This window comes from Chenopodium quinoa, unplaced genomic scaffold (assembly GCF_001683475.1).
Source record: "Chenopodium quinoa cultivar QQ74 unplaced genomic scaffold, ASM168347v1, whole genome shotgun sequence".
NCBI classification, from domain to species: domain Eukaryota; kingdom Viridiplantae; phylum Streptophyta; class Magnoliopsida; order Caryophyllales; family Amaranthaceae; genus Chenopodium; species Chenopodium quinoa.
Window position 1 is genome coordinate 1911828 of NW_018744593.1, and position 271003 is coordinate 2182830.

At 35.6% G+C, this 271003-nt stretch overlaps 10 protein-coding genes, 1 long non-coding RNA gene and 1 pseudogene across 12 annotated transcripts; 7 read left to right on the forward strand and 5 right to left on the reverse strand.

The window, feature by feature from the left end:
* Positions 1-5431: 5431 nt before the first annotated feature.
* On the reverse strand, positions 5432-10531 carry LOC110699623. The gene is made up of 2 exons (XM_021877131.1): positions 10346-10531; positions 5432-7939 (listed from the first exon to the last, which is right to left on the reverse strand). The coding sequence occupies exon 2, from the start codon at positions 7879-7881 to the stop codon at positions 6031-6033; it is 1851 nt and encodes a 616-aa protein (XP_021732823.1). The 5' UTR covers positions 7882-7939; positions 10346-10531; the 3' UTR covers positions 5432-6030.
* Positions 10532-23313: 12782 nt separating this feature from the next.
* LOC110699813 lies at positions 23314-23695 on the forward strand. The gene is made up of 3 exons (XR_002506997.1): positions 23314-23352; positions 23443-23553; positions 23661-23695. It is a non-coding gene; the product is annotated as an uncharacterized LOC110699813 (long non-coding RNA).
* Positions 23696-64510: 40815 nt separating this feature from the next.
* On the forward strand, positions 64511-71167 carry LOC110699624 (GABA transporter 1-like). Its single transcript, XM_021877132.1, has 7 exons — positions 64511-64920; positions 65974-66204; positions 66477-66574; positions 67243-67429; positions 67842-67981; positions 70252-70485; positions 70622-71167. Exons 1-7 carry the CDS (start codon positions 64782-64784, stop codon positions 71000-71002), a joined length of 1410 nt encoding a protein of 469 aa, XP_021732824.1. The 5' UTR covers positions 64511-64781; the 3' UTR covers positions 71003-71167.
* A 2341-nt stretch (positions 71168-73508) lies between these two features.
* On the forward strand, positions 73509-73901 carry LOC110699793. The gene has a single exon (XM_021877309.1). The coding sequence runs from the start codon at positions 73509-73511 to the stop codon at positions 73899-73901; it is 393 nt and encodes a 130-aa protein (XP_021733001.1).
* Positions 73902-75341: 1440 nt separating this feature from the next.
* On the reverse strand, positions 75342-76208 carry LOC110699794. Its single transcript, XM_021877310.1, has 2 exons — positions 75897-76208; positions 75342-75812 (listed from the first exon to the last, which is right to left on the reverse strand). The coding sequence occupies exons 1-2, from the start codon at positions 76206-76208 to the stop codon at positions 75342-75344; spliced, it is 783 nt and encodes a 260-aa protein (XP_021733002.1).
* An 8654-nt stretch (positions 76209-84862) lies between these two features.
* On the forward strand, positions 84863-90933 carry LOC110699625 (GABA transporter 1-like). The gene is made up of 7 exons (XM_021877134.1): positions 84863-85072; positions 87180-87410; positions 87973-88049; positions 88187-88373; positions 89068-89198; positions 89326-89559; positions 90540-90933. Exons 1-7 carry the CDS (start codon positions 84949-84951, stop codon positions 90918-90920), a joined length of 1365 nt encoding a protein of 454 aa, XP_021732826.1. The 5' UTR covers positions 84863-84948; the 3' UTR covers positions 90921-90933.
* Positions 90934-110595: 19662 nt separating this feature from the next.
* LOC110699795 lies at positions 110596-128216 on the forward strand (annotated as a pseudogene).
* A 1991-nt stretch (positions 128217-130207) lies between these two features.
* On the forward strand, positions 130208-133161 carry LOC110699626 (GABA transporter 1-like). The gene is made up of 7 exons (XM_021877135.1): positions 130208-130475; positions 130620-130850; positions 131316-131413; positions 131542-131728; positions 131835-131962; positions 132048-132284; positions 132453-133161. The coding sequence occupies exons 1-7, from the start codon at positions 130349-130351 to the stop codon at positions 132906-132908; spliced, it is 1464 nt and encodes a 487-aa protein (XP_021732827.1). The 5' UTR covers positions 130208-130348; the 3' UTR covers positions 132909-133161.
* Positions 133162-135179: 2018 nt separating this feature from the next.
* LOC110699627 (uncharacterized protein C227.17c-like) lies at positions 135180-141274 on the reverse strand. Its single transcript, XM_021877136.1, has 3 exons — positions 140730-141274; positions 140130-140248; positions 135180-135693 (listed from the first exon to the last, which is right to left on the reverse strand). Exons 1-3 carry the CDS (start codon positions 140830-140832, stop codon positions 135580-135582), a joined length of 336 nt encoding a protein of 111 aa, XP_021732828.1. The 5' UTR covers positions 140833-141274; the 3' UTR covers positions 135180-135579.
* Positions 141275-152091: 10817 nt separating this feature from the next.
* Positions 152092-161176, reverse strand: LOC110699628 (DNA repair protein RAD5A-like). Its single transcript, XM_021877137.1, has 20 exons — positions 160231-161176; positions 160003-160136; positions 159631-159766; positions 159476-159529; positions 159259-159399; positions 159023-159174; positions 158827-158911; positions 158472-158741; positions 158231-158377; positions 157992-158147; positions 157122-157189; positions 156587-156709; positions 156385-156484; positions 156185-156297; positions 155456-155734; positions 155038-155238; positions 154304-154397; positions 154110-154181; positions 153095-153193; positions 152092-152776 (listed from the first exon to the last, which is right to left on the reverse strand). The coding sequence occupies exons 1-20, from the start codon at positions 160786-160788 to the stop codon at positions 152654-152656; spliced, it is 3105 nt and encodes a 1034-aa protein (XP_021732829.1). The 5' UTR covers positions 160789-161176; the 3' UTR covers positions 152092-152653.
* A 41095-nt stretch (positions 161177-202271) lies between these two features.
* LOC110699629 (DDT domain-containing protein PTM-like) lies at positions 202272-211747 on the forward strand. 2 transcript variants are annotated; one of them, XM_021877139.1, is made up of 10 exons: positions 202272-202644; positions 202789-203968; positions 204167-204865; positions 205348-206560; positions 207597-207879; positions 208000-208124; positions 208530-208996; positions 209095-209123; positions 209594-210115; positions 210190-210456. In XM_021877139.1, exons 2-10 carry the CDS (start codon positions 202893-202895, stop codon positions 210327-210329), a joined length of 4554 nt encoding a protein of 1517 aa, XP_021732831.1. In that variant the 5' UTR covers positions 202272-202644; positions 202789-202892; the 3' UTR covers positions 210330-210456. The 2 variants fall into 2 exon arrangements, with proteins under 2 accessions (XP_021732831.1, XP_021732830.1); XM_021877138.1 differs by having other exon boundaries at positions 202276-202644; positions 210201-211747.
* Positions 211748-213174: 1427 nt separating this feature from the next.
* On the reverse strand, positions 213175-241974 carry LOC110699630 (AP-2 complex subunit alpha-1-like). The gene is made up of 27 exons (XM_021877140.1): positions 241510-241974; positions 236459-236590; positions 235977-236102; positions 233577-233639; positions 233400-233497; positions 232992-233199; positions 232283-232354; positions 232121-232213; positions 222076-222177; positions 221600-221697; positions 220857-220938; positions 220623-220711; positions 219597-219702; positions 219434-219499; positions 218434-218540; positions 218240-218344; positions 218036-218156; positions 217754-217936; positions 217402-217644; positions 216091-216171; positions 215790-215954; positions 215574-215660; positions 215353-215478; positions 214394-214474; positions 214247-214318; positions 213970-214049; positions 213175-213899 (listed from the first exon to the last, which is right to left on the reverse strand). The coding sequence occupies exons 1-27, from the start codon at positions 241639-241641 to the stop codon at positions 213758-213760; spliced, it is 3060 nt and encodes a 1019-aa protein (XP_021732832.1). The 5' UTR covers positions 241642-241974; the 3' UTR covers positions 213175-213757.
* Between the last annotated feature and the right edge of the window lie 29029 nt (positions 241975-271003).

Below are 271003 nucleotides of genomic sequence, written 5' to 3' on the forward strand. Positions count from 1 at the left end.
TGAATTTTTGTCCAACTACATAAACAATCAACCTCATGGCTTAAAAAAATTCTATATTATATAAATAAAATACCACCACTAAAATTAATATATATGGGTTGAACAAAGTTAATTTAATTTGCTTTATTACTTCATCTAAAATGCTATCATTATTTTGTTAAGATGGTTCTCTTAGTTATCATTCAAAAACTTAGCTTACACACGTAGCTAATCTATCTAGATAATGAATGACTAATTATGTATGTAAATAGTACAACTATTATTCACATAGTATACATATAAGTATTTGATGTTGTTAGACTTATTACTCAACCTATTAATATTAGAAACATTGAGAATAATTGAACATCAATTATATTGATCTACACGTGATTTTATCACAAATCTTTAAATTAAACTAATACTCCATATCATTGTAAGAAGTGTATTTAATGTAGATAAGTAGCTTAATAAAAAGTGCATCTAGCTTTATCCGTTATTATTTACAAATTTATTCATATTTTAGAATTAAACCCCATTAAATTTATATGTGCTCGACTTTCCATGGATACTTCTAAAGCGAGTTAGAACATTCACACCATGCAATGTCTTGAAATGTAGCCTCATTTCCATCTCTTAAACTTTAAAAATAAACTAATATTTCAGTGCTGTCTAAGCAAAGTTAACAGATATGTTAAGTCTAGCACTATTATTTTTTACATGCTTATTGTAGTTTTATATTGATTTAATTTATTAGAAATTTTAAATGAGTAACGGAGAAACATTAACACATCTACAGTAAAAAAAATTGATTATTAGTAACACATAATAATCCTATCGATCTGAAGTCAATTACATTTTTTTTCAGAAGAAAAGTTAATTACATTTCCAAAGTCAAAGAAGAAGCATAGAAAGCGGTAATCCAACATGGTAACCAATTAACCAATTCGCAAAACTCAAAGATAATTAGATTAATTAGGCAACTTGACCAAAGTCGCTGCAAAATGGGAATTATCACATTAATTTACTGTGTGTCGGTAGACAAACGATGGGCTTAAATTATAAACCATGATATAGCGGAACCAAGTATTATTTTTATTAATTTACTAATGCTGTTATAGATTTAATTATTATTATAGATAATATTCATAATAATGGTATTAATGTGTTCTTCGTACGTTCCAAACAATACCTTTTTTTCCCCTTGAAAGCCACTGAGGCCCGAGGATAGTAATATAAACGAATTTGCAAATCACTCCTTTATTTCGAGGAAATTCAAACATACATTTTAGACACCACCTCGAGCCTTTAACTTATTGAAGTAATTGATATCAATATGATCATTGTATGTATAACCATTATGTAATTTATGTTCCTGGAGAAAGTTTTAGTCAATAACTATTCTTATCCTTTAATACAATATGTCAATATATAACAAATCCTCATTGGTATTTTTAGATCTCATGGTTGAAAATGTTTATTACCAACATAAAGTTTAAGAATTAAGAGTAGACCTCATATTAGTGCAATATTTTGTCAACACGAAAAAGTACCAATTTACGCTGATTTGTTATTGTTCTAAAGGATAATAACAATTATTGATTCAAAAGCCATTTATTTCCTGCTGTTTTATTGATGGTAGTTGGTACTAATTGATTAAAAAAAAAAGGTAGTATTACAATAAAAACATTTGACTAAGTAAAGAGGGGACAAGTCAGTAAGCATCATTTATAAAAGAGAAGAATTAAGAGGCACTATCAGTTTATTTATCAAAGGCCAAATAAAAGAGGAATCAATAAATTATCGAATTTGTTCAAAGTAGATGGGTACAACTGTATAAGAAGAAAGTGCTAAAAATAGATAAATCATTTCATCAATCTTAGTATAAAAAATAGATACTCCACTTCATATGAGATAGAGTTATTAATGATAATTAGTCAGAAAAAAAAAAAAAAAAAATCTCCAATCTCAAGTCACATGCTAAACATGTGGTAAATTGTCAAAAATAATAATTCCTCTGTTCTTTTTTACTTTACCTATTTCTTTTACCACGCTGGCCAATGCAAAATTTTAATGACTAATAACTTTAATTCTCTATAAGTAAAAATTATAAAAGTTATATATTATGATAGTATTTATTGAGATGAATTCAAAAAAATCTCACATGAATATGTTTTTCCTTACATATTATTCACAAAAGACGGTCAAAAGAGGGGTGGTGAATAGCGTAAAAGTCAAAGCGGGTCAAGTAAAAAAGAACGGAGGAAGTACAAACTTTCACCCATCCGCTAAAAATAAGTCGAACTTTCGATTTTTTTCTAAATAATACAAACTTTGGAAGGTATCCGCTTTAAACAAGTTATGACCGGTTAATTACTTGACTAATAGGTAAATGAGACACGTGTCATTGTTTTATTAGTTTCATAATTTAGTTTAAATTTTGTTATTTATTTAATGTTTTTATTTTTAAAAAATTTAAATTTTATGATTATTATTTAATAAAAAAAAACCTCCCCACCAGCCACCCCTTCCCCTCCCTGTCTATCCCCTTCCCCGGTGGCGCCCAACCCTCCAGCGAACCTCTGTCGGCGCCTCAACCCCCTCCGATCCCTCGCGCCAGTGACCCCACTTTCGACATCCCCACCCCTCCCCCTCCCTTCCCAACTCCCACCCACCACAAAAACCCACGAAATTCCTCTCCCTCCCATAAGAAAACCCACGAAAACCTCAAATTTCCCCTTCGCCAACCGCCGAATTGAAACCCTATCGGTTAGAATTTTCGAGGCAGGGCGAAAGGGCAATTAGGGGTTTTCATAGGGCGGGAGAGAGTTTTCGTGGAGAGGGAGAGAGATTCGGGGAATTGAAGGGAATGAAGGGGAGGGTTGGGGATGGTGGAAATGAGGTCGTCGGCGCGAGGGAGGGGGTTGAGGCGCTGACAGAGGAATGTCGGAGGGCCGGGCGTCGCCGGTGAAGGAGATGGGCAGAGAGTGGTGGTTGGCGGTGGGAAGGAGGAGTGGTTTTTTTTTTTTTTTTTTGTTAATTAACTATGGTTTAAGTGTTAATTATGAGCTAATTAAATTGTTAAATTAATTTATTAAAAAAAAAAAAAGTTTACTGGTCGTTTAGGTTGTAACTAAAATGTCTCGTTTAAAGTGGATACCCTCCAAAGTTTATATTATTTAGAAAGAATTGAAAGTTCGACTTGTTTTTAACGGATGAGTGAAAGTTTGTATTATTTTTGACAATTTTTCCTTTTTTATTAATCATGCCTTAAATGTTAAATTGGAGGAACTGATTATTAACTAAATCCACCAGTGAGCTTATGACAATTGCAATTACTTGATTAACCAAGAGAAAAATTAACCACCAAAAAAAGGTTACTTCCTCCATCTCAAGTTCTATATATACTTGTATGTGGCTGCCAAATTATTAGTCGATGATGTGGCCAGTTTAAAGACAATTAAATGAGTAGTGAAGTTTACAAGAATTACAACTATGATCAAATGAGGTTATATTGACATATAAGGGGTTTCTTTAACGGAAAAATGGTGATACTCTTACAATTATGTGGAATTATTCTCTTAATTGTCAAAACAAAAGAAAACACTTTACTCAAATGAACAAATAAAATTATTTTTAGTAAAGTAAAATCTTTTTGCTGAACTTAAATCATTTTTACTAATCTGAAATTAATTTTACTGAATTGAAATTATTTTTGCTGAACTGAAGTTATTTTTTACTGATTCTCTGATATATTTCTTCTTTATATTTACTGATTTTTACTAAAGTGAAATTATTTTTACTAAATTGAATGTATTTTTACTGAATTGAATGTATTTTTACTGAACTGAATTTTTTTAAGTTGAAATGAACAGGGCCTTATAATGAATTGAAATCACTCTTATAGATAAAATAAGATTACATTAATAAATTTATTAAATTAATCATATAAAACAATGAAAGTTACTCTTATAAATAAATGTAGGCTATAACCCCACCATGTTACTGGCCACGCAGTCACGTGCTGATAATTTTCCCAATGTCCCGGCACAACAAGTCCCATACGAGCAACCTCCTTATGCTTGTGTGCCAAACTGATGCATATGTTTGTGGCGCTGGTCAATGTCATTGCATGTTGTTTCCTCTAATTATTAGCTTGTTGTACGTATGGGAAAGTTGGCCTGGATCAAGCCTCGAGAATTCAAGTGCCACAAGGGCGATTTGTGCTTGTCCCGTGACAGCATGCTAGGGCTGAGCAAAACTACCCGAAAAACCGAAAACCCGAAAACCCGATCCATAACCGTTCCAAAATTAGGGTATCCGATTCGATAACCATAACGATTTGGTTACCCGTTTCGATAATTTTTTATTGGGTATGGTTATTGGGTATCGTTAAAAATTAACGATTACCCGATCCGATAAGCAATTTTTTGTTTTTTTTTTCCTACTTAAATCTATTTTTCCAAAATCTAAACTCTTACTTTACTTCATAATCACTTTATAATATCAATGATTGGTAATATTATTAATAATTTGGTCAAGATCATGTGGTATTGTTGTTGATTAGTGTTAAATAATATCATAATAACTACTCCATCCGTTTTGCATTAGTTGCAACACTTTTCATTTTCGGCCGTTTCATATTAATTGCAACACTACTATATTTGGAAAGGACCCACCATTATTTTATAATTTCTCTCTCCCACTAACCCCACTTTCATAAATATTTTATTATTTCTATCTCTTATTAACAATACTTTATATTATAAGCCTATAAGCCTAGTCTATAACTTAGTCCGTATACCCCAACTTATCGATTCGGTTTATGAATATCACTTTTAGTGATATCGGTTATCGATTACTCGAATTGTTAGTACTAACCATACCAGTACCCGTCCTATGCTCACCCCAGAGTGCACATAATATTTATTGGGGCCATTGCAAAATAACTTCTATTTACATCTATGTCTAACTTCTTTTTTCAAAGGCCAAACTATATGGTGACGAGTTTGATGACACAAAAGTCAAGATTTGTGATTACTCTAAAAAAGGAAGAATTTAACACCGACCTGCTGTCTTAATAAACTGGAACCAAAATAATTTATTTCTGTAAAATGCTGGTATCACTAGGACCCTACGTATGATCAATGCCCAACTGAGATAGTCAGGCTTTGCCCAGCTACACCACCAAAAGAAATCAGCAAGAGAGATGTTGCATGGAACAAGTTAGTCCACGGCTAATTAGATATGTCCAACATAGATCTGTCAAACATCTTCGGATTTCGGACATCAATAAACAATCAAACTGAATTCTCTTGCCTATACAACGGGGGGTTGGATCGTCGACACCACAACTAAGAAGGCTTTGCTTCGCTTGCTTGTTCATTCTAACCCAAGGCCTTGTTCAATGGAAATCATGTCAATATATGATGTGCTCAAGGGTGAAAGCTCCTCAAGAAAAATATGTGCTGATATAAAAAAGAAAAGCATGTAAACAATGTTGGGCGGTATCACAAGAAATTAATCAGCATTAATAACTGCACACACTCTCTCTGTCCCACTAAAATTGCTTCATTTGACCATTATATGTGGGAGCTTCTAAGGTCAAATAGGACAATCTTAATTGGACGGGGAAGTATATAACATATAGAACAGTATCATAGGCCATCATTTTTATCCAATCACATCTTGCAAGACGCTGCTAATGGTAAGTTAATCAAATGTGCCTCAGCCTGCAATATACACACACAACATGCTATTATCTCGGAAACACGGCCTTTCTCTGAGAAACCCCTTTGCAGTGAAGTAAAATGCACAATATATCGACTTGTAAAATGTTTCAGAGTAAAATTAACTTCAGTAGACAAATACCGGCTCCGAAAAAGTCCATCCCGAGTTATAGTTGTATACTGATCCATCAATGGGCAGTGTAATATCTTCAGGTTGGCTGCATAAATGAAGTCCACCAACCTGAAGATATTGGCAACAGATATTTATATTCATGTACAAGCCTTGAACTTTAACACTTCATCTCAGAACAATGCATAGCTATCAACATCCAGTCAAACAACACATATTCCCACTTTTAGGCATAGATATAAAGTTTATGCTTCCATGTTTTAGGCTCAGAAGGCCAAGATTGTTTCTCACAAACGCAAGATCCTCCACTCTTTCCACTCCCATCTTTTTCACAGTTTCTCGACATGGAAGGCTGTCACATTGACCACTATCTCTACACAGCGACACACTAGAAACCTGGCTCAGCACCTTTATGGCTAAAGTCTGCAAGTGGGGTGTCTCAAAACCAAAATTCTCCCACCAAGCAACTGGGTCCATCTTATCTCTACATTCGACAGCATCTTCCTCTCCGAATGATCCCTCGGATCTCCAATAAACACTAAGTTGTTCTCTTAGTAAACGCCTTGTAGCACTTTCGTGCTCATATCGTTCTAGAGTGGCCTTCCATCCCCGCATAACAGTTTTATCCTTGCTCTGACCTCTCCCAAAATATTTTGGGTTCAGCATGTAGCCGGCTGCATGGAGGGGGGAAAATAGCATATCCCATCTGCTCTCTATCAGTAACTCCATTTGACTAAGTGCAATGTCATCAATGCCCCTGCTCCTCACAGCTTCAAGTGACTGAACCCGCCAGTTGTACACATCCCCCATGACAGATTTGTCGATATTGAACGTAGCAAGTAGTCTAACAAAAGGTTCACTAAGCTGCAACATCAGCTGAGCCCTAGCCCAGAATTCGTCCCCTAACACAGTGGCTTCTGTATTGACAACATCACATAAATCAGTAACCTTCCATTGTTTCCACTCAATGCTCATGACTAAATCTTGCAATTCTTCCTTCATCTGAAAAATTCTTTGGACCAAACAGAATGAAGGTGCAAACTTCAAAGACAGAGAATCAGAAATCTCCATTGAATTGTACAAAAGACAAGACGAATATCGTTGGTAAGATGAAATAACTTGCTCAATTCCTCTAGCACACAAAACAACAGCTTTCATCCAGTCCAATTCAGCAATCGCTTCCATAAGAAGATGGATAGAATGTGAAGTGCAATGGGACCAAAATATATGAGGAAACTTTAATAATATAACAGATTCAAAAGCACTACTTGCCTGGCCAAGGTGGGTGATTATTTGAATTACATTTCTGGGCCCAATTTCTACTATTGCATCACTGAGTACATTGATGAATAAATTGTCAGCTTCATCCCCTTCATTTATATCAATTGATTTCAGAAACATAACACCCCTTGGGCTCGCAATGAAGAAGTTAATACAAAAGCATCCAAGGGATCCATCAACACGATTGACACATATAATTGTGCATCCTGTGTGAGGCCAGGACTCCCTGACTAAGGTTATGGCTTTTTCCAGCTTTGCTTTTTCTTTAATTAGACAGGTATCCGACAGCATATGTTTAGAGGGGAGTTCATATCCAGGACCATAAGCTGCAACTGCTCGGATCATTTCTCGAAAGTATGGGGAGTTCACTACATTCATGTTCAATCCATCAGCATAAAAAAATCTGGCTACAGTCTCATCTACATCCTCTTTAGCAAGAGTTCTAATCGGGCTAGCGAAATTCAATTGGCAATTCTTCATGCGCTTACCAATCTTTGCACTAAGAGGATTTTTTTTCTTTTTCCTGTGAAGGCGTTCCTCTTCTAATATCCGGAATTCTTCTCTTAAAGATTTGTCGATTGCTGGACAACTTTTCACGCCAACACCAGTGAATCCAAGAAGATGGGCCCTCACACGTGAATAGGAACCATTGTATCTTACATTACAATGATTGCATTTCCATCTTTTTGTACCACTACCTTTATCAAATCCACCAAACACACTAACATGTTTCCAACCCCATTTATCAGTCTCAGTAGGCATGTTTACTCATAGAAAAAACAGTTGTGGCAAGTGGACAACGAAGGACACAAATGCAGATCTACAAAGATGAAACAGAAATATATGGTGAAATATTTATGCAACTGAATCACAGGGGAAAATCTAAAAAGTTCTTAAAGTTGCGCAGCCATATGACTGACAACAGATGCACTAAATTAAAAACCTTTATTATGTAATCAATCTACATTGAAGGCAACTAATCTTCTGATCAAGCAATGCACAATAAAACAAAATTAATCATTGACCATATTGAGGCTATGCCATTCAATATGCTTTCTCATTATCAAGTGACAATATAAATGAGACATACTCTGATTAATGCTTGTATGGGCAACTATCTATTATCATTACCAAATCAAAGCCATAGTCACGACATGAAAGATATCTAGTATTGCCATTTCATCTTAATCACCAAAACTAAACTTTAAACTTCCTTGGTAAAAAGAAAAAGCATGTAATTGAATTTAATGAATTACTAAGATGACACCAGTTTAAAGAAAGTCCACGTTTGAAATCAACCAACAAGTTTTAGGTTGGTAGCGAAAATGAGTTTCAATCATTTAGTTCAGAAAGACGGAGATCATTAGTCAGTGATGAGGTATAGAATTTAGAGGCCAAAGTAAAGTAATTTACTACACACAATCATGAATCATTTACTCCCAACAGCAGCAATAGTAGTCAAATTGCAAGGTCAAAAATGTATTGAGCATCTAAAAAAAGTTTAAAAAAATTCAATGGTAAATCCTAAAATATGTCATGAGGAATATCTTATGTTCTTACGATAACCAAGAAGTATCTGTGAGATACATCATGAAAAATTCATCAACTTTTATAATAAAACCCACTATTGGATGCAGCTAATTCTCCATGTCCTTATTTAAATTCCAAGGCAAAGAAGTGTAATACTATGTATTCAATGTGCTAGCAGGAAAAGAAAAAAAAGGGGGAAAATAAGAAGAAAAAGTTGTTTGTTGAAACTGACAAAAGATACACACAATACAAGCAATCATGCTTCTTTTCACCAATATATCAAAAGCAGCCACAATCACAGTGAAATACCAAGAGTACCAAGCATTATCAGAGTGCCTTAGACAAGTAACTGAATCCTGATCAACAATTGCCCATCCCAACTTTCTCGCAAGCCAGATCTTAAAACAGTAAAGGCTTTAACAACACAGTTTCAGGTTGCTCTTTTACACCCCCAGTCATACTCGTAAAAACAGCAATACTTCACACACACACCCAAGCACATTGATTTGGTCTTTATAGTTTTGATGATTCAAAAAAAAGTGTCCATCAATCAAAGCCTTAATCCCATAAGTGGGGTCGGCTACATGAACCAAAAGTGATTATTCCGTATAGTCATCCATAAAAATCTTCCTCTTCATTCAGAAAAAAGTACAATAACTCAAATCAGCAAAATTCACCATCAACTCAAGCCACAACAATAGCCTATCACCATTAGCTGCTTTAATATAGGTAAGAACTTAATGCAGGTATGCCTATAACTAGTGATAGGCTAACCCACAAACCATCTTCGAAACAAAATAATCTATTTGTCATCCCTCACCAATTGCTTGATTTAAAGTTCAAACATGTTTGACCACTTTTTATTCATTTTTAAGAAAATAGAAGTTAGTGAAGTTAATCTAACCCCATTACAACAACACAACATAGCCAAAACAAGTCAATAGCCACTACCAATCCAATATAAAGCCTTATAGACATTAATTTAACTAAACCATACTATACTATCATTGAACATGTGAAAACTCAACATAAATCACTTTGTTAATCTAAATTTGTTATAGGATGATCAAAGAACATAAAAGCTCTCCACTCCAACCATTTGAAAAAGTCCATGTCAATATCCAAAATCCACTGCAATCCAAATATAGAGTCCTATAGACATCAAATTAATCTAACTATATCATCATTCCAAGTTTGGAAACACAACTTTATATCACTATGTTAACCCATATTTGTTGTCACATAAAATGATCAAAGATCATAAGAGCTCTCCACTACACCCGTTTGAGAAAATCGATATTGATATCCGAGATTGATCAATTTCACACACATGAACAATAGAGCAGCTAACCATATAACAAATACAATAATCAAAACCATAAACATCATAAATCAAATTACAACGTTCCAACAGTTCCACAATTTTTTTTTTTCCTAAATACCCAATTCAACAACACCGTAAATAATCAAAACCCAAATAAAATAAATATACTTTTAAATCCATTTGACTTCAACAAAGATCATATGGTAAAATTATAATAATAAAAACAAACAACAAATAATTGTATTAATATTATTAATAATTTGTGCGATCATCAAAACAACAATCACAGATAAGATAGAGTAAATCCCAAAATAATTGATCGAAAAAGGGGGAAGAAATAAAAAAGATTAAGTGGGGTTTAAATTAAAATACCTGATAGAGTGGGAGATAAAAGGGCCGAAACATTTGAAGAAAGATCGAAACCTTTACGTTTCGTTTAAGATTAAAACGAAACCTGAAACCCTTCAATTTTGAAAAGACGGATAACAATCAACAATTTGTGAAAAATATCAAAGTCGACGACTTTGGAGTTAAATGGATCCGAAACGGGTTTCTCGTTTTTTTTTTTAAAATATTTTATTTTAATATTATTAAAAAAATTTACCCCTTTATTTCATGCTTACAAGTTACAACATTTTTTTTAGCACAAGTGAAAAAACAGCATTTTTTTTTTTCGTTTTAAAAAAAAAAAAAAAAATTAATTTGTACTTGATGTTGTACGTTTTTTTTGGCAAATGAGTTCAGTTTTGTTACTTGTTGTGCTGAGCTTGACCTTGAAAACAAATTGTTTGCCAACACAATGCTCCAATCGTTGCATCACCTTTTCTTTGTCGTTTTCCTACATATTGTATATGGTCATCTAGTTTAAAGGCATTATATTGTAGTTGTTGTTAGTAAGTTGTAAGAGTCGTACCTTTTTCTCAAGTTCCATTAATTTGTGGACCGGACTTCCCACATTTTTTTCAGCCTCCTTGTCGAACAAAGCCATTGAAATACATGCACTTCCATCGTCTATGTCAATAGTTAAGAGGTATCTGCGAGTTGTGTTGGTTGGAAAAATGCAAGAATATTTTTTCTTTTTCTTTATAAAAGAGTGAGTAGTTGATATTCTAATGTACCTTGTCTTAGGGTATTTGACTATATCGTCGCAGTTTGTTTAGTAAAAAGTCTCATCTATCTTTTTCTTACATGCAGCACAGGAGTTGTTATGCCATTTTTTTGTCAACGTGAATGCTTGTTACTGTTGCACTGTAAGTAAACATCTCCTACAATAACATAGTAGTTGGGCAGTATTTTCAGTTTTATTAAAGTGCCCTAGCTTTTTTTTTTTTTTTTTGTGTGTGTGTTTTTTTAGTGGCCCAAACATATTAACATTCGTTAAAGATTACGTGTCATGAAAATAAATTTACATGCAAAGTCAACATAAATTTCAATGAAGTTAACAAAAATTTCAATGCTGCTAAAAATATCATGTTTTAACATGTTTGCAAGAAGTAAACTTGGATTATGTTTTAACATATTTGCAAGATTTTTTTTTTTAACATGTTTTCAAGAAGTTACTTGGATTATGTGTGGCTTTAGCATAAAGCAGTAAGAAAATAAGTGGTAATGGTTTTCTTCTGTGAGGAGGGTGTGCCCGTCGTTGGGGATCCTCTTCCTTTATGCCCAAGGCCCTTTAAAGCCTAGGACTTTACACTTTTTAAAGGTGTGTTGAGATTTGAATCCCTGACTGTTTGGAGGACCTTGAATTAGAATTGATTCTATCATTACGCTTTTTTGTAAGAAACTAATAAGGAGTCGCCAATGAGTTTTATGAAAACTCATAAACCTCGTTCATGCCTTTCTCTCAAGTAGAGTTCAAGGAATATTTAGAATGAATCATAAATTTACCCATGCCCGGATTGGTCTACTGATAGCTTGTAATTTTGTATGATTTTAGAGTGATTTTGAGCCTTAGAATTGTGAGAAATCAATGCCTTAGTTCACTAATTACTCTATTTTTATGCATTTTTTGTGTATCATATGTTTCACAGGGTTGCTAGTGTTTTGGTGCATATTTAGGAATAAAAATGGCACTTTGAAGCTTTTGGACAAAGAATAAAAGAAGTTTGAGACATGAAGAGGAAATAAGGGAGCTATGGAAGAATGAAAGAAGCAAGGAAAAGTGTCCAAGAGTGAAATAAGAGCATTTGGAAGGGTTTTGGAAGGATTTTTGCACTAAGGTCAACTTCAAATGACCATAACTTTTTTTTCTACTCAACTTTTTGAAGTGATTCAAATTAGAGATTAAAGTTCATCTCAAGAGCTTTCCAACGACTGGCCACGTCTTATTCCGATGAGTAATTAAGAAGTTATGACCTTCCAAAACGAAGTTGTTTCGCTAGAAAAAGCTGCACGCCCGTGCCAAAAAGTTGCACGTCCATGCAAAGACCTGCACATTCGTGCCAAGTGATGCACGTTCGTGCAAGGTCAGGAAGTAGCTATTGTTCTCATTTTAACAGGTATGCACGTCCGTGCAACCTTCGGCATGTCCGTGCCGACCTGTAGACGGGCCAATTCTTGTTTTCTCCGTCCTTTTACTTGGGGGTTATATAATATCCCTTTAGCTTCATTTGTAGGCGAGATCTTCTTCTCCCTTAGTCTTCTTAGGCTCTTTCTCTTAATTAACAATGTAGATCTTCAATTGATTAGTTATTTTAGCTTAGAATCTCTTAAACTCAAGCATTGTAGAAGATAATTTCAAGCTTCATTCTCTCAACTTCAACATTTCTCCTTAACTTTGAAGCTTCAAGTAGTAATCTCTTACTCTCTTCTCTTCTTATTTTCTGTTTTTTTTTATATGGTTATGTGAATCTTAATTTTCTCTTAATCCTTGTTGATTGTTCTTGCATGCTCAATGTTAGAATGTTACTCTTATCCATGATTTGTGAGTAGTTACTTAGCTAAGGATTAGGTGAAAACCCAACTAAGCCATGGGTTGATTAATTTTGAGATGTTTTCGTTTTCTATTAGGTTTGAAGATTGTTTGCTCATGAGATTGTTTGCATGTGTATTTTGGTGGCCAACTTTATACTCATGTACTTCACTTCCTATACTTGCATTGAGAAATGGAGTTGGATTGTGAGTCTTCTCTTGTGTGGTTAGATTATACTCCTTTCATGAATGTGGTTGCCTTGTTTCAATGATTAGGATGCTTTAGTGTAGTAATTTTGGTGAGCAATCCCAATTATTTGTGCTTCATGCTATCTCGAAGCAATCGAAAGACAAACTCGAGTTAGAAACCCACTTCCTATCATTGAGACTTCATTTCTTATCATGTTAGTTGTTTGGTCTAGGAAATTCTTAGTGTTGTGGCTTTGAAAAAAGGAAACATTGAGTTCCCATTCTATCACCCATGTATGTTCATGATTTATCCTTGTTATCGATTATTTGATTTAATTATCACTAGTTAAACTAAGATAAAAACAATTAAAAGTTAAAACTAAATCATTTTTTCCCCTGAACATCAATTCTTTGGACCGCATAATCATTTCTTTCTCCTGCTTCTCCAATTTCTCATGTAAAGCAATTCGGGAACACTTCGTGAAGCATCTTCTTCAGCTTCAGTATCCACTTCTAGCACTTTTTACTCATATCTAATTGATCTAAATCCCCTGATAAACAAAACACACAAACAATTCAAAATAGGATTATAGAAGAATCGAGCACTAAAAAAAAAAAAAAAGGAACTTGATGTTTGTTTTTTCCCCCTGAAATGTAATAGTTTGAATATTAACATGAATGGTAACAAGGTCATACTTCAAATAAAGTAAAACAAAGACTTTTATATATAACCAACCAATTAAATCAGACAACACTAGTAGAAAAAAAGAAATAGGCAACCCCCCTATGGCAACGGTTCATGAAAACCGTTGCCAACTTAAGTGAGCGCCATTTAAAATATCAGAATTGGCAACGGTTAACCGTTGCCAATTTTTTTTTTTTTTTTTTTAAAAATATTGATTAACATTGGCAACGATTAACCGTTGCCAACTGCGTTTTTTTTTAAAAAAAATAATAAAATAAAAGGTTCATGAATGGCAACGGTTAACCGTTGCTAATTTTCAAAAAAAAATTGCGGGTTTTGTCACTGTTCATCAACGTCTTCAATTCATTCAATTGCAAAAAAAAAGGTTCTGCGTTTTCCCTCCTCCTTCCTCATTCAACTTGCTCCCCTCTTTCTCCATTGAAGTGGCCTGGTGTGAGGTACGAACCTCCATTGAAGAGCTAGCTGTGCGAACTTGCTCCCCTCCTTCTGCGTTTTCCCTGCTCCTTCCTCATTCCTTCAATTCTTGGTGTCTTCAATTCCCACGCAATCCCTCTTCTCTTCTCCCTCCATCTCCATTGAAGGGCTATGCGAGCTTTCTCACCTCCATTGAAGGGCTGTGTGAGCTTTCTCACCTCCATTGAAGCAGCTTCAAGGTAAGTAGCTAGAAAATTAGGTCTTTGTGTGTATTTTATTTGGGTTTCTTGTTTTTTGAATTACTATGCTGATTTGAGCTTGCATTGTGATATTCAATAATGTTTTGGGTTATTCTTTGTTGGCTTTTGCATAGATTGTTACCACCAAGGTTGAATTTACAATTAATTAAGTTCAAGTAAGTTAAGGTTAGTTTAGATAACTGAAGAATTATAGGTTAGTTTAGATAAGTGAAGAATTATAGTTTAGTTTAGGCTAATTTACAATTAATTATAGTCCCTTATTAGTTCAATTAATGGATGTATACATACTTACTAACTCTTAATGTGTTTTTTGTCTTTGCGTTTTTATAGGTTCATATGTGAATTGAAGTTCAAGCTAGTTAAGTTTGAAGACTACACATTAATTAAGCTCAAGTGGGAAGTTAGAAAGAATACATCCATTGTGTTGGTATGAATTATAAACTTCTCTAAGCTATAAATATTACTTTCTCTCTATTATTGTTTTAATAAAAGTTTTTTCATGCTAGATATTAGATTTGTGTATTATATAATGACAAACTAAATACAACAATAAATATATGAAATGTTTGCATTGCATCATCATGTGCCTAGATACCCGTTCAAGGCTTTCTCATTAGGAGAAAGTCTTGAATAGTCCCCGGTTGGGACTGTTCTTGAACGCTTACTCTCACTTAGGTGGTGAATGTATGTCTTTTTTTTTCGATTTTAAGGAACATCTTGGCTTACCATTTCCTCGATCACCATGTTCTCTGGGTACATATGTGGCTAAGTAATTACCTACGTCGTGTACTTGGAGAACTGGGGGGAAATGCTGCCGGATTTTCCTTAAAATTGGAAAATTGACATACATTCACTAGTGAGAGTAAACGTTCAAGGATAGGTTAGGTTGGAGTGATAAGGACCCTTTAGAAGCATATATTCATTTGTGTATGTATATGAAAGTTATATGCATGGTGTGTGTTTGAATTTGATTTATATATATAGTAGATGTAGCAATTATACATTATCATTCGTAATATATTGCCATGTTTAGAGACAATTTACTTAATGGAGAAGGATCGTGGATGGATGTATGGTAGACGTGATACATTGGAATTCTTTAATGGGGTTCAAGAGTTCTGCGAGACGGCTTCATCTTATCAGCGCAGAATGGGTTTCGAGTACCTCTATTGTCCTTGTGTTGATTGTAATAATGTGAAAGTGGTCAATAGTGTTGATATCATTAGAGATCATGTAGTTTGTCGTGGGTTTAGGGTTAAATATCATGTGTGGATTTGGCTTGGTGAAGAAGGAGAGTACAGTGGGGATGTTATTGGGTATGATGTGCAAGATGATAGAAGCAATGATATCCGTGTGGACGAGGAATACAAGAATGATGAACATATTGATGATGATGGTGCTGAGGAGGGATTTGAGGATGATCATGTGGATAAGGTTGAGGATGAAGGTGTGGATGATATGATGCGTGGTTTTGAAGGTGACGTGTTTGAGTCATTATCGGAGGCTTCTAAAAAGCCTTTGTATCCTGGGTGAAAAAAATACTCCAAACTATCAGCCGTGCTTACTCTTTTTAACATTAAGTCGAAGCATGGGTGAACGGACAGTAGTTTTACTTCCTTGTTGAGCGTGTTAAGTGAGATGTTGCCCGATGGGAATGAAATTCCTAAGTCTTACTATTACGCTAAGAAGCTCATGTGTCCATTTGGTTTGGAGTATAAGAAGATACATGCATGTCCTAATGATTGTATTCTTTACCGAAATGAATATGAACAATTGGAGGAGTGTCCAAGATGCAAGAAGTTGCGCTACAAGCGCAAGAGTAGCAATGCTGGTACGAAGGGACCTCCTGCTAAGGTGTTGTGGTATCTTCCCATAATTCCAAGGTTTAAGCGTCTGTTCTCTTTACCAAAAGACGCTAAAAACTTGAGGTGGCATGCAGAGGGAAGAAAGAAAAACAGAATGCTAAAGCACCCAGCCGACTCCCCGCAATGGAAGAACCTTGATATGAAGTTTGGGGAATTTGGTGATGAAGTCAGAAATTTAAGGCTTGGTTTGTGCACGGACGGGATGAATCCATTTGGCATTCTTAGTACCCAGCACAGCACATGGCCGGTACTTTTAGTGATCTACAATTTGCCTCCTTGGCTGTGCATGGAACGGAAATATGTAATGCTTTCACTCTTGATATCGGGGCCAAGGCAACCTGGAAACGACATTGATGTGTATCTTGCGCCATTGGTTGATGATTTGAGAAAGATGTGGGACGAAGGGGTTTCCGTGTTTGATGCTCATAAGAATGAGATGTTCACATTGCGTGCAGCTCTTATATGGACCGTTAATGATTTTCCTGCATATGGCAACTTGTCTAGATATAAGAATAAAGGGAAGAAGGAATGTCCCATTTGTATTGATGATACGCCAAGCAGACGCCTTGATCATTCTTTCAAACAGGTGTATTTAAGGACAAGAAGGTTGCTCAGGCGCGATCACCCGTACCGTCGGCAGAAAAAGGCTTTCGATGGGACGGTGGAGGAGGGGACTGCTCCTAGGCCACTGACTGGTGAGGAGGTTTACGATCGGGTCAAGGGTGTACGAACAGTATTTGGGAAATCTGAAAAAGCGGCGGAATCAGTTGCTCTCTTTAAAAAAGAATCAATCTTTTGGTTGCTCCCGTACTGGAAAGAACATGACGTTAGGCACTGTCTTGATGTAATGCATATAGAGAAGAATGTGTGTGACGCACTTGTGGGAACGCTGATGAATATTCAAAACAAGACAAAGGACGGAAAGGGTGCACGTTTAGATTTGGAAAAGATGGGGGTGCGTCTAGAATTGTGGGTTAAGCAAAGGGTTAGTAAGGGAAATGAACAGGAAAAGGAAAAAGAAATGGGTTCGAAAAAGGGAAAGGGGAAGAGCAAGGGAAAGGGAAAGGCCGCGGATGCGTCAAAGAAGAAAAGTGAGGGAAAAGCCAAAGAGGGGAAGGCCTATTTACCTCCGGCTTGCTACACATTGTCAAGGGTAGAAAAACGGAGGTTTTGTGAATGTCTGTATGGCATTAAGGTTCCATCAGGGTACGCATCTAACATGAAAAGATTTGTATCCTTAAATGGAGAATTGAAGCTGACAAGTATGAAATCCCATGATTGTCATGTTCTGATGCAAGTTTTTCTACCAATTGCAATACGTGGTATTTTGCCAAAGCATGTGAGGGAAGCTATTACAAGCCTCTGTTCGTTTTTCAATACAATATATAGCAAAGTGCTTGATCCTTGTACCCTTGATGCTTTACAGGCGGATGTGGTTGTGACTTTGTGCAAATTTGAGATGTACTTCCCGCCCTCGTTTTTTGACATAATGGTGCATTTTATTCTTCATTTGGTGCGTGAGATTAAGTTGTGCGGTCCAGTGTTCTTGAGGTGGTGCTATCCTTTTGAAAGACACATGGGTACATTGCAAGATAAAGTTAGGAATCGGGCTCACCCGGAAGGAAGTATGATTCAAGGGACCGTGGCCGAGGAGATTGGTAATTTTGTGGCCGACTATATAGCCGTTGCTGAACCTATTGGTATTCCTACTTCTCGACATGAAGGTAGACTTGATAGTCATGGAACAATCGGGTCGAAATAAATGTCACCTGATCGAGAGAAGTTCTTACAAGCACACCTATATGTGTTGCACCATGTTGCAGATGTTCACCCATATTTAGACGAGCACATGGCTAGTTTGCGTGATGAGTTTCCGTCGAAAGGTGAAAGGGCACTGATGCAGTTGCACAATAAGAAGTTTGTGAGTTGGTTTCGTGATCAAGTGATGGGTGGAATGGATGAGAGTGTCACAGCTACAGTAAGGTGGCTTGCTTATGGTCCTAGGGATGATGTTCGCTCATTTGAGGGATATGACATAAATGGGTACACATTTTGGACTGAGCGTCAAGATTTGAAATCGTCCTCGACCCAAAACAGTGGTGTAACAGTTGTGGCATCGTCAAGGGAGTTTGCAAGTGCTAAGGATAAATCACCCGTCGATGCAGAGTTGTCATACTACAGTCGAATTCAAGAAATATGGGAGCTTGATTATTGTGACTTCACGATTGCTCTTTTCCGGTGTAAGTGGGTTGATAATATCAAGCGTAACGTCAAATTTGATGACTTTACTCTTGTAGATCTTGGCAACCTTAATGATAGTGTGGAATCGTTCATCCTTGCATCTCAACCTAAGCAGGTGTTTTACGTATCTGACCCTGCCGACTCAAAATGGTCTATTGTGCTAGCCAGCAAAAGAATAATCCTTGGCGTTGGAGATGTCGAGGATGAGGAAGAATATGATGCCTTTGATGACTCGGCACCTTTCACCGTTCCTAGACCTGCTGTGCCAAATGAGATAGACGACCAAGCCAATTACATGAGATCCGACCACGATGAAGGAATATTAGATTGAGGTACTGTATATTTTCTGTTAGTTTGAATTGCAGGCGTAGAAAGAATAAAAAAATCACATTTTAGGTAATAATGAATGAAATTGTTGAATTACTTGCCCATTTTTCTTATATTCTTTTAAATGAATAAAGTAACTTGCATCACCATTTTCAGAGTTTATTTGTATTATAATTCAGCAATTTATATATGATTATAAGTTTACCTTACAATTCAGCAGCTAATAACGTGTTATGTTTGTAATGACAGGTTTTAACATCTAATGGCGGACGATCGATTCCGTGTTCGAGTTGAGGATGTTGAATCTAACTCAGATGATTTATCTAATGATGGGGACCAGTCGTATGATGTGAACAAGGAAACTGATTTGGGTGAGCCAGAAGATCAGGCGCAAGATGTATTGGAGTGAATGATAGATGACTTTGAAATTGCAGCTGAGCAAGCGCCTCCAATCGATAATGCCATTGTGGAGCCATTTCGTGAGGATCAAAGTGGAGCGGGGGTGCAGGCACCAGCGAAGAAAAAGCAGAGGGGTCCGACGACAACTTTCAAGAAACCTGTTGGTCCTATGGTCTTGGAGTATGACAGGGTAGGGCAACCCTCAGGTAAATGGCGTCGTCAGTATGCTGGTCAAGTTGGGATTTGTGCGCACAAAATCCCCATTACGCTTCGTATGAGCGACGTACCTACAGGCTTGATTGACACGTTTTGGAATGATACCAGGGTAAGTTTGATTTAATGTGATTATTTATAAACAATTTCAATTTATTATTATGTAATGGGCAAACCAATAATGTTTTTTATTTGTGCTTGCAGAGTCTATTTAACATTCCAAATGAGTACGCCAAGCGAAGGGTGTTTGAATCCTTACTTGCGGCAAGATTCAGAAGCTTCAAGTGTAACTTAGTTCGTCGGTTTATCACAAAGAAACTTGTGAGGAAACCAAAGAACAAGAAAGGGGGTGGCAGTGATGATGATGTCATCGATGAAGAGAAACTCCCTTGGCAAATATGGCCTAGCATATCGAAGGATGATTGGGAGGCTTTCGTTCATCAAAAATGTAAAAAAGAAGAAATTGTAAGTTTAAAGAACTCTGATGAAAATTGTGTTGTAATTTATCGTCTTTTTTATTAGTAATGAAACTAACATATATATCTTTTTATGTAGGAAATGAGGGAGCAGAATTCCAGGAATGCATTGCAAAAGCAATACCACCATCATATGGGAGCAATGACGTATGATGAATGGAGGGATACGTGGATGAGTGAAGGATTATACCCCACTGCGCTTCTAGGGTCCTCCACAGCGCCGTCAGACTCCACGACCAGTACTTTGGTGAGTCGTGCTGGGGATTTCTTTTGCTCTATGCATTCGCGGGACAAGAAGACCGGAAAATGGTCCATCAAGGCTCCGGAAACCAAAGAAATGATAGATAAGCTAGTAAGCAACTATGAACTAGTGAACTAACTTATTCATTTGCATGTATATCACTTTATATAAACACGGACTTCATGTTGCCATTTTGTTTTTGCTACAGCTTGAGTACACTGGAGAGCTTGTTGAAGGCAAGCTCGTCCCGACGGTAGAGAAGGACCCCTTCACCTTGGCTATAGGAAAGCCCTACCATCCGGGACGGGTATTAGGTGCTGGGGGGAGCTTGCTAGGATGGGAGAAGGTAATGGGTCCCGAATATACCAAATCTGGAAGATCCCGAGCAAGTGTGAACTCGCCACAGAACTTCGATACCACAGTGGTATCAATTAAAGAACAAGTGCGCAATGAGATGCGCGAAGAGTTCAATGCATGGGCAAAGCAAATGAATTTGCCGACCTTGCCCTTTTCCTCGACAACACCGGCCGACGCAAGTAGCCACCCACGAAGAGAAGGAGAACAGGAGGTAAATGATTAGAATTCAACTCTATAAGTTTTGATATGCTGAGTTACGTGGGTACGGTTCTAATTAATGTTTCACTATCAATACACTATTGCAGATTGATACTCCTTCACATGCGAACTCAAGGGGGCTTGATACTCCGACACCTCATCACTTTCCTATTCTACAGGTGATTTTGTGCTTACTTGTTTGGATAATGATATTTGTTTTTGGATTGTGTTGTGAAATGGTTAAGTTGGCTGTGAAATGGTGTTTCTTCGCTGTGTTGAGTAGTTTGTGTTGCTTTAATTTGTTGATGTGATGTGTTGTTGTTGTCTTCTTCTCCTTCTCCTCCTCCTTCTCCTTCTCTTTCTTCTCCTTCTCCTTCTCCTCCTCCTCCTTCTCTTTCTTCTCCTTCTCCTCCTCCTCCTCCTCCTCCTCCTCCTCCTCCTCCTCCTCCTCCTCCTTCTTCTCCTTCTCCTCCTCCTCCTCCTTCTCATTCTTCTCCTTCTCCTTCTCTTTCTTCTCCTTCTCCTTCTCTCCCTTCTCCTTCTCTTTCTTCTCCTTCTCCTTCTTCTCCTTCTCCTTCTCCTTCTCTTTCTTCTCCTTCTCCTTCTCTTTCTTCTCCTTCTCCTTCTCTTTCTTCTCCTTCTCCTCCTTCTCCTTCTCCTCCTCCTCCTCCTCCTCCTTCTCTTTCTTCTCGAGGAGGCTGCAGCACAGCGAGGAGGCTGCTGTGCAGCACTGCAGCAGCACTACAGCAGCTGTGCAACCTCCTCGCTGTGCACACGCTGCCCTTCCCGCCCGGTTTTCGGTTTTTTTTTTTTTTTTGCACTTGTTTTGTTTTTTTTTTTTTTTTTTTTTTTTTTGCGCCTAAGATACTAAGTTATGAATATTTGTGGCTTGAAACAACCTAAAAAAAGCAATTTCACAAGTTTTAGGTTCATTTAGAGTGTTTACGGCTCGAAATGGCCTAAATGAGTTCTAACTTGCCCATTTTCCATGTTTTTTGCTCAATTCTTGATTTAACTCCTATGTTACACCTAATATGCTTAGCTATGAATATTTGTGGCTTGAAACAACCTAAAAAAAGAAATTTCACAAGTTTTAGGTTCATTTAGAGTGTTTTCGGCTCGAAATGGCCTAAATGAGTTCTAACTTGCCCATTTTCCATGTTTTTTGCTCAATTCTTGATTTAACTCCTATATTACACCTAATATGCTTAGATATGAATATTTGTGGCTTGAAACAACCTAAAAAAAGCAATTTCACAAGTTTTAGGTTCATTTAGAGTGTTTTCGGCTCGAAATGGCCTAAATGAGTTCTAACTTGCCCATTTTCCATGTTTTTTTGCTCAAGTCTTGATTTAACTCCTATATTACACCTAATATACTTAGTTATGAATATTTGTGGCTTGAAACAACCTAAAAAAAGCAATTTCACAAGTTTTAGGTTCATTTAGAGTGTTTTCGGCTCGAAATGGCCTAAATGAGTTCTAACTTGCCCATTTTCCATGTTTTTTGCTCAAGTCTTGATTTAACTCCTATATTACACCTAATATACTTAGTTATGAATATTTAAATGAAGTATCTTCCTAATTGGTGCAGGAAGAGACCCGTTGTGAACTTCTTCACCCGGGGGAATCATATGACGGACCTTTGAAAGTTGTTGCCTATGGTAGTGCACAACCGGCCGAACAAGGCACGGTCCATCTTCGAGCTCTTATGCCTGAGCATTATTCTGTCGGGATCCATTCTGTGGTTCCTGGGTTCGAGGAGATCTTAATACCTGTGCCCGTGGAGGAGGATGAGTTCACTACACTCTGGGCAGCAAAAGGTAGTTTTGTGCAATGGCCATCTGCTTGGATACGGTTGATGAACCAGGTAATTAAGATTTAGATTTCACGCTTTAATATTTTCTTCCCAAGAGTTGGATGGAAATCTTTTCTAACCATTTGTGTGATCTGTCTTATTAGCCATCGAGGAAAAACCAAACGCCAAAGAAGAGGGTGGAGGGGCCAAAGAACAGGAGTGAACATGGCTCGGTGAGTGGAAAGGCGTCGATGAAGAGCCCTTCACGAGGTTCAGCTACGCAAGCTACTCCATTAGTTGAAGACACGGTGCTTCAATCGCTATCTCAGGAGTTAGCTTATTTGCACGACCGTGTTTGCGTGTTGCCTAATGACAGCCCCATCCAAATCCAACTTCCTAAGGAAATGTTCCACTACGATGATGATGCAACGGCATGGCTATTCAAAGAAGATGTGAAGGAATTTCTAAGTGGTGCAATGCTTAACATTTCCCTCATTCAAATATCCATGAGGTAATTCAACTGATACTCAATTTATATTATTCAGTTTTGTGGTGTTTGTCGTTTGGTTTTCGATTAACGTTGTGATATCATGCATGCAGAGCACTCCAGGAGCAAATATGGGAGCTTGAATCTCCTTGTCAAGTTGGGTGGTTGTGCTCTGAGTAGATGTCCACTGCTAGAATCTTAGGCAACTCCGCTGACGTGTTGTACTATGCTGAACGGGGTATCAGGTAATCAGTGAGTGCGGGAGACAAGTTCATATTCGTCCCATACTATGAGGAGTACGTTTGATTATGCTAGTCAAGTTCGTTTGTTTTCCCAGTTTATTTGTTATAATAGGCTAACTATTGATTTGTTTGTCTCGTGTGTAGTTATCATTGGACCCTACTTGTGATTTGTGTTTCCAGTAACACAATCTTCTACTTTGATTCTGCTCGGTTACCTCAAGTAAGAAAGCGCCTCGTGAGGTCCATACTACAAAAGTAAGCATCTCGTTTGTTTCACTTCTGATTATTCATTTTTCATATCTTAACTCATATGTATTGATTATACTAGTCAAATTTGAACTTATTACTTTGATTTTTTGTAGTACCATGAAGAAGATAAATCCTCGATCTCCTCGAGGTCCTACATGAAAAGCACCCAAGGTAATTCACCAATGATGTTGTGATTTTCTTACTTTACAATGCTTAAGATGTTGCTTATTTGCTATGCATTTTGATTCATGTGCTTTGTTCCTCATTCTAGTGCGCACAACAGGAAAACGGAGTTGACTATGGCCTATACGTGATGAGATTCATGTATGACATAGTGATGAGTCATTGAACAGACACACGTCAGCTTGAAGAGGTATGCCATTTTGGTTGAAATTGCGTCCCAAAACCACTTACTTGCTCTTTTCTTGTAATCCCAAGCATTAGTCACCTATAACTAAGTGATAGTGACATGTTTCAACTAGTTATGAGTTCAATAGTCATGAATTGTAGAAAATAGGCATCCTAGTAGCCAAAATGGCCTTACTTGAGCCATTTTGGTTGAAATTGCGTCCCATAACTTCTTACTTGCTCTTTTCTTGTAATCTCAAGCATTATTCACCTATAACTAAGTGATAATGACATTTTTTAACTAGTTATGAGTTCAATAGACCAAAAATATAGAAAATAGGCATCCTAGTAGCCAAAATGGCCTTACTTGAGCCATTTTGCTTGAAATTGCGTCCTAAAACCACTTACTTGCTCTTTTCTTGTAATCTCAAAAATTAGTCACCTATAACTAAGTTATGATAACATGTTTTAACTAGTTATGAGTGTAATAGACAAGAATTGTAGAAAATAGGCATCCTAGTAGCCAAAATAGCCTTACTTGAGCCATTTTTTTGAAATTGCGTCCCAAAACTACTTACTTGCTCTTTTCTTGTAATCTCAAACATTAGTCACCTATAACTAAGTGATAATGACATGTTTTAACTAGTTACGAGATCAATAAACAAGAATTGTAGAAAATAGGCATCCTAGTAGCCAAAATGGCCTTACTTGAACCATTTTGCTTGAAATTGCGTCCCAAAACCACTTACTTGCTCTTTTCTTGTAATCTCAAGCATTAGTCACCTATAACTAAGTTCTAATGACATTTTTTAACTAGTTACGAGTTCAATAGATATGAATTGTAGAAAATAGGCATCCTAGTAGCCAAAATGGCCTTACTTGAGCCATTTTGGTTGAAATTGCGTCCCATAACCTCTTACTTGCTCTTTTCTTGTAATCTCAAGCATTATTCACCTATTACTAAGTGATAATGACATGTTTTAACTATTTATGAGTTCAATAGACAAGAAATATAGAAAATAGGCATCCTAGTAGCCAAAATGGCCTTACTTGAGCCATTTTGGTTGAAATTGCGTCCCAAAACCACTTACTTGCTCTTTTCTTGTAATCTCAAACATTAGTCATCTATAACTAAGTGATAATGATATGTTTTCACTAGTTATGAGTTCAATAGACAAGAATTGTAGAAAATAGGCATCCTAGTAGCCAAAATGGCCTTACTTGAGCCATTTTGTTTGAAATTGCGTCTCAAACCCACTTACTTGCTCTTTTCTTGTAATCTCAAGAATTATTCACCTATAACTAAGTGATAATGACATGTTTTAACTAGTTATGAGTTCAATAGACAAGAAATATAGAAAATAGGCATCCTAGTAGCCAAAATGGCCTTACTTGAGCCATTTTGCTTGAAATTGCGTCCCAAAACCACTTACTTGCTCTTTTCTTGTAATCTCAAGCATTATTCACCTATAACTAAGTGATAATGACATGTTTTAACTAGTTATGAGTTCAATAGACATGAATTGTAGAAAATAGGCATCCTAGTAGCCAAAATGGCCTTACTTGAGCCATTTTGCTTGAAATTGCGTCCCAAAACAACTTACTTGCTCTTTTCATGTAATCTCAAGAATTATTCACCTATAAATAAATGATAATGACATATTTTAACTAGTTATGAGTTCAATAGACATGAAATGTAGAAAATAGGCATCCTAGTAGCCAAAATGGCCTTACTTGAGCCATTTTGGTTGAAATTGCGTCCCATAACCTCTTACTTGCTCTTTTCTTGTAATCTCAAGAATTTGTCACCTATAACTAAGTGATAATGACATGTTTTAACTAGTTATGAGTTCAATAGACATGAATTGTAGAAAATAGGTATCCTAGTAGCCAAAATAGCCTTACTTGAGCCATTTTGGTTGAAATTGCGTCCTATAACCTCTTACTTGCTCTTTTCTTGTAATCTCAAGCATTAGTCACCTATAACTAAGTGATAATGACATGTTTTAACTAATTATGAGTTCAATAGACATGAATTGTAGAAAATAGGCATCCTAGTAGCCAAAATGGTCTTACTTGAGCCATTTTGGTTGAAATTGCGTCCCATAACCTCTTACTTGCTCTTTTCTTTTAATCTCAAGCATTAGTCACCTATAACTAAGTGATAATGACATGTTTTAACTAGTTATGAGTTCAATAGACATGAATTGCAGAAAATAGGCATCCTAGTAGCCAAAATGGCCTTACTTTAGCCATTTTGGTTGAAATTGCGTCCCATAACCTCTTACTTGCTCTTTTCTTTTAATCTCAAGCATTAGTCACCTATAACTAAGTGATAATGACATGTTTTAACTAGTTATGAGTTCAATAGACAAGAAATATAGAAAATAGGCATCCTATTAGCCAAAATGGCCATACTTGAGCCATTTTGCTTTAAATTGCGTCCCAAAACCACTTACTTGCTCTTTTCTTGTAATCTCAAGCATTATTCACCTATAACTAAGTTATAATGACATGTTTTACCTAGTTATGAGTTCAATAGACAAGAAATATACAAAATAGGCATCCTAGTAGCCAAAATGGCCTTACTTGAGCCATTTTGCTTGAAATTGCGTCCCAAAACCACTTACTTGCTCTTTTCTTGTAATCTCAAGAATTTGTCACCTATAACTAAGTGATAATGACATGTTTTAACTAGGTATGAGTTCAATAGACATGAATTGTAGAAAATAGGCATCCTAGTAGCCAAAATAGCCTTACTTGAGCCATTTTGGTTGAAATTGCGTCCTATAACCTCTTACTTGCTCTTTTCTTGTAATCTCAAGCATTAGTCACCTATAACTAAGTGATAATGACATGTTTTAACTAATTATGAGTTCAATAGACATGAATTGTAGAAAATAGGCATCCTAGTAGCCAAAATGGTCTTACTTGAGCCATTTTGGTTGAAATTGCGTCCCATAACCTCTTACTTGCTCTTTTCTTTTAATCTCAAGCATTAGTCACCTATAACTAAGTGATAATGACATGTTTTAACTAGTTATGAGTTCAATAGACATGAATTGTAGAAAATTGGCATCCTAGTAGCCAAAATGGCCTTACTTGAGCCATTTTGCTTGAAATTGCGTCCCAAAACAACTTACTTGCTCTTTTCATGTAATCTCAAGAATTATTAACCTATAAATAAGTGATAATGACATGTTTTAACTAGTTATGAGTTCAATAGACAAGAATTGTAGAAAATAGACATCCTAGTAGCCAAAATGGCCTTACTTGAGCCATTTTGCTTGAAATTGCGTCCCAAAACAACTTACTTGCTCTTTTATTGTAATCTCAAACATTAGTCACCTATAACTAAGTGATAATGACATGTTTTAACTAGTTATGAGTTCAATAAACAAGAATTGTAGAAAATAGGCATCCTAGTAGCCAAAATGGCCTGACTTGAGCCATTTTGCTTGAAATTGCGTCCCAAAACCACTTACTTGCTCTTTTCTTGTAATCTCAAGCATTAGTCACCTATAACTAAGTTCTAATGACATGTTTTAACTAGTTATGAGTTCAATAGACATGAATTGTAGAAAATAGGCATCCTAGTAGCCAAAATGGCCTTACTTGAGCCATTTTGGTTGAAATTGCGTCCCATAACCTCTTACTTGCTCTTTTCTTGTAATCTCAAGCATTATTCACCTATTACTAAGTGATAATGACATGTTTTAACTATTTATGAGTTCAATAGACAAGAAATATAGAAAATAGGCATCCTATTAGCCAAAATGGCCTGACTTGAGCCATTTTGCTTGAAATTGCGTCCCAAAACCACTTACTTGCTCTTTTCTTGTAATCTCAAGCATTAGTAACCTATAACTAAGTTCTAATGACATGTTTTAACTAGTTATGAGTTCAATAGACATAAATTGTAGAAAATAGGCATCCTAGTAGCCAAAATGGCCTTACTTGAGTCATTTTGGTTGAAATTGCGTCCCATAACCTCTTACTTGCTCTTTTCTTGTAATCTCAAGCATTACTCACCTATTACTAAGTGATAATGACATTTTTTAACTATTTATGAGTTCAATAGACAAGAAATATAGAAAATAGGCATCCTAGTAGCCAAAATGACCTTACTTGAGCCATTTTGCTTGAAATTGCGTCCCAAAACCACTTACTTGCTCTTTTCTTGTAATCTCAAGCATTAGTCACCTATAACTAAGTGATAATGGCATGTTTTAACTAGTAATGAGTTCAATAGACATGAATTGTAGAAAATAGGCATCCTAGTAGCCAAAATGGCCTTACTTGAGCCATTTTGGTTGAAATTGCGTCCCATAACCTCTTACTTGCTCTTTTCTTGTAATCTCAAGAATTAGTCACCTATAACTAAGTGATAATGACATTTGTTAACTAGTTATGAGTTCAATAGACAAGAATTGTAGAAAATAGGCATCCTAGTAGCCAAAATGGCCTTACTTGAGCCATTTTGCTTGAAATTGCGTCCCAAAACAATTTACTTGCTCTTTTCATGTAATCTCAAGAATTATTCACCTATAAATAAGTGATAATGACATGTTTTAACTAGTTATGAGTTCAATAGACATGAATTGTAGAAAATAGGCATCCTAGTAGCCAAATGGCCTTACTTGAGCCATTTTGGTTGAAATTGCGTCCCATAACCTCTTACTTGCTCTTTTCTTGTAATATCAAGCATTTTTCACCTATAACTAAGTGATAATGACATGTTTTAACTAGTTATGAGTTCAATAGACATGAATTGTAGAAAATAGGCATCCTAGTAGCCAAAATAGCCTTACTTGAGCCATTTTGGTTGAAATTGCGTCCTATAACCTCTTACTTGCTCTTTTCTTGTAATCTCAAGAATTATTCACCTATAACTAAGTGATAATGACATTTTTTAACTAATTATGAGTTCAATAGACATGAATTGTAGAAAATAGGCATCCTAGTAGCCAAAATGGTCTTACTTGAGCCATTTTGGTTGAAATTGCGTCCCATAACCTCTTACTTGCTCTTTTCTTTTAATCTCAAGCATTAGTCACCTATAACTAAGTGATAATGACATATTTTAACTAGTTATGAGTTCAATAGACATGAATTGTAGAAAATAGGCATCCTAGTAGCCAAAATGGCCTTACTTGAGCCATTTTGGTTCAAATTGCGTCCCATAACCTCTTATTTGCTCTTTTCTTGTAATCTCAAGCATTAGTCACCTATAACTAAGTGATAATGACATGTTTTAACTAGTTATGAGTTCAATAGACAAGAAATATAGAAAATAGGCATCCTAGTAGCCAAAATGACCTTACTTGAGCGATTTTGCTTGAAATTGCGTCCCAAAACCACTTACTTGCTCTTTTCTTGTAATCTCAAGCATTAGTCACCTATAACTAAGTGATAATGACATGTTTTAACTAGTTATGAGTTCAATAGACAAGAATTGTAGAAAATAGGCATCCTAGTAGCCAAAATGGCCTTACTTGAGCCATTTTGGTTGAAATTGCGTCTCAAAACCTCTTACTTGCTCTTTTCTTGTAATCTCAAGCATTAGTCACCTATAACTAACCCCAATTATTATTATTTCACTTCTACTAACTCACGTTTTGTGTATTCTAAGTTTTGCAAGGGGCAAACGGGACTTCCATACACGAGCGAGGAACTCCATGTAATTCGGGAGATGTTGGCGACCTACATCACATTTAATTTGTAAATATCGTCATACATATTTGTACTATATCATCTCTTCATCAATCCTAGGCTTAGCTTATTAATTATGTACTATACATGAAATATTTTTCTAATTTATATCATATCTTGCGATTGTTATTATTAATTATTTATGTTTTGTTATTAATGTTACTAATTATTGTTACTATTATCATATATAATAATAATAAGTATTATTATTATTATTATTACTATTATAATATTAATAATAATTATTATTATTATTAATATAATAATAATAATAATAATTATTATTATTATTAATAATAATATTGCAGCCAAAAAAAAAATAAAAAAAACAGGTCAATATTAATGCAGCCAAAAAAAAAATACAAAAAACAGGTCAATATTAGTGCAGCCAAAAAAAAAAAAACCAATACAGGTCATTGGCAACAGTTAACCGTTGCCAATGTTTAAAAAAAAAAAAAAAAAAAAAAAAAAAAAAAGCGCGCCATTGGCTTTGGCAACGGTTAACCGTTGCCAACTCAAGCAATTGGCAACGGTTAACCGTTGCCAATTACTTTTAAAAACAAAAAAAAAGGAGGCATGGTTAATGGCAACGGTTAACCGTTGCCAATTGGTTGAGTTGGCAACGGTTTTGAACCGTTGCCAATTTATTTGGGATTTGGCAACCCTCAAATACTCAACGGTTCAAAACCGTTGGCTTTTTGGGGGGTTTGAACCGTTGCCAAATTCCTTTTTTTCGTGTAGTGCAAGAACAGAGCAAATTTGTATCATAAACCTGCTCCAACTCTTTTTTAGAATACTTTTTTTTATAGACTTAAATAATCCTTAGTAACACTACTCGAGAAACCTCAAATCTAAGTGATATAATTAGTTTACCATATAAACAAATTAATCTAATTATATATAAGAATCTGTAATAAGTCACCAAACTTCAAATCATTAGAAGGAGAAGAGACACATAAAATCATTAAAAGGAGAAGACAAACCTGCTAAAATAATTCATGGCAGCCTGGTGACATTGTATAAAGTACTGCAGAAAAGAATGTCGAGATTCAGAGAGTGAAATATACAAAACAAATAGAGCGACTGCTATGATGGTAACCACATATTGATCCCAACTTATATAGTACTACATTACAAAATTAATATTCTAAAATATTCACCAAGACAATATTCGTAGAAATTTCACACCAAAGACCAACGAAATTTGCAATGTTCTAAAATACAAGACCTAATCAAAATGTGAACACGCTGCATACCTGTTAATACCACCATCTTATGGCCATAAAACAGAACTTGAAAACCTTTGAAAGCTACTGTTGCTTTGGCAAAAGAAAACAACATATTCGTAAAAGCGACACTAATTTCAGTTAAACACAAATTCCAACAAAGATTAACGTTGTATAATTTCAGTCAAAATAATGTCTAGGGAGATAGTAATAACAGCTCCACTTCTGGAACTCTCAAGTTGTAGTAAAACATCTCTAACAGAGCAAATTGATGAGACTAATGAACTACTTATTGAGAATTGTGTGTTTCATAAAAATGGTATGTCGAAACTGCTCCACCCTTAACCATTTTATTTTATCCTCATTATATGGAAGATATTGTGACTGATAAACAGCAGGGACACAGTCCAAGTCGGGTTAAGATAATGGTGATGCTAAGGTTTTATGTCCAAGATAAAATTCTTAGATGTAAGGTTCTTTAATTTGCAGGTATAAATTTATAGGATAATTAAGCAATAAAGAAACACTAGCCATAAAAAAATATGTCAATAGAAGCAATAGTTCAACAACAGCTACAATAGAATTAAGGCAGCATCATACAAAAAAGCTAGACATTGCAATTTCTTAAACTCTACAAAAGTAAAATAATAACAAGTGTCTAAGTTAATTAAAGAATGCATATTCTTATTCTGTCACATTATAGTTTAAATTTTAACATATACTTCATGAGCAGTAGCTTGAGATGCTGTCGTCTCACATTATCACCCAAAAACATAAACAAAATCATGAAGTTTGGTATCTTGTCCTTATTTTCCACTATAGTATCGCGATTATACACATTCAATCGTACAATCTCTTTTAGTTAGCTTGCTTTATTTCTAATTGATAAAGTGCAATGGTAGCATTAACTAATTATAGGACACTACTCATAAGTTTCACTCAAGTTTTAATCAAGTTTTTTCTCTTAGCCTGATTATTTCTCATAATAATGCTAAGGACAATTAGTGGTACCAATTCATGAGAATCTTTATAAGTGAAATGGATTTCAACTTTTGATTATATTCTTAAAGCTTAACATTCAACCTGAGTACAATATTGTACTTGGGATATTAGCTAACCATTAAATAACAGGACACTACTTATAAGCTCCACCCAAGTTTTAATTATAGTGTGCAAATTATATAAGCATTTTACATATATATTAATCTTAGATACCAAGAATCATGAAAGGCTTTTAACAAATAAACTTTCACTATTATAATGATGGCAATGCATCTAAGACTCCTAAGAGGGTATTATTATTTGCTGAACCAAACAAATAGGATATTAGTCTAAAAGTAATGCATATCATACTAGGCAATAGGTCGAGCAACAACAATAATCATACTAGGAAACAGCAAGCTAAGTAGCAAACAAACATCATTTAACAACAGTGGTTCAACGCAACAATACAACACGACACAACAACTACTATAATCAAAATTTATGCGTTGGAAAACGATATAAAACCCAACCAAAACATGTGTCATCTTCTTTTCATAGATCGATAAGAACCAAACCACTAAATAAAAAAAATATTCCTTAAGCATAATTATCAACACCAAAATTAAAATATTTCATCATTCATTTACCAATCCAAGTACATGCAATGAAATAAAAGATAATTTTTTTAGGAAAAAATAAAATAGAAGATAAATGACGCTACAAATGAGTATAAAATATAGAGTAATCTGTCACTACTTATATGATATCTCACCAAGACACCAACAAATATTCTGCCCATGAAATCACATTAACAAAAATAACACTTAGATCAACCTCTAACCAATCAGAAGTTCATCATCCAACTTCAAATGATAAGTATGTAAATCAAATATATGCTATTATAAATAAGTTAGATCAAATAAAATGAGAAATGTTAGTTGAGGAACATGATCTTGATTATGTTGAAAAACAAATTTATCATTCAATAAAAAAACTCGGTGAACCCTCTTTGATACACCTAATAATGAGATTAAAGGGAAACATTAAGCTGCTCAACAAAACTAATGTATAAAATCCAATTAAATAGAAACCCTAGTATTTAATCGAACACATAGAAGGAACTATACTTCAATAAGAAAATTCAACAAATGAACTGCAAGAAAACTTACATATTTTGCATCAAAACACCTAATAAAAACCAAATAAATAAACAATTATCAAGAATTAAACAACCAAATTACAACCTTTTTCAGAAAAATTAAAATTGTCCCGAAATCATAGTGAAGAAATCAATTAAAAGGGTTTCGAATTATCTTCGTGAAAACAAATGAGCAATTTTAGAGAATAAATAAATACGAAGTATAAATTAAGGAGGAGAGAGAAAGAGAAGAGAGTCGATATTGTTGAGCTTTCACAATAAATTAAAGTTTTAACATATGTCTACAAAACCTTGTCCTCTCATGTTATAATTCAGAGCAAAATCAAATTAGAACTTGCAATTGACCAAGACATTCATGGAACAATTGGCATATTTTACATTAATTCAGAAAATTCAATAGGCCTACATTAAGGTAATTTTTATTAACCACTAGAGTAGGCAAAATAAATCTCACATCAAACTCACAATTTCCAGAAAGAATAAAAATCTCATGACACACAGCTCAATACTCAACATTTTAATTTCTCAACCTCCCTACTAACATACAACCCCAATCCTCAAAGACAACTACATCAAAGGTTAATCATAATAACTGAAGGAGGCTTATTCACATCAAAGGAAGAAGTGCAGCTTTGGAATAGAAGATAAAATAAATGAATCATCATACAAAGTAATGTATTCTTCTATCTTAGTATTACTAAACAAATAAATTGCTAAAAAATATATACACTAAAAATTAGAAGTTGTGAAGACTCAAAACTGCTATTCACAAATAAATTAACTAACCAATAAGCTTTCCTGACTTCCACAATGAGTATCAGAACCCCAAGGGTCAATTCTGCACCAATACCAAAAGAAAAAAAAAATCAGAATTTATAGATAAACCAATTTGATATTAAAAAAAAAAAAAAAAAACTGATTAAATTGAGGAATCAAAATTTATACGGGAAAACATAAATGAACAGTAATAAGCTATTAACCTTTATTTTTAGTGAAATAAGCAAGCCTTGATGGAAATTGCAAGAAAACAGATCATATATATATATATATATAGTCGGAACTTCAGTTCAAAAATCATTGTATAAATTTACATTTCAGTTACAAACTCTACATCTTATTTACTTGGATTTTAATTATTTTGAATTGATAGCACCAAATGAATAAAAGCAATTTGAAAGAATTGTAATAAATTTGTTAGCAATAATTGCATACTCAATTACACTATATTTAGGGAGAATTAATGGGTCTTTATAATCGCCTACCTCAACGGAAAACTTATGACGGTGTGCCGTCATGGTGGCAGTAATTAAACTGGTGATTTTAAACCACTAATCAGAAATCAAACCCTCTTCAAAAACTTATTGTAACTGCAATTTTCATCATCATATACGTATGATGATTGATTGCTGGTTGCTTCATCCGCACCATGTGCGTTTCATCATCCTTTTGAAGCTGAGAACATGCAATTCTATGATCCACAATTTTATTTATTTTTTTCTTGGTAATAATACAATGAATTAATATTTCGACAGGTGTAATAAACTCTAAAGTACATTGACTGCATGACCTACATTGCTTTAGTTTATTGGGTTTTTACCACTTTATTTGTAGATATAGTTGTATTCATTTAAATATATGACATAAATTCAGTATTGGCTAAGATGGTTAGGAGTTTTATACAGTGTTCGAAACCTAGCAATTTTTTTATTTATTTTTATTTTTTTTTATTTTTAATAATAGTGGAATAATGCTTTGTTAAGTGGTGATGACACATTGTTAAGTGTTGATGTGGCCCTATGGTAGTTGAGTAAGGATGACGTGGCGCATAAAGAGGGGGGGATGACGTGGCACATAGACATTTGTAGGAACACTTTTTAATATATAAGTATAGATATAGATATAGAGTAGCTTTTAGGTTTGTTCTACGCACGGGCTGTGTATAAGTTATTATTTATGCTACAAAAATCATTTACGAAAATAACTTTTATAATCTTGTAACATTACGCATGCATGGTAATTATAGAAAATAAGATAACTAAAGACCAAATTCTTGTTATAAATTTACATATTATATCAAGTATGAAATTAAAATCTATTTCTAATAGAGAACATTTAGTATCTTGAAAGTATGCATGGTCTTACAACATGCAAGCAATGCCATACATATGGGTTTTCCAAATATTCTTACACCTTTTCCTTTTCTTGCCATTCAACTTTTCCTTCTTTGAGCTTTAAGTTATCTCCTTTCAATCACCATCTTCATCGTTGCACAAATTTTGCACAACATATTTTTTAGAGATATTTTTATGTCAATTTTATTAGGGGAATTTAGATGATGTAAAAAATGCTTAATTAGAAATTTATATTAGGAGAGAAAATATGGGTAGATGATAAAGAATCAATGAATTAATTAACACATTCAACTAAATTGAATTTGAAAGATGGAGAGAGAAGAGGAAAAGATTAAGAGATTCAATATGTTGAATTAAAGAAGAGGTTACAAAATTTTTAGAGTTATTGATATATAAATGGATCAGAAGATGGAAAAGTTCTACAATAACTAATGACATATAAAGAAGGCTAATAAAAGAAAAAGATTATAAAGAAATGTAAAAGAAAATGACACGTGGGAAGATATTAAAACGAAATGTAGAAAGAAAGGAGGAAATGTGGCAAATGGGATTTGTGTTTTTAAATACTTAAGTATAGATAATAATAATAATAATAATAATAATAATAATAGTAATAATAATAGTAATAATAATAGTAATAACAATAGTAAAAATAATAGTAATAGTAATAGTAATAATAATAATAATAATAATAATAATAATAATAACTAGTTCGGAACCCACGCCATGCACGATTTTCCAATAGTATTTCATTATTCGTTTATTAGAAAATATAAAAAACAAAATCATTGCAAGTAAAATAAATATATTTATGTGATATACCATAAGATGTATGTCAATGTCTAATTTTGTAATACAAGTAATGTGGGATGGAAGGAATAGTAATATTTTAGTACTAATATGAAGTGTTAAAAACTACTCACTATTCATGTTATTTTTGTTGATAAAAAAATTGTAATAATACTTTTGATAATATCTACGTAAAATTTTTTATATAGTATTATATACGTAACATTTTTTTTATTCTTTACCACTATTTTTTTTATCTAATTAAATAATTTGAATTATTCTTGTTGTGCATCATTCCCTAAATATAAGGCCAAAACTTCTTCCTGAAATATAGTAACAAACTTCTTTCAACCAAAAAAAAAAAAGGTAACAAAATTTTTTGGCGAGAAATTTTTTTCTATGGTGATGACACGTGTATTTTAGGGATAATTATGGGGATTACTTTGGTATATAAGTATAGATAAGTATAGATCGCGATAATCACATTTGATCTTGTAAAATGAAAAAAATAAAGACTACTTGATTTAATCCCAATCTAAATTGGAATTAGAAGGGGAAAACCTATAAAATTAATTACTTAAGAGAAAAAAATAATAAGAATAATTAAAAAAGAATAGCAAATATCTATCGTGGCATATTCACCACAACAAAATATTGTAGCGGAAAGAAAGAATAGGACTCTAGAAGAAATGGTTAATTCCATGTTATCCTATTCGGGATTAGGTGATGGATTTTAGGGAGAAACAATATTAACATAGGAGAAGTATGAGGGCAAGGAAAGAAAAATCTTTTGGCCCGGACTTTCATGTGTACTTGGTTGAGGGATCAAGGAATTTTGTTTCGACACAATTTCCATACAGATGATCCTTTAACATTTGACGAGGCTATGAGGTCTCGTGATGCTCCATTTTTGAAAGAAGCTATTAATGATGAGATGGAATCCATCATGAGAAATAATACTTGGGTGTCAGCTAATTTACCACCAAAATGTAATCTAATAGGATGCAAATGGATCTTCAAAAAAAAGTTAAGGATTGACAGAACTTTTGTAAAGTTCAATGCCTGGTTAGTGGCACAAGGTTTTACACAAAAACTTGATATCAATTATTGTAATACATATGCATCGGTAGCTAGAATCTCAACTATAAGGTTGTTGATAGCACTTGCGGCTATCGATAATTTTGTGATCTATCAAATGGATGTCAAGACCACATTCTTGAATGGAGATCTAGAGGAAGAAGTTTACATGCGACAACCGAAAGGGGTTGTTGTGGAAGGTCAAGAAGGAAAAGTTTGCAAGCTGATTAAGTCTTTGTATGGGCTAAAACAAGCACCTAAGTAATGGCATCAAAAGTTTGTTGAGGTTGTGTTGTATAATGGTTTCAAGTTGAACAATTCAGACAAATGTATATATAGAAAATTTGAAGACAACGATCAAGGTGTCATAATTTGTCTATATGTAGATGACATGTTGATCTTTGGAATAGATTAGTCACAATTAAGTTGAGAAGACAAAATCCTTCCTTAATTCTTTGTTTTCCATAAAAGACATGGGAGAAGCAGATGTCATCTTAGGCATAAGTATTAAGACGGGAAAAGGAAAGTTGATCGTGTCACAATCTCATTACATTGAGAAAATGCTCAAGAAATTTAATGTCAGTGATGACTCTACTTCTCTTTATTCAACGCCTATGGATCCTAGCATAAAGTTGATACCTAATGAAGGTAATGCAGTTTCACAACTTGAATATGCTAAAGTAATAGGTTTTTTTATGTATGCCATGACATGTACTAGGTCGGATATTGCTTATGCAGTTGGTCAACTAAGTAGGTACACTAGTAATGTAACACCCCAATAATTCTCTCTTTAAACCTGTAAATACCTTTAATAAAATGTAAGAGAATTACTGCTATGCTACCGCCGCATTTTCAAACGTTAAGTCTAATTCAGAATTTAGTAGCTGAAAAACTAACTAATAAACATTTTCAAACCAATGAACAAAAACAAATTAAGTCTTACAAGTTGGAACCATTAAGGCCCTTATTCAAAACCCAACTAATAAAGTAGTAAATAAATCAACCAAATTTTAAATAAATTCGAGACTCATGAAAAGAGTTAAACTACAAATAATAACCAACAATCCACTCAAATTCCCACCACCTTGATGCAAGTCCAAACTATGCAAACACCTGTGATAAGTCTGCTCCCCAATATTACAAGTGTAAAGATTGGATCATTACAGGGTCATTGAAAGGCGAAGGCCATGACCAAGAAAAAGACACACAAAAACACGTAATCAGCAACGCTAAGTACAAACAAGCTACGAAGTTTAATTACAAATCAAACGCATAATTCAACTATTAACATTACTAAGACCTCGCTAATTAATATTGATTATTTTATTTCATTTTATTCATTGGATTAAGCAATAAACAAGGTTGTCTCCCTGTAGGGAATTTTTCAAACTCAACTTTGAGCCCTACTGTGATCATGCCTTTAGGAATGGTGGCGTCCAAAGGGAAAGCATCTAGAGATAAAAGAGTCGCCAACAAGTTTTAGGAACTTGTAAACCGTTCACGGGTGTGAAAGTTACACCCCATTCACGATCACGGAGATCGCTAACTCCATAGTGGTCCAGAACGTTAACCATGACTGGATATTCGGGGATGATGGTACGAATCCAACCTAAAAATGATTGAACCCGCCCTAAATTGGCCTCTACTTAATTCTTATGATATTAATGTGCGCTTTTCGATCAACATACATACATTAAATTAATCCTAAGCATATTTAATCTACGTTTGTTGATTATTAATGCACAAATAAATCTAATATTATTGGTGATCACTTGAATTAAAATCATATTAGCATAAAATCAAGGATATTTTGGATTTTAACACCTGACAAAAGGCTGAAAATGGTTTTTAACACCCCCCAAAAAAAAACTTTTATTTTAACACCTCCCAAAAATATAAAAGTTGGAAGTTAACACCAGTTAACGATTTCCGTCACGGAAATTTAACGTGGGTCCCACAAATTGGCTTCAACTTCAATTTTCACCCAGCAAAACACGAAACTTCCTCTCTGAACCTTCATTTCATTGATTTTATCCATTACAGATTTTTGGTGCTCATAATTTACAGATTTACAGATTTTTGGTGCTCATAAATCAAACCATACAAAAAATAAATAAAAATTCAACACCGGTTCATCTTCTCCTTCGTTGGAGAACAAAGCGACTGAGAACTTCCATTTTTTTTACCACCAATTCCGCCGCCCATAAAGGGCCCTGTACGGCTACTGACCAAGCCTTCGCAGCCAGCAAACATGTTAACTGGGGACCGGCCACCAAAATTAAATCAACCACCCAAGAAACCAACCTTGCCCCATCCCGTTAGCCACCCAGCTCCCTCCCCCGACCGACGACCGGCGAACCCATCCCACCCCTTTTCCCCACAAACGCAACCCAACCCTCTCCCTTTTCCCCTGCTGCCCCGACCCAAGCCACCACACCGAAACCACAATCAAAGATCTGAATCGCCGCAACCACCACCACTACCACCACTCTTCTGCAACACTTTGCTCCAAACCCTAACGAATCGACCCGCCTTAACCTTTTCGGCCACCCTAACCCCTAAACCACCACACCGTAACTTTTTTCGGCAAACTTAAATTGATTTCTAGACGAGGTTCGATGGATCTGCGATTTGCTCTGATTTCGGGAATTGATGTTGGGAATTGATTTTTTGCGGTTTGAGTGAGGAGGTGGCTGCAGGGGTTGCGATTGTGGGCTGGTATTTGGAGAGGAGCTGATTTGGTTGCGAGAACGGGGAAAGGGAAGGGGGGTGGGTTCGGTTGGCAGCGTAGGGGTGGGGGAAAGGGAGGGGGGAGGGAAGGGGTGGCAGTTGAGGGGAGGGTGGGCAAGAACGAAGGAAAGAGTTTGGGATGGCAGCCATGAAGATGAAGGGAGGAAGAAGACGAAGAAAAGATGAAGGGAGGAATAAGAAGAAAAAATGGGATGGCAGCCACGAAGGTGGGTTTCGTAAAAAATTGAAAACGAAGGAGAGTTGAAGCCAATTTATGGGACCCACGTTAAATTTCCGTGACGGAAATCGTTAACTGGTGTTAACTTCCAACTTTTATATTTTTGGGAGGTGTTAAAATAAAAGTTTTTTTTTGGGGGGTGTTAAAAACCATTTTCAGCCTTTTGTCAGGTGTTAAAATCCAAAATATCCTAAAATCAAATTATTAATTATCTTATTAGGCGTGATTTCAAGTACAAATTCCCTTTAAACCCGCAAAACGAAGCGTGATCAAGTAATAACAATAATCATGAATAATCAAGCAATGTAATAATTGACACACCAATCATCATCAACATTATCAAAACATGATTAATAGCAAGATCCTAAGCATGGTACTAAACGGATTAATAACAGATCCTAGCATGTCACTAATAACAAAGATCAAAGCTTTGGCCTAAACATGATACTAGAAACCAAAATCAATATCCTAACATGATACTAGGATCAAAATCAACATCCTAACACGATACTAGGAATTAACATGATTTTTAAATCAAAAGAATAATTAAGTAATCGAATTACTTACTTTGTTGCCTCGTATCTCTTTCTATCAAAACAATACACACGTTAGTAAAGTACAAGAAAGATTAAATCAAATAAATAAATCAAATAAGAATTAAAATATAGATTTGGGGCCAAATCCTCAGAACTATCAACCTTTCACGTCGAGGTCGAAAGCAACGTCAAGGAGGGCAAGGAGTATTCAAAGCTCGTGAAGGAGGTATGATGTTTGATTAGGGAAAAGTATCAAGGTTGTGTATTAGGACGTGTTTAGGCTAGGCTAAGAAAAGAATCAAGAGAGAAAGAGAGAGTATTAGAGAGGGGATAATATGATGATTATTGGTGCTTGAAAACGGGGTGAACGACCTTTGTTTATAAGGAAAAAAGAGGGTCGAAGGATCAGAAAAGAGTCAGAATCTGACTCAGAGTAAAACGCTTCTCATCGTGGTGCGACAGCTTTGTTGTGGCACTATAGGTCTATCACAGCGTGACAGATTTGTCGCGGCGCGATGATGCTGTCGCTCAGCGATGGTTTTGGAAAGATAGAATTCGTACGGAATTCGATTTCCAATCAGATTGGGTTAACCAAATTTCCGTAAGTATTCTATTTTTATTGGGATTAAGATCATTGAAAAACAAATGTTTTATCCGATGTAAAATTCTTAAATTCTTATCTTTTCGAAAACAAGATAAATTAGAACCTTCTAGAGGATTCTAGAAGATCACAATAAATCCTAATGGATTTAGGATAAAAAACAACCTTCTAGATGATTCTAGAAACTTGTAATAAATCCTAATTGGTTTGGGAATGAAGTTAAGGTAAATGGACCCTCCACATGATCATTGGGTTGCAAGTAAGGCTTGGTTCGGGCTCGATTTAGTATTTTGGCCATAACTTTTTCGTTATAAGTCGGATTTGGACTTATTGTTGGAAATTTCTTTTCAAACCCCATCCAACTACATAATAACTGGACCAGTATTGTGGGCCAAAATAGACTGATTTGGATTTTTTTTATAAAGAGGAAACGAAATGAATGATTTTCAAAGATACGAAATGAATGATTTTCGACTAAAACATTTAAGGAAAGGTTATAAGTGGTCAAGGCTAAAGGGAAATTCACGACACTCTTCAACTCTTCACCTAACTCGATAATCAAAGACGTGAAAGGTATTCATCACTAGGTTTAGTTTTTTGGGGAGACACAATTAGGTGTCTACACTCCCCATGCTCCAATTTGGAATATCAATAAAAGAAAAACCTCATGCCTCTTTTCGAAAACATCAATAAACAACCAATGGCAGACGAGCGTGACTCCATGGCCATAGCTAGTATGAGATCTCATCTAACTCCTTATATTTTTAAAAATTATTTGAAAACAAGAGAATCGTAGATCAGGCGGCCTCTAGAAAAGTGCACGGCTAATACCTCGTGTACCCCAACCCCTGTTTGGCAATACTCTAGATGTGCACAAATCCAGAGTTTTATTGCTCATCCATCTTACACTTTACGCGATTTACAGGTTTACATTTGGTGGTGACTCATTCACAAAAACAATGCAACCAATCAACATTGATCATTCAAGCAATTCAAATTTCCAATTCCATTCTTCAATTATTAGTGACAAACAATTTTTAGTGTTGAATCCCTTAAACTACCTCGGTGTATATACACCTTAAGTGCATAAGGCACCTCAAATCCTCAACCTCGTTATTTAAGACTTTAATTCTCCCTTTACTCATTCCATTTCAATAATCATGAGCGAGTAATAAAAATAATTCATTCCACATATTCACGTACCTTTGCCTCTAAGCTCACCTTGCAAGTTAATGCAATAAGTAATACTTACAAGATAAATCAATACGCATATAAACATCCACATGATTACATCTCATACATGAATCAAAACTGTTCATCACATTAATCACCAATCGAATTTGCTACCATACAATTTCAACCAACCACAAGTTTCCTAACATGATTCTAAATTTTCCAAATCCTTAAACATGCTCCTAAAGTCAAGGTTTTTCGTATCCTTGTACGTACCTTGAGTAAATGAATTGGTTGGCCACTATAGAAACTAGAAATAGCCTTCTACGAAGTCCTCTCCTAGACCAAACAACAATAATTCAATCAATACCCAAGCAATTAAATTTACAGCAATACTAACTTACTTTAAAACCTTCAAAAACCAATTAAACAACACTTTAAAACCTTTCCTTTAACTAAAATTAAAAGCTTATATATTGTTCTTTAAGTTTCCTATATAAAAACCTTAAACTACATCCTTATACATGAAATTACAGCAAGTTTAAAGCTTTATAAAAATCTGAAAATTTACTTTATACACAAAATCTTAAATTTATAGTAATATTTGAAATTATCTACATTGTAGATTAAGCTAGTAGGCTTTAAACCCAAAAATTCACCAATTCAATGTAATTAGAGGCTTCAAAATAATCAACAAAAATTTGAAAATTAGTTTTAATCACCAAAAATATAATTTTAACATAATATAATCACTATATATATAAGTAACTTGACTAACACGTTTCTAAGCCCTAAAATCATGAAAACCAAGATTTAAACCCTTAATTCTTAATTAAACCAAATCTGAAATTTTAGTCACTATATTAAACATAATAAAATTTAGAAATTTGTAGTCTTTTAGGGTGATTAAACATTATTAAACAATAATAATAACAATTCAAAAACAAAATCTTAATAAAGATTAAAACTTAAAACATTTTAGCAAAAGAAAGAACAAAGGAGGGAAGAGAAAGGGGCTAACTGGTCGTTGGTGGTGTCCTGGGCTGCACGGCAGCAGGCGGTCACCGATGTGAGGTGCGTCGGTGGCTAGTGTAGCAGTGGCAGAATTTTATTTTTGTTGTTGTATGCGTGAACTAGGGAAACAATAAGGAAGGTAGTAGCAGCAAATTATAAGGGAGGAGGGAGTATTATACGTGGGTTTTTGGTGGGGGAAATAAGGAGTAAGTTTGAGCTTTTATAATAATAGAGATATGGGATTAAGAGTTTATTGTTTCCTAGTTTTAGTAGAGTTAGGATGATGGTGATGGGCCCAAAGTGGGTAACTATACTCTTGAAATCCTTTTTGCTACAGGAAAAGGTTTTAAAATTTGATAGTGAAGAAGCATTACTATTAAAATATAAGTTACTATCATTATTTTATTAAATCCTTCCAAAAATATTAATATAAGTATAAAATTATTATAAAATATTTATATATGCATATAAGGAAATATAAATATAATTATAATTTACTCAAAAATATGGGGGATTACAAGTAATCATAGTGGATATCCTTTGGTTGTAGAAGGATATTCGGATGCAAGTTGGATCTTTAATAAAGATCATTCCTCCACAAGTGGATGGGTTTTCCTATATGGGAGAGTGCTATCTCATGGGCTTTTAAGAAGCAACCTTGCATTGCGGACTCCACAATGACATCGGAAATCGTTGCTTTGCATTCGACTGGTAAAGAAGCTGAATGGTTGAAGGATCTCATGTTTGAGATACCTTTGTTGCCAAAATCGATTTCACCAATTGATAAATTTGATATCAATGCTACTTTGGCAAAGGCATATAGCCAGGTTTATAATGGTAAGTCAAGAAACATTTACGGCATAGTTACATTCAAGGACTTATCAAGGATAGTGTGATCACTATTGATTATGTTCGAACAAATCTCAATCTCGCTGACTGATTGTTTCACAAAGGCATTGGCAAGAGATGCTAACAATAGGATGGCAATTGATTTAGGATTGGAGCCTTAAATAAATACAAGTGAGGGAGTCTTAACTTAATGCCTAACAAGACGTTGGGTCTTAAGTTCAATAAGATTAACTCTCTCATTTTGCTAATTGGGAACTTGTTTATTCATCCAAGGTAAAGTTCCAGATTTCTGTTATGTAAAAAAGGTTTTGTCTTCTCAACTTGTGACAAATCCGTTCCAAAGATAAACATGTCATCTACATATAGACAAATTATGACACCTTGATCGTTGTCATCAAATTTTCTATATATACACTTGTCTGAATTGTTCAACTTAAACCCATTAGACAGCACAACCTCATCAAACTTTTGATGCCATTGCTTAGGTTCTTGCTTAATCCCATAAAAAGATTTAATCAACTTGCAAACTTTACCCTCATGTCCTTCCACAACAAACCCTTCCGGTTGTCGCATGTAAACCTCTTCCTCTAAATCTCCATTCAAGAATGCGGTCTTGACATCCATTTGATGGATCAAAAGACCATGGATAGCCGCAAGTGATATCAACAACCTTGTAGTAGTTGAGATTCTAGCTACCGGTGCATATATATAAAAATAATGGATACCAGGTTTTTGTGTAAAACCTTGTGCCACTAACCGGGCTTTGAACTTTTCAACAGTTCCGTCAATCCTCAACATCTCTTTGAAGATCCATTTGCATCCTATTGGTTTACATTTTGGTGGTAAATTAGCTAACACCCAAGTATTATTTCCCATGATGGATTCCATCTCATCATTAATAGCTTCTTTCCAAAATGGAGCGTCACGAGACCTCATAGCCTCATCAAATGTCAGAGGATCATATTCCACATTAAAACTGTATGGAAATTGTGTCGATCAAAACAGAATTCTTGCTCCCTCAACCGAGTACACATGAAAGTCCGGGCCAAAAAAAATTTCTTTCCTTGCCCTTTTACTTCTCCTAGGTTGAGATTATGATGTTGATGCTTCCTATAAATGAGTTTGGTCATCTATCTCTTGATCAAATTGAATTTGGTCAAAACTTTGAGCATCAGTATTTGGAGTTATATCCTTTGGTCTAGGAATTGATGAATATTTATTTTCATCAAACAATGCATTTCTAGACTCAATGGTGGTATGAACCAGATTGTTGGGGAGTTTACTAGAACGAGGGTCACGAAGATGATCAGAATACGAACAACAATCAAAACTTTTGATGCGCGAACGATATCACTTTCCCAAACGTAATATTTCGACCCTAACCTATTACCCGGGTATCACGAAATTACTTAGCAGATACAACGAAGACAACTGCAATTATGTGTAGTATAAAAGCAATTAAATGTAAACCAGTGTTTTTATTTGTGATGATAAAAAACTGATCTATGCCAAAATGACAAGACAAAAATAATATTTCATGTATATCCATTCATCATATGAAGAGTTGCTGATGTGGCGTGATTCTAGTGCGAGAATGGATACACGTGGCACATTGATATTTTTAGGAACGCTTTTTAATATATAATAATAATAAGTATAGATCGCGATAATCACATTTGATCTTGTAAAACGAAAAAAATAAAGACTACTTGATTTAATCTCAATCTAAATTTGAATTAGAAGGGGAAAACCTATAAAAGTAATTTCTTAAGAGAAATAATAATAAGAATAATTAAAAAAAAAGCAAATATATACTTAAATTATACTACCTTCGTTTTTTTAATAGACATGTTTTGAATTTAACACTATTCACACACTCCCCTTTGACCGTGTTTTGTGCTTTATATGTAATGAAAAATATAGTCATGTGGGATCTTGTTAGATTCATCACGACATATATTTTCAAAATATCAAAATTTCATAATTTTTGCTTATCGGTAATTAAAGATATGAATGGTTGAAGTTGTGCATTGGTAAACGTAACTAAAGAAACGTGTCAACTAAAAAGAAATGGAGGAAATATATGATTAAAAATAAGTTTCATCAATGGTAAAAATAATATTAGTGACTAAACAAATATATCAAATAAAAATGAGTTGTTTCAGTTTCGATGATAAAATATAATGCTCCATATATGTAGGTACTCTTTACCATTGAACCTTTTGATATAATATTGACATCGTTGAATTATTTCAATGACATTTATGGTGGATAGAGTTCATTGCTAAAACTTGAAAGAAAAGAGAGGGATGGTGAAGTGTTGTGGAAGAAGATCAAGGAAGTTAGTCAACTATATATACATAGAGATTATGGGATATTAAATGACATATTGGTTTAAATTTAGTATTTTAGGTTTATTAGTAGATGAAAAAACTATATATTTTTTTCTTTTCATATTCTAAGTTATAAATTGTACTTCGTAATATTTATATGTAATGTGCACTAATTAGTACATTTTTTAAAAAAATTTTATGGTGAAAATGAAACAATTCAATTTCTTACTTAATTTTGCAAGTTACGGAATACATAAAGACTTTATCATTACATGTAGCCTTTATAAAATGAAATAATAAAGGAGGTGACATGTGGCATGAGTGATTTATTTTTAAAAGGTGTGGCACGTGGCATGAGTGGTTTATGTTTTTATATACTAAAGATAGATAAAGTAGTGTAGAAGATTGGTTGTACAAAAAAAAAAGTATTTATATGGTGTATCTAATTAAAAAAAATGAAGTATAATTGGTTGTATTAGGCAATTAAATTGTTAAGCACTATATGTTAATACTTTTTTGACTAAAAAAACCCTAACCTTGAACAATTATCTATTTTCTCTCTTCAAACCTAACCATCATAGTTTTCCTAAAAAAAATATAACCATCATAGTTAAACATTGCGGCTGCCATCGATTGTAGCCCCAGTTATTTGCAAATGATGAGTATTAAATTATTTGTAGAGACATAAAAAATTCTAGGTAGTAAAATAAATCAATTCATTGATAAAAAGCCATATAACATCTACAAATGAAATACTACCTCCTTTTTTTTAGTTGACACGTTTTGAGCACTATTCACATACTCCCTTTGACCGTGTTTTGTGATTTATACGTAATGAAAAATATAGTCATGTAGGTCTTGTTAGATTCGTCACGATGTATATTTTCAAAATATCAACTTTTTATAATTTTGGTAACCGATAATTAAAGATATTAAGGATTGAATTTGTGCATTGGCAAACGTGACTAAAGAAACATGTCAACTAAAAAAATATGGAGGAAGTTTATATTTAACAAATACAAAGGTTTCCTTCATTATTAAAGTTACAATCGGTGAATAGATTTTACATTATGATACATCCCTTGGTGTACATATTATTTAGTTCGAGTAGCAGTTTTTTAAGCAATTGCTGAAATTCATAAAATACTTTTGACTTTTTTTTTTTTGGGGTTTTGGACAAAGTGGAAAAAGAGGTTAACCTCTACCAACTCGACACCATAACTAATACACTGGAAATTGGCCATTAAAACCTGTAGTTTTAAACGACACTTTTGGTGAGCAATCCCAATTATTTGTGCTTCATGCTATCTCGTATCAATCGAAAAACAAAATCGAGTTAGAAACCCACTTCCTATCATTGAGACTTTATTTCTTATCATGTTAGTTGTTTGGTCTAGGAAATTCTTAGTGTTGTGGTTTTGAAAGAAGGAAATATTGAGTTCCCATTCTATCACCCATGTATGTTCATGATTTATCCTTGTTATCGATTATTTGATTTAATTTGGTACCACGGCTGCGCCGGAATTTCATTTTCAAGTCAATGATTTGCATCATGACACACCATATTTGTTCCATTGATTATAAGATCAACTTTTCGATTTTATTGTTCTCTTATTTTTGTAGCCTTGAAAACACCTTATTTTACAACAATTTGAAAACAAAATTTTAATTTTCAATTGATACTCAATGGGTAATGATTGAAAGATTGGATGGTGTGAAGAAAAATAATTTTTTGGGGAAAAATCTTAGCTGTTCACGTTTTTCGGGGAGCAGTCCCGAAGATGGCCCCTGATCGAAGGTCAATCGTTGTTGATATTGGCTGAAATTTTGAGAGGTTGTTCGGGACATATGAGGCTTTATTTTCAGTGGTTGGATCGTTGATAGCTGCTCAAGTTTGGGAGTTATGGCTTCAAGGTTGAGCTGCATATTTTGGAGAGGATATTTGGGCGTACTACGGAGAATGCTCATATTCGACACTTGAATTGATTCAAGGGAGGTCCTTTCTAAACTAATTTTAATTTTGATTATGCTTAGCATGTGATATTATTTCTAATAATCATCTTGACAAATATATGAGTTGTGATTTTTTTGCATTATAATGTTGGATGATTATTTTGTCCTGTATTATTTGTTATATGATTATTAGTGTATACGCTAAAGTATAATCCATGTTATATAAGTGTGATATTACATGGTATGTTTATCTCTTTTGTTGGTTCAATACTTGTGTTTGGACTTAGTATTTAGAGATATCCCCTAATTGATTTAAATATCAATTTTATTGAAGTTTTGAAGTAACATATAACTATTCATTGTGAAGGACTTTGTTATGCCCTTGCTTTAAGAAATAAAATTTATTAGCAAGTTGTTTATTCCTAATATTTACATGCTTATGTGTAGTTAGATAATTCGTGGGTTGTTCATCTTTAGGACGCATGTAATTGTATGTATTATTACCATGAATTTTTGTTACAATCAGTATGATGTCCAAGTCTATTACTTTTGGTACATATATGTTGATATGTGTGTGTGTGTGTGCCTCTGTGTGTGTGTGTATGTCTTGCTTTGTGGAAACTTTGTTCATGCTCATAATGCTTACTTTGCATACATCTTTTTAAGAACTTGTGTTACTTCTATCAATTTATTAAGTATGATAAGTTTTTGAATGAGAACTATGTGATTATTTTGTGAAGAGTCATATGTGTATTTTTCTCCATAGGAGAATATCATTATGGTTGTTTTTATGACTCTTAGTTGTGTCTTATATCTATATATAGTTCTTATTGGGGAATACATATAAGACTACTTCTATTAATTTTACTCTTAAAATTCTTTTGGTGACTATTTTTGATATTTTAGTGTGTTAACTAAGTTGTGTTAACCTTATGATGAATTTTTGAAGTATGATAATTTTTGAATTATTTTTAATTCAATAGTTAAATTATTTTACTCCTTTAATTGTCCACCTTAGGGGAGAGAGATTTCAAGAATTATTAATTATTATTGTATGTTTTGCTCATTTTTGTTCTTACTTGGTTCAGTTTAGTTTAGTATTGGCATTTGTTTAAAGAATCATTATCGATTTCCTTATGTGTGGAAGGTGATTCTTAAGAATTTTATTTCTTTTTGTACTATGTCTTGTAAATCTCCACATGATGTCAATATAATTCAAGTAAAGAACATGGATCCAAGTGTGCTTCAAGAGCTCAAAATACTTAGTGGATGCACAATCACTACAAGTGGTGGCCATTGGGTTGTTCATCATTGATCGCTAAGGTAAATTATTAGAGGCACCATGCATGGAGGTATGTTCGCATATTCCTTTCTCCATAATTAACTATGTTTAGTTTTTTAGACTTAACTTTGGTATGTGGGGGTTATGATTCTATGATTGTATAGAATTTTGTAGTAGGAATTTAGTCCTTATGTGCCCCATTTGAAAGGAGTAGAGTTTACCATGTCTAATTTCAATACTTAGTTGAAGACTTTTATCGTCCAATGTGGGGGAAAAGTGTAATATGAGAATAAGTGTTGGACTCTAAGTCTTGGTTGTGATTGTGAAACATCTCATTTTTGCTTTTTAAGCAATTTATTGTATGCTCCATGACTTGTGTGTGAATGTTGGGTTATCTCCATGCAACACAATAACTGGCATCCTTTGCTATAATAATTTATTTTTAGCAATTTTATGCTTATGCCATGATTACATGATAAGTGATTTGGCTATGTATATTGTAATTATCATGTCTCTTGATTGTTATATTCCTATCTTGTTATGTATTTATTTTGTTTATTGAGTAAGAAATTTGACTATAAGAGGATCAGAATAAAAGGCATCAATTTTAATTTCTTTTCTATTTGATGCATAGCATGAAAGTGACTAACTTTGCTAAAGACGATAATTATTCGTTTGGCTTGATGTTAAGAGAGTATCTTTTGACTTGGTGAATTCTGCGAGTGAACGGATACTTTGGAAGAAACCATTGAGAATAAGTTAGAAATTGTCTAACAAACTTAGATTTTTACAACCTTCTACGGAGTGTGCTTCTTAATAGTTCTTATAAAGGTTTTCGATGTCATTTCACCAAGTTTTGTTGGAAGTATTCAAGGCTAAACTTGTGAGTAAAGGTTACTTTGTTTTTCTTGTCTTAATGGAACAATGTAGGTCTCACTTAGATGACTTAATTAATTTTTATCATTGTCCTTGATGATAAGTTTCCCTCTAGTGGTTGAAGTTTGTTAAGCCTTCTATGTGATGACTTAAGTGAGTTGGTTAAGGAGTTCCATGTTTAAGATAAGAAATGTGAGTTGAATTTCAAGTGTGTGTTGAGACTTTTACCTATGAGATGGTACAAGAGTTTGGGTAGTACCTTGTGAGAATCTAGTATTTGTGACTAAGTATGCTTCTCACTACTTGTTTCAAGGTAATTTAATTTTTGTGTTATTTCTACAATGTGAGTAATGTGGTGGTGTTGAGAATCAAATGTGTATTTGTAGTTAATAACATTTTTGAACTTCTTATCTTCTTTCCAATTTCTTAAGCATTTTTCACGAATTTGAATATGACATGTGTTTATTATTTTGAGAATAATAATTATTCTGAGTTTTTGGTTCATCCAAAGTGTCATGCATGTTTCGTGATTGGGAAGATTTTTTGTGATGACATGGTATTTGTTGTTTATGCCATCTTTCAAGTGGGATATGTTTTGTATTGACATGAATTGTGTATACTTTAAAGAGGTCTTAAAGTATGTCTTGATTGGTGTATGCTAATACATTTAACAATGTGATAGTGACATGCATTGCATTTTATTTTAACATAGCATATATATGTGAAATAGTTGAAGTGCAATATTTTATAAATTTAATAGTAAATGACTAATGTTGTTTAAATTAAACTTGCTTCATCTTTTACTAAGTATCTTTTTAGGTACAAAGGTTGTGAAATACACGAAGTTTCGGGAAAAGTTGTTCAAAAATTTTGAAGGCAAGTGTTGATGATTAGTGGTTGATAAAGTAAGTTCACTAAGGCGACTATGTTATTTTCAAGGATTGGACTTGATTGAATAAGTTTTTGAAATTTTAAGTTTTGGGTTGTCTTGTTACTTTATTCATCTAATGGTGAATGTGACATATTTTTCTAACCATTTGTGCAAATTAAGTTAATGTTGGTAACATGCTAGTTTTTCTTATTGGAAAAATATTCTAGCAAAAATAATTGTGCACTATGGTAAGGAAATTTGGGACATGTAACAATTCTTGATAACTTGTGAAAATATCAAGGGGGATAGGCCTTAAGCCCATGTGGAAAGATTAAAAGCATTACTTTTCTTCCCTATGGCACGTGTTGTAATGCTTGATTGAGGTTGAACTCTTTTGAGTTCTTAATGGAACAATAAACTATTTGGGTTGGTGCTATTTGAGATGCAGTTGATTGATCCACCGTTTGAGGTTGAGTCCTTAGACTCTTAATGAATCCAACTTTTTGAGTGGACGCACTAAAAACTTTGGAATCACCGTTGTTTATGATTGTTTTGAGGTTGAGCATTAAGCTCTTAATGAATCCATGGTCTTGTGGGGGGTTAATGACTACAATGTAGCATTTGTTAAGTTCATATGAACATGTTTTAACCCCATTGATTAAGTTCTTTTGAAAAGTGATTGTTATTCACCTATGTGGTTGTGAAGACTAGCCATCTTCTATAGAAAACTTAGGCGGATTTCCTATAGTTATCACTAGACATAAGGTGAATGTACTTGGCTATAAAATAAGTGCATCTCTTGGCGGAGTTCACATAAAATCTTGGAGTGACATATGTGTTGTGGGGGTCTTGCGCTAAATCTTGGAGTTTCAAGGTTCGTCCACTCCATGATCAAGAGTTTAAGGGTTTCAAGGTTCGTCCACCCTTAGACTTATAGTTCATTGCCTCATTTCACTAAGCACTAGATTTCAAATTACATATGTAATATCTATGTGTTATGTACTAATCTCCTCTTATGCCTAATATGTTGTTTCTCTCATTCGTTGTTGATTTTTCCTTTCCTTCCTATAGTGAGGATTGTTGGAATAAAGGAAGGAAATGCAAAGTTGACCGTAGCCATAAGCCTTATCGGGCTAGTTGTGCCCGATCGGGCGCGAGAGCAAGAAGGATTGAGAGCTGGAAGCTCGCCTGATCGGGCACGTGTGATGCCCAGTCTTGTGTGGCTACGTATTTGATACTTCTTTGTTTCTTCTTCTTACCTTGGATTCTTCATTTTGTAACCTCTTCTTAACTCCCATTTAATGTTGTTTAAGGACCTTAATTTCTGATTCATGTTTCATCTTTTGAGCTTCCTTATCTCTTCACTTACCTTCTTGATTATTATATAATCTCTTGGTGAAACACTAGTAGAAAAAAAGAAATAGGCAACCCCCCTATGGCAACGGTTTATGAAAACCGTTGCCAACTTAAATGAGCGCCATTTTAAATTTCAGAGTTGGCAATCGTTAACCGTTGCCAATTGAGTATTTTTTTTTTTAAAAAAAAATAGTTAGAGTTGGCAACGGTTAACCGTTGCCAATTAAAAAAAAAAAAAAATGTTAAGTGTTGGCAACGGTTAACCGTTGCCAATTTTTTTTTTAAAAAAACCCGGGTATACTGCTTCATTCAATTCCAACGTCTCTTCATTCAATTTGTTCCCTCTTCTCTTCTCTGTTTCATCCCTCTTCTCTTCGTCCCTCTTCATTGCTTCCCTCTTCTTGCTATTCCATTGGAGCACCCGACGCAGCTGCCGCCATACGCACCACCTAGTATCATCAATTCCATACGCAATTTCCGCCCTTCATTGAAGCATCTTTGAGGTAAGCTACCTAGTATACCTAGGTTTCAATTACTCCATTGAATTCCTTCACATTCATGCCTTTTTTTGAGGATTTGTTTTGCATTTTAGTAATTGTAATTAGTATGTTGAAATATAGGGTTTCTCAAGTACAAGCGCACGTACGGCCCCCCTCCACAACGACCCTCCATCCACATATATACTTGGGTATAGGAAATGTAAGTTCTTAATTCAAGTAATTTGAATTTCGTTCTTCAAAGCTTGCCTAAATTTGCTTGACCAGTGATTACTAATACTCAGAAGTGCATGATTGGTAGAAAATGCTGGGCAGACAATAATCGAAAGTGCATGATTAGTTTAGAATGCTTGCGTGTGTGGTATTTGTGAATGAAGTTTAGGTAAAAAGCTTATAGCATGTTTTGTTCAATGTAAAAAGGTTTGATGGATTTATGAGCAGATTCAGCAGAATAAGGCTCGTAACATGGCGAAGTGATTTTAGTGAATAAGGCTGTGTTAAGCCGTATTTGCAAGTTATGTTTCAATATGTGTACGACAGTCCAACATGCCTACCGTGTTTTATTCCCTGACTGCAATTTGGGCTAGTCTTCTTGTTCTGCTAGGTTCAAGGGGGATTAGAACTCTCAGACAATGTTTAAGTATAGTTTGATTTTGGAGTATTTGATATGCATCGATGCAAGTTCCCTTTTCCATGTTAACCACTTACTTGTATTTTACCTAATGCAATTATGGTTTTTCCTGTGAAAAAGTTTGCTTAGGTTTGAGCTGTGTTGTTTTTCTGATGGCTCGGTTTTGCCTTTATGCTAAACGTGCTGTTTTCTGTAGCTGCTGTTTTTGTCCAGCTGCTGTCTTGGTTGTGGGCTGTTTGGCTGGTGTTTGGTTTTGTTTTATTTTTGTTTTGGGTGTTTTTAATGTCCTAGTCCTTGCTAGAAGTACCCTTCCTAGAAGGTCCCTTCTTGTTTGAGGCTAGGTAGTGCCCCTCAATGTTGAGGCTAGGAGTATTGAAATTCTCCATTGATGATGTTCCTATGGGGAATATGTCCCAAGTTTTGGTTATTTGTTGCCCTAATTAATATAGAAATTGTTTGAAGTAGCTTATATTTGTCCTTTTTGTGTTTTACCTTTTGTGGTTGGTGTGGTTTGTTGCCCCATTTTCTCCCTAGTTCCTTAATTATATATATGGCCCTATCTTTTCTTATTATCCATTTCTCATACTTACTAACTTTTGTTTTTTGTTTTGTTTTTTCTTTTTGCGTTTTTATAGATTCATATGTGATTTGAAGTTCAAGTTTAAGCTTGAAGACTACATATATACCTCAAGTGCGAAGTTAAAAAGAATACATTATCCATTGTATTGGTATGAATTATAAACTTCTCTAATAAGCTATATATATATATATATATATATATATATATCTCTTTATTGTCTTAATAAAAGTTTTTTCATGACAAACTAAATACAACAATAAATATATGAAATGTTTGCATTGCATCATCATATGCCTAAATACCCGTTCAAGGCTTCCTCATTAGGAGAAAGTCTTGAATAGTCCCCGGTTGGGACTGTTCTTGAACGTTTACTCTCACTTAGGTGGTGAATGTATGTCTTTTTTTCGATTTTAAGGAACATCTTGGCTTACCATTTCCTCGATCACCATGTTCTCTGGGAACATATGTGGGTAAGTAATTACCTACGTCGTGTACTTGGAGAACTGGGGGGAAATGCTGCCGGATTTTCCTTAAAATTGGAAAGTTGACATACATTCACTAGTGAGAGTAAACGTTCAAGGATGGGTTAGGTTGGAGTGATAAGGACCCTTTGGAAGCATATATTCATTTGTATATGTATATGAAAGTTATATGCATGGTGTGTGTTTGAATTTGATTTATATATATAGTAGATGTAGCAATTATACATTATTATTCGTAATATGTTGCCATGTTTAGAGACAATTTACTTAATGGAAAAGGATCGTGGATGGATGTATGGTAGACGTGATACATTGGAATTCTTTAATGGGGTTCAAGAGTTTTGCGAGACGACTTCATCTTATCAGCGCAGAATGGGTTTCGAGTGCCTCTATTGTCCTTGTGTTGATTGTAATAATGTGAAGGTGGTCAATAGTGTTGATATCATTAGAGATCATGTAGTTTGTCGTGGGTTTAGGGTTAAATATCATGTGTGGATTTGGCATGGTGAAGAAGGAGAGTACAGTGGGGATGTTATTAGGTATGATGTGCATGATGATAGAAGTAATGATATCCGTGTGGACGAGGAATACAAGAATGATGAACATATTGTTGATGATGGTGCTGAGGAGGGATTTGAGGATGATCATGTGGATGAGGTTGAGGATGAAGGTGTGGATGAGATGATGCGTGGTTTTGAAGGTGACGTGTTTGAGTCATTATCGGAGGCTTCTAAAAAGCCTTTGTATCCTGGGTGCAAAAAATACTTCAAACTATCAGCCGTGCTTACTCTTTTTAACATTAAGTCGAAGCATGGATGGACGGACAGTAGTTTTACTTCCTTGTTGAGCGTGTTAAGTGAGATGTTGCCCGATGGGAATGAAATTCCTAAGTCTTACTATTACGCTAAGAAGCTCATGTGTCCATTTGGTTTGGAGTATAAGAAGATACATGCATGTCCTAATGATTGTATTCTTTACCGAAATGAATATGAACAATTGGAGGAGTGTCCAAGATGCAAAAAGTCGCGCTACAAGCACAAGAGTTGCAATGCTGGTACGAAGGGACCTCCTGCTAAGGTGTTGTGGTATCTTCCCATAATTCCAAGGTTTAAGCGTCTGTTCTCTTTACCAAAAGACGCTAAAAACTTGAGGTGGCATGTAGAGGGAAGAAAGAAAAACAGAATGCTGAAGCACCCAGCCGACTCCCCGTAATGGAAGAACCTTGATATGATGTTTGGGGAATTTGGTGATGAAGTCAGAAGTTTAAGGCTTGGTTTGGGCACGGACGGGATGAATCCATTTGGCACTCTTAGTACCCAACACAGCACATGGCCGATACTTTTAGTGATCAACAATTTGCCTCCTTGGTTGTGCATGAAACGGAAATACGTAATGCTTTCACTCTTGATATCGGGGCCAAGGCAACCTGGAAACGACATAGATGTGTATCTTGCGCCATTGGTTGATGATTTGAGAAAGATGTGAGACGAAGGGGTTTCCGTGTTTGATATTCATAAGAATGAGATGTTCACATTGCGTGCAGCTCTTATGTGGACCGTTAATGATTTTCCTGCATATGGCAACTTGTCTGGGTATAAGAATAAAGGGAAGAAGGCATGTCCCATTTGTATTGATGATACGCCAAGCAGACGCCTTGATCATTCTTTCAAACAGGTGTATTTGAGGAGGGGACTGCTCCTAGGCCACTGAATGGTGAGGAGGTTTACGCTCGGGTCAAGGGTGTACGAACAGTATTTGGGAAATCTGAAAAGCGGCGGAAACAGTTGCTCTCTTTAAAAAAGAATCAATCTTTTGGTTGCTCCCGTACTGGAAAGAACATGACGTTAGGCACTGTCTTGATGTAATGCATATAGAGAAGAATGTGTGTGACACTCTTGTGGGAACGCTGATGAATATTGAAAACAAGACAAAGGACGGAAAGGGTGCACGTTTAGATTTGGAAAAGATGGGGGTGCGTCTAGAATTGTGGGTTAAGCAAAGGGTTAGTAAGGGAAAGGAACAGGAAAAGGAAAAAGAAATGGGTTCGAAAAAGGGAAAGGGGAAGAGCAAGGGAAAGGGAAAGGCCGCGGATGCGTCGAAGAAGAAAAGTGAGGGAAAAGCCAAAGAGGGGAAGGCCTATTTACCTCCGGATTGCTACACATTGTCAAGGGTAGAAAAACGGAGGTTTTGTGAATGTCTGTATGGCATTAAGGTTCCATCAGGGTACGCATCTAACATGAAAAGATTTGTATCCTTAAATGGAGAATTGAAGCTGACAAGTATGAAATCCCATGATTGTCATGTTCTGATGCAAGTTTTTCTACCAATTGCAATACGTGGTATTTTGCCAAAGCACGTGAGGGAAGCTATTACAAGCCTCTGTTCGTTTTTCAATACAATATGTAGCAAAGTGCTTGATCCTTGTACCCTTGATGCTTTACAGGCGGATGTGGTTGTGACTTTGTGCAAATTTGAGATGTACTTCCCGCCCTCGTTTTTTCGACATAATGGTGCATTTTATTCTTCATTTGGTGCGTGAGATTAAGTTGTGCGGTCCAGTGTTCTTGAGGTGGTGCTATCCTTTTGAAAGACACATGGGTACATTGCAAGATAAAGTTAGGAATCGGGCTCACCCGAAAGGAAGTATGATTCAAGGGACAATGGCCGAGGAGATTGGTAATTTTGTGGCCGACTATGTAGCCGTTGTTGAACCTATTGGTATTCCTACTTCTCGAATCCTTACTTGCGAAGGGTGTTTGAATCCTTACTTGCGGCAAGATTCAGAAGCTTCAAGTGTAACTTAGTTTGTCGGTTTATCACAAAGAAACTTGTGAGGAAACCAAAGAACAAGAAAGGAGGTGGCAGTGATGATGATGTCATCGATGAAGAGAAACTCCCTTGACAAATATGGCCTAGCATATCAAAGGATGATTGGGAAGCTTTCGTTCATAAAAAATGTAAAAAAGAAGAAATTGTAAGTTTAAAGAACTCTGATGAAAATTGTGTTGTAATTTATCGTCTTTTTTATTAGTAATGAAACTAACATATATATCTTTTTATGTAGGAAATGAGGGAGCAGAATTCCAGGAATGCATTGCAAAAGCAATACCATCATCATATGGGAGCAATGACGTATGATGAATGGAGGGATATGTGGGTGAGTGAAGGAGTATACCCCACTGCGCTTCTAGGGTCCTCCACAGCGCCATCTGACTCCACGACCAGTACTTTGGTGAGTCGTGCGGAGGATTTCTTTTGCTCTATGCATTCACGGGACAAGAAAACCGGAAAATGGTCCATCAAGGCTCCGGAAACCAAAGAAATGACAGATAAGCTAGTAAGAAACTATGAACTAGTGAACTACTTTATTCATTTGCATGTATATCACTTTATATAAACACTTACTTCATGTTGCCATTTTGTTTTTGCTACAGCTTGAGTACACTGGAGAGCTTGTTGAAGGCAAGCTCGTCCCGACGGTAGAGAAGGATCCCTTCACCTTGGCTATGGGAAAGCCCTACCATCCGGGACGAGTATTAGGTGCTGGGGGGAGCTTGCTAGGATGGGAGAAGGTAATTGGTCCCGAATATACCAAATCTGGAAGATCCCGAGCAAGTGTGAACTCGCCACAGAACTTCGATGCCACAATGACATCAATTAAAGAACAAGTGCGCAATGAGATGCACAAAGAGTTCAATGCATGGGCGAAGCAAATGAATTTGCCGACCTTGCCCTTTTCCTCGACAACACCGGCCGACTCAAGTAGCCACCCACGAAGAGAAGGAGAACAGGAGATAAATGCACGCGAGGAGGTACGTGATTAGAATTCAACTCTATAAGTTTTGATATGTTGAGTTACGTGGGTACGGTTCTAATTAATGTTTCACTATCAATACACTATTGCAGATTGGTACTCCTTCACATGCGAACTCAAGGGGGCTTGATACTCTGACACCTCATGACTTTCCTATTCTACAAGTGATTTTTTACTTACTTGTTTGGATAATGATATTGGTTTTTGGATTGTGTTGTGAAATGGTTAAGTTGGCTGTGAAATGGTGTTTCTTCGCTGTGTTGTGTTGTTGGTGTTGCTTTGTTAATGTGATGTGTTGTTGTTGTTTGCTTCTCCTTCTCCTCATTCTCCTCCTCCTTCTCTTTCTCTTTCTCCTTCTCCTTCTCCTCCTTCTCTTTCTCCTTCTCCTCCTTCTCCTCCTCCTCCTTCTCCTTCTCTTTCTTCTCCTTCTCCTTCTCTTTCTCCTTCTCCTTCTCCTCCTCCTCCTTCTCCTCCTCCTCCTCCTCCTTCTCTTTCTTCTCCTTCTCCTTCTCCTTTTCCTTTTCCTTCTCCTTCTCATTCTCCTTCTCATTGGTGTGCACAGCAAGGAGGCTGCAGCTGCACTGCAGCAGCCGTGCAGCACTGCAGTAGCTGTGCAGCCTCCTAGCTGTGCACACGCTGCCCTTCCCGCCCGGTTTCCGGTTTTTTTGTTTTTTTTTTGCACTCGTTTTGGTTTTTTTTTTCTTTTTTTTTTTTGCACCTAAGATACTTAGTTATGAATATTTATGGCTTGAAACAACATAAAAAAAAAAAGAAATTTCACAAGTTTGAGGTACATTTAAAGTGTTTACGGTTCAAAATGGGCAAAATGAGTTCTGACTTGCCCATTTTTCATGATTTTAACTCAATGCTTGAATTAACTCCTATATTACACCTAAGATACTTAGTTATGAATATGTAAATGAAGTATCTTTGTAATTGGTGCAGGAAGAGATCCGTTGTGAACTTCTTCACTCGGGCGAATCATATGATGGACCTTTGAATGTTGTTGCCTATGGTAGTGCACAATCGGCCGAACAAGGTACGATCCATCTTCGACCTTTTCTGCCTGAGCATTATTCTGTCGGGATCCATTCTGTGGTTCCCGGGTTCGAGGACATCTTAATACCTGTGCCCGTGGAGGAGGATGAGTTCACTACACTCTGGGTAGCAAAAGGTAGTTTTGTGAAATGGCCATCTGCTTGGATACGGTTGATGAACCAGGTAATTAAGATTTAGATTTCACGATTTAATCTTTTCTTCCCAAGAGTTGGATGGAAATATTTTCTAACTATTTATATGATTTGTCTTATTAGCCATCGAAGAAAAGCCAAACTCCAAAGAAGAGGGTGGAGGGGCCAAAGAACAGGAGTGAACATGGCTCGGTTAATGGAAAAGCGTCGATGAAGAGCCCTTCACGAGGTTCAGCTACGCAAGCTACTCCATTAGTTGAAGACACAGTGCTTCAATTGCTATCTCAGGAGTTAGCTTATTTGCACAACCGTGTTTGCGTGTTGCCTAATGACAGCCCCATCCAAATCCAACTTCCTAAGGAAATGTTCCACTACGATGATAATGCAACGGCATGGCTATTCAAAGAAGATGTGAAGGAATTTCTAAGTGGTGCAATGTTTAACATTTCCCACATTCAAATATCCATGAGGTAATTCAACTGGTACTCAATTTATATTATTCAGTTTAGTGGTGTTTGTCGTTTGGTTTTCGATTAACATTGTGTTATCATGCATGCAGAGCACTCCAGGAGCAAATATGGGAGCTTGAATCTCCTTGTCAAGTTGGGTGGTTGTGCCCTGAGCAGATGTCCACTGCTAGAATCTTAGGCAACTCCGCTGACGTGTTGTACTATGCTGAACGGGGTATCAGGCAATCAGTGAGTGCGGGAGACAAGTTTATATTCGTCCCATACTATGAGGAGTACGTCTGATTATGCTAGTCAAGTTCATTTGTTTTCCCACTTTATTTTTTGTAATAGGCTAACTATTGATTTGTTTGTCTTGTGTGTAGTTATCATTGGACCCTACTTGTGATTTGTGTTTCCAGTAACACAATCTTCTACTTTGATTCTGCTCGGTTACCTCAAGTAAGAAAGCGCCTCGTGAGGTCCATACTGCAAAAGTAAGCATCTAGTTTGTTTCTCTTCTTGTTATTCATTTTCATATCTTAACTCATATGTATTGATTATACTAGTCAAATTTGAACTTATTACTTTGATTTTTTGTAGTACCATGAAGAAGATAAATCCTCGATCTCCTCGAGGTCCTACATGGAAAGCACCCAAGGTAATTCACCCATGATGTTGTGATTTTCTTACTTTACAATGCTTAAGATGTTGCTTATTTGCTAGGAATTTTGATTCATGTGCTTTGTTCCTCATGCTAGTGCGCAAAACAGGAAAACGGAGTTGACTGTGGCATATACATGATGAGATTCATGTATGACATAGTGATGAGTCATTGTACAGACACACGTCAGCTTGAAGAGGTATGCCATTTTGGTTGAAATTACGTCCCAAAACCACTTACTTGCTCTTTTATTGTAATCTCAAGAATTAGGCACCTATAACTAAGTGATAATGACATGTTTTAACTAGTTATGAGTTAAATAGACAAGAAATATAGAAAATAGGCATCCTAGTAGCCAAAATGGCCTTACTTGAGCCATTTTGGTTGAAATTGCGTCCCAAAACCTCTTACTTGCTCTTTTCTTGTAATCTCAAGCATTAGTCACATTTAACTAAGTGATAATGACATTTTTTAACTAGTTATGAGTTCAATAGACAAGAAATATAGAAAATAGGCATCCTAGTAGCCAAAATGGCCTTACTTGAGCCATTTTGCTTGAAATTGCGTCTCAAAACCACTTACTTGCTCTTTTCTTATAATCTCAAGCATTAGTCACATTTAACTAAGTGATAATGACATGTTTTAACTAGTTATGAGTTCAATAGACAAGAATTATAGAAAATAGGCATCCTAGTAGCCAAAATGGCCTTACTTGAGCCATTTTGGTTAAAATTGCGTCCCAAAACCTCTTACTTGCTCTTTTCTTGTAATCTCAAGCATTAGTCACCTATAACTAAGTGATAATGACATGTTTTAACTAGTTATGATTTCAATAGACAAGAATTATAGAAAATAGGCATCCTAGTAGCCAAAATGGTCTTACTTGAGCCATTTTGGTTGAAATTGCGTCCCAAAACCTCTTACTTGCTCTTTTCTTGTAATCTCAAGCATTAGGCACCTATAACTAAGTGATTATGAAATGTTTTAACTAGTTATGAGTTCAATAGACAAGAATTATAGAAAATAGGCATCATAGTAGCCAAAATGGCCTTACTTGAGCCATTTTGGTTGAAATTGCGTCCCAAAACCTCTTACTTGCTCTTTTCTTGTAATCTCAAGCATTAGTCACATTTAACTAAGTGATAATGACATGTTTTAACTATTTATGAGTTCAATAGACAAAAATTATAGAAAATAGGCATCCTAGTAGCCAAAATGGCCTTACTTGAGCCATTTTGGTTGAAATTGCGTCCCAAAACCTCTTACTTGCTCTTTTCTTGTAATCTCAAGCATTAGTCACATTTAACTAAGTGATAATGACATTTTTTAACTAGTTATGAGTTCAATAGACAAGAAATATAGAAAATAGGCATCCTAGTAGCCAAAATGGCCTTACTTGAGCCATTTTGCTTGAAATTGCGTCTCAAAACCACTTACTTGCTCTTTTCTTATAATCTCAAGCATTAGTCACATTTAAATAAGTGATAATGACATGTTTTAACTAGTTATGAGTTCAATAGACAAGAATTATAGAAAATAGGCATCCTAGTAGCCAAAATGGCCTTACTTGAGCCATTTTGGTTAAAATTGCGTCCCAAAACCTCTTACTTGCTCTTTTCTTGTAATCTCAAGCATTAGTCACCTATAACTAAGTGATAATGACATGTTTTAACTGGTTATGATTTCAATAGACAAGAATTATAGAAAATAGGCATCCTAGTAGCCAAAATGGTCTTACTTGAGCCATTTTGGTTGAAATTGCGTCCCAAAACCTCTTACTTGCTCTTTTCTTGTAATCTCAAGCATTAGGCACCTATAACTAAGTGATTATGAAATGTTTTAACTAGTTATGAGTTCAATAGACAAGAATTATAGAAAATAGGCATCCTAGTAGCCAAAATGGCCTTACTTGAGCCATTTTGGTTGAAATTGCGTCCCAAAACCTCTTACTTGCTCTTTTCTTGTAATCTCAAGCATTAGTCACATTTAACTAACCCCAATTATTATTAATTCACTTCTACTAACTCACGTTTTGTGTATTCTAAGTTTTGCAAGGGGCAAACGGGACATCCATACATGAGCGAGGAACTCCATGTAATTCGGGAGATGTTGGCGACCTACATCACATTTAATTTGTAAATATCGTCATACATTTTTGTACTAAATCATCTCTTCATCAATCCTAGCCTTAGCTTATTAATTATGTACTATACATGAAACATTTTTCTAATTTATATCATCTCTTGCGATTGTTATTATTAATTATTTATGTTTTGTTATTAATAATACTAATTATTGTTACTATTATCATAATAATAATTATTATTATTATTACTATTATAATATTAATAATTATTATTATTAATATTAATATTAATATTATAATAATAACAATAATTAATAATAATAATAATTATTATTATTAATAATAATAATATTATAATATTAATAATATTGCAGCAAAAAAAAAACAAAAAACAGGTCAATATTAGTGCAGCCAAAAAAAAAAAAAAAAGAATACAGGTCAATGGCAACGGTTAACCGTTGCCAATATTTAAAAAAAAAAAAAAAAAGGCGCGCCATTGTCTTTGGCAACGGTTAACCGTTGCCAATTACTTTTTTTTTTTTTAAAAAAAAGGGCACCATGGTCAATGCCAACGGTTAACCGTTGCCAATTTCTTGAGTTGGCAACGGTTTTGAACCGTTGCCAATTTTTTTGGGATTTGGCAACCCTCAAATACTCAACGGTTCAAAACCGTTACCTTTGGGGGGGTTTGAACCGTTGCCAATTTGCTCTTTTCGTGTAGTGAAAATAATCAGAGATATATACATGCTACGTACATAAACAAGATTACATCCAAACACATTAAGCTAAACACATTCCTCTTTCTGGACATAAGTTTATATGACTCCAACCTCTCATCCAAAAGTGCATTTGTATGAGAGTGGTGTGTTAACCTTAGGGAACGTGCTGGCGAATACAATTGAGCACCACGGTTGCGCCAGAATTTCATTTTCAAGTCAGTGATTTGCATCACGGCACACCATATTTGTTCAATTGATTATAAGATCAACTTTTCGATCTTATTGTTCTCTTATTTTTGTAGCCTTGCTTGAAAACACCTTATTTTACAATAGTAACTAGTCACCACAAATTTTTTAGCATTATGAAGGAATAAATTATAAAAATTTAAATAGTTGTAAAAGTAGCTTTTCCACAAATACATCTTTTATATATATCAAAATGTAAATTGAGAACTCTTTATTATTATAAGGTTTTCCCTTGACCTCTCTCCTCCCTTGATTCTATCTTCTAAATAACTACCTCAAAATATTTGTACAAATCTAAATCCTAAAGTTAGATATTATTCCATTAATATTTATATTAATGACTCGCCCCTTCATTTGGCGTTTAGAACCTTCAAAATTTTGGTGCTTGGAGAATAACTTATTTCTAAGGGATCTCTCCAAGCTCCTAACAAATCTCCAAGATTTCCTATTGTTTTTTATTGTAGGAATCTTGAATTTATATCTTTAGAAAACCCTTAAATTACACAAATTTATTCCATTACATTTAAGCTTAAATTTCTACATGCTTGCAATTTATTACTAAAATTTCTCCTTGCTTGCTATTTGTTATCTCATCATATATAAATTACTTGCGGGAGAAGAAAACAAAAAAAGTGTAAGCATGTTAAAGTTCTTTCGAAGTTCATCAGTAGTCCCACTAGAAGGATTTGAAATGGATTCTAAACAATGGCGTGAAGTTCCTCTTCCTCCTAAAAAAGAATTTGATGTCTTTTATTCTAATATTGTTCTTGAATCTAAGGGTAAGTATACTATAATACATACATTTATCATTTGATACATGTACACCTGAACAACCCTCATTGAGCTTAAAAAAAGAACAATTTAAAATGATAAAGTGCTCATAAAACAATTGAAAACACAAACTTCAAAGGCTAACACATGGATTACATGCCCATTATTATTTATATATATATAATAAAACATGAAATCATATTCGTGTTGGCATTATTGATAGATAAGTGCCAACTTTCTATGGAAAAATTTCTTGGTTAAACTTATAATGACATTCTTCTTTCTTCTTTTTAAGTTTCGAAATTAAATATATTTTTCTTTTAAAAATTAATGAAATGAGTACACATTTTCTGAATAAAGAATAATAATGATTAATATAATTTTTTTGAAGAATTGTGTCGCACCAGATTAATAGTGCATAATAATACGGGTGGAATTTTGTAATATAAATAAGAGCAAACAGAAAAATACTAAATTTCTATGAACTCGTTCCCTCTCTCAACCTTTTTTAAGCAATTATTGGTTTGTGCACCTAGGTGCAAAGTGTTCATTGTGCATCCAAAGAATGAACATAAAGAAATTATATGGAAAATTTGAATAAAATTACCACAAAGATAAGAGCTAAAACAATCAAATATGAATCCTAAAAGAACATACTGTAAGAGTTGAAATGAAAGAATATAAACCCAATAATATTAAAGGAACATACTGTTAAAAGTCAAAGAATACATGTGATCTACATGCAAAAAAAAGAAAAAAAAAAAAAGGGGGGGGGGGAGGGTCCGTATTGGAAAGAATATGATGTGAAAGTAAGAACATGTACTCAAAAAAAAAAAAAAAAAAAAAAACAAAAAAATCATTTTCTTCCAATATCAACTTTTTTAAATTTTTATACATGTATATTTAGGATCATTGAACTTATGCATTGTAGATAAAAAAAATGACAAACATGATAAGGAAAATGTGTCAATAAAAAATGTTTAGAGGAAATTAAAATGTATACTTTCAAAGATGACTTCATTATGATGATAATAGAGGTGTTTGATTTATAATTGTGACAGGATCATGGTTGCATAGTAGCTACCACCTAACAACATCAATAGTTGCACCTCCATTGTTGAGTATTCCATATGCATTTTCCTTTCTAGGCTGGGGTGGTGGTCTCTTGTGCCTTTCAGCAGGAGCATTGGTCACCTTTTACTCATACACGCTCTTGTCGTTGGTCCTCGAACACCATGCTCAATTAGGCCGTCGTCAACTTCATTTTCGGGCTATGGCTCATGATATTCTAGGTATGTTTACCACTTCTTTCTACATTACTAGATAGTCAAGATTTCGATTGCTCCAATACGACCTAGTAACAATGTAGTGAATGCTAGTATAACACCGAAATATAATAAAATTATTATTTTTGTTCAAATTTAGTTATCACAATACTAGTTCAAATATCACTACCATTCAAAAATAATAATAGTTCAAATATCACTATCAACAATTCATTAATTTTAGGTCTTCAAAAATTACAAGACATGAGCAAGCCCATAATGTGAACTCGATCTTGTAGGCCCAAGCTGGGGAAAGTATTTTGTGGGTCCAATCCAACTCGCAGTGTGCTATGGTTCAGTTGTTGCTGCTTGTCTTCTGGGTGGGCAATGTATCAAGGTAGGTTTGTTTTTCCTTAACGTAGTGGTAAAGAATTATAAGATTATGACAAATTAAATCACCTAATAAAATACTAGTGTACATTTAGAATTATAAATTTATAAGGTTTTTTTGGTATGAATATTAGAAAGGAAATGGAATGGAAACTACTAAGAAAGAAAAAGAGTTGTTGTACGGTATGCACATTAATGGGATCGCATATATTATTGAACTTAAGTTATTTTTACTAAATTATTGTTTTATTAAGGAGAAAATTTCCTTTATTTGAATTATGTTGAAAGAACTTAAAAGGACATAAGTAAAACTAGTTTTAATCAGCAAAAGTAATTAGGTTGAACAAAAATAATCTAATTTTAATGAAAATAGTTTCGTTTCAATAAAATTATTTAAATTCAGTAAATATCAAGTGAATTAGACATGACCCAAATTTAAAACTATGGATCACTTGTTAGGAATGATGATTTAGAGGAGGAAAGAAAAGCCCACTAATACAGCCCAAGTGATGTTCCACCCTAAAATAATTGGTAATTACAAGAGGATTAGCCTATTTTGATATAAACAACTTATGAAAGGTAAATTTAGTTGTTACATTGCTACTTCGTTTAAATTTACATTAGGAAAAAGACCTTATATATTAATAATCTTACTTAACATATTTGATTATGTAGGCTATCTACCTATTAACAAATCCAGATGGAGAGATGAAGCTCAGATATTTTGTTATAGTATTTGGCGGACTAATGCTAATTTTAGCTCAAATGCCGTCATTTCACTCATTAAGGCATATCAATTTAACTTCACTCATCTTGTGCCTTGCATATAGTGCTTGTACTACTGCTGCTTCCATCTACGTAGGTAAATGACTTGCGGTAATAATATATGCAATTCTCACGACTTTATTTTCGTATACTTTGTAGTATACAAAAACTATATACAATCTTACTTTTGTATTAATTAATTTAGAATTTCTTACGACTGTATGTTCGTATACTATGTAGTATACAAAAACTATATACAATCTTCTTATTGTATTAATTAATTTAGAATTTTTTGACAAATTCATGTGTCGATCAATGTCAAAGATATTTGATTTGTACTAAATCTCTAATGTCGCATACTGGTATATCATTTTCCGTACATGTATGTGACCAATATTTGGAATTTAATCAATCACCCATATTTATGGCCATAATTGAAGTTCTTATAGCTTCTAATTTTATTTTTTTTCCCCTAAAATTTTAAAGCTAAATTTTTGTATTTCATGTAGGGATAAATAATAATGCATCCGAAGAATCAAAAACAGATTACTCAGTAGTTGGAAAGACGAAGGATCGCATATATGGTGTTTTTAGTGCTATTGCAATCATCGCAACAACTTTTGGAAATGGAATGATTCCTGAAATTCAGGTTTTGTATTATTTTAACTCTTGTTTGCACGCAAGCTCACTCTATTTCTTTCATAATAAGAATTATGGAAGATGTGTCATGAATTATACTCCCTCCATTTTATAATGTTAATCCCATATACTATTTTGGACGTTTTACAAAAGGAAAATTTAACGGGAATAATCCAACCTTTTGTCCGTTCTCCCATATTAATCCCACCTTTTGATTATTCCTCATTAATCTAACCTTTGCCCCCCTTCTTCCCATATCACACCCAAATGACCGGTTACCTAAACAACAGGTCATCCCTTTCCCTATCCTTCCTCTTACCATTTTCCATCCTCCTCCTCCATTACCACCACCTAAAGCTCCACCTCCGTTCACCACCCTTGACCACCTTACACCAAAAACAACCACCACTACACCTTTGGCCACCACTAGCACCAAAACAGCCATAACTACACCTTCCCGCCACCACCTCACTTCACCGTCAACCTACCCTATTTCCTTGTCAAACAAGCCGTTCCACTACTCCCTCCTTTTCCTGTCAACCAGCTAGCCAGCCACGTGCCACCCTCTTGCAATCACCCGCACCTTAGCCACCACCACCACCTCCGCCACCACTTAACCCACTTACCCAAACCCAGACCCAAAACCCTTCCCGCACTCCCACCTAGACTCAAAACCACTAACCTGACCTAGCCGAAACTACCAACCCACCACCACCAACCCTTCTCTTTAGCTTCATTCTTTCTCCTCTCCTCTCCATTACCAGTTTAACACCTCACCTCCCTTCCCCTTCCTTACCCACCAACCTCAACACACCATCACAAGATTCACCATTCCCTGCCGCCACGAACCACAACCACCACAAGCTATAACCCACACCCACCAAAACCTATCAACACCACGAACCTCACCACCTCACTAACCATGAAGGCACGAACCACAACACAACCACTGCAAACTCCAAATCACACAAATTTAAAACCCCAAACCACCCCGAAAAACCCCACACTTACCTTTCAAAACTTCAATTATGGTTTTATTTAGTTAAATTTAACCTTGAAAACACTAGATCTAGAGTTATCATGGTTAAATTTAACCATCAAAACCTCACACTTGAAAACTTTAATGGTGGTGATGAATTGAAACAAAAAGAGAAGAAAAAGAGAGGACGTAGCAGCGACAATACCGAGAAGGGGTGGGTTGGGTGTAGACGCGAGGTAATAGGAGGGTTAATGGCAGGGCGGCGTGGGGGCGGGGTGATGGTGGTTGTTATCAGGAAGGGCGAATGAAGAGGGAGAAGAGTGAGAAAGGTTAGGGAAGGAAAAAGGGGAAGGAGTTCAGAGAATTTTTTTTATTTTTATTTTTAATTAAATATATTATTTTTAAATTAAAAATAAAAAATTGGCCAATTAGGAAGTGCCACGTGGATGGGTAACCGGTTGAAAGGGTAAGGTGACCTGCAAGGTGTGATATGGGAAGAAGGGGGGCAAAGGTTGGATTAATGAGGAATAATCAAAAGGTGGGATTAATATGTGAGAACGGACAAAAGGTTGGATTATTCCTGTTAAATTTTCCTTTACAAAAATCTATCCATATTGAATATGTTCCATTTTTAACTTAATTTTTTTGGATTATGCATCATGACTTATGCTTTTCCCAAAAAAAAAATCAAAAACTTAAATAAGGTAAACTAATTATGATGAATTATTTTGTACTTTAATGTTAGATTCCAAATATTCCTATTTTCTTATTTTATGTAATTGATTCCATATGGGACCAACATTATGAAACGGAGGGAGTATACGACATAATGTTTGTTTTTATATATATTAAAAAAAAAAAAAAAATCCAAAAGCACTACACATGATATTGCTTTATTTTAGTAGCAATGTATTACTTAATCTTAGTATGTTACTTATAACTTTAAACTAACAACAATCAATATGAAATAAAGGATGTAATGCCTCATGAGTACTCATTATATAATTTTATTGGAAATTGATTTGTGTAGCTTTTAAGACTCTGCAATTAAAAAAGCTAAAACTAGATAGATAAAATAATGTTAATAATATAAAATAACACATTATTTCATCACTCATAAACGAATACTAAATAAAAATAAAAGAGGAAAAAAGTGGATATTTTATTAATCTGTGTATGATTCTTCAAATTTAATGCTTGTACTTATGTATGCGCCACATATAAGTTCTACTTACTTTGTGTAACATAACTACTGATGTTTTTTTAACTCACTAATTGATTGTTGTTTTAAATAATTTTAGGCAACAATAGTACCGCCGGTGAAGGAGAAGATGTTCAAAGGACTAATTCTTTGTTACACCATAGTATTAGCAACCATATTCAGTGTAGCCGTGTCCGGTTATTGGGCATTTGGGAACAAATCTCACGGTCAAATTTTGAGCAACTTTGTCGTGAATGGTAACCCTTTGTTACCTAGGTGGTTTGTTATCATGACTATTACCTTTGTAACCTTTCAACTAGCCGCTTTTGGTGTGGTAAGAACTCCTTTCAACTCCAATCCAATCCATTATTTATATATACAAAATATCTAAAACAACCGTAGTAAATCAGAATGACCAAATTGAACAATATTACTAAGATTATAAATAAGATACAAATATGTTGTTGTAGGTATACATGCAACCCACAAATGAAGTGCTAGAGAACCTATTAAGTGATCCAAAAAGCCACCCGTTTTCTCAACGGAATGTGATCCCTAGGGTTTTATCAAGGTTCATATTCGTCGCCTCAGCAACCTTTCTAGCAGCAGTATTACCATTTTTTGGAGATATAATGGGAATCATCGGAGCTTTCGGGTTTCTTCCACTCGACTTTGCTTTGCCTGTTATATTCTATAACATCACATTTAGGCCTTCAATGCGTTCCTTCATCTTTTGGGCAAACTTAGTCGTAATGGGTCTTTTCTTCGTGTTGGTTGTGGTTGGATACGCGGCTGCTATTAGGGAAATCGTTCTTGATGCAAATTTTTTTAGATTATTTCCACATTTGTGACCGAATTTGGCCTTATTATTTAACAGCAATAGATGACCAATTAGATTACAAAGTACATGTTTATAATTAAGACTTTAACTATTGGCTTTTTCTCATGTGATACATTGTTAGAATGTAAGGACGATAATCTTTTGAGTTCCCTGATTTTAAATTATATATATAGAAGTCGGTTTAAATTTATAAAGGAAAGCTTCTAGATTTTGAATACATGAAAATTACATGAAGATGGTAACAATCCTAATTAATCAGTATTATGTATAATTAGTTGAGTGAGTTTAGGGATGTCAATGGGGCGAGTCAAGTAGGAGGCCCAATGGGTCCCAGTTTGGCGGATGGTGGGGCGGGGATGGGGATAAAAACCATACCCGCCATGGGTGATGGGAAAGGGGTGGATATTAGGTTGTACCCGCCCCACCTGCCCCACTTCATACACGCCCCATCCCTACCCCATACCCACATCTTTATATTTAAAAAATAAAATTGTTTACTTTTATACTTTTTTATAATATCCCATCCCTACCCCATACCCATCACTACTACATTTTAGGATTAAAACAATATCCAAATCCATTGCAATAGAGCACTTCTGTCACAATAGACCTAATGTAATGGCTCTAGGCCACTGCTTCACTAAGCTAGCTTTGCATTAACCCGAATGTGATTATTAAAAATAAAAAATAAATAAAAAACTTGACACAAGGTAATCTTATCTAATGCAACAATAGCCTTATAGCTGATGTTGCATTACAACAAATCACAATGAATCAATCAAGGCCTCACATGACTATTATTTTCAGTATTCGTTAATGGAGATGATTGGATCTTAACGGACTAACGGTACGAGCAAGCTAAGGGAGCAAACATGAACTTCCCTCGGGGGTAGCTTCAAGAACCCACCCCTGGATGCTTAAGGAGATATTGAGATTTAGAGGGAGAAAAGTGGAAAGTAGGGTTTTATTTATTTTTTTATTTTTAACAACAAAAGTGAAATGCTATAGGATTCAATTTCTTGAGAGAGGCATTGTTCAACCCCTAGCTTGTATGTGGTATATGTGCTTGGGAGTATTTATAGTGTATGGTCTAACCTAGATTGGGTTGAGCTAGAGCGATTCTTTGCAGTTGTTCATCAACTTTTGGGTTAAGATTAACCATGTTTAGCTTATTGACGATGAGGGCGAGGGTGTGTATCTTGATGAGTACAATAGTAAGATACTTTAGCAGGATTTATCCTATACAATTTTACGTTTTGATGTTTTGATTTATGTATTTTTCCTAAAAGTATAAAATTTTTCTTGCATTCAAATCAAATAATAAAAATATGTATATATATTTTTTTAAATAAGTGATTGATCTCTTAATTGCCAAAAACAAAAAGGGTCAAATCAAATAATAGGAACTAAAATAATAAAATAATAATGAAGACACATTGAATCTTACCCGAATAGCGAAGTACACAATAAGCTTTTACTCAATGCGTGTTGCCCTACCCTAATTCGTTGACCGAACAATAAGACTTCTATATTAATCATCTAAGGAGCTAATTAATTCAAGAAATATTTTAACATACAATGAGAATTGCGTTGCACGCATTGACACATGTCAACAAAGTGAGTAGATTTTGAAGTCCATTATAACAACTTTAGAAAGATGAATGTTAGTACATTTATTGAGAACCAAAAAGAGTAGTATACACAAAACTACCATAACTAGTATGGACTATTATACTACTAATTCGAAGAAATTTCAACCCAAAGATGGCGTAGTAGTTACGTACTTTTGACTTGCTTCTACTTGCAATTAAAAAAAAAAAAAATACTCCTAGAGATAATACTACATGACTAAATATATAATACCTCAGCATTTGAATCTCAGATGTCACAAGATTGAGTTTTAGTGACATAATTAGTAGAAAAGAACAAGTTTCATATTAATGACTTAACATTCAACAAAATTACATTATCATCATCTATTGGGATGCAACAATTTTCTTTTATCTTTTTACTTATTATATATAAACCAAATTAAAGTATTTCCACGTAAAACTATTATGAACTTTTATCTTATTATTATTATCTAAACTTGGTTATCGCGCTGTCACATACCTCGAACTCTATTTATAATAATAATAATAATAACGGCTATTTCACCAAATGCCATTGAGCACTTTAATAATTCACCAAATGTCATCAGAGTTTTCAAATTACCAAATGCCACTAACAAACAGTATAATGTCATGTCATGCCATTAATGAGGTCTAGCCGTTAGTTCTTCGTTACTGCAATTCTTAATTCACCAAATGCCACTGACTAATTTAAAATTTTCATGAAGTGCCATTGCTTCTGTAATTATTACACAATATACCTCTAAACTAATGAGTTATAACGGCTAGTTAGTTTCACCATTTTTAAATTTTTTTTTCGGGTTAAATTAAACTAGCCGTTACACCCAATTTCCTGTATAAATTTGACACTGAGAACACACATAGAAGCCCTCTATTTGCATAATCATGAGTTTGATTTCAAACACATTCTCCTCAATACATGAGTATGCATATGTAAGAGTTCCAAACAAATTTTGCAATTGTGGTAGAAAATATGCAATTAGAAGCTCGGAGTCAACATCTAATCCACAAAGGCGTTATTACAAGTGTGATTCATGTAATAGCTTCAAATGGTGCAAAGTTTATCAGCTGGAAGAAGGTCAAAGTAGGGGAAGCTGTTATGAAAGGGATGGGTCAGGACATAGCAATTTGCATGATGAATTGGAGCAATTGAAGAAGAAAGTGAAGCAGCAGCAAAAAGTTCTCAATTCTGTTATGAAATTAGGTGTACTGATGTGTGTAATAGTTGTGATTGTAATTGATGAAGTGAACTATTATAATTACAATGAAATTGAATAAAGTGGGAAATTGAACATTCATTTAAGCATAATTGCTTCCTGTTTAAATCATGTTCACAAAAAATTGCTTTCCTGTTTACATCAGATGCCCAAAAAATTGCAGAGAATATGTCAAAAAAAAAAAAACCACACAACACAACACACAGTTGACTTTTAATGTTCAAAAACTAGATTCCATATACAATTTTGTAGTGCATTCAAAAGGGGAGGGGTTTGGACTTCATGCAGCTTTCTTTGCTATCTTCTTGGTGTTTGAAGTGCTTGCTTCATTTGTTGCATTCCTTTTCTTTGTTGCACATGTCAACATGTTGTGGCCCAACTCATTGCATAAGATGCACTTAACTGTGCTATGCCTCTTCCCTTTCCTTGCTTCATTTGGCCCTTTTCTTCTCTGCTTTTTTGGTCTACCTGCAGATCTTTTCACCAGTGGTGGAAGTATGTCAGGGAGGCTGAATGATGGCCATTGACTTGGGTCAGGCATTGGGTGCATATGCTCTGCATAAGTGCTTTTGTATGCCCTCCCTTTGAAATAAGGAGATACAAATTCTTCAGGTTGTAGCCTCTGGTGGTAAATCACCATCAGCACATGTTTTTATGGGATCCCTGAATGTTTCCACTTCCCACAACCACAAGTTCCAGTCCCTAGCTTGATAGGAAAATGCACATGTTGGTCCCTCACCTTAAACTCATCACCACCACATGGTGCTGCATAGCAGAACCTGGACTCATCTGATCTTGTTTGCAGGATCTTGGTTGCATACTCAGTTAGCTCCCTATCCCCTATGGTTGTTGCTTTATCAAAGATTGGAGCCATCCTCTTCATGCACCATTGCCTAATAGCTGAAAATTGGAAACCATTTATAGGTCAGCAAGACAACAAATGCATTTCACCATACAATAACAAATCATAACTGTATTTAATTACCTTTAAGAAGTTTTAGAACTGGTAGATCTCTATATGGCTTGGTGTAGGAGTTGAATGATTCAACAAAATTGGTTGTGTTATGAGCACAACAAAGTGCTGTATCAAACTGATGCCTTGACCAAACCTCATTGCGATTCTCCAAGTACTTAACAACTTTTGGATTGTAGTCATGAATCTTCTCCATAGCTTTATTAAACACATATGCATTGTATTCATCAGCTGCAATCCAAAAGAGCTTGTGAAAAGCTGTTCCACTAAATCCATTGTTCTTGCAGTTCATGTACAAGTGCTGACAGAAGATTCTTCTAGTTGCTCTAGGAAATGTTTCATGAACTGCTACATCAACCCCCTGCATGAACATATTACAAGTTTAGAAGCTAAAATGTGCATGAAATTGTTAAAAATTAACCAGATTTTAAGTGAATGAATGCTTACCTTCATCCTGTTAGAAATAAAGGTCCTATCATCTCTGTTGCAACCCTTCTTCTCAAAAAGACATTTCAAATTCCTCATATTTTAACCCCAAGTGTCAATACTCTCTATATTAACTATGCCATAAGCAATCACAAAAATCTCATTGTTCCCATCAATTTCAATTGCTGTTAACAAAATGCCCTTAAAATATCCACTGAGATGGGCCCCATCAATACCAATAATTGGTCTACAACCTGTCAAAAAACCCCTAACTTTGGCAGCAAAAGAAAAAAAGCAAGCCTTGAATCTAGGTTGCACATTTGCAGAACCTTGTGTCCATGTCACTTGAGCATAACTCCCTAGGTTGGTTGGTTTCACCATCTCAGCATACCTAGGAAGAAGGGAGTAGGCCTCTCCAAAACCACCATGTATAATCGCCTTTGCCATAGCTTTCACCATGTAAAACAACCTTTTTTTAACTTGAATCCTAAACCTTTCCATACAGATTCTCTGTAAAGACTCTACTGGAATGTCATGGTTAGCTTGAATATCTGATTGTAGATGTTTGCAAAGCTAATCAAAACTCACAATAGGGTTAATCTCCAGTCTACCATAAGTTGTATACTCCCCTATTAGTGTCTTGATTGCCCAGCTGACTTTGTCAGTCATTGTAGAAACATGAATTCTCCAGTTGCATGAATCTATAGCACATCTTGTTATATACCTCAGTATGTCACTCTTTTCAACAAAGACACCAAACCTTTCCTGTACACAATAATCCTTAAATACATCAATAAATGATTCTCTGTCTGCAAGGATCAACCAGGGCTCTAGTTTAATGGCTCCAAATTCTTGATGAGTCCAGACTTTGCCATTCTTATAAGTCTTATCCATAGTTGAACTCCAATCAAGGTAATCCTCAAACCGCTTCTCAGGAACGTCATCATAAGCATTCAACTTCTTCCTCATCCTCTATGAAGTCAACAAGATTAGCATCATCATCATCTGGTTCACTGCCAAATTCTATGTAAACGTCATCCTCACTATCATCATAACCAGATCTATCATCCTCAGAACTGTCATCACTTGTCTCAACCCTAGCTGCTGACCTCCTATTTCTTCCTAATCTCCTTAGACTGACAGCTTGCTCCTTACTTCCCTCAGCAACCTTTTTTCCAGCACTCTTTTTGTTCTAAATCCTAAGGGTCTAGATCTACCCCCCTTCTTAGGTTTATCAGGACAAGCAGTTGTAGATTCTGCAGTAGATGGGCTTGAAGAAGGTGGTACTATTTGTGGTGGGGCTATTTCAAGGTTTGGAGAAGGTTGTGGTGTTTGTGGTGGGACTGTTTTAGGGTGTGGAGAAGGTTATGGCATTTGTGGTGGGGCTTTTTCAGGGTTTGGAGAAGGTTGTGGTGGTGTTCTAACAGATGCATTAGGAGGTGGTGGTGTCTTTTCTCGTTCAACAGTTGTTGGTTTTGTTTTTGCTGAGGTTTTTTCTTTTCCTAGGTGTCATTTTCTTCCTAACAGTTTTTTGTTCTAGCCTGGTTAAGAGGAGAGGTGGGTTGAGAATGTTTTGATGGAGTTGAGGGTTGAGAGTTGTTTTCTGGCTGAGAACTTTGTTCTGCATGAGGCTGGGATGGGCCTAGGAAAACCTCATCAACTACTGGAGTTTAAACACTCTTACAAACTCAATTCCTGAGTCCTGAGCATCAACCACAGGAACCTCTACAGCAACAGTGTAAGCTTCTTGTTGAGCAAGCTCCCTCTCAGCTCCTTCTTCTTCAGCTAACCTCTTTTTTTTTTTCCTGCTCTAACTTATCCCTCTCAACTTTCTGTTGTATCCTTCTTTGTCAACTAGCTTCAGCATACTTAAACACTAAACCAAAACTTTCCCTTTCCTCTAATAATACCTCTATTGTTTCCTTACCCACATTCCACTCCCACATTTTCCACATATCAGCATCAACATATAACTCCCATTTCCTATTAAATCTAGGTTTGTTAACAAGCAAAGCAAAGTATTTAGGGAGGTACACATTTTACTTCACAGAGTCCTTAAACATAAACTCATACAAATCCATTAAACTAGTCTAACCTGTATCATCAATCAACACATCAAAACCACCATCTCTATAATGGACATCCAGCCACACTTTACTCATCCTATCAACAAAAATTAACAAGTTACTCAACTGTCAACACACACACAATTTACATCCACACACACACATGCCAAACCACATTTCATTCTAACAGTCAAAAAATCTCATTTGAATGAATCAAAATCAGAGAAAAGTGTAACCCTAACATACAAATAAAGACATTTGCCAAAGTCAAACCCATAATTCAGTAAATAACATGATTTTAAATATTAAATCATTACATTTAACTCATCCAACCATTCCATATTGATCATTTCAAAAAAAACCCTAACCCTAATTCGGTTATCGAAAAAAATAGCAAAATCAGTACTCGAATTAAAGATCGATGGACATAGTGTTACCTTGCGTGGTAGTTTGGAACCGTTAGAACACTTTTCAAGCTTTGAGTCACCACCACTGCTCCCCTCCTTGCGAACAACGATTTTAGTTCCCTCAAATACAACCACAATTACTACTTCGTGATACTTGCGATTGCTGATCAAATTTTAGACTTAGAGCAGAGTTGACTGATGAAGACTTTTCATGAAGAAAAGAGAAGGTAGAGATGATGAATACTTTGAGACCTCAATTTTTAAATTAATAAGTTATTAGGTCAATTCAGGGAGTCAAAAGACTTTATGGCGCCATTAAACACAATAAGGGCAAAATCGTCAATTTGCATTAGTGGAGAACTAACGGCCACACCTCATTAATGGCATGACATGACATTATACTGTTTGTCAGCGGCATTTGGTGAATTTTGAAAACCCCGATGGCATTTGGTGAATTATTAAAGTGTTCAGTGGCATTTGGTGAAATAACCGTAAAAATAATAACAATAAATTAAAATTCTCTCCCGTTAGGCGATTAGGTTTGGGGGGGTCATCAGTATCAATGTCATTTTCCGAAAAGGGTTGTTCTCCGGCGCCTGTTTTCTACGTAGTTCCGATAGGGGTTTCGTTTTCCGGCAGCAGCTCGGCTAGGCAGTGCAAGGGGTGGGTTCAGTCTTCTCTTTTTGGTTCTAGGATTCTTATCTTTTTGGTTCCTATATTCTTGGTTTTTCGCATGGGTTTTCTACACGATTTCATCATTTTCCGTCAACGGCTTTGTTTTTCAGGCGACAACATTTCCGTCAACGGTTCTGTTTTCCTGGCGGTTCAGGGATAGGTTTTGGCTCATAAAGGTAGGTGGTTTAGGGCTTTGTTTAAGAAATTGCAGTATGAGTTTTTTATTCTTTGTCTACTGCCTTTATTCTTGTTGCATTTTGGTTTTGTGGGTGTAGGTTGTGGCAGGTGGGGGTGGTTTCTACAGTAGTGTTTTGGTGGTGGCGGGGGTGTAACCATGTCGTCTGCCATTGTGAGATTTCATTGTCCCATTGTGGGTCTTAGTGCTTGTCAAGATGGAGGTGGAAATGGCCTTACTAGAAGTTCTCTTATCAAGCATCTTTGTGATCTTTGGTGCAAGATCACCATTGTGGTTTTGATGTGACTCTTCTTGATTGTTTGATCTCTAAGGGGTTTCGTACTGTGAAGTCTATCCTTCCCAAGTGTCGTTTGGGGTTTTCTCGGGTTCTAAAAGGTGCTCTTGATAAGGTCAACTCTAAGCCTGATGACATTTCTAGTTAGGTCTCTTTGTTGGTGTTACAACTTTGCACCCTTAAAACCTTTCGTCCGCGAAGCAGCTCTAAGTCTAGGTCTTCGGTAAAACGTCGGCATCAAGAAGAGAGTATTTCTAGTGCTATTTGTTCTTGGAGTGCACCAGGTGGTAGTTTGCAGCTTGTGAGGGATATTTGATTTGAAGGAGCGTAATATCAAGCAGTGTCGTAGGAAGATTTGTGATGGCCATTACACCGCTACAGTCCGGGTTCTTTATTCTTCAGGAGTTTCTCCTTATAATGAGGTCACTCTCGCGGGTATACGGCCTAAAGACTCTAAACACCCTACTTCTCCAGCTCCATCCTTACCTGATTACTTGTTAATCACCTTCATCTCGTTACTACTCGCTGTTGTTTTGGATCGGATTAAGAGTTTTCCACGTGGCATATCATGTGGTAGTGACGGTTTACGTGCTCAACACCTTATGGATTGCTTGAGTGGTGCAACTGTGGCTGTCTCGGATGAGTTACTTGACTCTATTTTCGTGGTGGTTAATCTCTTTCTAGCTGGAAGATGTCCTATGGAACTAGGAGAGTATATTTCTAGTGCTCCTCTTACACCACTTGTCAAGCCCGGTGGTGGTATTCGTCCTATAGCTGTGGGTACTGTTTGGCGGTGTCTGGTTTTGAAGGTGGGTGATGTTATGGTTGTCCAGTCTTTAGGAAGTTACTTTGATGGTCTTCAATTTGGTGTTTGGTTTATTCAGGTGGTGAGGCAATTCTTCATGCTGTGAATCGGTTGATTGAGGATCGTGGTTCTGATGTTGGTCTTTCTATGTTGTTGGTGGATTTTTAAAATGCCTTCAATCTAGTTGATCGTGCGGTCATGTTAAGTGAAGTTCGTCGTCCTTTCCCGGGCATTTCACGATGGGTTGAATTTTGCTATTCTAATCCAGCCAAATTGTATTATGGGGACTGTTTGGGGGTTTTCTATGTGTCCTTCGGGAGAGTTACAATTTCCTAGCAGACTTCCTTCTTACGCCTGTACCTGCACCTAGCAGACTTCCTTCTTACGCCTGTACCTGCACAAGTAACGGAGACTCCGGATGGGGGGTGGGAGTTCCGCCTCCGAAGATTAAGTTAGTATCTTTTCGAAGTGGAATAAGAACAGTAAAAGATTCTCGGTTCGAGAGCGTTTCAGTAGGTTTGGGCTTTGTTTGGTTTTTTTGTGGTTGCAATTAATGTATGTCATAAATGAGGTCTACCCTTACTATTTATAGTAAGGGAGAACTGTACCTCAATTAGGGTATAAGGGACACGTGTCTGCAAAGGAATTGGGCCTTTGCAGACCGCTGAAAGATTGACACGTGTCAAGCCTTTATTGGGCCACGTGTCTTAGGGTATTTTCACCCTAAACAGGGACCACACCTTATGGTCATCTTAGGGGGTGCAGCAGGGTGATCCCTTTGGTCATCTGCATTTTGCTTTGGTTTTACAACCCCTGGTGTGTAAAATAAAAGATGCTTTGATGTATGTTTGCAGGCTTGGTATTTGGATAAGAGCACTGTTATTGGTGACACGTTGGTGGTGGGGAAGGTTCTGCAGCTGATTATGGAGGAAGGGCCTCGTTTTGGTTTACATCTTAACGTGAAAAAAAATGAAATTTTCTGGCCTACAGAAGACCCTCGAAGCAGGCTTGTGGGTGTCTTTCCACCTAATATAGCTCGACCATTGCGTGGTGTTAACTGTTAAGTTGCTTGGTGGTCTCGCTAGTTTCGATTTCAGTTTTAGTGGTGAGCTTGTGATGCATAGGGTGACCAATACCATTGCACTTATGGATAAGGTTGCTATGCTTGATGATCCTCAATGTGAGTTGTTATTACTAAGGGCATGTAACGGAGTTTTTAAACTCTACTTTGCATTACGTACTTGTCCTCCTAGTACTTTTGAGGCGGCTTCGCGCACATTCGACGGGGCTCTTTGATCTTCCTTGGAGCGTATTGTTACTACTTCGGGGCTTGGGTTTGGCAATTGGTAGTGGTGGCTTGCCACCTTACCATTTGCGTTTGGAGGGCCTGGTGTTTATTCAGCATATGATGTTTGTCATTATGTTTTTCTTGCTTCTCAGTTACAGTCTGTTGGGTTGCAAACAAAGCTTTTACGGCATGCTGGCATTGTTGGTTTTGGACGACTCTTAAAGATGCGTTGAGTCTGTTTAATAGAACAGTGGAGTCTGACAATTTAAGTAATCCTAGTGAGGTCACTGCCCCTAAACTCATGAAGAAATTGGCAGATTTCACAAAGGTTACCGCTTCTGCAGAATCCACTTATCCTTTATATACTCGGTAATCTACATTGTGGAAATCACAGTAGGGAGATCACACCTCTGATTGGCTTCGGGCGGACCCTATTTCGGGGTTGGATCAGACGATGAACGCTAAGACATACCGATGTGTGTTGTGCTACCGGTTGGGTGTTCCATTGTTCTCTGTCTCGACGACGCCGTGTTTAGCTTTTTCAAGGGTTTTTCCTGGGGATATTTTCGATGATCACGCAGTGTCGTGTGCTGGTATTGTGGGTATTAAACATCGACATAATGTTATTCGGGATACCCTTGTTGATATTTGCTATAGATCTAGCTAGGATTTCAGCTAGAAAGGAGATGGACATTGGTTTGTCTGGAGGGAATGACGAGGCCCTCAGAGCTGAAAATGTTTTACTTTATTCCAGGGACCGAGGATAGGATGTATGTGTTGATTTGATAGGGTCTTCACCTTTGACACAGACTGGACTATCTGACTTTGTTCCTGGACAAATTGTGGCTGATGCGGCTCATCAAAAGCAGGTCAAGTACGAATCCAGTTGTCGGACAATTGAATATGGTTTCCTCCGTCCCCTTCTCCTTTTCTTCACTTGGAGAATTAGAGAAGGAGGTTGTTGCGTTGCTGAAGAGGGTTCAGAAGTTCTCGGCAACTCAAGACATTGGGGCACGTGCTTGCTACTCATATTTTCACTAGGATAGACTTTGCTATACCTAAAGGAGTGGGGGCCCAGATTGTATCTCGACTTCCCACTAATTTTCTATAGGTTGTATGACTTTGTCTGTTTTTGAGATAATAATAATAATAATAATAATAATAATAATAATAATAATAATAATAATAATAATAATAATAATAATAATAATAATAATAATAATAATAATAATACTTCTAGTTTAGTTTAGGCTATTTCACTATATTTCAGTTTAATTCAATCCTAAGTAATTGGGTCTATATAGAATGATCATTGAATTATATAGCTACAGACAAATAGTTGAGGTCATTTTAATTTGAATAAGGTTTTTGGATCAGGGTCAACCTTTTGGATTCAAGTTTTTTTATTTTTTATTTTTATTTTTATTTTATTTTTTAAGTACCTGAATCATGTAGATTTGAATCTGTTTAGCTATAATTGTAATCAGCAAAATAAGATGCTACAATAGATTGTAGCTATATAAGTAGATGTTAGTTGTGGGGATATATATTACTCTGTAGCAGTCAATTACTAACACTTAATAGAGATGTTAGAAAGAATTAGAGGCAGATGTGAAAGTAGTTGTTTAGTAAAAGTGTTGATACAAAGTAGTACATTTGTTGACGTACTCCCTCTATTTCTCAAGTTTTATCCAATTTTCGTAGGTACAAAATTCAAAGAAAAGCAAAAATAAAATTAAAATCAAATGCATGTGGGTACAATTTATATTAGGAAAATTGTTCCATGTAACCCTAAGGTTATAAAAAATACATCGTGTTTTCTTACAAAATTTTGAATGAATCATGTACCCCGACGAATGATAATTATGTACTAAACACCCTTATTACTAACACCATTAAGTAACCGTTAGTTTTATGCTTCAAAATAGGTGAGTTCAGTCGTTTGTTGGTGTCTTCGGTTCGTTTGATGTGTCGGGTGTCATCTGTTGACGGTCATCGAGTTTTGCTGCCATTTTTGGTTTGCTAGAACATTACTTTTGAAAGGAATTGAAAAAAAAGATAGACGAAGAGTGATAATGAGATTATAAACATTATGTAGTACTCCTTCGTCTCTAAAAGAACGATCCTTCTGGGGAGTTTTCACGGGTATTAAGAAACTTAAATGGGAAATGCAAGTGTATGGGAAAGCTAATAAAAGTGTATTAAAAAGGTAAATTTATATGGGATTTGCAAAATAGTAGAGAGAGAAAGTAATAAAAGTACATAGAAAAACCAAATTTACTGAAAAAGCTAATTTTGCACAAATATTATTGTAAATTAGAAGGTATTTTAATGTAAATGGGATAAACATTTTGGGACTAACATTTGACCAAAAGAGTTGTTCTTTTAGAGACAGAGGGAGTACTTCGTATGTGTTAGTGTTATGTATTAATGGCACCAACTACAATAACTACGTGCATTTTTGTCTTTTACAACAGACGGAAACTTAACAGTGTTAATAATAAGGGTGCTTAGTACATAGTTATCACTGTTAAGGGTATAAGATGCATTATTTAAAACCTCAAGGATACATGAACAATTTCCCTTTATTTTAAACATATATATATATATTAATCCTTAAATGATCTTCTAATCAAATATAATGAGGTTTCACTAAGTGCTGTCGTAGCTGATAAAAACTTAATGAAGTGTTGTCAGAATAGTAATAAAGTAAAATTAAGTAGTATTTAGAAAAACGGATGGAAACGAGTAGAACTTGTTTAAATTAGTAATGAGTGTGTGGTTTTTTTTTTCTTTTTCTATTTTTTTTTTTACAAAAAATTAAAAAAAGAAGGAAGATACATGGAGGAGTTTAGGTACGTCTTCATACATATATAATACACACGTAGTATATCGCTTGAGCAGCTCGTTTTGTGTGTGGCTGCTTGTCGGCTGGCCACACCATGTGACCATTTGTAAAAAAAACAATGTAATCCCTGTAATACTAACCGAGTAACCCTTATAATACTGACGAAATAGTCCTATAATACTAATCAAGTAATCCTTATAACAGTAACGAAGTAACCCAAGATGGACAGCCACATATAAAAAAGTTGGTGTAGCTTGAGAGACCATCTTTCTCGGTTTAAATGCTTCTATTATTAATGGTAGATTATCAGTCTATTTCTCACCTCTGATTTCTTACAACTCCATCCAATACCAAAGTGCCCTCAACAAGTCAAAAGTCATGATATTATTATTGCCAATTTGCAATCAAAAGTGCGTGTGGCTAACATAAAAAAACAACTTGATTGTGATTCTTTTTGAAATAGAAAACAAAAAAACAAAAAAAAAAAAAAGTGTGAAAAAAAGTGAAATATTGTTACAAATTCATACCATCAATCATCTTGGAAAGTGGGTAGATGGTAGGCGAGGTGCTCATGTTGTTACAAATTCATAGAAATTAGAATTATAGAAATATACAAGTATTTTCGCAAGAAAATCAAATGAACATGAGTATATCATAAAAAAAAAATTAAAGTTTATCACCTTAATAAATTTAAAATGCAAATTTAGTGACAAATTTAAAATTAAATCACTCAATGTATCGTTATTCATAGATTTAAAAAATGACTTTTAAAGTTATCGATCTTACCAAAATATTAAACTACTCCGTATCATTCATTACATGTTTCTTCGTTTATCAAGGAGATAAATTGTTAAAATTGAGACTCGTTCGAGAATACGAGTAGCGCTTATGTCAACTGTTGACCACCTTTTTAAATGTATTTTTGGTAAGGTTTCTCATACAGACAATTATACTAACGCATATGTTTTGTTTTATAACGTCAATAGTCCAAACTAGTAGGCTGAACTACTTTTGTTTTATATAAAGAATGGTATATATATACTATAGACAAGTCTACCCTTGCCTATCTTATATTTGTATTATTTGATCAAGAAGAAAAAGTAGAGAGAAAGAGAGAGAGGGAGAGGGAGAGGGAGAGAGAGAGAGAGAAATGGGAACATATATTGTTGAAACACAAGTAGTTCCAGAAGAGAACACGATTGGTACCCAAGAATCTAATCATGAGACAAAGGAGGAGCTTGATGATGGTGCACTTTTTGTTCTCCAATCTAAAGGTATGTAATACGGTCTTCTTTATCGATCAACTTCATCCAGTGGCGGATCTTGAAGATCTTTTTCTCATAACAATGTTTAATTTGTTGTTGCAACAACAATTTACGAGTAGTTTTGAGTATTATATCGTCGTAAAATACTAAATTATGTATCGTATGTATACGTAGTGCATTCTTCCTAAACAAATTGTCTAGCTTGGGCAAATTTTGTTGTTTGTGTAAGCTAAGGTTTGCAAAATACTAATCGTAAGTATATAATAATAACAATAATATGATTATTATCACGTAGCTAGGATTCTAATAGAGATTATGATATGTGGCAGTTTGAAAATGTTACCAATTTCATTATATTTGGTACATAATTTTGTTTTCCTATAGTGAGTTTGGTTGGAAGGAAAAGGTTATCCTCTTTTTATTTTTGGTTAAACCACCAACCACCAGTTTGGTTGGAAGGAAAAGGTTATCCTCTTATTTTTGGTTTTTATTATCACTCGTATTATTATTTATCTGAATGAACCATATAGCAATACAAATTATAAATGTGGTCGAGTGTATTTTCAATATCATTAATGAGTAATAATTATACATGAATATAGCCATATAGGCAGTAAGTTAACAAGGACTTATATATTGAACACATTGAATTGAAAGTAAGCCTTTTAAAAGATAAGGTAGCAAAACTACGCAAGGAGTTTCATCCTTTACTTACGGCAAAGGAAATTATTCTAAAATCCGGCTAATATATTACAAAAACCTTGCTAAATTTATATATATAATACCTGGGTTTTATTTGTATAAAATATTCTTTTATTGTAAATAATAAGAAAATGAGGTATTATAAAAAAAAAAAAAAAAAAAAAAAAAAAAAAAAAAAAAACTTAATTGAAATAAGATGACTATTGGGTTTATACTTCAAAAAAAAAGATGACTATTTGGGTTTATTGTTATATCATACTAGTTTAGATCCCGTGTCATGCACGGTTATAGTTAAATCTATCATATCATTAATCATTTTGACTTAACAAAACATCTTATATCAATCACTAATTGTAATTTTATGAAGATTATTATATACTGTACACTAAGGTGCAAAAGTATTTCTTGCTCATTTGATGATTAAATGAACAATATTTATCAAAATACGCAAAAGATAATCTTGAGTACACATTACACCCAAATAAATATAAGAATCTCTGTCACTTTTCTTGATTTGACTTTTGCACAATTTACGTACATCATATTGACCAACGTTTGTTATAATCATATCAATGTATAGTTTTCGAACATTTGTAAAAAATAGAGGGAGTATAATCTTCATATTTCAAAGGTTATTTTACACAGTAAATAAAAGATGTTGACTCAAAAAAAAAAAAAAGTAATATCCTGAATTCCTGACACATAAGCTATATTATATTATCGACGACAATAATTTTATTGTAATGTACTCCGTAGCTCAGGTTGGATTATTTAAAGAATAACAACAAAGTTTGATTATTGATCTAACCGACTAAAGGTTTGCTTACTTTCGACAATTGTTTAATACAAATTTTATTTATATCCAAATAGCATACCTATGGATAGGATTAATATTGCAGTAAAAACAATATTAATCTAAAATTACCTTAATAAAAAAAAATATTTATAATTTCTAAATTTTTATTAATATAAGATGTACTATTTTCCCAATCTATGTGATCTTTTTCTAATATAGATCTACTATATTTCTTCGTAAGGGGAAAAAAAATCATTTTAATAATAATGTGTACAACATGTCACAAAATATGTCTAAAATCTGATCACAAAGTACCTTTTTATTTTTAATTGTCATTATTGTATGTTAAAAGAAACGGAGTATATTAAATCTTTTATTTTAAGTAATTACTATTTTTTTTTTTGGACAGGAAGTAATTACTATATTAATGAATTGAAGATAGTTATTATGTGAATTGAAGCTCTTTTCAAAATTTTTTTTTTAAAAATAATTAAATTAAGGACATAACAGAAAATGACACGTGTCATTATTAGTGTGTCTTTTAGTATATAGTTATTGATTTTTTACTGTATAAAATATATTCGTCGTGACGCTTGTATGATTAAATTGTAACGACAGGGTCCTGGGTGCACTGTGGGTACCATCTAACAACATCGATAGTAGCACCAGCACTACTGAGTGTACCATACGCTTTTAAATTTTTGGGATGGGCTGGAGGAATTATATGCCTCATTGCAGGAGCAATGGTCACTTTTTATTCCTATAATTTGCTATCACTGGTACTTGAGCACCATGCTCAATTAGGTCGCCGCCATCTTCGGTTCCGAGACATGGCACATGATATATTAGGTACTCCGTATGTTTTTATTTATCATATACAAGTACAAGCCCTTAACATTTAATTTGTTACGGAGTACTAGACAAAGAACATTATTTTATTAATATATATAAATTAACGTTTGTGTAAAAGGATCAAAGTAATGATCAAATATATCATAATGTTGACTTGTTGCAGGAGTAAGTTTTTTTTAATTGTTAATCATAATTAAGAAGACAATTAATGGCGTGAATGACTTGACCACGTTGAATCTCTTATTAAATTACTTTTCAATAATATTGTATCAAACTTGAAAGATGAAAGACACTTAAATTAATCATTTTCTTAACTTCAAAAGAGATTAAATGATGTTATAATTATTTGCTTTAATGTATGGTCCGTAGGAACACATTATTGCCTTTTTTTATCGTAGAAAACACATATTATTATATTTTAGTACTTGTATTGTTAACGTATGATGGAGACATTATTGGACTTTATCATGACTTATAAAATATTCAATTCAACTTATTTAAGTATGATTGATTTGGCATGAAGGGAGTAACTAATTAAATTTGTTAACATTATTGGCAGGTCCAAGATGGGGGCGATATGTAGTGGGTCCAGTTCAATTTGCAGTCTGCTACAGTGCAGTTGTTGGCGCTTGTCTGGTTATTTTTATTTTTTTTGAAAGAATATAAAGGTTATTTTTATTTATTTCAGACAAAATATAATCAAATTACTACGTATATTATGCAACGATATAGTCATGCATACTAACTTAGTGATGATGCAACTTATTTCTCAGGCTATCTACTTGTTGTTCAATCCGAATGGTACAATGAAGCTCTATGAATTCATAATCATATTCGGAGGACTAATGCTAATCCTAGCTCAGATGCCCTCATTTCACTCTCTACGCCATATTAACTTGATTTCTCTACTCCTATGCCTTGGCTATAGTGCTGCTGCTACTGTTGGCTCCATCTATATTGGTAATCCAAGCCTTTTCTTCTTGATGAAAATAATTAACTCATGATTGATTTTTTGTACTTCCGCATTTCATATAAACCTTTCTTGTTTTAACCTTTTGCATTATTTATGTGCATACTTATACCGCAAATTTTTGCTGTATGTATTTCGTACTTGTATTAGAAGGTGAATCCGTATTGTTCTTAATGTATATTTTTATAATGTCGAATTTTTGTTGATTAATAATTAAAGAGATTAATGGTCAAATTTATATACATTTTAGAAAACTTGTCCTATTAAAACTTTATACACGGTATTAATGTATTATAGTGGCATTGAGAGGGTATATGTCTTTCACTTCACATGTCCACGATGACAAAAAAAAAAGTTCAAGAATTTATGTTAATGACCAAACTACATAAATGCGCAAATTTCATCTTACACTTGGATGCATAAAAAAAAAAAAAAAATCTACAAATCAATGCATCATAGTTGTAAAAGTAACATGATCCTGCCTCACACACCACAATCTATCATACACACTCTAGATAGAAAATTTAGCATGCATGTGATCAACCATGATATATATATGCTCAAGCATATGATATTACACAAGAAACAAGTGAATCATTTACTACCCTTTAAATCATATTGCATTTAAAAAGTATCCTAAAGTTGTCAATGGAAATGAATAATGTGTTGCATTGTGTCATGCAGGACATACATCAAAAGGACCAGAGAAAGACTACTCATTAGTCGGAACCTCTGAGGATCGGCTATTTGGTGTTTTCAATGCAATAGCGATTATTGCAACAACTTTTGGGAATGGAATCATTCCTGAAATTCAGGTTATTTAGATGCCATATCTTCTTAATATCTTAAATTTATATTTGAATTTTGTCCAAAATTTTAAGCCCTTTATTTAATTATATAATTATATTACTACTTATGAAATTTATGAAACAATATTGTTAGGCAACATTAGCACCACCAGTAAAAGGGAAGATGTTCAAGGGACTATCTGTGTGTTACAGTGTAGTTTCAATGACATTCTTTAGTGTCGCGGTGTCAGGTTACTGGGCATTTGGGAACCAAGCTGAAGGCCAGATATTAAGCAACTTTGTCGTAAATGGAAATCCTTTGCTACCTAAATGGTTCGTTTTTATGACCAATGCCTTTGTCATCCTTCAAATTTCCGCTGTTGGTGTGGTACGTAACAACTTTACTCTTCCTCACCTAACATATTGATCGATTGTCACACTGAAAGTTATGTCCTTAAGAAACCACTTCATAACAAGCTAACTAACACTAAAAATGTCTTGATCTCTGGTCTCACAATACAGAGTTAATAACTTATCAATCGTGAGATGGACTCTCAAACACAAGATTTAACTTCTCAAAGTTGAATTGTGAAAATTTGATAATTACCACCTACTATAGTTCACGTTTTAGTAATTACTACCAACAAATTTTTTTTAATTTTTTTATTTTACCACCAACAGTTTTCTAAAACATCAGAATTTACCACCTCTTTGCCTAAATCCTTTTGCATGACGTCACTTTGGGCCCACCCTTACTTCTTCCTATTCTTTTTCCTTCTTCTCATGCTTTTCCCTTTTTTATTCATTACGTAATTTATCTCAAATTTAAGTTAAAACCTAAAATCGAATTGAGAAAACAAGAATTAGGGTTTCAAAAATTTCCTCCTAGCTTCAATACTCGAATGCAATTGAGGAAAAAGGTATATATTGTTGTTTTATGCTTTCAGAAACTTTGATTGGGGGTTTTTGAAATGAAATTAGGGTTTTGAATCAAATTGGGGACTTGATTATAGGGAGACATTCGGGAAAAATTAACTCAAAATCGTAAAATTCATGTTATGATTAACAATATTATGGTTGTCATTGAAGAGGAATCGACAGAATTCGGGAAAAAAAAAAAGGAGGGAAATCGAAGGAAATGACGTCATGTAAAGGCGTTTGGGAAAAATGGTGGTAAAATTTAAGGTTTTTAACAATTGTTAGTGGTAAAATTTAGAAAAAATAAATAAATAAATAAATAAATTGTTGGTGATAATTTCTAACACATTAAGTATAGTAGGCAGTAATTATCAAATTTTCCTTGAATTGTCGCTATAATTACCATATTTTCTATGTAGTAATATATAATGCAATTCTTTTTTGGTACAGATATACTTGCAACCCACAAATGAAGTATTAGAGGGAGTATTAGCAGATCCGAAAAGTGGTCAATTCTCTCTACGCAATGTGATCCCAAGGGTGATATCACGGTCTCTCTCAGTCGCCATAGCAACAACAATATCAGCAATGCTCCCATTTTTCGGAGACATAAATGCAGTTATTGGAGCATTTGGCTTCCTTCCTCTAGACTTTGTTCTACCTGTCATTTTATTCAACCTTACATTCAAGCCTTCAAAACGTACCTTCATATTTTGGTTGAATCTTAGCATTGTTGTTGTTTTCTCTATATTAGGGGTCATTGGATCAGTGGCTGCTGTAAGGCAAATCATTCTTGATGCCAAATCTTATAAATTGTTCGCCAATGTATGAAATTTTCACTGAATTGGTGAAGCTTAAGCTCATATTTCGGGCTTGTTTTGATTTTGTAAGAGGATGTATGTCGTTGTTCCTTAGATGTAGAATATGTAAAATGTAAATTGTTTACATAATTATTTTTTTGGGGAGTTCTTTTAATTATTAAAGTTTAGGTGACAAAAAGTGTTAATATATGTAGTTGCATCGTTGTAACCAATACAAATCAAGAAGCAAACCAAAATTGCAAATCTCATTTGTTGACAAAATTGCGCTTCTCCTAGAGACATGCCATATTTTCTATAAGGAGTACATTTTTTGTTTAATAGTAAAATTAATCCATTTATAAAAAGTCAACAACATCTACAAAAGATAATCCAATTTAAAAATACATAACATATTGAATCAAATATACTCCTTGTAAACTATGATCGTCAGGTATATCTTACGCTTTGGAACATCGATCTCTGGCTTACATTATTGTTGAAATATACAACTTTTTGTAAAGGCAATCTACTGATTTGTTGTAGCTTTGATGATGATTCTTATCGGATTCATTTGACTATATTCGAAAAATTGATAAAATTTATTGTGATCCCACATAATTCTTCACCAAAATAATTTCACAGCAATCCATCTAGATGAAAAGCAAATCTTCCCTCAAAAACAGACAAAAAAAACCCTATCTTTTGAAGGATTACAGTTTAATTTGGATTATCAAATCAATTACGTACATTTTGAAATGAATGATATTTTTTTTAAGGTTGGTCGGCTCGAACACCTCTACATGTCACACTAGTGATCATATATTGAAAATAGTATAGTAGAAGGGATTAAGCCATGTGCATGGTATAGCCGGAAGTAATGTTCTTTTATTTATATGTAATGTTCTTTTTTTATTTATTTAAAGAAATTTATATGTAATGTTCATTTCATCCCTTTATTCTTTCTTTCTCTTCTCCCTCTAACTTCTTTCATTTTATTTCTTGATTTTTTTTATAGCTTTTATGTGTTTAATTCATCACTCACAAACACTTTTTTACTAGATTTAACACTTCAAGATCCAAATTTCACAACCAAATTTTCAAATTTTTCATGATTTGAGATTTTTGGGTATTTTTTATTTTTAGCTAAAAAACTTGCAATTGAGTGTTATACTTGATTAGGGGATTTTGCTCCCACCAATCGGAATGCGCCACGTGGGCCAATCAGGTCCTGCCAAGTGTTCCCCAGTTGGACCTCTAAGGGCTTGCCACGTGGCACACGCTTATTCGTCCGCCTTGGACCTATTATGTCATGACACGTGGCATACTCCATGCCTAATGGAGAAGTCGGCCACCCAGGCCCAACTTCCGAGGGAAGCCCAATCAGCCCAAGGTTAACCTAAACCTAGATTGGCACGTTTCCCGAGGTTATAAATACCTCCCTTAATCCTCATTAAGGGAGATTACGCAGATTACACACATAAAACTCTCTCACCTAGAGAGACCCAATTACTTTAATTTCCGCATTAATTACTCCTTAATCAAGTACTAACTTGACCGTCGGAGGCGGATCTCCAACCGTCCGGAGCATCCGTTTGTTTTGCAGGTACAGGCGTCCGGTTCCAGTCTCGGAATTGTAACTCTCCTGCAGGACATCAGAAAACCCCGAAACATTTTGGCGCCGTCTGTGGGGAGAGTACTTCTGAGATGGCATCCACGTTTGTACCGGCTCCTGAAGAGAGACGTCCCCTGGACGACCCTGTAGTTCAGTCGGACCACGATACTGAGAATGAATTTGAAGTTGAAGCTCACACAGCTTCAGACGGGACCCTAAGGGCCCGACGTACCCGTCATACTGAAAGAGGGAACGGGAACATCTTCAAACTGGAAGCGAGCCAGCAAGCGCACCGCCTGTTCGGCAGCAGCCGACTGATGGGTCTGCTCCCATCACAAGGAACGAACTCATGACCTTCATGAGGGACTTCAAGGGAGAAATTCAAGAGTTGATCAACAAGAAGCCGCCTGCTCTGGACAAGGAGCAGCTGGCTAAGAAACCCTCCACTTCACGGAAGAGGAAGCCAGTTCAAGGGCGAGAGGCGACCCCTCATCCTAAATCTAGGAAGTGGGAGCCACCTGCCCTTGATTTCACAAAATACCGTTTTCCTACTCCAGGAAATAGGAAACTTGTTCGTCATATTCAGGCGGACGGGTCGAGGAAAACATACACAGACGCTCGGCTACTGCTAGAGCAGAAGAAGAGTGACCGATTGTCAGAGTCGGCCTCTACTTCAAACTTCCAAGACAGTCTGCGAAATACCTCGATGAGGCATACTCAGTCGTATCATGAGAGTCAGTCAGGCAGCACCTCCCGTCAGTCCGGCTTTCATAGCGACCAGGCGGTACCAAACTTACCGTTTGTACCGCAACAACAATATTTTTTACAGCCACCTCCGTTTGGTGGACATGCAGCAAAAAATGTCCAACCTATGGACTGGCAGCTACGGTTGCTTAGACTTGGTGAACAGCCGTCGGCCTTCTCCAAGGAAATTACTGAAGCCGCTTAGCCGGCCAAAGTGAAAAATGTATTAGTAGGCGCCTATGACGGCACTACTAACCCAGAAGACCATCTGATGGCATTCACCAACCTGATGTACCTTCAAGGGTTGGATGATCCCACTTGGTGCAAGTGTTGCCCAGCGACTCTCAAAGGAATCGCACAATAATGGTTCGGCAACCTGCCGACTGGTTGTGTAAATAACTTCAAGACGCTTGCTTACTTATTCACCTCCAACTTCGCCATGAACATCCCTGCGAAGAAGACGACCCTTGATTTAGGAACAATTCAGCAGGGCGAGAAGGAGGGGCTTCATTCTTACATCAGGCGATTTAACCTGATGAGAATACAGATTCAAGGGTTACCGGATGAAGTAGCCTATACTGACTTTTTCAGAGGTCTCAAAGACGGGTCGACCTTCAAATTTGATTTGGTCCGAAAGAGGGTGGCGACTCTTCAAGAGGCCTTGATTGAAGCGGAAGCCTATATACAGACGACTGATCTTTGTAGTACGGTAAAACAGTCAGACGGGAAAAGGTCCGACAAAAGAGAAGGACGACAGAAACAGTCGTCAAACAAAGATGAGAAGAGAAAAGAGGTCTGGGCGGCTGATTCCACTAAACAGCCGGCCCAGAAGAAGAAAAAAGAATTCAAACCATACTCCCCAAAGTATGCGTTTAACAAGGATAGCCAATTTATCCTAAAGGAAATCAAGGGACGGATCTCAATTGAGAAGCCGGTCCCCATGAAGGGTTCTGCAAACAACCGGAACCAAGAAAAATTCTGTGATTATCATGAAGATGTTGGTCATCACACCAATGAATGCATCAGTCTCATGCGGTATCTGGACCGCCTGGCTGAGCAAGGTGATCTTGACACTTATGTCAAGAAATCTACGGGGAACACTTCCTTGAAAAAGCAATCGGCCAAAAAGAATCAACAGGCCGACAGCTCCGATACCGATGATGCAGTCGTCTACACCATTGCAGGCGGCTTCTCAGGAGGCGGCCCCACTATTAGGGGCAACAAAGACAATATCAGACGGTTAGATGTAAATTCCGTTCACCAAGATCGGCCCTCCAAATATTCATTTCCTGAGATTGTCATCACTGAAGAAGATCTAGGAGGGGTAAGAGGGCCGCATGACGACCCTATCGTTATTGAATGTAAAGTGGCCAACCAGAGAGTTGGCCGAATCCTCATAGATACCGGAAGCTCCTCAGATCTCATCAGTAGCAAATGTCTGTCGAAACTAAAATATCAGACTGATTGCATACATCCGGCATCCCACCCTTTAGTAGGGTTTGGAGGAGGAGTCGTCCACCCAGTGGGACGAGTGGATTTACCCATCCGCCTGGGTGAAAAAGGGGAAGGATGACACATGGTAGTCCGGTTCTTGGTAGTAGAAGAACTCTCGGCCTACAACATGATTCTGGGACGACCAACCCTGAATAATTCCAAGGTTGTTATAATCCCATCTCTTATGTTGCTCAAGTTTGAGAGGGATAATGGAACAGTCGGGTCCCTAAGGGGAGATCAGAGGATGGTCTGAGAGTGCTATCTCTCGGATGTCAAGCCCACTGTTATGGCCACTATGTCGAGCGGTGGAAAAATAGACCTTGACAATGTCAAGGAGAGTGCGCCTGTTCAAGAAGCAGGCGGCAAGAAGAGAAAGGCATCCAAGACAGGGGCCGCAAGAAAAGACAGAAAATAGCAATCATTGGCAGAGAAGCGGTCGGATGAATTCCGCCCTCAGCCAGCTGGTGAGCATACGGACCTGATGTTAGATGACTCGCGTCCTGACAGAACAATCAAGGTTGGGACGACTGCTCTAAGGGACCTGGGTGACAACTTTCACAAACTATTGAAAGAATACAAGGACATCTTTGCATTCGAAGTCCATGAAATGCCAGGCATTAGTCCTGATCTGGCGGTACATAAACTGGTCGTGGATCCGAAAAAGAAGCTGGTACGGCAGAAGAAGCGGAACCATGGCGAAGAAAGAAGTCAGGCGGCAGCCGCCGAAGTTAAAAAATTACTTGATGCAAGGTTCATTCGGCAATGTTACTTCCCAAACTGGGTTGCAAATGTGGTGCTTGTTAAAAAGCCGAATGGCACCTGGCGAATGTGTGTAGACTACACAGACTTAAACAAGGCGTGCCCCAAAGACAGTTACCCTCTGCCTAAAATTGATAACCTGGTCGACTCAACAGCCGGCCATGCTTTGATGAGCTTTATGGACGCCTACTCTGGTTTCCATCAAATTCCTTTATGGAAGAAAGATCAGGAGAAGACGGCCTTCGTCACTGATTAGGGGTTATACTGTTACACGGTCATGCCGTTTGGTCTTAAGAATGCCCCGGCCACTTTCCAGCGAATGATAAACACTGTGTTCTTTGATCAGATTGGGAGAAATGTCGAGGCATATATTGATGATATGATTGTCAAGTATAAACTTCAGAAAGATCATCTGTCGGACCTCCGAGAAACTTTCGCCACACTCAGGCGGCACCATGTCATGCTCAATCCCAAGAAATGTGTCTTTGGAGTTGAGTCTGGGAAATTTCTCGGATTCCTTATCAATCAGATAGGAATAGAGGCGAACCCTGAGAAGGTGCAGGCGGTCATCGACATGCAGTCGCCTCGTACCATCCGAGAGGTTCAGAAGTTAACAGGTTGTCTGACGGCCTTGGGAAGATTTCTAAGCCGATCAGGCGACAAATGCCTATACTTTTTCCAGGCAATTAAGAAAAAGGCAAGGTTTGAATGGGGGCCGGATGCTGAGGCGGCCTTCCAGAAATTGAAAGTTCACTTGCATTCCTTGCCGAGGCTGGTCAGCCCTTTGCCCAAAGAAGTACTCTACATGTACCTGACCGTCTCTGATCATGCGTTAAGCGCTGTTCTCCTTGCTGAAAGAGACGGTTGTCAGCTCCCGGTCTACTTTGTCAGTCATGTACTGAAAAATGCCGAGTTGAGATATCCCTTAGTGGATAAATTTGGTCTTGCACTCTTCATGGCTGTTAAAAAATTGAAGCCCTACTTTTTGGCACATGCAGTCGTCGTGTATACAGACCAACCTATCAAGCGGCCACTGACCATCATGGAGTCGTCAGGCCGAATGATCAAATGAGCCATAGAAATACAGAGCCTCGAAGTTACCTTCGAGCCTAGAAAAGCAGTGAAGGGGCAAGCCTTTGCTGACTTTATTGTTGAGATGACTCGTCCTCCTGACTCTCAAGTTCCAGACCAAGTCTGGAAGGTATATGTGGACGGAAGCTCTACTTCAAATGGTTGTGGAGCAGGCGTCATATGTCAGTCTCTAGAGGGCGACAGGTACGAGTATGCTATACGCTTCAGTTTTCAGGCCTCAAACAATGAGGCAAAATATGAAGCTTTACTAGCCGGAATCCGCATGTGCAAGGCGGCAGGGGCAAGAAAAATAGACGCCTGTTCCGATTCACAATTGATAGTGAGTCAGTACAATGGCGAATACGAAGCAACCCATCCGGCCATGATCAAGTATTTACAGGCGGTCCGACAAGCAGTCGGCTCCCTTGAGGATTTCCATCTGACCCAAGTACCGAGATCAGAAAACAACCAGGCGGATGCACTTTCAAAATTAGCATCATCCGCCTCCTGTTATACTCCTCGAACTGTTTTTTGGGAAGTAATGGAGAAGAGAAGCATCGAGGAAGACCCTATTGGAATCCTAGACAAAAGCTCAACCTGGATGGATCCAATCAGGGCATATCTGACAAACGGTACCCTGCCGGATGATTATCAACAGGCGGCAGCACTGAAAAAACGAGCAACCAGTTTTGAAATAATAAAGGGATAACTTCACAAAAGAGGGTACCTTCAACCCTTCTTAAAGTGTGTTACTCCAGAAAAGGAACGAGAGATACTAGACGATCTTCACTCTGGTTACTGTGCTTCCCATATAGGCGGTAGGACGCTTGCTCAACGGGCAAGGCGGCAGGGCTACTTTTGGCCTACTTTAGAAGCAGATGCAATGGAGATGGTGAAAAAATGTGACAAGTGCCAAAGGTTTGGCAAGCTAATTCACCGTCCGGCTACTGACCTCACTACCATTCATAGCCCACTACCGTTTTCTAAGTGGGGCATGGATATTCTGGGTCCATATACGCCTGCTACAGGCGGAAGGAGGTACATACTTGTTGCCGTCGACTACTTCACTAAATGGGTAGAGGCGGAGGCTGTAAAGGGAATCAAGACGAAGGATGTAATTTCATTCATTTGGAAAAATGTCATCACTCGGTTCGGGGTTCCCATGTCTATGGTTTTTGATAATGGTCCCCAATTTGAGACGCCTGTTCTCAAAAGCTGGTTGGGTGACCAAGGAATTGCACACTACTTTGCATCTGTCGGCCGTCCACAAGCAAACGGCCAGGTAGAAGCCTTTAATAAAATCATCTCAGACGGTCTCAACAAAAATATTGAACGAGCAGGCGGCCTATGGGCGGATGAATTACCACATGTTCTCTTGGCCATTAGGACGACTGAAAAAGGAGCGACTGGAGAAACTCCATTCCTCCTAACTTATGGTGCGGAAGCTGTTCTTCCAATAGAACACTACGAGCCGACTCTTCGAGTAATGCTATATGACGAAGAGGCAAACTGGGAAGCCATGCGCCTGACATTAGACTCACTTCCTGAAAGGAGGGGCAATGCTGTCTTGCGCCATGAAATTTACCGCCTGAGAATGACTAGATCATACAACAAAAAAGTACACAGGCGTCCACTCAAAGTGGGGGACTTTGTACTTAGAAAAATGGAAGCAGTTGGAAGGGCTAATGAGTATGGCAAACTAACTCCCAACTGGGAAGGACCCTACCGAATCTGTGAAGGGGTCAGGGACGGTACCTACCATCTGGAAACACCAGACGGCCAACCGTTGCCTCGAACTTGGAATGCAGATAATCTTAAGAAATATTTCTTTTGAATGATATAAATAGTCAAGGGCTACTTAATAAAAGTTTGCATACTTAATATTCAATTTTGTACTAAGAGGGGCACGCCTACTAACAAACAGTCGGCTACTCTCCATACTCAGTTTTCATTTTTACTTAAGAGGGGCATGCCTACTGACAAACAGTCGGCTACTCTCCATGTTTAATTTTTATTCTTACTTAAGAGGGGCAGGCCGCCTATACACTTACAGTCGCCTACTCTCCATTGAGTATTTCACTTTATCATCAGAGGGGCATGCCGTCTGTACCTTTACAGTCGGCTACTATCCATTGAGTATTTTACCCTATCTTCAGAGGGGCATGCTGTCTGTACCTTTACAGTCGGCTACTCTCCATTGAGTATTTTACTCTATCTTCAGAGGGGCATGCCGCCTGTACCTTTACAGTCGGCTACTCTTCATTGAATATTTTACTCTATCACCATAGGGGCATGCCGTCTGGATATATAGTCGGCTACTCTCCATAGAAGAGGGCCGACTGGTTCCAAAGCACACATCCACCCCCCTTATACTTAGCTAAAAATGATCAAGGCCTGGCCGACCCTGTGCCTAAACAGTCGGCTACCCTCCTCTTACTTAGCACCGACGTTCACCAAGAACTAACTAATTCCACAAGCCGAATGATCAGTCCAGGCGCCAAGCCAACTGATCCAATCTTTAAACTAATTCGACCTGTCCCAACATCATAGCAGGCGTCCGGCGGCATCCCTCCAGATGAAATTCGTCGCAGAGAGCAGCTCCCTTTTGGGTGGAACATTGCTCTATAAACTAATTACACGGCACCTATACGACTGTCCCCAAGGGCAACCACGTAGCCGTTTTTGAGACAAGGATAACTCTATCACTAACCAAACCAGTGGTAGCAGTTGGCATCTGAGTCAGATGACCGCCTGTATTACTTGGGATAAATGCAGGGGGTACCTCTTGAGTTAATAGCCAACAAACATTGGCGAATCAAAAGGTTCAGCCGGCCTCCGCCGCCTGATACCTTTACTACTCAAGCAGGAGTGACGGCGACTGAGTAACACCAAAGTTAACTCATAGTCACTCTCTCAAACTTAGTATGGAGCCTAAAAGGTATGAGTCGTCCGCCTGTTTTTAGCAAACAGGGGCTCTCAACCACTACTCCTGCTAGGTTAACAACCTATGAGTTAAAAGCCAACAAACATTGGCGAATAAAGGGGAACAACCGGTACCCACCGCTTGATACCTCTACTACTCAGTTACTTGGCGACTAGGTAACAATCATGTTTACTTGGTCACTCCTTAAAAATTTAGTATGAAACTAAAAAGATGTTCATACAGCACCTGTTCACACTAGATTAAATACGGCGGGAAACAGTCGGCCTAGACGGCCAAAAGTCTCTAGCCTAAAAGCATGACAAGTAGGAAACAACTTTCCTACTTAGTTAATTTTACAAATGACAGGACCGCCTGCCTAAAGGGGATCCAGTCTTTAAAATGGTTCGAATACCGATTGGATAAATGGTCGACTGACCGTCTAGCCTGGAAACAGACAACCAGTCGTCCAGAGGCATAGGCGGCGTGACTAACTATCCGTACCTGTCTGCAACTATCGGCCATGTAAAACAGTCGGTATAGTGTACAATTGGATATCAGAATATTCAATACTTAAACAAATTTGAAGCAAAACAAAAATATTCATTAAAAAGAAGCCGGTCATTAAAGACCGGCAAAATATTCAGAGCCCCGCCCCCCTGGCCGGGTAAATACAAACAAACGGCACGCAGGCCGTGGAAAGAAGACATAAAGCTTAAGAAGGGGGCAGATCTTCAATATTAGCAGCTGCCGCCTGGTCAAAACTCTTCTTGCTGGACTCGGCTTCAGCTGCATCCTTCTTTGATGCATTACCCCCAAGCGACACAAGCGCCTCTACCGGCTGCTCCTCCTCCTCCAACGTCTCTTCCTCAGCAGCCGCCAGGATCTCTTGATTATATCTATCAGAACACTGGCGGTACGTTTTTTCCCATGAGGCAAAGTCGACATTGGGGAAGAGGCGGCCCCAAGTCATGCGCTGGATTTGAGCAGAGTCTTCCATCATCTCCCGAACCAGCTCTTTCTTTTCTTGCTCGGCCTTTTGCGAGAGCTCCTGAGTAAGACTCTTCTCCTGGGTCACCAGGCGTACCTTTACGCTCGCCAAGGATTTCTCCAAGGTTTCGTATGAGGACATCTTTTGGCGAAGAGGTCTCAGCTCGGCCTTGAGGTTGTTGATGGTCGCCTCCAGCTCGCTATTCCTCTGCTAGGCCGCCTCTAACTGAGCCCGGATAGCGGCGGTAGCCTGCGCCTGATAATAAAGAATATCAATGGTCAGAACTTCATTTTGGGCAATTTGAAACATTGCCTTATCACAGTCAGAGGCGGCCATAGCTTTTGCAGCCTTTACCTCTTTGTTCTTCCGGTCAAGCGGCTTGCGAAGGCCGTTCACTCGGAGCAGGGCCTAAGAAAAAAGGGGAACAGGCGTCAGTTTCCAAACAAAAAAGAAAACAGGCGTCCTGGAATTCAAATACTCAAAAATATGCTAAGTATACCTCAGCAAGGACCCCTGCAATCCCGTCTAGGTCAAGGGTGCCGACACCCCTGACCGCCTCCCTTTCAGCTGGAGGAACGGCTTTGATCATAGACTTGGCCACTTCGACCAAGTCAGGCTCCTGAGGGCCGGCTGCATCAAGCATAAACAAACGGATTAGACCTAGTAAAGAAGGGAGCAAGTCTAAAATTTACAAGGATAATTTCATACTTCTAGGTGACCCAGCTGGAGTTTTAGAAGAAGTGGCCGGCTGTTTCTCAGCCGCCACATGTTTCCTGGCAGAACCAGGAGAGCTCGCAACAGTCGTCTTCCGGGCCTTGGGGTCCGGCTGTTGGGAAGAAGAAGCTCTTGGAGCGCCCGTCTAAAAAAGAAGAAAAGAGTCAGTATATGCATAAACACAACTCCAAAAAGAGGGTGAAATGTTCGAAGCCCACCAAGGGTGCCCCCTTGTTGGGGGAGTCGGTTGAAGACTGTTGCATGATGGAGGCCCGCAACATGGCCGCCGCAGTCTTGGAGGCGGTAATTTTGCTCATGGCGTCCGCTGCAAAAACAAATAGCAAAGTTAATAAAAGTCATAACAAGAAATGCACGGAACAACAGAGTATTCGACAGGCCGGCTACCTCTTGAGCACCGACTGTTGAGGCCACAGGCGGCCAAAAAGTACTCGTCGTAGAGCCATTTGAAGCTCGGGACGCAGTGCAGCGGTACTTGCTCTCGTACCCCTGAAGTAGAGTTCACCTTCGACTCTACTTTGAAGAGTCCTTTATCTAGGATCTCTTTCTTAGCCTTGGGGGGAACAGGCGGCATGCTGCGGCCGCCTGCAAGAAGGGGCGGATTCCTGTTCCACCTGTTGAAGCGCTTGTTCAGCTCTGTGTCTGAACTCTCAATGATAAGGAAGGTGCTCCGCCAGTCCTTCCATTTGTTTGCTTTACCTCTCGTCATGAGGTAGCCCCTGTGGCTCGTCAATTGATACCAGCCGGTACCGCCTGCCATAGGGGTCCGGCTGAGGTAGTTCATGTGGGCGAAAGCCTCGAAGTTCGGCTCCACCCCGTGCAGTTCGCACCCGGCCACATAGCCGAGTACGTTGACCCAGGAGTTCGGGGCTAACTGCCATAACCCCAACTCATACCCATCCAAGATCCGCTGAACAGCCGGATGTAGTGGGAAGCGCAGCCCAACCTTGATGGCCGCCTCGTAGCAGCCAAAGCAGGCACCATCATAACTGGTACCAGCCGGCCAGACGACTGTGTCTTCTGGATCCGGCACGAACACTAAAAAGCCGGGGCCCATTGTGTGGTTTGCGATAAAGCTCTCCACTTTCTCTTGCATGGCTGTGATCCGGCCCCGAGGTACCGTGCAGTAGTAGGGGGTATTTTGCTCTCGGTGAGAGGCGGATGGCTCCGCCCAATCGTCCCCCTTCTCAACTGCGTGAGAAAGCCTCGCCTCTTGTAGGCGGCTGTTTTTCTCTTCTGTGTCCAGAGAAGCATTGCCAGAAGAGCTAGACTCGGAATCGTCCTCTGACGAGTCCGAAGAGGACGACTCCTCCCCTCTCCCGGAGGGGCCCGCCTCCTCTCCTTTAAAAGGAGCAAGAGAGAATGTAGAATTGTCAACTGTAAAATGGGAAGGGGTCACTTTGACTCCTCCCTCAGAACTGCCGGCTTTCAAGCCGCTTTGTTTCACTTCCACATCTGGCGCCTGGTCAGATGTTTCACTAATCGGCACCTTGTGGGAGGAGCCGTCTGAGTTTGAGATCCTGGCAGTCTTTTTTGTTCTGGCCATCATGCTCTACATAGACACAGATACAGTCGGACTTTGTATAAAGGGCAAAGATGGGTCCAGAAAAGGGCAGGCGGCACTCCTAGTCCTAGATTCAGCCGTCCCCGGTGACCGGCTGATCACTAACCTAGGTCGTGTCGTGTGCTTCTGTGGTGCCATTTTATAAAAGAATAAAGTAAAGAGAAAATTAAGAGTAAGAGAACCGACGGTTACCTGAACGAGTGACGATTGATGAAGTTATGAAAATCCTTTGCAGTCGGCTTGTCAGAGCAGGCGGTAGGCAGAAAGGGTCCAAAATGTCAGAGCAAGTTCAGGGGTCCGAATGTTCTCTCACAAAGTTTTCAAGTGTGAAAATGACCGAAGTCAACACTCCTTTATATAGGCGAAGTGAGAAGGCGAAGGGTCACTTCCAAAATTCAAAATTTTGGCGGGAGAATCTCTCGGCCTCTCGCCGAGTGACACCTGTAGCAGGTCGTCGCCTGTTACAGGGCGATACCTGTCACAGGTAACACGTGACCAGTCACGTGCCACCTGTGAGGGGCAAATGATTAGGGGATTTTGCTCCCACCAATCGGAATACGCCACGTGGGCCAATCAGGTCCTGCCAAATGTTCCCCAGTTGGACCTCTCAGGGCTTGCCACGTGGCACACGCTTATTCGTCCGCCTTGGACCTATTATGTCATGACACGTGGCATACTCCATGCCTAATGGAGAAGTCGGCCACCCAGGCCCAACTTCCGAGGGAAGCCCAATCAGCCCAAGGTTAACCTAAACCTAGATTGGCACGTTTCCCGAGGTTATAAATACCTCCCTTAATCCTCATTAAGGGAGATTACGCAGATTACACACATAAAACTCTCTCACCTAGAGAGACCCAATTACTTTAATTTCCGCATTAATTACTCCTTAATCAAGTACTAACTTGACCGTCGGAGGCGGATCTCCAACCGTCCGGAGCATCCGTTTGTTTTGCAGGTACAGGCGTCCGGTTCCAGTCTCGGAATTGTAACTCTCTCGCAGGACATCAGAAAACACCGAAACAATACTAGCTTGATTTCCACTATTGATTAAGTTTATAAGGGTTTCTTACTCATTTGAGGTATGATATCTCTTTCTTTGTTTATATTTGTTCTACTTTATGAATATGAAATCTTAAGTTGTGCTTCAATAGTGAACTCTCTTTACTTGTAGTTTTTACCTATATTTTGTGTTTTGTGATGATGTTTGTTGTTCATATGAAGCTTTATTATCATGAAATTACTTGATTGTTTGAATTTTTGGCAATACCATTTTTGTTCATCATCTTCTTCCATGGGTTTAGGTAGTAGCATTTTTCCATTATTCATATGTAATGTTCTTTGTTTTATATGTAATATGTTCTTTTTCAGAAAGATAATGTTCTTTTATTTATATGTAATGTTCTTTTATTTACTATAAGTTATGTTCTTTTATTTATATGTAATGTTCTTTAATTTATATGTAATGTTCTTTTTCAGAAAACATAATGACACTATGTTCGTTTGTACTATATAATAAATTATTATAATTACAATTCTTTTATTTATAGATTATGTATGTTCTTTTATTTAAATGTAATGTTCTTTTATTTTTAAGTTATGTTTTTTTATTTATAAGTAATTTTTTTTATTTATAGTGCAATGTTCTTCCGGATGTACATGCACATGGTACACCTGTCTGGCCTGTAAAAAAACAATAATTGTCATATATTCATGATATTTGTCACTTCACGGCAATAATCAGATAACCTCGTTTGTTTCGTTTATTGTTAGTCTTATTTTTCATACAACTTGCACGAGAATACTACTTATATAATTGATGACACCTTTAAATTCATTTTTGGTAATATTTCTCGAACAACTTACGCTTGCACGAGAATATCACTAATATAATTGATGACACCTTTATAATATTATTTTTGGTAACCTTTCTTTAATAAGATTATTATACTAGCACATATGATTCTGTTTTATAAAGTCATAATCCAAACTAGAAGGCTGATTTATTTTTTTATTTTTATTTTATTTGGCACAAGAAGAAGGCTGATTTGACGTATTAGATAAGTATATATTCATATACATAAAAATATATCTTATATATAATTTGAGAAAATTCAAATTTATAAAAGAGATAAATAAAAAATGCATTTTAGGTGTCAGCTTCAATAATAAGTCTATAATTTATTAATAATGGGTCCCACACTTATTGATTTTATTACAAAGATATCATATTGATTGAGTGAATTTGTTGTTATAATTTGTTGTCATAGTTATAATAATAACACTAAATTTGCATAAATTATTTATCTCCGTGATAAACTGCTGCTTGCTCTATATAAGTGTACATTGGCCTATCCTAGTTTATTTGTTCAAGAAGAGGGAGTGAGTGAGAGTAAGAAAGAGAGAATGAGGACATATGTTGTCCAACCTCCGGTACTAGAATCTATACAAGCGAAAAATGAGGAGCTTGATGCTGGTGCACTATTTGTTCTCCAATCTAAAGGTATGTTCAATTCGATTTCTCTTATCAATTAACACTATTCATTGGCTAATCTTGAATTTTCTTTTTTTAATTAATTTAATAACTACAATTATTAGTTGTAGCACAGTCACTTATGAGTTATTATTTCTTATACACACCTCATTGTACATATCTAAGATGGGATAAAATAATGTAGTTTTGATTTTCAAATCGTAGTAGAACACCTATTTACTCCCTCTATCTCTATTCTTTTCGTAATATTAAAGTTTACACGATATTTAAGGCGTGTCTTAAAACACATACATTTTTATTTTTATACACGTAAATTTACAAAAAAAAAAAGTGATATTAACAAAAAAGAAAAAAATGATGAGATGAATCCAATAAAATCTCACATGACTATGTAATCTCTTACTCCAGTTTAAAATTAGAGGAGATCAATGGTCACATATTTAAAAGTTGACACTAATATATTAACACTGGAAAAAAAATAGACAGCTTTTACTCTCTTCATTTTCCTGAATTCTTTGCGGTCAACGTAAGTTACGTAACTACGTAAATTAACAAAAAATGAAAATGGAGACCATCCATGTAGAAATTTTTTCTTTAAAGAGGAGAGAGATAGAGAGCAAAATATATTTTATTGCATACAGTTGGGCCCTAAAAATTTACAAAAATAATAAAGGTAGTTATAAAATTAAAGTTAAATGGACATTTTTTTTTTTTTGAAGGAAAAGTTAAATGGACTTAGTAAAGGTAAAAATGTAAATTTAACAAAAGTGGATGAAAACAAAAGGTGATTTAAAATAAAAAAAATAAATAAATAAAAAAATAAAAAAAATAAAAACCTCCCTTTCTAGTACCTTGAACTTTTTTCACTATATTAACTTTGACTATAATTTATGTTACTAGACAAAGTGCTCATTGGTTAATTAATTAGATTATAGATTGATGATGTATTTGTAAGTAATAACTTTGGTCAACTGGTAAAAGTGTTGGTCATTTATTCCTAAGTTGATTGATTGTACTCGAACTCTCGTAGGTACTTGTAGGAGTTGGTTTTAAATGACTTGGCGACGTTTAATCTACTTCTTTCCCAAAAAATCTTACTTCTTAATGATGATGCTGTATCATGCATGTAAGATGAAAGACATTAAATTTAAATATAAAAAATAAAAATAAATAAAAAAGAAAAAGAAAAAGAAAAAACCTTCCAATGACTAAAATGATGTTATAACGATTTGCTTTCATATTTGGATTGTAGGAATACGATAACCATGAACCTATTATTGCCTTTTCATCATAGAACTACACATGCTAATACTATACTGCTACAAGTATATTTTAGTCATTGTACCCTAATTTGCATACTGATGGTGACATTATTGGTGACATTATTGGAGACATTATTGTATTTTTAAATTCACATTAATATACTTGTAGATTATAAATATTTGATTATAAGAAAATACACATTATTGCATGCAAATCTAATGAGATCAATATTTACCTTGTATATTAGATTATATTAATGAAATATTACGAACAAAGATATTGTCAAAAAAAAAAAAAAAAAAGGCCTGGCTCGAGATCCGGCCCGATAGAATTGGACCTTGAACAGGAAACTCGAATAATACGAAAATTAGCTGAAAATGAATTGAAACCAAATTTTTTGGGATATAATCAAATAGAACACTCCGTACTATTTTTTATAATGATCGCAAGGCAACAAATTCAGTACAACAAAAATAATAGCAATTGAGATGACATGGCATTCGATTGACGGAGATAAGTATAAAACTATATTATAAGTTGCTCCTGCCCTTATATTCGTCCAAAAAATTTAATAAGTGCATAAGCAACAAATTATTATAATATATAAATAAACAATAAACATTATTATTATTGATGTTATTGTAATAATAAATTAATAATAGAATTTGGATGATAATTAATTGCGGCCATGATAAGTTATTGTAGTTATACTTCAGATTTTTTATTAGTAGTAGTAAATCTAGTGATTATAGCAACTTGGGTAAGGCTTTGACATTGATTAATTTAAGTTCCAATTATATAAATTTGACCAAACAATAGTTCTCAACAAAACATAAGAAAAATTTATCATGCGTGGATTATTAGATTCATCTAAATAATCAATATGATTTTTTAATTTATCAACTTCTTATGATTTATTCATTTCAAAGAACAATTAAAGATAGATTTAAGGCCATTTGTATACGATATATGCATATTAAAAGTGATCTTAAGAAAGTCCACATGTCATGTGGCATTCACCATCATTCATTGTCTCTCATTATACGTAGTATGATCATTAATAAAGAATTTTGTTTCAAGTAATATAATAAGATATAAATATGGAACTTCAATTTCAAATCTAACACTATAAGCCTTACCGTCAGGCTATGTTATATTTCATGCTCTCTTTAGAAAACAATATGCAATAAATAAATTTAATTACTATAGACATCTATTTTTGGTCCCCTGTTCCGACCGAAAATGCTATGACGATAAATAAAACCGTCTTTGTGTTGGATCAACGCGAAGAATACTTATGGATTGTTGATTAAGGCTTAAACACATAAAACAACTACCTTGACCCAATACCAAATGAACCAAAGCTAACTAAAACTGAGCCCAATCAGTAATTAGGCCTAATCCCAAAGATTAAACCTAATTTTGACGGATTTAGAGGCGCCTAAGTTAAAATCCGAGGCTGCCGCAGGAAAAACCGCACGCAACTCAAGGAGTCGCGTTGACCTGGCGCGCGCAACCCACAAGGTTGCACGTGACGTCCGGCGCGACCTCCAGTGGTGCGCTCGCGGAAGATTCAAAATTTTATAAAAATGCTGAACCAAATCTTACCATAAAGCCACGCGCAAGACAATTGGTTGCGCTGCCCTCAGTAGCGCAACTCAACCACTTGTGCGTAACAGCCACGCGCAACCTTTCGAGATGCACGTGCCACCTGCTGCGGCAGAATGTTCAAAACCCTAAATTCATCCATTCCCTATAGATAAGGGTGCAATATGAAGCTTTGAACACACATAAATTAACCCGAAAGTCAGCAGAAACCTTGTGATCTTATGCACTAATCATTTCCCCTTGTCCTAAACACTCACCCTTTTAATCATTTACTCTTACGGTGGAGGTTCCCGAACAAGAAGGAGTCCATAAGTGTTCTAAGCGAAGATCTAGCAAGGAAAAGTGGTAAAATCCGGAGCACTTAGATTAACCACCTTTTCTTTTCTTGTTTAAACAACTTTTAATCGATTAATTAGTGTTGTTTGAACACTTTAAATAAACTTTAATTAATTAATTTTACATAGTATTCTTTCGTTAAACAAGACTAGAATTGGACAAATTAATTGATTGTTTTATCACCTAAGCCAAGGCGAATCTTGTTTACTTTTTGTTCTTTCACGAATTTGAATAAATAAGAATAACGACTTTTGCGATGTAATTCCTATGTGACTAATTCTTGTAAATAAAATCAACTAATTTAGTTTTAGGTATCATGTTGCATATATTGTTTGGTAATGAAATTGTGAAAAAGGAAGAGCTATTAGAGGCCTCACTTGAGCTAGAATAGCGATTCCTCTCTAAAAGGAACGTTATATTAGTACCCTCGCTCCCGAACTCATTTCTGGTACAAGTAGACCAATTTTGGCATGGGTAAACTTATGATTCATGCTAAATATCCCTTGAACTCTCCTTGGGAGAAATGCATGAACGAGGTTTATGGGTTTTTCCTAAAACTCATTGGCAACTCCTTGCTAGTTTCTTACAAAAAAGTGTCATGACAGGATCAACTCTAATTCAAGGTCCCCCAAACGGTCAGGAATTCAAATCCTAACACGCCTTAAAACGATGTAAAGTCCTAGGCTTTTAAAAGGGCCATGGGTATATAGGAGAAGGATCCCCAACGACGGGCACACCCTCCTCACCGTGGCGACTCCACTGGGGACTTAGAGGTTACAAGGTTAGTTCTTAGTTATGGTCCAAGGTTTCCAACACCAGGTTACATATGGGTTGTAACGAGAGCTATCTTGGATAATCTCTAGTTTGAGAGCGAGACTTGAACGCATAATATCTTCCTTTTTCACAAAAGTAAAAACCAAACAAGTAACATTGCATCATGCATAATCATAAGCACCTTCTAACCAATGGGGATTGGCTCATTTACTAGGGGCTGCCAACACCAGGCTTCTATCCAGAAATCAATAACAATCATCCCACCCATATCGCCAACAAAATGTTGGGAGAGCTATGTCAAAGGTCAACACGTTGAGTGATTGATTCGTGCATCGTTTCTTAAGATATGGTACCTTTGGACACCCAAGCCTTGACCTTAGAATGGCATTATGCGATTTAAAGGCTCTCTCGTATGCTTATATGATTACATGACTATTTGCGACGTGTTTAGGATAGCTTTTTTTTTCCTTTCCTTTTAGTCTTAACTTAGGTTCCCAATTACGAAGTTGTCCCTTCGTAATTTTGAGTCACATTTAAAGGATATCATACAAAAAAAAAAAAAATTCGTCGAAAAATATATATATAAAAAAAAATCGTTCGACAAAAAAAAATCCTGCTCGAACAGGTGGCGCGCGCAACTCGACCATACCCAGCGCAAGTTCTAGAGCTGCGCGCGCCAACTGCGCGCTACTTAGCCTCTTGCGCGCGCCTTCTGCTACGAGACCATTTTGAATGAACAATTGGATCGTTTAAACAATATCATTATTAATGAATTGTTAAAAGGCGATGTTATCCCTTCAAATGTAATTTACGTCTTTTTCTTTCTTCTTTCTTTTCTTTTCTTTTCTTTTCAAAACAAGCGTGTTAGTTTTCTTAACTTCTCGTACTTCCTTTAGGGCTAGTTACCAAGCTTGGGAACGAAGACACCCAAGCACTCGCATTCTACGCTTACCATCAAACAATCCACCCCTTTCAAACCATCTCCCTTTGTCAACTCATCCTAGTCAAACAATGTCAACCATCGAGCAACTCCAAGATGAGATTGTCCGCATGAGAGAGGAAAAGGCTCAAAAAGCCGAGGTTAGAAGAATCAAGAAACTCGAAAAGGTCGAAAAAAAAGAGGCCGAGGCTTTAGCTTTGAAACAAAAAATGGATGCTTTGGTCGAACGAGAGAAGACGTTAGAGAAGCTTGTTCTTCACTCTACAATGGGAAACAAGTACTTTGACGCAGAAAAGTTTGCTCCTCTCACATAACTTACTTTACTTGAAAAGTTCGTAGCTACGGACTTACCAATGTTTAAGGTGACTAATAATCCAAAAAATCATTTAATGAGTTTTAATGGCACCATGGATTTAAACGGAGTTTATCCTAAGCTCTATGCTTTGACATTTCCTTTATCTCTAGACCCAGCCGCAAGAGAGTGGTACCATGGGCTAGATGCCAAGTTCAAAAGCACATGGGAAGATATAGTTTCGGCTTTCATCACCCAATATGAGAGTAACGTAGAGTTCAAATCAACTTTACGTGAACTCGAAATGCTTAAGAAAGGTGACGACGAAGGTTTCCTTGCTTTTATGGTAGATGGCGTGAAAAGGCGGGTCACCTTGCCCAAAGACCGCTCGAACACGAGTTAGTACAAAAGTTCAATGACAATTGTCATGAAAAGTACAAGAAACATCTACGCTACCTTGGTCTAGACACTTTTCAAAAGGTCTATTTTGTGGCCACTAGGATTGAAGATGATCTTGCTAAAGAAAAAACAAATAAGCCTCATCATCATCAACCTAAAAATAACTACAAGAAGGGGAATGATAACACTTCATTCTCTATCAATGTTTTTGTAACGTCCACACAATATAATAATACAACACAATATAATGATCCTCGAAAAATATGGACAAAAGAAAGAAAATACATGCAATTCCCTGTAAGTTATAAAGAATTATTAGAAAACCTAAATGAAAAAGGATTGTTGTCACCAATAGGGCCAACACCTCCTGCTCCTACAGAAAGAAGATATCCTCAATTGGATGGGAATGCTTATTTCACTTACCATAGGGGTGTTGGGCATGATACTGAACGTTGCTTTGTTTTGAAACACAAGATTCAAGATCTAGTAGACGGTGGGAAAATTCCCACGCCTAAACCCAATAATAATGTTTCCCCATTGGGAATATTTTATATTGATGAGGACCATGCATGTGAGGAGTGATGTGTTCAATCCCTTGGATCACATCACTCCCATAGGCAAACCTCTAACCACAACACTCATAGGGGTAACTAATGAAGTGTGTGGGCTATGGGACAACGACTTCAAAGACTTATATGTCTCAAATTATGCCGCCGTGCCACCTCCACCTTGTCTCCAAGTCAAAACAAGTGGAGCACTTGATTGGGATCATTTTTTGGGAAAATCACAAGACTTGTCTAACATTTTCCTAGATGAACAAATGCATCAAGCACAACTCATGGAACAGTTAGAAATAGAGGCACATTCAATGCCTCTAGAAGAAAATTGGTTCACGAGTACCTAGACTAGTCCAAACGAGATTGATCACTTAACTCGTTCTAGGAGAGTCTATCAAACACAGCCAAATGGACCTTCGACTGATCAAAGTCAAACTCAAAATACAATACCACCTCCACCTAAGGTAGAAGATCCATTGGTCAAACAACTTCGTGAATCTAAGGCGAATGTTAGCATTTGGGAACTCCTAAGTACCTCTAAGGAACATAGGAATTCTCTAATGAATTCTCTAACTGCTTTGTATGTAAGTACGGACACAACTCCCCGGGATCTTGGTAGCTTGCTTACTAGCGAGAAATCCGACAAATCAATCATCTTTACTAGTGATGATTTGCCATCAAAAGACACCACTCACAATAATTCACTATATCTAACTGTGGGGTGCAAGGGATACATTATCCCCCTTACTTTGGTTAACCATGGGTCTGCCATCAATGTGTGCCCATTACGAACCGCAAAATATTTAAGCCTAGACCCAAAAAAAGATTTTCATACGACAAAACAAAGCATTAGGGCCTACAACAATTCAAGGAGATCGGTGTGTGGAACTGTTAAGCTACCAGTCACCACAGGCCCAATACAAAAGATGGTTGAATTTCATGTCATGGACATAAAACCTAAATTTAACCTTCTTCTTGGACGTCCTTGGATACATGAACTTGGGGAAATACCATCCTCGCTCCATCAAATGATTAGGTTGAACTATCAAGGTCTTCCTATGACTATACATGCTTCTCCCCTCAAAGTCGCAATAAACATCAATCTCTTCTAGAGATAAATCATGACAATGATGAAGAAGACATGTGGAGATTTGCCGCGGAGGCTATCTGCACACTAGAAATGTATGAAAATCTTGAAGAACCTTTCAAACTTGATCCATATTCCACCCCAATAGTAAACATCTTATTTAAGAGTAGTTACTTTCTTGGGATGCCTTTGGGAATAGGAATGAAGGAATTCATCTTACTTCCTATCCCAAAGAAAAGTTTCTCCTTTGGATTGGGATATGAACCAACCAAAGAAGAACTTAAGGCTCACGATGCTAAAATAAAGGCACGTAGAAATAACAACAAGAAAAGGATAATTTCCTTGCTCCCATCTTACAATCAGACCCTTAATGGACAATTCATTAGGGAGGGGGAAAATTACCCGTGCTATGACTTTCCAGAACCACTAGTTCTTGAAGGTATCAAGAAGCCTGGATTCGAGATCTTTCACGATTGCTACTTCTTAAATGACGACTTAAATATCGTTCAATCAAAGCACCCAACCCCAGGGTGCTATGATAGGCAAGCCTTTAACTTGCTATCTGGACTAGAGCAAAACCATGTTGCTGTTATAACTAATCAAAACGCTATCCAAGATGAAGCTTTTGACCCAACCTCATTAATCACCCCTTCCAATAACACTTTTGAGCATGGATGGGGAAATGTTTGAAGAATTCGACGATGAGTCTAGTTTAGATTTTAAGGAAGCTGAGAATTTAGGCCTTGTGGCCATTACTGAGTCTTTACTTCCTAGTTCTAAGGACGAGGATCCCAAAAAGGGTTCCTCTCTTGATGTACTTTCTTTTGATTTCAATAATATGAGCTCTATTTCCGAGTATATGCCTTCTCTCGAATCTTTTGAACGCTATAATAATCAATCTAACAAAAATGATGACATTAATAAATTGACTGAATTAATGAATGAACGAGAACAAAAGAATCATGTGATCAAAGAAACTGAAACAATCAATATAGGAACAAACAAAAACAAGAAAGAAGTCAAAATTGGCTTAACTTTAAATCTGGAAGAGCGATCGACTCTCATATCGACGCTTAATGAATTCGAAGATGTGTTTGCTTGGTCATACAAGGACATGCTTGGAATAGATAGGAAAAATTGTGGAACATACCATTCCCTTGAACCCTATGTTTAAACCAATAAAACAAAAACTTTGACGAATGAAACCTGACGTTGCCTTAAAAATAAAAGAAGAAGTGCAAAAGCAATTGGACACAGGTTTCATTTGCGTATGTGATTACCCGGAATAGGTAGCAAACATCGTCCCAGTCCCTAAAAATGATGGACAAGTTCGCATGTGTGTCGACTTTAGGGACCTCAACAAAGCTAGTCCCAAAGACGATTTCCCTCTACCCTATATTGATATATTGGTAGATAATACGGCTGAACACGCGATGTTATCCTTCATGGATCGATACGCGGGTTACAACCAAATTTTGATGGCAAAAGAAGCAAAGAAAAGACATGCTTTATTACCCTTTGGGGCACTTATTGCTATATAGTCATGCCATTTGGTCTTAAAAATGCAGGAGCTACATACTAGAGAACAGTTATGACTCTCTTGCATGATATGATGCACAAAGAAATAGAGGTATATGTGGATGATATGATCGGTAAATCCAAAGATAGAATGGGTCATGTAAAAGCTTTACGCAAATTCTTTACTCGAATAAAAAAGTACAAGATGAGATTAAACCCACAAAAATGCGCTTTCGGAGTAACTTCCAGCAAGTTACTCGGATACGTAGTAAGCACACGTGGCATTGAGATCGATCCCTCGAAAATAAAGGCAATTATGGACATGCCTCCCCCACAAACGGAAAAACAAAGTAGGGGGTTTCTTGGCAAATCACAGTACATTAGTTGATTCATTAGTAAACTGACGATGACTTGTGAGCCAATATTCAAAAAATTAAAAAAAAAGGAGGAAAAACATGAATGGGACGACCAATGCTAAAAGGCCTTTGATAAAGTCAAAAACTATCTCAAAAGTCCTCCAATTTTAGCATCACCAGTACCCAAACTGCCTCTTAGACTCTATATCACTGTCACAGACACGGCTACAGGTAGGGGTCATTCTCGCACAAGAGGTAGATAAAATAGAACGTGCAATATATTATATAAGTAAAAAGTTTATTCAATATGAGATAAAATATAGCACTTCAGAAAAAACGAGTTTAGCACTAGTGTGGGCGACAAAAAAATTACGACATTATATGCTTCCCCACACCACACATGTGATTTCTCAACACAATCTAATAAAGTATTTTTTTGAACAACCAACCATACAAGGAAGAATATCTAAGTGGTTGGTGATGTTGGCCGAATTTGAACTCAAACATATTCCTAAAAAATCAATAAAAGGATACGTAACATCCGATTTTCTGGCTCAACATCCTATTCAAACAAGTCATGTAGAAACCACTCATCTTCCGGATGAAGAAATTCTCATGACAAAAGACGAAAAATGGGTAATGTATTTTGACGGCGCATCTAACCAAAAAGGATGTGGCGTAGGAGTGTTACTCATAAGTTTAGAGAGGGCACATACTCCAATCTCTGCCAAACTAGACTTTGAGGCTACTAATACTGTCGCATAATGTGAAGCGTGCATTATTGGATTAGAAGCAACAGCTAGCATAGGTGTGCAAAAATTAGAGGTATATGGAGATTCCAGTTTAATAATAAATCATATACTCAAAAAATGAAAAATCAAAAACTCCATAATGATATTATACCAAGCACACCTAGAGCAACTCATCGAGCAATTTGATTATATTGATTTTAAGTATCTCCCAAGGGATGAAAATCAATTTGCCGATGCACTAGCAAAATTAGCCTCAATGATCAACATTCCTGATCAATTAAATATGATGCCATTATGCGTTAAAAGAAGAGATGAACCAGCTCATTGCAACGCAATAGAGGAATTAAATGACATCTAAGGGAAAAATCCTTGGTATGGTCATATCCTCCAATATATTACTCATGGCACATATCTTACAAATACTTCATCAAAAGACCAGCGCGCCTTAAGAACGCTCGCAGCCCAATATTGGATGGTAAATGGTCGATTGTTTAAAAAGGGACCCAATGGTCAAAGCCTATTGTGTATAGACCAACCCGAGTACACACGCCTTATGGAAGATACTCACAAAGGTGTTTGTGGACCTCACATGAATGGAAAAATGCTTGTTAAAATAATCTCACGACTAGGGTACTTTTGGTCCACAATGGAACATAATTGCATCCAATATGTCAAGAAATGTCCAGAGTGACAAATGTTTGCTAACTTACAACACCTTCCACCATCTGAACTATATAATATCACTTCCCCTCGGCCATTCTCAACTTGGGGAATGGACATTATTGGTAAAATTTCTCCAATAGGAATGGGAGGACACGAGTACGTATTAGTAGCCATCGATTACTTCACAAAGTGGATCGAGGCCGCTTCTTATGTTAATATCACTTCTAAACATGTTGCAAATTTTCTCAAACAAAACATATCTTGTAGATATGGAGTTCCACACAAACTAATTAGTGACCAGGGATCTCAATTCAAAGCGGAAGTTGAGACCCTCTTAGCTTGTTACAAAGTAAAACAACATCACTCTTCCCCATATCGACCTCAAATAAATGGAGCAGTAGAATCGGCAAATAAAAACATAACAGTCATCATTAAGAAAATGGCAAAACATTATAAAGACTGGCCGAATAAACTACGCTTTGCTCTTTGGGGTTATAGAACGTCCATATGAACATCAATAGTAGTAACTCCATACTCCTTAGTTTTCGGCATGGACGCAATACAACCAGTTGAGCTGGAAATACCATCCCTACGCATCGTACTCGAAAGTAAGCTACCGGAAGCTGAATGGGTGCGAGCTAGGTATGAAGAACTTTTATTCCTCGACGGACGACGATTAAAAGTTTTGCATCATGTACAAGTCTACCAACAACGCATTGCACGACACTTTAACAAACGGGTACGACCCCGTAATATTAAAGAAAGTGACTTTGTATTAAAAGAGGTTAGAGGTCCTCCAACTGATCCAAGAAGGAAATTCAAACCCAATTGGAGAGGACAATACTGTGTAATATTGAAATTCTATCAGGAGGGGATGTTAGATTAATGGATATTGACGGCGACGAAATACATCAATTAATAAACATTGATCGCCTTAAAAAATATTACATATAAATTCCGGATAAACTCGTTCATTCAAAATTCTAAATCAAATTTCATAGCATTCAAATAAAGATTCTAAGTGTTATGCATTTTACCGAACTCCACGGTAAAACTCATAACACTTACGGGGGTAGACCTAAAAAAAATACATATTCTCGCTTAAGTGTTCTAAATTTTACCGAACTCCACGGTAAAATTCACAACACTTGGGGGGGTAAATATATCAATCGAAACGAGCCATTCAAGTGTTCGGATTTTTTCGAACTTCACGAAAAATTCCCCACACTTGGGGGGGTAATAAAATATCAAAAAAAAATTCACTCGTTTCAAACTTCGGTAAAAAAAAATCACTCGTAGCACAAATGCCGCACGCAACTCAATGAGTTACGCCAGCCACGAGCAATCAAATTGGTTGCGCACGGTAGGCACGCGCAACCACTGACGTTGCACGTGCCACCTAATGACGAACTATAAACCTGAAATTTTTCGCTTGAACAAAATTAATTACGATTTCACTAGCGATAAAATAAAGGTGTATTCAATCTTACATATATTCGAAAACAAAAATTAAACTTTGATTTGAACTATCAAACAAAGTTTAATCAATTTTTCATTTTATTTCTACAAGCAGGATTAAAGAAAAATACCCAGATTCATTATCATCCAAAACATCAGTTCCCTTACCTAAATTAGCAGCAAATTCACAATAATTAATTAAAAAAATAGCAAATTCAAATATACATATGAACCTTAAACACAAGCAACAGATTCGTGAAAATAACCTTAAATACAAGCATTAAAATCGAATTAATTTCGTGAAAAATAAGGCAGCAAATTCGTGAAGAAAAAGGTAGCAAATTCGTGAAAAAAGGTAGCAAATTCGTGATAAAAAGGCAGCAAATTTGTAAAAAAAAATAAAAAAAAAACCAGAAAATTCATGAAATTAACCCTAAAAACAAGCAGCAAATTCGAATTACTTTCGAATAAAAAATGCAGAAATTAACAGCAACAATTACAACAATTCAACAACATATATAATAGAATTAAACAAGTGAACAAACAAAAATCATATGAACGGATTAATTGAATTAAACAAATGAACTAACAAAATTTGTTAAAAAAAAGGTGTCGTTTTCCTTGCTGGAGTTGCTGCTACCATACCGTCGTTGCAGTGGTGCCATTGTGAGGCAGAGTCGCAGAGAGAGGCAAGAGAGAGAGGCAGAAAGCGGTGGTGGTTTTATTTTTGGAATGTTAGGGTTTAGGAATTACAATATTGAATTAGAAGTTAGGAGATTAGCTTCAGTTGGGCCTAGCCCAATATAAAAAATTTCAGAAATTTAAAAAAAAAATAGTTTTTTAAAATAATCGGGTGATGGGTTAGGTTAACGGATCGGGTGATGGGTGAAAATTTTCCACTCGAATCCGATCCGTCAGCCGCATCTGTTAATCCATCACCCGCCTATTATCCGTTTGAAACGGGTTTTCACCCATCCAATAAGACGGGTGGAGCAGGTGAGCGCGTGGTCCACTAGATATTTCCATCTTTAATTTCTACGTTCTCAACACAACTGAAAGATTCTTTATCTTTAAGGAACTTCGCAGAATGAGTCTCGGAATTATTTCCTTGGCTACTTTGATCATCGTCTATCCTAGACTCTATCAAAGTGGGGGCTTATTGTAGACATTTACTTTTGGTCCCCTGTCCCGACCTGAAGTGCTATGACGATAAATAAAACCATCTTTGTGTTGGATCAACGCAAAGAATACTTATGGACTGCTGATTAAGGCTTAAACACATAAAACAACTAGCTTCACCCAATACGAAATGAACCAAAGCTAACTAAAACTAAGCCCAATCAGTAATTAGGCCTAATCCCAAAGATTAAACCTAATTTTGACGGATTTAGAGGCGCTTGAGTTAAAATCTGAGGCTACCGCAAGAAAAACCGCGCGCAACTCAAGGAGTCGCGCTAGCCAAGCGAGCGCAACCCACAAGGTTGCGCGTGATGTCCACCGCGACCTCAAGTGGTGCGCTCGCGGAAGATTCAGAATTTTATAAAAATGTTGAATCAAATCTTACCATAAAGCCACGCGCAAGACAATTAGCTGCGCTGCCCTCAGCAGCACAACTCAACCACTTGCGCGCAACAGCCGCGCGCGACCTTTCGAGATGCATGCACCACCTGTTGTGGCAGAATGTTCAAAACCCTAAATTCATCCATTCCCTATAAATAGGGGTGCAATACGAAGCTTTGAACACACAGAAATTAACCTGAAAGTCAGCAGAAACCTTGTGATCTTATGCACTAATCATTTCCCCTTGTCCTAAACACTCACCCTTTTAATCATTTGCTCTTACGGTGGAGGTTCCCGAACAAGGAGTCCATAAGTGTTCTAAGCAAAGATCTAGCAAGGAAAAGTGGTAAAATTTCGAGCACTTAGATAAAACACCTTTTCTTTTCTTGTTTAAATAACTTTTAATCAATTAATTAGTGATGTTTGATCACTTTTAATAAACTTTAATCAATTAATTTGACATAGTATTCTTTCGTTAACCAAGACTAGAATTGGACAAATTAATTGATTGTTTTATCACCTAAGCCAAGGCGAATCTTGTTTACTTTTTGTTCTTTCACGAATTTGAATGAATAAGAATAATGACTTTTGCGATGTAATTCCTACGTGACTAATGCTTGTAAGTAAAATCAACTAATTTAGTTTTAGGTATCACATTGCATATATTGTTTGGTAATGAAATTGTGAAAAAGAAAGAGCTAGTAAAGGCCGCACTTGGGCTAGAATAGTGATTCCTCCCTAAAAGGAACGTTATTGTAGTACCCTCGCTCCCGAACTCATTTCTGGTACAAGTAGACCAATTTGGGCAGGGGTGAACTTATGATTCATGTTAAATATCCCTTGAACTCTACTTGGGAGAAATGCATGAACGAGGTTTATGGGTTTTTACTAAAACTCATTGGCAACTCCTTACTAGTTTCTTACAAAAAAAGCATCATGATAGGATCAACTCTAATTCAAGGTCCCCCAAACAGTCAGGAATTCAAATCCTAACACGCCTTAAAACGATGTAAAGTCCTAGCCTTTAAAAGGGCCATGGGCATAAAGGAGAAGGATCCCCAATGACGGGCACACCCTCCTCACAATTACAAAAATCAAGTCATGAATTTATGCATAATTGTTATCTACACAATGACTCGTGACACTTTCCAATTTTAAATGCTAGTTGACTGTGTCTTTAAAACTATGCAAAAGAATTTGTGGGCATTGAGATGAGGCTACTATTTTGGGAGAAAGGGAGTAACTAAATTTGTTAACATTGGCAGGTCCAAGATGGGGAAAGTATGTAGTGGCCCCAGTTCAATTTGTAGTTTGTTATGGCGCAGTAGTTGGCGCTTGTCTTTTGGGTGGCCAGTGTATTAAGGTTAGGCTCTGTTCTCAACTTATTTTAACTTATTTCAAACAATGTTTTCCATTCAAATTTTATGATTAAATATATGATATAGTCACACGTGCTAATAACTTAGTGACAATGCAACTTTATTCCTCAAGCTATATACTTGTTGTTCAATCCAAATGGTACAATGAAGCTCTATGAATTCATAATCATATTTAGAGCACTAATGCTAATCCTAGCTCAAATGCCCTCGTTTCACTCTCTCCGCCATATTAACTTCATTTCTCTGCTACTATGCCTTAGTTTTTGTACCGCTGTCACTGTTGGCTCCATCTATATAGGTAAATCATTCATTGCTTTTTCTTATCTTATTGAAACTAAACACGTGATTGATTATGTGCCTCCTTGTCTCATATACCTTACCTGGTTTTACTTTTTTGTTGCATTATTTATGTGCTTACTTTTTGATATGATGACTATAGCTGATTTTTGTTGTGTGTTTTTAAAATTGTCTAATTTTTGTTGATAAATATACTTAAAGAGATATCAAGTCAAATTAACGTGTTTACAAACATGTCCAATTAAAAGTGTGTGTAAGGTATTATGGGAATGAGAGTGTATATGCATGTCTTCCACATGTTCAAGCTACGCTTATATGCGCAAAACCTATATTGCACCTTGATGTATCTAAAGGAAGGTACATTGCTCCTAACAATTTCAAAAGTAGCATGCATGCACATGCTCGTACCATGTAATCTCACACACCATAGGCCTAGCTATCATACACATTCTATTCAGAGAAATTATCATGTTAACAACAATACAACATATCCATAGGTGCTCGAGTATACGATATACATCTCTATTGGATAAAACCTATAAATTCCATGTAATGAATTGAAAATTAAAGCAATAGTGATGAGGGAAAACATTCTCAACCCTAGCTAGGCAAAACACTACACACGTCATTGATATATAGCCTGCTAGTACACCATTGCACATGACACAAGCAACACAGTCATTCTCAACCATAAACAAAGTTAACAAACAAAAAAATTCTTCTTAATTAGAAGTTTAATTACATCTTGTTACAAGTCTTCATTGAAGATATAAAACTAGCAAAATGAATGAATCAAAGGAAAGAAAGGAAATTTTCCATTAATGGTTAGCTCGAATTCAGTATACAAAGGAAGATTCTAGAAAGAGAAAATAAGAGAGAATTGAAGAAATAAGATAGAGAAGTAATTGAATTGAATGAATGAGGAAAGCGTGTGTACAGTGGCTTATTATTACAATTGAATAATAATTAAAAGCTTTTAACAACCTTCAGCTGATGTGGCATAAATTTGTTATGCTTATGCTGACGTGGCACAGAGTATTATTTCACATCCCCCTTCAAGCTTAGAGTGTAATAGACATGCCAAGCTTGGACTTCAGTTCATTGAATTAAGGAGAAGGCAGTATCTTGGTCGTAATGTCAACTAGTTGAGAGGTTGTAGGAAGATAAGTGAGCTGAATTAAACCTTCAAGCACCTTTTCTCTGGTGAAATGACAATCAATGTCAATGTGCTTGGTCCTCTCATGGAAAACCGGATTCCTAGCAATGTGCAGTGCAGACTAGTTATCAAAATGCAAGGTTATAGGTTTCAGATTAGTGATTCCAAGATCACCTAAAAATTCTGACCAACCAAGTTGACCTCGGAGGCAGTAGCTTCCATAGCTCTGTACTCAGCTTCAGAGGAGGATTTAGATACTGTAGGTTGCTTCTTAGACTTCCAGCTAATGGGTGAAGAACCAAGCATCATGATGTATCCTATAATTGACCTTCTGCTGTCAACACAAGCAGCCCAATCAAAGTCTAGGAAGGCCTGTAATTTCAGGTCTAAACCACCTTTGAAAATGATGCCCTGATTAGCAGTAGATGCCACATAGTTGAGAGCATGTGTTAAAGCTTGCATATGAGGTGATCTAGGAATCTGCATAAACTGACTCAAGGAGTGAACTGTGAATGCAAGGTCTAGCCGAGTGTGTGTTAAGAAATTTAATTTCCTAACAAGACACCTGTAAGATAGAGGATCATCTAGGACATCACGATCATCAGAATTCAGCTTCAAATGCAGTGGCAAAGGAGTTGCAAAAGACTTGAAAGGGTTAAGACCACTTTCCAGAATTTCTCTAGTGAACTTTGCCTGAGACAAAGTAATGCAGTGGTTATTATAACCAATTTCCATACCTAGAAAATAACTGAGAACCCCCAAATCCTTTATGCTGAAGACATCATGTAGGTGCTGCTTCAAAGAAGTAATCTGAAGAACATCTGAACCTGTGATGACAATATCATCAACATATACTACAGCAATGATGAAGTGATGATTATTACTCTTAATGAAGAGTGAATAATCATTCTTGGATTGCACATAACCTAAAATCACCAATTCAGAAGTCAATTTCTCAAACCACTGTCTGCTTGCTTACTTGAGACCATACAAAGATTTTCTGAGTCTACACACCTTGTTTCCTAGATTACGAACCCCATCTGGCATCTTCATATATACTTCCTCATGTAAGTCCCCATTCAGGAAGGCATTGTTCACATCTAGTTGAAAAATAGTCCAATCTCTATGAACAGCCAAGGCAATGATACCTCTGACAGTAGCCATTTTAATAACTGGTGAGAAGGTTTCTTTTAAATCTATCACATACTTTCGGTTAAAACCCTTAGCCACTAGCCTAGCCTTAAATCTTTCAATTGTTCCATCCTTCTTTAACTTGATTTTGAAGACCCACTTACGACCAATAGCCTTCTTCCCAGGTGGCAAATCTACCAAATCCCATGTCTTGTTATCCAAAAGTGCCTTAATTTCTTTCTTCATTGCTAACTTCCAATTAGGATCACCAGCTGCATCTTTGTATGAAGAAGGTTCCTTAAGAGGAAGAGAATTAGCAATGAATGCTTTGTGATCAGAAGAAAATTGATAGTAAGAAACCATGTTGCACCAATGATCTGAAACAACTGCAACACTACCGCAAAAATAGTCATCTATCCACTTAGGTGGCTTTCTATGTCTCACTGGTTAAGGTGCAGGTATTGGAATGGGAGTAATTTGAGCATATCAACAATAGGAGATGAGAGAGGATTAGAAAGTGGAGGAATAAAAGGGGAAGAAGATGAGACAGAAGAAGAGTTAGGAGAAGAAGGAAAAGAAATGGAGTGAGGTGTAGCAAGACTGTCTGGAATGTTAGTCATGGTATGAAAAACATCAGGAACCTCATCATCAAGAAAAGGAGAAGGGTTTGGTGGATGGGATGGTTAAAAGAAAGGTGTAGGTGAAGATTGAGGTTTAACAGAAATGTGGAATGGGAAGTGTTTTTCATGAAAATCAACATCTCTGGAAACTGTGATTTTCCTAGTTGACAGATGCAGAACTTTATATCCCTTTTGTGTAGGTGAATATCCTACAAACACACAAGGATCAGCTCTAGGCTCTATTTTACTTCTATGTTGTCTTGGTGTACAGACATAACATAAATACCTAAAAATCCTTAAATGCTCAGGGTTTGGTGTCTTTCCATACAACTTCTCATAAGGTGACATGTTGTTCAATACTTGTGAAGGAATTCTGTTGATCAAATAAGAAGCACACTGCACACACTCTCCCCAAAAGGAAACAGGAAGCTTGGATTGAAAATATACCCTTTTTGGTGTACAACAACAAAATATTTCCTTCACAAAGCTCCTTGGCATTATCAGATTTGATTAATCTAACAGTAACATCAAACTGTCTCTCAACAAAAGCCACAAAATTGATCAAAATATCAATAGACTTAGTCTTACATTTCATCAAATGTACCTAAACACTTCTTGCGTAATCATCAACAATAGTCAGAAAATGATTACAATTATTGTGTGTTTTAGACTGGTATGGGCCCCATACATCCACATGAAGCATTTCAAATGGGAAAGTAGTCTTAATTGCACTACTAGGATAAGATTTTCTATGTTTCTTGGCTGCAGGACATATACTATAAATCACCTCATTACCCAACCTTCTACAATCTACTTTATTCTGAACCATGTTCAATTGATTGAAAGGAACATGACCTAATCTAAGATGCAACAATTTTTCCTGTTCTAAAGAATTTGAACAAACAAAAGAAGAAAAAGAACTTGAAACTGGAGAAGCTGCAATGCAGCACCATTGATCAGACAAGCTTATACAAAGTAGAGTCCATTTCCAACCTTACCAAGAACAAGTAGTGGTGGAATCAAAGATTGTTGATCCTGGACAATACACTGGTCAGTAGTGAACTCCACTGTACAGCCTCCATCTTGACATAACTTGTGCATAGAGATGAGATTGAACTGAAAACTTGGAACATACAACACATTCTTCAACATGAGATTATAACTTAAAGTAATTGTTCCTATGTGTGTCACTTTTACCCTTGAGCCATCAGAGATTGTTATATAATTGTTTTGATCATGTGTACTTCATAAGAATCAAACATCTCCGGCCTATGAAACATATGGTCACTAGCACCACTATATACTATCCAGCCACTACTATAAGCAGAAGATAAGAAACAATAGTTATTTACCTGCAAACATAGCATTGATATCCCCATTGTCTTCTGTCTTTTGCTTGTTCAAAAATGACCTCATCTGAGTCAATTCTTCCAAAGTGAAACTAGCAGCCAAGTTTCTCAGACTTGCTTGATCGGAAGATTCAGCTTCATCAAAACCAGTGTTTCCTTCAACACAGTTAGCAAACTTCTTAGCACCTGAAAATGATTGGTTCCCCTTATATCCTAGAGGGAACCCATGCAGCTTGAAACATCTTTCCATATTGTGACCAGTCATCTTGCAGTGATCACAATAATAATTGATTGTTCTTTTTCCTGGAGCAAACTTGTTAGAGCCATTCTGATTGTATCCTCTTCCATAAGAACCAAAATTCCTATAATTCTGACCACCTCTATCATCAAATCTTCTTCTATCTGCTGCAAAAGCTACTGGTTCAGTAACCTTGTCATTGTGCTCAAAGCTTTATGCCTCTCTTCTTGCAAAACCATACTATATGCCTAAGCCAAGGTTGGTAGACTTGGCATCATGAAAATGTTATTTGTAATCTTCCTTAAAAACACCATTAACCTCTGATCCTGATGTATCTTGAAGTACTTCTGAGTTAAAGCACAACTACAATTGTTACAAGTGCAAGAAGGCAGAGGACAAAGATTGTCTAGCTCATCCCATAGTTTCTTAAGATGATTATAGTACTCAGAAATAGACATCTTATCTTGTGCAGCACCTGATATATCCTATTGCAATGCATACAACTGAGCAAAAGATGCATGACCAAACCTCTCTTCAAGATCCAACCATATCTCTCTAGCAATTTCAACAAACAAAATACTAGTGGCTATTTTGTGGGTCAAGAACAGCAATTATCCACCCAATAATCATATTGTTACATCTATTCCAGGCCTTCAAAGTCATAGCATCAACTGGTTTAGGCAAGGTTCCATCAACAAAACCCATTTTGTTCTTTGCAGTTAATCCAATCACCATTGCTCTTTTCCAATTACCATAACCATTTCCATCACACACACACTAGAAACAAGCTTCATTCCAGTAAAATTAGAAGGGTGCAAATAGTAAGGACTAGTTAGATCTTGATTAAGATCTAAAACTCTTTATGAGTTCATACTTCCCATATTGTCAAGAAAATGCAGAATCAACAAAACAATCAACTATCACAAATTGCTCAATTCAAACACAAAAGCAAGGATCGAACAACCAATTTCGAAACAATTAATGCTCAATTCGAACAATCAACAACCAGAAACACCAACAAACTTACAAGAATTTGCTCAAAATATTTCGAAGCAAGGTAAAAATGAATTACCAACAATCCGCCATTAAAGCTGCTAAAAAAAACGCTTCAAGAATCATTAGAAGCTCCAAAATCGATCGCTCGCTCTGATACCATGTTACAAGTCTTCAATGAAGATATAAAACCAGCAAAATGAATGAATCAAAGGAAAGAAAGGAAGTTTTCCATTAATGGTGAGCTTGAATATTCAGTATACAAAGGAAGATTCTAGAGAGAGAAAATAAGAGAGAAGTAATTGAATTGAATGAATGAGGAAAGCGTGTGTACAGTGGCTTATAAATGTCCTGTTATTACAATTGATAACATAATTAAAAGCTTCTAACAACCTTCAGCTGATGTGGCATAAGTTTGTTATGCTTATGCTGACATGGTACAAAGTATTATTTCACACATCTCACCTTACATCTTGAGTGTAACATAATTAAATTATGTTTTCCATATATCATCACTATTGTACAAGTCAGGGGTCCGTGAGATAGTGTGGTGTCCACGTAAATTACCTAATGTGTCCTTGATCTTTACTTGTTCTCATAAAATGAATGATGTATATATATACTATATAAATTTAGGACTGCATCTATAGCACGCATTATGTGCAGACAAATTAGATACCGAATTACTAATATATGTGATTGAATAGTCTACATTAAAAAGAAGTGTAATTTTTACTATTCGTTCACGGTATTTATTACATTTGCAAAGTATATATCCTAATGTTGTTTTATTTATTCTTTTTTGACATGATATCCTAATGTTGTTAAGGACCATATATATAATGTGTTGTATTGTGACATGTAGGGCATACATCGAAAGGGCCAGTGAAAGACTATTCACTAGTCGGCAACTCATGGGATCGCTTAATTGGTGCTTTCAATGGAATAGCGATTATTGCAACAACTTTTGGAAATGGAATTATTCCAGAAATTCAGGTTTTTTGAATTGATATATCTTCTCAACTTAAGTTTTTGGCTAACCCTTAATTTAATCAAAAAAGTACATATCACTAATTGCATATGATACATTTTACTAATAACTTTGTTAGGCAACAATTGCACCACCAGTGAAAGGGAAGATGTTCAAGGGACTAACCATGTGTTACAGTATAGTTTCAACGACATTCCTTAGCGTCGTAGTAACAGGTTACTGGGCATTTGGGAACCAAGCCCAAGGCCAGATATTAAGCAACTTTGTTGTTAATGGAAACCCTTTGCTGCCTAAATGGTTCGTTTTTATGACAAGTGCCTTTGTCATTTTTTAAATTGCCGCTGTTGGTGTGGTACGTAACAACTTCACTCTTCCCCGTCTCAATAGATTGTTACACTAAAATTATGCCCTAAAGCAAATACTTCTTAGTAACAAGTTTATCTACCACTAAATAATCTCGTCTCACGATAACTTATTAATCATGAGATCCCCACATACAAGATTATTTGACCTTTGAAAAATAGGGTTATTGCCATATTTTGCAAGTTATTATGTGATTTTTTTTTTTTTTTTTTTTTGTGCAGATATATTTGCAACCCACAAATGAAGTACTAGAGGGAGTATTGGCAGATCCGAAAAGTGGTCAATTCTCTCTACGAAATGTGATCCCAAGGGTGATATCGCGGTCTCTCTCAGTCACCATAATAACAATAACATCAGCAATGCTACCATTTTTCGGAGACATAAACGGATTCATTGGAGCTTTTGGTTTCTTTCCTCTAGACTTCGTTCTGCCTGCCATTGTATTCAACCTTACATTCAAGCCTTCGAAGCGTACTTTCATATTTTGGTTGAATCTCAGCATTGCCGTTGTTTTCTCCATATTAGCGTTCGTTGGATCAGTGGCCGCCGTATGGCAAATCATTCTCGATGCTAAATCTTATCAATTGTTTGCTAATGTATGAAAATTTCGCTAAATTGGTGAAGCTTGAGTTCATATTTCTAGCTTTTGCATTGGATTTGAAAGAGGATGTTGTTTCTTAGATAGAGCATAAATATTGTTAAATTGATCACATAAATCTTTTTCGAAGAGTTTTTTTTTTTTATAAGGTTTAGGTCATAAAATGTGTGTATGTAAACCTATATGTATGTAGTTGTTCATTGTAACCATTGCAAATCAAAAAGCTAAAAAAGAAAAATGTAACTCATTATTGGAGAACATGACATATCTTTGAGACATGTGATCAAACGAGTTGAAATTGATAGTCTAGAAAACAACTAGGTTTATACAATATAGTTATTGAGAAATTCTAGTTTATGTGGTTGATAAACAAAAAAAAGTTCATCATGTGATAATTGCGTAATAATTCATTAACTTTTATTTGCTTTTACAGGCTTTAATTAGATATTATTTTGTTATTATACATCCAACATTTATTGGAAAAAATATGTGATTTCAAAATTTTAAATTACATACAAGTATCGAATTAGGTAGAGAGATTACTCTATATGAAATTATATACAATTATAATTTTATGATATTACAATTATACTTTAATTGTCTTTAAACTACCATGTACATTTGTTTGTTCAAAATAAAAAATAAAAAAAAAATAAAAAAAACATATACATTCGTAAACCTCGAGCTCATATACATTTTACAATAACAAAGTAGAACTCCTTATCCTTGGTCTCGTTTATGTAGGTAAGCCTACAATAGACTATTTTGCACATATATATCTAAACACCCGTCGGGCCTACAAAATCTGATCTTAACTGTTCTTAGATATTATTAGTTTTGGATAACTCTAAATAAGCATAAGCTCTTTTTTTTTTTTTTTTTTTTTTTCTTTTGTTTTACAGGAATAAGCATAAGCTCATAAATGACCTTGTTCGATCCTTTGACTATATCCAACTCTAAGTGTACTCGAAAACATGATGAATACTTCGTACTAGACAGCTACTTATAATATTGGACCCGCTTTAATTATTATGTACCTAGTACGTAGTAGCTTTAAAGGTCAAGTTGATTGTCAAATTGGCTACCTTGGCAACTACTCCGAAAACGCCAACAACCCCACAAAAGTAAGGACTATTCAACAAAGTTACGCTAAAAATAATAAAATAAAAAAAAGGATTACTAAAGTGGATCAAGTGGAATGATAATGTGACACTATAATTAAAGGTTAGGGACCAGCAATTGGCGGCTTGCGAGTTGCTAAATGGTTTTTTATGCTCGTAAAAACAATGTGGAAATTGAAAATTATAATTGCGGAATTTTTTTGAAAATATACACCTACTATTATGAAACGTGCAAGTATATATACAACCATTAACGAACTTAATATCATGCAAATGAACTTTTTAGCTAACTATAATTGTCAACCTTATAATAATTGTTTTGTATTAATTATAATATTGTGTAGAACCAATAATAATTGTTTTGTATTAATTATAATATTGTGTACAAGATCACCATTAACATCTTGTATCTGGAAAAGAAAAAAAAAGCCATTGTGGCACTCCATTTCTTATTATGTCCAACATAATAGGAAACACAGGTAGTATAAACACGGGCAATATATTTTCTATAACTATAGCTCAAAAAAAAACATAACTATATTATAACCGTTGTTTAAATTTTGGATTAACTAAATGACTTTAAGTTTATTAACATCAAATATATCGAACATTATAATATACCAATTCAATGTAGAAGTTGTAATGAACAAATTTCCATAATAAAGACGAATATCATACTCTGTAAGAGAATGGAACGAGTTTAAACTGAACTTTAACCAAGTAATTCGGGAGATATTGGCTCATTTACAACCCTATTTTTAATAAAACTTTAAAATATTAAGATTACATTGCTTAAAATATTAAGAATTAGGTCATTTGGTATTTTGGTGTCTATAATTGGCCTTCTTAAAAAGTTAAATGAAATTTTTTTTTACAATCCCTTAATTTTTTTTCAATTTTTAGTTTTGCTCGTTATATAAACTCTTTTTGGTCAAGAATACATAATCTGACTTTTCTTCATTGTTTAATCCAGATAAATTCAAAGTGGGGCCTTTAATTTATTACAGATATTTATATTTATTTCATTTAATATTACTCGTATTTATATATATCTAATTTTAATTTCCCCGCGTGTTTGCTGCGTGAGTTCGTGGAAGATAGGTTAGTTGTTGACTTAATGACTACTTATCATTGCGTCCAAAATCCAAATAACTTCAAACTCATATAAAAGGAAAGCCAAAAAAAGATGGGTTCCCATTGCAAGTAAAGTGTGAAAGAACACAAAAATAAGATCATCTAAAATAATTGAGAGAAAAAATATATAAAAAAAAAAAGTAAAGAAATGGGTAGTGAAAGTGTTCCAACAACAAAAACTTGTAAAGAAGTAGAATCTTTAGTGGTTCCTCTTCTTCCCAACAAAGAAATTGATGATGTTGATGCTTCTTCTCTTTATGATATGCAATCTCATGGTAATTACAACTCTATCATCTTTTTTTGTTGCCGAGTCATTGTTATTCTCTGGTAATCAGATATGAGTCAGTTTTAACAGGTCGATATGTATCGATATACTGATGAATATATTTTTTCATGCTGTATCTTGTGAAATATAACAGGAACATGGCTACACTGTGGATACCATTTAACAACATCAATAGTAGCTCCACCTCTTCTAAACTTGCCTTATGCTGTTTGCTTACTTGGATGGAACAAAGGAATGATGTATCTTATTGTTGGAGCTCTTGTTACTTTTTACACTTACAATTTGTTATCTTTGGTTCTGGAGCATTATGCATCTAAGGGTCTCCGATTTCTTCGATTTCAAGACATTGCTGAGCATATTCTTGGTAAGACTAACACCCCTACACCTGAAATTTCCTGATTTATGGTGGATTTCGATATTAATAATTAATCTGTTTTATATTGATGATAGTTTGATATAGACTAGTGGCAGATCTAGAAAAATATAATTTCGCGTTAAAAAATATTTGAAGTAGGAAATCCAATTTTATTTTCATAAAAGCATTCCTGTCTTGACTTGTTCTTAGCACAAACAAGTAACATATATATATTACTAGCACATAATAGTAAAAATACTACTCCGTAAATAATAGCAGTAATAAACTTAGAATTAATGTGTAAATATGGTCTTTGAACATATACTATGAATTTGACAAAAGTTAAAAGTATGTGAAGAAAGTAGAGCAACTAGCTAGTGTAATCCTCTGTTTATCACCTCTGCATCAATATTTTCTGAGACTTTATATGCTGAGGTTTTGTTATCGAATCTAATGTACCAAGTACTATAACAGGAAAGGCATGGGGTCGATATTTCGTGGGGCCGCTCCAGCTTGCTGTTTGCTACGGCTCTGTGGTTAGCTTGATCATACTTGGTGGACAATGCATGAAGGTCATTGCTATTCCGTATAACTACGGCTTTGTTCTCTTCACTTGATTTCTAATGTGCTTGAAAAAACAATGATGTATTACTACTACAGAGTTCAGAGAACTAATGCTGTTAGTTTTGCCTATCTGCAGACAATTTACTCTCTGATATGGCCAAACGGCGAAGTGGAAGTCTATCAATTTGTGATGATGTATGGAGGTGCAGTACTATTGGTGGCTCAAGTACCTTCGTTCCACTCGTTAAGACACATCAACCTAGTTTCTCTAGTTTTATGCCTTTCCTACAGTGCATTTGCTGCAGCTGGTGCCATTTACATAGGTACAATAATAATCATCCTACAGTTCAACTATAGATGAGTATATGCTCAAAAATCTGAGGATTTAATCCTAGCATTAGTGGTTAATGAATTATGATGTGTTTGCAGGGAATTCGTCGCCTGAACCAAAAGACTACTCAATAGTTGGGAGTACCGAAAACAAGATATTTGGATCTTTCACAGCAATTACCATGATTGCTGCGTCATTTGGGAATGGAATCATCCCCGAAATTCAGGTTTGTTCCTCTTCTATATTTGAAATCAAAGACACGATGACTGTAATGTCTGTAAGTATCTAACCAAATATTTTACATCTTACAGGCAACTATAGCAGCACCAGTGAAGGGGAAGATGTTCAAGGGGCTAAGTCTTTGTTACACAGTGGTGATCTTAACTTTCTTCAGTGTTGCAGCCTCAGGGTATTGGGCCTTTGGTAATGGTACTAAAAGTTTCTTAATTGACAATTTCATCGACAACAATGGCAATGTTTTGGTGCCTAAATGGTTTCTTATTACGACAATCAGCTTCATTATCCTACAAGTATCCGCTGTTTCTGGGGTAATTACATAACATCTCTCTTATAAAGTCATGATCTTATTAGCATTCGTTCGTTTCAACTTAGAAAGAGTTTTTTTTTTAGGTGAAGAGAAAAGACTTTTTTCCTAGAAGTGATTTCCTATATATCAAAGTTACATCTTAAACTAATTAGTTTCCTGCTTCAAACAGGTGTACTTGCAACCAGCTAACATACTTCTAGAGAAAATGTTTGTTGATCCAACGTGTAAACCATTTTCCCTTCGCAATGTGACATCAAGAGTAATCTCAAGGTCCATCTCCGTGATGATAGCCACTACCATAGCCGGCTTGCTGCCATTTTTTGGCGATGTCAATGCACTCATCGGAGCATTTGGCTTTGTACCCCTCGATTTTATCCTGCCTGTCATCTTCTTCAACTTGACATTTAAACCATCCAAAAGAAGTTGCATTTTTTGGTTGAATCTCATCCTTGCATGTGTTTTCTCGTTAATTATGGTAATCGGAGTCTTTGCAGCAACCAGGCAGATAGTTCTTGATTCTAATGCCGTGCAATCCTTGGATCGTCTTTCTGATTCTTTGAGGCTGCCTTCAGTGGCAAACAGTGCTTGGAATTCATTATCAAGTTACTTGGCTGAAAATACATAATCCTATTTCTTCAATAAGTTCATTGAAGCTAAGCATGGATGGCAATTCCATGATCATAGTCCTAGAGTATAAACATAGAATATAATAGTATACTGTAAAGTGTATATTTACTAAATTCTTTCATTGATAGCCTAGACAATGGGATTAAACAGGAAAAATGATTAGGTATATTGTATGTATCCTATGTACTCTATTACATAAGATTGAAAATTAATTTTTAGAATAAGATTAACAAATTTATTTTTGGAAAAAACCTGATGAATTTTTGGAAAAAGATTGAAAACTCATTTTTAGAAAAAACCATTTATGTGATGTATGATAAAAACGTCTCCCTTAATGTTCTATTCTTGTGCCCTAACAACTGATAAGTCATCGGACAAGGTGAATTCCATCAAACATGTTTTCATCGAATTAAGATAACCGATTGAAGAGATTGCATAAAAATGAATAAATAGATAAACAAAAATCAGCATTTTGTATAAAATTCTTATAAATTATTGTCATTAATCAATCATCTTTGTCACTTGTTGAACCTACATAGTATGAAAAAAGATTTTATAGAAGGGCAACTCATTGAATCTTTTATATCTAAAGATTTTATAGAATGGCAACTCATTGAAGATTCTATATCTAAAAGATTTTATAGTAGGGCAACTCATTGAAGATTTTATATCTAAAAAGATTTTATAAAAGGCCAAGAGGTTAATGTTGAACTTAATAGTAGAATTTGTTATATACACTCGGGTGTACGTACACCCAAGTAATTCAAGGTTAGTGTTTGCTTTTCATTTGATGATTAAATAAAAAACAATCTGAGAACAAAATACTCATGAGTGTACGGTCCACCCGGGTGTATATAACAAGTTCTCACTTAATAGAGTTGACTTAATAGGGGAACAAGAGGTTAATGTTGAACTATTTTTTTCAACTTTAAGTCTTATTGATTTGTGTATTTTATTGCAAGAAATTCAATCAAAAACAAAAAATATCGTTCTCTTCAATTCAAAATTTGATAAATATCGTTCTCTTCAATTCAAAATTTGATATTTCTGATTAAGGTGTTGAGAAATTATCTAATTTGCGTGAAATTGACATATCATGTCCCTTAGACAACAACCTGGAAATCATTAACTTTGTTCGAATGCGTCTGTAAAGTCACCTTAAATCCACTGGTTATTATAGCATTCAACGGCATACAAATACGTGAGGGAGCTATCTTTAAAGATGACACTCTCCATCTCACTGTAGACATCAAGTCTTTTACAGCGTAAACAAAGAGTTAATAATGTTTTAGATTTATCTAATACATACTAAATTCTGTTAGGGTTGTTGGTGAGTGCATGACAAAAGTAAATTAAAAATGTAGAGATTGATAAATAATTAAGAGAAAAATATAGGCAAGACAAGTAGTAAAAATGGACACACAATATTTAACGTGAAAAAATTATAAAAAAAACTCACGAACGACAAGCGCCGAAAAATAATCCACTATATGAAAATAGGAGAGTACAATAACTCTTGAAAGGGTGAGTATTACAACAGAACTCTCACTATAGGAACTCATTGAAACTCCGATCATGATATCTTAGAGAGCGGACATTTATTGGTAAATTCTCTCTAAGCATAAATAATGTATGGAGGGACACTCATAAAGTGTATATTATGTATCAGATTATTTATTGATGTATGGAGGTGGAAGAAGTGTGTGGAAAATTCTACACACATGCTCTTTAACTTCTCTACATAAATCTAGAGTCATCGTGATCATTCACTATTTCTATATTATTCCACAATTCTCCATCAATTTCTCAATATATGAGAATTTTCTAAAAAAAATTGAACACCTTAAGATGTAACAAGTTGGGCTATGAAATTTGGGCCACACTAACCCAACAAATTCAACTTTCTTGTTGGATCTAGATGTCCCCACATCAACTTGTGATTTTGGATTTGAAGAAGAGAAATGTTTCTGCATTATGATACTTGCAAGTCGCAATAGTAAGGGTGAACAACCTATACAATGTAACTTTTGACGATGTTCATTTTCATGTTGTCAGTAAATAGTCTGTACTAGTTGTGCTAATGATATTAGGACATTAGGTAAAATTGGTTTTTTTGGGGAAAAAAATTAAGATGCAAGATGATTAGGAGAGTATAATAAGGCAAGCACTACCACAAGAGTAGTTTTTACATTAGTTTTAGGGTTATTAGGAGTATTCTTCAACACAATCAACAGGAACAATTTTTACATTAATTTACTACGAGTATCAATTAAGCAATTGTATGTTATCTTATTTCATAAATGAAGACAAAGATGATTGATTTCTTATGATGAGTTCAAGCAAAAGTTACGACCTCCGACGATGAAATTATCAGCAACACATGACAAGGTGTTCCTGTGTTCCTATTGAAGTCAATAAGTTTGGTTACCTCATATGTCCAAGTAGCACATGCTGGTTCCAATGTATAATACCCTCTGATTCAATAGCTTTGCTAATAGTAGAATTCAATCCTAATTGGAATTGAAAATTCTGTAATATATTGGTAAAAAATAGAAAAATAGCTTGTAAAAGGTTAGAGTCTCCACTTTGATATGGATCTCTCGTTAAATCACTGAAATGAACTAGTAATTGAGGGTGTCCTCTGAAAAAGTGCAACTCGTAGGAAGTAGTTACTCTGGTACATCTAACTGTCCGTACCACTGTTGCCATTTAGCAGCTGATTCTTCTGGTGTCCTAAAAGACCAAATGTGCTGCTTTTCTTTCTCACGTGTTTCCAAAATTTCCTGCACTCAACAGATACACTGCTCAGGTCTCAATCACAAACTGAGTAGAAATCATACCATGCATAAATACAGCAGGAGGGGGGAGACGAGCACCTTATACAAGCAGGAAATCAATAACTCACTGAATCTCTTACTAAACAGTAGACAACATTTCGTCCAAGGAAAAAAAATAACAGTAGCTAGGGCCTTGTTCACCTTGAAGTACAAATAACGAATACCACGGTCATCTCACTACTAGAAATAAGCTCAAATAACAGCCAATAAGTTTATCAGAAAAAAAAAATCGGGTGTTAAGACCATAACCTAGATCTTTGCACCTGCAGCTCTAAAACCAAATAAGAAGGGAAGCAGAACCATAGTCCACAAGGCAACTGTATGATCTCAAAACATGAAATTTGAGACCAATTAGATCCCGATATTCTAACCTCTAAAATCCATTTATGATCTCAAAATATGAAATTTGAAACCCATTAGATCCTAATGCTCTAACCACTAAACTTCCTTTAAGATTTTAACCAAAATCTTGTTCCATTTTTCCTTATATTTCTCTATCTTCCCCTTTGTCTATGCAGATTGTTTGATGCATATCCATTGAAAACAGCCTCACCACCATGAATACTAATTAGGAAAAAGGCTGCATACAATTGGTAAGTTGTTCATCACTTCATTGAGAAAAGGTGTTGAGCAGGCTATCAGTCCTTCCCTCGCTAGATTTGAATCAATTGGCAAAAAGTTTATTCAAAAAATTGTGTTTAAAGTACAGAACATTGGTGGCAAATCTGACTATAAAATAGTATTGAAATTCCTTGAAGGGCCTAAAGGCCTTACCTTAGGCAAAATCAAGTTCAACAAGCACCCCAAGAGAAGGAAAGCTTTGTTTGACCAAATTTTCTTAAGTTAATGTAAATGAATCTTCACAAGGGCAAATAATAGAAACAACTTCCATCAACAAGACAATGAAGATAACAGGTAAAGACAAATAGCACAAATCTAGTCAACCAAAACGAGGCAAAATGCCCATACACATTCACTAAGAGGGAAAGCTTCTAGAATATTTAGGATTTTAATAATGATTGTGTAGGCTTGCAATTTCTTTGAATCAGCTGGTTAATGCCAACCAACAACAGATTATAGCCAAATCGAACATGTTACTTTCACCAAATGCAGAATTTAAAAGACTGTTGTCTTTCCAACATTGTTTTGTTTTCTCTTTCTTACCCATTAAATTCATGAGATAAGCATTTGGTTAGATGATATTTTGAGCACAAATGCAGACTTTGTTGAAAAGGCGGTTGACACTACAAGAACTTCCAAATTGAGAAATAGAATCAAGTTTCTACCTGAAAATAACTAAATATCTGATGAGCACCAGAAATGAATTTTAAAATAAAATAATAAGTAAATAAATAATGACAAGAAAGGCTTCAGTCTGGTGGTGCTCAATTGGAGACTTTGATTAGCTCATCGGACTAGGAGGAGAAAAGTTCATTTTTCCTTTTACCCAACTATGGCCTAGTTCTGTTGGACTTACTTTGAGTTATTTTAGACAAATTAAGTTCAAGTAAGTTCATTAAATTTAAATAAATTGAGGCAAAATAAGATTTTTCAGATAATTTCACACACAAATAAGTCTATCTAAACTATACATAATTTGACAAAACCTTCTAAATCATTCCCAATATATAAGGGAAAAAAAGAAAAAAACATAATTATGTGGAGGTCATGTTTGATTCATCTTAAACTCTTAATGAGTAATTTAATAGATTAATAGTCAAAAATGTGCATTGGAAAACGTGCAAATTTCAATGTTTCAAACCAGAAACACCAATAAAAAACAGAGTAACTTCTTTCAGACAAAATATGATCATATAAGTTCATATTAGATAAGTGACAAGATTAATCGAATAAAACAGAGCCAAAAATATCTCTGACAAACAAGATCCAAAAGCAAATAATTATAAAGCTTGCGCTAGATTGTGTTCATAACTTTTCAATGCTTCTATATTAGTACATGATCTATTCTGCGAGTACCAATTGATCCACATAATAGGATAATTAGGTAGAATGCAGGAAAAACTTGCCAGAAAACTCTCTATAACTACACATGCTTTGATTACTTGGCTACATAAGGGAGGGTATTTCCATAATAGCATTAGTACCTTATGTGAAAGCTTCTATTGAAGAAGGCAGTCGTCTGACTTAAGCAGTTAATCCAACATATTGGCAAGAAAATTGAATGTTATTTGGGATAGAGTACTAGCACATTTGCACATGGGTTTACTGAGATACACTTGCATGTAAACTGTCTAGGAAGAACTAACACTGTATTTGGATAGAATTTTTGGAAGGAAAGGGAGGGGAAGGAAGATGAAGGGGAGGGGTGAAAAAAAAAAACCAAATCCCTCATTTGGATAACAGAGAAAATGAAGGAAGAGAGAGTGAGGGAATTTGCTTGTTCTTGTGAATTTTACCCATTGCTGAATTAATGTGTTTGTTCTTGTGATAATATGAATTGACTCAATTTTTCAAAATCAATAATTCACATATCAAAATTTGAAAATATAAAATTATGGAAAATATAAAATTCTTTCATATAAATTTTCCAAAATAAAAAATTTTGGAAAGCAAATTTTCTTCCTTGTCGATTTTCCAAAACGAAATTTTCTGAAAATAGATTTTTGCAAATTAAAACCAAAATTTCTGAAATTTGATTTTCAACAAAAAAAATTCTGAATGTTGGTTTTAGAAAAAGAAGACCGTATTTTCTGAAAATTGATTTCCGAATATCAAAACCTTTTTTTTTCCAGAAAAACGATTTTTGAAGATCATAATCAATTTTCTGAAACTTGATTCGTGAAAATAAAAATCAGATTTCATGAAAAATCGATTTTTGTAAATCAAAACCAGAAATTATGTATCTCAACATTAGAATTTTTTATACGTTAAAATCGATTTTGGAGAACAAAATTTCTTATGATTGAATTTTTAAAAAGAAGAAGAAAAGTTCGGATATGGCGAATGATGTGGCGGAAGATGACGGCTTGTGGTAGAGGTGACAAACGAACAGTATGTGCTGGAGAAAATAAAAACAAGTTTTCCTTCCAAATCTTCTCTAATTTGGAAAGATTTGTTTCTTAATTGTGGAAGGAAATAATTTCCTTCCATTTCTCTTCCTCCCAATTCCCTCACCTCCCATTTTTGCTGTCCAAATGGAGGAAAACTCATCTCTTCCTTTCCCTCCCCTTCCCTTCCCTCCATTTCCCTCCATCCAAACAAGCTGTAAGAGGGTGAAGAAAAAAGTTTTGCCAAGTTCAGAAGGTTATCTATCAAGACTGACACAGACGTATCTAAGTTTTCATTTCCTCATATACCGTTTACAACATAATTGAAACCCTAGGTGGGGCATTCTAGCCATGCTATTTCAGCAAATTCTAATTATTCTATATGTTTCTCTAGTTTCCAATATCTTCGTCTTTATAATGAGAATAATCTTATGACTATCCAAGTCATATTAACTTCATAGTCCAGACTTAATACACATGGAGAGCAACAATTGCCCCATAATGCATCATGCATGGCACTTTAGATCTTCTGTTGCACTTCCAATAGAATTTCTTATACACCAGCATGATGAATAAATACAGCAATATCAAAGCTATTCTTAGAAGAGCTTCTGCTGCGCTGGAATAGGGGCATAATAGATTATTTAATTAGATTACCACACAACAGAGTCAGTATCTCAACGAGCCTCACCTTCTAGGAAGGGCAGACTCAGAGACTATTTATATACAAAGGGAGACCATAACAACCAGCTTTAGTTGATCATCAATACACCTTTACAGCGATCCTAAATAGAACTACCCTGATTCCCTGAAGACTGTTCTATAATCTATCCTTTGTTAAAAAGCTATGATCATTCCCAGCCAACCAATCCCATATATGAATTCGAGAACGCCATAAGGTGGATTTTATTCCATATTCCAAGGTATCTTCTTCTTCATAATTGACTTCTAATTTTCTTTATAACCTTTAAGCAAATTCAGTTGGCTTCAACATTGATAACGGTGAAATACCTTTAAGATAGAGACTAGATAAGCATCCTAAAACTGTCGGTAAGCAACAGTAGCAATTTAAGAAATCATAAACAAATTCAAATTTCTTTTGCTACTTGTTACTCATTGTTTACAAACTTTCAACCTTTCCCCAACCCTTCCTTAAACATAATTTAAATAAATAAACTATAAAGCGAGATTAAAAGTGGCTCATGCCAACAACTAGCGGAAATAAACCTAGTACGAAGCATTGACAAACGAAGAATGCAGCTAAAAGATGAACATTACATGACTGGAACACTAATTGATGGTAGGTTTTATGATTTTAATGACAGAATCGATGAAGCTTGATCAATACATCAGCAAAAGAGTTTTTAAACAGACCTGCAATTCAGCTGAACTCTTAGTTTTCAAAGTCAAGCAATCAACAAGATTACTCCACTTCCCTGAACAATTGTCGAGAACTCCAAGCCGATAATATTGCTGCACCTGATGAACTGGTGCTGTAGAAAAACAGAAGCAAGTATAAACAGAAATTTGGATCAATTAGAAAAGTGGGTAATCTGATTATTATCTAAAATTACAAGAACAAACTCCTACAATATGACTGAAAGCCTGAAACAATTTTGAATGATATTATACAAAATTAAGAAAGATTTAGCACAAATAGCAGCAATTATCAGCAAGAAAAAAGGGGGAGAATCATATAGAAATATAAAGACAAATCATAGAACTTGCACTGGTAATAATTCAATAAGAGTGTTGCAATCAATACAAACTATGCTAGTAAAATACACACCAAGAAATTAACACTTTTCCGCTTATAATTACCAGATTTCCTTGAATTTGTGAAAAAATAAATACAGGAATATAATTGTGAGAACAAATTGCATGAATAAACAAACTAATTATAATATAATTATGATTTAAATTGTGACAAATTATAGTTGAAATTGAAAGAAGAAGAGAGGAGAGAGAAAATACAATAGCAAAACCAGAGGGCGTCGAAGCAAGGCATGCAGGACACCCGCCGCCGTGGAGCTTCCTCCCCCTCCGTACTCATCGCCGGGATTTGACCCGTAGGCATCCAATGTTTGGTTGATATTAGTAAAAGAAGGGAATTAATCTATTGTTTATTTGTTTGGTATGACATTAGTAAAGGGAAAAAAGGGAAGGGGAAACTAATTTAAGTTCAATGGAATTAATTTCTTTCTTTTGGGAGAAATTTTGGGAGGAAAGGCAAGGAAAAATTTTGTTAAGGGAGTTTTCCTTCCATTTCCCTTCAAGTCCGAGTCGCTCGGATTTTAGGGGTGGGGGAGGAGCGATTTGGGGTTTCGGGGTTGGGGATGAGTTTTTAGTGGTTTTTGTGGGAGTCTGGTAGGTAATGGGAGAGGCGGGATGCCGGAGTCAGGGTTGTCGGTGCAGGGGAGGTGGCTGGGGCGCCGGCTGGAGCCTGGAGATCGTCGGAGAGGTGAGTGTTGGGAAACGTTATGCCGGCAGGGAGGGAATAGGTGGCTGGTTTTTTAAAAAATTAATAATGATAATATATATAATTTTATATCTTTTAAAAATTAAAAATTTAAAATATTAAATAAATTAAAAAATCAAATTAAATTGTCAAATCAATCAAACAATGACACGTGTCCCATATACTCATTAATCAAGTCACCAATCGGTCATAATTTGTTTAAAGTGGATGACCCTTAAAATTTGTATTAACAGAAATAATTAAAAGATCGACTTGTTTTTAGCGGACCGCTTAAAATTTGTATTATTTTTGACAATTTTTCCAATTAATGATGCACACATTGACACATATAAGTAGAAGCAAAAGTCAAAAAAAAAATGAGAAAAGAAGTTAGCTCTATCAATTGGAGTTTGCGAATTAGGTTGGGGGCCACTGATTTATGCATACCCCCAAATTGATAACCGCACATTCCATAATCAAATCTCACAACTTTGCACATGAGAAAGCAAATTGATATTTAACTTTTTCTTTATTTTATGTATTTTATTTAGTTATTAATCTTTTTTCTTTTTTTTTCTTTTTTTTTTAGTGGCTTTTATTTGTTCTAATTTTGAAACAAGTGTTAAATATTTCTAGCACACTGACAGTAGTTTCCTACCGTGAGTCAAGTTTGATTTTTTTTTTTTCTTACATAAATATAAAATGACATTTTTTTTTCTTCAAAACAGTGACATTTTTTTCTTCAATAAAAATGACATTTTATAATCAATCTGATATTATAAAATATTAAACATCTTAAATTAATAACTATGATTATCTCAAATTAAGCAAAATACAAATGTTCGGCAAAAGTTAAATCAACAAATATTGTCTCAAAAGATACATGAATACGATTCATCAACCAAAGCTACTCTAAAGATCTTGTGCCAGTAACTTCGAACTAACTACTCCAGTGACGAAACTTACATCCATTACGACAAAACTACAACAGTATATAATAATTAGTTTAGACAATTAAACATAAAACCAAACTACGAAAAAAAAACACATTACCTTAATTAGTGTCTTTGCACTTTATATCGTGGACATCACATAAAATCAAATATTCTCGACCTTCACAATATTAATTAAACATGTTAATATAATATCTTTTATATAATAATACAATAGCATGACAATGTAAACACAACTTACCAAAAAAAAAATTATCTTACGACGAGTTATTATAATTCGAGCTTGGAGGCAAAAGGTTCAAATCAACAACAAAAGAGGTGGATGGACTAGTCAAGTCATTCAAAATTGGAGGCATGAAGGACATTGAAGAATTTGAGTAGTATTTTTAGGACATCTTCTACGATCATGGTTCGTGTTGCCATACATGTTGCACCTTATGACCTTTTCGACCATCTCAAAAGCTAAAGGATCCTTCTTTGTAGAAGTATTTTGTTTTTTCTTTTTTTCTTGAATTAGTTCCAAGAGTTTTAGATTGACGAATTATGGGTTCAAGAACCAAGGACTTGAAGAACTAACAAATTGGGAAATTTGTTTTTGAATACCTTCTTTTTGAGTAAGAAGCAATTGCTGATATTTGAGTTGTAACTCTTATACAAGCACATCAATCCGATCTCCATGAACATCTTGATTCTCTCCGTTCTTTGAAAGTGATATGTTGTCAATTCTCCACTGGTAATGAATGTTGTCAAGCTTTAAATCCTCATTTGTCATCCTTCTCATCACGTGAGCACAAGGGAGACCCATAGTTTTTGAAAACTGACCTATACAAGTAGGAGACAAAGAATCAGAATAAGCTAGCTCAAATTTGTTAAGGAGTTTTCTTAATGCAAAATGAGAAACATAACCTATGAGCTTACTTAAGAAGGGGATACGCAAGTCATGAGGAATGTGTATCTTCTCACTCAATTGTGTTTTAATCTCATTATATTGATGATCAACAGCATGACAAATTTTTTCCTTCACTGTGCGAAGGTCACCACTCGAAACTTCAAGGTTTTTCTTCAAAGTAGCATGTGAACCTCCGGCTCTAGAACTAACAACATGCCCAAAATGCATATATTCACTTGACCATGCTCTAACAAAAAAAATTTTCCATGGAAACCAAGTATTCTGAATGTAAATGAGAATTTCCCTGTACTTCCCATACTTCATTTCAAATTCAAACCAAGCTTCATTAATTGTTTTTCAGTTGAAGATTTAATCAAATTTGTCCAATCGGACATAAACAAATCCCATTCATCACCATCATCAAAAAAAGGCTTGCACTTTGCTAAATATTTTTTTCAATGTGCCATACACACAACAAATTACAAGTATTAGGGAAAACAACTTTAATTGCATTCATCAAAGCCAATTCTCGATCAGTCACAATCACCGATGGTTGCTTATCACAACCCAAAATCTTACCAAATTTTTGTAGTGCGCACACATAATCACTTTACTCCTCTTTAAATAAGAAGGCAAAACCGCAAAAGAAATGATGTATTAAAACTAGTAACTCCAATAATATCAAGTAAAGGCATTTTATACTTGTTAATCTTATAAGTACAGTCCATCACAAAAGTATATGAGTAAATTCTTGCTAATGCAATCGAACTTGGATGAGAAAACAACAAATGTGTCACATGTCCTTCATTATCACACTCAACATCATAAATAAAACCACCTTTACCAAGTTCATCCATCAAAGCTTGGATCATTGAACGACCTCCTAGCCCATCTTTAATAATTTTAGCCTTCACATTATAAAGTGTTCTAGATATTGCTTTTAGATTAGATTTACCTTTTTGAAGTTTTGTAAGTATCTGCCGTGGAGCAATGCCAACAGCAATCATCTCAGCTCTTTAATCTTATTAACTTCCTCCCTTGAGAAACGTCGGGCATAAGGATGTCCCGAAATATCACTTGATAAATCATGGTGATGAGAAAGATCTTTGATTTCGACTCTCCAACTAGTGTCTTGGTTCATTATTCCACAAATTTGAAATGGGGAATTCATTAATCAGGTTCCTGACTTTTTCTTTCCACTATTAGAGATATGGCTACAATTAGTTCGATATGATCCACCCCGATCACAACCAATAATAACCCATCTATTTTTTTTTTTTTGGATTTTTGAATCACCGTAACAAAGCCTTGTGAGTAGTCCATTCCCCGAACAATCTCCAACAATGTTTCTCTATTCGAAAAATTTTGTAATGAAAGTTGATACATATCAGTGGGTATTTGAGGAGGTTGATGATTATCAAATTGTGGTGAACCTATACAATCAAAAAATTTAACAAGAATAGTCATAAAAATATATTCTTAATAATCAAAAAGCCATCAAAAATATACACTTAGCCTACTGCTCAGAGTTCAATAATAGTACTCTTCTGGTTTTGATTAACACCAAAGTTAAAAAAATCTAATCTTATTATACTATTTTTAATCTCCAAACCTTAAAAAGCTGAAATTGAGACATATAATTTGCAAATAAACTGATTTAATACAAAGGTAAAACAATATTGGAATCAACTTGACTCATTATCAAGGATTATGAAAAATTCCCTTTAAAACCCTAGATTAATTTGTAATTTTAGAAAATAACACCAGTAAAAACCCAAAATTTTGATTATAACACCACAAAATTTTAAAGTTTTATTATAACACCACTTAAAAAATTAAAATCTTGGTTTCACCACCTAAATGGTTACGACGTTAGAGGAACTGTTAGTTAGGCCCACTACAACGGCTATTTTTTTCAAAGTCTTTTAAATAATTGCGATATCCTTCACAATCATTCAACTGTTGATCTGTTTACACAAAATTAGGGTTCAAATTTTGCGAATTCAACAATCCAATTGCCCAAATTGTTTGATTTAAGCATCATTGTTCGAGGGAGGAAGATTTGAAATCAGGTAATTGTGTCAATACCACTGCAGAAAACCCTAAGTTATCTTTCTTAAATGTTATGTAAATTAATCTATGTTGTTGAATTAAGTGCATAATTCAGTTCACATGTGTAAGTAATCATATAATTCGTACTTATTTCATGAAGTATGTGTGTTAATTGTCCTCATATTTGCGAAAAAATGAACTTAGGGTTCATCGCAAAAATAAATTAGGGGTTTTGATTTTTAGGACTGATTGTTTAATTTCCTTGGTTCATTTGTATGGTTTTTCATGGTAGGAATGGTTTTGCTTATTGTGGATGGCATATTGATGCAGGAAATGTCTTTCATAAGTTCCTCTCCTTTAAGGGAGAAGAAGTGCAAGTGTGGTGTTCCTTTTGCGAAGCTTACCAATTGGACAAGGGAAAACCCTGGTCGGAAGTTCGGAACATGCAAGTTCTATGATGCTGTAACTGAAAGCAGGGGTTATAAAGCATTTGAACGGGTGGATAAACCTGATGGGACAACCTGGCAAACAGAGGTGATCAACAATATGTTGTTGGACAAGAAGCTATTGAAGGGAGAAATTACTGACTATAAAAGGGAAGTTGATGATCTTGGTAGACAGATGAGGTGTTTGCTCAATGAAGTGGACAGCCTGAAGATGAAATGCAAGGCTTTAAACTCAGACAGGAAGAAGATGAACATAGAGATGCATGGAAGAAATGGAAGATCAGAGCACTCTGTTCATTATGTTACTTTTGGGATTAGTTTAGTCATGTTAGTGATGGTAGTTATTAGGGGGTTTGTAATTCTTAAAATGTAATTTGTCCTAAGGCATGAACAATAATACTAGTAATGCTTTTGTAATGGTTTATAAGTGGCATTGAACCACTTTTGCAATGTATTGTATACAATATTTTAGATGGAATGATTAAAGCAACTACTTAGTAATCTGAAATTGCATTGAAACCAAATGAGAAAATTACTTGCATTTCTTAACAAAATAGCCTTTTAAAGCCTACACCGGAGTATGACTTGATGAAAATAAGCTTACAATGCCTAACACCAAAATTATGAGTACAAAAAACAACCTCTAAGTGTTACACTTAGTCTACTGCATGCTAATGCTCAAAATAACAACCTAAAAGTCTAGTTTAGAAAAAGGAAACAACACCTAGTTCATTGAGTCAAATTTGCATGTTTGAAAGTCTGCAGCTTAGCTCTCCTTGTCTGCACTCCAGGCTGTTGCATTGTGTCTTTGTTTCTGGGTTCAGGTTGACTGAAAGAGGGGGTTCTATGTTAGTTGGACCTTGGCTGGGCTTGTTGACTATTTGAACCTTTCCTCTTGTTGAGTGGTTCGCAGCCTGGTTGCTCTTGGGGAAAAGTCTTGTTCCCAATGCTTTTTGGACCAACCCCTACTGCACTCTGTGGTTAACAAAGAAAAAAACAAGTTTCAACATCTAATTGCATCACAAAAAAATTTTTTAAAAAAAAAAGAAAAAAAAAAGAAATTTGAACAAGTACCAAAGAATACCTTCTTAGCAGCTCTGATCTCACTCTTCTTCCTCTACTCAACTACCCATGGTGAGATTAAAGGGGGTCTCCCTGCAGACCTTTGCTCAGTTGGTTCAGGTACAGTTAGGAGCTTGCAAGTCTTGGCATAGTGGCCAAATCCACCACAATTCCTTCATTATTTTTTCCTTTTCTTTCCTCCCTGCTGCCCCCCTGCTGCAAAAGTTCCATCACCACGCTCCAGCTTTCTTTTCTTCAAATTGGGCCTTCTAGGCTGCACCTTGAAGGCTGGTGGCTGAGGCTCTCTCATGTTAACTCTGCCCCAATGTTTTGGCCCTGGCATTGGTTGAATTGCAGGCTCATATGCTGCTTTGTAGGTGGCCATACTGTAATAAGGGTGGACATATTGCTCAGCATCACTTCTTTGATCCATTATGCATGCAAAGGCATGAACACATGGGATGCCTGTAAGCTGCCAATGATTGCAGGAACAAGTTCCATTTTCCAAGTCAACTAGAACCTGGTCATCCTTCAGCTGCACTTCATAAGTCTCATCCCTGGCAGCTTGAACAATGCAATTCTTAGACACATAGCTCATCCTTTGAAATAGCTTATGAACATATGGAGTCAAGTTGCTTGTGATTTCCTTGGAGTCCTCCCACTTCTCATTGTTTCTCTTCATCATGTACCTCCTCCTCCATACCATTTGGGTGAGGATAGGTTTGTCTCTTGCATCTCTAATAACTGCATTGAAAGTCTCACACATGTTGTTTGGTAACATGTTGGACCTGCAATTGTCACTGAATGCATGTCTACACCAGTGTTGAGTGGGGATATTGTTCAAGTAATCATAAGCCTCCTCATCAAGCTCCTTAATCTGTTGCATTGGTATAATACTCAAGCTATAAACACAACAAGAACAGTGTTCTAGTCAAGCTCTTAAATTTGTTCATAACAATCTAAGCTACACATACAACAAGAACAGTGTTCCAGTTTAAAACAATCTAAGCTCACTGAATCCAGTTCAATTTCATAGTTTAATTTGTTCAAAATAATCTAAGCTACAAACTTACATGTGTTGTTGCTCTTGCAGCACTCCAAAAAAGCTCCTTGAAAACTGATACAGTGAACTTTAACACAGAACCTTGTTTCTGCATTTGGCACAACTTGAGCTAGAGCTTCAACCAGTCCCTATTTAACAGCATCCAAATACATTTATCATACTTCACAAAATAAAGAACAGGACACATAAAAGACTAGAAAAAAAACAAGACAATTTTACCTTCTGCCTGTCTGACATGAAGGTGAAGCCTGACCCATCTGCACTCCCAAGGCTATGCATCAGTGATTCCAGGTTCCAAACCCAAGTTTCCATGTTTTCAACCTCACAAGTTGCCCAAGCAATAGGGTAAATGATGTTGTTTCCATCTTTGGACACTACAACTAAAATCTGCCCTGGGTAAGCTCCTTTCAAGTGGCAGCCATCCACCCCAATGATCGGCCTACAACCCTTCAAGAAACCATCTTTCAAAGGCCTCAAACAAACATACATTCTCATAAACAAGGGAGGCTCAGGCTGCTCAATGCCATCTACCACCACATTACAACCAGACCCTGGGTTGTATTTCATTATAGCCTTCCCATAATCCCAGACCCTTGCATATTGCTCTCTTGCTGAACCAAAAATTATCAACTTAGCTCTACATCTTGCCATCCAAGCCCTAAAGTAGGTCACTTGAACCCCCAGGTCTTGCAACACCTCAAGGTAACTCTCTGCAATGAACTCTGCAGTGACCTTCTTGTTCTCCCTACTTCTCACGCATCTATGCTTTAACCTCATGCTTTTTATTTTCCAAGTCTCCTATCTAACTAACTTCGTAGCATGGATCTTGAAATTGCACTTCACTCCACCTTTGCATATACACAAAGGCATCCTACTTGTCTTTGTGTCAAACTTACAGCCACATCTATTCCTACACTGAATAGTAATCCTACTACTATCATTGTGTAAAAAGTAGTATTCATACCTATTCTCAATGGCATGCACTCTTAGAGCTTTCCTCAAAACTTAAACATTGCTGAACTTAAGCCTATTAACAAGTACAACAGGCTTAGTGAAGTCAATTTTCTCATTAAACCAAGGATTGTTGTCCTCTTCATCTGATGAACCATCCAAGCTCCTTAGCTCATCTGATTCTCCCTCAATTTCTTCCTACAATTCAACCTCACTCACATCCAAGTTCTCATTCAACCTTGATATAGGATCCTTTACAACCCCCTAATCATGTACATCCAACTTCTTCCCAAGACTTCTTGTTACCTCCTCCAAAATCTCTTCAAAATTCTGTATAAACCACCTTTCATCCTCACTATCATACTCCTCCTCACCAGGCTCCCAAGTATGTTAATGTCACTCCCATCAGTAGAAGAATACCCTCCTCACTCCCAGATTCACTGCCCTCACTATTATCCTCAAAAACCAATCCTTTAGCTACAGATTTCTTTTTCCCCTTCCCCTTATCCAACACCCTCTCACTACCAGAAACCTTTTCAAACTTAGCTTTACCTTTCCCCTTATCCAACATCTTCCCACTACCAGAAACCCTTTCAAACTTAGCTTTACCTTTCCCCTTATCCAACAACTTCCCTCTACCAAAAACCCCCTCTCTCTTAGCAGAGACCCCTTCACTCTTTCCTATCCCCTTACCCTTATCCTGTCTAGATCTTGGTTTAGGAGAATCTTCCCTTTGACTCCCCTCAGGGTTAGTTTTGTTAAGTCTTGGGGTTCTTCCTAACTGGTACAGTCTTTCCTGTACTTTTCTTCCCCTTTCTCTCAGCCTTTTCTGGAGTGGACTGGGCCTCATGGATGGGCCTTAAGGGTTCATCTGCAGTCACAAAAACTTTCACATATCCTTCCCCATTGACTGTCTCTAACAACCCCTTCATTTCCTCTTCATTTACTATTTCCCTTCTCCCTGTGTTAAAGGTCCTCCCTCTTTGTTTATACCAAAGTCTATAGTTTGGAGGGACATGGACATTATAATTCACAAACCCATGCACAGCAGCTTCCCTCAAATAATGTACATCTATCTTATCCACTACCACATCCCTCCTCCAATAACATAACCCACCACACCAGCAAAGCAAATGTTTTGTTTTTTACACTCTTTTGGGAACAAAAGCACCCCCAATTCTAAATATTATATCAATTAATCCTTCTTGGTTGTTGGCCATTTATCTACCCAATAAACAGATGCAAAGCAAGTCAACAAAAGCCAACATATCTTACCCCAATTACACAGTCAAACGCACTTACTTTAATCAACAAAAGCAAACATATTTTAAACCAAAACAAGGACAAACTAGTCAACAGGTCAACAAAATCAATGAATAGTAAATAATTAACCAATTACACCAATTCATACTTAAATTAATCACATTCTACTTTAATTACAAGTTCGCACAGTACACAAAGTAAATCACACCCAATTTTACTGGTTTTAGGGTTCCTACTTTTTTTCCCAAATTACCCTACATTCCTCATGAAAATGGCATAATTAACATCATTAGTTGCTGAAAACTTCTTTAAAAGGTTCAAAAGGTACCTCTTTTGGAATCTTACTGCCGTTGCTGTCAGAATCCACGAAAAATCCAAGCTTTTTGGATGTTGAAATGGCTAACGAAGTCTCGCTGAGTTGTTTTGCTCCAATACTGATACCTCCCCTTGCAATTCAATTTCTCAACCACACAATTCACTCTAGGGTTTGATTCTTGAGAGTAATTTTGGTTGTTGAATATTAACAGAGAGAATTCAATGAAGGAGGAGTAGTTGGGTAATCAATGGAAGGAAGTGAATCGAATTGAAGAGGATGAAATTTGGAGGGTAAACTAATTTGTGGGCCCCACACATATTTTCCATCACAGATTCTGTTATCTGGTGGTGAAACCAAAATTTTAATTTTTTAAGTGGTGTTATAATAAAACTTTGAAATTTTGTGGTGTTATAATCAAAATTTTGTGTTTTTACTGGTGTTATTTTCTAATTTAGCCTTAATTTTATTATATAACTAAGTGAAACCTAGCCCCTAATTACAAAAATGCTTGTAAAAAATAAAACAAGATTGAAAATTATTACCATGAATATGAGAATGTGAAGAATTGTAGTCTTCATGGTCATTCTCCTCTATTACATTCTGCAAATCATCTAGCCCAAAAAGCTCCCAAAATTCATTATCATTAATCCCTCCAAAATCAAATTCTCCATCCATCTTCCTAACTATAATGAAGTGCAATTACAATTGAGGTATTTTGGAGAGGTGAAGTTCCATGAAAGGTAGAAGCTTTTCGGGTTAAAAGATTAATGGTGGAATGTGTATAGGGGAGTTGGAGTAAAAAGCGAAATCAATGTTTACGATTTGTGAGCTGGGTAATTTACCCACAAAAGTCAAAATTAAAAAATAAAAAATAAAAAAGTAAAACATTGGCATTGGCATGTGAAACTTAGTGCACTTAGAAGGAAATTAGGAAAGTAAAATATAGTAGGTCAAAAGGGGGTGTGCGGTTATCAATTTGGGGTGTGCGGAAATCAGTGGCCTAGGCTGGGTATTATGGGATAAGTGTCATATAAAGAGTATTCTCACTCTAAGTCCATAAGTAACTGTGTAGCACTTTTTCTTTGGAACAGGATTTCGGATCAATCAATTCCTAGGTTCTTATCTTAAAGACTTTTTTTTCACTATTGCATGCTCGGTATCGGTTATCTGATCTATAACAACCGGTTTCTTTGATCAACACTTTGTTCCTTCGTGGATCTGCTCTTGAATACGTGAGGGAACTATCTGTGAAGATGGCACTCTCCATCTCACTGTGGATATGGATTTAGCCTATGAAATTAATTGGGATTTCAATTCAAATTTACCGGGTTGTCTTTTGCAGCATTTGAGACCAATAAAAATCATTACGGGCAAACAAAGAGTTAATATGTATTAGATTTTATCCTGTACATACTAAATTCAACTCCCTTCTTGTTGTAATTAGATGTCCACATGTGATTTTGGGTTTGATGAGAAATGTTTGTGCATTATGATACTTGCAACACCAAGGGAGAACAACATATGCAGAGTAACTTTTGTCGGTGCACATTTTCATGTTGTCAAAAAGTAGTTTGTACTAGTTGTGAAGTGATAATGCTATCTATATATCAGGTGGAATTGGTTTTTTCGGGGGGAAAATAAGCTACAAAATAATTATGAGAAAATAAGGTGAGCAGTACCACGAGTAGTTTTACATTAATTTTAGGGTTGTCGGGAGTGTTCTTCAACAGAAGCAATTTTTACATTAATTTACTCTCAATCAAACAATTGTATGTTATTTGATTTCATAAATAAAGACAAAGATGATTGATTTCTTTTTATGACTTCAAGAAAATTTTAGAAATTTTACTTCAATGTGAGTTAGTTCTTTAAAAAAAATCATATTGATAGGACATTTCAACTATTATACTCAATATTTCCCTTTTGGAGTTTGAATTAGTATCAAGGAGTGTTTAAGAAAAAAAAAAAAAACAGAAAGTAGCAAGAGCAGAAATTACAGAATAAACATGACAGTGAATTTCATTGACTTCTAACAATCTTTCATCAGAAATATACATCATATGTACGAACCACTAAAGCAATGATCTGACTCAATCTCATATGCAACAAAAATCAGCTTCCGTAAACCTTCCCTATGAATCACCAAACATACCACGAATTATAGCCCCCCGCCAATATAATTTACATCTAAAAACCATATTCAGACCCCAATATCGAACAGCCTTTAACAGCACAGATTCCCTCTCCTGTGGGTGTTGATTAGAACTATAGCCTCAATTTCCTACAGCAATAATAATGTCTGACCAAAACCTCCAATTTAAGGTACCCAGGAAGAGTAAAGGTAGATTAAGGGGCATGTTTCGTGCATCCACATAAGATCACCAAAAACGGAACCTGAAGAGCACTGAGTGCATGTGCGGCCACTCCATAATCTTGCTTTTGTCTTTAAGTGAAAAGCATCTTCAACTCTTCTATGCGTGCACTTCGGACTTCTTGATCAGTCAGTGCACCAGAAATCATCCTCTGTTTTCTAGCCTGTACAGCCTCCATTCTTTCCTCCACCGTTCCCTGATGCAGTGTATTGTTAGCGGTCATTCAAAATCAACCCAAATACTGAAAGTCAATCGAACGTTCATGTTGAATAACACATTAACACATTCAAAGATAAAGTGTTTGGACCACATAAAAGCAATAAACAAACCCTGTAAATGGTCCTTTAGGACACTTGGGAAGTGCAAATCCCATAATTGAATTTTCTAGTAGCTACAACATAGAAAGGGATCTATAGGAAATGGGCAGCTTGTGAAACATGACTTCTAATGCCAGTAGATTGGTGGAAAAACCCATTTGTTTCAAATAAAATAGGTCCAAAATGAAAAAAATTACCTTGATAATGAATCTTTTAATTGATACAGGCTTAGTTTGGCCAATCCGATGAATGCGCATGACTGCTTGTTCTTCAACAGCCGGATTCCACCATGGATCCTATATACGCAACACCAACAGTAAAGATGTGGATCACATGACTGAATAACAGCAAGGACAATCCAGTAAATATGCAAAAGCAAACAAAATTCACAAGTTTCACGAGCAGCCATTGTCCATGATTTTTAGTAACATTGAAAATGCAAATTTACAAGGCCAGCAAAACTTGTAGTTTCAGTTTTATATATATTGAAAATAGTCTCATATTTAATGCTTTCTCGCACATCAGGTAGCTGCAGCAAGTTGCAGAATCCATAATGCAAGTACTAGACCTACCGTGTAATCATACATTATACATTTCAAAACATTAAAGAGGCTTCTAGTCCAAACATTTATAAGATAGCTTATTCCCTTCCTGTACTATCCTCATAATCACAAAAAACCAACAAACTAGAATCTGATCAATATACTGAACCCTAGTGTTGATTTACCATATGCAATTATAAGAATTGACTTCTAAATGTTCATGTGAAAACCATAATAATAATACACAGATTTCTTAGAACTCCAAGTTCTTATTTTAAATAAAATGTGATGAGCAAAGAAAGAAGTACTCTTTCAGCCAACCTAATCAAGAAGTTACTAACATAATATTAAACGGAAAATAAAACCCACTAGCAGCTAATGTAGATGCATTTTCTCAAGTAGAATCAAAGATTTAACGGATATACAAGTTAAAAAATGTCTATTGGCACCAAAGGCATAGTAATGTGAACTAGCAACTACTGTAATTGCATTTTGCCAATTAGATTAAAAAATGCTACGGAGTATTATATAAATCCAACAGTATCCTCAAGTTAATGCACATTCAAAAACAAAGAAAATATAAATAGGTATCAATAACACGAAAATAATCACTGTTGTATTAGAGAAAATCATCAAACAACCAAAACACAGATACTGATTCAGCACCTACCAGGACAAAAGCATTAGAAGCAGCTGTTAGGTTAATTCCCACTCCGCCAGCCTTTAATGACATGAGCAAAACCTATTATCCACATACAAGTTTAATATAAGAATATAGCACCTAGAAGACAACAGTTTATTCTAAGCAAATGTTGAGCATTGTAAAGAGCATAAATAGAAAGTCCAAAGTAAATTTGGACAAACCATGACATCACTATCTTCAGAAAACTTTTTTAATACTCTCTCACGTTGCTGTTGATTTAAAGTTCCATCAAGGCGAAGAAAAGATAGGTTATTCCTGCATTCAAAAAAAGCCAAAGTAACTCCCAAGTACAAAAAAAATATATCAATCCAAAGAAAGCTATGTAACATAGCACAAATTCAATCACTTTAGATAACAATGTCAGATTTTAATAGTCAATCATAAGTACACAGCTTCAGATACGCAGTAAAATAAAGAATTTTTCGGAAAAGTGTTGATGCTAAAAACACCTTCGATCAAATTGCAGCAACATCCAAACACAATAGACAAGGTCTTTCAGCAAGCCTTTCCATAAAGACAAGGAAGATAAGCTACTAAAAAAACAAATAAAAATATGCCAAGTTCTCTACCATCTGAAATCTGTACAGTACTTGTGTGTAGACAATGCAAGAGCTACACAGATTTAAATGTGACACAAATTAACAGGCAGCCCTAATTAACAGTGAACTTGATTTTGTATGATTTTATGTCATCCTGCAAGTACTAGAAGTGTTATTAATGAGTACTTAAATAGGCGACAAGTATTCCAGAAAAAGCACTCAATAGTGTAAGAGATAAATAAAACCACTGATAGACCTACAAGTCTCAAACCAAGTTTTGTTTATGGACAGTGTATCATCCAATGCATATAGCAAAGCTAATAACCTAACAGCCCCACCAGAATAAAGAAAATTACCGAGCAAGAGGAATCTCTAACAGGTCCAGAAAGGCAGTCCATTGGCTAAAGACAATGCTTTTGGATCCTGAAGATCGTAAATTTTCCAATTCACACAACAATGATGAAATTTTCGTAGACTCAACCCAATTTTTCTCGACATCTATTTGAAATCTACTGTCAGTTGGAGCTGTGATGAGATCGTGCTTGTTCACCGATTTCCTGAAAAAAACATCAAATCTTTTGAGACTGAAAAATATTGATCTTACAGCGCAAACAAATAGGAAAGTCTTGAGGGCAGAAAAGCAAGGATATCAATAGGGTGGTAGTATTACATTGCACTGGATGAATATAAAACAGGGAAGAGGAGCCAGGAGAAGTACAATACAAAAGAGAAACAGGATAAACTTTGGTAAGCTGCTGAAGAAACTGAACATACCTGCAGACCGGACATAAACCCGAAGCAGATTTTTGCCAACTTGCCAAAAGGCACTCCCGACATAAGCGATGAGCACAAGGAGTCAAAACTGCATCTTCAAAAGCTTCAAGACATATTGGACACTCTCCTTGCTCACCATTCTTGAGCTCATCTACAACCTCTTGAATATAAGCTTTCGATGGCACAACTTTTGCTTCACCTTCAGCAGTACCACGACCACCTCTAAGAAATCGTTTGGCAAGCTTATCCAGGTCAGCATAATCTTGTGTATCACCTCGACTGCACACATTAAGCTAGTTTCAGAAACGATGTCCACAAAAACAGAAGTATGGGAAATAGGGTATGGAACATGATTAGAAATGAATAACTCAGCATCGAACATACAATAAAGCAACAGAAATTATGAGGAAATTCTGCAACTGACATAATAAAAATATTTGACGCCCAAATTTTCCTATCAACCAAAGTACATTAGGATAATTAAACTAGAAGATCTTAAGAGAATTTAAGTTTTTAATTGAAAAGGTCCTGCTATAACTACAAAATCATTGGAGAGCATCAGAAAGCATTGTTATTACACAGTAATGCATGTTACCAAGATGAGGTATAAGCAAAATATAATGAAACCACAAACAGCATCAAGCTATCAACAAGGCCAGCCACTAAGGTAGTATGTCAACAAAAATCGCATATGGAGATACCAAAAAAGAGATGAGATGTAATCCACACCTCATGACAAGAAATGGATGATCACAGCATTGCCGAAGTCGTAACAGTAGTTCTAATATGGAAGCGTAATTATGCAAAACCCGCCCTTGCTCCACAAATCGATCAAATTTCACCTGCAATATACTTGAGATATGAGATATACCAAAGATGGAGTATGCCAAGACAAAATCTTCAGGATAAACCGATGCTAAGAAAGATACCTTAGATTTTTTAAACAAAGCCTCATAAAAGTCCTTTTCAGCTTCTGTCAGCTCACAATAAACCACCTGGATATTGGCTGGAGGCAGGACTAAAATAGGCCTGAGTGAACAGAAAAATGACGAATTAAACTAAACAATTGAACAGACATCACATTTCTCTCAAAAATGGGGTGATATACGTGTATTAGTCTAACTAGCTCACCTTCCATCTCGATCCACACTGTACTTTGTTCTTCGTAGCATTATTGGCCTTAAAATGGAGTGAACTAGTTTCAATCCTCTTTCATCACCTTCGTCAAATGGCTTTTGAACGAGTTTATTCCACCTGTAGATGAAATTCACTAGACGACTTGAAAATCATTCCAACTGACAAACATGTAATAAGGACAAGCAAACTTAAATCTTCTTAGTGTTAGATACTAGAACTAATGAATCACCACAACTGCATAGGATTTAAGGATTCCTCCCCATTCTACTGCAAGGTATCATATCACATTTACCCCGAATCACAGAAACTGGTTAACCATACAGCCCAAACCAACTAATATTTAAAAGACTAGTGTCAGAAGCTCATAATCCAACCTTAAAATAATAAAAATAAAATAAAAAGAAATTTGTTATGCAGGCACAAGTTTCAATCTTCCATTAAGAAACTTTACTAAACTAGTGAACAAATAGTTGCTATCTTTCATATAACAATCTTCCCAAGATGGAAAAGAAACGGAGCAGAAGATTACCATGCCCAATTTCCCCATGGCTCCACCTTTAAAAATCGAAGAAGACTAAATATGTCCTCAAGATTGTTCTGAAAACCAAAAAATCAGATGTAAGTCATCATAACTTGAACAAAGTATAGTTCTCGTAGATGATTTCAAAATACTCCAGGTAAGGGGCAGTATTTAAAGCAAGCATTACACAACAAAAGATAGTATGCATTACATTCTAACTGCAGATAAAGCATTACACAACAGAAGGTATGTATTAGATTCTAACTGCAGAGAAAGTATTACACAACAGCTGAAGGTATGCATTACACTCTATCTGCAAAGAATTATATAGCAGCAAATTACCCAAAAAATTGCCTGGATAAACCAACAAATATAGTAGAATATTAAGCTTTCAGATACCAGTTTTCTTCAGGGCGTAATATTCTTTAAGTTCAAAAAATTAATCATAAAACTTGACACTTTAGAACACCCATATACAGAATCCTTGAGTGATTCCAAAACACTTGCAGAGTTGATAAAAAGAATCAAGAAATATTAACTCTATTCTTAATTTCACCCCTCTTTTGGGTTATCTCAAAAATATAACATGTTTCTATTCAAGTATACTTTCTCTTTCCTCTCTTCATCACATCAACCCCTTTTTTATCCACTTGCCAATATTTCTAACTATTTCTCTGTCTGTCCACCACCATAATTTTTACAGGCACTAAATAAATATTCTAGATATTTTAACCAAACAAAATTTTGATAAATATTATTAGAGAAAGGGTGGCACACTACACAGACAGGATTACTAAAACAAAGGATATTAAATAAAAGGATAAAACAAAAGGGCAATATATAATAAGAAATTACATATATATTAAAAAGAGATGTCACCTGGATAGGAGTGCCAGTGAGACACCATCTAGAATAAGCTGTTAAAGCATTAGCAGCCACAGAAATTTGGCTTTTTGAGGACTTAATTGTGTGTGCCTCATCAAGCACCACTCTTAACCAACGTATAGAATGAAGAGCACCACAGCCTTCAGTATTCTGTACCAAAGAGGAAGATATAGAAAATCAGGTAAAGTGACAATGTGGCAAAAACTCTAACATCATAGCAGGCTCCAATCTACCTCAGATGAAAATTCTGAAGCTAGAACTCCATAGGTGGTGAGAACAACATCATTTTGAGCCAAGAGTTTAGCATCCTTTGATCTACCTTGTCCATAATGAACATAAACAGAGAGGGAACCAGGCAGAGCATGAGTTTCTATCTCTGCCTGTCAAAAACAAAAGTGAGCAACAGCCTGGTGATTTGCATAATATGAAGACTGATACCTTTAAGAATCTGAAAAAACATTAATAAGCAAATACCTTCCATTGGCTAAGGAGTGTCATAGGACAGACAATAAGATTGCCACCATCCATAAGAACATTCTCATTTTTCATCTGCTTGTCAATGCCCTGAAACTTTGCAACCTTCTTAGTTGGATCAGGAGATGCATCAATGGCTTTACTGAGCTCCGTACTTTCACCAGAAGAAAGGCTCAACTGGCTACTAGGTGATCCAACTCTCTCTGAATTAGACAGGAGAAGGGATATGGTCATGACTGTCTTTCCAAGACCCATTGCATCTGCCAGAATCTAAAAGCACAAACCAGAATCAAGATAGAGCATTTATATAGTAAAAAAGATTAGTGTTTATCCATTAATAGCACAAGAGACATACTCCTCCCCTAGCCATTTGAAGTGTACTCGGAAATTCCATAGTTGCTTCACCAGAAAATGAATTCAAGTAGACAACAAGGTCTCTCCTGCAGAGCACAAAATTCCAGCTCAAATATATATCTTATTTCACAAAACACTACTGACTCCTATATACTAATTCTCTGTAGTAAAGTAGATTTGAACCGAACATAACATACTTGTCAGCCAGGCGATATGCTTCCCAACATGGGTGAAGAGTAGAAGCAGCCTCATCAGTGGTTTGTCCCCTCTCCAACTGGACCATCCAATGAAGTGCCTGCTTCTGATAGGGACGGAGTTTGCAAAGAAGGGTGCTTGGCGGATCCATTTCCTGTAATATTTTACATGAAAGGTTAGTGGACTACTTATACAAGCTCAGATTGCACAAATAGAGATTGTGGAAAAAACATGATACCTCCAGCGTAGAGCTGTCTCCAACTCCAACAATGCTATCAACATCAGCATCGGATACACCTTCCTCACCTTCAGCATTATCTACATCTGATGTCAAGTTCTTTACATTCTTGGCATTCAACAATGAGGTGCGTAGACCTTCCTGTTCATACAAATTTCAAATTAAACACAAGGTTATGTACCACAGAATTTGGTCACCTAGTAAACATGAGCTATACCGTAGAATCCAAAGACCGCTTCCTTGTGTACAAATTATCAGGAGTGAACTCAGCCTACATTGCAAGAGAAAGCCGAATGTTAATACATTTGCTAAGCGTTTAAAAGTGTAATGCAGTACTCCAAATGCAGAAAGGTTTGAAAATCATTGAACTACCTTTTTAAAAGGAGCTATCCCAAGCAACCTGAATAAATTTGGCAACGGATGAACAACTGTTTCCTCATTTGAATTAGCAGCTGCTTTCAATGAATTTTGATGATGCTTCTGGAACATTGAACTGTTGATGTAGACACTGAATAGAAAGCAAAGTGCACACATGTTAGGCAGTATAAGCAACAAAAGTACTTAATACCCTTAAAAGTGCACACATGTTAGGCAGTATGAACTACTAAATTTCAGGTATCCTGCAATTAATTTCCCGAAATCGTACCGAAACAATCCTCTTTGATTAAGTTTATAACATATCTCAAATTAGACAAACACATCAAAACTAAAGCATTTCATTTTCCAAGCTTAACCAATACTCACCTCACATTTAACGCAATGGTGTCCATAATACCCAACATTTCAGGAGCAAATTTACAAAATCCTTCAATTTTAATCTTCTTATCTCTCACAAGGGGCAACAAACACCTTGACCACTCATTCGGAATCCGGCCAATCTGCAAACAACATTATCAAACGCAACAATGAAAGCAACAATATCAATACAAACTGCACCAAGTAAAAATCTTCCAAACAATTAAGTACACCTACCTCGCCGCCGCTCTTCGTAGAAAATCTAACAATCTCAGAACAAGCCCCAGCCTGTTTTCCTCTACCAAAAACCTTTCCTGGTAAAGGCGAACTCGAATTCAGCTTGTTCTTCACAGGAAACGCAAAATCAACTTCATCTCCAACCTTAATCCCCCTCCCTTTACTCGTCGACATTCCGGAAATCTCACCATACCCAACAAAACACCACTCTTCGCCTACCGGCTTCGAACTCGAACAAGAAATCGCCTTTTCCCTCTCCTGCACATCAATTACCACCATTTCTTTACAAACCACTTCCTCATTTGATTTAGAATCCTCATTTTTATCCTCAATCGTGATCAAATTCGAGCTAGGAATCTTCACCCTCTGACTCGAATTAATTCTAGGGTTTTGCCGACTTTGTGAAATAAAATTGGGGGTATCGAAAATAATGTTAATTGCACCGGTTGCATCATTGTTCGCCATGTGAAGAGCTCTGATTATGTCCATTTCAGCGTAATCTTGCCCTACTACTGACCGAATTGTTTCTATGACTTCATCTTTGATCTTGCAATTCATACTGTAGTTTTCCGATTGTAAACCCTAAAATTGAATTCTATGAATATCGATGAAATGAGGCGAAAATGTGGGAAATTGAGAGGATTTATGGTGTGTTAGGGTTTTGTTGAGTTCAATTGATGAGATAAATTGAAGAAGAATGGGAGAAATTGGCGGGATTTAGGGTTTTGAAGAGGGAGGGAAATTGGGGAAATGGCGCTTGGTTGAGGAACTGAATGGACAGTGAAAGTATGTAAATTCCCGCCATCTCTTGAACATTATAGATGCACAGGTAAAAATCATTTTTTTTTTTTTTTTAAAATGTACAAGTAAAAATAAAAAATAAGTGTTTGATCATCGATATGAAAGAGCGATGTTCACATAAATTATCTGAAAGGGATAAAAATCTCACCTTTCTATGTACTTGTCAAAAAAAATAAACTAGCCTTTTGGACTAGGAAAATTGAACAAGAAAAAACTTAATAATTTTTTATCCCTTATAATCTCAATGAATATTTTAGGAAAAAATATTGTAACCATTATGTGATTGAAATTTTATCAATTAAATTAATGAAAGTTAAGGAGTAAGGGGAGAAAAGATTACTTGTATGTGAATTGAATAGTGAAGTGTATACTGCTGATGAAAAATGTTGAAAGGATTTAAAGGGTTGGCCCCGGTTAATCAAGTGGCAATATTGTAAATTGGAGCTTTGGTATTTGTGCTTTATTAATTTAATAATTCATTATACCGTTTTGCTCAAGTGGAATAGATTACTTCCATCTTCTTCCTACACCCATAATTATTATTTACCATTGAAGCTTCCTCTTTCGGCTCCACCAACACCAACACCATCTCCGTCCTCTTTCGTCACCCATAGAAAGTTGAGTACTTTGTACTTAAATACGGAGTAGCAATTTAGAATTCACCAAAAAAAAAAAAATAGCAATTTAGAAAAAAAAAAAATTAAATAGCAATGTTGTTGGCGCCAATAACATTAAAGAAGGAGCATGTACTAATGAAAAATTCAAAGACCAAATGTTAGTGGCGGGTAATAGGATTGAAATTAAAACAGATTTCCCGCCTCTTACTATTATTATGCTTTGTGTAACTAATTTTTGGCACGTTTTCATATGACTTGCATCACATTTGCATGTTTTATTATGGTACTGACTCGGACGATCCGATAATTTAACTCGGTGCGACATGACTAAACTCGGTTTGGGTCCCTTTCTTATTTTTCTATACTCATTTTCTATGTAAAATCGTCCGGTCTTACTATTTAGGCAAAAAAAAATTCACACTCTACGTTTCGTATTTGATTATAAATTACTCTTTCCGTATTTTAATAAATATATTATTTAAGTGGTGCACATACTTGATCATTAATCATATCTTATACTGTGTATGAAATAAAATTATAAAAAATAATATAGTGAAAATATGCATCTTGACAGTCCAACTAAAGTTAACATGATGACATTTGACTTTTAGATTTTAATAAAAAATCAAGTCTAGTAAGTGAATAGTGTAAAAGTTAAAGTTTCCTTAAAATGTGAAAGTTAAAGTAATGCACTTATTCAGATGTAGAGGGATGACTTTTTTGTGTGAATTTAATGAGTTATAAGAGCAATACAATTTATAAATTTGTTCTTATGGACAAATTGTCCATTGATTAATAAAAGGCACTAATCGGTTTTTCGCAAAAAAAAAAAAAAAAATAAATAAATAAATAAATAAAATACAATTTATATTTAAGATGGGGTATTTTGATCATGTAACTTGTTTTACACAGACTTTTAGCTTAATCGCTAGGTCAAGACCTTGTTGGTTGATTCAATTATACTTTTTGCACATTTCAATTGACATGATTGGCTAAAGTTTTAAGGGTGTTATTCGAGACATGTGATACAATCTCGTTTACATTATTACACATGTGGTTAATAAAAAAAAAAACAAAAGGAGCAATGATGTTTGCACAAGATTAATTAAGAAGCGAGGACATAAAAAAAATGAAAAATTAGGTGTCAAGTTGGCATAGGGGTAAAAGTAAAGCTGGGCAAGGGCCGGGTTGGCCTGCGGACGGCCCAGCCCGGTACGAAAGTCGGCATGGCACGGCCGTTGCCTGGCGTGCCGTGGGCCGTGCCACGGACAAAATTTGCAAATTTCCGGCACGGCCTAACACGAGCCCGCGTGCTGGCCCGGCCTGGCACGGCCAATAACGACTATAATTAGAGTCGTTGCTCTTCCCCTCTTTCCAACGGCCATTAACGACTCTTTTTCCCAATTTGCCTATAAATACCAAATTTCACTTCACTTTCAAATCACAATTCAATTCAACTCATCTCTCCTCTTAATCTCTAATTCTCTTAATCTCTTAATCTGTTATTCTCTTATATTCTCTAATTATTATTTATTAATATCGAAAAAAAATTAAAAGTTCGTAATCGTAATTAGTGGAAAGCGTTGAAGCACGGTTGTAAGATCTAACTAATCTTTATTATAGTTGTTAATATTATTGTTATTACTTATTATTGTTATAATTATTGTTATTAATTATTGTTATTGTTATTGTTATAATTGTCGTTATTAATTATTATTATTGTTATTGTTATAATTGTCGTTATTAATTATTATTATTGTTATTGTTATAATTGTTGTTATTAATTCTTATTATTGTTATTGTTAAAATTGTTATTATTGTTAATTATGGCATCACCAAACATGAACAACCCATCATCCTCTAGAAAAGTCTGACTTGTCCGTGGTAATAATTCTAGGGAATCACCTAATCCAATTACCCCCCAATTTCAAGTTCGACCAATGACCCCGTTAACGTCCCCCTAGGCTTTGAACAATTTAGGCACGATAATACTTCCGGTTTTCAACCCTATAACATGAATAAAATGCCCCAATTTCCACCACCAAACCAATTTCCACAATGCGGTCAATTCCCACCTAATTTCTTTGACCCACAAATTTTAATTCTAGTCAAGGTAGCCAACAAGATACCCTAAATGCCTCCGGTTCTACTACTAACCAACAAATCCCCGAATCTACAAACACCCAATTCCCAAACACACAAGAGCAATGGTTAACCGAAAGTGACATGATAAATATCAAAAGCCGCAAAAGTGATGTATGGCATTATTTTCTGCTAAATAAAGCCCAAACAAGAGCAAATGTAAGACATATGGTAATATATACTCGGCACAATCCAAGTCTGGGACAGGACACGTAAGAATACACATGAGAAGTTGTGCAAAACCAGCTAGTGACCCAACCCAACCAAAAATTTCCCAATTCCATCCACACGGCTTTACCTACAACTATGAGAGGGATAGGGATGAACTAGGGAAAATGATAGTACACGCCGAACAACCTTTTCTTTTCTCCGAAAGTGACCCATTTAACACTTACATTAACAAAGCATTACAACCCCAACATAAAAGAATCTCTAGGAAAACCGTTCGTTCCGCCGTCATGAAAAACTTCCTAGAGTACAAAATGCGGTTACAAGACGAATTGAGTAAACTTAATTGTAGAGTGTCTTTGACTGCCGATTCTTAGGATAGTGGTTATAAATATCACTATTTATGTGTGACTTGCCATTGGATAGATGATCAATGGTTGTTACAAAAACGAATAATCCATTTTAAAATGCTGGAATACCCCCACATCGGTATTAACATTGCTCACCATTTAATGGATTATTCGTTTTTGTAATGGTATTAGCAATGTAGATAATATTGTGATTTATGGGATCGATGCATGAACAAATGTTATGGTGGAATATATAGTATTTCTTTGAATGTCATTTCATTTTCAGATTTAAGGATAATGATTATAACACGATGGCAAAGATGATGAGACCAAATGCTATTGAAATGTTTATGGTAATACTCCGTACTAATCTTTAGTGTTACATTGATGCGTGAAGTGTTCAAACTGCTGCGCGTGAAGTGTTCATGACACGTATTTTAATGACTACATGATATTTATTGTTGACCATAAATCATTCTAGTATTTATTTGACGGTGAATGTAAATTGTAGTTTGCATTGTGGTGAGCTAATGATAATGACTATTACATGGATACTTATAATTTCGAATAAAATAGATAAAACAAGTAGTATACTATTACTAATTTACATGTTAATGCTCTATAATGACATGCATACTATATGTATTATGTTGATTGATGTGTGATTATATTCAATTATAGTATTGTGTACCTACTTGAAGTTAGATTATTGAAATCAAAGTAAATTGAACATGATGTGCGGACCTGAAGTTCCTTAGATTTATGAAGAGTACTCACGTACATAGACTTAAAGTTTCTTGAACTTATAAAGGGCCCAAAACCCTTAAGAATAATACAAAGAAATGTGCATGATCTACAAAGGTAAAACATATTGCTTAGGTATCCACTACATACTAATGTGATTTTATAAACACAATAATGATGATAATAATACAAAAGATTAGAAAAGTTGACATAATGTCTTTAATTTGGTGGTTATTATAGGTACCACACTTTGGGTGATTATTAATGATTCATAGATTACTAGGTTCTAATACCCAAAAATGAGAAATAATTGTATGATTGAGATGATACATGCATGTTTCCGTGATAAATATAATTCATGCAAAAGTTATACGATCTGCAATTTAAACATGATTGCACAATATCTATTTGAGCAAGATAGATGACATTGTGGGAAATTTACTTGTAAAATATATTTATTATGCCCATATTTATAAGATAATAATATAATTGGGCAAGAGGTATGAATAAGAGTTTATAAGAATAACTTTACTATGCTTGATACATGCATTGGTAAAAGAATTTATGCCTTAAAAGTTGGATGAGATTTAATGTTGGATTCATTTTATGCCCCATATGCAAGGATTAGGGGGAGATTGTATTTATTCCATTATTTTATGTAATCCTTGCACATAAATAATAAAATATATTGATGGTCAGTTTAGTATATACATTAACTTAAATATCAACGATTTATTTAATAGAAGTGGCTACATATTAATTAAATATTTTTAAATGATACCAACCTACATCTGGAAGATGGATATTTATTTGATGTCCCAGAAGGACAACATCAATTGTTGATGAACCTATAGTACGCGTGATAGATAAATAGGTTCTAAAGATAATTAAGCAACTTCGGAAAAAAAAAAGGAGCCACTATTGACAATGACAAATTTGAGAAAGTGATAAATTCCATTACATTTCTAGAAGAAATCACTTTTCGTAAAATTCATATGTTCCATGACTATATAATAGGCTCCAAAAGTGTATGAAATGTCCAACAAGCTTAGCATGTATCAAGATTATAATCAAAGCTTTAGCGGAGTATAAATTCATATTGGATCAAGTATTAGTTGATTGCCTTGCCAATTATATAAAGAAACACATATTGGTATTCTAATATCACATCATATTCATGGCCATGCATAAATTTCTCATAAAGTGACCACTAGTGTTGGAAAACTGACCATAATTTAAATTTAGATAAACAATTAGATGTGATAATTAAATTTGGCCATCCGGGTTTAATAATTACCCGTTATAGAAACCTGAAGTTTCATTTGATAATGTGTTGACGCTCTCTCGATGTTAGATATATGAAATGAATTGAATGGCAAGACATAACATTGAGATTGAACTATATTTGAATTGTGATTTATAATAACTTGTATTGATGAAAATTTCAAGATTAATAGGTTTTGATTTTTATACGAAAGAGTAATGGGGGACCAAAAGTTCACCAGAATAACTTATATATTATTGTCAACTATTAGGTGACAAGAAGCTCAGAAAATACACTATTTAAGTCTTTAAAGATCGTGAAAATCGCCACCTAGTAGAATTACAAACAAGTGATTTATGCTTGTATAACAATTCTCTTAATTGGAGCTATCATATGTTAGCACATAATAAATTGAAAAATAAGGAAAAATGTACAACTGCACAAGACATGTCTCCCCATTGACATTATATTGATGTCCAAAAGAGAACATATTATGAAAAGTGTAATAATAAATACACATGCACTGTAAAGTTAATGATGAAATGATTTTTCATTGAAATTGTTCTCCAGATTGGATAAAGCTTGTTTAATACAAATGTTCTGGGAGATAAATTTTGATTATGATCCTCCCAATGAAATGAATTTTAATGCAAATTTATATACTAATTTGGTATAGAATTAGACGTCCCTATAAATGAGATATTTTACCAACTTAGGGGGAGAAGAATTAACAAAAGTTGAAAAAAAAACGAAAAAAATAATACTAAAATAAAGTGATGATCCCTATAATGGTAGTTTGAAAAGTTATATGCCAACTTTTGTCTATATATTATCAAGATATGTTGCACATTTATGATTTGATTTGTATTCAGTTATAACTCATGTTGCATAGCGTTGAAAATACATTTTGTCATATTATGTGTATACATTGAGATAAAATCTTGCCAATTATACTTGAATCATTACACCTGAAGTGTAGGTTGTATGATCGGTTCTGAAATAAAGATATGTCTAATATATATGATATATGGCAAGATAGTGCAGTTAACACTTTTAATAGTGTAATAGTATATAAATACCCTACTGTAAGAAATACCCCAAAAGTGGTATAGATATCTGAATTATTATAATAGATGGCATATGATGTAGGAAAAATTGTGATGGTACCAATGAGAAATGTATTTAGATATCATAGTAAAATAGCATGTGTAATGTACGTTAAAGGAATTTTATGATACCGGTACACAATGGAACCGATGAATAATATGCATATGCGTAATAGAATGGACTAGTGAATAAGGGATTTGAAATATATGTCCATTTTGATGTCGACATAATGATAATGATCATAAGTTTATCATGGACTTGAAGCCCAATGAAATATGGATTTTTAAATCCACACTATACAGTGTCTTGCATTATTTTGAGTCCTATATCCATGTGCATGCGTGAGTCATAGGTTAATGGATTACTTATTGCATGTGTAGGAAGTTGTCTGATTCATTATTCATTGTATATTCTGTTTAATATCATATCATCATTTTTTTATCTCATATTGCATGCATAATTAGTTTCTATACCATAATTGTGGTCTATGTGAAAATTCGTCCAAGGTATATAGTAAGACGTGCTTACAACTTTGATGGAAACTTACAAAGAGATATTTATATTCCAATGGGCTTACAGTTGTAATGAAATTATTAATAACGTCAATTTAATACCATGTTATGAATCATGTAAGAAGAGTTCCTGATCGAAGAACTTATGTACGACGCATTTAAATACCTAGTCCTATAAATTTTATATCTTGAATATTGCAATTGTTATTAGACTCCTGAAAAAGTCAATAAGACTAAATCATTGATATCTCAACCCGAAGTTTGAATATGTGAACTTCAATCAGCCTTTGTATTCACTGGCGAACTCTCATATTAAATGTGAAGTTTCCAAAGAATAGCATTGATATATTTTTTGGAGAGAATAATTTTCTTATGATCTAGAAGAATCATGAGTGATGTATGTGGGTAATTATCTTATATCACTAAATCATGTAAAATTGGACAATTATATCATGTGTTGTCATAAATTATGATCTATTATTATCAGCAATTTCTACTAAATATGTCGATCGACCTCCAGAAGAAGGCATAAGTGTAATGATGAAGACAACTTTAAACAAAAATTCCGAATGAGATGTGGACAAACACATGTATTATGGTGAAATTGAAGAAGCATCACTTGTTCGCGTGAAGATTATTTGAAGATTCAAGCTCGATTTGAAAGGATCAATTATCAAGAAATAATGTTCTGCTACATGGGAGAAGTTACCCAACCATACCGCGTCGGATTTATTGTACTAGAAGATTTCACGTTATGTATTCATTAGGGGAAGAAAATACGCGCTGCACTCTTTTTCCCTTGACCATGATTTTGTCCCACATTGGGTTTTCCTGGTAAGGTTTTTAATGAGGCAGCATTGCAAGCGTATAACGAAGAATGATGTACTCTTTTTCCTTCACTATGTTTTATCCCACAAGATTTTTCGTAGTAAGGTTTTAATGAGGCACAATCTTCGATAACAGACATCCAAGGGGGAGTGTTATGAAATATTGTGTGGATGCCCATTATATTCCTGTACACTTTGGAACATTCTATATATATATCCCATACTCAATGGAATAATATACTAATCTATCCTCTCCCAATTTCTCTTCTATTTCCTTTATTTTACAACATGTACTAATTTGTCTATTTTACATGTTTTTCTGTTATTGTTTTTAAATGCAACACACGTTCTTAGCACGCACATTGAAAAGAGATTAAACAATGTGAACGGACAAATTAATCAAACTAATTTATACACGTAGTAGCTAACCCTTCTAACCTTGGTGCTCAAATTATTTTGATAAAGTCGCTTGTATACCTACTTTAAACAACTTCTTAAAACACGTGTCAAGCATGCGTGTTGCATATAAAAAAAGAAGAGAATAAATATATTATAACAAGCACGCGTCTCCTAATTAAGTGGTGATAAAAGTTAGGGCATATATAATTATCATATACGGAGTACCATCTATAATAATCACATTTTTATAATAATGGTTTATTAGATTGGGTTTAAATTGTATTTTATTGTTACATTTAAATTTTTGTTTGTGTACACACATTTTCATTTAGTGTGCGTTATCTAAACTTATAGTAAACATAGATAGCTAGCTAGCTAATTATCGCTTATCAAAACTTTGAAATGACAAATGTAAACTATAATTGTGTACACAACCCTAGCTAGCTAATTATATCTTATCAAAACCTATATTTCATGAACTTCTCTTACATTTGAATTTATAAACCTTATATATGAATGTATATTTCCTTAAAAGATTGGAAATAAATTGAACATAATGAGCTACTTGGAGTATTATATTTTCTTACCTACCTAATTTTTCTCACCCTTTTAACTTTTATGAACTTTGAAATAACAAATAATAAAGCTTGCTTGCTGTATTGTGAAAGCTAAATTATGGAACAATGAAATATACCTCTCTAGTAGTTTAGGAGATTACATTGAAGAATTAACCAAATTATACCATCTAGAGCAGGAGTCCACTTCTGAAATACTAACATGCTCATGTTATCCTTAGGGTATACATGGTCATATATATATATATATTTATATAATCATTTTGCCCTGGGGCTCTAAAATTACATGGTCATATATATATTTAACAAATTACATATTTAACAAATTACATATATAACAAATTACGAATTAACAAATTACATAACTATTTAACAATTATATAAATAAATGATTTTTTTTAATTATCATTTTGCCCTGGGGCTCTAAAATGTCAAAAACGGCTCTGTGAACCCTCTAGTTGATTTATTTCAAACGCTAAAATTTCTGGACAACTTTCAAATACTTTTTTCTCCACCAATGCTTGAACAGAATTGGCTGACTCATGTTCGGGAACAAGAGGACAACTATGTATCCCTTCATTCTGTCTCACAATACAAACAATTAAAAAAGTAGCTATGTATCCCTTCACTCTGTCTAACATGAACAAAACAAAACTCCTCACAAATAAGAAAGTATAGCTCATTGGCATCGTGTTGCTGCAGCTTGTTGATTTGTTTTGTTTTAGCCATCATCAATTCTAGAAACAATAATGAATCAAAATAAATAAACACCAATACATTTACTCCTTATTTCAAAACAAAAAAAAAAATAAAAAAAATAACTTACCCCTTGCAGCTTCAACCATATCATCTGGACCATTATACTGAGATCAAGTATTAGTTTATGAAATTCGTGGACTATATATATATATATATATATATTAACAAATTACATAACTATTTAACAATCATATAAATAAATGATTTTTTTAATTATCATTTTTCCCTGGGCGTCTAAAATGTCAAAAACGGCTCTGTGAACCCTCTAGTTGATTTATTTCAAACGCTAAAATTTATGGACAGCTTTCAAATACTTTTTTCTCCACCAATGGTTGAACAGAATTGGCTGACTCATGTTCGGGAACAAGAGGACATCTATGTATCCCTTCACTCTGTCTCACGATACAAACAATTAAAAAAGTAGCATGAAAAAAGTTAAAAGACCGAATAATATACAAACAACATTTGAATAGGAATTAAACCATAGAGTCCTTTTCAGAGCTCTTTACTACAATATCCCCAGACTAATGGTGAATGGGTGTGTGATGGAAGGAAGGTGAATAAATGGGTTGATCCATGGCTCAACAGACTTTCATTTTGTGCTATTTTGAGGAGGAAAGAAGATCGTGAGTGTGAGTTAGTTGCTGATTCGATGGATGTGAATGGTGGGGGTCGGGATTTTTTGCCTTTTGAAGCAGAGGAGATACTTGGTGGGCGATTCTTAAATAATTAGAATGTTGTTATAGGAGTTTTTTAATACCTCTTTAAGGATGCACGTGAACATGGGTCTAGCATGAACGAAACAAAACTCCTCACAAATAAGAAAGTACAGCTCATTGGCATCGTGTTGCGACAACTTGTTGCTTTGTTTTGTTTTAGCCAGCATCAATTCTAGAAACAATAATGAATCAAAATAAATAAACACCAATACACTTACTCCTTTTTTCAAAACAAAAAAAAAAAAAAAATAACTTACCCCTTGCAGCTTCAACCATATTGATTAGGGGATTTTTATCCACCAATCACCGTCTGACAAGTGGACCAACCAGGTTCCGCCACGTGTCCTTCACAAAGGCCAACAGGAGCTTGCCACGTGTCAATCACAGATACGTCCTCCATGGACCACTTAAGACACGCCACGTGTCCGCCCATGCCAAATGGGAAACCGGCCATCAAGGCCCAATTCAGTCTAGAGGCCCGATCAGCCCTAGGTTTACCTTAAACCTAGAGAGTTGCACGCTTCCCAAGGCTATAAATACTCGATTAATCCTCATTAATCAGGGGACCGAATAATTAAGAGATCAAGCAGAGAAGAACAGACTTATTAACGACCGGCTAATCTCGCTAACAACGCAAATTACCAACACTAAGCACTCTCACCTAGAGAGATCTGATTACTTTAATTTCTGTATTGATTACTCCTTAATCAGGTACTAACTTGACCGTTGGAGGCGGAGCTCTCAGGAGTCTCCGTTATTTTGCAGGTACAGGCGTCCGGTTCCAGTCTCGGAATTGTAACTCTCCCGCAGGACATCAGAAAACCCCGAAACATTTGGCGCCGTCTGTGGGGAGAGTACTTCAGAGATGGCATCCAAGTCTGTACCGATTCCAGAAGAGAGGCGTCCCCTAGACGACCCTCAAGTTCAGTCGGACCATGATACCGAAAGTGAATTTGAAGTTGAAACTCATACAGCTCCAGACGGGACCCTAAGGGCCCGACGTACCCGTCATACCGAAATGAGGGAACGGGAGTATCTTCAAACAGGAAGCGAGCCAGCAGGCGCACCGCTTGCTCGGCAACAGCCGACTGATGGGTCTGCTCCCATCACAAGGAACGAACTCATGACCTTCATGAGGGACTTCAAGGGAGAGATCCAAGAGTTGATCAACAAAAAACCGCCTGCTTCAGTCAAAGAGCAGTCGGCCAAGAAACCTTCCACTTCACTAAAGAGGAAGCCAGTTCAAGGGCGAGAGGCGACTCCCCATCCTAAATTCAAGAAGCGGGAGCCGTCTGCTCTTGATTTCACAAAACTCCGTTATCCTACGGGAAATAGGAAACCGGTTCGTCATATTCAGGCGGACGGGTCAAAGCAAACGTTCACAGATGCTCGGCACCTGCTAGAGCAGAAGAAGAGTGACCGATTATCAGAGTCGGCTTCTACTTCAAATTTTCAGGACAGTTTGCGAAATGCCTCGATGAGGCCAACTCAGTCGTACCATGAGAGTCAGTCAGGCGGCACCTCCCGTCAGTCCGGCTTTCATAGTGCCCAGGCGGTACCAAACTTGCCATTTGTGCCGCAACAACAGTATTTTATGCAGCCACCTCCATTTGGTGGACCTGCAGCAAAAAAACGTCCAACCTATGGACTGGCAGCTACGGCTGCTTAGACTTGGTGAACAGCCGTCGGCCTTCTCCAAGGAAATTACTGAAGCCGCTCAGTCGGCCAAAGTAAAAAATGTTTTAGTAGGCGCCTATGATGGCACTACTAACCCAGAAGACCATCTGATGGCATTCACCAACCTGATGTACCTTCAAGGGTTGGATGATCCCACCTGGTGCAAGTGTTTCCCAGCGACTCTCAAGGGAATTGCACAGCAATGGTTCGGCAACCTGCCGACTGGTTGTGTAAACAGCTTTAGGACACTTGCTTACTTATTTGCCTCCAACTTCGCTATGAACATCCCTGCGAAGAAAACGACCCTTGATTTGGGAACAATTCAGCAGGGTGAAAAGGAGGGGCTTCGTTCCTACATCAGGCGGTTCAACCTGATGAGAATACAGATTCAAGGGTTACCGGATGAGGTAGCTTATACTGACTTTTTTAGAGGTCTCAAAGACGGGTCTACCTTCAAATTTGATTTAGTTCGAAAAAGGGTGGCGACTCTTCAAGAGGCCTTGATTGAAGCAGAAGCCTATATACAGGCGACTGATCTGTGTACGATGAAACAGTCGGACGGGAAGAGGTTCGACAATAGAGAAGGACGACAGAAACAGTCGTCCAACAAAGATGGAAAAAGAAAAGAGGTCTGGGCGGCTGATTCCTCTAAACAGCCGGCCCAGAAAAAGAAAAAAGAATTCAAACCATACTCCCCAAAGTATGTGTTTAACAAGGATAACCAGTTTATCCTAAAAGAAATAAAGGGACGGCTCTCAATTGAGAAGCCGCTCCCCATGAAGGGTTCTGCGAGCAACCGGAACCAAGACAAAATCTGTGCTTATCATGATGACATTGGTCATCACACCAATGACTGCATCAGTCTCATGCGGTACCTAGACCGCTTGGCTGATCAAGGTGATCTTGACACTTATGTCAAGAAATCTACGGGGAATACTTCCTCAAAAAAGCAGTCGGCCAAAAAGAATCAACAGGCCGACAGTTCCGATACAGATGATGCAGTCGTCTACACCATTGCAGGCGGCTTCTCAGGAGGCGGCCCCACTATTAGGGGCAACAAAGATAATATAAGGCGGTTAGATGTAAATTCCGTTCACCAAGAACGGCCGTCTAAATATACATTTCCTGAGATTGTCATCACTGAAGAGGATCTAGGAGGAATAAGGGGGCCGCATGACGACCCTCTCGTTATTGAATGTAAAGTGGCCAACCAGAGAGTTGGTCGAATCCTCATAGATACCGGGAGCTCTTCAGATCTCATCAGCAGCAAATGTCTGTCAAAACTGAAATATCAGACAGACTGCATACATCCGGCCTCCCACCCTTTAATAGGTTTTGGAGGAGGAGTCGTCCACCCACTGGGACGAGTAGATCTACCCATCCGCCTGGGCGAAAAAGGGGAAGGACGACACATGGTAGTCCGGTTCCTAGTGGTAGAGGAACTCTCGGCCTACAACATGATTCTGGGTCGACCAACCCTGAATAATTCCAAGGCTGTTATAATCCCGTCACTTATGCTGCTTAAGTTTGAAAGGGACAATGGAACAGTCGGCTCCCTAAGGGGAGATCAGAGGATGGCCCGAGAGTGCTATCTCTCGGATGTCAAGCCCACTGTTATGGCCACTGGGTCAAGTGGAGAAAAAACAGACCTTGACAATGTCAAGGAAAGTGCGCCTGTTCAAGAAACAGGCGACAAAAAGAGAAAGGCACCCCAGACTGAGTCCGCAAAAAAAGCAAGAAAATAGCAATCATTGGCAGAGGACCGGCCGGATGAGTTCCGCCCTCAGCCGGCTGGTGAGCATGTGGACCTGATATTAGACGACTCCAATCCTGACCGAACAGTCAAAGTAGGGACGACTGCTCTGAGGAACCTTGGTGACGACTTTCACAACCTGTTGAAAGAATACAAGGACATCTTTGCATTTGAAGTCCATGAAATGCCAGGCATTAGTCCTGATCTGGCAGTACACAAACTCGCTGTGGATCCGAAAAAGAAGCCGGTACGACAAAAGAAACGGAACCATGGTGAAGAAAGAGGTCAGGCGGCAGCCGCCGAAGTCAAAAAATTACTTGATGCAGGGTTCATTCGGCAATGTTACTTCCCAGATTGGGTTGCAAATGTGGTACTTGTTAAAAAGCCGAATGGCACCTGGCGAATGTGTGTAGACTACACAGACTTGAACAAGGCGTGCCCCAAAGACAGTTACCCTCTGCCTAAAATTGATAACCTGGTCGACTCAACAGCCGGCCATGCCTTGATGAGTTTTATGGACGCCTATTCTGGTTTTCATCAAATTCCTTTGTGGAAGAAAGATCAGGAGAAGACGGCCTTCGTCACTGATCAGGGATTATACTGTTACACGGTCATGCCGTTTGGTCTTAAGAATGCCCCGGCTACCTTCCAACGAATGATAAACACAGTGTTCTTTGATCAGATTGGGAGAAACGTCGAGGCATACATCGATGATATGATTGTCAAGACTAAACTTCAGAAAGATCATCTGACGGACCTCCGAGAAACTTTCGCCACACTCAGGCGGCACCATGTCATGCTCAATCCCAAGAAATGTGTATTTGGAGTTGAGTCTGGGAAATTTCTCGGATTCCTTATCAACCAGAGAGGAATAGAGGCGAACCCTGAGAAGGTACAGGCGGTCATTGACATGCAGTCGCCTCGTACCGTCCGAGAGGTTCAGAAGTTAACAGGTTGTCTGGCGGCCTTGGGAAGATTCCTAAGTCGATCAGGCGACAAATGCCTATACTTTTTCCAGGCAATTAAGAAAAAGGCAAGGTTTGAATGGGGGCCGGATGCTGAGGCCGCCTTCCAGAAATTAAAGGTTCACTTGCATTCCTTGCCGAGGCTGGTCAGCCCTTTGCCCAAAGAAAATCTCTACATGTACCTGGCCGTCTCTGATCATGCGTTAAGCGCGGTGCTCCTTGCTGAAAGGGACGGCTGTCAACTTCCGGTCTACTTTGTCAGTCACGTACTGAAAAATGCCGAGTTGAGGTATCCCCTAGTGGAGAAATTTGGTCTTGCACTCTTCATGGCTGTTAAAAAATTGAAGCCCTACTTTCTGGCACATGCAGTCGTCGTGTATACAGACCAACCGATCAAGCGGCCCCTTACCACCATGGAGTCCTCCGGACGAATGATCAAATGGGCCATAGAAATGCAGAGTCTCGAAGTTACTTTCGAGCCTAGAAAAGCAGTGAAGGGGCAAGCCTTTGCTGACTTTATTGTAGAGATGACTCGTCCTCCTGACTCTCAAGTCCCAGACCAAGTCTGGAAGGTATATGTGGACGGAAGCTCTACTTCAAACGGTTGTGGAGCAGGCGTCGTATGTCAATCTCCAGAGGGCGACAGGTTCGAGTATGCTCTACGCTTCAGTTTCCAGGCTTCAAACAATGAGGCAGAATATGAAGCCTTACTAGCCGGGATCCGCATGTGTAAGGCGGCAGGGGCAAGGAAAATAGACGCCTGTTCTGATTCACAACTGATAGTGAGTCAGTACAATGGCGAATACGAAGCAACACATCCGGCCATGATCAAATATTTACAGGCGGTCCGACAAGCAGTCGGCTCCCTTGAGGATTTCCATCTGATCCAAGTGCCGAGATCAGAAAACAACCAGGCAGATGCACTTTCGAAATTAGCATCATCCGCCTCCTCCGATACTCCTCGAACTGTGTTTTGGGAAGTAATGGAGAAGAGAAGCATCGAGGAAAATCCTATTGGAATTCTAGACAGAAGCTCAACCTGGATGGATTCAATCAGGGCATATCTGACAAACGGTACACTGCCGGATGATCCTCAACAGGCGGCAGCACTGAAAAAACGAGCCTCCTGTTTTGAAATGATACAGGGAGAACTTCACAAGAGGGGGCACCTTCAACCCTTCTTAAAGTGTGTTACTCCTGAAAAGGGACGAGAGATACTAGATGATCTTCACTCTGGTTTCTGCGCTTCCCATATAGGTGGTAGGATGCTTGCTCAAAGGGCAAGGCGGCAGGGCTACTTTTGGCCTACTTTGGAAGCAGATGCAATGGAGATGGTGAAAAAATGTGACAAGTGCCAAAGGTTTGGCAAATTAATTCACCGTCCGGCTACTGACCTCACTACCATTCACAGCCCACTACCGTTTGCTAAGTGGGGCATGGACATTCTGGGTCCATATACGCCTGCTACAGGCGGCAGAAGGTATATACTTGTTGCCGTTGACTACTTCACTAAATGGGTAGAGGCGGAGGCTGTAAAGGGAATCAAGACGAAAGATGTAATTTCATTCATTTGGAAAAACGTCATCACTCGGTTCGGGGTTCCCATGTCTATGGTTTTTGATAATGGTCCCCAATTTGAGACGCCTGTTCTCAAAAGCTGGTTGGGAGACCAAGGAATTGCACATTACTTTGCATCTGTCGGCCGTCCACAAGCAAACGGCCAGGTAGAAGCCTTTAATAAAATCATCTCAGACGGTCTCAAGAAAAAGATTGAACGAGCAGGCGGCCTATGGGCAGATGAACTACCACATGTTCTTTGGGCCATTAGGACGACTGAAAAAGGGGCGACTGGAGAAACTCCCTTCCTCCTAACTTATGGTGCAGAAGCTGTTCTTCCAATAGAACACTACGAGCCGACTCTTCGAGTAATGCTATATGACGAAGAGGCAAACTGGGAAGCTATGCGCCTGGCATTAGACTCACTTCCTGAAAAGAGGGGCAATGCTGTTTTGCGCCATGAGATCTATCGCCTGAGAATGACTAGATCATACAACAAGAAAGTACACAGGCGTCCACTCAAAGTAGGGGACTTTGTACTTAGAAAAATGGAAGCAGTTGGTAGGGCTAATGAGTCTGGAAAACTAACTCCCAACTGGGAAGGACCCTACCGAATCTATGCGGAAGTCAGGGACGGTACCTACCGTCTGGAAACACCAGACGGACAACCGTTGCCCCGAACCTGGAACGTAGATAACCTTAAAAAATATTTTTTCTGAATGATGTAAAGTAAAGAGCTACTTAATAAAGTTTGCACTTACTATTCAATATTACGAGGGGCATGCCGTCTGTACCTTTACAGTCGGCTACTCTCCATTGAGTTTCACTCTTTATCATTAGAGGGGCATGCTGTCTGTTCCTTTACAGTCGGCTACTCTCCATCGAGTATTTTACTCACAATACTTAGCTAAAAAGATTAGGGCCTGGCCGATCCTGTAACTAACAGGCGGCTACCCTTCTTTTACTTAGCACCTACGTTCACCAAGAACTTACCAAGGCCACCGGCCGAATGATCAGACCAGGCGCCAAGCCACCTGATCAAAACTACAAAACTAATTCGACCTGTCCCAACATCATAGCAGGCGTCCGACGGCATCCCTTCGGATGAAATTCGTCGCAGAGAGCAGCTCCCTTTTGGGTGGAACATTGTTCTATAAACTAATTACACGGCACCTATACGACTGTCCCCAAGGGCAACCACGTAGCCGTTTTTGAGACAAAGATAACTCTATCACTAACCAAACCAATGGTAGCAGTTGACATCTGAGTCAGATAACCGCCTGTATTACTTGGGATAAATGCAGGGGGTACCTATTGAGTTAATAGCCAACAAACATTGGCGAATCAAGGGGTCTAGCCGGCCTACGCCGCCTGGTACCTCTACTTCTCAAACAAAAGTGACGGCGACTGAGTAACTCCAAAGTTAACTCATAGTCACTCCTTCAAATTTGGTATGGAACCTAAAAGGTTTGAGTCGTCCGCCTGTTTTAAACAAACAAGGGCACTCGAACCCCTATTCCTACTGGATAACCTATTGAGTTAATAGCCAACAAACATTGGTGAATCAAGGGGTCTAGCCGGCCTACGCCGCCTGATACCTTTACTACTCAATCACAATTGTGACAAAGACTAAATAACTCCTATGTTAACTTAATAGTCACTCAAACTTAGTATGGAGCCTAAAAGGTATGAGTCGTCCACTTGTTTTTAATAAACAAAGGCTCTCAACCAATACTCTTGCTAGGTTAACAAATAACGAGTTAAAAGCCAACATTGGCAATAAAGGGAAACAACCGGTACCCGCCGCTTGTTTTCCTACTTAAATTCCTTGGCTACTAGGTAATTCTATTTACTTGGTCAAATTGAATAAAGAGTTCGAAAACCGATTGATTAAATGGCCGACTGATCATCTATCCTGGAAACAGACAACCAGTCGTCCAGGGGCATAGGCGGCATACTTACTGTTTGTACCTGTCTTAACGTTCGGCCATACACAACAGTCGGTCAAGTGAGCAAATTTCAAATACTTAGACAAATTTGAACAAAAACAAAAAATTTGATTAAAATGAGCCGGCCATAAAAGACCAGCAGAATATTCAAAACCCCGGCCCCCTGGCCGGGTAATTACAAAGCAAACGGCACGCAGGCCGTGAAAAGAAAAAAAATACTTAAAGCTTAAGAAGGGGGCAGTTCAGTATCAGCAGCAGCCGCCTGGTCAGCACTCTTCTTGCTGGACTCGGCCTTAGCTGCACCATCTTTTGATGCCTTACCCCCAAGTGGCACAAGCGCCACAACCGGCTCTTCCTCCTCCAACGCAACGTCCAACGCCTCTTCTTCAGCAGCCGTCAGGATCTGTTGATTATATATTTCCGAACACTGGCGGTACGTTCTTTCCCATGAGGCAAAGTCGGCACTGGGGAACAGTCGTTCCCAGGTCATGCGTTGGATTTGGGCGGAGTCTTCCACCATCTCCCGGACGAGCTCTTGTTTCTCTTGCTCGGCCTTGTCCGAGAGCTCTTGGGTAAGACTCTTCTCCTGGTTCACCAGGCGTTCTTTTACGTTAGCCAAAGATTTCTCCATGGCTTCGTAAGAGTGCATTTTTTTGGCGAAGGGGTTTCAGCTCGGCTTTAAGGTTGGTGACGGTCCCCTCCAGCTCGTCAACCTTCTTTTGGGCCGCCTCTAGCTGAGCCCGAACAGCGGCGGTCGCCTGCGCCTGATAATAAAGAAGATCAATGGTCAGTACTTCATTTTGGGCAATTTGAAACATTGCCTTATCACAGCTGGAGGCGGCCATAGCCTTTGCGGCCTTTACCTCTTTGTTTTTCCGATCAATCGGCTTGCGAAGGCTGTTGACTCGGAGCAGGGCCTAAGTACAAAGAAAAACAGGCGTCAGTTTCCAATCAAAAGAGTTAACAGGCGTCCTGGAACTCAAAAGCTCAAAAAAGTGCTAAGTATACCTCAGCTAGGACCCCTGAAATTCCATCGAGGTCAAGGGTGCCGGCACCCTTGACCGCCTCCCTGTCAGATGGAGGAACTACTTTAACCATAGACTTGGCTACCTCAACCAAGTCTAGTCCCTGGGGGCCGGCTGCATTAAGCGAAAGGAAAAAACAAGTTAGATCTAATCAAGAAGGAAGCAAGGGTGAGTTTTTTACAAGTGAGGGTCCATACATCTAGGCGGCCCCGCCTGGGTTTTTGAAGAAGTGGCCGGCTGCTTCTCAGCCGCCACTGTTTTCCTGGAAGACCCAGGAGAGCTTGCAACAGTCGTCCTCCGGGCCTTGGGGTCCGGCTGTTGCGAGGAAGAAGCCCTTGGAGTGCCAGACTGAAAACAAAAAGAGTTAGTATATGCATAAGACAACTAAAAGGAGAAGAGTTTTCAAAGCTTACCAAGGGTGCCTCCTTGCTGGGGGAGTCGGCATACGACTGCTTCATTAGCGAGACCCGCAGCATGGCCGCCGCAGTCTTAGATGCTGTTATTTTACTCATGGCGTCGGCTGAAAGAAATAAACAGCAAAGTTAGTAAAAATCCCAAGTAAACAAGGCGTGAAAAACAGAGTATTCGTCAGGCCGGCTACCTCTAGAGCACCGACTGCCGAGGCCACAGGCGGCCAAGAAGTACTCGTCATAGAGCCACTTGAAGCTCGGGACGCAATTTAGGGGTACTTGCTCTCGTACCCCTGAAGTAGAGTTCACCCTAGTCTCTACTTTGAAGAGTCCTTTGTCTAGGATCTCTTTTTTAGCCTTTGGGGGAACAGGCGGCATGCTGCGGCCGCCTGCGAGAAGAGGCGGATCCCTGTTCCACTTGTTAAAACGTTTGTTCAGCTCCGTGTCTGAACTCTCGATAATAAGGAAGGTGTTCCGCCAATCCTTCCATTTGTTTGCCTTACCTCTCGTCATGAGGTAACCCCTATGGCTTGTTAATTGATACCAGCCGGTACCTCCCGACTTAGGGGTCCGGCTGAGATAGTTCATGTGGGCGAAAGCCTCAAAACTTGGCTCCACCCCGTTCAGTTCGCACCCGGCCACATAGCCGAGTACGTTTACCCAGGAGTTGGGGGCTAACTGCCATAACCCCAGATCATACCCATCTAAAATCCGCTGAACAGCCGGATGTAATGGGAAGCGCAGTCCAGCTTTGATGGCCGCCACATAGCAGCCAAAGCAGCCGTCACCATAGCTGGTACCAGCCGGCCAGACGACAGTATCTTCTGGATCCGGCACAAACAGTAAATACTCCGGGCCCATTTTGTGGTTAGCAATAAAGCTCGCCACGTTGTCTCGCATTGTTGCGATCCGGCCCCGGGGTACCCTGCAGTAGTAGGGGGCGTTTTCCTCTCTGTAAGAGGCGGACGGCTCTGCCCAATTATCCCCCTTCTCCACTGCGTGAGAACTTCTCGCCTCTTGTAGGCGGCTATGTTTTTCTTCTGAGCCAGAAGAACTATGGTCAGAAGAGCTGGATTCGGACTCGTCCCCTGACGAGTCCGAAGAGGACGACTCCTCCCCTCTCCTAGAGGGGCCCGCCTCCTCTCCCTTAGAAGGAGCAGAAGGAAAATTAGACATGTCCACGGTAAGATGGGAAGGGAACACCTTGGTCCCTCTCTCAGAACTGTCAGCTTGACAGTCGCCTCGTTCTACATCTGGCGCCTGGTCAGATGTTTCACTAAGGAGCACCCTTTGGGAGGAGCCGTCTGAGTTTGATATCATAGCAGTCTTTTTTGTTCTGGCCATCACGTTCTGCATAGACACAGATTCAGTCGGACTTTGTATAAAGGGCAAAGATGGGTCCAGAAAAGGGCAGGCGGCACTCCTAGTCCTAGATTCAGCCGTCCCCGGTGACCGGCTGATCACTAACTTAGGGCGTGTCGTGTGCTTCCATGGTGCCATTTCAAAAAATAAAAAGAAAATTAAGAGTAAGAGAACTGAGTTACCTGAACGGGTGACGGTTGATGAAGTCCTGAAAGTTCGGGTCAGTCGGCTTGTCAGAACAGGCGGTAGGCAGAAAAAGTCCGAAATGTCAGAGCAAGTTCAGGGGTCCGAATGTTCTCGCAAAAGTTCTCAAATGTGAAAATGACCGAAGTCAGCACTTCCTTTTATAGGCAAAATGAGAAGGCGAAGGGTCGCTTCCGAATTCAAAATTTGGGCGGGAAAATTTCTCGGCCGTCTGCAAGGTGACACCTGTAACGGGCCGTCGCCTGTCACCGTGCGACACCTGTCACAGGCGACACGTGACCAGTCGCGTGCCACCTGTGAGGGGCAAATGATTAGGGGATTTTTATCCACCAATCACCGTCTGACAAGTGGACCAACCAGGTTCCGCCACGTGTCCTTCACAAAGGCCAACAGGAGCTTGCCACGTGTCAATCACAGATACGTCCTCCATGGACCACTTAAGACACGCCACGTGTCCGCCCATGCCAAATGGGAAACCGGCCATCAAGGCCCAATTCAGTCTAGAGGCCCGATCAGCCCTAGGTTTACCTTAAACCTAGAGAGTTGCACGCTTCCCAAGGCTATAAATACTCGATTAATCCTCATTAATCAGGGGACCGAATAATTAAGAGATCAAGCAGAGAAGAACAGACTTATTAACGACCGGCTAATCTCGCTAACAACGCAGATTACCAACACTAAGCACTCTCACCTAGAGAGATCTGATTACTTTAATTTCTGTATTGATTACTCCTTAATCAGGTACTAACTTGACCGTTGGAGGCGGAGCTCTCAGGAGTCTCCGTTATTTTGCAGGTACAGGCGTCCGGTTCCAGTCTCGGAATTGTAACTCTCCCGCAGGACATCAGAAAACCCCGAAACACATATCATCTGGACCATTATACTGAGATCAAGTATTAGTTTATGAAATTCGTGGACTATATATATATATATATATATATATATATATATATATATATATATATATATATATATATATATATATATATATATATATATATATATATATATATATAGAGAGTACGATCTTGGACTGGCCCCCTTCGCATGATCTAGAAGATACTTTGTATTATCCCTTGTCTATAAAGGGTACTGGCTCGAAGACAGAAGCAGCTTGAGGAAGGACCTACCGACCGATTTCGAAGATCCATTGATATATTTATGGATTATTGGATCCGTCGGGAAGACCCTTCCTTCCCCATAGCCACTGGCTCACGACCTTTCGACATATATATATATATATATATATATATATATATAGGGGAGGGATCCGGTAAGAACCCCTCCTTATATAAGAACCCTAGTTATATAAGAACCAATCTCAGCCGTAGGATTAAGGTAATTTAGACGGTTAAGATTAAAACACGTATTTTTCCTCATACCCCCTACGGCCCTACCACCCGATCAAAATTTTCTCTCTCCTCTAACTTTCTCTCTCTTCGTGCTCATCACATTCTCTCTCTGCAAACCCCCAAAAATCTCCATAGAAATTGCAATTTGAAGGATTTTCGACTCAGGTTTGTTTTTATTTTTCGATTTTGTTCAAATTTCCATGAACTTAGCATGTTGTTTAAGTAGATTTTGCGATTTTTTGTTTTGATTTTTGCGATTTTATGTTTTCCGATTTTTTGATTTGATTTTGCGTTTTTTTTTTAGGTTCGGCAGAACTTCCGCAACCTCTGGCACACTGACCTTCTTCGCACTATTCAGGCTGATACTCCTTGTAAGATATTTCTTCTTCTTCTTTTTCAATTTATCCAGTTTTCACAACTTCGGATTTTCACTGCGGAAATCACTGTTTTCTGATTTTTTTTTTTTGGAATTTTTTGATTTTGTTGCAGATTGTTGTTTGTCGTTGTTCTGGTAAATTCTTTGATCCGCTAATTTCTCAATTGCTGATTAGTTGAATTTTAGTTTTGTTAGTGTGTTTAGTGATTGTTTGACGAGATATGGATGATTTTGCTTGTTGACTTTGCGGTTTATTCGAGATGATTGATTAGGTTTTCAGTTTTAAGAAAGTACTGAAATGTAGGTTTTTAATTGAATTTTGATTGTCAATTTTGTGCTTTGTAACTGAAATTCGTGGTAAGTTTCTGCTGGTAATTAGATTTTTGCGTTTTAAATGAATTTTGATTGTCAGTTTTGTGCTTTGCAACTGAACTTGGTCCTGAGTTTCAGTTGATATATTAGAACCTTGCATTTTAAATGAATCTTGATTACCAGATTTGTAATTTGACATTGATTGCTTATGAAATTTTCCACTTGCTCTTTTTATTTATTTTTGGATATTTTACAATTAGTTGATCATATTTAGGAGTATCATGTGATTGAATATAGCTTGAATCAAATATGGCTTCAAAATGCCTCGAGTAGTTTATAGACGATCTAATTGTGTAGCGAGACCGGGAGTTGGAAAAAAAAAATTTGCAATGTCAAGTAGACACTTGATATTTGTAGAACTTGGAGGAGATGCTTGATTTTTATTTTGTGCTTTGATCTGTAGCATCGAAATGAATTGTGCCAGATTAGTGAGGATCAGAAACAGTGAACAGAATTTTTAGTCATAGGAGTTACTCCCAATGAAAATTGATTTCTAGAAGGAATCTCTTAGGCTGAAAATTCCTAAGTAGTTTATCGCTTAAGTTGTGTTGATTTAAAAGAAACAATTCAAACTAACTTTAATCCATGGAATATTATTGCAATGGAGATTAATTTTCCTATGTTGGTTCTTTGCTTGAAAATTTGGAGAGGAAAGGAAGAAGGGGAGATGAAGGGTTAGAAATGGAAGGGGGGAGGAAGTTAAGTTGGGGAAGCACATGTAGCTCTCCTTACTTAGAACAGGAATGCTTTTCCCCCCCTTAGAAAAACTATTCCAACCTGGAAAGTTATTTTCATCCACTTACAAACCAAGCTAAGGAAAATTGGAAAAATTAGTGATTTTTTCGAATTTTGATTTCGAAATTGGTGATGTTGGTGCAATTGCCCCTGTTTGTAGGGGTTGTGGTGTGGTGGTTGATTTATGCAGCATCAGCTAATTGGTTAGGGGTTGTTGGTAGTGAACTTGTGATTGCAGGGCTGAAAATAAACTTTAGAACATAGGTAGAAAAAATTTGGAACATAGGAAAAAATTAAAACATAGGTTGAAATAATTTAGAACATGGGCTGAAAATAAACTCAATCAAACCTTATCATGTTTCTGTTTCATTTGTCTTTTAAATTTCTAGTTTACTCATTCTATTTTGGGTTTTTCACTCTCCAACATGTTCTAAACTCTTTTTAAGCATGTTCTAAACTATTTTTCAGCATATTCTAAATTATTCCTATGTTCAAAAATATAATAATAATGTTGGAATGTTACTAATGTTTTTGATTTCTTAAAATTGCAGCAAAATGCAAAGCCAAAATGAAGAAAAATCAAAAGGAGGAGTTACTAATATACAAGAAGAAGAAATTACTTATGTAAGAAAAAGGTAACTAAACTAATGTTCTAAACTTTACCTATTATGTTTTAAATTTTGCTCTAAAGTTTTTCAATATGTTCTAAATTTTTCCCTTAAGTTCTAAAGATTTGTATTATGTTCTAAAGTTTTCCATTATGTTCTAAAGTTTTCCATTATGTTCTAAAATTTTCTCTTATGTTCTGAAGATTTGTATTATGTTCTAATATGTATCCATTATAGTTTATGTTCATCTTATCCCTTTATATTTGCACTCTATTTAATGTTAGTTGTATTCTAATTATTTTTGATTGTTTTTAAAGGAAAGTTAAAAACGTTGAAGCGGAAGTAATCGATAGATCAGAATTTGAGAAGCATATTGAAAGTAAAAGTGTTGCTATAAGACATAGAAAACTTCCAACAAGGCTTCAACCACCTCGAAAATTGCAAAAAAAGGAAGGAAGAGAAAAAGATCAAGAAGAAGGAAAAGATCAAAAAGAAGAAGAGGGTAATAATCTTCGGTGTTGAAGCACGTTTTTGTTTAATTCAATGGTTTTGCTGTCTTATGTGTGGTGCTGGTTTGATGGTTTTTAAGTTTTTATTGGTTTCTAGTCAATCAGATTGGGGAAAATAGAAAAAAAAAATGTCAAGATGGAGGCTTTGGGATGAAATTTGACTTAATTCTGGCAGTAGAGGAGGGATGTAAGGGTGTTTAGCTTTTGACCTTTCTGTGGTCTTAAGGTCTGTTTTATGAGATGGATTCTTCAGGTTGAATAAATAGGTTGAGTGAATACCTAAATGCAAGTGAGCTTTGCTATTTGAAAGGCACATTTTTGTAATTAAGTGCAGTGTAATAGTTGTACTTTGTAAACTATATGTTAAATTGGTTCAAATGTTCCTAAACGATGAGTCTACTTATATGGTTCCCTAATCGGAGAGGAAAAAGGAAATACATTTGCTGTCCTAGTGCTCATATGATTTCAGCAGTCTGTTTGGGTTTCTCTAATGTTGGAACTACAATAGTACAATGTACGGATTATTAATTATTCTAGGAAAACTCCCATTATACTAGTAATATAGCATTATCTTTCTTACCATATTAGGCATATTCCCTGTATGTTTCAAATCTTGCAAAAAAACATTTGTTTAACACATGCCAAAATATTATCACTTTGTAAATATACTTCCAAGTTTGTAGTTCGTAGTTAAATTAAACTTTATTAGGTAATCTAACACTATTTATATACAAAGACATCCTTGATTATAGTAAAAAAAAAGTTTAGAACATAAGTAGACTAAATTTAAAACATAGGAAAAAAAAATTTAGAACATAGGTAAAAGAATATTTAGAACATAGGAAAAAAAAACTTTAGAACATAGGTAGTAAAAATTTAGAACATAGGAAAGAAAAAAAACTTTAGAACATAAGTAGACTAAATTTAGAATATAGACAAAAGAATTTAGAACATAGGTAAAAGAATATTTAGAACATAGGAAAAAAAAAACTTTAGAACATAGGTAGAAAAAATTTAGAACATAGGTAGAAAAAACTTTATAACATAGGTGTAGAATATACGAACAACTTTAGAACATAGGAAAAATTTGGAACATAGTAAAAATTTAGAACATAGGAAATTAGAACATTGGGAAAAAAAATTAGATCATAGGAAAAAAAATTGGAAATTTAGAATATTGGGGAAAAAAATAAGAGCATAGAAAATAAGTTTAGAACATATACTAAAAATTTAGAACATAGGGTGAAAAAATTTAGAACATAAGGTGAAAAAATTTAGAACATAGATAGAAAAAATTTAGAACGAAAGGAAAAAAAATTAGAAAATAGGTAGAAAAACTTTTGAACATAGGATAAAATTTAGAGCACACGGAAAATATTTAGAGCATACGGAAAAAATTTAGAACATAGGAAATAAATTTAGAACATAGACAAAAAAATTTGAATATAGGATATATATTTAGAACATGGACAGAAAACTTTAGAACATAAACAATAAAATGTAGAACATAGGAAAATAGTTTAGAACATACATATATTTAGAGCTTAGATTGAAAAATTTAGAGCTTAAGCAATAAATTTTAGAACATATGCAAATAATATTTAGAACATATGATAAAACCTATTAGCTCAATTGGAAGAGCACTATGCAAATGCATAGAGGATGTAGGTTCAACTCCTACATAGGTTATCTTTATAAATAACTAAAAAACTTCAAATGTTTTTTTTTTTGAAACAAAAAAAAAATCCAATAAAACTAATTAAATTAGTACTAAGTTATATGAGCAGAAAATAAGTAGACTAAATTTAGAACATAGGAAAAAAAAAAAAACTTTAGAACATAAGTAGACTAAATTTAGAACATAGGAAAAAAAAAAAAAAAAAAAATTTAGAACATAATTAGACTAAATTTAGAACATAGGTAAAAGAATATTTAGAATATAGGAAAAAAAAAAAACTTTAGAACATAGGTAGTAAAAATTTAGAACATAGGAAAAAAAAAATTTAGAACATAAGTAGACTGAATTTAGAACATAGGCAAAAGGTAAAAGAATATTTAGAACAAGGAAAAAAAAAGTTTAGAACATAGGTAGAAAAAATTAGAACATAAGTAGGCTGAATTTAGATCATAGGCAAAAGAATTTAGAACATAGGTAAAAGAATATTTAGAACATAAGAAGAAGAAAAAAAACTTTAGAACATAGGTTGGAAAAATTTAGAATATTTAGAACGTAAACAAAAAAAAAGAAAAAAAAAAAGAAACTTTAGAACATAGGTAGTAAAAATTTAGAACTTAGGAAAAAAAAACTTTAGAACATAAGTAGACTGAATTTAGATCATAGGCAAAAGAATTTAGAACATAGATAAAAGAATATTTAGAACATAAGAAGAAGAAAAAAAACTTTAGAACATAGGTTGGAAAAATTTAGAACATAGGAAGAAAAAAAAAAAAAAAAAAAAAAAAAAAAAAAAAAAAAAAAAAAAAAAACTTTAGTATATAAGTAGACTAAATTTGGAACATAGAAAAAAAAAATTAGAAAATAGGTAGACTAGATTTAGAACATAAGAGTAGGCAAAAAAATTTAAAACATAAAAAAAGAATTACAGAAATGCCATTACTAAAGGATGGTTTTAGATGGTTGGATCAAAACTAATAAATGGTTGAGATTGGTTCTTATATAAGATTGAGTTCTTATATAGAGGAGGGTTCTTACATGAGCCTTCCTCTATATATATATATATTAACAAATTACATATATAACAAATTACGACCAGGAATTTAACAAAACCTCTACAGCAAATTAATATAGTAGCTGTAGAGGTTTTAAAACCGTAGAAAATCATACCTTCATTTTGACTCTGAAGGTCAAGAAGTGGAAAGAGGAGCTCGCACGGTAAGTCATTGATGGCGGCATTTCTCTGATTCACCATTGCTTAAATTTTTACAATGTGATCTTTGCTACTTTGAAGCAAATAGTTGAATTTAATATTTTGGGTTTCAGTGAGGAGAGATATTATGGCAGGTTAAATTGCTATTTGACGAACTGACGAGTACAAAGAACTAGCACCCTTTTATTTCTGAAAATTGTAGTGAACGAGTTATTTTTGTCTTAATTGCCTTATGCCTTCTATTTCACACTAGAGGACGTAGCAGTTTCCATTCTTGCAGCATAATATGACAAATCAAACTTTTACTACATTGGTAGGCCTATCAAACGGGTCGTGTTGTGTCGGGTTTATCTTCGCGTTGATGTTAAAAGGGGTTGAAAAACCCTTGACCCAAACCTAACCCGTTTATTAAACAGTATGAAAACCCTTGACCCAGAGCTTACTATCAACCTATGCGTTAATTAGAATTTTAAAATAAAAAATAAAAAAAAAAGTTCAGTAATTCCAGAGCAAAATAAAATCCTGAACGTCAACAAAAATCAACCTCAATAAATTGTTTTCTATATTCCAATTCGATTCCCAAAATTAAAATACCAAACTATAATTCAAAAATCCTAAACAAAACAACAAACATCCGACATAAAAAAAACAGCAGTATCCAACATCCAATTTACTTAAGTTTTTTTGTTGCTCTCCATGAAACAAGTTTTTTCTGCCTACAATCATGAGTATGAATTGGTGAAGCCGGAGGTATAGTTAAAAAAATTCAAATTGTAATTGTTTTTCAAATATTTATTCTTACCTTGCATTTTAATTAGAACAATCTTGATGGTCCACTATACAATGAACTTTGTTGTGTCAAATGATTTGTGTTTGATCCATGACTTGATTGACTTGGTACATATGCATGCATGACTTGATTGAGGCGGAATTGTACTCCGAAAAAGAAAATTTGCAATTTAATTACTTTTGAAAGAACAAAAATAAAAGAGCATTGTGGGCAGATTTCTTACCACTGATTGTCTTTGATACCCGTTTGGGTAAGTGTCTTACCAAATTTTACATCATACAAGTCAGTGGAGTTACCACTTACAAACTATTGACTATCGCTTAAATGAACTATATCGAGTAATTGTTCTGTTCATTTTAGATTGACACAACTAATTTTGCTATAATTAAATAGTTCATTTGATCATTGGAACTATATAATTGTTATGTTTTGTTTCTCATTAGTTACACTTTATCATCAAAATTCCACAATAAGTAGTTCATTTGATCATTAAAGTATATAATTAAATAAATTATGAGAATTGAATCTTTCCTTTCATCCCTAGTGGTAAACTTAGTTGCCAAACTTTATACTTGGTTTTAAAGTTCATTTTTATTGTTTTTGGGTAAAAACGCCAAACTTAATTTTTTCTTTTGTTGAAGAAAACCAACAAATTCCTTTTTTGCAAATAAATTAGAACTAGTTTTTCAAAAAATAAAAATTAAAAATAAATAAATTAGAATCTAAAAAATTAGTGGGCCTCACTCCTTAACTATAATTAATTTTTTCAATTGAATCTTTCTTAGGTCCAAAACGGTGAAAGAAAAAGTTCAAGTCTTAAAAGGTGAAAAGTTAAAAAGTTTAGTCTCTAATTGTTAGCTTACCTCGACATCATTAATTCATTAAAAATACTACAACAACTTAAAGTTAGTAGTTTTAGCAAAAGATACCACAAAAGGTTTACAACTAGTAGTTTTAACAATACAACCATAAATAAGAATTGAGTGCGCGAGCGCGCACACACACACAAAAAAAAAAAAAAAAAAAAAAAAAAAAAAGAAGAAGAAGAAGAATTGTCTCAAATTAACCGCCAAATTAAATTATAATTTCCTTGCCAAATTAACCGCAAAAAACTTACTAAAATGTATAAATCTTTTGTTTGTTTTTTTTTTTTTTGAAATTAAGATACATGAAGAACATTAGGTACATCTTCTCGCAAGACCGTGACCTAATCTATCAAGGAGTAAAAAATAAGAAAATTTACTATCTAGAAACAGATCTATATCGAAATGTATAAATGGTGTCAAGGTAATTTACAAATTTTTAAGTTTTGAATAAAAAAAATTCAGTTTTCTTTACTACATAATTAATAGATTAAGCGTGTCAGGTTCAGGTTGACGGGTTGTCGTTCAATCCATTTAATTTCGGGTTGTGCGTGTCGGTTTCGGGTTGAAAATTTCAACCCAAACCTAACCCGTTTAATTTCGTGTCTGTTCGTGTTGACCCAATTATGTAAACGGGTCGAGAATTCTTGACCCAAACCCGCTTATTTCGTGTTGGGTTGGTTTCGGGTTGAAAATTTCAACCCAAACCTAACCCGTTTAATTTCGTGTCTGTTCGTGTTGACCCAATTATGTAAACGGGTCGAGAATTCTTGACCCAAACCCGCTTATTTCGTGTTGGGTTGGTTTCGGGTTGAAAATTTCAACCCAAACCTAACCCGTTAATTTTGTGTATGTTCGTGTTGATCCAATTATGTAAACGGGTCGAGAATTCTTGACCCAAACCCGCTTATTTCGTGTTGGGTTGGTGTCAAGTTATCATGTCGTGTCAGCTTTTGACAACCCTATAAAATGGTGTATACTCTAGGAGCGTTTGGTTAGTGTATTTTTTAGATTGGAAACAGATTCGATTAAATCGATATTGCTATCGTGCGTTTGGTTTGAAATCATGGTAACAATTATAATTACCTAAGGGTAACGGTTACCTCTCATTTGTTACCGCTCAAAGACTTGGGGTAGCAAATAACCCTTTTTTTTACACAGGGGTAACAAATAACCTTACCGGTTACCCTTCTCTTAATAAATACCATTTTTATGGTTCAACCAAACAAATAAAAATGTAATACCTAAATGATTTTTTTCCCCCTCTTATTTGTTTCCTTTTCATTCCGTTTCCATTTTCCGAACTAAAAGTCCCCTCTTTAGTAGTAAATAAAGTATTGTACATTCATTAAGTAAAGTTCCCCGAAAAAGTATCTAAAGTTATCCAGATAAATAAAAGATGTCAATAAAAGCTACTCTCTTCATTTCGTTAATGGCAAGGTCTTATAAAAGTTTTAAGAATTTATATTTTATATGATAAGGATTATAGAGTGAATTTTATTATATAAAGTATAGTTAGTGTGAATGTATTTTAGGAAAATTTAACGACAAGAATGCACTAATATTTGCTCTGTTTTCCTAAAATACACCATCCTTTAAATCTGCCTAAAATAAACCTAAATTTGTAATTTTTCTCCTGTAGAGCAGGTCACTTAACTTGTTATACTAGGTTGCAATCCACGTGTCACGTTCTCATTGGTTTTTTTTGTTCTAATGATTTATTTTTTTTTAAAAAAAAAACCTCCAATCCCCACCACTGTCAGCCCTCCCTCCCCGCCAGCCACCCCCTCCCCTGTCGGCGGCCAGTGCCCAACCTATCCTCCGACCCCCCTCCCCTTCCCCACCCTCCATTAAACCAATCGACCGCTTTTTTTTTTTCTTTTTTTTTGGGAAATATTTTATCGTGATGTACATATCAAAATTAGATAATTCAAGTCATCTATAGAAAGTTGTCAAGTTGGAAATATTTTATCGTGATGTACACATCAAAATTAGATAATTCAAGTCATCTATAGAAAGTTGTCAAGTTGAGTACTTTGTACTCCGTTTTTAAATACTTATTCCACTTTTTATTTCCGCCCATTTTTAAATACTTGCTTTATTATCTTATTTGGAAAGCTTATACAATATTTAATTCATTTATCCCAACTAGTAGACTTAATATAAAAATCATATGTTATTAATTACATATTCTCTCTCCTCCAATTCTCTCAACTATTTTTGTTTTTTTACCATTTTTTATTCTTCCACCTACCCCACTACCTCCATATGTTATTACTCCCCCCGTTTTGTATTAATCGCAACAGTATGTCTTGTACAAAGTTTTAGGGAAATTTAAAGGGTAGGGTTCATAGGGTGATTTTTTTTTTTTCTCTTGTCTTTAGAGAACCACAAGGGAGGGTAATGAGAATCGATCTCAGGATCACCTGGAACCGAGAGGGAACTCTAACCACTTGAGTTATCCCTCACTCTCATAAGATGAATTTTATAATATAAAGTTATTGGGAATATATTTTATTGTTAGTAGGAGACCGAAATAATAAAAAAAAAGTAGTATAAGTAAGGTTTGTAAGAGAGAGAGAAATAATTAAATATTTATGCTAGTAAGGTAAGTGGGAAAGAGAAATAGTAATATAGAGTGGGTCCTTACTAAAATAGGAAGTATTGTTGCAACTATTATGAGACGGATATTAAAGGAATGTATTGCGATTATTACGAAATGGAGGAAATACTTTTTCTAATTTCTCCAAAAATTCTACCCATGAAAAAATGGAGCAAATATTTAAAAACGGAAAAAGTAGTTAGAAAAAACAAATTAAATAGGTTGGCGCCAATACATTAATGAAAAAGCATATAATAATGAAAAATTCAAAGACCATATGTTAGTGGCGGGTAATAGAATTGAAAACAAAACAGATTTCCCGCCTCTTACTTTTTTTTTTTTTTTAGGTAATATCCCGCCTCTTACTACTAACTCGTATTATGCTTTGTGTAACTAATTCTTGGCACGTTTTCAAATGACTTGCTTCACATTTACATGTTTTATTATGCTACTGACTCGGACGATCCGATAATTTTACTCGGCGTGACATGACTAAACTCGGTTTGGGTCCCTTCTTATTTTTCTATACTCATTTGTTATGTAAATCAACCGGTATAACAATTTAAGGCAATTTTTTTTTCACACTCTTTGTTTCGATATTTGATTATAAGTTAGTACTCCCTTTGTAACAAAATAAATGTATTACTTCCTCCGTTTCTTATTAGATGACACGTTTTATTTTAGCGCACATATTAAGGAGGAGTAAAAGAGAAAAGCAAAAGACAAATATACCCTTACATACCCCCACCCACCTACCCCTACAGGCTACAGCCCTACCAACGTACTGCACGCTACCAACTCTCCTTGGCCTTAATAGATTAATCAATCACCTCCAAAGCTCACCACCACCCACCTTTCACCAGCCACCATCACCCACCTTTCACTAGCCACCATCACCATCCACCTATCACCAGCCACCATCAGCACCTCACTTTTTCCCCACAAACAAATTTCAATTCGGTAAATGAGAAATAATCCCATAACTTACAATAATTGTTTCGTACACCCGGGTGTACCATGCCCCTATGAATAAAAGAACATTACCTATAAATAAAATAACATTACATATAAATAAAATAACATTACTTATAAATAAAAAAATCGTAGTTATAATAACTTATTATACATTACAAACGAACATAGAGTACATCAAAAACAACGTTACATATAAAATACAGAACATTACATACAATAAAAAAACATAATTTAAAAATAAGATAACATTACACATATATATAAAAGAACATTATCTTTATGAAAAAGAACGTTACACATAAATAATGGAAAAATGCTACTACCCAAACCCATAGAAGAAGATGATGAACAACAATGGTAGTGCCAAAAATTCAAACAATCAAGTAATTTTATGATAATAAAGCTTTATATGAACAACAAACATTATCACAAAACACAAAATATAGGTAAAAATAACAAGCAAAGAAAGAGTTCACCATTGAAGCACAACCTAGGGTTTCATATTCATGAAGTAGAACAAAGATGAACAAAGAAAGAGAAGTCATATCTCAAATGAATAGAAAACCCTTGTAAAGTGAATTAATAGTGGAAATCAAGCAAGTTGAACACTCAATTGCAAGTTTTTTAGCCATAATAAAAAATACCCAAATTCTCAAATCATGAAAAATCCGAAAATTTGGTTGTGAAATTCGGATTTTGGAGTGTAAAATCTAGTATAAATGTGTTTGTGAGTGATGAATTAAGCACACAAAAACTATAAAAATCAAGAAATAAAATGGAAGAAGAAGTTTGAGGGAGAGGAGAGAGAGTATCGAAGAGAGAGAAAATGAATGGGTGAAATGAACATTACATATAAAATAAAGAACATTACATATAAATGTGGCTTTATAAAAAAAGAACATTACATATAAATAAAAGAACATTAAATTTGTCCCAATGTTCTTTTATTTATATGTAATGTACTTCCGAGTGTACCATGCACATAGTACACCCCCCTCTACCATACTATTAACTTATTCGACCCATTTTTACTTCATTACACTCCTGTCTATTCTTTCTCTCTCCTATAGAGGAATGTAATAATGGAGGAAAACTTAACCTCCAATTAAATTCCAAATTCGAATCATGCATAAACCACCAATTTCTGCTATTACCAGCCGTATTTCCTCGATTCCACCAACGATTAACTCGAATGTGCCGCCGCAAGAGCCCCTCATACTGCCACCTTCAAAATTAGAATGAACCATCAAGTTCATAAGGTCACCAATGACAAAAATGAGAGAAGAAGGAGGAGATAGGTTGGCGACGGGAATTAAAGGAGTGAGAACTCTGACGGCCGTGAGGGGGTGAGAAAAAGGAATGGTGGTGGTGGATGTGGGGAGAAGAGAGAAAATTGGTGTGTCCATGGTGGTGATGGGTGATGGCTAACTGTCGTGACAAAAGAAAGATAGAAGGAAAAGATAGGAGAGAGTATGTGGGCCTATGAGAAGAAAGTAAAGAGATGGGGGTAAAAGTGACTTTTAACATTACCTCTGTTACCTAAAATAGAAACGTACCTAAAATAGAAACGTGTCAACTAAAAATAAACTTCCCAAAAAAGAATACGTTTCAATAAAAAAAAACGGAGCTAGATTTAACTGGTGCACATACTTGATCATTAATAATACCTTATACTGTGTACTCCCTCTGTTCCTTAATTTTTGTCCCAATTTACTTACTAGTCCATCCCTTTAATTTTGCTGCATTCTTTTTTTGGAAATATGGCTTCACATTTGTACTGTCACAACTACCCCGTTCACCCCGCCACTTTTCTCTCTCATCGATTTTTCATCCCCAACCAAAACTTAATAAAGTAACATTACACTGTGGGGCAAAAACTAAGGGACGGGGGAAGTATTTATTTAACTTACTTCCTCCGTTAATTGTTAATTGCAACAATTACTATATTTGGATGCTAGATATTAATTGCAACAAATTTTTTTACCTTATTTAGTAAGTTTTTCATATCAAAATGACCAATATACCCTCACTTAAAAATTATTAACACATAATATTACACATAATTACAAATCATTATAACCTTAATCTAACTAGTGGCCTCAAGGATATAAAAATTCTACATGGAAGACAATGTTTTTTTGCATTCTCTTAAGTGGCACTCTAGATTTTCATAATTAAGTATAGTGACCTTTTTTTTTATTGTTTGGCTAACCATTAGTTTTAAACTAAACAAACTAACTAACCCTCTTCCCTGCCACCAAACCTACCACCCTAACTGCCGCCAGCCACCAAACCCACCACCCTCACTGCTGCTAGCCACACCTCACTGCCGTCAGCCACTGCCCCCTCCCTAGGATTACACCACTGCCAACCCCGAACCTTGCCATAACCCACCGCCAGCCCCTACACAAACCTACCCACCACTAACTCCGACGCAATTTTACCAGAACCACCCCCTTTTTTCCTCAGCCACCATTCGAAACCCAAAACCCTAGGCACCACCCTCGAAACCCCAATCCAGCCACCGTACGACATCAAAACCCTAGCCACAAAATAGTGGAAAGTCCGGTCGCCCTTCCCCCACACCTCGAAAAGGCCGACGCTAGGGTTTCGAGTGTGTGGGGAGGGGCAACTGTACTTTTTCGGCAACTTTTAGGGGTTTTCGATTGGTGAGGGTTGAGGTTACGGTGGTTAGGGAAGGGAAAGGGAGGGAGGTCAGGGTGGTGCTGGCGCTAAGGGAGGGGGTCTGGGCGCGCTTGCGACGAGGGCAGTGGGTTTGGCAGGTGCCTGCTGGCCGGTGGTTTTTATTTATTTTTTTAATAAATTTTTTTAATATTTTTTTAATTACTTATGCTTAACCAAAAATTAAAAAGTTAGCCAAAAAATCAAAAATTGGGCACTATGCTTAATTTTTTAAAACCTTGGTGTCACTTAAGAAAGTTGGAAAAAAGTTCGTCTTCCACGTAGAAAAACTAAATCCTTGAGGCCACCATGTAAAATTATTCATCCCCATTTATCTTTCTCTCTCCATCTTCTTCATCTCTGATTCCCCTATTAGATTTCTCTCTCCTCCTTCAACACATTCTCATCAATTGAAGAAGAAGACCACATTTTAGTTTTTCGATTTCAGATCTGGGTTGTTGGGGTTGCGCGGGCGATTCGTGGGTGGTGGTTTTGTGGCTGAGTTTGGTCGGTAATTCGTGGGTGGTGGATTGTGGTGGGTTAGGTGGTGGACCATGGATTTGGGTTCGCGTGGGTTCTAGGTTTGTGGTGGTGGGTGAGCTTGGTAGGTCGGGGGTTCTGGGTTCGTGGTGGTGGTGATTCGTGGTCGTGGTTTGTGGTGGTGGTGATTCGTGGTCGTGGTGATTTGTTGTCGTGGTTCGCGGGTTCGTGGTGATTCGTGGGTTCGTGATGGTGGGTTCATGGTCGTGTTCTAGATTTAAAGGGTGGTTCTAGGTGGTGATGGATGATTATGTTTAATTGTGGTGGTTTTTTTTGTTGGATTAATATCAAGTACATGCCCTTAGTTTTCATTAATCATGGTTAAGAAATTTTACCTTGAGTTCTGCGCATACCCCCTTTGTTGTAATTAACAATTAACGGAGGAAGTATAAAAAATGATACAGTGAAAATATGCATCTTGACAAACCAACTAAAGTTAACATGATGACATTTAACTTTTAGATTTTAGTAAAAAATCAAGCCTAGTAAGTGAATAATGTAAAAGTTAAACCAACTAAAGTTAACATGATGACAAATTACAGGTGTTTTTTTTTTTTTTTTTTTTTTATAAAAAAAAAAAAAAATCAGGTCAAGGCAGGTCGGGTTCAGGTCAACCCGTTTAAAATCAAGTCGGGTACAGGTTGGATTTTTTGAACCTGTTTAAGTAAACAGGTCGGGTTCAGGTTGGGGGGGTGTCCTGACCTATTTATGTAAACAGGTCGATCTGAACCTGACCCGACCAAACCTATTTGCCAGCCCTAGGTAAAAGTGTAAAAAAAACAGTGGTAAAAAAAGAATTAAAGTAAAAATGTAAAGAACATTAAAATAAAACATAACTAGCCTTCCGCCCGTGCAATGCACGGGATGTTTATAGGTGTATAATATAAATTTTTATTTTATATTACGTTTTAATTGGAAAATGAATAGTTTATAAAGGAGAAGGGGTGAAAACTAAATGTAATAGTAAAAGATATTAAGTTGAGGGAAAATGAATCAAATAACATTCATACATGTATTGAATTAAAGCTAGTTCTTTTTTAAGAATATAAGAAAGGGGATTAATTAATGAAGAGAGGTGACATGTGGCATTGGCGAAAAATAAAGTTTACATGTGGCATGATGGAGATGATGATTTGTGTTTTTAAATACTAAGTATAGATATAGATTACGATTGGGTTTAAATAGACGAACCATAACTGTACTCATTAAAAAAAAAAAACCGAGGCAATAGTTTGTCTATTTTACATGTTTCTTCAGCTATTGTTTTTAAATGCAACACACGTTCTTAGCACGCACTTTGATAAGAGATTAAACAATGTAAACGGACAAATTAATCTAACTACTTTATATACGTAGTAGCTAACCCTTCTCTAACCTTGGTGTTCAAAATATTTTGATAAGTTGCTCGTTTACCTACTTTAAACAAATTCTTAAAACACATGTCAAACATGCGTGTTTCATTTGAAAAAAGGAGGAAATTAAATATATTATAACAAGCACGTCTCCTAAATAAGTGGTGATAAAAGCTAGAGCATGTATAATTGTCATATACGGAGTACAATCTATAATTATCACATTTTTGTAATAATATTTTTATTTGATTGGGTTTAAATTGTATTTTAATGTTAGATTCAAATTTTTGTTTGTGTACATTTATTTTTATTTAGTATGCGTTATCTAAACTTGTAATAATAATTGTGTTTTTACTTTATTCTCACTTATTTAAATCTAAACAAACTTATTTAGTGTTACTAAATTTAAACTATTATTTTTATCGTAGTTTGAACTTTAACAAATCTAGCTAGCTAATTATTGCTTATCAAAACCTATATTTCATGAACTTCTCTTACATTTTTGAATTTATAAACCATATATATGAATGTATATTTCCTTAAAAGAGTGGAAATAAATTGAACATAATGAGCTACTTGGAGTATTATTTTCTTACCTAATTTTTATCACCCTTTTAACTTTTATGAACCTTGCCCTATTCATACATTACCATAAATTTGAAATGCATTATACTGGTTTTGCGGTCATAAAGACTTTAATAACAATTTGTGTGATATAATCTTAAATTCTTAATAAAATAAGATTAATACTTCTTCTATTTTTCAGTAGCATGGCAGTGATATATTCACATATTTTCTTTTGACCATTATTGGTAACCTAATCTCATATGAATAAATTGTTATTCTCTTGCTTAAACTTGTTTTTTGTAGTCTAATTGGCCGGATTTGAAATAACAAATAAATAATAAGATCATGAAATAAGTGAATTAATCAGGGTCATTGAGGAATAAGATCATGAAATAAGTGAATTAATCAGGGTTTTTAATAATATCATATTATGGTACTCTATTTGTCTATCGTTATAAGTTTTTCCTACTTGTATAAAAAAAGTCCAAATAGAAAAAAGCCATAGACACAGTAATTTACATTCCATAGAAAGACCATGTATGAGTATGACACAAATGCATTCTTACATCGGTTACTCAAATTATATTTGTTGAGGCCAATTAGCTTGTGTGTGCATAGTCGTCAAATTCTAACTTATTGCAAGAATTGATCAACACATCTCTTATGTAAAACTATGTTAAACAACTTTTTACAGTCAATAGGGTGGCTAATACGTGCACCATAGCTAGCTTTGTTCGGGGAGCTTTTTAAGTTGTTGGTTACATTAATGCGGAAAAATATGTATCCAATATTTTCAGGGATATAAATGCCCGCACACTATTTTTATTTAAATAGTTAAAAATTACAAAAACAATTAACATTAATAAAGGAAAAAAACAATTAACATTAATAAAGGAAAAAAAACAATTAACATTAATGAAGACAAAATAAAAACTTGTACATGTTAATAAAGGGTAAACATTTAAATGCATATTTTAAAGGGTATAATTGGCAGCACATTATTCATAAGAGTAATTTTAAACTTTTAGTAAACACGTAAATGCATATTTTAAAGGGTATAATTGGCAAGATACTATTCGTAAGAGTAATCTTATATTTTTTATAAGGTAGCTTAGGAAAAGGATGAGCTTACAAAACTCATATAAGCTATTTGAATCATCTATTTTTCAAATACCAAAAAGTTGATTTAATTGCTCCAAAATCTAATTTGAATAATCTATTTTTCAAATACTATACCAAAAACACTAATTTGATTGCTCCAAAATTTAAAATCTCATCATTCATCGATTTCCATATTAGACCACGTATAAGACTAAAGATTATGAAAAGTTTATGGTATGAAACTATCTACTTAGTCACTTAGACAATGGTCATACCATAATTTTCTATACATATAAATAAAAATTCTATGATGGAGAACTAATTAAGGAACTGAAATCCCAAAAGTGCAACTGATGCAATAGTTAAAGAATAGAGAAATACGAAGTACATGATAGTTTTTAAAAGCGGGAGAGAAACTATGACTTTGTTTGATCTGATAGAAATTATTTCATTTGAATCTATTTTATTTTGGCGGTTCAAATTTCCAAACTTATACTTTTATCAAACTTATTTCCTTAAAACTTATTTTATTTGATACTATTTTGTCTAAATTAATTTATTCCAAAAAAACGATAAAATAAGTTTTTCTTAAAAAAGTTACAATAAAAAAATAAATAAAAATTAAGAAAATTCTCTTTGGTAACACTATATTTTTAAGTTTTCTCTTTGGTGAATTGCCAAAAAATTTATTATCATTGATAATCATGAATTTTTTATATTAAGCTAACTATAACATTAATGATAAATTTAAATCAAATATTTAACTATATTTAATTTTTTTTAACATTTAAATGATTTTAAAAATAATTTAAAAAGTCACCCCCAATTCATTTTTTCGAGTATATTGAGGTCTGATGTATGTGGTAAACCCATAGATTAAAAGGGGGATTATTGATTTGATTTTGGAATTCATGGATCTGATGTTCAGCCATTAATAAACAGCTTTGAAGTAGGATTTCTGAGTTTTAACTTTTAATTAGGAAATCTGATTTATTAGCCGACAGTGGAGGGAAGGGTAGAGGGTGGCTGATAGGTGGTGTAGGTGTTCTGGGGTAGCATCTCCAGTGTCGGAGAAGGGGTTTGGATGCCGGCAGAGTGACGAGGTAGCGCCAACGGAGGGGTGGTGGCTGGGGCACCGGGGGTGGGATTGGTTTTTTTTTTTTTAAATAATTTAATTATTAAAAAATAAAAAACTAACCATGGTTAATGAAAATAACTATTTTTTTTAATAATTTAATTATTAAAAAATAAAAAACTAACCATGGTTAATGAAAATAACTATTATCTTTGATAATGAATAATTAAAATTTACCAAAGATAATAAATTTTTTTACTCCCTCTGTTTTTTTTTAAATGCATCGGTTTGGTTGGTACATTTGTCGAGACATAACTTTAACTATTAATATGTTTAATTGTCTATTAGTATAAATTATAACAAAACTATATTATGAAACTAGACATTATGACTAATTTAATGATATATAATATAATAACATTTATATATGTTATATAGGTAAAAAAATTAAGTCAACCATGATACGTGAATACTGCAAAAATCAAAGTGATGCATTTAAAAAAAATGGAGGGAGTACACTTTACCAAAGAGAAAATTTGCCTAAAAAAATACTCCCTTCGTTTCGCATTAGTTGCAATACTTTTCATTTTTTCCCGTTTCGTATTAGTTACAACACTATTATATTTGGAAAGCACTCACCATTATTTTGTAATTTCTCCTCCCACTAACCCCACTTTCACAAATATTTTATTATTTCTCTTTCCTACCAACCCCACCCACACTACTTTATATTATAAGCCTATTCTATAATTTTCTTAAATTATGAGCCAAACCTACTGTTACAACTAATGCAAAACGGAGAAAGTAATAAACAAGCTAATAGCCTGGGAGGCTAGTAGTAGATTTGATGATGTGAGCCATGAGCCGGATCGAGTTGATAAGACTGAGTTACCGAGTCAACCAGGAAATCACAACTCACTGTAAAAATAATAAGGGAGTCCAAATTCAAAGTAGCGTCTTCAAAGAAAAAAAAAAAAATTAAATTAAAAATTAGGGCTAAAAAATTTCCACAGAGTCCTTCCTACTTCACACCACCTTTCTCTCTCTTCTTTCTCTCTCTAAAATTCCCTTTATCTTTCTCTCTCTTCCCAATCAATCCTTCAATGGCGGTTTTCGACATCTAGTCAACAACAACATCAAGGTATGCCCCCTCTTTTTTCTCTCACGTTTTCTTCGTTACAACAACTGTTTTTTTTTTTTTTTCCCTTTTTTGCTGAATTTTTCATCTCCCCTTTTTTGTTTGTGCTTAATTTTGGTTGAATTTGATTGATTTTTCGTGTTTCAGGATCTGTTGGATCCGAATCGATTTATAGTGTAATTCGATTAAAAGGGTCGATTTTGAATTTTTGTTTGAAACCCTAGATTGTGTTAGGGATTGGGATTATTGGGATGGAATGTTCTGGTGGTAAGCCGAGGGGTCGGCCGAGGAAGAGGAGAAGGGGAGATGGGCAGAATGGGGAGAATGTTGATGGTGAAGGAAATGTGCAGGATATGGTGGAAAATAGTAATGGTGATTGTAATGGTGGTAATGAAGGGGAGGATGGTAAGAATGCTGGGAATTTTCGTAAACGAGGCCGTCCTCCGAAGAGGCGGGCCGTCGAGGTTAAGGGGGATGCAGTGGTTGGACGTTATGTATTAAAGGATTTTGAGGGCAATGGTGTGTTTTTAGGTAAGATTGTTTCTTATGATTCTGGATTGTATAGGGTTGATTATGAAGATGGGGATTTCGAGGATTTGGATAGTGGGGAATTGCGTGAGTTTTTGATTGGGGATGAGCGGCAGAAGTTTGTGGGTGAATTGTTGGAGAGGAAAAAGAAATTGGATGAGAATGTTGCGCAAAAAATTGATGTGAAGTCGAATACAGATGAGAATGTTGCTCAAAAAATAGGTGGAAAGTCAAAAACTGATCGTAAAATTGCTCGTAAAATTGGTCGTAAAAAGGAGGATATTAGGGAGGTGGTAGATGAATCGGGGAAGGCAAGTGTGGCCGAGCCAATTGATATTATTGACAAACCGGATTCTGTAAATATGATCAATGATACAGAAAAGGTTGAGGTGCCAACATCAAGTGGGCGCCTTGATGAGGAGGTTGGCGGGAGTGAAGTGGATGATGATGATGTTTCTGATTCTTCTAGTGATTCGTGTGAATATGGTCAGGGTTGGGACACCAGGGCAGAGTCTGAGATCCCTGACATTCCCCCTCCAGAATTGCCCCCATCTTCTGGGTCAGTTGGTGTGCCAGAGGAATATGTGTCACATCTTTTTTCAGTTTATGGGTTTCTTCGCTCGTTTAGCATTCGCTTGTTTTTGAGCCCCTTCACACTGGATGATCTTGTTGGTTGTCTTCGATGCACTGTTCCAAACACATTATTGGATGCTATTCATGTTGGTCTCTTGAAGGCCTTGAAACGACATCTTGAAGCGCAAGCTTCTGATGGATTGGAGCTTGCATCAAAATGCCTGAGGTAATGTATATTGCTGTATTGCTCCACATGCTGACCTATCATTCTGTTTAACTTCACTATTATTTCCAAAAGCACAGAGTTACGTTATTTCATTTATATTGGAGGTCTGTATGATTGTTTGGAAGTCAATTTGCTAGATGAATTATTTACTCGCCCTCATTCATTGTCTCATATTGTTATATCTAATTCTTTCTGCAGATGCATTGACTGGGGTTTGCTTGATATCTTGACTTGGCCAGTTTACTTAGTTCATTATTTGATGGGAATGGGGCATTTGGATCAAAAAGAGTGGAAAGGTTTTTACATTGATGCCTTGCAGAAAGATTATTGTACCTTGTCTATTGGGACAAAGTTGATGGTTCTACAGATTTTGTGTGATGATGCTCTAGTTGCTGAAGAAATAAGGGCAGATATTGATGAGCGGGAGGAATCTGAAGTTGGGATTGATTTCGATGGGATTTCATCAAATCCTCTTGAGAATGGGCCTAGGAAGGTGTATCCCAGATCTGCCAAAACTTCCATTAGCAAGAACAGGGAAAATGTCGATCCGGAGGCAGAAACTAGTATTTGGTTTGGATCTAATTCTACGACTGTGAAGGGCAAGGATCAAGATACCAAGCCTGATAACATTAATGAGGATGTAAATGGGGATGAGTGCCGGCTTTGTGGAATGGACGGGTTTTTGCTTTGCTGTGATGGCTGCCCTTCAGCTTATCACTCTAGATGTATAGGTGTGAACAAGTTATCTATACCTGATGGGAACTGGTTTTGTCCTGAATGTAAAATCAGCAGACTCAGTCCACCCATCGCAATGAAAACATCATTGAGAGGAGCTGAAATTTTTGGTGTCGATCCATATGCACAGCTGTTCTTGGGTACTTGCAATCACTTGATGGTGTAGGTTTTTAGCTCCCCATTCATCATATCTCTACTTGATTTCCTTATTGTTTTTGAAATTTAATGGAAGACTGAAGTGTTAATGGATACTGATATACTGTAAACTTTGTCGTGGTTGACATAATTAGTAACAATAGACATGTACAAGTGTGAATTAGATTTGAGATGTGAAATTTGTAAATGGTATATATAACCAGTTTAAGAACGTATGTGAGGAAAGATTTGTGGTATGAGTATTCTGTACATTCCTAATAATTAGATTTGTATTTATTGTTGGAGAAAAGAAGTATTTTAATTAATCAATACAAATAAATTTGAATAAGGAAAGCAGAATATTTAGATTATTGTCAATATAGTTGTTATGCAGATAAATAAATTCAGCGTAATATCCGCTCTTTCATTCTTTGCACGTCATTTCTTTTCGGCATACATATATGTAAACTAATGTTTTCCCTTTTTTTTTTGAAAATCTCCTATTGCAGGCTGAAAGTCTCCTTAAAGGCATCGCCGTTTGTCAGATACTACAATTGTAATGATATTCCAAAAGTTGTAGCATCCCTTTGTTCATCGGAGTATCATGCAGTTTCTTACTCAGGGATCTGTCAGGCAATATTGAAGTATTGGGAACTGCCGCAGGTTTGGTTTCCAGCTCTTATAAGTAGTCAACCAACCCTGGCTTTGGAAAAGAAAGATGACGACTTCGTGTTGCTTATTGATGAGACTGGAAATCAGGTTCTTAACAAGGGTGAACTTGAAAACTATGCCAGTTTTGTAGGGGAAAGTGCTTTGAATTCCGTGTCTGAATTAAGCAATGAAAAGTGTGCTTTTACACCTGTTTGCGATGATGTTTCATTGGGTGCTTCGGTACAAAAAGATATTTCTGTGCCAAAAATGGATGGTGCTGCAATGAATGAGCTTTCAACTATGCCCAACAAGGTTTTTGAGCATGCTGAGCTTCATTGTTCATCACAGCAAGGGCTTGCTGATGGATCTATTAAGACGGGAATTTCATCGGTCACCTATGGGTACAACAGCAGTAGTGCAGGGCTGAAGAGTGGTGTTTGTCTGCCTGGAAATGTTAATTTGCACGGAAATGAAGATCGTAATCAACCTGGTGGCAGAGTAGTTCAGCGACCGAAGGATAATTGCTTATACATTGGATCTGTTTTTAAACCTCTTGCGTACATAAATCATTATGTGCACGGAAACTTTGCGGCATCTGCTGCTGCTAATTTTGCAGCGCTTACATCTGATGAAAATCAATCTTCTGAGCTTCATGCATCCGATCCCAGGAAAGTCATGTCTGCTAAAGTTACGCTGCAGGCAAAAGCTTTCTCTTCTGCAGCTGCTCGGTTTTTCTGGCCTAGTACCGAAAAAAAATTATTTGAAATTCCAAGAGAGCGCTGTAGTTGGTGTCTTAACTGCAAAGCCACTGGCTGTAGCAGAAAGGCTTGCTTACTAAATCAAGCTGTACTGAATGCTACACGAGCAGCAATGAAGTTTTACTCTGGCCTTAGGCTGGTGAAAAATGTAGAGGGTGGCCTTTATGGTATAGCAGCATATACCTTGTACTTGGAAGAAAGCCTGCGCGGGTTAATAGTTGGACCATTTCATAGTGCAAGTTATGAAAAACTGTGGCGTAAGAAAGTTGAGCAGGCTTCTACCTGCAGTGAAATGAAGTCTCTTTTGCTTGAAGTAAGTTTGTTTTTCAAATTTGCATCTGTAACTTTTTTCTTTTTTTATCTTCTAATGATAATGAAACTTGAAGGCCCACCTTTGTTTTTAGTTGGTGGCTCGGATCAAGCTTAGCATTTTTCCAACTGTCATCTTTTCCCTTAAAATCCATTATTTTTTGTAGGTTACAAACATACTCACTATTTAATTTTGCTTTTTAAAGACTCCACATCTTATTATAGGCTTTATGAAGAGGGAGAAACAATAGGAAACATTTATGGTTCAATTTTTAGCAACAGGATTTCTGTGAGGTGCCACTAAATTGTCAAAAACTGGATACTCCCTCCTTCCCATCATTTGATGCCTGTATTCCTTTTTGGGTGTCCCAAAATATTGTTCTTGTACTTCTACCGTAATACAATTTCTTATGTTTTATTTTTATTTATTTTTTTTAATTTTTTTTTCCCAAATTAAATAACCCTACATCTCCCCGTATTTCGTTGCACTCTTTGTTTTTTCATCCTTCCCATATAAATTACTCATATATTTTAAGTTTTTATTAAATGCCATTACTTAGTATTACCTTTCCGTTACAAATACCCCTACATATAAGAATACTACACACTACCCTTAATCCCCGTGAAAACTGAGAAGCGGGTACTATATTATTGGTTGGAGTAATTACATGGATTTTGATGCGTTAAGGCATTCATGAATTTCCAAACAGATTTTACACTTAACGTTTATAACGGTTTTGTAGTTTCTGCTTCTGGTGCTATTCAGGAGCGGTATGCCTAAATATATTTAGTATTTAATCTTTTCTATCCTCTTCGTTTGAGAGAAAAAGCAAAATAAAGTGATATTTATGAGTAAATAGTCAAATTAATGCTGTTATGGAATTGATATCTTGACTTGATTTTGTCTTGTTCTTTTACATTTTATATATATATATATTAGTTATATTTATATATTCCTAGTGCTTGATCCAGAAGACTCTTTTGTCCTACATGTATCTACCGTTACTCATGAGACCTTATGTTTTGTTTTGTAACTGTAGCTCGAGGAAAACCTCTGCATCAATGCACTCTCTTTAGATTGGACTAAGCTAGTAGATAGTTGGATGGATGAATCATCTGTGTCTCAAAGTGCTTGTGCAACTGCGTCAATTCAGAAACGAGGTCCCGGGAAACGTAGCAAGCATCTTGCTACAGCTGAAATTATAACGGAGGACTCTTATGATAGTTTGCATGATATATACTGGAGGAGTGGAAAGCTATCAAAGCTTGTATTCCAGAGAGCAACACTTCCTCGTTCAGTCCTTAGGAAAGCGGCTCGTCAAGGTATTATTATACCTTTCGAAGTACAAATTGCTCATTTAGTTCTTGGGTTTTCTGATTTTAAGCATTATTAAGGAGAGTTATTCAGACAGATCTCTAATGCTAATTTGTCCCACTCTTTAGGCGGTTCAAGGAGGATTTCAGGAATATATTATACAGAAGGATCTGACGTTCCAAAGAGAAGCAGACAATATTTATGGAGAGCAGCTGTTGAGATGTCTATGAATGCATCAGGGCTTGCACTCCAGGTCACTCATCTTTAATATTTTGTATGGAATAATTATTGCTCTTTCTAAATTACTCCATCTGAAAGTACTTGTCACATTGTTCAATAAACCAATATTTTACTAAAATTACCTTTTTAACAGGTTGCTCTGTCCACCTCTCCATTTATTCCCTCCCTTTTTTTGTTTTTTGTTTTTGTTTTTTTTTTTTTTTATTGCGTGTGTGTGTGTGTGTGTGTGTGTGGGGCGGGGGGGGGGTTCTTGACTTCTCAAGAAATCAAATTGTAAACCCTTGTTTTACACCTTTTTCCAGACATTCTATAAAAACATGTGACAATTACTTCCTGACGGAGAGAGAGTAATGTCATAGTATTTCACAATTAACTTTCCTTTGTAGTTCAATAAGCTGAAATAAAATGACATCTACAGGTGAGATATTTAGATTATCATATAAAGTGGACTGATCTTCTTCGTCCCGAGCAAAATCTTCAGGATGGGAAAGGTCCAGAAACAGAAGCCTTTGCTTTTAGGAATGCCCGGGTCTGTGGCAAGAAGATTGTGGAAAATAAGATTTTGTATGGAGTAGTCTTTGGACAGCAGAAACATCTTTCTTCTCGCCTCTTGAAGAGTATTATTGAGAAAGAAGAAACCCAAGATGGAAAGGAAAAATATTGGTTTATTGAAACACGGATTCCTTTGTATCTGATCAAAGAGTATGAGGAAAATGCAGAGAAAACTAATCTGCCACCTTTGAAGAAACCTGATCGTTATACCAAACATCAAAAGAGACAATTGAAAGCTTCTCGTAAGAGAGCTGTATTTCTCTATCTTACACGAAAGAGAGATGACTTGCAAATGTGTTTTTGTGCGTCTTGTCACCGAGATGTTTTACTTGGGTAAGCTTCCTCACTTCACTTAACTGTCTTTCGACATTTTAAGGTTGTTTTTGACAGGCTCTAGTATACTGATGATAAGTTCTCTGTTGTGGTTTCAGGGTTTCTGTTGTGTGCAGTGCTTGTGAAGGTAAGCTATGTTGAGCTGTTTTCTTGCTTTAGGTCTCAAAATTGTCAATTTTCCTTGTTTGTTGTCATTTGTCATTTCAAGGTCACACATGATTTAACCCGTCATTTTGTACTTTTAGATTTGTAAGGCATTGTCTCTTACAATGTCACCATGTAGCACTCCTCTTTTTATAACAAAAATGCACCTCATTGTATATTACATGTCATGACAATTGGTGTAGCTTGAGATTGTGCCTTCTTGTCGATCTCTTATTGTCCTCATACTGAAACGTAAAATGAGTTACAAATTCCATGCACCTTTGACACTATTATTCCTAATCCATACCACAAAGTTTGTCTATTTCATGACAAACAATATAAGTACACTCTTTGATGTCTATGAATGACTCAATCAAAGCACTAAACCCTTTTGACTTGCTCATTGTTATTGCTATTGTTATTGATGCTTATGACTGTGATTTCTTTGTTCAGGTTTTTGCCACAAGGGATGTACCATAAGCTCAACTGTCCTAACAAATGATGATGTTGAATTTGTAACCACTTGCAAGCAGTGTTCTTGTGGCAAACCTCTTACTCTAAACAACGGCACTGTTGAATCACCAACAAGTCCTTTGGTGGTGCAGGGGCATGAGTATCAGAATTCTGCCACAGTTGCTAAAAGTGCAAAGCTGAAACAACATCAGAATTCTATGACTCTCTCCAAAAGTTCAAGGGCTAAAACTAATGGCAAAGTACTGCCACCTGTTGGAACTTTAGAGACTGAAAAGAAACCTGCTTCATCTGATTCTAGTTTGTCTAAGAATCGAAAACGACAACAGCACTGGGGTCTCATCTGGAAGAAGAAGTCTGTAGATGGTGCTGGATCTGAATTTTGGTCGAATAATATTCTTTTCAGGGGCGCTTATGGTATGAATTCAGTAGGCCCAGAGTGTCAATTGTGTCAGAAGCCATATACTCCACATTTGATGTACATCCGTTGTGAATCATGCCAAAGTAAGCTTCTGAAGGATCTCTTTTCTTTGCAGCTTCTCTCTCTCTCTCTCTAAATGTAAAAATCTATAATGAAGTGCTTTTGCAGATTGGCACCATGCTGATGCTGTTGAACTTGACGAGTCGAAACTTTCCAATGTGTTGGGATATAAGTGTTGCCGTTGTCGCAGAATTAAGACTCCAACATGCCCATATGCAGACAAAAAGCCGCAGATAAAGAAAATACTCATTAAAGGTCCGAAGGAAGAGACGGTGCTAGCTGATTCTGTTTCCGAAGCCTTTTCAGAGCAGGCTGAATCGGTACCTTCAACTCCAATGTCTCTGATGGAGGATGATGTTTTCATTCCAGTGGATGATCCTCTTCTTATGCCTGTTTCAAAAGTTGAACAAATACCTGAGCCACAAGAAGAATTGCAGTTTGACTGGAACACTCCTTTTGGGCCAGGCCCCCAAAAGCTTCCAGTCAGAAGGCATATAAAGAATGAGAGGGATGATGATGGGCTTATCTGGAATGATTATCCTGTTGTACAGCCACCTACATCTGACGAGACAAAAACCATTTCCAATTTTCATTCTGAGTGGGATGTCCCTAATGGTAGTTTTGAAGATGGAACAGCATTGGACTATGAGAACTTCAACTATGAAACCACTGATTATGAACCACAGACCTACTTTTCTTTTACAGAGTTGCTAGAGGCTGATGATGGAAATCAGTTTGAAGGAGTTGATGTGTCTGGAGATGCCTGGGAGGATTTGCAGTGTGAATATTCTCAGAGCGGATTCCCAGAGCATTATGAAATGGAGCCCGATATTGATCATGTACCAGCCACATGTATGGAAGCTGCAACAGCTGTTAGTTGTAATATCTGCTCACAACCAACACCGGCTCCTGATCTTGCCTGTCATACATGTGGTTTACAGATTCACAGCCAATGCTCACCTTTGGAAGATGTCTCTCAGGGTGACAGCTGGAGGTGCGACAACTGCAGGGGATGGTGTTGATTATAAAGGTCTTCTAGAGATGCAGATTTTTGATTCAGTTCTTGCTTCTTTTTTTGGGGCTCTAGGAAGCTGGACAGATGGCAGATTTTCCAACATCAGTAGGTACCAATTGGAAATTTTTGCTCACTACTGTTTTTGGGGCTGATGTGAATGCTTGTGCTCTGATTGATCATGTCACTGAAAAGGTCCTCTGCCAGCTATTGTCTTTCTGGTTATAACTCATTACTCTACTGATGATACTGGTCAGGCTTTGATACATGGATGTTTAAAGGGTTTTTAGTGTGTTACTCATGAAACGTGGGCCTCTCTTGATTGAGCAAACGGGAGATGGAGAGGGGTGGGGGGAGGTGGGGTTGGGTGGGGAATGGGTTGAACTGATTGTTAGCTTAGATTTTTGGCTCTCCTGGAGGTGGGGTGTTGGGTGATGCCTAATGTTAATCTATACTCAAAGATAAGCTTGTTTTTGGTGTGCTTATCTTGCTCGAGTTACTTGTGTAACAATCATGGAAAATCACAAGTGATTTTTTTGCTAATGACATCTCAGATTCTGTTTGGATTAATTATTTCACTGTATTCCTTGAGTGATACTGTGATATTACATCAAATCGGGCAATTGAGTTTTTACTCGCTTCATCTTTGTTATAATAGTGTTTCTTGTAAAAAATTGTACCTAGTTAATGTACTCTTAATTATAGACGTGAGTAGGTGTAAGAAAACAGCACAGATAAAAAGGTGGGTGAATATGAAAATAAAAAAATGAAGTACGGGGATGAAGCCGCAATGGAGTCAAATGGTTAAAATTTATTTGTTAAAACATATGGAGTAGAATAAAAAGTACAAATAGATACATTTAATTAAAACATCTCAAAAGGGAAACTATGTATTACCTTCGATTACTTTTATATGCAATTTTGGAGTATTATTTAAGAGATAAAATATTCCAAAGTTGCATATAAAAGTAATCTGAGGTATTATAAAACTGTAAATTTAACTCATTATTGAAAATGTTGGGCACGTATTAGATCCTCCGCACCAATTCCAGTTTTTGGGTTTTAGTAAACATTTGAGCAAGCAGTTTAACAAGTTTTCTAACTCTTGATCCCATATTAGCTTTTATTTTCTTTCTCTTCCTTTCTGTTTTTATAAGACACTTAAAAATCGTAGTATTAAAAATCCCCTATAACGGTGAGCTCTTTCATCTTTTATTGAGATCCCCAACGAGTCTCAACAAATTTTGAATTAAGTTCACAAGAAGCCTTCTACAATCATTCAGTCTATTTTTGTCGAAAAAAATGTCATGTCAAGGAGAGCTTCTCACTAGATTCAATGATATTGCAAGCATGTTAAACAATCAATTGAAATGGAGTTTTTTCAAGAAATATTGAATAGCAACTGGAGCTGATAAGCAAAGCAAGAAATATAGTACGTACGCAAACATATAATTTAAATGTTTTGAGATCATTAAGATTGCTAGGTCTACCATAACTTTTGTCTCAACTTTAGAAGTACTAAATTATGCTTCATATGCATGGGCTCATTGCATTTTTAAGCACATGTGCAAAGCCAAGAAAGCGCTCTGCCATCTCCCCATTTTTTCTTTAAACACACTGCAAAAGTGCAAACAAATAGCAGTTTGCTCCCTTATCTTAAAGACCACAACTGAAGGAGAATGATGGTTATGCGAGAAGATTTTCATGTGAAAAAAACCATACATTTTGAAAAATTGATTTGATGTATCACATATGTGCCAACTCTGTCAAGCAAAAACTCTTCACGGGTCAACCCAGCTCAGGTTAACAGACTAGACAATTTGAGACAACGGGAAAAAAAAAAAAGAAAATCCCATCCCCAAATTGTTACTAAATAATGTCCACAATACTTTTTGTTTAATGAAGGGTTATTAAACAACCACCTATACTATAGTATTCAAAAAGCACACGTCATTTTTTGGAAGGTAACAGACGAAACACAATGGTCAAAATAATTATGCCGTACGTAACTTTTGATTTATTAGTCGATTCCTTTAGTTATTATAGGCACCTCACGCACACAAAATAAAATTTGGATAAAACTCCTTTTAGCATTGATCTACAATATCAAACAGTAATGGATAATATACTCCGTACCAACAATGTTGCTAAGGATAATTTTGCTGGTTACAACTTTATGGTTGGCAATAATAAAGAAATATATTTCACTCTAATTCTCTATTTCCAATTACAACACCCTTTCTCACCCAAAAATTGAGGGGCAAAAAAAAAAAAAAAAAAAAAAAAAAAAAAAAACCGCACGACAGTTCTTTTACAAGCTAAGTACTACAATATTACAGAAACCAACACCAATAATGCACCCTAATAAATGGAAAAATATGGTAAAACAAAATCAAGAGGGGTAAAACTAAGCTGAAAGAAATCTCACCAAAGCACCTTGAAGAAAAAATCCTATCCCCAACGCCCCCCTCTTCCCTTTTTATATCCAATGATGTAGCTGATCACAAATTAGCTCATTCTCAATTCCGCCAGCCCTGGCATGATGGTGTTTATATCACTTCTTTGCTCATTAGATGAATCGAGGCTTGGCTGTAAATCAATTGTACATGTATATTACGAACAGATCATCTAAACACATTAGCTGCATCCTTTATCACAGCAAGCCGGCAAGAATAGCTCCAGGATCCGTCAATGCTGCCACGGGGCTAGTAGGCTGTGGAGGTGCTGGCGTAGTTGGCGCTCCTCGGGAAGTTGCTGGGATGGCAATCAATTGTTCCTTGACATATTCTTTCAGCCTGTAAATAGTACCAGTTAGTATCTGCCAGTTTTAAGTTACATATTAATAATCTCATGCTACAAACATACTCGAAAGTCAGTGTGGGATCTCCAGTGGCAACTGTCATACGCAGCTGAGTTCTGTCTGCAGGATCAGTTTCTATCCTAATCTGTAAATCATGGAAAAGGGTCAATTGAATTTCCAGAGAAGAAACTAAAGCTGACAAAGCTGTAAGTACCCTTAAGCATTAAAAAATTGGTACACAAGAGGGGCAGGGGAAAAGATGTTGTAAATGAGCCCAGACGAAGAGGTCTTGAATCTGGAACAGAATTAACGAATAACATAATAAGCACATGGAAATCATACCAAACATAGCATGGCCCTTGTATGTTCTGAGTAATATGTTGCGCTTGCCACTAGATTATTAGGATTTGGATCCTGAAACGCAAAACAAAATTAATAATAACGCCCAACGGAAGACGGAGTTCAGCTAAAAAGAGTTTAGGAACTTACAAGTCCTGAACAAACCATCAAGTGATAGCTATTGAACAGATTTACCATCTCCATTAATGGCATAGGTCTAACACCTCTCACCTGTAATAATATTCACCAAAAGGGTTAAAACAGTAAATGAAAGAAAATCTCATCAAATTTGCAAAATAATCTTTGGTCTATTACACAGTAATGCACAGCACCCCAAAAAAAAAACTCCAGAATGATTCCCGGGGGTTGGGGGGGGGGGTGGAGTGGTGGTGGGAGGGGCACTGTAGAATGTAGAAACAAATTACATCTGCTTGCCAAAGACCCAGTAACAGACAGCAAATGGTCATTTTCTACAATTGGTACAGGGATCATACAGAGTAACTCTTCTTCTACATATCAGTATATCACATAGAGTAGTGATAAATAATGTTAATTTTTAGAGAATTTTCTATCAATATGCTCCAACCAAACAAGGGAAAAAAAAACCACTGGAAAGTCAGACTTCTAAAGAAGCCCCTATATAGTAACCATATACAACAGCTTTAAAGTTTTTAGAATCCATTGCATTACTATGCAGTGATAGCAAACTTTTTTGTCTGCTTTTCAGTTTCTATACTACTAAATTAACTTGATCAAAGTTATAAAATCATAGATAGCATGACAAACCTTTTTTTTTTTTTAATCAGATATGTATCCTCTGTTTAAACACTACTACATTAAATCAATTTAAATGGAATCTTCACTTCTAAAATAAATGAGATTCCAGTTATAATAAGATTGGATATATAATCATTATTGTCAGCAACCTAATCCTAGAAACTCAGCCCCAAAACGTAAAAGAATTTAAGTGTTGGTTACATAAATATTCAGTAAAACCTTATCCATTTAATTTAGCTAAAATCAAGTTCAGTTAAAGAAAAAAAAGTACGGTTAAAGAATGCCAGGAAACAACAAAATAACATAAAGAAAAATTCTATTTGAAAGCGCACCACTTCCTGGAGCTTCAAAGGTGGTCCTGAAAGTGACCGCCATTGAGGGAAAAATTCTTCTGCAGAGACAGGTATTGGCTGCATAAACTTGTTCAAGACAGCAGGAAGACGGAGTTTCACATTCACCTGTGATTCAGGGGTGAATTTTTACAAATTAGGATCTTCACAAACTATCGCATATTCCAAAACATATTGGATAGATATGAGTCAAGTAGATGTACCATGGAGGTTGCAAACTTGTATGAGAAGTCAAGAACAGCAACATCCCTACTTGGACGGAGATTCACAATTTCAAGTGGGCATTGCACCTAGGAAACATAACAGCACAAAAGAACATATGTTTCCGGTTGTCAACAACTAGGTGCTAGATAATTATTGAGAGAATAAAGACAAGAGAGGACAAATTCTGAAAGCAGCGAATTATAATTTAAGATCACCTGAGCCCGTGGAGGAATAGTCTCAGGTACCAGTGAAATGTCCATTTTCAGATGGGCAGGAGGCAAGATTACTGCTTGAACTGAATCAAGTGGAGCAGTATTCTTGTTTCCCAAGAAAAGGACCATGCGACCCTGATGGGCTCGCCAGTCTGCTTTAGTTCCAATCTGTTAATAAGGAATATCGGTCAGCTTAATTCTAGATACCCCCCCCCCCCACCCCAACCCCCAACCTCCTTTTTTTTTTTTTTTTAAAAAGCAATTGAACGTCAATAATAGAGAACTCAAAAAACAAATTTCCAACCTGAATGTAAGGATCCTCGTATAGTACGCCACTATCCTTGAGGCACAAGTTTAGATATCTTTCAGCAATACTTCCTATGGGCTGCATGAAAAAACATAGAAATAGGCAATCAGCTATCACGGCTATAAAAGTTAGTGAAAAAGGTATATCTAAACCACAGAATAGAAGGCTCAGGATATGTTATTAGCAGAGTTGCTCAAAAAGCAATAGTTCTAGGAACAGAGACAAGCTATGTCAATGCATTTAGAAAAAGATTCAAAAAATGCAGTCCCCATAACCTATGTTATTTAGATCATGGGTAGGAATGTTGGGTATGGTACAAACCTAACTGTCAGGCATGTTAAAGCCCAAAGGTTTGGAAATGAGGAGACAGTTCTAAAATTAGACATGGGTGTGGAGAAATGGCAGTTTTTTGAAACATAATCTTGATTTTGAAAGACTTCTGTATGTACCTTTCACACACACACACACACGCGCATGCACACGCACGTCGGGCAGATTTGTTTGCTAGGTTTGTTAATGGTATAATCTCAAGCCCATTTGTGACCATATATCACATTTTTGGGAAATCATTTCCACTTTTTTTACATATTGTATCCATGAAGTATCATGTAAGGACTCTGTAGCCTTGTGGGAGTGTCACTTTATATGGTCTTTCCCACTCTTTTTACATTTATCACTACGAAGAGTGTGGATGAACACTATAGTATTGGATAAGGACTCTGTAACCTTGTGGGAGAGTCAAATGTCTGATAAGGATATAAAACCAAACAATCAGGTGGCTCAGGGACTACTCTTTAACAACATTTCCACACACACAAAAAAAAAAAAAAAAAAAAGAAAAGAAAAAAGGATATATTAAAATTTAGGCAACATATAAGGGATAAAAATTATGAAAAAAAAAGCCAAGTCTTTCAAAGTTGCTGTCCTTGCAGATAAACAAAGCCATATGCTGAGTCTTACTTCCTCCGTCCCAAATTAGATGACATGTTTCTATCATCATCATGTTTGCCAATGCAAAAATTCAATTGAAAATGTCTATACTTACACAATTGTAAAAAAATACTAAAAATTGAATTTAACTAAGTGCACATTGAAACAAATCTAAAAAGATTCCCACATGACTTTTTTTTAATATATACATATATATATATCAATAAATCACAAATGTTAGTCAAAGCAAAGTTTATGAATAGTGTCAACAGTCAAAACGTGTCATCTAATTCGGAACGAAGGAAGTATAAGATAAAGTGAATAATATTTTTTGTTTCACAATTTTTTAGAATTAAGCAGCATGCAGAGACCCAATACCTGAACAGTATTCATTTGCTCATCTACTGGTGTCAGTGCCAAAGCATCCACTTCAGTTGAAGAAGCATCAGCTCCTGGCACCCCTTCTAGCTCTGATTGCCCGGAAGCACCTGGAGGGCCCTCTATAGCAAGAGGGCCCAAAAGATCACCAAGAAGATCAGGAGATGGAGCAGCCTGTTGGGCATCCACTTCACTCAAAGTCCCATTGGATTGAGGTAGTGCACTTTGTGTACCTTGATGATCCTATTATTCAAAAGTTTCAACAGTGTTAAATTAAATATAGCTAAATATAAAAGAGTATTTGAAGGCTAAAAGAAAAGAGAAAAGCAAGCTTTCATTGGAACTTTCTAACCGTATCAGTGCTCGTGCTAGGTACTTTTACAAGGGTAAGCTGTACTGCCGCAGGGGCTTCATTGGCAGGCTGTTGATCAGTAACAACAAGGGCATTTGATGTCTGCTGCTGCGCCCGTAATTTGATAGCACTTTGCTCAGCAGCATCAATGTCAGCATCTTCAGCTTTTCTAATTAGAGCAGACTATGTATACACAGCCATTGTCAGCATCAAGATTGGATTCTCTCACAATAGGAAAAGTACTTTGATGGAACATTTACCGCAGAGCCAAAAAAAATGTACCTGTCGCTCAGGGAACTTGGGCATTTCGGCCATTATATCCACCAAAGAAGCTCCTTTCTTACTCAATGTGAGATACTCTACAGCACGTTGCTGTATTTCTGCATCAATGCAACTCTCATATCTGAAATACAAAAGAAAAGTCACAAACTCAAACTTTCTAGGAAAATTTAAAGTTAACCAAAATTTAATTATTCAACCACTCACTTGCGGAACACTGCCCAAATCAAATTCTGTAATTCTGAATCTTGAGGTTGAGCGTGCGTTAAAATCTTAGCATACGTTGAAAGCAGTATAGGAATAGTGGAACTTCTGAAAATATATCCTCCTTCAGAATTATGATACAAAGGCACATTGATGACAAATAAACATAAGAGAAAAAAAAGGTTGAGTTTTCTTACGATACAGTAGGAAGCTTTTCATGAATAAGGCTAAAAAGTTCCTTGGGACTGCAACCAGGCCTTCTGGCCAAAAGGTGGCCAAACTCTCCAAGTATATATGCACTGACCTGACGCAAGAATCCATAAGACATTAAGTACAATAAGTTCTCTTTTCAGCAAGAAGTTGTTCTTAAAAAATGAAGGGAGTCCAGGAGAAAGGGGATATAAAAATAGATGTCATTTACTCCTTTCATCACTAATACTCAATCTTTCTTTAACAGATGTCCCAAAAATAATCTTTAAGCACATCTCTTTCTCTATCTCTTTCCAAGAATGTCAAGTGTCCTAATTGTCCAGATTTTGGATAATTAGACAATCACATGCTATGATTTACCTATATTATAGACTTAACATTTATAACAAACCCTATACGCACATTTAGGATGGATTTCTTTGCCTTTAAAAAATGTTTCAGAAGAAGTTTGTTCAGATAAGGTGACATAACCGCTACCCAACCTAGATAAGTTTGAATAATTATAAGACATAGAAGAAATAAAAGAGAGACAGTAACGGGCAAAATCCAAAAATCAAATGTGTTAAAGGGGAGAAAGGAGCGCAGCAGTAGTACTAGCAATAGTGAATATTTAAAGGATCAGAATCAGGAGAGAAAAGGAGCTTTTTATTGTAGATAAGTAAGCTTTAAATTAGAAAGGCGTACAACAAAATTTTACTAAAAATTTCGTTGAAATACATAACAAGAACTTATAGATTGTTCAAACTTCAAAGGCCAAACGACCCTAATTTCTACAAGCATATCAGAAGCTGAATATGTTGAGCTCTTTTATAATTAGAATACTCTGTCAGTTGAAAATTGAAAAAAAAAAAATTAACAATTAAGTTCTCCACAGTGCATACTTATCCAGAAAATACTTTCTATGTAACAATAACATCTTCAAGGAACAAAAACACCTCTCTTTCTATTCACTTTTCTTCTATTTTAGTTGGCTGTCAGAAAACACACCTTAACCATTGTCTCGTGTATAGCAGGCTTGTCAAGATATTCCCGGGCCTTCACTGCTGCATATGACTAACAATATAGAATGTAAATAAAATTAACTCTATTTCCATAGAAAATGATACCCAACCAAATGCTAACAGCAAAGGAAATGTAATGCAGTGCTCACTTGCAAATCTTCATTGTTTGTAACAAATTGCACCACGCGGAACCATATGTCATCACTAACAAAATCACCTGCCTTATCAATCAACTGAAGGATCACATCCACATACCTGAATGAATTTTATAAGAAAACAGAGGCTTAAATTTGACAGCATAACACTGAATCCAGCCAGTCCTTAGGAATTGTAAAGAAGTTAAGAAACTGGATTGAATATATATTGAATCACGACAGAGGAAAAACCTATACACACCATACACAACTACAGATTATGAACCTTGTATATGTATTATGTTCACACCAGCATCATATCAACGACTGTGCTGAGTTAGAAACATCCAACATTCATCAATCTAATCTAAATACAAAAAGAATGAAACACCATGGCTTTCAGCTGATTTAAAATCTCTCTAAATTTTATGTAAAAGGAAAAGGCAATCATCTTGTGTCGATGGGAAAAAGAAATACAAGAAGGCTTCCTGAGTCGATTATCTGGCCCCAATTCAATAGGATTCATCAAAGAATTAATTGTTTAAAATAGTAAAAGGTAAAAAGAATTTTAATTGCTTCTGTCAAAATCAAAGTAAAAGTACCCTCACGGTAATATACTAATATCAAAGGAGAAAGCATAAGTAAGCACTAAAATAAAAGTGTACTCTAATTCTACATGACATCTTCCAATGATAATCCTTAACCAAGTTGCTTATACTTAGCAATAATCCAAAGAAAATATAAATTTCTGATTTATGACAAACTTATAGAAAAAGCAACCTTCTGAAAAATCAATTTTTCACTAAACAGTAATAAAAAATGCAAACCCATGTAAATTAAGCTGTGAAAACAACTCCAAATACTCTAGCCTTGACTATTGCTGGACAAGACACCATATATTGCTCAAACCCTTCATATGTATTTACAACCTCAGTTTACTTAAACTGCATCTTTCCCTGTTAGAGACTCATTCCATCTAGAATCCCTATCATATAATGCTTTGTAACATCATTTAGATGACACAATAAAGAGAGGCCTAACCATGACAAGTCAGGCGCAAACTTCTCTGCAAGTATGGCAGCTTTCAGAGCCAATTCTTCCCGCATAGCAAATTCCGCTGTACTGAGATACTGACAAAAGGAATTGTAAAAGGCTTAGAATGGTGTTTGAGCATGTGTTTTTGAGCAAGTTGGTGTTCAAGGTTAATGTTGGTTTATCGAATCAATATACATTAGCTACTGAGAACAGAATCAAAGGTATAAAAAATATTCAAACCTGTAATAATTCCTCAACAATGTCCTTTGCATTTGAAACATCACACATTCCATACAGCAAATCAAGAGCACGCCTCCGTATGCTGGCAAGATAAACAATCTTATTAAGCACTTTTCTTCATAATTGAAAAAGAAAACGTGTCCTCGTGATGGTAGTTTAACACTGTTCGTTTATTTCTTTGGAGTACTTTTTATTTCTTGGGGAATACTGTCAATTGTTTAGCCCCTTCCACCCACCCCACCCCACCCCCACCAAAAAAAAAGGTGAAGAAACAAAATGCACATATAAGAATCACAACTATGTAACATGGTCAAACGGTATAGGCTTCAAGCTTCATAGATGCATTTTAAGAGAAGCGAATGCATATAATACTCTGAATTAACCAAGGAACATAAAGATTATAGAATCAGATATCACAAGCCTGTACTAAGACAAAGAAACAGCAGAGGTTGGATTGGAGTTCTTCTATAGTTTAATATTTTTTTCATTTCATTGGCTATTATTATATAGATATAGCAGACTGCACAGGTTAGCAAAGAAAACAATCAAATACCCCTAAGTTGATTTGACTGACGTCTTCCATCTGATTTAATTAAGAAATTATTACTTAAACTTCACAGCAGTGAAAGCAGGCAGTAACAATCAGATGAAAGAAAATTGGCAGCCAACCAATATTGCACACAACAGGAAAAAGAGGTAAAGGGAGGAACAGAGAGGAGTAAATAAACTCTTTGAAGCTCAACCTGATATCAGGATCCTTCAGTGAGGTAATGATCTGAGCTTGATGCCTTTTAATGATGTCTTGCACGTCTGTAACCATCAACATTCGGGTCATATTTTCCTACAACACAGAAATTCCAAGAATGATATGACGTTAGAAAAGCACAATGAGCTCATTTGGAGCTTGACTGGAGTCATCCTTAACAGCGTGTTTGGATAAAGAAAGGGGAAGGAAAAGAAGGGGAGGGAAGAACGGTGAGTTTTCCTTCCAAATCTCTCCATTGTTAGAGGGATCAATTTCCTACAATTTAATCCCTCCACTTCTCTCCCCTCCAATTCCCTTCCTTCCTCATTTGTTATCCAAATGAAAGATAAACCATCTCTTCATTTCCCTTCCCTTCCCTTCCTTTCCCTCCATTTCATTCAATCCAAACACACCGTAAGAGTTTAAGTTCATACATAAAGAAAAGAATTACAAACTACAGGTCCCAGGACTTACCAAACCAAGGTATCGTATGTTTGGCTCACGAACAGCAATAAACTTCCCAAGCAGAGCAACACATTGCGACATCATTTCTTTCTCAGCATCAAGATGCATAACCTGTGATAGAGAAAAGTCAGAAAAGACAACGAAAAGAGAAGATCAACTATTAATTTTCTACAGATAGCAGTAATTTGATTTGTAACAGGTAACATATACTCCAAATTACAATATATGTTCACGTTGACCTTGTTACTTATTAATAAAATTAAAGCTTCACAGACATCAAAGTTTCATACGGTAGGGTAAGTGTCACGATCCGAGAGTTTTGACACACGTGCGGCACGCTCTTGTCTTTTGGCGACAAGGACGCAAGCCTAGAGCGGAAAGGGTTCGTGAGCACACAACAACACGGACCAAAGGTATCTTAAGAAAGCACACGTCAACAACGAGTGCGGAATCGGGGCTTGTGACGGCCGATATTTCGAAGCGGGCACAAGCGGGACGGACGACAATGAAGGCATCTTTTGACGTTCTCTTGGTTTGGAGGGGATGCTTTAAAACAAGGCAAGCACAATATCTATAAAGGCTTAAATCAACACACAAGTCTTAAAGCAATATGCAACGGGGTAGGGAGCTTTGATTCATTCAACCATTCGCTTCCTAAAGAGTTTTATATTGATTACATAGAGAATTACTAGTGAACATTGAAACTACAGTAACACAATAATTCTGCCTAGAGCCTAGAAAGCATAAAGAAAGACTTAAAAGACAATACATAAGGGAAATACAAGGGAAAAGGAAGGGGGATACATAGAGAAAGAGGCGGATTCTAACATCCTCCCCCACTTAAGCCGTCGACGACCTCGTTGACTTACAAAACAAAACATACACTTAAAGGAAAAGAAATAGTAGCTTCAGCTTCAGTCTTTTGTCGCAGGTGTGTTCTCGTCCTGGTTCTAATGTTGGCGCGGTTGTTGATGTTGCGGTTGTTGTCTTCTGGATCTGGATGATAAAGTTGGAGGCGGCTAGCGTGGAAGACGGGGTGTATCTTCATCCACGTAGGCGGCTTAACCTTGTAAGCATTATTCCCAATTTGTTTAGTGATGCGGATGGGGCCTTCATATTTTCTGGTTAGCCCGCGATCTCTTCCTCTAAGGAACTTGAGCTCTAACGAGACTTTCACCATCACCATGTCCCCTACATCAAATTTCAATGGCCTTCTGTTCTCGTCGGCCCACTTCTTCATTCTCCTCGCTGCCCGCTCCAAGTAAGCGCGAGCAACTTCCATGTTTTGTTGCCACTCTCGCTTAAACTCTCGTGCTTCGCGGCTTTTCCCATCTTCGGATGTTGTTATGGTGTGAGGTAGGAGAGGTCGTTGGCCCATCACCAATTAAAATGGGCTTCTGTTGGATGCGGTACTCTTCTGGGCGTTGAAGCAAAGTTGGGTAACATCAAAGAGTTTCACCCAATCTTTCTAATTGGCGCTAAAGAAATGTCAAGTATTCTTCTAAGAGACCGTTGAATCTCTTTGATTGTCCATCAGATTGGGTGAAAGTCCAAAGTCCGACCCCATCAGTTTAAGCAATTCTGTCCAAAGTATGCTCGTGAATCTTGTATCTCGATCGCTGACGATGCTTTGGGGCAATCCCCAATATTTCATAATGTGTTTAAAGAACAATGTCGCCGACCCCATTAGTTTAAACAATTATGTCCAAAATATGCTCGTGAATCTTGTATCTCGGTCGACGATGCTTTGGGGCAATCCCCAATACTTCACAATATGTTTAAAGAACAATGTCGCCGTCTCTTCAGCACCACAAGACTTCTGCATGGGAACAAAGGTGGCATATTTTGAGAATTTGTCGATCACCACCATTACCGCTGAATACTGATCCACCTTGGGTAGACCATTAATGAAGTCCATAGATATGTTTTCCCACGGACGCGTCGGCTAGGGGTGAAAGTAGTTTGGATAAAAACCGAAAACCGAACCAAACCGAACCGAATAAGCAATTCGGTTCGGTTTTGTTCGGTTTTCGGTTTGGATCGGTTTGAGAAAATGAAAACCGAATTATATCGGTTTGGATTCGGTTTTGGGATTTTAAAAACCGAAAACCGAACACCGAACCGAAATGTATAAGCCCCATTTCTCAGCCCATTTTCCTACGTATATATACTCAAACCCTAAATTTATAAGCCCAATTTCTCAGCCGTTTCTGATCTCTTTCGGTCTTTCCCTCACTAAAACTTTTCCCTCATCTCTCCCTCTCACCACCTCACTCAGTCACTCCGTTCGTCCACCACCACCAATCCACCACCTCACTACTTCCTGCTTTCCTACTTACCACCTGTGGCTGTGTTCCGTTCGAGTGTTCCAACGCCGGCCGCCGCTGACCACCTGTTCGAGTGTTCCGGTATGGCGGTATGCTTTAATTTCAATATTTCATATTTCACTTCTCTTTCGTTTCTGATCTCTTTCCCTCACTAAAACCCTAGATTTTCCCTCATCTCTCCCTCTCACCACCTGTGTTCCGTTCGAGTGTTCCAACGCCGGCCGCCGCTGACCACCTGTTCGAGTGTTCCGGTATGCTTTAATTTCAATATTTCATATTTCACTTCTCTTTTCCTGCTCGAATTGCATGTTTTCTTTGTTATTTTGAATTTCAGATTTCACTTGCACTTCTCTTTTCCTGCTCGAATTGCATGTTTTCTTTGTTATTTTGAATTTCAGATTTCACTTGCACTTCTCTTTTCCTGCTCGAATTGCATGTTTTCTTTGTTATTTTGAATTTCAGATTTCACTTGCACTTCTCTTTTCCTGCTCGAATTGCATGTTTTCTTTGTTATTTTGAATTTCAGATTTCACTTGCACTTCTCTTTTCCTGCTCGAATTGCATGTTTTCTTTGTTATTTTCGAACTGGTGATAGATTGTTTTCTTTGAATAGTTATTATGCTCGAATTGTATTATGCTCGAATTGATGATATTCCTTCAGTGTTCAGAATATATGTTGTTCTATTATAGTATTATGCTCGAATTGCATGTTTTCTTTTTGATAGATTGATTGTTTTTCATAGATTTGCATAAAAATTGTTGGTTATTGAGTGAGTTCTTTTTTCTGTTTTAAATCAGATTATCAGAATGTCCACAAATATGGATAATGTTGAAGGGAATGTCCCTATTGAGGAGCATGAATCTGACAATGAAAAATCCAAACCCAAGAGGAAGAGAATGAAGGATCGTTCCGAGGTTTGGGAGCACTTTATCAAGGAAGAAACACACACTGGAATGGAAGCACGTTGCAAGTACTGTGGTATGAGATACAAGTGTGGTACAAAGAGAAATGGCACTAGTCCATTGTGGGCTCATATAAATAGATGCCGTAAGTACCCCTATAATACTCCTAAAGAATCAAAACAAAGTTTGTTGTCTTTCAAAAGCAATAAAATTGAAAGTGGTTGTACTAGTGGATTGTCTTATGTGAAATATGATCCAACTGTAATTAGAAAAGCTTTATCTGAGATGGTTATAGTTGATGAATTGCCTTTTAAGTTTGTTGAGGGAGTAGGCTTTAAAAAATTTTGTAATGTAATGGAGCCTAGATTTCATGTCCCTTCCAGAATTACTGTGGCTAAAGATTGTTATGAAACTTTTTTAACTCAAAAAAGAAAGCTGAAATTGGTATTAAAAAATTGTAACTCAAGGGTTTCATTAACAACCGATACATGGACATCTATTCAGCAAATTAATTACATGTGCTTGACTGTTCACTTTGTTGATAATGACTGGAATTTGCAAAAACGTATTCTGAATTTTTGTCCTATATCAAGTCATAAGGGGGAGGAAATTGGGAAAGAAATTGAGAAATGTTTGCTTGATTGGGAACTTGAGAAAGTATTTTGCATAACTGTTGATAATGCTAGCTCAAATGATACCGCAATAGGATATATGAGAAGGAAAATAAATGGTTGGAAAGCTGGGGTTCTTAAGGGTCGGTTCCTTCATATGCGTTGTGTTGCTCATATTGTGAATTTGGTTGTGTCTGATGGCTTGAAAATTGTTAATGAGTCTATTACTCGTGTGAGACAAGCTGTAAGATTCATCAAACAATCCCCTTCTAGGTTGGTAAGGTTTAAAAAATGTGTTGTGGAAGAAAAAATCAACTCTAAAAAGTTGTTGTGCCTTGATGTGCCTACTAGGTGGAATTCCACCTTTTTAATGTTGGATGCTGCTTTGGTGTTTGAGTATGCTTTTGAGAGGTACTCTGAGGAGGACCCTCATTATGTGATTGAGTTAAATGAGAGGGAGGGGAAGGGCTGCCCTACTTCTGAGGATTGGGAAACAGTCAGAAGGTTTTCTGAATTTTTACAAGTCTTTTATGATCTTACGTTGCGTGTCTCTGGGTCTTTGCATGTGACTTCCAATTTATTTTTCCATGAATTGGTGAGTGTTGCTGTCCTTTTGAAAGATTTGATGACAAATGATGATGTGGAGATGTGTCTTATGGCTACTAAAATGAAGGAGAAATATGACAAATATTGGGGTGATCCGGAGAAAATAAACATGCTGATTTTTATTGCTGTTGTGCTTGATCCTCGTTATAAGTTAGATTATGTTGAGTGGATGTTAATTGAAATTTATGATTCTAAGCATGCATTTGTTTTGGTGAATAATTTGAAAGAGTCTTTGAATGCATTGTATGAGGAGTATCGTGGTTCTTCTGGTGATGTGATTAGGGAGGAAGTGTCCTCAAGTATGGACAGTTCCCAATTTTCTCCCAAACAAAAGAAGCTTCAGGTATTGAAAAGTAAGTATAAGAAACATAAGTGTGAGAAAGATGGAGAAGCAAAAATTGAGTTAGACAAATATTTAGAAGAGGAAACGGAGGAGGAATGTGAAAATTTTGATATTTTGGGGTGGTGGAAGTTTAATAGTGCTAGGTTTCCAACAATTGGAAGAATGGCCCGTGATATACTTGCTGTCTCTATCTCAACAGTAGCCTCTGAGAGTGCATTCAGCACTGGTGGTAGGGTTCTAGACCCATTTAGGAGCTCCTTAACTCCAAGGGTCGTTGAAGGACTTGTTTGTGCTCAAAATTGGCTACGTTCTTCTCCCTTTCCTAATATAGAAGAGTGTTTACAAGAAGTTGAAGATCTTGAAGAAGGTAACATAAAACAACAATTATCATGTTATTTTTTTTCATTATTTCATATATATTATGTAACTTGTTTATTTTTTTTTAATGTTATTAGACTTGAGGAATATGACAATTGGTGGTCAAAACCCGGACTTGGTTGAGCTTGATTGAGAGTTAGCTGCCAAGAATGAAGCTGCCCTATTGATTGAAGACTTGAAGTTTCTGCCAAGAGCCTAAGAATGAAGCTGCCCTGTTGGTTGAACTAGTTCATTTGTGGACTGTTTGTCTGTTTTATTATCAATTCATCATGTGGACTGTTTTGATAGTTTTAAGACTTGTTAAGTTCTTATGTCTCAATGTGGACAATGTGTAAGTGTATTTAATTACTATGGCAGTATGGCTGGACAATTTAGTTACTATGGCAGTATGGCATATGGTTGTGACTTGTGAAAGTTGTATGTTAAAATTTATGCTTTAATTTTGTTCAGGAACAGGTACAAAATTTAGGCCTTAAAAGGCCCAAAATTATATGCCCAATAAAAAGCCCAGATTTTAAGGCCTAATACAGCAGCCCATAAAAATTCGGTTTGGATTGGATTTAATTCTCAAAACCGAATTATTTCGGTTTGGATTGGATTTAATTCTCAAAACCGAATTATTTCGGTTTGGATTGGATTGGATTGAATCCAAATTCGGTTTGGATTCGGTTTCAAAAATCCGAAACCGAAATAATTCGGTTTGGATTCGGTTTGGGGTGTAATCCAAACCGAATACCGAACTTTCACCCCTAGCGTCGGCACAAGAAGAGGATCTAATAGATCAACCTGACGATCCACTTTGTAATGTTGACAAACTAAGCAGGTCCGGGTGTAGTTAATGACATCTTCTTTCATTCCCGCCAATAATACCCCATGGAGAGTAAGCTTAAAGTCCTCAGCCAACCTAGATGCCCGGCCCATAGGGTATCATGGCATTCTTTCAAGAGCATCTTTCGTAGGCCTCCTGCCTTCGATATGAATAGCTTGTTGCCCTTAGTGTAAATGAGCCCATCATCTATCTAGAAGCGTCTTGTCTTTCCTGCTTCTAGCCCTTTGATGGATGGTGTCTATCATGGGATCTTCTAAGAGGTGTTGTTTGACCTGTTCTTTAACTGAGGTGGTGACGTTGCTGGACATAGGGGATAGTCTTTTGTAGGGGGGCCAAATTGGCACGACGGCTCAAAGCATCGGCGACCCTGTTACTGGCTCCTGTCTTGTACGTGAACTCCACATCGAAGTCTGCAAGTACCTTCTGCCCCGTTAATTTTGGTTGGGTAAGGAAGTAACTGGCTGCCGTGGCCACCGTGTTATCTGTGCGAACAACAAACTTCGCCCCCAACAAGTAGTGTCTCCACCCCTTAAGCAGTGAACAATTGCTAAAAGTTCTTTTTCTTGTGTCGCATACCTCTTTTCTACATCACTCAACTTTCGGCTCCCATAAGTGACTGGGTGGCCTTCTTAGAGTAAGACCCTGCCCAACGCATAATCGGACGCATCCGTCTCGACTTCAAACGGTTTGTTGATGTTAGGGAGCACTAAGACCGGCTCCTTCATTGCTGCTTCTTTGAGCTAGAGGAAAGCCCCTTGTTGTTTCTCCAGCCAATTCCACTTGTTGTCTTTCTTTAACAAATCCGTGAGGGGACTTGCTATTTCTTAATACCCTTAATGAAGCGGTGATAGTAATTGGCCAATCCCAATAACGACCTAATAACGACCTTAATTCTGAGACGTTCTTCAAAGCTTGCCAATCACTAATGGCTTGAATTTTCTTAGGATCCATTTCTATGCGGCCTCCTCCTACAAAATGTCCAAGGAAGCTTACTTCTTTCTTCGCAAAAGCACATTTCTCCCGCTTCACGAACTGATGATGTTGTCTCAATTTCTCAAACACCTTCCTAGTGATCTTCGGGGGTGTTGCTGAAGATTACAACGCCATCTAAGTAAACAACCACAAATTTGTCAAGGTAGTCGTGGAAGACCTAATTCATCAAGGTACAAAGTGTTGCAGGAGCGTTCGTCAACCCAAATGGCATGACCAACCACTCGAACGCCCCATATCCGGTGATGCGAGTTGTCTTTGGTTCATCTCCTTGAGCAATTCGAACTTGATGGTAGCCGGACCTTAGATCAAGCTTAGTGAAGTACACGACGTCTCCAAGCTGATCGAACAAGTCTGTCACCAAGGGTATTGGATAATGGTTCCTTACAGTGAGCTTGTTTAAGGCTCTGTAGTCATGCACAATCTCAAACTCCCATCTTGCTTCTTGTGAAAAAGGACCGGTGCTCCATAGGGTGCTCTAGAAGGTCGGATAAAACCGGCTTCTAACAACCCATCTAGTTGTTTGCGTAACTCTGCAAGTTCCGGAGGGGCCATCCGGTAAGGGCTTCGCGCGGGTGGTCTAGCACTTGGCACCAGTTCAATACTGTGGTCTATGGCCCTTCGGGGAGGGAGAGATTTCGGGAGCTCCCATGGAAGGATATCTGCATATTCCTCGAGCAACTCTCCTATGACCTCGGGGATGTCTCCCCCGATCTCCTCATCCTTCATCGAGAGAGTGGCGAGGAACGTAGGCTCATTTCTCCCATCCCCTTTTTGAGTTGAATCGCCAAGAGGAGGGGATCTTTTAGTTCTTTTCCTTCTTCACCACGAGCGTGTGTTCGTAAGAAACAGTTGTTGACTTGTCACAAGTAAGGACCCTGGGTGGGGCATAGAGACGGCTTTGCTGGTGTGGAGGAAATCCATTCCAAGGACCACTTTAAAATCATCCATGGTTGCCACCGTAAAGTCTAGACTCCCACTCCAGTCCCCGATCTTAGTATTCACATTCTTTGCCACACCGTAAGTCGGTTGAGTTTCGGAGTTTACGGTTTTCATGCGATTGCCACTATGCACAGCTTTCAGCCCTTCCCTAATCTATCTGCCTCACGTTTCATGACAAAATTATGAGTAGCCCAACCATCGCTTGGGCCTTCTTCCCATTTATCAAAACATCTACATACATCTAGCACAACCCTTTTCTCTCGAGGTCTCTTTTCCCATAGCATACATACAATACATTACCCCAACTTAGAGGGTTCTTCTTCGCTGACCAAATCCTCCTCTGTCATCCCCCTTATCGGTTCTGAGGACATTGAGGAGAGTTTCTTCCGAAGATTGTCGGTCTCCGATATGTGTCGGCACTCGAACCATTTATGAGGCCCGCGGCAGAGTATACAAGTGAGGGGTTTGTTCCATGATGATGAGCCGGAGGACCCACCTTTGTTTGTGGATGAGGCGACCCCGTTCTTCCGCAAGTCTTCTCCCCCATTCTTGTATCTGTTCCCCACACTGTTCGAACTAACCTGCGAATTTCCAATGGAGCTCTTTGGGGTACTTGATGTTGACCCACCATTTCCCTTCTTTTGGCTAGACACCTTGTCAGATGAGTAATCCATCAACCTTTCGGCTGCGACTATGGCCCCCAACAAGGTATCAATTTTCTGACGCCATATCTCCCTTTAAGCTCAATCTTTTAGGCCCCACACAAAGTTGAATAGACGGTCCTTTTCACACATATCTTGATCTCCAACATGCACGCCAAATATTCTTTCACATACTCACGAATGGAGGTCTTGTGCTGCAAAGTTGCGAGCTTGGTGCGAGCAACAAACTCAGTATTCTCGAGGTAAAATTGAGCCATAAGTTCTTTCTTTAGATCCTCCCAAGTATCTACCGACGTCCTCTTAGCTTGGATGTCGACGTACTTGGTGCGCCACTTAAGTTTAGCGACGTCCACTAAATACATCGTGGCAGTATCTACCTTAAACTCGTCCTCCAACCGACATATGCGAAAGTATTGCTCCATGTCGAAGATGAAGTTATCAACTTCCTTTAAATCTCACGAGCCATTAAAGGTCCGAGGTTTAGGAGGTTTTATCTTAGCGCCTCCACTTCCCCCCGAGCCCCCTTTGGGCACGCATCAAGGTTGTCTTGTGCATCATTAACTAAGCCTTGCACGAAATTGAGCTGCTCCGTCAACCCATTTACCGTCGACACAAGCCTCTCCATTTGCTCGGCTTGTTTTATCACAATATCTTCGAGCTTGGGCATCCTTTCTTCAAGCATAGCCCAAGACTTGCCTTGCAAGTCATTCTTCCCACGTATATTCAGGCATCTCCACGTTCACCATCTCTATAGCAATACCAAGTGTCACTGTCTGAGAGTTTGACACCTGATCGTGCGACACGCTCTTGTCTTTTGCGACAAGGACGCAAGCCTAGAGCGGAAAGGGTTCGTGAGCACATATCAACACGGACCAAAGGTTCACAAGGAAGCACACGTCAAAAATGAGTGCGGAGCCGGGGCTTATGACGGCCGATATTTCGAAGCGGGCACAAGCGGGACCGACGACAATGAAGGCGTCTTTTAAGGTTCTCTTGGTTTGGAAGGGATGCTTTAAAACAAGGCAAGCACAATATCTATAAAGGCTTAAATCAACACACAAGTCTTAAAGCAATATGCAACGGGGTAGGGAGCTTTGATTCATTCAACCATTTGCTCCCTAAAGAGCTTTATATTGATTATATAGAGAATTACTTATGAACACTGAAACAGTGACACAATAATTCTGCCTAGAGCCTAGAAAGCATAAAGAAAGACTTAAAAGACAATACATGAGGGAAATACAAGGGAAAAGGAAAGGGGATACATAGAGAAAGAAGCGGATTCTAACGGTAAGCCATACACCCTTTTTGGCTGTCATTAGTAAGACAATCTTTGTCAGCTAAACACACAGGCAGATACTAGTAATAGAATCAAGTAATAGAAAAGCAAAGGTAATCAAAAATATTGAACGCACTTTCCCACAGCTTTGACTTTAATCTATATTAGTTAAAAAGATGCTTACAAGGGCAAGGGCTTCAAAGAGAACAGCATGTGACGCATTGTTCTTGTTTACGTTTTTAACAACATCAGTACCCATTAATATCCGTTGCAAAACCTACAAAAAGAAGAAGATATCAGATCGACCATATAAGAAATGGGCTCAAGCTCATCATTAGATACTAACCTCAAATAATGATCGCCGGATATTTGGATCCTCTATAGTAGGAAAATATTGAAGGGCCCTCATAGCCTTAACCTGCACCAAGTTTAACAACAATAATCAACAGAAAAATTAGATACTTCTTTTTTTTACAATTTCAAAGCGTATGCATAAATGTCTTCAAATATGTATATTTAAAAAGTTGATACTGTGAAACTCAATATTGAGAAGAATTAAGTAATATCTCACATGAGTATGTTAGCTCTTATATATATCAAGAGTGTTTTTATTCCATTTTCATTGGAATCTATATAGATTCTGAATAGGACTATCAATTAGAGGCAAAGGAGTAGCGCATAAAACAGGTCCCAAGGAAAAGGACTCCCTACAGAAAATCTTAATCCTACCCCACGACGGCCAAAATGAACACACATCAATATTAAAAGAGCTACTCTTGTATTTGACAGCATATTACAACAGATCCAGTATCAAAAATTTAGTAATATTAGCTACCAGAGGCCTTTACTGGAAGAGTTAGAAGACTAAGCAAGAAGACTAAAGGCTAGATAAAGGAAGAGGAAAACAAAAGAGGAAGACAGAAAAGCAATGGCGCAGGCTGGAGGCTGAAGAGAGCGAGAAAACAACTGTCGCCAGTTAGAAAACCTGTCCCCTTGTTTTTATAGATTATACATTAAAAAAAAGAACTAAAACGAAAAAAAGAAAGAAGACGAACCTGAACCCAGGGAGATGGGATGCCATAGTATGTGTACTCCTGTGGAACATCCTGGTTTCTAGCAAGTCTTTCCAAGGTTTTGACACATTTGGGAACACAACTCCAGTATGCATCATAATTATTTGATACTAAAGCAACCAGCAGGCTCATAACAGCTGTTAGAACACCTAAATCACGTTCATCTAAAAGTTGTGCCATTCGGTCTGACCTGATAATATGAAAACATAAGTGTTATAAACAGGCAATCAAAATAATAAATTAATCACTTTCCAATCTCCCTGCATCCCTGAATTTCAATTAGAAGATTTTAATAGAAATTTTAAAAAATTTCTACCCAAATCCACAAAGATGGAACAAAGGACAGATAGAAAGGAGGACAGGTAAAGAGGATCCTGGGAAGAGGCATACCAGCCATCTACGTTTACAACATCTGGATTTTTCCTATACAACCGAAGGAGGCATAGAGCAGCTTTCTTCCTCACAAGGGGCCTGCAACTGCTTGACATCTTAAGAGAAACTAACAGTCAAAACAAGAATTTGGAACACCACCAAGCTGAAAATGCAGAAATTTTAATTGCAATTTACCAGTAGCTTCTGCACATCAGGTGCCAAAGATTCTGCAAATTCCCTACCACCAATATTCCCAACCTGCATAGAAACAACAGAAATCAACATTGACAAAAAAAAAAAAAAAAAAAAAAAAAAAAAAAAAAAAAAAGACAACTCAGAGATTCAGCAATCTGATTTAGCTTTATAAAACTCCTTGGATATCCTACCTTTTTTATGACCTAAATTCCAAATCTGATCCAGTTCACAAATTTCACAAAACTGGATATATGCATCAGAATAAGAATGCACTTGCAAGGAAAAGTCCTATGATAAAACTACTACGTTGCAGAGATATTGTCCATGTTGACATGTACAAATATTGCAGACTACATATGTGTGGGTATCAACCAGTAGCATATTAGCATAGGGAGGATAGGGAAATTGATTAAAAACATACAATTATTAAACAAAGAGTCCAACAGATTGGAGCAAAATAAAAATAGAAAGGCCGCAAATATCTTTGGGACGGAGGGAGCACCTTCCAACCCACATCCACACCCACACAATTTTTTCTCTTTCTTTTCTCCATCCTTGATCTATGTACTCTACTCTGATGTTAACTTAGCTATGGGAGTAACTGGTATGTACTTGGGCAATTTGGTAAAATTATGTAACTAGTGGTAAATTTTATGTGCAAAAGACTACCAAAATCATCATTAAAAACATTGAGTGCTAAGCGTATTAAGTCTTGTTCTCCTCACCTTACAAGTATACTATTCAGTAAAAATAATTAACTTTAGAGAGCAAACTTAATAGTAAAGCAATTAAAATAAAAGGTTTTAATCAATAAAAATAAGTAAAGTTCAGCTAAAGTACTTTAAGTTCAGTAAATATCAGGTAAAGAGTTCAAATAAAAAACAGTTAAAATATAAAATAGATTCCACTTAATAATTCGAGAAGAGAACAACTGTATTTAATGCACTTTGGGATATTGGAAAAAGTAAATAATTGTGCATTTAATACACTTAGGGATGGAGGAAACCATAAATAATGGTGCATTTAAAACTAAAATAATAAGAATTTAAAATAAAATATGGCTATTTCGGTCCAAAAATTTGCTAAAAGTAAGAAAATTCCTACTCCTTCCGTTTTATATAAGCGCATTGGTTTAACCGGCAAGTATTTTAAGAAGGTGAATTGAATGGAGTAAAACATTAAGTAGGGTTTGATGGGAATTAACATTAATTGGAAAAGATATAGTGGTGTAATAGTTTACTAAAATCTAAGGGATGTGAGAGGAGAGACATAGTTTTTTTTTTTCCGTGACAAGAAAGATATAAAAAAAATAAAATAATAATAAAGAAGATGTCCAACAAAGGATGTGATGCACTTAAAAAAAACTGTCAATTTAGAAAAGTAAAAACGGAGTGAGTGATAGAAATTTTTTCCTAATAGGGAATACAAGAGGAACAAAAGAAATAGAGGGTGTACCTGGTTTTATGGTTGTGCCTTTTGTTTTACTCACTTTACCTCATTCTAGTTTGGCAAACTCCCTTTACCATCTTACCCCTCTTACCTCCCGATATTTGCAAATTTTCATACACTCTCTCTTACTCTATTCACCTTTTCCTTACACCCACCCACATAATTTCACTTTTTCTCATATTGATCTTATATCCATCAACCTTTATAAAACAATCTTATACACACTAATCTTTTCTGTTAGCTTTTTGAAAATTGGTTAAATCACTATTTGAGTAACTACTGTTTTACCTTTTTTTTTCTATTTATTTTTTTTACAAAAACAATTTGCTATACAAATGAGGATTATAATTTGGAATGGACTAGGGATTTGATTAAAAATTTAATCAAATCAAATGAAAAATGGTAAAGGGAAGCCATAATGAAGACAGAATATTATAGGGTTATATCATTTTTTATCAAGGAGTGGCTATGAGATCAATGCCTCCATTCGAAGGCTTAATTACCAGGTTATGTGCAAATAGAAAATAAAAGACTAATTTACATTCAAACAAGTAATTGTTCAATATAACTTATAATCGTTATAAAGCAAAATAATCCTGATATGCTACATCCAATCAAATAGATACCAAAAACCATTGATAAGATGATGGACTTGTCGAATCTACTCTTCGGGGTCCAATCTACAGTTAGATTCCTCAACCAAACACCCTCATGGAAGAATTTATAGTCTAATCCTAGGAAGCAGTTTGGCATTGCTTGTATAACTATTAATTTATTATTTGAAACATGATGCAAGAGTGCAGATGAAAGATGTATCTACTGCAGACAGAAGCCCTGGCATTCTGTTGAAGACTAGTAGTGAGCCCAAATTGGAACCCTTAACAGAAAGCCAATAAAATTGTAAATTATGGCAAAAAAAACAAATTAAATACTGCAAGCTAAGCAACATACCAAGGTCAAGGCTAGACACTGGAAAGTTTCATTGCGTCCAATGATATCATTGCGTACGGTATTAATAGCTAGCCGTAAGAAATCATGATTCTCATTGAGTAAAGATGATGTCACTATATAACCAACCTGCAGCCATAAAGAACCAGATCACTCATCAACAAAAGTGGCTCAAAGAATCAGCAGTTTATTGTGGAAAGCATACAAATAATGTGGTTAGCTTGAAACCAAATCATACACGGGCATTAATTAGTGAGGCTATACGGCTATACCCTACAATATCCAACAGAAGACATAAAAATGATACAAACAATTCAACATGCTTACTCTAATACAAATATAATTATTATTTAGTTCCTCCTACTAAACCATGAATGAAAGCCAGTAATTTTATCAGACTGAACGAATACACAATATATTAAATATAGTGCCTTTTGCAGGCTGCACAAAGTGTACAAGAAGGAAGAAAGAGAAGACAAGATTACCTGCTTTTCTGGATATTTTGGTGCAGATATCAGAGAAACAGCTTCCATGTGACCAAAATCAACATCATAACCAAGCATATATATGTAAAGCATTTTCCAAACATACTTCTTCTTCTCATAAGGAGATATAACCTGTCAAAGCAAACATATTATTAGATCAAAACAACTACCTACAAAGTTAAAAAAAGGTGGTAGCTCAAATTTAGAAATGTCACACGCTTAAGGATAAAAGTTCATATGAACAGGTTGTGACTGAAAGTTCCTTTAGCATGAGCAGAACAAAAGAGCGGGGTGGTTGATGAAAAATTAACCACATCATCAAATAAAGAAACTAGGGTGGGAAATGGATTCACTTTGACCCAAAAGATGCCGCCTCATTTGCAAAACACTTTTCAAACTATTGATAATATGATATGCTGTGCTTGATTTATCAGTCTGATGATTGACAGCAACTAGGAAGCAAGGGTGGAGCTACATTGTACAATATGAGATCAAGTGAACCCAATTGGTTGTTGATAATGACCCAAATTCTTATTTGAATCTCATCAAATAATACTTCCCCTGTTTCCTTAATATTGCAACATGCTGACCTTTACACTTTCCAACACAACTTTAACCAATAATGTATATATTAAGACGAACCTAACAAGATCTCACCGGGCTATATATTTCCTTATGTATAAATCACAATTGATGGTCAAAGGAGAGTGGGTGAATAGTGTAAAGTCCAGTTATTAGACAAAATTGAACTCCATTCAAATCAACCTTTTAAAACTTTTCTACAAGGGATGCACTTTAAAGAAAAAAATAACATAGAATAAAACCAAAGAGAATAAAATTTGGAACTTGGACGCATACATCATCTTTAAATCTTTACAAGAATTATATGTATGAGACATTATTATATTGAAAAGTTAAAACAATGGCCATCACCTGAGAACAAAACGTCAATACCCAAGTATCAACCACTGCATTTTATTCACCTGCCCCCGCAAACAAAAGCCCCAAAAATTGTCTTCTTGATATGATGGAAAATACTTTTAATTTGTAGCTCTAAGATTTTTTCATTAAACCTAGATTTGGAAAAATAGGTCAATTAAAAACTAGATACAAATCTTCATGCCTCCCCACCCCCATATGAGTGCTACCAGCTACCCCGACCCCGTATTTTGCACCCACATTGGTGTTAGATCATAGCACACATGTATAGTGGCCAAATGTTGTGTCCAATTAACATAGGTCTGAATTTAGTGGCAATCCTAGATGTGCCACTGTCAGCAAGGAAGCAGCATACAGCAACTATGGCATAAGGTGAGTGCATGTAAACACAAGAGGCAATACAATTAGAAAATTATAGGGCTGATTCACAAAATATAATTGAAAGAAGTAGGGATTATGCAGAACATAAATAAAAAGGAAGAGGAGGGGCTTGGGTGGTAGGAAGTCAAATCTATGGGTCCACATAGAGATACACACAAAGGACGAAGAAAATAAGAGTTCAAGTTTAGTAAATCAGAAACCTTGCACATTTTGACTTTGTGGTCTTAGATATGTCTTTGACCCTATAGGTTATGAAAGAAAAATCCGCAGGATGATACCATATAGTAAAAGAGGAATTCCGGAGCCTAATTATCTTCCGATCTGTTTGTAATATACTTCTTTCTTCATTACCACTATATGGTCTTTGAATTCTTCTTTGTTGAATCAGGAAGCTTGCAGTTGGCATCAAACCAACAAAGCATGAGTTTGATAAAAGGGCTCACCTTGGTACTTTTTAGGGAAATAGATCCAATTGAACTACTTCATCCATCCCAGAATTCAAGTTCACACTTTCCATTTCATCAATAACACTCTCTCTCAATTTTTCATTCTACATTTAACAGCTATTTAATCTACTTGACAATCCCAACAGTGAATCACTATGGGACATAGGATATAACAAACTAAAAGCTAATAGTAGCCAACTAGCCACAACCTAAAACAAAATTGACACAACAGAGCCTCATGGTTATGTGGGTTATACTATTTTCAACAAATATTTGTGGTCTATATGCAAACAACAACAGATAACCATCAATTGTATGATGTCCAAACACCACATGTTTACAAAAAGTTGCACATTTTACTTTCAAAACCCCTTAGGGGACGCTTAGTTCACAAAGTGGTATGACTTTGGAATTAGGAATGAAATCAGAGAGGTATGGGGGTTGGAACTTTATTCATATACCTTGTGTTTGGATGTTGTCGGATTATTTTTATTTTTTATTTGACATCTAGAGGTTTGGTATGAGCCACACCCACCTCCATTCATGGTTTCTGAATCCCATACTTTGTGGCTTTGAGGTATGGGTTTAGAAAATGGAATTTTCTTAAACAAACATTAGGTATAGGTTTTACTCATTCCAAACCAATACCTCATACCTAATATCACAAATCAAATGCCCCCTAAATGTTTGCACAAAAACTCCTTGAAGTAATTTAGGAAATCACAATCAATACAAACTACTAGAATACACGAATACTAAACTTAGCAGCTAGCAATGATAGGCAATAAGATCATATAATATATAAATAAATAAAATTAAATTATGTTGACTAAAATGGAATGTAGTCAGAACTCAAAAGAATAAAAGGACAATGCCAAAAAGAAATAAATGTAAAACACTTAAGAATTGATAAAAGGGCCAAGTATACAACAAACCGGGGGCCAATGGGAATATGAAAAATAAAGAAAGCAACGCTAGCATAGAATTAGCCATTTACATAACCTTTGATGAAAATTAACTATGAGAAAGTGGCTCTAAATGCTTTTGTTGGCTTTGCTAAACTATAATGAGCATATGGAGAATTAGAAACAACTAGCTTTGAAAACAATCTGCCATGAGGCCTGAGATTCTTGTAGAGCACATTCAATATATCATTACTTGGAATATATTATTTTACAAAAAATAAGTTCTTTGATAGAAAGAAAGGTAAATAGTAGGATAGAGAGTGGTTTTTGCAATTGTAAACAAGATGAAATTTAGCATGTTTTGCCTTGACAAGGCCTGCTAGTTGGGTAGCATGAGTGTTGGTGGAGGGTCCTTCCTAGAATGTTAGTTAACCACTATAATTTGCTTTAGGTTGTAAAAAGTCTTGAATTAAGCTCTTGCAAATACTTCATCCATTCCCTAATATTGCAACAATTACCATTTTAGAAAGTTTCACTTATATTGCAACATTTTCCTATTTGCACAAGCTTTCTTTCTATCTCTCTCCTCGTCTTAAAATATGTGCCTTCTCTCCATGTTGCAATATCGGGGGAACCGAGAAAGTAATTAATTGCTAACCAAAAAAATGATGACACAACTACATTGTTTGGAGGGATGAAAAGGATATATACCCTGAAAATTTCTCATGTTACTTAAAACCCTGCCTACAACACTATACAGCCACCTAAACAAAGATCATCTTAAGCACCAGAATCCCATTATGATATAGACTATCCATCAATTATTACAAAATCAAATTCAAAAAGGGGGGCCTAATGCTTCCCTCAGTAGCAAAGAGATTGACAACTACCATAAGATAACTTGACCTTTTAGCCTTTCAAAGACACCATTCACAGTCAAAAATTAGATTTCATCAATGACCACCCAAAGATAGATGATCATCTTAACCACTAGAATCCTATTGTGATACATCTCCTACCCATCAAATCCTCAAAATCTACTCCAAAATGGGGAGAAAACAAGAAACCCTAAGAAATCTGATAGATTGATTGCTGGAAATAACAAAAGACACTGTCTTTACATCGAAATAAACCATAGTACTATACTAATAACAGATATGACATTCGCCCCAACTCCCAAGTCACATGATGGATCCACCTTTGCACTATTCATTCAGTCATTCCTAACTCTTTCACAACTGGTTGTTTGGCAAAATACAAATGCCAATCTGCCAAAACTAAAGGTTAACGACAAAGATTCAGCAATTAGATCTTAACTGGTAGAGATTAGATCTTCAGTATCCCACAAGATTCTCCCCATATTTCTCAATTCACATTCTCCCAATTAGATCTTAACCGGTAGAAATAAAAATGCCCCATGAAATTCAGCAATTTTGCATTTTAGCATATGCTGCCAGCAAGAGGGGGGAGTTAAATAGGCCTAGTCCTTACCTAGAATATATTGGATGAAGATGAAGCTAGTAACTACAGACTCACTTTTCTGACTGCCACTCTTTAAGTCTCACTAAACAGCTCTGGAGTTCTTCTCATAATGTAAACCAAGTTAAATTTTGGTGTCTCAAAGCACGTATTTGACACCTTAGGGCATGTCATCCCTCTGTTTGGAATTTATCGTCTCACTGTAAGTTTGTAACAAAAAAAAAAAAAATCAATTAAATTATATATTTACCATAATCTATATAAACCCATTATAATAGTTATCTCCTTCTCTACATCTCCCAACAAATTATGTTTGAAAATCTACCATAATCTTTTTCTATCTATATCTTTAAAAATTAAACATTTGGTTCCAAACGTTCCAAAAAGTATGCACGAGTATTTTTTCTAAACGGGAGGGAATGTGTAATACATACACTACACGAATTCACATATGTCATCATCAAAACACTAAACCTGAAGTGTTTATGGAGCTCAATTTCCCCCTTCCCATCGCGCTGGTCACAATTTCGACTAGCTAAAAAGCAATTAAGTGATCTAATGCCTGAATATCAGCAGCACAGCTTGAAAAGTACCAAAATCTAAGGATACCAACTCTATACATTCTAGTTTCCCAAAACATTTCCATTGTTCAGGCATCACTAAGGATAAACAAAAGGTGAGCAATAAAGATCAATCATTCAGGCATCAGTGCCGACTTCGCCACCACCTTCACAAAATTGACAATTCACTATTCCACAATTAAAAATTCCCCAAATTGAGCTCAAATTTGAATAATTTACACCAAATTGAACAACATTACACATCAAAATCACTAAATTAACTGCATATAATCTCAATAAAATAAAAAACAATAACAAATCAAAAACATAAAAACCCTAACCTTATCATTTTTAAATTTGGTACGAATATTGCCGAGCTCCTTATCGATCCTAAGACGTTCTTGCTCTTTATTCTGGCAATTACGAATATCGCTAATGAAGACGGAAAGACCTCTCATGCCGGAAAGCGCCATGGCAGCTCAGATCCAAGGAAGAGATAGAAAAATGGAGGAAACCTAATCTGCGAATTGTCGACGATTTTTCTCTCTCCTCAAGAGAGATCGGAGTGGAGTGTAATGGAGGAGAGAGAAAATGGAGGATCGTTGGAGATGGAATTGCAGTGAAGAAGGAACAACAATGGAGGTTTGAAGAAGGAGACGACAATGGAGGACTGTGATCTAGAGAGAGAAAGGGGGAGGAGAGAGAAAATTTGGAAATTTTGGGAAAAAATGGGCCGTCGGACAGAGAAGAGAAGAGAAGAGTAGGAGCCTTGGAGGAGACTTTTTTTTTTTTTTTTTTTTTTTTTACTTTTTTTAAAACTTGTTCCCACTAGTCCCAACTTAGCATCATTTCATTGATTTTCTTTTTTTTTTACCATGTCCATAATTTTTTTTTAAAAAAATAAAATAAAATTACAAAGGTTATATGTGGCTGACCATTCTGTGTGGCCGGGGATCGGTTACTTGATCGAGAGTTACTCATTGTCAGGGGTTACTTGGTCAAGGATTACTCACTCAATCAGGAATTTCTCGGAGTCAAGGGTTACTCGATCGGACGGGAATTACCCGGTTTGTGTTTTGGTGTGTGGCAGTTGGCCACACGATGTAGCTAACCAAATAGAAAATGCTCTGGAAAAAAAAATTAGTTATCTTTTAGATTGAATTTGTTAAAAAAAAAATTTGAACTTGTGAAAGGAAATACTTCGTGTTTGTAGCTCGGACATTAATAAATAAATCAATTATAAGAATTAGTAAAAATAAACACTTGTACAATTCAACTTAATTAAAGTGGAAATTTTTCCAAAAAAAAAAGGAAAAATTTAACAACAACGAAGCAACTTTTGCTCCATTCTCCCAAAATGCACCAACCTTTAAATCTTCACAAAGTAAATCAAATTTTGTATTTTTTTCTCCCAGGTCACTTGACCTGTTATACCAAATTCCAATCCACATACCATGTCCTCATTAGTTAATTTTTTAAAAATATTTTTTGATAATTAACAAAAATTATTTATTTTAATTTTTAAAATCAAATAATTAAAATTAAAAAAAAAAACCCTCCCTTTCCCCACCACTGGCAGCCCCACCAGCTACCCCCTCCCCGGCCTGCCGGCGGCTGGCGCCCAACTGCAAGCAACACCTCAACACACAAAAAACCCACACAACTCTCCTGCTCCCTGCACTCCACCGCACCAAAACAGAACAGCCCGCACCAAACACCTAACACCACCGCCCAGCTGCTCCTCTCACATTAATTACCCCCAAATTCCCTCAACCACCAAACACATTAATGCTCCCCTGCACGCACCAAAAGCAGCCACCAAACGCTGCACTTCACCCTCACCGCTGCACAAATCCGGCCACCATATCAGCCCACATCACCAATCAATATAGATGCATCCAACTTCACCTGGCTGCCACGCGCCAATTATACCAAACCACAACTTCCCTGTCATCGCAAAACAGAGCAAATCGCAAGTCACCCATTTAGGGTGGTTTCCTCGATTTTGGATGGGGGAAGAGGAGGAAAGGGAGGGAGTGAGGTCGTCAGCGCTTAGGGGTGGGTTGGGCGCCGGCCGCCAGTAAGGCGAGGGAGGGGGAATGGCTGGCAGTGGGTGGAAGAGGAGAGCTGGCGGTGGTCTGAGTTTTTTTTTTTTGGTTAATTTTTTAATTTAAAAAGGATAATTAAATGAGAAAAAAAGGAAATTAAAAAAAATGACCGGTTGTTCAGGTCATAAGTCATTTGGGTTTTTTACGGGAGAAAAAAATACAAAGTTGGGTTTAGTTTGGGAAGATTTAAAGGTTGGTGCATTTTGAGAGAATAAAGCAAAGGTTGGTTTGTTCTTGTTAAATTTTCCAAAAAAAAAAATTGAGTAAGAAATTATAACTACGGGTAGTTATGATTGTAAGAATTTCTATTTAGTTAATGGTAAACTTAAGATTAAGTCTTGTACTAACAATTGTACTGTTATTGTCATTGAGAATAGAAATGTCATTGTGGCCTTGACGTTCGAGGGGGTGATTATTGGATAAACGGATAGTGGCAAATAGATAGATATGCTAGGGCGAAGGTAAAATAAGAATATGAAGTGGTATATGCATGAATAGTGAGTTGAAATTGTGTTTGAGTGGGATTTCAAAAGGAGAGGATTTAGGATTTGTGGTGTGGTTGGGAGGATTTTTTAGAGTGATTAGAATAATGTGGCGGTGGGAAGGGCCGAAGGAGAGGTAAGGATTGAGAAAAGTTAACCTTGTATTTAATAGATTTTGAAACCACATCTATAATCAAAGTTATATATAATATTCAGAGTAATTTATAGCTTAAAATATTCACGAATATCATTTCATAGAAAAGTCAATAGGGAAATTCTCATTGGTAGACTGGTATTTTTTTATTTTTATTTTTTACTTTTATCTATAAATAAAAAATAAAAAATAAAAAGTTATCGATTATGATTGGTAGACCTTTACTTTGAATTGACATTTACATATAAAGAACATTAGTGAAAATTCCTTCCAAAAAAAACAGGACATTAGTGAAAATTTTCTTTTTAAAAGTATGTTAAATCTAATGTTAGATAACCATGGTTAAACTATTTACTCCCATCCTCACTTTGTACTTCTCTCTCCTGAACTCAAAATTTCCATCACTTTAGCATTAACAAACCTTCACTTTCTCTTATCTATTAAATATCCACTTTATCTTCTCCCTTTATCCTCCTCTTTCTCCATCCCCTCCCCCAAACTTGCTACCATAAAGTCATTACTACTAGATCGTTTATCAGCCATTGTCATTAGGGGTGAAAGTTTGGTTTGCAGTGTGATTTATAGCCCAAACCGAAACCAAACCATATTAATTCGGTTTGAGATTTTTAAAACTGCATCGCACCATATTATTATACGGTCCAAATCAAATCACACCGTTTTTAATTCACTTTTCAAAAAAAAAAAAAAAAAAAAAAAAAACACACCGCAATTTTTTTAGCCTAGTGTTTTAAGCTTTGATATGTTTGTAACTTTTTTAGGCCTAACTCAACATTACTTGTTTTTGGCCTTATATAGTAGGGCTGAAAATAAGATTTGCGCTATAATTTAAATATGGGCCTATATTTTGGTTTTTCAAATCCTAAAACCAAAACCAAATCGCAAAGTGCAATTTTTTTTTTATTTCTCAAATCGCACTGAACCATATTAACAAAAAACCGAACCACATTACTAATTCGATTTGTTCTGCAGTTCGTTACAGTTTTAAACCATATTAGTTTCACCCCTTATTATCATTGCCCCTATCCAATTAAAATCTAAACTTAAATATTTCAATTAGAAAATTTTAAGAAAATTGATTTTTTTTTTTTAAAAAACTAAGAAATCATTAGGCTTAATTTTGGGTGTGTGGTGTGTCGTGTGTCGACCTTCTTTGTTGCCTTGTCATTAGTTGGTCCTGTTTAGTAATTACCTGGTAGCTAATTGATATAGTTAGTTGTATTAACTAATTTGAGTAGCTGGTTGCATTATCTTATTTGACTAGCAGGTTAGGTTGTAAACAATTGTTTGTGTAAAACTTTATAGTAGATAGTTGTTAAGTGTTAGATGTATATGTGTTTAACAATCAAAATAGTTAAATGTTCAACAAGCTAATTGATTTTTTTTTCTTCATAAAGAGCTTATAGAGCACAAAAACCTCTTTAATAAACTTTTTCATATGATCAAATCAACAAGCTAAAAGCTCTTTATCAAATAAGAGCATTATCAAGTGGTGCCCGATAGTTTTTGTGAAAAAAGGTAAGAGTTTTGAGTATGGAGGAATATGAGATAAAGGTAATTGCTTTTTTTTTTTTTATATTTATTTATTACAAGTGAAAAGGTTAACCTTAGTTAAAAATGTCAAATTTAACTAAAATTTTAACCAAAAATAATCACTAATGTCACGTTTGACAAATTTCGGAAGTTCACAACTACCATTGATAATAATAAAAAAATAATAAAATTGCTATCAGTAATAAAGGTCAAAGGTACAAGGCTATCAATTAGAATTTTCCAAGTTAAAATTACATAACAAGTAAAGATAGATAATTGGAAAAATTGACTACTAATTATAAAAGTCAAAGTGTAGAGCACCAATTAAGAATTTTCCATTTAAAGTATACTCCTCTTTCTTCCCCTCTCTCATTTTCTTTATAAATTTGCAAAAATAAAAACTCACCAAAACTACTAATTTTTTTTACTCTACTAGATGAAGCCCGTGCGATGCACGATTTATTTGTATTTTTTAAAATAAATATTTTTTGTATTTATGTGATAAAATTTGTTATTTTATTCGTTGTATGTAGCATATCATTTAATATTTTTATTTTAAAATAAATTGGAATTTCTTCTCATTCGTTATATATTTAGATAAAATTCCTAATTTCAAAAGATAATATTTAAACTTTAAAATCTCATTCGGCAATTTTGTTTATGTAACATTTAAATTATTTAATTCTAAAAGAATTACAAATCTCTTATTTGATTGGCTATCACTAAAAATTTTAATCCTACATGGCGCTTTTAGAAAATATTATCCTACGTGGCTCTCTAAAACTCGAGAAAAACTCCCCTTATATATATATATATACTAGTTTTGTGCTTGGGCGATGCCTATATGGTTAGTAAAAGTTCAGGATAAACTTTTTGGATTGAATGTTAAATACGATCATATAATCCCTTTTGATAATGCAGGATATTTAGACATACTGAACTGATATTTTTATTGAACTGAAATTAATTTTCACTAAATTAAAAGTATTTTTAATAACCAAAACAGAAATTATTTTTCATGATTAAAACTTATTTTCACTGGTTCTCTATTATTTTTGTAAATAAATTAAATACATTAACATGGATCTTATTTTAATGAACTTTTTAAAACGAATTTTTATGATGGAAATAGTACCGAATTATAAGATATTTATTAAAAGTTATGATTAATTTTGTACATATGAAATATTAGAAGTATATCGATAATAAAACTCTATACAACATATTTATCTTTAAAATCTATCCAAACTTCACTTACTTAGCATCATATGTGTCACAATAATACCTGTTTGTCGCCTACGTGGCGTGACACTTGGCGAAAAATTGAAATGTCAAGTGTCGTTGTCTCGTGGTCTGGCTACAAAACTGGCTTTATTTATTAGTGACTAGTTTTGTGCCCGAATGATGCCCAGATTGTTGATAAAATTTCAGTATAAACTTTTTTGCTTGAATGTTAAATACGGTCCTACAATCCCTTTTGATAATGTAGGAAATCTAGACATACGATGTCGTATCGCTTATTTAATTAAATAATAGAGTACTTTTTGTAGTTTTGTTTGTGAATATCTATGTTATTATTGACTTGAAATATTTTTATTGAACTTAATTATTTTTTTAACTAATTCTCTATTATTTTTTTAAATAAATTAGTTATATTATAATGGATCTTATTTTAAAGAACTTTTTAAAATGAATTTTTATGATGGAAATAGAACCAAGTTATAGGATATTTATTAAAAGTTACGATTAATTTTGTATATATGAAATATTAGAAGTATATCGATAATAAAACTCTATACAATATTTTTATCTTGAAAAATTCTATCCGAAATTCGCTTACTTATCCTCATATGTGTCATAATCATATTTATTTGTCGCCTACGTGCGTGGCTCGACACTTGGCGAAAAACTGGAATGCCAAGTGTTGCTGTCTCGGCGATACCCAGTTTGTTGATAAAATTTTAGGATAAACTTTTGGCTTGAATGTTAAATTTGGACATATAATCCTTTTTTATAATACAAGATATTTAGACATACGATATCATATAATAGTGTACTTTTTGTAGTTTTGTTTGTAAATAGATATCTATGTTATTATTGACTTGAAATTATTGTTATTGAACTTAAATTATTTTTATTGAACAGAAAGTCTTTTTACCAAACCAAAATTATTTTTCTGATTAAAACTTATTTTTACTGATTCTTTATATCTTTTTAACCAAATTAAATATATAATAAATGGATCTTATTTTAAAGAACTTTTTGAAATGAATTTTATGATGGAAATAAAACCGAGTTATACGATATTTATTAAAAGTTATGATTAATTTTGTATATATGAAATATTAGAAGTATAGTGATAATAAAACTCTATACAACAAGTTTATGTTAAAAAAATCTATCCAAGAATCGCTTACCTAGCATCATATGTGTCACAATAATACATATTTGTCTCCCATTTGGCGCGACACTTGGCGGAAAATTGGAATGTCAAGTGTTGTTGTCTCGTGGCCTAGCTGCGAGACCGACTTTAATTATTAGTGATATATATATATATATATATATATATATATATATATATATATATATATAGGGATCATGTGAGAACCCTCCCCTTAGGTGAGAACCATTCTAAGGGTGAGAACCCATCTTAAACCATCCGTTTTGATAATATGGATGGCTAAGATTGATTTTTGGTATGCTGACTTGTACATATGGGCTTTTTTTTTTGTATTGGAACACGCAATCAGTCATCATTGCTTCCTTGGAACATGGTTTTTTTTTATTATTATTTTTTACATTGAAACACGGTAATATGCATTGGAAAACTAAGAGATTCAGCCATTGAAGAAAGAGAAAATAGAAAATAGAAAATCTGGTTTCATTTTAATTTAGCCATTGAAGAGAGAGAAAATGGAAAATATCATAGCAAGAAGGTACATTTTAATTTAGCCATTGAAGGTACGATTTCTCTCTCATAAATAACTCTTTTGAATCGATTTTTTTTTTTTGAATCTGATTATTTTTTTTGTGTAGAATAAGCATACAAATTTCAGAATTTTTGGAGTTAATTTGATTTTTTTTTTGGGTAGAATTTTCGAAGCAGGGCAAAAAAGGAACAAATATGAAAATGCAGATTTCAAATGAAGATTTCTCTCTCATAAAAAAAACTTTTGAAGCAATTCTTTTTTTGAATATGCTTTTTTTTTTTTTTTTTGTAGAATAAGCATGCAAAATTTTAAAATTTTTGGAATTATTTTGATATTTTTTGGTAAAATTTTCAAAGTAGTGTAAAAAATAGGAATATATGGAATTATGGGCATATCATTTAATTAGAACACTAGTACTTATATATGGAACAATATATAATATTTATGGGACAACAGTTCATATTTCTTGAATAATATAGATACTTTTCGACAATAATGGACATATCATCCAATTGGAACACTAGTTCATGTCTATGTAACAATAGACCATATATAGTAGTTCAAATTTCTGAAATAACATAATTAAAATTCGAGAACTATGGACATATCATGTAATTGGAACACTAGTTCTTATATATGGAACAATATATAATATTTATTGCAATAATTATGCTTGAACAGTAGACATAATAATATGGAACAGTACTTCAAGTGTGTGGAACAGTATTCAAATGAATGGAACTATAGTTTTAATGAACAATAATTTAAATATGTGAAACAATAGAAATAGTATTATGTAACAGTTGGCATAATATTTTGGAACAATAGTTCAAATGTGGTACAATATAGTTTATTGGAAAATCACATGAAAGGTAATATGGAAAAATATAAATGATAGAGGGAATAATAGTTCAATTTAGTGGAACAATAGTTATTATAAAACAACGGACATACTATGTGGAACAATAGTTCAAATATGCGGAACAATAGTGCAAATATATGGAACAATACAATAATAATTACAAGCAGTTAAAATAGTAGACTAATTATATGGAACTACACATTTATAATAATGTTATTATTGTTTTTTATTATTAGGTACAATAGGAATATATATCAGGAACAATAAGTATAACAGTTAGGAACAATAAGTATACGTGTGTGAGAACCAATAGGAATATATACACAACAATAAATGCCTATAGTTCTCGAATTTTAATTATGTTGTTCCAGAAATTTGAACTACTGTACCACATATATGCTCTATTGTTCCATATATATGAACTAGTGTTACAATGACATGATATACCCATTATTCTCGATTATTATTTATATTGTTCCAAAAATATGAATCATTGTCCCATAAATTTTATATATTGTTCCAGATATAAGAACTAGTGTTCCAATTACATGATATGCCCATAGTTCTCGAATTTTAATTATGTTGTTTCAGAAATTTGAACTACTGTACCACACATATGGTCTATTGTTCCATAGACAAGAACTAGTGTTCCAATTGGATGATATGCCCATTATTGTCGAATAGTATTTATATTGTTCCAGAAATATAAACTATTGTCCCATAAATATTATATATTGTTCCATATATAAGAACTAGTGTTCCAATAACATGATATGCACCTAGTTCTCAAATTTAATTATGTTGTTCCAGAAATTTGAATTACTGTACCACACATATGGTCTATTGTTCCATAGACATGAACTAGTGTTCCAATTGAATGATATAACCATTATTGTCGAATAGTATTTATATTGATCTAGAAATATGAATTATTGTCCCATAAATATCAAACTAATTCCAAAAATTCTGAAATTTTGTATGCTTATTCTACAAAAAAAAAAATAAAAAAAAATAAGAAGATAAAAAAAAACGCTTCAAAAGATTTTTTATGAGAGAAATCTTCATTTGAAATCTGCATTTCCATATTTGTTCCTGTTTTTGCACTGCTTCGAAAATGCTTCCCAAAAATATCAAACGAACTCCAAAAATTCTGAAATTTTGTATGCTTAATGTAAACAAAAAATTAATCTGATTCAAAACAAAAATCGATTCAAAAGCTTTATTTATGAGAGAGAAATCTTTATTTGAAATCTGCATTTCCATATTTGTTCCTTTTTTGCATTGATTCGAAATTCTACCCAAAAAAAATAATAAACGAGCTCCAAAAATTCTAAAATTTTTAATGCTTATTCTACACAAAAAAAAAAATCAGATTAAAAAAAAATCAATTCAAAAGCTTTATTTATGAGAGAGAAATCGTTTTTCAAAGTTTAGTTTAATTTAAATTTTGTATAATAAATTAAAAATTGTATCTTCTTTCCGTCAACTTTGAGGGTAGCAATGGTGGATTTCACTTGCTGTGATATTTTTCATTTTCTCTCTCTTCAATGGCTAAAATGAAATCAGATTTTCTCTCTCTTCAAATGTTGAATAATAATGATGTTTCTGATAAAATTCAAATGGATGGCAGCAGATTTTCCATTTTCTCTCTCTTCAATTCCTGGGATGCGTGCAAAAGCTGATAACTTGTACCTTCTATGCATAATGTGCACCGTCAGATCTATTTAAATGAATGGTCTTAGATTGGTTCTCATATTTGCAATGGTTCTTATATAAGGGAGGGTTCTCACCTTAACCCTCCCATATATATATATATATATATATATATATATATAGAGAGAGAGAGAGAGAGAGAGAGAGAGAGGCTCATGTAAGAACCCTCCTCTATATAAGACCTCTTTTGTATATAAGAACTAATCAGGGCCGTTGATTGAATATGATCTACCGTCCTAATGCAACCTTAGTAATGACGTTTTTGTAAATTTCGTAACTAATATACCCTTTTCTTCTTCAGCTTTCCCGTATCACTTTCTCTCTCCAATATTCTCTCAGTTCTTTGTCTTTCTCTCTCTTCCTAATCTAATACTAAGTGTCTCCACCTATTTTTGATCAAATTGGCAGAATTCTTCATCAAATTGTTGTAAGTTTTGCAATTTCATCATCAAAATCCTTTTTGTTATTCGAATTTCCTCATTGCATATAGTATGTTGTACAATGTTGAATTTTTGGGTGAAATTTCAGATTATATTTTTCGATTTTTTGGGCGAAATTTCAGAGAATATGTTGAATATTTTTGCTGAGTTTGCTATTATCATTCAATTTTCGATTATTTTTGCTTTGTTTTTTAGCATTTTTATGCAAAATTCATAATTTTTTACCCAAATTTGCTGCGATTTTTTGTGCGATGTTGCTGCGATTTTAGATGCGATTTCTTGCTTCAATTTTGATGCTATTTTGCTGCGTTTTTTTTGGCGATTTTTCTCAAAATTTTCCATATTTTTTCTCAAAATTTTGATGTAATTTTACCGTTTTTGTTCATTTTCTAAGCAATTGTTTGGTCGATTTCTGTGCAATTTTTGTTCCATTATTTGATTATTTATCTGTTCGAAAAATGCAATCTAATCGTTCGACAAATTGCAATTCATCAGTTTTTCTTTTTTCTTTTTAATTGCGATTTCATCTTTTGATTTTGTTCGAATTAATTAAGTTTAATTTTTGCGATTTCACCAGTTTGATTTTTTGCGATTTCATCATTTCGAAAATTTGCAATTAATCAGTTCGATTTTTGTTTGATCTTTTTTCGAGTTTTTGATACATATATGTTTGATTATATGACTGTTCATCCTATCAATTTTTTTCTTTCTTTTTTTCTTTCTTCTTCTTAAGGTTGGTGTATTTCAAATTTCGATTATCTGCAATTATTTTATGATTGCTTTTATTGCTACAATTTGTGTTTTTGAAATTAGGTTTTTGCATATTCATGGATTTAGATGATGTTGAACATAATTCTCCTTTTTCCTGTGTTACTCATTCAGGTAATTTTAATTGTTTTTAATGCTTTTAATGTCAATTTACTTACATGTTCTAAACTTTACTTACATGTTCTAAAGTTTCTTTACATGCTCTAAAGTTTTTATTCTATGTTCTAAATTTTTCCAGCTATATTCTAAAGTTTACCTATGGTTAATTATATGTTCTAAAGTTTTTTCACTTAATTCTAAAGTTTATTGTTTATATTATAAAGTAATTCATTATGTTCTAAATTTTTTCACTTTATTCTAAATTTTATTATGTTGTTATAAAGTAATTCACTATGTTCTAAAGCAATATGTTAGAAGTATGTCCCTGATTTACTATGTTCTAAAGTTTATCCTTAATGTTCTAAAGTTTTCTATGTATCTTTCTCTTTATGTTTTAAAGTTTATTTTTATGTTCTAATGTTTTCTTCATATTCTATGACTTTCATTGTATGTTCTAAAGTTTACCTTCTAGTTTTAAATTTTACTTTTTATGTTCTAATGTTTACTTTCATGTTCTAATGCAGTTGGTGTTATTTATCGTACTCCTGAGGTTGTTGGATCATTTAGCCCTGGTGGTACCACACTGCACTAAGGAATGGATTCCAAGTGTTCCCGAGGAGTTAAAACCCAGTCTGGGGATGATATTTAAAGATCCCGAAGAGGGTCTTAGTTTTTACAAAGCATATGCAAATGCCGCTGGGTTTACTTTTAGGAAATCTACTACTAAAAGGAAGAAGAATAACAAAGATGTAATTGCTTTTCAATATGGAGTTTGCAATAAGGAAGGTTTCAAGGCAATAAGAAAACCTATTGCTCAACAAATAGTTGATGAAGAAGGAAAAGTTCGTATTACTAGGAAACGTTTAGTCACTCGTGTAGGATGCAATGCTCACATATGTATGAGATATGATGCCGGAAAGTATGTTGTAACTCATTTCAAAGAAGAATATAATCATTTTTTATATACTCCAAGTTGTGCAAAATTTCAGAAGGATAATAGAAAAATGCATATTATGCATAAGAAGTTGATTGTTGATAATTCAAAGGTGATTTATTTTTATGTGCTAAATAATGTTTTCTTTGTTATGATTTATTATGTTCTCAAGTTGATACTTAATCATAGTAATTTTTTTTTTTTTTTTTTTTTTTTTGTAAACAGGTAAATGTTGGTCCTATGAGGTCTTATACTATGATGAAAAAATTAGCTGGATCACATGATATGTTGGTGCATCTAAACAAGATTTCAAAATTTTTTATAGAGATTTGAAGGCTTATATTTATGGATCAGATGCCCAAATGTTTGTGGATAATTTTCAAAATAAGAAATTGCTCTAGAGTGCATTTTTTTTTCCCTATGATGTTAATGAAAAAGATAGACTTTGTAGAGCTTTATAGGCTGATCTTATTTGTCGAAAAAATTATGTACTTTTTGGTAATATGGTTTCTTTTAATACCACATTCAAAACAAATAGGTGATGTTCTAAATGTAGATTTCTTTCATAATCTAACTAATATTTTCTTTTACATCTTAATTTTTTTAAACATATGTTCTTATATTCTAAACATTATGCCTTGTGTTCCTAAACAAATATCCATCATGTTTTGATGTTCTAAACATATATTCCTTATATTCTAAACTATGTATGTCTTATGTTCTAAACATATATTGCTGATGTTCTAAACATATATGCCTTATGCTCTAAAATATATCCATCATGCTTTTTATGTTTTAAACATTATGCGTTTGTGTTTTACACTTTATGCTTTGTGATTTAAACAAATATCCATCATGTTCTGATGTTCTAAATATTATGTCTTGTGCTCTAAACATTATGTCTATATGTTCTAAAGTTTACTTATTAGGTTTTAAAGCTTCACTCTATATTCTAAGTTTATTGTTTATGTTTTAGAGTAATTCATTATGTTTTAAAACAACTATATTATTGGCAAGTTTAATAATTAAAATAAATTACTATGCTCTAAAGTTTATCCTTAATGTTCTAAAGTAATATCTATGTTCTACAATTGACCTCTATGTTCTAAAATTTACCGCAAAATGCGCACCGATTTTTAAAAACCAGTGCGAAAAAAAATAGGCGGGATTGAGGGGAAGACTTTTTGCACCGGTTCTAACCAAACCGGTGCAAAAAATGAGTTAATCGCATCGGTTTGGTTCGAACCGGTGCGAAAGCTATTGTAAAAAAAAAAGGGCCATTTTTATCTTCTTCTTTAATTTCTCTTTCTGTCTTCTTTCTTAATTTCTCTTTCCTCGATCTCTCCTCCTCTCTCATCTGCCCCTCTCTCCTCAAACAAACCCTAATCAACAAAGGAATCGGGAAGTAGACGAAGATGAAGACCTAGATTGAACGACGTTCTTGGCCTCAATTCAGTGATGTTGTTCATGAAGAAATCGGCGCTCGTCAAACTATGGTTTCTACTGAAGAAATCGGCCTTGAACGACCTGCTGCTCTTGGTTTGCTTCGATTTCGCTTCCTTTTGGTTTGGAATTTGTTTTTTTTTGCTGTTCTTCATTTTGATCTTTGTTGCGATTGATGAATTGTTGGTTGATTTTGTTGTTGTTGTCTTAGGGTTGTCGAATTTGGCTGTGTTATTCATGTGTTATTGGATTGATTTTTAATGGATTTACTCGTGAATTTGTTCTATGTTTGAGTGATTTTTGCCAATTGAGGTTAATTGGAAGAAATTAAGGGTTTCCTGATTTCTCGAGGCTATTTGTGGAATTTTGGGGGAATAGGAGATGGATAGGGGTTGCGGTGGTGGTTTCGTAGGTGCGGTGGTGGGTGTGGTGGTTGTGGTGGTGGTTTCGTGGTTGCTGGGTTGTTAGTTTTATTTGTGGTTTGAATCAAATGAATTCTGATGTTTGATGTTCTGGTGATTTGCATACATTTTATGCTTAACCTAATGAATGTAGAAAGACTAATTTTTAAATTTAGGCTTTTATACAATGTCTTCTCTTTGTATATTGTTAGTGTATGAATGAAAATATGTCATTATAATTGGAATTCGGAGCTATGCACCTTGCGATTGCACAAGTATCTTTAATTTAATACTTTTTCATTGGTTACTTATACTAATAGCTCATAACTTATTTGAATATTTCCTTTTTTTTTTTTAAATAATATTTGGAAGTTGTTTTTTACAACGATAGAGTAAAGGATATGACGAATTATGTTATCACTTTCAGAAAACATGAGTTTATATGTTATCAACTTATCATAACATTATTTTATCCAAGTAATTTGTCAAATAAATTTGAGATTTAGATATGGTATTTGATTATGAATACAATGTGTTATAGCTTGCTAGGGTTCTGGATGCTATAAATCCTTCTGATTGCTTCTTCCAATTCGGAATAGTTTGAAAACTTTGATTTTATTTCACTGACTTTTGTCTTTGTAAGTTTGTTTGTTCCTATCATAGAGCATACATTCTGCTTAATATGTTTGTGTGTTGTTTTTTTCTTTGCTTTTTATTTATTTTTTTTAATAAAAAAAAGTGACTACTCATTGCTTGCTTCGAATTACCTTCTTGATCATTCTGTTTGGTTTTCTTGTAGGCACATCTAAAGGAAAACCATGTCTGTCTGTGGAAATTAAGGTGGTTTAAATTTCATATGACAGTACTCATTTTAATGACTAATATAATAGATTTCATTCTCAATTAACTGACCCAAATTAGTAAAAATCTGATCTCATTACTAATAAGAACTCTATTGTCTCCCATAAGCAGCCCAAGTGGGGATTTCTTCCATCTCCGAGCTTTATAGCTGATGAAAATGCCATCAAGAAGAACGTATCTCGTTTTAAAATGCACCAAGTCCTTAAATTGCAACAACAAAAGGTAACCCTCATTACTTTTTTTTGCATGATCTTTATTCAAGGAGATGTAATCAAATAGTGATATTTTTGCATATGCAATGTGCCAATAGATAAATGCCATTACTTTCTACTTGAGATGACTTTGATACTGATCATTTAGTATTCCTGGTAGTGAGATTATATTTTAGATACAACAATTGAGCGAATATGAACCATTGGATTTATTCTATGGATCAAGGGAGCGAATACATAAAGCATTTAAGGCTCTCTTTGCAAATCCACAGAATAATCTGCGGGTTTTCTAGATAGCTCCCTAATATATGGGGGTATGGGGGGTGGTGACCAAGGGACAGATTTTGTTAAGGTTGAGGCATTTGAAGATATCTTAAATCTTTCTTGCATGGAGAAAATGGTTTGCATAAAAGGAATTTTGTGCATCTTGTAGGAGAGGCAATACTTAAATCCGGTGTACTAGACAGGCTACTTGAAGTCCAAAAGCTTGACAAATTTGATGTGGAAGGGGCAATTTATGCTTATTATGATATTTTTTTTCTAGCCTTGCAAGATATGTAAAGATTCCGGTGAAGACATGCAATTAGGAAATTATAGCTCTCTACATTCAATCCCTGTAGATGAAAGTCTGAAGATTGTAAGGGACTACTTGATAGCTGCAACAGCCAAGGACTGTAGTTTAATGATTAGTTTTCATCCAAGGGAAGATGATGATCAAGAATCGCACTATAGGACAATATACCTGGATTCAACAAAGCAAAGGTTTGATGTCAAGGTAAAGATCTATCCTGGTCTAATTTAAAGTTGTTTGCTTCAGTTGTATAATGTTAGTATCATAGAAAAAGACCATATGACTGTATACCTGTATTCAACAGAGAAAGTTTCAGCAGTTAGCTGGGTTTAAATGAAGGTGTTTAACACGGATGATAATATTGATAAATTAATTGACTTTTTCCCCCTATTTCACCAGAATCTTGTAAATTTTTTATGTTCTTGGATCCTCCTACATGGCGCTTGACATATACTGTAAATTAAGATTTTTCAGTCTTTGCAGAATGATATCTTTGTACTTAGTTTCATAGTCTATTCCCCTTTGTAAAATCTAGCCTTTTTCGGTTGATATTGCTTACCGACTCTAGTCATTATCCTCTGTGCCCCCGATTCTAATCAACGTCAGCTGTTAATTTCCTAATTGCACTGTTTAATAAGTGATGTATATAGCTGATAGAGTTGAGTAAAAATCATCTTCAGTGTAACTGTAAAATGCATGGAAGATAAGAAGATACTATACGTCTGCTGCCTCCTTGTATTATCGTTCTGTCACTTTTGCGTGAAATTTACCTTGCTTGTTTCAATATTTATCTCTAGCTACATGTTACTCTTATTTGCTTTTAGAACATGTCAAGGTTCCAATCAGAGAATATTGAGCACAATAAACACATGTTTGAGCGGGTTAGTGAAATAACAACTCGAAAAAGATGCACCACAACACAACTAGCGCTTGAGTGGGTCCATCACCAGGGAGCTGATGTGTGTTCCATCCCTGGAACCACTAAGATTGATAACCTCAACCAGAACATTGGAGCCTTATCTGTGAAGCTTACTCCTGAAGAGATTGCTGAGCTAGAACCCTTTGCCTCTGCAGACAACGTTAAGGGCCATCGATATGGGGGTCTTACTAGTACTTGAGAAAATTCAGAGACTCCATCTTTGCCTCTTGCCACTACACCTCAAGCATCTCCTGTGCCTAGTTCACCTGCAATGTCGATGGGCTGGGATGCTTACATCGTCACAAAATCTTGGTTATAGAGGGCCTTTACCACCTAACCAGAACATGCAGCAGCAATATTTTCCATCTCCAAGGAACCAATTGACGAGGCCTGCTCAAGGTCTGCCTTCTAGCTCTGCTTCACATCCTATTCAAAGTGGTCATGGTCTTCAAAAATTCATTTCTCCAGACCTTGATTCTGTAGGGTTTTTCTTTTTCTTTTTTTTTTCTTTTTTTTTTTAAGTTTTTAAAGTGTAATATTACAAGTTATTGAAGAAAATATATGTATTTTATGTATATTATGATTATATATAAGTATTTGGTACAATTTAAGCGAAAAAAATGCAAAAAAAAATTATTTTTTTTTAATTTTTTGGGGCATTTTTGGCACCGGTTTTGAAACAGAACTGGTGCTAAAAGTTTTTTATTTTTTTATTTTTTTGGGCCATTTTTCGCATCGGTTCACATCAAGAATCGGTGCTAAAAGTTTTTATTTTTATTTTTTTGGGCCATTTTTCGCACCGGTTCACAGCAAGAACCGGTGTGAAATCTTTTGGTTTTTGGCATCCCTCAAATAAGGACCGGTTCAAAACCGGTGCTAAATGGGGTTTTTGAACCAGTGCCCATTTGTATATTTTGCCTAGTGTATATTATTGGCAAGTTTAATAATTAAAGTAAATTACTATGCTCTAAAGTTTATCCTTAATGTTCTATAGTATACCTCTATATTCTACAATTTACCTATATGTTCTAAAGTTTACCTCTATGCTCTAATATTTTCTGCATATATAATTTGTGTATGTTACAGATATAATATGATCTTTGGTCCATTTACTAGAGTTGATCATCATAAGAAATGTGTTACTTTTGCGGCTTCTTTTGTAGCTCATGAGGATATATCATCTTTTGAATGTGTTTTCAAAACTTTTATTAAAGCAATGGGAAATCACGAGCCTGTGTGTTTGATTACCGATCAAGACCCTGTAATTAAAGTTGTTGTTCATAATGTTTTTCAAACTATAGAACATAGGTTTTGTATGTGGCGTATTATGAAAAAGGTGCCTAAAAAAGTAGGTCAGGCAATTGCCCAAGACACTGATTTTTTGAAAAAACTTTGTACATGTGTTTGACATTTAGAGATTGAGCCGGCAGAATTTGAAGAAAAGTGGAACAAAGTTATTTTTGAATTCCATTTGAATGATCATGAATGGTTGGCGCATATGTACAATATACGTGATATGTGGATTCCAGCGTATTTCAGAGATTTATCTTTGGGTGGCATCATGAGGACCACATCTAGATCAGAAAGTGAAAATAATTTTTTCACTATGTTCACAAATCCCCATCTCACTTTGATTGAGTTCTACATGAGGTAATATGTAATTGTATAAATATGTTCTAAAGTTACTCTCTATGTTTTAAAGTTACTCTCTATGTTTTAAAGTTTTCCTTTTATGCTCTAAAGTTTTCTTTTTATGTTTTATAGTTTTACTATTTATTTTATAATTCTATTTTATGTTCTCTTTTTATGTTCTAAATTTTGTCTTACATGTTTGAAATTTTTTTTCTTTATGTTTTAATAGTATTTATATCATAGTAAACATGTCATGTATATTATTTTTATATGTTCTAATGTAATTCACTCTATGTTCTAAAGCTATCTTCTATGTTCTAAAGTTAATTTTTATTTTCTATAGGTTTGAATGTGCATCGGATGCTCAAAGGCACACTCAAAATAAAATGGATAATAATTCGAAGAATAAGCGTCCAGAGTGTAAGACTCCAATTCCTTTAGAGAAAGATGCTTCCGAGTTGTTTACAACAACTATTTTCTATGAATTTCAATATGAGCTTGAAATTGGATGTTTTAATTGTGGTGTTGAGGAGATAAAGAAGGACAATGAGCTTTACATTTTCAAATTGAGGGAAGGACCTAGGAGGAGGACTTTTGATGTTGTTTTTTATCCAACTACCTTAGAAACCAAGTGTTTTTGTAAAATGTTTGAACGTGAAGGCATTCCTTGTAGGCATATGATTTGGGTATGGAAGGCAATGATGTTACAAAAAAATTCCCAAGGCCTATGTTCTAAACAGATGGACTACAATTGCTTGTAAGAAGCTAATTTTTGATGTAGAAGGTAATGTGTTGGAGGAATGTATCAATGCAGTAGATAAGAAGATGTTATTGAATGATTTGTAGTCCGAAATTCATGCTTGTGTGAGTATAGTGCAAAACAATGAAGATGATCTTAGTGATCTTGTTAACAAACATCATGCTTTGAGGATGGATTTGGAACATAAGAAAACCACTAATGCAAGCAACACTCCTTTCTACCAAAGCAAAAGATATTGAAATGCTTATTGGAGCTAGTCTACCTTATAAAGTTTTAATCAAACCACCCAAAATTTCGAAGAACAAAGGCACGGGGGTTCATGTTCCAAATCAGGTCAATGTTCCAAATGATGTCCATGATCCAAATGGTGTCCATGTTCCAAATGAGGTTCATGTTCCAAATGATATCCATATTCCAAATAGTGACAAGAGAATGAAGAGTGACAAAGAAAAAGTTGTTGAACAAAGTCAAAAGAAGATAGATTATGTTAGAGCATGTGGAGAGCTTGGCCATCATGATAGTTGCAATTGTCCCATGAAAGTCAAGTAATATTGTAAGTAAACATTTTTTAATTTTCTTATTTTATAATTAGTTATAACCTAAAATTATTATATAATAACGTGTTAAAGGTTATCAATAATGTCCTAAGTTTTTACTTTGAGTTTTAATTTAATTAATGCCTTTTCATATCATTATATTATGTTCTAATGTAATTTTGTATATGTTCTAAAATGCATCTAATATGTTCTAAAGTTTATCATATATATATATATATTCTATTAATATTTTTATGTGTTTATGTTCTAATTATTTTTTATTTTTTTTTTCAGGTTGATGGATATGCAATTAGTACAATCGCATGAGACGTTTTATTTTTAGAAATTATCTCATTTACTTGCACATGGAAAAAAATTCGCGTAAATTTTTTTTTTATTATATTGAGAACATAATATCATATTGTTTTTTGTCCAATTATTTTATATATTCTAAAGTTTTGTATGTTCTAATCTAATTAATAGGTTCTATAGTTTTTCTTTATGTTTTAAATTTTAACCTCTATGTTCTAAGTTGCTTATATTTTTAATTTGTTATTTGTATGAGTACTTATCAACACCATAATGTCTTGTATTCTAAACTAATTACATTTGAACATGACTTCCACTACCACCAATCTCCACTCGCAACAAAGAGGGGTTTTGTGGAAACCTAGGCAAAAGATCTTAAGCATGGTTATTGAAAAATAAGGGCATATAGTTAACTATTAATCCAACCCAAAAAAAAAGAAAAAACAAATTTAACTAAGATTAAGCTAAATAACACACCACCACTAGCAGCACCGAAACCATCCACCACCACCACCACCACTAGCAGCATCGAAACCACCCACCACCACCACCCAGCAACACCAGAACAACCCAACACCACCAGCCAGCACCACAAGTTTATTCTTAATGTTCTAAAGTTTTCTTTATATTCTGAAGTTTTCTCTATATGTTCTAATGTTTACTCTTTATGTTCTAATTATTTATCCTTTCTACTTACTTATCTACTTGCAGATGGAGTTGGTGGTCTTTATCATACTCCGGAGGTTGTTAGTTCATTTAGTCCAGGTGGTACTACTAAAGAATGGATTCCAAGTGTTCCTGAGGAGCTAAAACCCATTGTTGGAATGATATTTAAAGATCCTGATGAGGGTCTTAGTTTATACAAAGCATATGCAAATGTCGCTCACTATTACAAGGAAGAAGAACAACAAAGATGTAGTTGCTTTTAATATGGAATTTGCAATAAACAAGGTTTCAAGGCAATACGAAAACCTATTGCTCAAAAAGCACCTGATGAAGAAGGAAAAGTTCGTATTACTAGGAAACATTATTTTAAAGTTTAGAAGATAAAGTTATTCATTTTGTTCTAAAGTTTTCCTTTATATTTTAAAGTTTTCTCTTTATGTTCAAAATTTTACCCTATATGTTCTAAAGTTTTCTTTATATGTTCTAAAGTTTTCACTTTATATTCTAACGAGTCTATTTGTTTGATTATTGATCAAAACCATAATCTCTTGTGTTCTAAACTAATATATATGGCATTGTGATGATATTATAAAATAAGCATAACTATAACATATTTTTATTCATAAAATATAATATGAAAGAATATTATAAAATAAGTAAATACAAATTTTACAACAATTATATATTATATTTTATATTAAAATTTTAGCATTTAATATGAATCAACAATATATTTCTTGTAACATAGGTAGAAATACATAGAACATAACTTTTTTTTTTATTTTTTATTTTTTATAAGAATTAGAACATAAGAAGATAGAATTAGTATTAGGGTAAATTTTAACCTGTTATTAGTTAACAAATTTCTATCAAAGTAACTTCTATCAAATAATAAAGAAATGATTATTATATTCTTTGCAAATATCTGTCTACTAATATAAACTTAAGATCTTAACCATCATATATCAATTTTGTTCTTCTTTGACCACTTTTTTGATCTCTTGATCACTCTATTCCGTTCTTCATTTAGGTCTGCTGTTATTATCTTCCCACAATACTCCACTCTTAATTTTTTCATTTGGTCAAACTGCAAAAAAAAAAAAAAAAAAAAAAAAAAAAAAAAAAAGAGTAACTTTTAGAACATAAAAAATAATAAATTAAAATATAAGCATATAATTATTAGAACATAATCAAAAATATTTTAGAACATAAGCATATAATTTAGAACATGAATATAATTTAGCATATAAGCATATAATAAACCATAACAAATCTAAACAATAACCAAACCAAACCACAACACTAAAACCATAACACCAAAACCATAAACAAAACTAATTTAAAACATGTATGTTATATTTTAAACTTACATTGTCTAGTTCTAGTCCCGAATTTCATTGTTTTACAGTTTCTCCTTCATATGTTTCCATGTGCTTCAATAGGAACACTCCACAATCATGTTTTAAATTATACTTTTATGTTCTAACTTTTGCCTTATATGTTCTAAAGTTTTCCCTTTATGTTCTATAGTTTTTCTTTATGATGTCTTACCATTAATCTATGGTAATTTCCATATTTATTTTGAAAAGGAATATTTGGTGGAATCAATCTGTTGTCAATCAAATCAAGTGTTCCTTCCACAAAGTTGACACATAGCAAATAGTAGTGATCTGGTAAAACGACCGAGAAGAAAACAAAAAATTAGATCTTATCTTTTTCCTCTTCCTTTAATCTCAAATCTTCATAACAATTAGATCATAAAAATTAAGTATTATAGCATAACAAAAAATAATTAGAAAATAAGAAGTTACTTTAGAACATAACTAACATAATCATATAATTTAGAACATAAGCATCTGATTTAAGCACATCTTTTAGAACATGAAAGTAGTTTAAAACATAAGCATTTGATTTAGAACATAAATATAATTTGGAAATTAAGCATGTAGTTTGAACATGTGAAATTACCAAATGTCAGTGTCTTTGATGACTTTTTTGCTCGAATTTCTTCCATGACTTATCCATAACCATATCCAATTCTTCAATAAATGCCGGTTCATCGAAGAAATGTTGATCTTGACTAAGTATAGAAGGGCTTTTCTTTGTTTCTTTCTCTTCTTCTTGGTTCACGAATGTTTATAAAATAAGAAATTATAATTTAGAACATAATAAGCATAATATTTATATGAATTTAATAGAACTATTTAAAAAAATTTATTATACTGTAGAACATAAGCTGAAAATACATTAGAACACAACCAGAAAATACTTTAGAACATAATTATAATACCTTTGTTGTGTACTTGCCCCATATGTTGTCTATGAGATGTTGCATTTTTCCCGTTGTTTCTTCCTCAACAAAAAGATCTTTTGCTTGTTCTAACATGTCATACATCTCTTTAACATTCGAGGCAAGTGTTTTTGCCAAATCTTCAAATTTGTTCAAAAAGCCCTTCATTAGAACACAAAAATAATTTAAAACATATAGGAAAACTTATAACATAAAGGACATAACATGGATAATTTAAAACGTAAAAGATTAAATGGAGCATAAAATATAATTTAGAACATAAAGTAAATGATTATTTATAACTTGAAGGATTATTTAGAACATAGATGATAATTTAGAACATAATAAGAAGAGAAAAGAAATAAGTAAATAAATAAATAAATAAAACATTTAAACATTATACCATTATGTCATTTCGAGAAGTTGTAGAACTAGAACCCATTGATGGTTGTTCTATTCTTCCCTCTTTGCCTTTGTTTTTTGTTTGCTTTTCTTTGTGTGCCTTCCAAAACATAAAATACAAATCTTAGAACATATGCATAAAAACTTAAAATAACAAGAACATAAAGTATAAAGTATCTACAATATTAAGAAGTTAAGCATATGTAGTTATAAGGAAATTTTGACTTTTGCTACCACAAAAAACCTTGAGTTTCATTTTTGCTACCCCTTAAATTTTTTTTTTTATTTTACTACCACCTAAAAACACCTTTGTTAAAATTCGCTACCAGTTGACGGAAGCTGTTAGTTTTGCCGTTTGTGGGCCCCACTTCACCCCTGCCCCTCTCTTTCCTCCTTCCCCAGCCACCAATCCCCTTCCCCTACCTCTCTCTCCTCCTTCCCCAGCCACCAATCCCCTTCCCCTGCCACTCCCCCTCCACCCCACAACCACCACCTAGCCCGCATCTCTTCTTCCAACCACCAGCCAGCCATCCCCCTTGGCGGATCCCCACCCCTTCCCTTCCCCTTTCCCCGTCGCACCACCACCCTAGCCCAAACCCCTAATCCGTGAAACCCCACCCCCTTCTCTCTGGTTTGAGGGGCTGGTGGTTTGGTTTCTGGTACGGTCTGGGTTGGGATCGTGGGTGGTTCTGGGTTGAGTTTTCGGCAATGGCGACCTTCGATTTGGGTTCAGCGATGATGGATTTGGGTTTAGGGGTTGTTGGCGATGGTGAGCTTCGATTGAGCAGAGGAAGCAGCGAAATGGGGTTTTCGTGAGGAAACGACGACGTGGGTAGGGGTTTTGTGAGGAAGCGGCGAAGTGGGTGGGGTTTCATGTGGAAGCGGCGACGTGGGGGCTAGGTGGGGTTACAAGCAAGGGTTGGGGCTTGGTGAGGTTCGCCGACAGGAATAGTGGCTGGTTGGGGTGATGGTGGTCCGGTAGGTGGTTGATGTGGGTGGGGTGGCAGGAGATGGGGGAGCTGCCAGGGGCTGGGGTTAGGAGATGGGGGAGCTGCAAGAGGGGGAAAAGTGAGGGGGGTGGCTGCGTAGGTGGGGGAAAGGGATTAGGGGGTGGTTGCGTAGGTGGGGGTTGCCGGCGTTGGTGGGGGAAAGGGATTGGGGTGGCTCGCCGACGTTGGCCCAAGTTTTGGCCGTCGGCAGGGAGGAGGGGGGAGGGTGGCTGACGGGGGGGGGGGGGGCAATTAAGGGTGGTTGGGTTTTTTTTTTATTTTATACATTTTTTTTTTGAATAAACTTAACGGAATCTTGAATAAACTTAACGGAATCTTAACGGATTTCGTTAAGTGGTAGCAAATTTTGACAAAGGTGTATTTAGGTAGCAAATTAAGGGGTAGCAAAAATGAAACTCAAGGTTTTTTGTGGTAGCAAAAGTCAAAATTTCCTAGTTATAATTAAAAAGGTATAGTTTCTATTGATGTTCCATTCTCTTCTCCTTGTCCTTTTGTTTTGGTTGTTTCTTTTTTCCTTTTGGTGCCTTCTAGTATATAAATTACAAAATTTAGAAAACAACAGCATAAATTTTAAAGATTAGAATATAAAGGTTAGAATAAAGTGTCTACAATTTTTAAAAGATAAGCATATGTAGTAATAATTTAAAAGGGCTTTCAAAAAAAAAAGTAATAATTTAAAAGGTATAGTTACCATTGATGACTCTTCTTTTCTCTTCTCCTTGTCTTCTTGTCTTGATTGTTTCTTGTTTTCTTCCTACAGGATAAAATTTAGAACATATAGGGTAAAATTTAGAACATATAGGGTAAACTTTAGAACATAGGCAAAAGTAAGTTGAATGATTAGAACATAAAGGATAAACTTTACAACATAAAGAATAAACTTTAGAACATACAGGGTAAACTTTAGAACGTAGGGTAAACTTTAGAACATAGGCAAAAGTAAGTTGAATATAAAGTTTAGAATATATAGGGGTAAATATCAAAACAGTTTATAACATAAAGTATATAGTTTAGAACATAAAGGGTAAAATTTAGAACGTGGGCAAATATAGATAGAATATAAAGTGTAGTGTTTAAACATAAGCATATACAAATATCATACCACAATTAATTCCATTCTTTCCAAGATTTTTCCATATCCAAATCCATGATCTTTTTCAAACTTATATCTCACTTGAATCCTTTCCTTTGTCCACACTGATATTAGTGGATTTTTTCTTGGTTTTCTAACCCTCCTCTTTGTAGACGATCAAAATAGAATACCTATTTAATACATGTTAAGAATTAATTAGAATATTTTTCACACATTTTCAACATAACAAGAATAACATATATACATAATGGTAAGAAATTAAAACTTACCATTAGAAAAGGTAAATGACCTGTAAAGTAAGAATTTTCCTTCTTCCATACATTAATAAAATCTTTTAAGTGCTCAATCACAAATGTGCACCAATCCAATTCAGCAATTTTCTTTACATCCATACAACTATACAAGAATTTAATGTATAGTTTTGTGTTGTTTGTTGATCGAATGCAACAATTGACAACACATACCACAAAGTTCCAAAGGAATTCATCAGAAACTGTTTTTTCCTTCTTCAATTCTTGAATTCTGTCGATCAATCTTTTGTTGGTCGGACTTCCCTTTTGAGAGGTATATATATATATATATATATATATATATATATATATATATATATATATATATATATATATATATATATATATATATATATATATATATAAATGGGATCATGTGAGAACCCATGGCTTAGGTGAGAACCATTTTAAAACGAGAACTCATCTAACACCATTCATTTTTATTAGATGAATGACTCAGATTTATTGTTTCATTAGTGGGAATTCACGTGGGCCACCTTCATTAATTGTAATGATTGTTTGTAATTTTTTTTAATTTTTGTGCATTGGGACACAAAATCTGCCAAAAGCTGTCATTATTACATGTTTTTTATTATTTATTGCATTGAAACACGTTACGTTAAAATGTAGTTGAAGTGTACGTCGTTAATGATGTTTCGTAAAATATATCAAGTGTTTCAATTTATAATATTAATGTTTCATATATATTATTGCTTGTTTCATACAGTTGGGCTCTATATGAACTAGGTGTACTGTGATTTCTTATACCTTATCTGATGTTTCAAAAAATATACCTTATGTTTCATTTTATAGTGCTTATGTTCCATAAAATATATGTGTTGTTTCATATACTAATGATATTGTTTCATACATAAAAATCATTGATGTTTCATATAATATTTTATTCAAATATTATTTATATTGTTCCAGAAATTTGAACTATTGTCTCATAAATATTATACATTGTTCCATACCATATGTGTGAAATGTATCAATGACTGAAATGCATGTTCCCAAGAAAATTAAAAAGCATGTACCAATGACTGAAATGCGTGTTCCCAAGAAAATGCATGAGAAATTGATAATTAATCTCAGCCATCCATTAAGTGTAGTTGGTGTACGTTAATGATGTTTCGTAAAATATATCAAGTGTTTCAATTTATAATATTAATGTTTCATATATATTATTGCTTGTTTCATATAGTTGGGCTCTATATGAACTAGGTTTACTGTGATTTCTTATACCTTATTGATGTTTCAAAAAACATACCTTATGTTTAATTTTATACTACTAATGTTCCATAAAATATATGTATTATTTCATATACTAATGATATTGTTTTATACATAAAAATCATTGATGTTTCATATAATATTTCATTCGAATATTATTTATATTGTTCCAGAAATATGAACTATTGTCCCATAAATATTATACATTATTCCATACCATATGTGTGAAATGTACCAATGACTGAAATGCGTGTTCCCAAGAAAATTAAAAAGCATGTACCAATGACTGAAATGCGTGTTCCCAAGAAAATGCATGGGAAAGTGATAATTAATCTCAGCCATCCATTATGTGTAGTTGGTGTACGTTAATGATGTTTCGTAAAATATATCAAGTGTTTCAATTTATAATATTAATGTTTCATATATATTATTGCTTGTTTCATATAGTTGGGCTCTATATGAACTAGGTTTACTGTGATTTCTTATACCTTATTGATGTTTCAAAAAACATACCTTATGTTTAATTTTATACTACTAATGTTCCATAAAATATATGTATTATTTCATATACTAATGATATTGTTTTATGGGACAATAGTTCATATTTCTGGAACAATATAAATAATATCCGAATGGAATATTATATTATGTATAAAACAATATCATTAGTATATGAAACAATACATATATTTTATGGAACATAAGTAGTATAAAATGAAACATAAGGTATGTTTTTTTAAACATCAATAAGGTATAAGAAATCACAGTAAACCTAGTTCATATATAGCCCAACTATATGAAACAAGCAATAATATATATGAAACATTAATATTATAAATTGAAACACTTAATATATTTTATGAAACATCATTAACGTACACTTCAACTACATTTTAACTTAACGTTGACAACACAATTCAATGTAACATTACATTTTTTAATTGAAACAGCGACAAGTCTTTTTGAAACAATAATAACATCTTTTGAAACATCTCAAAATTATTCCTTTAATACAATAAAATAAGTAATTAATACTGTTCCAATTGGATGATATGCCCGTTATTGTCAATACAATTTATATTGTTCCAGAAATATGAATTATTGTCCCATAAATATTATATATTGTTCCATATATAAGAATTAGTGTTCCAATTACATGATATGCCCCTAGTTTTCGAATTTTAAATATGTCGTTCCAGAATTTTCAACTATTGTACCACATACAGATTTGCTCTTTTTTGGCACTACTTCGAAAATTCTACCAAAAAAATATCAAACGAACTCCAAAAATTCAGAAATTTTGTATGCTTATTCTACACAAAAAAATAAGAAGATTCAAAAAAAGAATCGCTTCAAAAGGGTTTTTTATGAGAGAGAAATCTTCATTTGAAATCCGTCTTTCCAGATTTGCTCCTTTTTTGCACTACTTCGAAAATTCTACCCAAAAAAATATCAAACGAACTCCAAAAATTATGAAATTTTTTATGCTTATTCTACACAAAAAATAATCAAATTAAAAAAAAAAAAATCGCTTCAAAAGCTTTCTTTATGAGAGAGAAATTTTCATTTGAAATCTGCCTTCATTTCTCTCTCTTCAATGGCTAAATTAAAATGAAACCAGATTTTCCATTTTCTCTCTCTTCAATGGCTGAATCTCTTGGTTTTATAGTACATAAATCGGTGTTTCAATGCAGAAAATAAGGAAAAAAAGTAAAAAACGTGTACTAATGACTGAAATGTGTGTTCCCAAGAAAATGCATGGGAAAGTGATAATTAATCTCAGCCATCCATAATCTCAAAATTGATGGTGTAAGATTGGTTCTTATTTTAAGAGGGTTCTCACCTAAGGGGTGGGTTCTCACATGATCCCTCCCCTATATATATATATATATATATATATATATATATATATATATATGGAGATAGTAGTCAATATTTATAACATAGGAGATTATAATTTAGAACATAATAAGCATTATATTTATAATCTAGAATATAATAGATCTATTTTAGAACATAATTATTGTACTTTAGAATATAAGCAGAAAACACTTTAGAAGATAAGCAAAATACTTTAAAACATAGGAGATTATAATTTAAAACATAAAAAGTATAATAGATCTAGTTTAAACAGGATCAAAAATGAATTTGAACATACAATTTATAACATAACCATCTTATACCAATATATTATCATAAAAATAGCTAGATATAATTTAGAACATTACAAGTCAAATAACTACATATAAGATCTGCATTTTAGAACATAATATTCATACTTTAGAACATAAAATTTAAAACATAACCACATTATATCATCATACCTTTTTGAGGCCAAACTTGCTTCTCCAATCTTTTAGAACCTTGCTCCATTTCAGATTTGATTCATCATTTGGTTGCTTAATCCTTTTACCTCCCAATGGCAACCCATAAGCCAAATGAACATCAATTGCATCCAAAAAGATTTCTTGTTTTCTCTTAGGCAGCATCAAACAACATCTCTCCGTGTCAAATTTCATAACCAAGTTTTCTGTCAACCTAGAATTATGATGAAAAATGTAAGATTTAGAGCACAATACACCTAGATTTAGAACATAATAGTCAAACTTAGAACATAGAAGATTAAAACATTTGACATAATATTTAAACTTTAGAACATAATTTAGAACATTATAGAATAAAAAAAAGTTCTATTTTAGAACATAATAATCATACATTAGAACATAACCAAAAATTACTTTAGAACATTAGTGTATAGAGATTAAAACATGAGAGATCATAATTTAAAACATAACAATGATAATACGTATGATTGTAGAATATGAAAGATCTACTACTTACATAGTACTAGTATGGATTGGTAAATCCAATTCCAAAAAACCTCCAAAACCAATGTTCCGAATAACTTACTTATGTTTCTCTGAAAGATCTGTCAACACATCCTTCATGAATTGGGTAGGAGGTACTCTTTGATAAGGTTGCCTCTTAACTAGTTTTTCTTGCTCATTAGCTTCTAGTACTTGGACATCCTCATCAACTTCTTCTTTTTCAATCTTTCTTTTCTTCTTCTTCACATTTTCAGTTTCCATGAATATGTACATCATGCAACAAGATTAGTTCATAATGGGCCACATCTAAACAAATTAGGAATGCAACAAAAAAATAT

What these genes read in the sequence shown, in the direction of transcription:
- LOC110699623 (XM_021877131.1), bottom strand. Translation starts at nt 7,881, where the DNA reads ATGCCTACTGAGACTGATAAATGGGGTTGGAAACATGTTAGTGTGTTT.
- LOC110699624 (XM_021877132.1), top strand. Translation starts at nt 64,782, where the DNA reads ATGTTAAAGTTCTTTCGAAGTTCATCAGTAGTCCCACTAGAAGGATTT. An exon ending in GAATGATTCCTGAAATTCAG is followed by an intron (nt 67,982 to 70,251) that starts GTTTTGTATTAT and finishes AAATAATTTTAG; the next exon opens with GCAACAATAGTACCGCCGGT. An exon ending in AACTAGCCGCTTTTGGTGTG is followed by an intron (nt 70,486 to 70,621) that starts GTAAGAACTCCT and finishes ATGTTGTTGTAG; the next exon opens with GTATACATGCAACCCACAAA.
- LOC110699793 (XM_021877309.1), top strand. Translation starts at nt 73,509, where the DNA reads ATGAGTTTGATTTCAAACACATTCTCCTCAATACATGAGTATGCATAT.
- LOC110699794 (XM_021877310.1), bottom strand. Translation starts at nt 76,208, where the DNA reads ATGAGGAAGAAGTTGAATGCTTATGATGACGTTCCTGAGAAGCGGTTT. An exon ending in TTTCTACAATGACTGACAAA is followed by an intron (nt 75,813 to 75,896) that starts GTCAGCTGGGCA and finishes AGTTTTGATTAG; the next exon opens with CTTTGCAAACATCTACAATC.
- LOC110699625 (XM_021877134.1), top strand. Translation starts at nt 84,949, where the DNA reads ATGGGAACATATATTGTTGAAACACAAGTAGTTCCAGAAGAGAACACG. An exon ending in CAGTTGTTGGCGCTTGTCTG is followed by an intron (nt 88,050 to 88,186) that starts GTTATTTTTATT and finishes CTTATTTCTCAG; the next exon opens with GCTATCTACTTGTTGTTCAA. An exon ending in GAATCATTCCTGAAATTCAG is followed by an intron (nt 89,199 to 89,325) that starts GTTATTTAGATG and finishes CAATATTGTTAG; the next exon opens with GCAACATTAGCACCACCAGT.
- LOC110699626 (XM_021877135.1), top strand. Translation starts at nt 130,349, where the DNA reads ATGGGTAGTGAAAGTGTTCCAACAACAAAAACTTGTAAAGAAGTAGAA. An exon ending in TTGGTGGACAATGCATGAAG is followed by an intron (nt 131,414 to 131,541) that starts GTCATTGCTATT and finishes GCCTATCTGCAG; the next exon opens with ACAATTTACTCTCTGATATG. An exon ending in AGCTGGTGCCATTTACATAG is followed by an intron (nt 131,729 to 131,834) that starts GTACAATAATAA and finishes ATGTGTTTGCAG; the next exon opens with GGAATTCGTCGCCTGAACCA.
- LOC110699627 (XM_021877136.1), bottom strand. Translation starts at nt 140,832, where the DNA reads ATGCCTACGGGTCAAATCCCGGCGATGAGTACGGAGGGGGAGGAAGCT. An exon ending in CGCCCTCTGGTTTTGCTATT is followed by an intron (nt 140,249 to 140,729) that starts GTATTTTCTCTC and finishes GTTTTTCTACAG; the next exon opens with CACCAGTTCATCAGGTGCAG. An exon ending in AGAGTTCAGCTGAATTGCAG is followed by an intron (nt 135,694 to 140,129) that starts GTCTGTTTAAAA and finishes TGTTGAGTGCAG; the next exon opens with GAAATTTTGGAAACACGTGA.
- LOC110699628 (XM_021877137.1), bottom strand. Translation starts at nt 160,788, where the DNA reads ATGAATTGCAAGATCAAAGATGAAGTCATAGAAACAATTCGGTCAGTA. An exon ending in GAGACAGCTCTACGCTGGAG is followed by an intron (nt 159,175 to 159,258) that starts GTATCATGTTTT and finishes AAAATATTACAG; the next exon opens with GAAATGGATCCGCCAAGCAC. An exon ending in AGTGTGGATCGAGATGGAAG is followed by an intron (nt 156,485 to 156,586) that starts GTGAGCTAGTTA and finishes CTGTTCACTCAG; the next exon opens with GCCTATTTTAGTCCTGCCTC.
- LOC110699629 (XM_021877138.1), top strand. Translation starts at nt 202,893, where the DNA reads ATGGAATGTTCTGGTGGTAAGCCGAGGGGTCGGCCGAGGAAGAGGAGA. An exon ending in TAGGAAAGCGGCTCGTCAAG is followed by an intron (nt 207,880 to 207,999) that starts GTATTATTATAC and finishes CCCACTCTTTAG; the next exon opens with GCGGTTCAAGGAGGATTTCA. An exon ending in CACCGAGATGTTTTACTTGG is followed by an intron (nt 208,997 to 209,094) that starts GTAAGCTTCCTC and finishes TTGTGGTTTCAG; the next exon opens with GGTTTCTGTTGTGTGCAGTG.
- LOC110699630 (XM_021877140.1), bottom strand. Translation starts at nt 241,641, where the DNA reads ATGGCGCTTTCCGGCATGAGAGGTCTTTCCGTCTTCATTAGCGATATT. An exon ending in GTTGTAAACGTAGATGGCTG is followed by an intron (nt 233,200 to 233,399) that starts GTATGCCTCTTC and finishes TCATATTATCAG; the next exon opens with GTCAGACCGAATGGCACAAC. An exon ending in CAAACAATGAAGATTTGCAA is followed by an intron (nt 219,500 to 219,596) that starts GTGAGCACTGCA and finishes CTATATTGTTAG; the next exon opens with TCATATGCAGCAGTGAAGGC.